Raw genomic sequence first — 288,358 nt, 5'->3', positions numbered from 1 at the left:
AGATCCACATGATACTCCAGAGTATAAAGAAAACAAACACACTGACGATTATCATACAAATGTCATCTTCCTCTTCTCCAGCAGCTCTATCTTACAGCCTCAGATAGCGAGCCATCTTTCTCATCCTCACGACTGTGTGGAGCGTCTGAAGTCTCAAAGCTGTCTGGAGTCTATAGCTCACAGTGTGGCAGCTCGAACAGGGCAAAGGGAAAAAACAGGATAGGACCCCCCCAGACCAGCCGGGGCCCTAAACCACAACAAAGACTGTCATCAAGACCCGATCTGAAAACCCAACCCTGCCCAGGCCACCACTCTCCCACTTCACTGAGAACGTACACACACAGACACAAACCTGCACTTACACAGACAAATACACACCCGGGTATAAACAGACATAAACAAACACTGTGACACACACACACACACACACACACACACACACACACACACACACACACACACACACACACACACACACACACACACACACACACACACACACACACACACACACACACACACACACACACACACACACACACACACTGAACATGTGGCAGCAGTGTCTCAAAATACGGAGAGCGACGCAGCCGATGGAGGTTCGTCTGTCTGATTACGGCCTGCCAAGCCAAAACGTCCTCCCTGTTGTTTCACACAGAGCAGGCGAAGAAACAAAACAGGACTTATTACAGAGTGTCTTCTCTCAGTGCGGTCGTTCCCTCCCAGACGGATCTGATTTCACAACGCCAGCGAGACAACACCAGGCAGTTTGTCAGCTCATCAACATACACATGGGAATGGGATCGTCCAAAGGGCCGGGTCGCCAACCTGTTCCTGTAAATACGTGCGTCACAACACATTTGAATATGACGGGACCGGGTCACATCTGTTTGACTCGATGAGCAGCGAGACGTGAAACCAGATGCATTGTGGGGAAATCCCCTCCGGAGGGTCAGTTCTCCTTTACAGAGCTCGCGCCGACAGCTACGCGGTCATAACTCAAGACACGAGAGACGGAGTAACGACGTTGTAAATCTCATCGACATGTCCTCCTAGTTATTAGATGCATCACCGTCGGTGTGATCTGATCCTCCTTCCACGTCACATACAGGGGATGTCATGACGGTGAACGTTCCGTTCCACAGTCGTCCTCAAAGTCGGGGAGTAATATTGCAAATGAAATGTCGGCACACGGGGCGCACAAATCATGCAGATGGTGTTATTCTTCCAGAGGAAATCATATATCTGAGTAAAAAGTGGAGCCTGCTTCATCACACACAGCAAATACAGAACAGGGAGTGTTTTTAGCAGCTGGTTTGAGGGGCAAGCACTCATACTGGAGGCAAACAGGCCTGTAGATGCCTTCGGAGACAGGAGTGCGGCGCGTCAGGAGTAAGCACAGCACTCTGGCTGCTGCCCAGAAATCATTGCTGACTTTCAGGAACGCTACCTCAGCCAGTCACAGGAGACTGCAGCGTCTCATCATTCTGAGGAACCGGGCGGCTCAGTGGAAGAGAAACCTACTCGTCAGGCAATTCATCTCCATTGATTTGTACCCTCGGGGGGGTGCAGGCTCTGCAGTAACAGAGACAGATGTGTGTGGATTGAGGAGGATGTATACACCGAGGCAATTCATTTAGCGTTTAATCATAGGAATGCATTTCTTCCACCGCTAACGATGACTGTAAGGTGAATATGAAGCCGAACGTCAAATCTGGGTAGAAAGGCTGATAACGATGAGAGGAAGGTCTTGCGTCTTGACTGCCGGGATGCTGGCAGGATCTGAAGTGGAGCAATGGCGCCCTCTGCAGAGCGGAGAGGGCAACACAGCAGGATGTGCCACCATGCTAAACTCCATTTAGGGAAGTCAATAATAATAATAATAATAAATGCACAGATTAAAAAAAGTTAAATAAAACACAGAGAAAGAGAGGAAGCAGAGAATAACATTCTTATGTATAAACTTTATATATTGTTTAACGTATAAATAGTCACGCTTCAAAACAAAACATGACATTCTGCAGTTTTATTAGCTGTGAGGTCGCTGCTGCCAGACCATAATAAATAGCTTTAGTAGAGCTCACACCAAAAAGGCTGCCGTCTTTGTAGTAAAAGTCTGTCTGGGTCAAATTCAAAACAGGAGCCATAAATGTCAGCATCTGCAGAAACAATACGAGAATGTAAACATCTGCAGAAACAATACAAGAATGTAAACATCTGCAGAAACAATACGAGAATGTAAACATCTGTAGAAACAATACAAGAATGTAAACATCTGCAGGAGACATGAGGGAGAACATACCTCAAACCGACAAGCAGAACATCTTTAAATGTGACTGATTTCTGGTCGGCTACGAGGCACAATAAAAGGTAAACGTACAAGAGTCGCTCCGGTCATTGATTTGGTTTATTTATTGAGATATTTTACACTCATTTTTGTTTTAGGAGTCATGCTTGTGTTCAGACTTTAATTGGTTGTAGCGTTGAAGTGAAATCCAATTAAAATGTTTATTGGTGGTATTTAAGTGACCTTCCTTTCAAGAACACATATTTGAGTTTTGTTCAAAAATGTATATTAAATTGAAAAATCACATCAACAGTCCGTCGCAAACATCCCTTAATCAGCTGGTTTTCACATCTGGCTGTGTGGATTACATCTACACATACAGTACACACTAATACATATCGGATTTGATAAGGTTTTACTGCATCAGTGAGAAGTAATCAATTATTTGTTCTGATTAATCGATGAGCCTTTTAGTTATTAAATGTCAGAAAATAGTAAATCAATTCATCATTTCAGCTGTAATTGGTTTGTATGGATGGAATATAGAAACTCACCACCGCTGTGAACTACCCACTTCAATTGATCCACTTCCTGTTCTCCCACTCTGAACCGAAATGATTCTTCTCATGCTCCAATCATATTTAACCATTAAAGTGATGGTTCGGGGTAAAATGCACCCGAGGCAATTTCCACCATGACATCCAGCCAAATACCCCTCAGAAGCATTTTTAGTGATGGTCAACGTTGGTCAAGATAGGGCTATCAGCCGAATGGCTGAGTACTGGAGCTAATGGTACATCTCGTATATCTCGTAAATTACTCCACTAATAATGCATGGAATGTTACCAAACTTCTGCAGTAGTACACGTAGGGTCTGTACTCACAAAACGAGACATTTCAAAGTTTGTAAGTACACCAGGAGTTTATTTAAAAGAACACTTGCCTGATAGCTTCTATCCTCTGCTGCTAACGCTACCGCTGCGCCGACGCCACTTCTGTTGTTTACCCAGCTGTTTCCGTGACGCGAGTTTCACGCGAGAGTATGAAAAAGTGTCGCTGAATTTTTATAAATGCTTGTATTATCAGGTCAACAAGTGACCTGATACCTGACCTGAAAATGCTTCTGAACGCGTATTTGTCTGGATGTTATGGTGGAAATGACCCTAGGGTGCATTTCACTCCGAACCATCGCTTTAAGAATCCACAGTTTTCACAAACACTCCAAACCTCCTGGAAAGTTCCTTCTATATCTTTAGCCTCGACGTCTTTAAGTGACACATTCATGCACATATGAGCTTGTTATTATACAAGCTTTTAACCTGAAAAGGCAATGAGCTGCTCAATTAATTTTGGTTATCAAAGCACATTGTAACTGTAAATATGAAAACAATGTTAATTATTAATGAAACCAAAACCAATTTTAGTGCTGAAAAATGGTTCACGTTGTTTTAAATATGATTGATTGTTACTTTATGGTTATTCGAAGCGTATTTTGTCAACCCTTTATATTTCATGGCATCATAGTGGCCATCAATCACACCTTCAGGATGGGCGCATCCAAATCCACCCGAGCGAACACCCAGACAAGCTGATATCTTTATTGTGTTTTTGAGGTATCGGCAATAACGTGGAAAACTAGCAGGCAGACACATAATTGCTGAGACAGCAGGAACGACACAACGATACAACAAGCTCCGACACCGCACCGTCTGCCGCTGGGCCCAGTAAACAAACACATTAAAACACGGGCATGCTGGCAGGGACTAGTACACTATGCAGCATGCAGGGAAGGCAGACATGCATAATAGACCCATCTGCTCGCGTAAAGTCAAACACCTGCTCGGCATCATCAAAACAAAGAGCAACATCATTGGCGCTTGTGCCCCTTTGCCCTCTCCCACTTTCCCCTATCAGACCGCTTATTTATAGCTGAGACTCGATACCTTTGCTAAAGTCTTTTTTACATTACAAGAGGATGGAACTGCAACACACACACACACACACACACACACAGTGTGTGTAGGTGAGTTCACTTGAACACATCACTTTGTAACTCGCACAAAATGGAAATGATAGTACAAATCAGTGCATGCACAACACACACACACACCTCTAAACATTCCTCTGTATCGATTCCTTTCACACCGCCTACCTCCGTATGAAAGAGGGGCCCTGACTCCATCTATTTCACAATAAAGTCAGGTAGTTATGTGATGTACAGGAACAAGGGATGAAAGCCTCTTTGTCCAAATGAAAAAAGAGAGAGAGAGAGAGACGGCAAACAGAGAGAACAGCCTCAAAAGGTGAAGTGTAGTGAGCCGACACACACACACACACACACACACACACACACACACCTCTGCTTTAACGACCGTGTGCAACTGAAGGTTAATGACTTGTCCCTGGTGAAGTTACGGCTAAACTTAAAGTGTTGTAATGGATTCACACAGTGAAGTGCAAAGTGACTTTTTTTTTGTCAATGCCTATTGGGTTTTATGCTTTCATTGGTTTGCATTTCCATAGAAAAATGGAACAAAATGCAGACATTTCTGCTGTGTGTGTTCCTGGTGTTATAACAGGATGGGGGGGGTACCTTTATTTTGACACTCCAGAAAACTTTACGAGCAACTATTTCTCAAAGTGTCCAGCATACTCGCTGTGTCAGAGAATGGTATTTTCCCATCGAGACAAAGCCTCTCATGTTTCAAAGCCGTCTGTGGTGAGTCAAAGGGGGGGTTGACAACAAGTGTCCTGGATTGTAAATTAAACCACACGTAGGAATCTGTGTGTGTGTGTCTTTTGGTCAATGTTTAACCGAGCAGTACACAGTGGGGGTCTTATGTTGGCATAAGGCAGTCAGCTTGGGTTATACAGTAAAGGTTGAAGCTCGTATCCAACGACAAACAGTGAAAAAGAATGAGAGATAAAGGGACATAAAGCAAAGAATAATCTTCTATAGCCGTCTAGAGGTAAAAGACAAAGGAGGACTTCCTCGGTGTGATCTGGATCAGGAAAGTGGGTTAGCCCTACATCGTATGGCAAAAAAAAAAAAAGACAAATGTTCCTGCTATCTGGGGACCGGAGCCTCAAAGAAGTGATGTGGCCCACATAATGTGGCTCTCCTGGGAACGGGAGGCGTTCAGGTTGATAGTGGGAGAATGAAACGGTGGAAGGCAGTATAGAGCCATGGTATGTTAGAAACAACACACCGTTTTACCGCATCTTATCTTATCTTATTCCATCTAAGTGTCGGGACGTGTGGGATCACAGATCAATCATAAGAAGTTGATCGTGGTGAAACTCCATTACCAGGATAATCGTAAATATATAAAAGGGACTTGAAATAAAGCTTTCTAGCTTAGTTAAGTGACAAATAAAGCCTAATTTAAAAAAAATCAGGACACACAAATGCATTTTTTTTATTTATTCTCTATTTATGCAGGGAGTTTCTCAACTTATTTGATTATTTTTCATTATAAAAGCCAAAATTTATAGTGATACCAATGTGTTTAAGTGCCATTTTGTGGCCCCTTTAGCATATTTGGATGATTATCTGGATAATATAGTGAATCATTTTGGCCAAAATAACTGACATATTGTTTGAGATAGCTCCCAAATCCTTCCATAGACACATTTTCTCTTCCAGTATTATGCAGTTAAAGTAGGGAGCCAAGAAGAAGACATTCAGTTCTGGGTTACTTCTCCGAATCAAAATCGTTCTCCCTGTCACTAACCAAGGTGCTAACGTAATGAGACAGGTTTGACGATGCACGGAGGAAGTTTCCCATCTGTGGGGGGGGGGGGAGTGGGAAAGTATCCAGCGATTACACCAACCGCCATCCATCGCTCCATCTGTCTGTTAACCGAGTCACTGCCGGGGACGGCCTCGCTCCGGTCGTCGCTCGCTGTGTGAACGAAAGCCCGTCTATGTCTGATAAAAGGCAGCGGCCCTTACTCAAGGAGCCCGCTGCTGCTTAGTCACCGTCTGAAGGTGTGTGTAAGAAACAGGTTGGCCAACTGCGGTCGTCACCAATGACTAACGGGGGAGCTAGTCAAAACTTTCATCCACAAGACGGAGCGATAACACACATGGAGACGTCTGTGAAAATGGATCCTGATAGAATGTAATGACTCACTTCCTGTATGCATGCATGTGTATACACGTCCGGGATCTATCTTTGCTCCCTCTCTCTATTAACCACTCGTTCAGAGTGAAGTCCGTAGAAGAAGGAGCACTGTATGTGTTGGTTGGGTGGGGTTCACATGCAACATCAGCAGCGAGACCCTCAGCTGTTACGCAGACACCAGTTGCTGCACGGAGACGCGGTCTACTATTACTCTGCATACATTCGCAGCAACAAGGACCTGGAAATAGATGTCCGAGTGGCGCCAGGACACCGGAACAGTTTATTCAGCAACAGTTGAATAAAAATCGGGCAAAAAATCCAGAAATGCAAAGGAAGTTAACATCAAATTTGACCTTCATGACGCCAGATTTACTCTCCAATCTAAGCACTAAATGGTTTGTGAAGCACGTGCGGTCGTTGGGACGTAGATAAGATAAGGCTGTGAAACAAAGTCCCGTCCTCTAAGTGCAGGAGGACCTCCTCCGACTCGTGTGTGCTGGTTGGCTGGCTCAAATGAATCAGGTACCCACAGAATAAGAGGGATCCTCAGCTGTTTATAGTTTACAGTGAAAATTAACAAATTAGGGACCGAAGGGGATTATCGCTGCCCCGCAGCAAGGATATTACGTGAGCTACATTTGATGTGTGAAATTTCCCTACAAACAATAGACCTATTGTGTTAAATAATAAACGACAACATAACCTTGCCAAGTTGCATAAAAAAAAGATAAAGAGTATGCGTGCTCGAATTCAATAGTGAAAGAAGTAGGAATCGTTATTAAATGCCTTATTTGAACAATAAAGCTTTTGTTCTCTCTTTCACTAAACTTATTAGGCAAACAGTCGAGTCATTACCATGGGAACAATAGCAGGACATTGGCTGAATTTGAACTCACGGCTTGAAGAAACCGAGATTAAACCATTTTTCATTTGTGCGAGTATGAGGCTGGGAACAGTGCTCCGAAAAATGATGTATACACAAAGCCTGTGTAATAAAAAAAAAAAAAGCATTCCAAGAAAGCCTCCAAGCAGAACGCTCCGGTGGTTGAGCTTTGTTTTCGAGGAAGGGTCTTTGGAAGGGGGGAAATTTTACCCTGGCATCTCTCCTGCACCCCTGCAGTGTTGGACAAACCCTGAGGCTACACATGCACACTTTAGACTTCATACAGATTTAATCACTACTGGGGAGTCCCACTCTAATTTGAAAGATTGGGCTATAGCTTTCAGAGCATAACTCTCTCCTAAAAACTCTATGTAGGCCAGTCTTGGCAACTTTCCCACAGTATTTGTTCGAGAAATCTGGTAGAATCGTGTATCGCTCTTAAGAAACCTCCCAGGTCTATGAGTCCCTTTGCCTGGCATTTCGGCCTGGGGTTTTGGGATCCAGTGCAGCGACGGCTCATTGTTCTCTGGGTGCCTTAAGAGGCAGACTCGGGGGGGAAGTTTTGGTGTTCCTTGAAAGCGACTCTTTTTTCCTCAATTACTTCACGGTCCGAGGGGCTTCCCCTCGCCGGCTGAGGTGTCGCCCTAGCAACATCTACGAGACCTCTCTCCCTCGGTGTGGGGAGGCAAACATAACGCTTACATAAAGAGGTTTAGTTCATTACGATTTTCTGCCAGGCCACATTAAACACTAGCAGGAGCCACACTGAGAGGAGGCCTACAGCGCGCGGTCGGCCTCTCCAGAAGACCGGCATACATCCCAGCATCTGGGAAATCAGTTAGATGGTATCTCAGTTCCCACTGAGGCGGGAGCTATAGCGAAAAGATCGGGGATTCGATCCCCATCTCTTCCAGTCTGTATTTAAAAGGGTCCTCAGGCAAGATTAGGCAGGGGACCATATGACAATTTCATATAAAATAATTCACGATTCACAATAGCATCACGATCAAAATATGCTTATGACTCTAAAAATGGCAATTAAAAACACATATTTTAGTGAGCTTCCTATTATGTGAAAAAACTGTCTTCCTGCATAGATAAAGGATAAAAGCGTTTTTTGAAATATGACTCGTGATGTTTGCGATTATCCCAATAATGGAAATTCACCATGATCAACTCATTGTGATTGCCATGGACTACTACTGTTGATACTATTGCTTCTGTTAATACCACCACTACTGTTAATGCTACTACTACTATACTACTACAAACACCAAATACAGTTGGAACCCAAGGGCCTGGACTGCACCAGATTTATGCCTAAAAGCCTATTAAGGCAGTTTTTTCTCACCACTGTCGCTGTAACGCTTGCCCCTGGGTGATGTTGGGACTTTAAATTGTATTCACTCTGGAAATTTTGTGTCCTGAGATGACTTCCGTTGTGATATGACATTGTTTTTTTTGTATCCCAATCCCTGATAAAGTCCTATATCGTCGATGAGTGGGTGAACGTTGACGTGCACTGGAAAGCACTTTGAGTGGTTGCAGGACTAGAAGGCTGCTGTCATTTACTGATGAAAGCAAACCTATTCCCCTCACCCAAAAGATCAGTATATGGAGAAACATTTCTCCAAGCCACGTTCCAATGCAAGCGTCCTCTTTTGGACTCCCGCACCCCTGGTGTGACCGGCACATTCTTGTAAGGGTGGGTGAATATATGCTGAGCAAAGGGGGAACACCCATAGCATCCACCGTTTCCCCAAAGCCACTAGAATGCCCGGTTTGGATCCTCACTGGTGAGAGTGTGGAGAAGGGCCGAGTACCAAAAACCCAACCCGACCGCAGCCCGACGCTATTAAAGCTTTTTACTCAACAGAAATTGCAGGCACAGACACTTGCCACACACTCTCTGCAGGCTGGGAGAGCGAGCGTGGGTGGATGGGTGTGCCATCGCTCACACACCTAACCACTTCCTGGCCTGGTGCTATAGTCACAGTGGTGTGGACTAGTGTCCTTGAGTTAAACATAAGTCAGAGCGTTGAAATACAGGGAACATTCCACCCCCACCTCCGTAGTGATAACCTCACCAGCTCCCACTGCATGCCTGGGTGGCTTCTGAAACGACGGAGCCGAGGAGCGTTTTGGAGAGCGAGCAGAGTGCAGAAACACACTGGTGGCCTTGTGGATCAGAGAGGAGGGGATGTACAAAAGCAGATGTCTTCTCCTCTCCCACTGAGAGCAGCGGGCGGGAGGATCGACAGGACGGCTGCAGAGTGGCTTTCTGGACGTACGCCGTGTGAGCACGTAATCCTCTGCTCCTTCTGAAAAACCATATTGTCCTGTCAATTTGTGACGTGGCTCGCAGCAGAAACGACGTGGAGCCGGACCACAGCGAGACAGACTGGCAGCACGTCTCCAGATAGTGCCGAGACACTTGTATTTTATTCACACGGAAACAATAACTATAGCCGAGGATGTGGAATGTGTAAACGTCAAACTGCAGGCAGTTGGATGTTTTAAACTCTTATTTGCATAACTGATTGCCGTAATTAGGCACATAGTCTGCAGAAATCCCCAAAGTCTGGTAATGTGGTCTCTGGATTAATAACAGCAGTCTTGGCTCCAGCCTCATTAACACACACACACACACACACACACACACACACACACACACACACACACACACACACACACACACACACACACACACACACACACACACACACACACACACACACACACACACACACACACACACACACACACACACACACACACACACTCTCATCGTGACTCTCATTCAAAACAATACAAACATGACTTTAACAACACACACATCAAACACTTAATCCTTAAGCTAACGGTTTATGGCTGTGAATATGTGTTTAATGCAGAACTTTATGTTTCCATCGCCCACATCCATACAAACGATTTGGCACAACTCACTTCAGGTCCAACAAAGGAGACTCTATCAGCTGTTTGAGCCTTGTGCATTTCCCTCTCTGATAACCTGCCGTTGACCGAAAGAAAACTCCAGAAAAAAACCCCACCTTCACACACACACACACACATTTACATAAGAGGCTCAAATGTTGGCTCGTATGAATGCACACGCGAAAACAAATGCGATATCCCCTGGCACGGGGGGGCCAAACGGAGGTGCTTTCACAGCGAGGCAGCCTGGTTCATTGAAATGCCACAGAGCGGTTCCAACGGCGGCTCTGAGAGAGTCCTAACACTGAGAGCCCAGAGGCAAAAAAAAAAAGTCCCTGAAAGAGCATCATTAGCATTGGCAACAAAGGCGAGAGACACAAATTAATCTTGTATGAGAACCAGCGGAGAGCAGATTACACAGTTAAGGATGCGATGATTGTTGTTGTTTGAAAAGAGGGGGAAGTCTTTACCCTGATAAATAACTAATACGGACACTAAACGGGGGGGGAAGTAATATGGGTTAGAGGTGGGATGTCTGTGAAGCTTCATTTAAAGACAAGCGTGTTCTTTTTCATTCGTTATCCTCACAACAATATAAAAGTAGTCCGATCTGTTTACGCTTCCCTTCTTCTAACCATCACTCGACCCCGCTGGCCAAATAACTCCATAAATAAATATTACACATGACAACACTGAACGCTGTGGGGGACATCCCCCCCCCCCCCCCCCCCCCCTCCTCCTCCTAAAAAACACACGACATCATTGACTCCTCGCCTGATTCACTGTACAGCACATTAACATGACGGCACCTCCAGGAGGTGTTCTGTATTATTAGCCTTTTATGAGCTCATGTGAGCTCGCCATGCTCAGACTGCACATCAACGCGACTGTGTCTTTTTCCCAGTGACATGAACTATAAACAACTAGTGCGCGCACACACACACACACAAACGCACACACACACATACATGGGCAACACAGCAAGAGAGATTCAGAGAGGGAAGGAGAGGGACAGAATCAATACTCTATCTTTTCCAAATGCTATATCGCACCATTAACGTTCTTTAAAAATATCCTCTTACGACTGAATCCCATCTCTTCCACACACACACACACACACACACACACACACACACACACACACACACACACACACACACACACACACACACACACACACACACACACACACACACACACACACACACACACACACACACATCACTCCTTTCACTCATCCATCACCAAAGCCTTCCTCTGAGCTTCCAGAAAGCTGTGTACAAAACGCACACAAACACTAAAAAACTGGAACATGTTTCTGACTGAATAAACAAATACCAGCAATCTGTAGCGCAAAGCAACGTAATACGCCAACAGCCCACGGCTGTGTGTTTGTTTGTGTCTGTGTGTGTGTGTGTGTGAGAGAGAGAGAGAGGGGAAGAGAATCCAAGGGAGGACTTTCCATCAAAACAGTATTAAAAGTGGCCTGTGAGTAAAAAAAAAATATATAATTAGAGGTTAGATTGGAAGTGGCTTATAAAGGCTTGTCTGCTCTGCCGACAACAAACGGTGGCTAATGTGAAGCAGATGTTGACACGGGAGCTTTGGAAGGAAGAGAGGGGAAACATGCATGAAGAGCACCGGTTGTAATCCAGTGATAAACAGCTGAGAGGAGGATGTACAGACAGGCTACAGCTCTGACCTAGTTCTCAACTTTGGGATGCCTTTTTTTCTTTAACTATTCCCCCGCGGACGACTGTGTGTCCACATGCTGCAGACGAAAAGTAAAGCAGTTCAAAGGGAACACAAGCGGATGTGTTGACCTAGTGCTTCACAAAAAGAGCAGTTTTTAAATTGTTATTCAAAGAAAGTGTGTGAGAATAGTGAATATAAGATGTGAAAAGCTTCCACGTTATACACAACATACAGTAGTTAGCTGGAAGATCAGTGGAGATCTCCTTTTCTCTGTGTTATGTCATTTGTCATTGCATTTCAAGCACTTTATTCTAAATACAAGCACTCTTCAAACCTTGAAAAACACCACACTTAAATCCAAGTGTCCTCAAGGATCTCCAGCACCCGTACCAAGCCTGTCACATCTACTGAAGAAGAAAACTAGTATATATATGATTTTTTTCAATAAAAACAATAAGTAGGATACAATAAACACTACAATATTAAACTGAACACACACTGAAGTCACTCTCGGCCCACCACTGAGAGGAGCAGACTCAGTGGGGATATTATTGCTTTTTGGAGTCGAGCAAGAAATGCAAAGTACTTTTATAGCAATTAACAGCTTTAATTTGAGGACGTGAACGCAGCAGCGTGGCTCTCAAGTGCAGTTTTAATTAAAAAAAAAAAAAAATCACACAAAAGTGGAGTAAACACTCAAAAAGGGCTGCGGAACAAGATGAGAAATGTGCCAAATAAGTTGGTTTGCAGAGAGAGATCAGACAGAGTGTTTGTGTGTGTGTTTGCTGTGTGTTTGTTGTGTGTTTATTGTGTGTTTGTTGTGTGTTTGTTGTGTGCTGATAGCTGCTCTACCTGTGATGTGTCCAGGAAAACGCTCTTTCTGAACTTCCCTCGCCGTATCTCCATTTCAAGGGCAGAGCCGCGGGCGACGGTCGCTCTCGCCGTTTGATTTCGGCAAAACATCGTCTCTGCTTGTCTGCCAACTTCTCCCCTTCCAAGAAGATAGTCCCGTCCGCGGACGCTTCCACCACTTTTCTACTGCCCGTCGCGGATCCAGGTGGCACAAAAACAACAACGCGTCCCACCGGGGAGGAGGAGGAGGAGGAGGAGGAGGAGGAGGAACTCCCGAGAGATTTAAACACAAGCTCCAAAGTCGTTTTTCTTTCTGATGTCCGAGCCCGGAATCTGAAGTCGCAGGGAGAACGAAAAAAAAGAGTCTCCCTTCACAGCTGACTTTTCACTTTTCCTCCCAAACACTGCTTGTTGTGCGCGCAGTGAGTTTGACACGGTGACACCCCATGTGGCGGAGCTGGGACCTACTTTGTCCGGCTGCTTCCGGAGACCCCTACCGGCGTCTATGCCCTCTAGAGATCTACTATGCCAGTCAGCAGTGATGGAGGAATGATGAAACTACAACCTGTTCCTTTTGTTTTTCCCCAAAAAACATGTGCAGCTTTTATTTTTTCAATCTGTATATAAATTCCAAAATAAAAGCCTGTAAGCAGAAAAGCCACAACATGCATTCCTCCTCTGCCACTCCGAATTTTAAAAATAAATTGATAAAAACAATCATTTTAATTCGACTTGAGAGCATTTCTCCACACTAGGAATGCACTTAGTGCTGTAAATCAAGCTTACCGTACAATTTCTCCACTCTGGGTTAAATGAGCTACATGTAAAAAGGTTCCTTATAAATAAAAGTTATTGAAATGCAGATCACGTTCCGAGGGCTGGACCACTCCATCGAGCGACAGCTGCTTTCAACCTGAAAACGTTTGATAATGTCGGGGGAAGCTGAAGGTCACGCGGGTGTAAGAGATGTTTGAATGGTGTCTTTGAATGGTGAATCCACCAGCGTGATGACGATGTTAAATCTATCACATAACGAGCGTATCAGATAAAACAATTCCCTTGACCCGTCAAAGGAGCTTTTTAATACGCTTTAAGTGATGCTTATCTGCTACTTTGTTGGCCTCTGAGAATTTCTTTGGTACCAATACTGCAGCTTATTAAGGGGGGGGGATGTAAAGTCTGGGTATTTGTTTTTATGGTCTAACATTTGATCAGTGAGCATCTGAAAACGGGGCCCGGATGTGAATCGTGATCTGTGGCTGCAGCGGGACTTTGCTGGTCTCTGCTGTGAGTGGAATTCTGAAAGGTCAGGAGGTCACCGAGGATCAGTCTCTACAAGGCAGAGGTCACATCCACATAGAGTTATGCTGACTTGCATCCAATTCAAGACCCATAACTAACTGTCACACTCTGTCTGTGTGTGTGTGTGTGTGTGTGTGTGTGTGTGTGTGTGTGTGTGTGGCTGTTCATTCTCTAACTTTCTTTTTAAGCAACGTATCAGATCTTCACACACAGCCTTGAACCGACTGAAACTTTACCTGAAAACACTCCAACGACAAAAAGTCTCTATTCTATTCTTCTCGGTGTTCAGTTTGGTGATGTTACAAGAAATATTCAATGGCAAAACATCTCTATTCATCTCATTTCTGCACATTCGGACACCGTGTAGCTCCAACCATGACCCGGCGCATCACATGAAACTATCCGAGATATGACACAAAAGCCACAGATCAGTAAAAAACAAAAAGCCTTTAATGATGCAAGGCTGGAAATCAATGCTTTAAGATGAGTCTGCATCTGGGTTCGTGTAATTGTGAGCCATTGTTCACTGTGATTTCCCTACAATTTACCACACAACTGCTTTAATTAACACTGGGTCTGCAATTAACTTAAAAACAAATCCACTGTCTGGCATCAGCTTGTTTTCTTCTCCATTTCTGTTCCTGAATCCTAAATTGCCTTGATTCGGCAATCTGCTGTCTGCCTGCCAATCATAAAAGTCTTGTTTGTGTTCTTTGGAAAAGAACACAAAATATAAATGTTGTATTTCTATGTTTCTACCAGTTTGGTGCAACAACACTTGGGCACGTATTGACCTCCCGACCTCCCCCTCCGTTAATGGGTTCAGGATGTTTGCATTACAATCTTAAACACACAACGATGAATGTAATTCTGCAATGAGTGTTTGGTGCTCTGTGGAAAAAGGGAAAGGGGCTTGTGCAGTCCCTTTCTCTAATCCCCCCCCCCCCCACCCCAAGTCTCTTATTTAACAGCAGGATGTTTGTTGATGTTGGGGGCTTGAGTAAACAGCTGAAGGCGCTGTAACTCATGCAACAATGTGATCTTGCTTGGATGTCTGTCTGTTTCCTCGAAGGGACTATGTGAAATGCAGATTATGTTTACACGCCTCATGCAGCTCTGGTCAGTAGGGGGTAGACAGCCACACGGGGGGGGAAGCGGTGCTTTCCCGAGCTAGGTCGGACCCCCTTTTAACTCCTCGCTGGGCTCCGTCGAGCCCTTCGGGCAGCTCAGAGTGCTGCAGAGTCAGGCAGGCAAGGGGGCTTATGTGCAGCCTTTGCCGTGGCAGATTTTAAATCCATCTGTGGGGAAAAGATAGGTCTGGTTTATCACCCCTCGTTTAAAGTGCATATTCTATTTGTAAATCCCATAAACTACATTTTTCTCCTGTTACCGTCCCTCTTTTCTCCCTTTTTTTTGCCCACACGAACAGACGAAACAAAAAAGTGACTGCTGCTGCAGTGAGAATCAAACACGGCCGTGAACGCTGGCACAGTCACAGTGGGCTATAAAATGCCGACCACAGTCGGTGCACAAACAAAGGGGCCGCTCTTCACTCAGAGAGCAATAGCTATGGAGCAGCTGGGGGAAGATCACATGATATAAAAAAAACAGGAGACAATGTGGTTACATGGCACCACAAAACCCTATTCTCTCTTTGCCTCTCACACACACACACACTCAGTGCATGATCAATAGTCCACCCTTTAACACCAGAGGAATGGGAGAATACGGGCAGCAAATCACCACTATAGGAAATATGGGAAATCTGTTTGGTTTCCTTTTCATGGAATGAGGCTCAGCAGGATGATTGTAGCGGATCCCACTGTAATTACATGTGGTTTTCTGGATTCTAAATATACACTCACTCACATGCAGGACTTTTGCTCTACTTCCTCTACGGTTCCTGCGTTATTAAAAATTGCACCATTCCAGGATCCGTTTTCAGGACAGAACTCTGTAAATAAACAACGGGTGTGCAGAGCCAGTTATCCAGGCAGTAATGGACCCCTCGCTGACATTCCACACAAGAATACCGTAAAAACATCGGTGCTCCAATAGTAGTAAAACACCTCAGTGTTCCCTGACCTGTAAACATCCTTTATTCTGCATTTAAAGCAAGTCTGGAGGACATTAAGACCAAAATATCTTTCAGTGATCTCAACGTGTCGACTTGAAGACTCAATATTTAACTGCACAACTAGCCTATTGTGTCACGCCGTGTGAAGTTGAAGCCTTGCATTGCCATCGCTCTGAAAGTGCACCGGTTTGATGTGAGAGAACGTGATTGATGCGATCCTGCGGTGCACGTGGTAGGCAAGGGAGCACCTCAGGGGGAAAAAAACGGGAGAGCTCGAAACGCAACACATATACTGGAACGATTCTCTGAATTAACTGCGCGGAAAGCGCCAGAGAGCCTCGAGCGAGCATCAAGTCTGGCTCGCAATCAAATTCGTAGCATGCCAGGAGATACAAGTGTACTGCAGACGCACAATAAGAAGCAGAGAGAGTTCAGCTTTGTTTCTACACAAGTTTAAACACACGATCCATTATGAATTCATGCCACAATCCCCCCCATTATATCAATACATTATACGAGTCTGACTTCTGCTGGACATTATTTGCTATTACAACCACACATCATCGAGTCTGTCACATATTTGCTAATTAGTAACGTAAATGACAAAAATATATCAGAAAAGAAGAATCTGGAGCGAGTTGTCCATTGTGCTCTGATGGCCTTTATTTAATCTATTTACAAAGAATACAAAAAAAATCCTCTTTGACATCCGAGGAACGTTCTGTTCACGGCGTGTACACTTGATAACATTTCATTGAGACAAGAAAACACATCGGTACAACGGGGAGGGCTGCTGCTGCTGCTCCGGGTGACTCCTCGAGAAACCGAAACTATGAAACGTTGAGTTGATCATTTCATTTGTGGCGCAGTTTCGACCAATTTGCAGCCTCTTTGCGTCCTTGTTTTAACCCCTGTAAAAAAGAATATGACGTGAATACAGCTTCAAGGACTGCCACCCATTATGCAGCTGGAGGAATTTGATGAAAAGGCTCTTCTAGCTAAGAAGCATAACAGAGACTGAACCTGTAAACAAAAAGCTGTAAATCCCTTTTAGAGCCCATAATAAGGGAGCCTCCGTGCACATACCAAGTAGTATCCCGTGTGATATCCACTCATGTACCAGGAGATGAGCACGCTGCCCAAAGCCTCGTCATCCACCATGTCGGGGCTCATCGGTGGAGGCGGAGGGATCATCTGAGGCAGAGAGAGAGAGAGAGAGAGTGTGATCACAATGCAGATGTTGCAAGCTGAAGCTCAAATACATGCTGTATTGACCGTTTTCTCAATTTACCAACCGAATGAGTTATTGTGTGCTTTTTTTTTACATTTACATTGCAGAACCAATTGCTCAAGTAAAAACAGTAGCTGCTGCAGCTTTTGCATTTCCAATTAGTGGACGGATATATTCCAACTCACTGGTGGACCAAACGGCATCATGGGAGGCCAGGAAGGAGGTACGGGCCCGTGATCAGCAGATCGTCTGCTTCCACCCTGGGAGAAGATAGAAAAGTACTTTTGATTTGTTTCAATTTCGTAGTTATTTTAAGCCAAATCATTATACTTCTTAATAAACCCCAAAAAGTACTTGTTTGGTAGAATGTTTTGTTCCGTTTGTTAACCGTATGTTTCAAACTGTTTAAAAATGTGACTATTTGATCGAGAATAAAACAATTTCCCTGGAAATGTAATTGAGAGTTTAGTTGTACGGGAAGGTAATTTTGTAGGAGATAGGGATGAAAATAGAGTTGGAAACAACACACTGTGGACACAAATAGTACCCCATGTCATTTGGCTTGAGGTTAATGGCCTTAACGACCCTCTTCAGTGAACTCTACCACACATTAAATTAATCTGAGGCTCACTCAGTTCTTCCAATCCCACCAACATCCATACACATTATGTGCAACAAAGGCTTAACACAATTTATATTATTTTAAAAACATATTTTACCATTCCTGTTTTTATGACTTTATACAGAGTTGCATCAATACAGAGGATATAGCTTTAAATATAAATGCCAGTTAAATGAATTGGAATCCAATACAATCTCCCAGCTATGAATGCCAACTTGGAGAAGTTTAATTTTAGTATTCGCCAAAGAGCCAAACGTCTCAAGGAATTTATTAAGTCTAAACTGTTAATGTTAATTCTAACATTTAAATTCAAGCACTACTATGTATGAAAATAGTCTATTACCAGTTCAGTGTGTGCCGACTTATAAGAAAAGGAGATCTGGGTCTTTCTTCTTACCTGTCTGAAAGCATGCGTGGGAGGTGGACCTGGAGGAAAACCAGGAAAACCAGGAAAACCAGAAGCCCACGTGGGAGGAGGTTCTCTGTGGGCCTTGGGCTTCTGGGGTTTACTGTGCGGCTGTTGTTGGTGATGGTTTGGTGTGGTTGACCGGTCACTCTCCTCTGTTGACGATTCTGCCTCCTTCACCTTAATTGCAGAGACATATTGGTATATGTTTGGTATATTAATTTGTCATTTTCATCCAACAAAAAGTAATAGAAAAGTATGTCATTAAAAAAGTCATAGTATGGTCTGCTGTAAAGAATTGTGTATTCCTGAATATATATTTGAATTTGCAAAAGAGTACGAGCAAAACCTGAAGAAATGAATAATTACCTAAGGCCAAATTAATCTATTTTCCACATTAAAAAGTGTTTTACTTAATAAATCCTTGGACTAATTGCACTGTGACATTTAAATTTATGCGAATTGCATTTCAGGAGTTAGTATTGGATAAAAAAATCAATTACTATAATTGACATTTATGTCACTTTGCACAATTGATCTCATCTGTCAGTAATTGCTTACTATTAAGTTCAGTCTATAGCACCCAAATAAAAACAAACTAAAATGACAGATAGTCAATGGTAACTTAACTATAACTTAATCTCCTTTACTCACATGCTGTTCATTTTGAACGCTCTCATTTCTGGTGTGCATATTTGCAGGGTGAAAGAGTGAATTAGCCTCATACATAGCAGACCGATACAGTCTGCCTTTCTTCATCGAGTAAAAGTCATACAAATATTACCAGGTATGAGTTGGCTCATTTCCAGGTGATTTAATTGAATGAAAAAGAAAATTAGTTTAGCTCCGCTTCACAGAGAACAGCAAAATCTAAAGTTGATGAGCCATCTGCAAATTAAGTCGCATGTGTGAAATGGGTTTATCGAACCAGCTAAGACATTTCAGTCACGCCGTCAAATACTGCTGTTTGGACACAACATCACATCTTTCGCACGAGGGAATAATTCAAATACACCACCAAGCAAAATTGACTAAAGAACTGCAACATAAGCCACAATTAACCTGTTAAAGAGGTAGTAATGTAAGAATAAATATACACCACTATATTGCATATTTGCAATGATTTAATTGCATGGCTGTACCTTAGTATTCGTTTCCTCTTCACCCTCGTCACCCTCTGAAATCAAGTCTTCAAGGTTCTGCTCCTCCTCGTTGCCATATCCTGTAAAAACCACTATACACGTGCCTCTCTTCTCGTCCATGGAGGAGATGGTGGCTGGATAGAGCTGGCCATCCTCTGACCAGTACGCGCTGCACGAGTCCCCGACCTGCCACTGTGACACACAAACAGCATGTCAGTGCCGTCACTGAGACCCTTACAAACAGTATGTATCTGTGTACACAAACTCCAGCTAGGCACCTCTTTATCTGGTGCAGCGTTGGTTCTTTTCCTGCTCTGGTTCTTTTTGTTGTTCTTGCGTTTTTTCCCTGGTTGGTTCTTCTTGGAGGTCTCCGGCTCATCTTCACCCTTCAGTGCAGTCTGACACACAGAAGCACAGAGCAGAGGCGTGAGTGGAAAAAACAAACGGACATTCTGCAAAGCACCATTTTTTTTTGGTACCTTGAATGATGCCACTGCCTTGTCATACGCCTTAATCAGTGCCGTGTCATCCCATATATCCGAATCGTCACTCTGAGGAAAAGAGAACAGTTTTAGATGGAAGAAGGTGCTTTAACAAACAATTCACATACATTTCTTTTAAGGTGAGCTATTTTGTTTTGCAGTCGAACTGACTTCTGACCCGTCATGTTTACATTAGCACCGTGGAAAGGATGCTACAGATATCTTTGAGTAGCATAAGCTAACTCGCGATGTCCGCTAGTTTTTAACACATTGTATTAAAATAATGAAATATAAAATACCTCGACCGACTGAACCCGCCACGTTTACTGCCGTTTTATGGTTTCATTTTTCTGTTGCTTTTCCTCTTTGTCACCCAACTTAGCCCAACTCGTTTGTAGCTTAGCTTCCTAGCTCACCATATTAACTAACCACACAGCAGCCTACAAACTACCTCACACGTTGTCATCTTATATTCACTAGTGCATCGTGACTAACCTGTCCAGCTCCACGAGAAAACAACGCGTCTTTACAGCCGTTCGCCATGTTTCACCGCTCACTGCTAACTGCTAGCCGACTAACTAGCAACGTGCGTCGGAAATAGTGACGTACTTTCGTAACGCTGACGTATATATCCTGCGACGCAGTGGTTGGCTTGGCAACGGCAGTATCGTTAGCTAGACTAGCTTAGTTGGTGGACTTTTGTCCGAGACCTACAAACAAAACAGACTTTGGTGTTTTATTTTTAGAAACTACTGTGTTTTTTTTCTTCAACCGGGCAGCACCGGAAGTCCTAATCGTTGTTGTTCGAGTCGCTGAAGATGATCGATTCCTCTCTTAGTTCTCTGGGTGCCAAAGTTGTCGTGGCTACATCCAATGATGAGAATCACCCACCGGAAAACATCACCGACGGGTGAGTGGTCTCTGATGCTAGATGTTCTGTGAAATAACCACTTTATTTGACGCTATTTAAACTCAAAACATATTGGCTTCATAGCGTTTGAGGTTTGATATTTCTCTTTCACCCAGAAACACGGACACCTTCTGGATGTCCACCGGGATGTTTCCTCAAGAGTTCATCATCCGTTTTGCTGAAACCACGAACATTCCTGCTGTGACGATAGACAGCTCTAATGGTATGGGGGCTGTAACAGTGTCACACATGCATACACTATCCTACGGAAGCCCTAAACGGCCATGCATACATATATTTTATAGTGTATGCATGTGTAACAGTGTCACACATGCATACACTATCCATAACACATTCTTGCTCATTTTTATAGCATTATAACTCTGTGCATGTATTAAATCTGCTGTTGTTAATAGTGAATGTATGTGTCAGCGCCCTAGCAGTCAACATACATTTTTAATTTATCAACCGGATCATAACTGATGTATGAAAGGATGGACAGAGGGACATTTTTCTAATCAAATGTGCAGAGTTCATCAAACTCTTTTAATGAAATTTCCATTTGCATTCTTAAAATTACCGATTGATTTGAAACATATTGGATAAGAAGTGATTGAATAGTCATTTGAACCCCATAAGAATGCATGCGTAAAAAAGGCATCACTCACAATGATACTGCTAACAAGCTGCACTTGTTTATACCATGTTCACCATGGTAGTTTACCGCAAACATTTTCTAATAAGCAATCACTATAAAGTAGAGCTGAGGCTGGTGGTGTCGTCTTAAGGTTTGCTGGTATTGTGTCATAAACCAAAGTCTTGTTTGTCCTGATGGTGGCACTGGAAATGGAAATGGGATTCCCAAAGTGATTACAGTTTGTCCCGAGGGAGGCTTGAATTTGGGCTGATTTGTTGAGACATTTTATTCAAAACCACAAATTTCAACCTCATGGTGGCGCTAGTAAAAAAGAAAGTAAGGAAAGGATCATTAGGATTCATTGTTTGGGAAGCATGAATGTTTCAGAAAAATGTCAAATTCATCCAATAGTTGTGGCGGTGGTTATATATATTCATTTAGTTCCCTTTTGTATCAACCATTTTATTTTCTTCTTTTGCAGTTAAGCATCTAAAGATAGAAAAGAACACCTCACAAAATGCTTCTCAATTTGAGTCCGTTACAGAGCAAGGTAAAAGGAACAACCATTATTCCTGTTTGTTTGCACATTCAAACATTTCAAATTGAGATTAACAAGCTGATTGTCTTGTAGAATTTGAACAGACGGAGGGACATCTTCAGTCAAATACTATTTCGGTAAGTCGAAATGAAAACAATCACGTGAAAACGCATGAATTCATAGAATTTACAGGTAAAACAACAACATGTCTTTATTTTTTTCCCTATTTTTCAGCTAAATGGAAGCAATGCAACCCACCTTCGTTTTATCATCACCTCAGGATATGACCACTTTATCTCGGTGCACAGAGTCAGTGTACAAAATTGACACACTAATGTGATGTATTTTTTGTATATATGTGTATACACACACACACACACACACACACACACACACACACACACACACACACACACACTGACATCTTGTGCTTCACGGCAGACAGCCGTAACAGCAACGTTGGAAAATCAATAAATGCATGTCTAAATCAAATTCATTTCATAATCTTAATCTTATCTGTCAGGTTTGAATTGCAGACAAAGTCTATGATTGGATGCTATGGTTCATTTTCAGGTCTGGCGTCACATTCTGAATATAGCTTGAACATTTATTTTCCGTGTTTTTTTATCTTTTATATTTCATATTATGAATTCACTCAGAGGGCTTTGTTTATCCCACATTCAACTATTCCTAGCTAATTTCACAAGCTCATAGTTGGCAACGCTTCAGAATAAAACAGTTGGATTGTGATGAATGGTAGAATTCCTTACAAAGGAACTTTCTCTCTGTGTGAGAGATAGAGTTAATTAACTAATTTTCAGCACTTGGGACACTCAAATTGGCATACGGACAGCAACCCCCACCCACCCACCCCACGATGAGCAGAATTGACATCCCCATAGAAAAGAGAATGCAGCTGGGGGGTTGGGGAACCAGATGGTTTCCCAGCCAACCAGTGAGTCTCTAAAGACTGCAGACCTATTCACACAAAGTACTCAAGCCACCTCCTGTACTTATATCATCTATACACACACACACACACACACACACACACACACACACACACACACACACACAAACTGACTCCTATCTACTTCCATTGCCATCTCAACTTGTCGGTAGAAAAGGGTTCAGCAGTGTGCGGGGACCCTCTGGGACTCCCTCCCCAATTACTTTGCTGACTGTGGAGGAGCTTGGGGATTTGCTGAGGCTGTGTTTGCTGCTGCTTGGTCTGCATACAGGGCTCCGAATAAACCAATAAAAATATGAAATACTTGCCTGAATAACCAGCCCCATGATATTGTAGAGCAACTAATTGCTTAGGGATATAGTTGGGATATAGCACATTTGAGTATGTGTGTAATGAGTAATGAGGGCAAGGCAGGAACTGATACAGTGTTATTGACTCATTTATTATTTACTGTATGGAATATTTAATATATTGTTCGAGGTGAGGGTCGGACCATCTAATGAAGTGCAAGCTTTCAATTTCATAGTATTATATTTTTTTTTTACCACAGCTGTTCAAGTTGTGAATTTATTCACATTTCTTTGCTGTGAATATTTAAGCAGTGTTGCTTTTTTGTATGTTGAACAGGTTTGCAGATGCGCCTCCCCATTACTAATGAATTCAGGCCCCTTTTGTGCTTGACTGTCAGCCGATCAGCAGAATCACAGCAGGATATGAGTGCAATATTATCATGTCACTGCAGGGCAGGGCTAAATTATCACCCAGTGTCTTCTGGCGGCTGCCTAACTGCTGTCCGATCGCACCGAGACATCTGCTGGACCGAAAACGCTGTATATTCAGCTGAGTCCATACAAAGAGATGTATATCACAACCGTCCCCAAAAAAATAAGCCTCTCTGCCGCCGCGTGCCGTAATTGAAAACGGTTGATTTTCTAAAAAAGATAAGTATTGAAAGCAAGAATTAAATCCTTTTTAAAAAACAATTGTGCTGCTAAACCACATTAGAATCGCATACGGCCCATGAGAACGTCTATGTTTATCCTATGCAGTCATGTATGTCCCGGTGATGTTATGGTTATTCCCAGTAAGAAATCCCTTCATCCATTCAGCTTTGTTGCCTTCTTTCATTTCAAACCAGCGACTCTGAATTTTCTTGTTATCTCTTCTGTGCGGTCCTCCATTCATGTCGGTGACGTAGCCACGCGCACTGACAATGGGCCTTAATTTGATTTCAGTTTTGATTTGGTCTAATCAGCTTAGTAATGACAGCAGATGAGCTGGAAGGAGCCGTTGGATGAAGGAAGGAAACACTATAAAGGCCAAAATTAGATGATTAGGCTGGAGAGGAAAACAATCTTCTCATTATTTAAGTCAAAGAGGAATGGAGAATGTTAATGAATGATTGACAAAGAGAGCAGTTGAAGACAGCGTTGAATATATATATTTATATCAACAGCATTGATATTTATTTATGGATCCAGCATTTGCTTGTGAAGTTGTGCAATAAAAGAGTCGTTTTTTCTGATACCTCTATAGCTGTAGAATTGTGTGGTGGACTTCAAAAGTATACCCATGCACCTTTCAAGTATATTTAAGGACAGTAATCATTAATAAGCCTTCATGATGCAAATTATGCTGCAATCCATTGCAAGTCAGGAGTCCATATTTGGAATTCCCGACTTCCAATCAAAACGCGCCCCCAGTGCATCTGCTCAGAAAAACATGTCCGCTCGCAGCAAGCAGATGTTTTTATAAGTCTCAGAGCTCCACAAGCATCTACAGAGGAATTACCACAGCGCCATTAGCAACCAGAAACGGTGTATCTTGAAATGAAAAACTAGAGAATCCCAGGCTGGATGAATCCGCCCGAGTTTCAGAGACTTGAAAGACTGATCTATTGCACTTTTCCTTTGTCAGATGTCGTTTTATTTCCAGCTCCGAATACAATGGATTGCAGCACAAGTCCAATATGTTTGTTGATGTTTGAAGACGGATGAATCCGCTCGCCGTCTTCTTCTAGCAAAAAGAGCCCGGGTGAACAATTCCATTTGCTGAGATTTCAGAATACAGCAAAGTAAATATAGCAGAAAGTTTGAGGATAAGCACCGAGGCTTCTGATGATTTTCAAACGACCCGTTTTTTGGCCCTTGCTTGTCCTTATTCCAGCAACGTTTCCCCACTATCAAACCGTCCTTTTGCTATTTTCCCCGTTTGACCACTTTTCCCTGCTAAGGAGCAGAGTAAAGGCTGTAAAACACTTATCAGACTTTTTGGAGTTTGACTGCCACCGGTTGCAGCGCCTCACCCTATACTTCCATTTAGTCCGTCTGCCTCCAAATCTCTCCTGACCTGCAGTGGTAATGTAATGTAATGGCGGGTAGCCGAGCAATCTCAAGCAGTCTCATTACAGAGACTGCCACACATTCTTGACCAGCACAGTGTGCGCATGTATTCCCGTCCAGTAGTCTGTGTGAGCCCCTGAGTATTGAGTGGGTGGAGTAGTTAAACTTTTGCTTCACAAACTCCTTTGCCCTTGTGGGAAGTGGAACGGCTCCAAAATAGCAGAGGCAAATGTCCAGGACTTCTGCTATAGGAAGGATTGTTTGTCTCCGAGTGGAACGGTGCCAGCTAACTCTCACAAAGTTAGATGATCAATGTAGGAGGAGAGATAGACATTTCCCAGAGATCACCCTTTTTCCTTTTGTTTTTCTTTTTAAAATATTAGCTTTTATTGTATTCTGTCCAGCCCCGTTTAATCTCTCTCTCTTTTTCTAAACACACACGGAACACAAAGTGAATCCTAAAATTTGCATTTGCCCTTGGTTTCTATCAGAGATGTTCTCTCTATATACCGTATTATGTGCATCTCTGTATCAGGAATGAACCGGTCTCAGGTGTGAAGTCCTGGTTTCATGCACACTCAAGTTCATAGATGGATTCAATTAAATGTAATGTTTAGATCAACAGTAAGACCTCGTCAACTTAGTCGGCCTGAACGACAGTGACATACTTTCATAAATCAGTGATGTGTGTGTTCGGTGGAGTGATGGTTATTGTATGAGTGGTATTCAGGTCTATCTAATGTCAGTAGCTTCCAAGGTGAATTAACTGCATCACTGAAACAGAAGAGTTTGAAACGATGCCGATAACGACGCATATATCAACCTCAATATAGTGCATATTGACTTAAATCTTCACTGTTGAAGCTAAAGATGAAAATGCATGACAACTTTAAATAATTTGAAGTGAAAAACATCTTTTTTTCTACGCTGGTGTGGATATAAGAAATACTCGCATCAAGACCTGTCATCATCACTATCGTGTGATGTGTGTATTGTTTTGAAATGTGGTTTAAAACCGTTGAACAGTGTGGGAGCATACATTAATGTGGACACAGTCTAGTAAGGTTCAGGACCCCAGACTCTCCGGTGATACATCACTGCCATCAGCCGTGCTGGAAGGGACAGACATTAAGTCCCCATCACGCTTATCATGTGTTCCCACCGGACATTAATCATGAAACAGATAAATCAGCTATCAATGAACAACGCACGATCCTGTTAGACAGCATGGTAAAAAAAAATATCTCATTTTAACATTAAATAACTTACTTTTATAGAAGTACTAACGGTGTCATCACAAAAAAAACACTTTTTATGTGACCTGGAGACAAAATACACTAGATTATGCACATTCTATTAAATAACCCTTGTAAAACACTATAGCAGTGGATGCTCTCCAGTCGTTATGTCATAAATATATATGGTGAAAAAAAATAGTCAAGTGCTCGGTTCACTTTTACTGCAGGTGTGCGAGTGCTTCCCATCAAATCTCCGTGGCGATAACATCGTCGTACGTCTGCAACCCTGAGCCGTAGTTGATGTCCATGCCGAGCTCCGTCCGGCTCTCCAGCTCGGCCGTCACCTCCTTCAGGATCCTCTCCAGGTCCTGGTTCTTCTTGTGCACCTGCAGGTAGTTGATCTGGAGCTGCCTCTGGTACTTGATGACCCGGTCTTTCTCCTTGTTCCACGTCAGCCTCTCCTGCTCAAAGTTGTTGGCCAGCTTCTCCTTTGTGTCCTGCTCGTCCCTGAGCTGCTGCTTCAGCCGCTCCACTTCCCTCTGGAGGGATTCTGTGGCAGCGGGTCTGCTGCTCTCCTCCCCTTGGCACTGGCTGGGGGTCTCTGAGCCCTGGATTAGTCTTTCCGAGGCCTGAGCCTGGGCACGGGCGTCAAGTTGCAAGCTGTGCTGAAGCCTTCGCTCCTTTGCCACGGCCAGATCCTGTTTCATTCCCTGAACGTCTTCCTCCAGTTTGCACACTTTCTCTCTCAGCAAGTCTGCCTCGTTCTTCTTGCGCTGAAGTTCATTTTGGCACACCTTAAATAAAAAATGGAAACTATTTTAGACACAGGGAACTTTTTTTGACGGATGTTAACATTATTATATTATGTAATTTCTCAAACTCGGACATCGAAAACAGTCTGAAGGTTGCAGCACTAGCACATAATAGCAGGTATCCTTCCCAGCTCTAAGTGCTTTCAGTTTATAAGCACCGTGTGGGTATTTTATTCACACATCCTTATTTGAATGCCACGGCGGATTGAATGTCCCTTGAAGCGTGAACAGACTAACCTCCACCTCTATGGTGCGAGAGCGGAGTTTGTCATCGTGGTCTTTATTCTGTCTCTCAAGCATCTCCGTCTTCGCTGCGTTTTCCCTCAGCGACGCCCTGAGGCTGACGATCTCGTTCAACCTGTGGTTGACGTCCGCCTGGCAGTCTCTCAGTTGCTGCTTCAGTAGAGAGATCTCCCCTGACTTCTGGCACACCTGCATAAAGACAGAGACATTTATGAAAATGTTGAATTATTTATGAATTATGTTCTTTGGAATCTTTGGATATTCTTTGTAAAATATTATATAACAATAGTATGCATGGGGAACACTACTGTTACATTTCCAAAAGCAAACTACAGAATTGAAAAAGATTATAAAAAATTGTGGCCACTTATTTGGCTGTAAAATTGACATATCATCAGCATATGCATGTTAACACACAGTTGCCTGTTTACATCCTGCACACACAGAGAGCTTAGCATTCATTTCAAATTTCTGTCTATGCAGCAAATTTCCAACATTCACTCATCTTTTAGCTCCGTTTTGTTCACCACCACCAAAAAAACACCCAAAATCCCCCCAAAAGTTGCTCATAGATGCTCAACAGCATTGAAGGTTGATTTTCTCCAGTGATGGAGGAGCATTCTGTCCCCACAGCTCTTCAACAGCGTTCAAGGTTGCACCTGATTGTATTGTACGCTTCGGCTTACAAACCCAACTGATATCACTCGACTTGTGGCTCACCTCCCATTGAGTTTCCTCAAGTGTCGGGCTGAGCTGCGAGCTCTCCTTCGCGTACGACCTCAGTCTGAGCTCCACCAGATCTTTCTCTCGCGTTAGCTTCGAGACATCGTCCTGAAGCCTCTCCTTCTCCACCTGTAAGAGTTAATTTCTTATTTTACTCTTCATGCAAGGTGTAGAATTGTTATGATTTTGCTCATGTTTTTTGTTTCTTAACTGAAATGAAGTGAAAGTAGCGTATCTTAAAGGGAAAAACCACAACCTTCTTATGCCTCCAATCAGTGTTGATGGTAAATATAGACGATTGAAACACTAAATTTCACTGTATGCTATATTGACTGAAGGACTCGTCCTGCATCCAGCGTCGTCATGTGATGTGAAAGGGATGTAGTTGGATACAAGGAAAATCTACTTTTTCAGCTTGGATTTCTAGTCTTCTGATCTCAAAGAAGGGAATTCCTTGTTCTGTTTGCTCGCGATGCAAACTAGCTACGCTTCCAACAGTGAAGATAACATCTTGAGAATATGAGAGGAGATAATGGTATGGACGAGAATACATTTTACAGTGTTTTTGGCTGATTCGGCCGCATTCATTCGAGCCAGAGCATTTGGCCAAAGAGATGCAGCGGAGAGACGCCGAGGCTGCTGCTGCTGCTGCGTTGGCCGTTTGTGGACCCTCCGGCTATCTGAAGCTTGTATGCGATGCTTCCTGGCACATGCGTACAGGAGAACTTAACTCTATTCTAACCAACAACACTGATTTGAAATCCAAAGAGGGACCATTTTCCCTTTTAATGAATTCATTGGGGAGGGAGAAGTGTTGGTGGGATGAATGTGAACCAGAAGTGAAGGGTGCTAGAGAGAATAGAGGAGCTGGGCTGACCTGGAGCTGGCTGACCTGCAGCTGGAGCGCTTGGTGGGTTTTTGCAGCCATTTGGGAAACTTGCCGTAGCCTCGTGGAGCATCGCTGCTTCAGTCCCTCCATCTCCTCAGCACAGTATCTTTGTCTCTCGTCAAACAGCTGGCATGTGTCTGCTTCCTTGTCTTCGAAACTCACCTATCGTCAGGCGAAGACAGTTAAAATATGATCACACTCGCACACGTCTAACTGCCCATCAGAAGTACTGATCTTGATTAAGAGCACGTGCTGTGGTGATTTATTTTTCTAAAGGTGACAGCTTGATACCTGTAGCTCCTGCAGCTCGGTCTCTCTCTCCAGCAGCCTTTGTTCCAAACGTTCAATCAGTGACTCATCTGTAGTAATGGGCGACCGAATCCCCCCCGCCGTTTCGGTGAGAGTGCTCGGCTCATCTGCAGGAATTGGGGAGGCAGCGTCCCCATTAGCCTTAGATGTCAACCCTCCAGTGTTCAATCCGGGCCTGTAGCTACAGTCAAGGTTAGTGCTATTCCCGTTGACCCATGGAGGGAAATTGGGCTGCGCTCCCTTGCCGAGGCTGTTTGCGGGAGCCGAGCTGCCATCACCGTGACTGACAGGACCCGTGGAAGCACTTAAGCTGCCGCTGGTGCTGTGGGTGGGCAGGCTCGACATAGAGTTACGTCCAGAGTCGGAGAGAGTCCCTGAAAGGAAAAGAGATGCAGCTTTATATAACTATAATCTGATGTTCAACCTGAATAAACTCATTTTTTAAGGCGACATTTTATCAATATGTTATGGAAGAAGACCTGAGAAGGTGTCTTGCTTGTGTCTACTATCTGGACTCCTGGCTTTGTCCGGGGGACAAAGGATATTCAGGTTGTTGTGGCCCGTCTCTGTGGAGGACGTACTCCTGGGAATCACAGGGTTGAAGGCAGTGGAACGGACCAATGACTTCTCAGCAGAGGTCTGGAAGAGTGAAATGACACACAGTCAGCGCTGCTCTTCCCACTTTTTGTTTTTATATTCAGTGGCTGACGGGGAGTACAAAGAGCCAGGGATGAGTCACATTCTGGAAACTTGAAAAATCATAATGCCTGGCTTTTACAGAGATAAATATTAGTCACATGCTGGAAGTCTGTACAAATGAAAGAGATAGATTTTTTTTTTCCCACCTCCCAATCATGTCTTTTCCTATTAGAAACAGAAGCAATGAAGCGTGTAGAATTGCTTCACTACATGCCGGCAGTACTAAAAGCCAGTACTTGCAAGTAAAATTCACTAGACTGTCATAAAAGAGAAAACTCATTTCAAAGATGAACTTCTTCTCCGCATGCCACATCCGCGCTGTCCAAGAACGTCACAAGCAGCACCGTGCCTCCCCTCCTTTCTCCTCTCCTCCTCTCCTCCCCTCTGCATCCCACATCTCTCCCCCATGTGCTGTCTGAGAAAAGATGAATAGCCCTTCTCTCTGATATTAATAATGTGAGCTACTGCTGAAGTGTAAGAGGTAAAGCTTGTGAGCTCAGCATTCCTCCTCACTGACTTCATGACTGGGATGCTTTCCCTCACTTTTCCCCCTCTCTTTCTATCCCTTTGGCCCTTTATCTCTCTCTTTTCTCTCTTATTTTCTGCTCTGTCTCTTTAAAGTTGTCCCTTCTCGCCCTCTTTTCTCCCCCGAGGAATAACGACCTATTGAAGGAGATTCCGTTTGCTTATGTATTCTTGGCAAAGCAATGACTTCACAGAGAAGATCGAGGCATTCTTGGGTCATTAATCTAGCCGGGGGGTGATTAATACGCTGGGAAGGTTCAGCACAGGTTATGAGGAATGGCTGCTACCAATTAAACTACCTGCTGTGCATGTTTTATCCTCATCGTCACTGGGAGGTTTTTAAAGTCTGCTGCGGGTCGGCATGCGTGACATCTTAATGGATGTGAGAACATCCAACAGTTGCAGTCAAGTCAATCGCAGCAAGTTGCATTTGATGAGGCTATGAAAACGGACTTAACATTATGATATCTGATATTATCTGATAAGCTCTGTCATTGACTTTACAAAGTGAGTTTGCCAATAATCACCTCATTTATCTTGTGGCAAGAAAGCAAATATAGATATTCCCACCAAATCACAAGCTATTCCATTCAAATCTAACGAGCATCATTTGGGTGAAACATGAGAGAAGTAACAATGGGTTTTCCGCTCACCCTTTCAGTCACGTTCCCCGACATCAGCAGCAGTTTTGGTTGTAATCGGCCATCTGATTCCCCGCTTTTGTTCTTCCCACGATCTTCCATCGGCACTGCTTTGTGGTACCTCTGTTTATGGCTCACCTTATATGAAACAGGATAAACATGTTATGCTTTTTTTAATAGATTTCTAGTCAACACAGTTTTGATGTCATCTGATATCTGGCACATACTTTGATGTAAAAGAAATCTTCGCTCCGACCCGACCGGGAGTGTGCCAGGCCTTTGGAGGGTTGAGTGGTGGAGGCGGAGGCCTGAGTGAATCCACACTTCAGTAACTCCTCAAGGCTGCAGCCTCCGCTCCTTCTGTGAGGATCCGTTCCCTTCTTTAACCTGTGTTCAGACGCCTTGCAGTGTTTGCTGTTGAGGCTGTTGCCGTTGACGAGGCTGCTGACACTTCCCATGGTCCTGCAGGCATGAGGTGAGGGGAGGCTGGGGCTGAAGTCCAGGTGGTCAAGTTACACAGAAGCGAAGGGGAGAACCAATTCATGACCCCCGGAGAAGGACTGTCGGCGGCTCCATCTGCGATAAAGCACATTTAACACAGAGATTATTATCCGCTGATCCTCAAACAGGAGATTTTTATCACCAAAGGACAAAACAATGTCATAGTCTCATCTGATCTTTTTTTTTTGTGTGTGTGTTTTTAAACACTATTGTTTCCTGTTCAGTCCAGACATGCAGTGTTAAAGCAGGTGTGTTCACATTTGCTCAACAAACAAAGAGGGGAAAAAAGCCCGCCTTGGCGCTCTGCCTGGCTTTGTGTGTCTAGATTTATGGCTCGGCCGTTGAATTTGACAAATAACCCTTTGAATGCCCTTCCTCTAAACAAACTGGTAATTAGGCTACTTACAGCCTACTCAACACTTGCCATCTGCATAACCCTATACAGTCACTTTTCTATCTGCTACTTCAACACAGTATAACCACTTACATATTGATTTAATAACTGACTGGCTGGAATGATGAAGATTAGATGAAGAACACAGAACTTTTGTGTTAACATTGACTCATTCAGAGAGGTAGTGATGCTCTCTTTTCTCCCCAACTCAGCTTTAAAGACAACCAGACCCCAGATGTTGCTCCTGATCTCCAACCCACAAGGGAGAAGCAGTGTCTTTAGTAGCAAAGGGTCCATCCTGCCTGATCAGGCCTTTGAGATCCCCTAACCACCTGCTCCTCAGCTTTTAAACATTTTCTAATGGCCACACCAACAAAGAACAGTACTAATAACCTGCCCTAAGTCACATATTAGTATATGTTACAATCAGCTAAAGGCAAATCCATAATCATTGGTTGCATGGCGGTGTTTGTATGCGTAGCTGTCAGTGTCAATTCCTAGAGAAGTTTGATGGGCGTGCTTGAATATAGCCGAATAAAGGCGGGAGAGCTGATCAAGGCTGTCACATTTCATTGTCAAGGAAACAATGATAAGCAAGATGAGACATGTGCAGAATAGGTTTTTCATCATGACGACAATAATAGAAGCATCAGAGACAGACAGCATGTGAGAGAGAGAGAAGGAAAGTTTGAGTGCTTTCTACGGCGGAATAAAAAAAAAAAAAGCTGACAGTAAATGTGAATACAGGAAAGGAAAGATAACCATAAATTGCACAAATCATGAGAAAATTACAGCCGGCTGGAAGTCTTTTCCGACGCAGCTTCAGTTTTCCTTTTTCGAGTTTCGTTCCTGATGAAATTCAAAAAAATGTATTCGAGAAAGTAAACAGCTACTAAAATGGTTGAGTAATAACACATAATGTTAAATTCTGCACCTGCAAAGCAGTGCCACTGATGTAAACAGCATCTGACGTGACTGTGACTGCCTCCATTCTCCTCCGGCCTGGATGCCTCCGCTTAATCTAAACCTCCAGTGAAGGCACTATCACTCTCAGATATTAGCATCTACCACTGACATGGGACTGAAGTAATGAAACAATAGATTGTACTTACTGCCGGGTCAATCTAAGCATCCATCTCTAGCAAGGCCCCTACAGAGTCATCTATCCAGGCCCTCGGAGAAAGTGAACAGGCATGTGTGTACTTTCTTTGTGTGTGTGTGTAGCCTTCAGTGAACCAGCAGCAAATGCGAACCTCACACTATCACCGAGGTTCTGCTTACTGTTCTGTGGAGGGGGCGGGTCTTTCTAGTCGGCCTGTACCCAGCTTTGCATTATAACTGACATGTAAATTCTGTGTGTGTGTGTGTGTGTGTGTGTGTTTAGGGACCTCCCGCTCCACCCAGGGGAGCCAGTGTACGACATGTGCTCCCATAGAACTGGCGTGTGCCGCTCAAGTGATTAACTCACAGCCTTCACAAAAGATCTTTCACACCCCCCCGTGTCCCCCCTCTTTCCCCCCCCACTATCACCCACAGACACCCCCCCCCCCCCCCCCCCCCCCGTTTGTGCATCGATTTACTGTGTAATAACCATTCATCCTCCCTCCCCTCCTTCCATCAGTCCCTCCCCTCCGTCCACCCGTCCCACTCGGTGCCCTGCACCCACCCTGAACAAACAACACTTCATTTTTAAGGAGAAAAAAAGGCGCTTTCCCCTCTCTCCTTTCCCTCTTTGTCTGTTGAAGTGTGCCGCTCTTTGTGTGGACTCTTGTGTTGCCGGCTTGATGTATTCTCCTCAAACAGCCCAGGACCATATTTGAGTGTTAAATAAATGACTAGTCGTCACAATGAGAAGGCCGGAGAGCTTCAGTTTTATAGTGATTTACCACCATCCTGCCTTTACGCTCATTGTTCACACACACACACGTTACACTTCTACACTGAAAAACACACACTTTCACGTGGTTTCCTGGCGTACGAGTCCGTCTGAGGCAGTGGAGCGTTCAGCAACCCACAGAGTACACACTGTTGACAAAACACCTTGCGGATGAAATACAATCACACATCACAACAGGAAAATATACAAGGTACTGTGTTCCAAATGAACAAACCACTACAACGGAAGAGCTATGGCCCCTGAGCTCTGCCGCTGATAAAACAAGTGTAAATCTCGGGCCCCATTTTTGTCACGAGAAAACGTATACTTTCTGTTAATGTGAAGGAAACAGACAGCTTTACCACTCCTGCACCGACGCGACGCTACTGATTCATTGACAGCACGTCGAGAATCAATGTGTGAATCTATTCGTTGAAACTCAACTAATGGAAAAGCGCCGCGGGCCCCCAGTATTGTGTGATCTCTCAACATGTGCAGACAGGAAAGTTCACGTCCATTACGTCATACTTTCTGAAAGTTTTCGGACCCGCCATACACAGCAGATCTACCATAATCCTTTCCAGCAGCACTGCTCACTCGTCCTTTTCAGCTGACTGCCATTGTTCTTCGATTAGTCCCATTCAGCCCCCCAAGCCAAGTTTGTCTGGACAATGATCCTGCTATTTCACTTTTATGTCCGCGCTCACTTGCTAAGAGAGAACTGGTGCATGTCGCTTCTATTGGATGCACAGTATTGAAGTGATTTGAAATCTTTTTTATATGTATATATATATATATAAACTGCTTCATCATTGCAAATGTTATTAAGAGGGGCAAAACGGTCTGACCTCATGGCTTTTGAGTGGACAGTGTGATTTAAGACCTTTGGTGAGATGGGATGGGGGGGTTGGTTGTGTGTGTGGATGCATGCATACATCTAATGGCATATCTGATTGGCTGTGTGTGTTTTTTTGTGTGTAAGCAGTGGGTGATGTGTGTGTGTGTGTGTGTGTGTGTGTATGGGCGGGGGTGCAGTCCTTGCTTTCAAGCCCCAGCTGACCTGCCTGACACAAAGCCCAGTCCCGCGCAAGACCAGCTGACAATACCCCCCCCTCCCAAACACACACACACACACACACACACACACACACACACACACACACACACACGGGGCCATGGCCAATCCATTACCACAGCCAGTGGAAGGCAGCAATGTGCTCTAAAGGTCCAGGATTTATACCTATGTCACAATGACCATGAGCCTCTCTGTTCTCACTGTACCTCCACACTGCCGCGCTGCCAGATGGCATCATTTTAATTCTCACTGTCTTTATGGTAATTTCCAACAGATGCTACGTGTAATCTATCTAGTTCAGTGTGTCTGTTTTTTTAGGTCAGTCTCAGACAGCTTATGCCTCTTTGTTCATGTGTGCCGTCTTAAGCGCGTGCATCATTTAATACGCAGCGTTTCCTTTATTGAAGTTCCAACCGGCTGCAGCACTTTTTTTCATTTGGGTTTTTTTTTTGCATGTTTTATCTCGTTTTCTACAAAGTTTTACTGCTAATTACTGACATTTCAACATAAAGTTGGAGGACTTTTGGTCCTTAATATGGCGCAAGCTCCAAAAACACTTTCCATAATAGAACTCAATAGCATTGTTCCTTTAAACCCTTGGGATTTATGTGAAAACTATTTAAAAAAGGTCTTGTTGGAGTTAACCCTGAGGAGTTTTGTTTCTCCTACCACAGGATGTGTGATATTATTCCCCATAATGAGTAAATGTTGATGTGTTAACATAACCTCCCGTATAACTTAAAAACATTTGTCATATTCTATGGGCAGCCAATACAATCAGTGCATCTTGACTTAAAACCTACTTAATCCATCATAGTGAATATTTTTTCATCCAAAGATCGTAAGATATGCGTGATATAAATACTGTTTAGAACATTCACATGGAATAAAATCAAAACAGACCAAAATTTCGATGCTCCAAAATTCTGGATTGCACCTTAACTCCGTGACCTCGGTCTAAACGAATCCTTAACACGCGGTTCGATCCTCTAAACGTACACCGGGCATATTGCTCCCAGTGTGTTGTAACACGTTACGTAACCGGGAATTGATTTGTGGTTCGCACAGAGCAACTTGATGATTCACATGTAATGAAGCAGGCATTTCCCATTATCCCAGCCATGACACAGTGGAAATTAGCCCCACAAATTAAAGTGAGGACGGACTGATAGTCTGATTGATTGGTTTGAATTATTGAGAAGTCATCCTCTATGGCTCCTCAAGGCCCCAGTCACACACACACACACACACACACACACACACACACACACACACACACACACACACACACACACACACACACGCACACTTCCCCATCTTCCTCATGTGGCTGAGTCGTGTGGATGATGAGTAATGTGGCCTCCAGCAGAACATCAACTGGGAATGAAGTGTTGGATACAGACAGCCATCCATCTTCCACTTTCACTGCTAACACATCTATCTACTGACCGAGCACACACACACACACACACACACACACACACACACACACACACACACACACACACACACACACACACACACACACACACACACACACACAGGCACGCACAATGGCGTCCAATAGCAGCTAATTGGGTAATCCCTTTAGTGCATTGTAAAGGAGATTGAGCATGAATAGAGCTTCAATGCTGAAGAGCAGAATGGCAGACACTCATTACTGCCTCAGATGAAGAAGAAGGAATACCAGGCACGGAGGGAGAGAGAGAGGGAGGAGAGAGAGGAGAGAGAGAGAGAGAGAGAGAGAGAGAGAGAGAGAGAGAGAGAGAGAGAGAGAGAGAGAGAGAGAGAGGGAGAGGGAGGGAGGGAGGGAGAGAGAGAGAGGGAGAGGGAGAGGGAGAGAGAGGGAGAGGGAGAGGGAGAGAGAGAGAGAGAGAGAGAGAGAGAGAGAGAGAGAGAGAGAGAGAGAGGGAGAGGGAGAGAGAGAGAGAGAGAGAGAGAGGGAGAGGGAGAGAGAGGGAGAGGGAGAGGGAGAGAGAGAGAGAGAGAGAGAGAGAGAGAGAGGGAGAGGGAGAGAGAGAGAGAGAGACAGAGAGAGATCTTTTAAGATAAGATGTATGTGTACTGTATATGTATGTATATGTGTATGTATGTAGATATATAAGAGGTATATTACTATGATAATACTGTTTCTATAATTAATATAAATAAATGTTCATATTTATTATCTGTTTATTGTATACCGTCCTAATATTTGAACAAATTATATGTATTTTGATGCTTTGGCAACATTGTTACCACTTTCTTGCCAATTGAATTGAATTGAATTGAGAGAGAGAGAGACAGAAAGAGAGAGAGAGAGAGACAAAAGCAGAAAGGGAAAGAGACAGACGTGGAAAGTGTGTGAGAGAGAGATTTATATTCTGTGGGACTGACACTGCATTGTACGTTGATGACTGTTTTATTGTTGAGCAAATAGTGTGTCTCCTCCGCTCAGAGTTGAAGGCATGTTCCGTCGAATCACGCGAGTCAATCATCTAATGCTCATTAATTTAATCTCAGTGTTTTAAATTGGCAGCCGTGCGGCTGCATCTCCAACTAGGCCAGCCCTTTAAGTGAAGGAGCTCCAGTTCAAATTAGATTGCATTCGGATACTATTATGTGCATCCAAATGAGACATTAGGTCAACCAAACAATCAACCTCCTTAGGATTTTAATAGATAAGGAGGTTGTGTGCACTGCTCATTGGGTTTGTATGGCTGGCCAACTATCGCTCCTGTAGTAAAGGCATTTGCATAACCTTGGCAGCTGGAGTGTGGAGGAAAATGTATTTTTAATGGAGTCTAAATGGGAGCCTTTAGTACTGCAACGAGGATGGGAATTGACGCTCATGAATTTAAGGAGTTCTAAAATTAAATATCAGAAATTTCCTTTTATGTTCCTTTATTGAGCAGCATCCATCCATTCAAGATTGATTATTACATTACAATGTGTCTCTGCACTTTCCCATAAAGCTTCAAACTTTACAGTGCCCTGGAAGCTTTCAGAAGTGGTTTTAAAGACTTGTGTCTTCAGGTTGGATGCTGCAGATCTCCCATCCAGCTCCATAGTCATGAAATATTTACATCCAAGGCTTTTATCCCAACTCTAAAAACAGCAAGTGAAGACGAAGTGTAAACAAATGGAAGTATTTTAGACGTACTAAATTATTGCCCATCCATTACCCGCGAATATTTACCCTTTTCCATTAACCGCCTGCTTGTTATGAACAGGCGGTGCCATTTATGCATGATATGACAGACAGCCTCATAAATATGAAATTTTAAACTTAATTGATTGTCATAAAAGCTTTTGATGTGGTATTTATACAGTAATTGAGCTTTAAGCAAGGAAGGCACTCTGGCTGTCAAAATGATAAAATCACAATAAATGTTTTGTTCCCGTTTTGTAGTGATATTAACATGTCAGATGAGTTTTTTTTTTTCGAGACGTCTTACATAAACTCACCTCTGCATTTCTCACACAGTCACTGCACTGTTTCTTAAAAGGCTGTCTTATATATTTGTGTTTGATACGGTATCACAGACTCATGACATGCATAGGTAGGTGGAAAGAATGAGGCCTTTCCTGGCACCGGGGCCCATTGACCCAGCAAGCTGAAGACCCAGTGATAAGGTTGTCTTTCTGGAGCATAACCATCCTCCTAATCTGCCGTGGCTCTGTGTGTGTGTGGTGTGGTGTGAATGTGTGTGTGGCTGGTGTAATGTGGGAGTGAAAGAAAACATAATGAGCTCACTTTCAGGGGTCTATATCATTCTGAAAGCAGCTGGAAATATGTGCTGCATACGATACCTGCGCTCAGCTCCCAAATAGAAACCCCCCCCACCACCACCCGACCCCGCAACGCTCAATGAATCATTGTAGGGGAACTCTGCATGGCTCTTTCAACAGTCTGAGGTGCCATAACTCACAAAAAGTCACGTCTTACACTCACCCGAATATGATTCTCTTTTAGGGGAGGTTTATATGAATCATCGGCGAAAAGTTGAAAAACTGTGCGACGTCATCCCCGGAGCTGAGACTCGTGAAATTGTTGGGATGCTGCACTTCTCTGACACGGAGCCTTCACTCATGCAATAATGCTGCGTTCGAGTATCTGGGACAGTTATTTTAGGAAGCGTCTTCTTCTTCAGGAGGTCATGACGGGCTCTGATGGTTTGTCACGCGATAGAGACTGAGCTGCATTCATTCCCATGAAACAATCGCAAATATGAAAAGATGTGGAAATGACCCGTCAAGTCGAGATATTTACATCAATAAAAAGGAATTCCATACTTCACACGAGGGAAAACAACTCACTTATTCTCTGCTGTGACGACATAAGAGACCTGCTTTCATCCTCCACGCCATCTCCTCGTGGATCTGTCTCTCCCCCCGTGTTTTTCTCTGCGTAATAAGCGACAGTTCAAAGTTGAACATGCCCGAGCAGGTGCCCTATACTCACCTTGTCACCAAGCTACAGTCATTCATGTTCCCTACAGGTCTCAACACATACGTGACGGGGTGTGACACTCCTGAAACTGGGAGGCTGTACAAAAGGTAAATGACTCCCCACACACACATCTCCTCCTCTTCATGCATGTTAACTATACTGCAAAGCAAAGCATGAGAATATTCAAGTGCTGTTGGAGCCCATTACTCTAGAGAATCACAGAATGGGAGAAATATATATATGTGGACACACGTAATTCATGCTTAGAACACCTTTAACAATCGGCTCTGTGTGCAAAACCACTTATTTCCCCAAAGTACTGTGTGTAGTGTAACATTTAGCTAGAGCCCCATGCTGCTCCTTGCTTTTACACTTAAGTTAAAGACAGTTGTGGGTGTCCAGTAATGGCTGTGCTGGAAGGAAATAACATGATTGGCAGGTTTCTGTAAAGAGAGCACGTATTTCACCCGGAGCCGGTCGTAGCTTGCTTTTTAAAAAAAGTAGCAAAGGATTTAGACCCCATGCCTGAGAAACTTTGGTTCAGTTGGATGTTGAAGTAAAGAACTGACTAACTGACTGTCTACATTACACACAAACACTTAAGAGACTTCACACACCAGTGCGTGGGACTTGTTATTGCCGACTTGTGTTTGGAGTTACAAGGCGGTGAGCCCCGACCATCAATTGCCCCCCCCCCCCCCCCCCTGTCACATCCAGTCAAACAGCCACATTCTCCCCCTCCAGTCCAGCTGAAGGTGACTTACCTCCAAGTGGAGTCTGCCTCCGCTGCAGATCTGTTCCCCAAAGCCGGGTGGATCACTGTGGAACGACCCGCTGGATACCAGTTATTTCTGCAGGCGGTGGCGAGAAAGTGGCGTCTGCTTCTTCTCTTCCTGGGTTCCCCTCTCACTCCTCTTCAACACCTGGTGCGGAGCAATCAGTCCGTCCCATCTCCCATACTCTGAACACAGTCACATTCCTCCATGAACAAGCTCTCTCCCCCTCCCTCTCTCTACAGTGTATCCTTGTTACCTCCCACTCTCGCCTTCACTCTGAACATCCCTCCCTCCCTCCCTCTTACATACATTTCTCTTTAGTTGTGCACTATTTCTATGGGTGTTTTCACCCTTGCATCCCTCCTTCCCCCTGCATTCATCTCCCTCTCTCTCTCTACCTGTTCCCTTTTTACTTTTCACCTTTTTCTTCTCCTCTCACTCTCTTTTTTTTTCTATTTCCCTGGCATCGTGCCCGGCGGCTCTGCTATTCGTTTAAAGTCACTCCACTGCCTCTGCATGCCTACATGCAGCACATCATCCCTGCCCACACTTCTCAGCCACGCACAATATCCACAAGCAGGCTGAAATATCCCTGCATTCGAGTGTGTGGCTTCAAAGGGGTTCCTTTATTATTGTGCGACCAACTTGCGTGACATTGTTCACCAGTGCAGCCTGTATATACGTGCACACACCTGCAAGTACACGTGGCTGCTGGGTTGATGACTCATCCGTGCTGTTAGACCCCGCCACGCTCAGCGAGATTTAACCTGCTTCCCGGCTCCAAATGACTCCATTGGCTCTCACCCACAGGAAGCCGGGGGCAGCTCTGTTGTGTTCTGGTTTATTTATGAAACAGATGAGTTGAATAAATGATCAGGATGATAGTGTGCAGGTTATAACCCCGCAGTGCGGTCCTGACAGTACAGCCGTTTGGCATTCAAGCACATCTCTCGGCTTTGTCTTCCCGCGTCCATCATTCATATTTCCCCCGTCTCGCACGTTCTTGTTATCTTCCGCTTCCACTCCTCTTTGACAGTTTTACGCTCCGTTCTCCTTAATCTTTCGCCCCCAAAAAACTCTCCGCTACATCACAATTGCAAAGATCAAAAACTGCCTTTTTTTCATAATAAAACATCATCAAATTAAGTTCTGAATTAATTTGCTGGCTGTGGACAAAATGCATGATATTACTCTTTGCTGTCGGAGCATGTTTGGCGGAGTGATAATGACTGTTTCAGATGACCTTCAGTGTTCCTGGAGAGCTAATTTGCCTCTGAATGATATTCTCCCTTTAGTAATAAGCGAGGAACACAGTCAGAGACGTTGCCTGTAGAGTCAGATACGTGTACATCTGTGTGTTTGAAGCCTGTAATCTCAGTTGTGACTAAGATTTCAATACTTAACATTATTTTTATGGCCGACCACGTCCAGGTTGTTCAGGTGTCATCATCACCAGTCTGCTCACTTTCCAAAGGCCCCAAATTTGACTTGTATTCTGTCGGCACTCTGGGACTGTGCATTCGGGATTGTGTGCACACGTGTGTGTACATATAATTTCATAGTTATCTCAAAAGCATGTTGGCTTTGGGGCCCTTTGTTTTTTTAATACTCACTGTCATATTAATCTTCCAGCAAGTCTCTAAAGATGGCATTACAGGAAAACAATTAAGAGGTGTTTTGTGCCAACGTGAATGGAGCGGCGTGATTACTCATGTGAGTTTTGGGTTTTTCTGTACTTGAAGGAGCAGCTCCGGCTGGGAATGGGCTGCAGCGATTGATTGGATTTCATGTCAAATTTGCTCTTCCAGAACGTGCCTCCTTTTCTTGGCCTGGCCCCATCTCCCTGCTTATCTTCACTCACCCCCACAGACACACAACCACACACACACACACACACACACACACACACACACACACGGATATGAACACATGGAGGAAGATCAATACCTTGTTAAATAAAAAAAAAGGCAGGGCATAATGTTGTTGACCCAGCTGGCCCAAGAATCTGACCCGAGTAAATGTCATGAGGCCAGATGCTGGACACACACGCACACACACACACAAGCACACACACACGCACACACTCACACAAACACACACACGCATTACATAAAAACATTCTATACACACAAAAAAACATCCTCAGCTTAAATAAACATAATACACATGGTCAGGTATTTAGACCATCAGCATTTTGGTGATAGTGCTCTAACATGAACACAAAGAAAGCCACACACACACACACACACACGCACACACACACACACACACACACACACATTGCCATCTCAAAATCCAATTTCTTATATAAGCCTGTTCTATGTTTGCACATATGCCTTTTTTGGCAGACTGGTAGATGTAGGCAGCTGAATGCGGATCCAATATGAATCCATATAACATTGGAGATTATGTAAATAGACACGGTCAAATCAAAAATAGTATCACACATGGAGCAAACATTAAGCACGGATTAAAATCACAGTCGGCTATGTTGTTTAAATGTTGGTAAAGTTTTATTTCAAAAATGTCTGACTGAGGCTCTGTTGGACTGAAATTAAAGTCTCTGAGTAAATCAATTTGAGCTTTTTCATCTCGCACCAAATGAGATGAAAGAAAAAACATCCCTACTGTTACGAAATGATCACTGGCACCAAAGCAAAGCGCCCTGTTATTAAAGTTGTCTTACATTAAGCGCTGATTTTTGAATTATTAAATAGCAAAAAAGTATTCAAGAGTAGCATTTTAGCTTTCGGAACCCTTCATCTATACTTTAACACAACTGTTATCGCTGAAGAATCAATTTTTTATGTAGGAAATATTTCCGAGAGAGAGATTAAAGTACCATTTCCCCCCAAAAATATAATGTGAGTCCTTTGTGGGAGGACTTCACAATAATAATCGACGGTAATAAATGAAAGCCGAACCTCTTCACTACAGGAAACTGCTACTCTTTTGGGTCGTAAACAGGTAGCAGTGACATTGACGCTCCAGTTTAATTACCGTGAACTGCTCCCCAGTGCTCCTTCTATCTCTCTAATAGCATTTCCACTGCTGTCTGAAATGGTTTGTGGGTACTACACTAGGCCGTCCATCATTGAAACTGTCTATTTGGGGAACATTCGCCCACCCAGAGCTTGAATCACTCAGCCCCTCTGAAAAAAAATTAAGTATGCATTTGTCTGATGTAGGTGCCGCCGCACTAACAAGCTGAATGGCCTTCGGTAATCCTCGGGCCGTGGTCTTTTCTGTCTTTCTTAAGTGCTTCCCGCTCTCTTTTTTTCCCCCTCATCTCCTGTCAAGGCTGACAATTCCACTGTGTATCAGCGTGTTCACCTGGGGGCCGAGCAGAGGGCCAGATAGAGATTATATTGACAGAAGTTGAAGTCAGACGCAGATAAATGATGTCACCCCGGAAAAAAGACAGACGTGGAAAGAAAAATGGGCAGGAAGTGTGAGAGGGGGGGGAGTTTGTGTAAGAAAAGGAGGTAAAGAGGCCGAGGTGAGGTCCAAGTGCACAGAAGTAGGGCTCGAGCTAAAGCTTTATTGATTCTGTTGGTTTTGTCTGTCGCCGCCTCAGAGGACACATTGGCCTATGATGTATGGCCGCTCCATCCTCGGCTGCTCCGGCGAGGGACGCGAGTCAGGGAAGTCAGGCGCCTGCAGGGGCGGCGGGAAGCCACGGCGGCCCCTCCGAGCCCCCCTTACATCACGGCTTCCCCAGAGAACCAAAACAAGACGCTCACCTGCTTGTTGACCCGCGAGAATACGGCCCTCCTCGCTGAACTTGATAAATCTTCCACCGGCGCTCTCGCTGCCGTACAACAGGCGACATAAACTTGTCATCAATAAATAAAATCCATGCACAGATTTGTATTTTCCCCCGGCGTGAATACGTACAACTCTTCCCGCCCCGCCTGCCTGGAGATTAAGCGAGTCTATGCACACACACGTACAAACACAGAGATGCTCACACTTCAAAGCGGCGATGGCTGTCTCTCGGTGCAAGGCAATTTGCTCTCCCCCAAGATTTTCCCCCTCTCTCTCTCTCTCTCTTTCTCTCTCTGTCTCTCTCTCACCGGCAGCATATAAATAAGGCTGGCACGGAGCGGTCAGAGCCCACAGTAACAGCCTGTCAGGTTAGATCAGGACAATGAAGTTGTCTCACTGTCCCACACACCTGATGAGTGGCACACGATGAGAGTGTAGCGCACACACACACACACACACACACACACATACATACGGGGTTATTAGTATTGATTTAATGCACCTTGCTCAACTCCGCCAAGTCACAGTTTGATGAGGCTTTAATTCATCAACACACTCTCCGTGTGGACGGTAGCCAGCGGCGGCGAGCGCCGTCTTCCCAGACAAAGGAGGATTAACTGACGTCTAATAGAAGAGCGGGGTCAAACACACTACCCAGATCTGCTCATCAACACCCATCGTGACCCCTTTAAGGAACGTGAAGACGTGAGAGGTTAACGGTGGGACACGGACGCCTCTGGAGCCCACCCAATCCCCCCCCCCTTTGAAGCTTCCGGCTGCTGTTTCGCCCTCCAGTTTACCTTTAAGACTAGATCTGCACATAATCCTATTAAGTTTCGGGGTTAATAGAAGAACTGTTGCTGATGATTTAAGCGTTTGATGTAGGGGGGGCGACTGTGTCCATATGTACAGATGGATCACTGCCAAAGTCACCCTGATCCAGCCGTCGCCCCCCCCACCCACCCACCACCTCCTCCAGGTGTTACGTGCATAATATAAATTTCACAAATGAAGTCATCCATCTCTCCCTGTGGTTAACACTTCACAGGCTAACAACAGTTAACTGCTTTCAGAAGTCTTAAGCATCTGCTAATAGGGATTATATGGAGTGTAACTAAGCTATAAATTGTAGCAAGGTGCACGGTCAGGCAGCGTGAACAGAATAGCAGAATACACTAAACACCTCCTCCCCTCCAAAAAAGGGCTTTGCTTCATGGAGCAGAGTCGGTGCTAACGCTATGGCTTCTCGGATCGTATTGGTTTCTGTGGTTTCTTCTAAAGATTGACAGAGTAATGTATGTCAATTGCGATAATGGCCGAGCTATAGCTGACTTCCAGGCCTGGTGCCAGCCCCTCAACAAGTGTCTCAATTGAATCATCAAAATAGCGGTCTGTAAACCAGTAGTTATTACTTTACAAAAAAAAAAGGGCCACGCTTGTGAAAAATGGCCTTCCCTATCATATAATTATGCCTCGGTGAACGCTAAACAAATGCTTTAACACTGACTACACTAATTAAAACTGAGGCCCCTCTGCTCTAATGCACTTATAAAAATACCGCTGTAGTAATAATAATGCCGGCTCGTGATTGCGCTTTATTCATTCTGTTATTTCATCCGTCTTTTATTCCCTGCCACAAACTGCTCATGGATCTGTATCCCCTAAAATAACCCTCCTGCACATAACCCATTTTCCTCAGCCATTTTGTCAGTCCTGATCTTTCCTGATCACTTAATCCCCTTTAGCATGGCTAAAGTAACTAAGGTGTGTTGACAGTATGAGGCTGAACCGCACAAATCAGCTTCTTAATGTATGAAAGAAAAGAGAAAATGTGGAGGCATCGCAAATCTCTGGCTGCTGCTGCCTTGCCTCTGAACGCAGGGGGAGTTTCTCATCCGCTTCACAAGGGGGCACTGTTGCCATTCACTTCATTGAACAAGCTCTCCTCACACATTACTTTTCATTTTCTCTTCCCTCTAGATGATATCATACGTGAAAATGAAATTATGTTATTCCTTATAAGCAGGAGGGGAGTATTAACAACAGCTTCCCCATTTCCATCCTTGGTTAAAATTAGCTGAGTGCTGATGCAGGGGGCAGTCTCTCCATTGTGCTTGCAGCACACAGGGTCCCTGTTAATTTCCTAGCTCAGTGGCGAGGCAGTCATTATCTGAGGATGGGCATCTACAATGGATAATTATCCTGGGAAAAGGATTTCAAACTGTGGAGAAAATACTGCTTTCAGCGAAGGGGGTCTGAATGCACAAAAACACTGACTAGCAGTTAGTCACTGCCATTACGTCTTTCTATCAGCTTTTTTACCCCCCAGACGCCCAGTTGCTATTTGGACCAACCCCCGACAAAACAATTTAAAAAATCACTCCCTTTCCATTTTTCTCCCCCCCTCCCCCCCTTCCATTCAGTTCTATAGTTATTACTGTTTTAAATCTCATTTCCAAATGAGCTTGCTGGCTGGAGAGACCAGATAATAAAGTGTGTAATTCGAGTGGACCGCTGAGCAGAACAGGAGAGTGGACGCAAACACAAATACGTGCACAGGTACAAACAAACACACACACACACACATGCACGGACAGAAAATAAAAAAGTTGAGGCTGTGCAGGAGTGTGACACGTGATCGCTCGCCGCTGAGTCGCTATCGAGGGGCTGGGTGGGTTTCTTCAAATTGTCTCTGCGAGAGAGCGCAGTTTAAGTCCAACATCAAACACGCTTTGAGAGAGTCCATTTATCAGCACAGACTCTCTCTCGCTTTCTCGCAATGACTTCTAATTTTGATGAATAGGAAGGCTACTCGACCCTCATAAGAATCCCCTTCTACTGTCACTCATTTTATCCAAAAAGTCGAAAGATAAATTACCCCACATAATGTCGTGTCAATGTTATCTCTACTGCTTACATGTGGATCAATACTGCGGTCAATGCCTTTGTGTTTGAGGGGACTACGATGAACTGGTTAAAAACGAAGGCTGTAAAGTTAAAACAGATCCTGGATCAGGGGCGGTTTGAACCCTCGGCGCAGAGAGGAGTTCAGTGCCCTCATCAGCCCTATGAACTTAAAAAGTACTGTTTTATTTCACTGTGGAGTTCATATCTTGTTGCTAAAAGAATCCTGCAGAGATTGAATTGATGTGCAGCGGCTCTGTGCCGTAAACTCGAATAAACTCAATCATATCTAACCAAAAGAACATTATTAATGTCCTGGAGAAGCTTCACACACACGTGCACGTAGAAGATATACACACTGCACACTATCCCCCGCTGCAGTGATGACTGACCCTAGTGGGCAAGTGAGGAAGAAGCCAGATCTTGAAAAATACATTATATCCTAATATGGTTATCGTCTGTAAGTAGATAAAAGTGAAATAAAATAACAGGAATTCTCCCTGGATTGGGAATAAGCGGATGACAACACTGTGCTCTGACTTGATTCTGGCGTACTGGTTTAGCTCAACATAATTGGCCATGCGGTCTGCAGAACACAGGTGATTTACAGATAAGTGGGTCTGCACGAGGCCTGGTTCAAGCTAATGCTCAGCCACTAACGTCAGCACTTGGGCTCCTTTTCGTTTCAAGTCATTAGACCTGAGTGCTTGTGGAGGGGAGGGGCCGGCGAGGCGTAGAGCTGCAACTCTTAGAAGAGATCTATAATTTCTAAAAATGCAAACAGTCAAACTTCGTGGTGGACTTTACTCGAGGGCCGTAACTCGCGCATGTGGGCGCCGGGAGAGAGTGAAATGAGGAGAGACAGTGAGTGAGAATAAATATCATAATGAATTTAAGGCTCTGTCACGCTAAACCTGTCACTGTCACTTGAATACCATATTTGAGGATGTTTGGGATTTTTTTTGCTCACCCCCTCACAGTTTAAATCCCTTTCCCAGAGCTGCATCATTATTCCCGTATCAGCGGACTGGGAGTCCCAGGTGGCAGGAGATTAAAAGAAAAGATACTCGCAGGGAAAAAGACAATTCCAGTCAAAAGTTTTGCCAATCTGATTATGCATCACATAGTTTGTATCCTAACATTTCCCAGTCTTATTGCTCGGGGTTCTTGTCCTCAAAACACCAACGCCGTCGTCTACCTTTCTACTCTTTAATACTTTCAAATGTACCCACTCTTCCAAGAGCTGTTTAGTCACTTAAATGAATCATTTAGATCAGAAGGCCATCAAGAATTATGATTTATGAATGCCACAACCTTGGATGAGGGTCTGCAGTGTATTCGCTGTGAAAATGGATGTCAAACAGCAGTTTTTTTTAAAGCTGCCACGTCACGTGTCAGAAAAATAAAATAAATCTCCGTTTAAAATCAGAAACAGAAGCAGCAGAGCAGCGTTGACAGGAAGCATTTGGAGGAACCGTTTCTACGAGGACGGATCATCATCAGCTTCTCCATTACCGTCTTATTGTCTTCTCCCATTAGATGTGAGCATCAACAAGCAGCCATCTTCTCTCTCTCTCTCTCTGCGTACTTGACCTCCTCAATTAATCACCCCTCCTCCCCTACTTTTCCATTAAATGTTTACCGTCTTCCTCTCTGTCCAGCCCCTATGCTCGCTCTATCATTTCTTTCCATCTCACCGAGTCTCCAGTGATGTCTTTGTAGAAGACGGAGCGGTCGGGAGGCAGCGCTCATTTATGATCAAGGCATGTAGATTTCTTGGAGATACACCACATTGATCCACCTTACCAAGCTAGCCGCCCGGTTGTGCTGTTTTAATGCAACGTCGATATTTAGGGAAATGTGCCTCATCGCTTTCTGGCAGAGTCGGATGAGAACATCGATACCACTCCGTCCTTTAATCTTCAGGCTTCGGCCAGCAGCCGGTTAGCTTAGCACAAAGACTGGAAATGGGCAGACAGATTATATAATCTGTCTACCCCTATAAAGATCACCGATTAACATATAAATGTGTTTGATCTATACAGAAACCACAGAACAAGAATAAGAATGTTCCATTCTGTGGGGGGGTTTTATGTGCCAGATTATTCCTAATAGTCGGGAGCAGTAACCTCCTGAGTGGGTGGATTATGTTAGCCTCCTACTGCGTCCGGTCTTTGTTATAAAATGGTGCGACTCATTCATTAAGTGCTGTTAAAAGAAACAGTTAAACATTTACGTTGAAAGAGAAGGTCGATAACAGTCAGTCAAGAGTCGGTTCGCATGAAAAACTAGAGACGGGGAGAAAAAAAAAGCTCAGGTAACAGAAATCTGCTGCTCCAACCTGAGAAATAATTCAGCACATGACCCCGTCGACTTGTCGTTTCAATATGTTTTTATTATTTCATATCTTTTAAATATGTTATGAATAAAACAATCTATATGTTAATTAGTGAGTTCAAGACGTGCTGATGGACAGACATTATATATTATATATTGTAACCCCTTGTCAGGGTCTAAGTGGTGAAGAGAGGAGGAAGTTTTTATTGACCCCAAAAAAATACTAAACTATACAAACCAAGAGCTTAATATGTCGGCCTATAAGAGAGGTCAACAAAGTACAACTCCAATATATATCTGTATATATATACACCAAAGGTGAAAGCACCTGGAAAACCAACTAAAGCCGAATCCCCCCTCCAACATGGCAGCACATGGTACGGCCCGGTGGGCAGCCAATAGGATTAAACAGTCCTCCACCTTTAGCCACAACTTTTGCTCCAACAGGAAGGAAGCTCCTCACAAGCAAGGTAATTAAATAATGATTAAAACAGTGGAGGGCTCAACGTAAATAAAGAGCTTACATATCAAACCAACTGAATTACGTGGACATGGATTGTTTGGGGGCGTGGCTGAATGCAAATGAGATTAACCTGCGTATTTCAAACAGTAAATAAGTTGATTTCAACAATTTCAAAGAGAGTCGATGAGTCAAAAACATTTACAACAGATTTCTTTTAGTTTGTCATTAAATATTTACAGATCTATAGAAGACTGTAATTTAAAGAAGTTTGGTTCTTCCGTCCATCCCTCTTTACAGAAGAGTTATTAATTAGCTCCATCATCCGTACTTTGTCAGTTGTTGCCACAAAGTGCAGCACTTATATGTCTGCACTCTATCAGTATTCACCTAGTAGCCGTTGTAGTGGGAGAAAGAGAGCACAGAAAAAAAAAAAAAATCCTCAGGTTTGTGATTCCTCACTTTTTTTTTGCATCTTTTTTTCCTCCTCTCGGCCTCTGCTCCCCTCTCCATAGCTCTCTTTTGCTCCCTCTCTTCAATAAACCACTTCTCTCTCTCTCACACACACACACACACACACACACACACACACACACACACACACACACACACACACACACACACACTCTCACACACACACAGTATATAGGCCTTCCTGTTCTCATCACAATCTGTAAGACATCACCCCCCCCACCCCCTTCATTTTTCTTCCATTTCCCCAACTCTCTCGTTATTTCTCACTGTCTACATCTCTTCCTCCCCCCCTCCCACCTCTACTCCCCTCATTTTCTCACTTCTCCCTCTCCCCCCCCTTCAGCCCTGTCTGATGTGTGGGGTGTAAGAGGAGGTGTTTTGACCTGACATTGGGTTTGTTCAGCACGTCAGCCCACAGCTGCCGGAGGCCGCGGTGGGGTCCTCTGGGGTCGCGGGTCGGTTGGTTGTGGAGTTCTCCAGCCGATACCCTGATTCAGAATACAGAGCTGGAGCTGGGGGGGGGGGGGGGGGGGCACAGGGGTGAGAGGGGGTTCAACACCACCTCTTCTTCAATCCATTCATCCCTCCCATCTTCACGTGCTATCTCCCTCTCATCCCCCCTTTCTCCCCCCCTTTTTCTCTCTCTATGCATCAATGCAAACATAAAGTCCATAGACTCTGGGTAGTACAACAGCCCTGGGCGAAAACCTAAAAATACTAGCTTCAACACATCCTTATGTGGGGCTGCGTGCACACACACACACACACACACACACACACACACACACACACACCCACTCACTCACACACACACACACACACACACACACACACACACACACACACACACACACACACACACACACACGCATGCGATCTCACACAGGGATCCTCAGAGCTGCTCTCTACCATTGCACTGTGCTCAGGCTTTCTCTCCACTAAATAAATCTCTGTCCACACTCTCACTGTACTTTTTTTTTTTTATCTGAACTTAGCTCCACTGTGTTCTTACTACACAGCAACTACAAATCATTAAGGTGTTCAACTGTCAAAAATCTCTGTAACCCCTGTAGCCTCTACCGGTGACGTGAACTCTCAGTTCAGACTCGGGGAAACTGATGAGGAACACTGATGGAGTTACGACCGTCGACAGTCCTGAGAGGAGGTGAGACACAAACGCACACAAACACACACACACACACACAGATTTTCAACGTAAAACGGAGCTTTAATTGATCTGTTTTGCTGAGCTAACATATTAAGGAGGACGTGTTGCGCCTCATCAGAGAGACCAGCATGTATTGATCTTAATTTCCTCTGCATACGGATGGATAAATGGATAAATAGGTCTATAAATCTGCCCTTTTTAATATTTGCAAAGCTCACGTCATAACATCAGTGCCCTCCATAACTGGTTTTAATACATTTGAATTCAACTCATGAGGGTTTTATTCATTTTATTCAAAGAAAACCCAACTTTCAAAGAGAAGAAACGTGTGTGACGATCAATGTTCACCTTCAGCATGAATGCTCAATAAAACAATCAAACGGTTAATGGAGGGAGTGGCAGCGCACCACAGAAGTCTATAAAACAGCAAGCAGCCCACAGACCTCTCTCTTCATCCTCCTCTTCATCACTCTCTTCTGGTGCTTCTCCAACTCTCCAACATAGCCGGTTTGTTGATGGAGCGAGTCGTTCAGTGTTTCATTCATAAAGAACTTCATTCTGGGATTCGTGTGCTCATGAAATATTTGGTCAAGAAAGAAAAATACGATTTTAAAGCTGTTTTTTTCTTCACATTTTCTACCAATTCATGTGTTCACGATGCATCATTTGAGTTATAATTGTTATATTTTGGTATTAATTGTTTATTTATGTTTTAAACCAAATAACATGCTCACACTACACCCCTCTTTCATTAAAGCAATATCCAAACACTACATCTAATGTATTGACTATTGATTCGGACAAATGATATTCATTTTTATAATTTTTTTTTATCAATACTTGATATAATTTAATACATCAATACTTTGATATGATGACACGTCATCATAATGAGTGATCCCCACTAATAGCGACTCCAGACTCCCCCCTGCATCACATTCAAATCTCTATAATTCATTAATATTATTGGCAGTTGGGTTATGATATGACTGTTTAACACCAGCAGATAAATAAGACCACCGCCACAGTTGTGGCAGATTTGCTGGAGCGGCAAAATACTCTGTTTTACAGTAATTGATGAAGCAGTGGAGTGTACAGTATTTCATATGCTGAGTAATTTTCTAATTGGTCCAGGGATCGCAAGTTGTTGTGCAACCCTGCAGCACTCCCAGGAAACACATGCTCATCAGAGAGACGGGAAGGAAGGGCCGAAGAAATGTAATGAATTTTGAATTTGCATGAACACGAACATTTTTTTTTAATGAAATTCTTATTTTTTTCCCCCTGAATTCTTTTCAACACCGCTGGACTCCTGGCTTGTATAATAGTGATGTTTTACCGAGGTCGGCCTTGGAAGTCCTTGCGGTGATCGGCCCTCCTGCAGCACTCCTACTGGAATATGTACAGTTCATGTAAATATGATTACAGTCACTCGCGTCAGCTTACATGCAGCGTATGCTCGGTCCACAGAGAGAATGCAATCCTACATCGTCCCTTCAACTCAAGTATGGAGTGAATATATTTGCATAATGGATTTTCACACCTCACTGTGTGTGAATGTAGTCTGGTTGGAATACCACGTGTGAAGTTGTGGGATTTATCATAGAAAATGTAGATATGCTACATCGTGGACATTCATTCCCCAAAAAAGATTGTGAATGCAATGGTTTCCTTCCATTTTCCTCCTCATAGGAAACACTGTAATCATGTCATCAGAATTCTAAAGTGGTTGTTAAAGCCAAGTGAAACTGAGGAAAACGGTTTATATTGCTGGTGTTTTGTTTCATCCGCGGGAGGCGTGTTGATGAGTCGTCTCCTCCAGAGTCAAATATTTCAGCCGAGTGAGAAAAAGCTAATGTTTTTTGAGAGCTCCTGTGATCCAAAAAATCCAGCCGCACCGTTTTAAATCACCGCATGCAGCAGGAATAATGAATCCTCCGTCGCGTGTGTGTGTGTCTGTCATAAACATGTAAACTCGCTGGGCTGGGAGGTGCAAGAGTAATGAGAGGCAGTCTAAACAGTCTGTCATCATCTATGCCTTTAGAGTGGGTCCTTTACTCGGAGGCCCCGGCAAAGTATATTGCTAGCATTATAGCATAGCGGCCCTCAATTTATCAATAAAAGAACCGATGTGTCACTCTGGCAAACACACAGTCGGCATTTGCATTCAAGATAACGAGACCTGTCATGTGAATTTTATACTCTGTCTCCTCGCTCCGTTTGTGCTGTCCCTCTTTCTTGCTCTCTAGCGTTTCAGGTTTTTTTTTTTTTTTTTTGCCTCGCTTTGGAAAAATGTGAGCTGAAAGCTCCTCCCGTGACCACGGCGGCTCTTCATGGGGCCCGGCGTGATATTCACATTCCATTCCGGTATATCACTGATAAATTTTTCATAAAAGTTTTGCATTCGACCATTTATTTTATGCCGTTCCGTTAAAAAACTATTGTATTCTACTTTTCTATGAGGCTTCTTCCTTTTCCTCCCATAATGCCACTTGCCGAGCTCTTCCCACCAACCACCTATTGTTGGCCGCTGCCTGCAGCCTCCGCCGATCCCAACTTTGCTTTTTTCCCTCTCTCTTAGGGAGCCCGTGTTCATTATGTTTGCCTTCTGCCCTCTCCTTTTGCAGGAATAATACACTTTCAAACGGCGCAAACAAATTGTAACTCCTGACTCAATTGCTAACAGTAAAAATGCAGTGTTGACAGACCAATCCAGAGAGGGGTAAACAATAGCTCCAGTGGTGAGCAGCAACGTAATCCCCACACGCAGGACTCCATGCAGTGCTGCGTGTGTGTGTGTGTGTGTGCACACACTATGTGCACGCCACGGGATGGCTGCGGCTGTGCAATAAAAGGCCAGACTACAGCTGTGAGAGAGACAGATCCCATCGCCAAATCCAATAAGAGGAGTAGAATTTCATTACAGATGTTCAGGCTGGATATGACGGCTCCATCAATAACCGCCCCACATGTGAGAGGCAGAGGGGGTGAGCATGACGCAGTCAAAGTCGCACAGCCATGGCAGAATCCATATCGGATTGTTTCACAGCTCCGCTAGCTTGAGTCTACCTCTCCCTCCTTCCTGCTCTCTTCTCTCTCCAACGCCTCTTAGCTCCCTCTCTTTCATCCTCTCTCTGTCCCCCCCCCCCCCCCCCCTTTCTTTCACATCCACTTTTTTTTTGTCCTGACAATAGAAATGTCCAGTCTTTCTTCATTGGAGCAAGGAATTACATCTCAAGTGGTCTGGTTCAATACTGCTGTCCACTCTCCTCAGCTGACAACGAAGATGTTTGCTTAAGAAAAAAAAAAAAAAAAAAAAAAAAAAAACTATCGTTTTGGTTTCCAATTACAGTCTCTCTCTCTGTCTCTGTTTCTCGCCTCCTCGCTGAAACATTTTAACTTGTCAAACAGCGTGTAATAAGTAACACCGTTTCTCATGTGGAGAGAACCCAGAACAATTCAAACATCATTTAATGGAAGGAGAGAGACAAATCAACATGCCTGTGTTCCTCTCATTCACTGCCTGTCAACGTTAAAGGAGGCGCAGCCTTTATTGGCTCTGTTCCAATAATATATATATATATATATATATACAGTGTATATACGATTTTGCCATCCATCACTTCTAAAGTTAGTATCGCCTATATACTCGTTATGGTGTGTACTGAAACACAACTTTTGTCATAGTATTTGGCTGAAACGCAGTGATAGAAATACTGCAGTCCATCAGAGACACTTGAGCTTGAGCCAAATGTCTTCAGAACCTCAAACCATCATCGCCGGCCGCCACATAGACAGAAAGTCATCATCTTTCTCCAGAGTTTTATCTTTCAGCGGTCCGATGAAGTCATACAAAAGTCTCAAGGACTCTCACAACTTTTCAGACAACTTTTTCAATTCAGTCCAGATTTCATGTGAAGAAGTGAGTTTCTTTATACGACTGTTATGGCTCCCCTAGTGTCTCTTCTATGTTTCTGTCATGGTTGTGTGTGTCCTCAGTTTGTCTTTATCCCTGTTTGTGTGTGTCCTGCCTGGGCGTGGCTGACCCACTTCCTTCCCCGCCAATTAACCTCCACACCTGAAGCCGTGTCCACTGATTGCCATCATCCAGCGCTCCTTCTCTCCACTCGTAGCCGGTAGCTTCCGTGACTCCATGTGGTAAACACTATGGCCGAACTCCTCTCCTTCAGTCTGAGATCTCTATTTCTTGAAAAGCCTGTTTTTTTTTATCCTAACTTGTCTTCACCAGCCTTTAGTGGTGGAGAATCCACTGCCCCGCCCCCCCCCCCCCCCACCACAACAACATCAGACTCATCCCAGCTAAGCACCCAGCGTTCTTAATCCCTGCACATTTTAATTATTGATTTATTAAAATACTTAAACTTCCCTTCGCCTCCTGCTTTGTATTCCACATTGTGGGTTCCTTTTCGTCTTTAAGCTGACGCTTAACAATTACCCTACTCTCATTATAAGATGAATAACCTCCACACAGGTCACTGTTTATTAGACTGTGATTAAAACGTCTCTCAGGTATGACATGGACGAGTGTAGATTAAGTGAAAGTAGTTCACGTATAAAAAGGCCTTTCAGGCTTGTTATTATATAACGTTTAAAAAAAAAAAAGGTTTCACTGCTGATGTGTCATTTCTAATGATCAAATGTTTCGTGTGCTGGGAAATCCAGTGCCGAGGTGGAAATGTTTGTGCTCAGCCCACAGGGTTGCATGAATGCAACGTATTGAAGTTCCCGTTTTTCAATTACCTCTCGCTGCCATCTGGAGCTGCCACCACTTGGGTACAGCTTTGGCCAACCTTTTGTTTTTATTTAATGAGTCTTTGAACTCATCATGCTGAAATTTAAAAAAAATGCATCGTAAATGTTCTAATGGATTGGAGCATCCGCTGGAGTATAAAAGTAAATCTAATAAGAGTTTCTCATGTTGCCCGACAAAGTCTTGGTGGATTTCCTGTTTATCATTTTTAATGTTGGCTTATATTCCTTCTCCTGCGGTAAATAGCATGCAAACATCAGAGAAAGGAAACTTTTGGTTTTTGCAGATATCGTGTCACTGTCACGCTGGGTTTTAAACGCAGCGGATCCACTTTGACATCGATATATATATATTTTTTTATGCTTCTCATCTCTGTCTCCTCTGAATCACCTATGAAAGGCACAAAGTCTTCTAAACGACAGACAGGTGAGCGTGTCGTCCGTCCGGAGGAAGCTCGACTCGCTGATGTTGCATCTGTCTCTCCCTCTAATCACTTTAATTCCCTACATCTTCCTGTGAAAAAAGCATTTTGTGCTGGCATATCTCACAAATATATATATATATATATATACAAAAATATGAAAATACTCCTTCTTTTCTGATTTTCTTCCCCCCCTGCTGTGATTTCTGTTCACAGCGCTCAGTATACACTCTGTGGCTGGGATTTTTCTGCCCATGCATCAATATAACTATCATTCTCAGCTCATATCGCAGTGGTTTTGAGAGCCATTTGTGCACGGCATACATATTTATCAAGGATCATCACATCCAGGCTGTGTATCAGACTTGATAAACAGGAGTTTATATCAAACATCCAGTTCTATCAAGCGTGAAAGTGATATTTTCAAGCACATCTGTAAACTGCTCAACGTTTTACTGGAGGGTCTTTTTTTTTTTCTTTTTTTTTGGCAACCCTGCTATATACTCTTCTGTTGCGTGATGTCATAAGCCACATTAACTACTCATTACAAGAGTTTACATCAGTTCTTGTGGTAATCTCCCAACAAAGACGGCGATGCGCACTGCTGTGTGAAACCGCACGGCAGCAGATGTATCACTCATTTTCTCAGACAAAACTCATTCTGGTTAAAAGGGTTCAGTTGCATCAGCTACAAAACTGCTGTGGAGGAGAGAAGAAGAGAGCCCAACAAAAACAGGTGGGTGAGCACAGAAAGGAATGATGGGACGGCAACGGGAGCCGCCTGTGATTGGAGCGTCGCAGGCCCCGGTATAAACCTTTCTTCTCTCTGCGCCATGTGCAGAGTGTTGATAAGAGACATCATCCCACTGACTCATTAATCAACTGTGAAATGTACAGCTACCTGCCGCTTTCTTATTCCCGTGCCCCCAAAACCCCTCTGCTACCTGCCTCCTCCTCCTCTTCCTCCTCCTCCTCCTCTTCTCCACTTCCACCTGCCTGTGAAGAGAAGAAACAAACTGGACTCCACAAGGATTCCTTTTGGGGGAAAAAAAAGAAAAGAAAATTGCTCTCCTAGCACATTTAGTAAAAATGTTTCCCCCTCCTTCCTAATCACATGCAGCCTTGTGTACGCATGTATTCACACACACACACACACACACACACACACGTTCAAAGGCGGGGATGCAGGACGACGAAGAAGAACTTTTTGCAAACTGGTTTTGTGCATCTGAGCACTTTGCTCTCCAGACACGTGGCCTACGCATTTCTGTCTCGCTACCTTAAATTATGATCATGCAGACAAATAACCGTATCATTTTGGCTTTACATCTAACACCCAAACCCAGCTGCCACCACTCACTTCCCTCCTCTATAAAAGCACTTAAATCTGCCTCTTTTCAAGCTGTCCCATCACCGCCATCCTGCACTGGTAATATCTGCCATAAAACTCCCTGATACATTTCTGAATTGTGCTGTGTGTTGTGTAGGTCTCCAGCATATTTATATATATTTATATATACATTCTCTTAAGCTGTGAGAGAAGTGCTGATCTGCCGCCTTTTTGTCCACCCCCCAAACTCAGACCCACTCCTGGGAGGGTGAAATGAAGAGAGGGGAGGTTTGAATTTTGATCAGTTTATTTGCATTTTTCTACATGTCAAAAAAAAACCAAACCCTTACTTTATCTGCCAGTTTTGATCACATTTAGCTGACTATATAATAACTCACAGTGGGTCATCAATTTTTCTGAAAAGTAAGCAACAAACTGACCAAATCAAAGTTTGATTAATAGGCAGGGAGGCGTCGACGGCATTGTTCTAGTGACAGCTGCGTCAACAGGAAGCCCACAAAGCTTTCTAGCTGTCGTCTTTTTTTTTTTTTTTTTTGATTGAGCAGATTGTAAAAATATACACAGCAGGGCAGGAGTTCACGTTCATGTTGCATTTATGGAGCGGGAATTGACTGCTAACAGGAAAATGCTGTGATGCCGCGGAGGAACTATTTGGTTGAACACATGGAGCGAAAGCAGACAAAAAAAGGGTTGAACATGAAGCGTCAGTCTCACAGTATACATTCTAGAAACATCTTGTTATCATCCAAACGCTGCAGTCTGCATTTCACCTCTTCCCCCTGTAATAACCTGCTGTAGAAATGGACAAAAAGCAAAAAGCATACAGGTGTAAAGGACCGCAGGTGAAGGAAGGTCTCAAACGGCACAAGCACATCCCGCCATAGTAAGCTCAGATATATTATATATGTCATTTAATATGAAAATGGAAGCATGTCAAAAATAATAAGGTTGTTGTGCTATAAAAAGGAGGCCATGTCTGTGTTTGGGGGGGGCCTGCACTATATAATGGCTGTATTGCATTACGGACTACTGGGGCTGTTCCTGCAGGAGAATTGGCATCTCTGCATCATCTTTGATGGATTTCTCCTTTTTGAAATTGATATATGTTGATGTTGCTTTTTGATTCTCACCCATCCTGAATTTTACCGTCGATGGTGTAGATATGTTTTCAGATAGACGATAAAATAGATTTGTTTAAACTGAACTGATTTACACATCCACCCTATTCTCTTTTCTTTTTTTTTCATTCTACTGACAGATATCTGTTAACCATGTATTCTCTAGTTGGAGTGTCATTTAGAGCAGTTTGAAAACGTTTATGAAGGTACGTTATGTATTTCAAAGGGATTGCAGCATTGTCAGGAACAATATCTGATAGAAAAAGAGATGCTTCTTACGCCTGACAGCGAGCACAAATTACTAATGTATGCTGTATATTTTTTTTTTAAATAGCGTGTTTGAAACATAGAACAGTTTGTACTTTGTACTTTATAAAGTTTCTGGATCTTTTGACATCCAAAATGATGACGAGACCGAGGCAAAACTACAAACACGGTGTCAAATTTGCTAGATTGTCAATGAAAAACGATACATATCATATTCAAGGGTTCGACTTTTTATATTGTGAGAAGCCCGGAGCAGTAAACACGCCGGTTTTAGGAAATCAATATGGTTTCTGCCAGACCGGACCACACTGTATACGGTCCGACCAAAGTTAACAACAACATTCTGTACATCTGTTCCCGTGACAGACCTTTATGCTTCTAAATCAGCCGCTAACATAAACCGTTGGGTTCAGAACACGTTCATGTGACACAACGCGTACTCGGTGTGCCGCCTGAAGACATAAACACTTCTGTGGAAACGCTGATTGTGTGTCATTCACTGCAAGGAAAATAATTATGTACGTATATACATACAAAAAATTTCATCTTGCTACAAATGTGCCCGTGTGAAGTGATTCAGTCAGGAGGTTTCGCCTAAAGGTGTGATATTCCCTAACCAACCATGTATGGGCTAATAGAAACATAATCCCTCTCAGTCATCGCTTAGTGTCTGTATCTGCCGGGACCCGACACTCAGCCTGTCTTTTATATTCTTATTTTCACTTTAGTGTGTTCGGGACACCAACCCGTCCCCACTAATGACTAGTCAAACACTGACATTGGGTCAGAGACCCTCGGCATCGGAAATCAACGCGTGGACGTTATATATATATATATATATATATATATAGCATCGTTCACATGAGTCATTAGTGTTGTGACTCATTTGTGAGGCTAAAAAGAAAAGTCAAATGAACGCTCTATTACTAAGTGTTTGCCTGAACCTAACTTCCTGTGAAGGCGTGACTTTATTTTGAAAGGACACTGCATGTAACAACATATTGACACATTGAAAACTGACACTAGAGGAGCGTCGATCTCTGATGCCAAGGGGCTCTGCGTCGGGAGTTTTGACTGACGATGTGACTACATATTATACCTTTTAAGGTTATTAATATGACGCTGTACACAGAAGAAATTGATTGGTTGCCGTCCACGCTGGCGATGAAGAGATCTCTTTCTTGTACAACACAGGTGATTGAATTTGGAGTGCTTGTGCTGCAAAGTAAGGACCGTCCTCTCCTATTACGTGTGGACAGGATGAGTGATTACAGCCAATTACTTTCTCAATGTGCAGATCAGGCCGAGAGTATCGAGAATACTTCATACAAAAACATCTTTCTTGAAAGGCATTTTTTTAAAACAATATTCTTTCAATAGATATTTAAAAATTTGAAGGTGGATTTTTTTTTAATAACTAAAATATGGGAGCTTTTAAATCTCCTGTGGAAAAAAAAGAAGAACAGCAGAATTAAAAAGCTCTCTTGAAAACTGGTCACTGTCCTGACTCTCCCCCCAAAAAAAAAAAAAAGTCCTGTGGTTAATTACACTATGCATCATAACCTCTGCTCTCTGAGGGGGCAGAACGAATCCCCACATTGGCAATTTAAACTGCCCCCTTATAAGCTACTTTCCTCCTGCATGGAAACACAGACGCTCACACATTGTAATAACTGTCCACACACACACACACACACACTCAGTGTGATACACAGTATGATACTCACACACACGGGTTATGGCTTTCCAAGCAGCTTGAGCTTGTTTAATCTCACCCCTGTATACATTCTTTGAGATCGAAACCTTTATAGACAAATATAAACGCAACATAATGAAGACCTTCCATTAGTACCAGTACAGAGCCACGTTTAGCGTACAGTCACGTCCGTTCAAGGTACCGCGGATGTCATTTGGTTGAATGAGAGAGAAAAAGTCTTGTTTATATACATAGAGACAGAAATATACACATGTGCAGGTGGGACGTACGGTGCACACCCACGGGCATCAACAACATCTCAAATGACCAAAAAGGACCGTTTAACATCGTTTACGTCGTTTTTCCTTCTTTTTTTTCGCTGAAAAAGTAAACTGTAGCACCCAAAATGAAAGAGCCGCACGGTAGATTGATTATGGTCACGGATACTATACCAACACTTAGAACACTGAGTAGGCTTTACAGTTTAGAGTTTACACTAGTTCTGAAGAGACAGAATGTAATCACCCCCCTCCCAACCCCGCCTCCCCCCGCCCCTTAAATGTGTGGTCTGTTCATCCAACAGAAGATTAAGTCGAGTCAAGTCGGGACAAAAAAAGTGTGACTGATCGCAGAAATATGTCTCTATCTCCCTCTCTTTCTCTCTCTCTCCCCCATTTACCTCTCGCTCGCTCCCCCCTTTTTCCCTCTCTACGACAATTTATTTTCTGTCAATCTTCTTTTAATTATGTTGTTCATTCCCTCTCTTCCTCCTCCTTTTGGCGAGAGAAAAAAAGTGCAAGCGTCTTTGAAAATGATCAGCTTCAGTCCTCCGGGATCATGTGTCTCAGTCGGCGGGAGCTTGGTCCCCAGAGGATGACCTCCACGGCCTCTCGTTACCCACGGGTCCTTTTCCTAAAGCCACGTCCTTCATCACAGTCGTGGTCCGACATTACATCAAAAATGAACAACAAATTTCACAATTTAAAATTTTCAATAATTTTCCACCTGCTTTTGTTTTTTTGTTTTTTTGTTTTTTTTTGTTTTACTCTTTCATAAATGCCATTTATGTCAACTGCCCAGAGATTCAGCCTTCTTAATACAAGTCTCTGAAATAACACCTTCTGCTTTTGGGATCAGCTTGTGGGTGGATGACCTCTTTTTTCTCCTCCTGGCGCTTCTATAAGGCATGCTGGGCCAGGACCAGAGCCAAAGCCAGGCTGGGAAGCAGTGCCCAGACGTTGGCGCCCAGACAGGCGGAGTGATCCTCTGGCAGGCCGCGGGTTTTGCCCAGGTCACCGTCTCTCGGTTCAGGATACTGGGCAGAGAGGGACACGCAGAGAGGGGAGAGAGAGAGACGTGTAAAGGTTAGACATGACTCAGACACTCGTGCTGCTTCTTGTTCTGGCATTTGATGAGGGGGAAAGAAGCGGGAGGCGACAGGAGGGGAGGTGAGACGGGACGGGGTCAGAGCCGAGGAGAGCAAGAGCAAAAAACAGAGTCAGAGTACGAGTGAGACATTACATGGACCCGCTTTGGCACCAACATTAGGTGTTTGATCCACCGAATGTTTTGATACGTGAAGTATATTTCAAGCCGCTGCTTAGTATGCTCTCTGCTTCTTAAACAAGTTGGCAACAAAGGAAAGCTTCTCGTGAGGCCTTTTCCCCCCCTTTTTTTTCTTAAACTCTTTAAAGTTGTGCCAGCACGTCTCTAAACAGTTTTTAAAGCTATCATTACCGACTTTATTTACAAGAACAACATGCTACGAAGCCAACCACACACACACACACACACACTACAGAAGCCAGCAGCAGCAGCTGTGGATTTTTTTCAATATTTCATAAGGCATAAATTACAGCAAGCAAGAGGCCAAACAAAACACTCGCAAGACCCCTAGTATTAAGTTGGACTGCGCTCGATCAAAATGCATGAACGTGTTTGTTCTCATGCAAAAGATGAAATAAACTTGTGTGCACAGCAAACGGAGGGAGGGAGACGCAGCTCGCAGTGTTTCACATTATGGCAGAGAGCAGAGGGAAGACATCAGTCCAGATATTAAACTTCATGGCCTCCAGAGTTACACTGTCATATCCACACTGCAATTGCCTTATTATGTGCTCTTCCATAAAATTGTTAGCATTTTGAATACTTTTTCAATTTTCTCGGATTCTTGTAACACAAAGCATAACCATTTGCCTCGAAGTTAAAGTAGTCTCGCTCAATTTGCGGAGATACCATTTTCAGTCCAGCACAGCAATACAGAGGCACATCGTAAGGAACGTGAAACATTTCTTCTCCTCCTCCTCCCCCTCCTCCTCCTCCTCCTCCTCCTCCTCCTCCACCACCCACCCACTCAACTCATCTTCACCAATGTAACCTTTGCAGAGATTGCACTTTGGACTATTTCCCTGTACACAGGAAAAACATCTACTCCTATGTTATCTAGCAGCACCTCATCTTCCAACAGAACAAGGTAACGGTAAATAAAAAATGAAGCAAGAAAATTGTGTTGGATTATATTAACAGGATGGGCATATTTTTCCCGTTCTGGGAGAGAAAGGAAAGAAGGGAGATTGAGGGGAGGGAGAAAAGAGGGCTGCAGTTATCGCAGTTACCTGGGCTTGTGCATTCACGCTCTCCAATGAAACGGTTAAAATGACAGTTGCCAAAACAAGAAAGGAAAAAAAAAAAAAAAGCTATGGGTAGCTTGACAATGCACCAAACACATCCGCGACTAAAAGCCAATTAATTAGCAGGGGCAGTGATGTGTGGCAGCAGCCTGTTGACATGAGTCCAGATCTCTGGCTGCAGCCAATATCCACACATACACTCACTCAGCCTTGTAAGAAGACACACACACACACACACACACACACACACACACACACACACACACACACACACACACACACACACACACACACACAGCTGAAAGCACAAAGGCAGGCGTACAAACGCATGCACCGAGACGGAACACAGACGATGTCAAAACGTGTGTTTATTTACTGATGCTTTAAGAGAGGATGGAAAACAGCCACAAGTATTTATTTTAGCCGTTGATAAGAAACTAGCCGACCTGCCATCGAGCAGGTTCCCACACATGCAGATGACGGAGCGTTTCCTTATCGATCAACGCATCAAACTCACAACGCAGGGCTGCTCGTCCCGAGGCGAGTTGATGGCGTAACCCCGAGTTACAGAGTTACACAATCCATTCAGTTTCGCTGAGAATCTGCACACGGCCGGTGACAATGTGGGAACACAGACCACAGCGGCTTCCCAGTGGTTCTGAGGTTGGCGGGGGCGTTTAAACATCTAGACAAGCTGGTTTGTATTATATTCAAAACTACACTTGAAACCCAGTCAAAATGAACAATTCCTCGTTCTGTTAAGTTAGGATGCTAACATTTAAATCAGGGTTACAAAAGACACACAAAATCCAATTAATCTGTGAGACAGCAAGCCTACATTATCCCCCATCAAACTCCACAGAAACGTGTTCGAACATGGGGGGGAATATTGTTTCTCTCCATATAAACAAAGCAGGACTCGGGATGGCTACCCCTCTGAATTACAATGCTCAAAGGACCGAGCTGCAGCCCACATGTTTACTCGCTGAGCATGGGATAAAGCCCACAACCACTGGCAGTGACATTTTGAATAATTACGCATATAAATTAGCTGAAAATACTCTTTACACTACAAGAGAGCAGGATGACTGACATGAACAGGCTTAGTCACGGACCGCAGAGTCTCCTATGCCCACTCTTCTCTAAATGTGCTTCATATTAGGTTGTCCTTTAGTGTCACATTTGCTCATCCATCCATCACAAACCTGATGCATTCTGTTACACAGGCGCGTGTGCATGCAAGTGGAGGGGGGGGGGGGGGGGGGGGGTCTACAGCCTCGGACGGTCAGGGCTCCATACCATAACAACACTCCCCCAATTTATCTGCCATGGAAGTTTGACAAGTTTTAATTGCCAGCCGTAGTTGTGTGAGAACGCAGAGCCGCCCAAAATGTCCCTACTAGCTCCCTCTCTAATTATAAACTTCCTGCTTGAATAATCACACGTCTTATTGTTTCCTAATTACCATTTTTACAATAAATTAAACACCATGCTGCAGTGAGACAGGCACCGAGCGGTGCATCAATACTGACACACACACACACACACACACACACAACTTTGGAGGATTCCTCTACCCATTCCCTCTCCACCATCCTCTCTCCCTCCACCTCTTCCCAAACATACACACCGTTATTGTTATCAGAGGTGCTCGTTCATTAATTCTCCTCATTGCAACATTTTTAAGGTTTTAATTTGCTGTCTTCGCAACAATGAGGGTTTCTGCGTAAAGGACAATACTGCATGACTCGGGTGCAGTGGGACCATTTAATGGCTGTGAAAGCCCCTGGAATTACTCAAAATAGATGTCTTAATGGGACTCATTCATTCAGCACGCACATTTGCATTCACAAACACTGCACGCTACTTGGATTCTGTGTATATCTGAGAAACGACATGAACAATAACATCGGCGGCGGCGGCGGCGGCGACAGCAGAGGGCTTTACAAAGAGTAGTTTTAGTGTCTAATTCAGCTTAGCTCGGTAACTGGGGCTCCTGCAAAGGTGAAAAACACCATTAGTCTTCACCAGAAGGCTGTGCACATCTGAAACACATCTGTAAGAAGAGAACCATATTTCATTGGGAGGACTAATCAAACAACAACAGCTTGATAGAAAAGAAAAGGAAAAGCTCTCCTTTACACAAAAGTGCAGTGGGATACTTCTGTGCTGTTCAAAAGAGACGGAGTGAGAAAGAACGAGGTGGCGGTGGAAAAACACAGTCCTGTCATTTTCACATTTTATTTGAAGAGAAAATGAAGTACAGTTCTAAAGACAAACACGTGTGCATTCTTGCAGCAGAGCAAAGAGTGATGTTTTTCTGCCCCAGACGGTGAACCCAGTTGAGTCGACTGCAGTCTGCAGAGCGGGAGTACAGGCCCTGGGCCAGTATTTCAGAACCCCTAATCCAGATTATAAATCCTCCACCTCCCCATTTATTCCACTATTTCATTGTGTACGAGAGAAAATATAATATTTCAACCGAATGTCATCATCTTGGGTGTAGCATAAACTGTCTTATCGTAAAGCGCCCGTTCTGATGTGCCAATTGCTTTAACAAGCATAGAGATGGAATGTGATGTGAATATGAATGGCGCAGTGTGTTGAGCTTTATGATTTTTCCCTCTGTACCAAATCCTCCTTTCATGGAAGCGCAGTGGAGGAGTGTTTTTGTGGTTTCTTCTTCTTATAAGTCCATTTTCCAGAAATTCATGCAAGGAAGCTGCTGAAATTGTTTGCATAGATCATTTTGGAAGATGAATTTAAAGTTACTGTAGACGAGATTGCCTCTGGACGGCTCTCAACATGGCGACGTGGTGCTAATAATGCAAGCTAGCGAAGAATGTGGTGGGAGAGCAGTGTTTAGGTTACATGCATAACATTTTAATGGGAAACAATCAATGCAAAGCTGTTACCTTTGGGATGGTGGCAAAGGGAGGTTCTGAGGTGCTTGCTGACCAATCCGACCCCGTCTTCGTCGTCGCTGAGGGGCCGGGGAGGGACACGTTTTTGTTCTGCATGTTGTCTATCCCGTAACCGAAGGCCTGAATGGCATTTCCTGCAGGGACAGAGATATAAAGTCATTTGTTTTTTTCCCGCCGCCATCGCAGCGAGAAGCCGCCGAGCAGACAGCTCTAAGTCAACTTCTTGGTCCCCTGCCCAATCTTCGGCAACCGGGGGAGCGAGGGGAAGGCGGAGTGCCACGGAGGAAGGAAGGAGTAAAAAGAGCAAGGAGAGACGGTCTCTCTGCTTCATCGGTAAGCTTAGGAGTTAAACTAATCAGAAATGAATCGAAGATTTGTTTGAAGATTGCAAAATCTGTCACCGGGGAGGCAGCTCAGGATTTTACGGTCTTACAAAAACACCAATATTGTTTAATATTTGAAGCGGTGCCACGTTTTCTGAATGCCAAACATGTTTATAGTATGCTATCAATACGGCTTGTAATTATCCGTCTCTACGCAAATCCTGCAGAGACACGAATGACACATTCATCAAGTACCAACAATTTCTCTTGGTGTCCTCGGCTCATTAGAAAAACACTTTTATGTGGCAAACATGCTGACCAAATAGTGGCGTGATGTCCGCACTTGAGATGATGAAGCCCAATTTGTTTGCGGGCAGTTGTTCACTCAGAAATGGAATCTTTTAAAAGGTAGCAAATCAATCAGCTCAACAGAGGTCCTCTCTGCAGCTCGCCAATGCACATGAGTGCTTTTGTATCCGCCTGCAGATATTGTGTATGCATATGTGTAATTTTTTATTTATTTTTTTGTGTCTCTAAGTGCATGTGCGAGGCTCGGCAAAAAAAATGTGACAAATCCCTGTTCAGTCAGCTTTTCCAGCTAGATATGGTAAAATAGGGGCTGAGTACCTTTTCACTGCTCATCCGTTTAAAACACGAGGCTTGTTTCTCTTTGTTCAGCCAGAGAGAAGGCAAGGCATGTAATTGCTTGGCAACCACCTCCGTTATAAGGTCAGCATGCAGAGACGACTTTGAATAGATTCATGTGACTGATCAAATTCAAAAACATTCCCAAACAAAGGAGAAATTTCATTTCCCCGCCGGCGCACCAACAGGGCGAACCACTCGTGGCGGAAACACGCGTGTAATCGGTTGCACGCGGTCGCGATGGCCTGAGAAACCCCCCCCGATGCACGACTTCATCCCCTGTCCTCCTACACCCATTCACACACCTGCGCACTTAAAACACACAAAAGCACCCTTCACGTTTCCCTGTCTGTTCCGTCACTGGGGATTTTGGGCTGAGAATTAAAGCGCAGAGAGGGAACGGAGCCTTACAACTTAAGCGCTAGCAGTGAGGAGCTAGCACGGCACCGCTGAGACATGCAACGTTACGCATCTGTTTGTCAGGGTCGTCTATCGCGAGCGATCCCCCTACAGATGCAGTATGATGGGGGGAATAAAGCAATAAATCAAACTAGTTGGCTGCGGGGCATCCACGCAGGATGTTTTACTGCACCCAAATGTTTCGCTGAGTGATTAAGCTCATTGCCAATAGCGATTCATTTTTTTTAATGACTCCGGATAAGTTTTTCCTTTAACCCCTGGGCATAGCAGGCATCGCCCTACCTGCAGGGACAGATGGAGTAAGAGAAGAGGGGAGGGGAGAGAGTACAAGAAGAGCCCAGACAGGCTATGTTTGAACTATTGTAATATCCTTTCAGACCGAATGTTTTATGTCGGCCTCCACACATATTTGACTTTAATGTTGAAACTTTCTGTTGGAACGGTTCTGTTCCTTTGCTTGGAGGAGAGAGTGGGAAACAGTGTGTGGATCATAACACATGGTTTCCATTGCATTCTGCTTTTGTTTGTCCATCAATGCCAAAGGATTTGCTCTGCAGAAACAGTGGTGACTGCTGAAAGATAATATAAATACATGTACACGCACACAGTAGTTGTGTTTTTGTGCATATTCTCCTCCCCGATGTGTCGAAGTTTATTGCCTGTTCCTCATGACTGCAGAGAGGAGATGCTGCATTTTGTGTTATTTTTCAAGACGCCTCCTCAGCTTCCAGCCTCATCCCTCATCCTGCACACTCAGCTAAAACGGTACCCAAGCAATCTATTGAAATGGTCTGAAAGCATTATCCACACAATGGAACATGTTAAAGGCAATGGTGTCTTGTAGCGCTGTTGACACTGCTCGCTCCGCCGTAGCAAGGGAAGGAGCTCGCCGTATTTGACTTCCCGGTGAGAAAAAAAGCACAAGGATGTTTGAGGTAACCACTCTGTCATGCCGCACCCGCCCGCGTTATGCATTAGATGTACAGATATGTATTTTAGCTTTCCCTATTATTTCATTTGTTCTAGATCAGTACCTTTCCATGACATTTTTCTCCCGCTAGGGATAAGCCCTTTAACTCTCTCAGATTGAATATGAAAATGACATGCAAATGGTTTCTTTTGTATTAAAGTCCGGGCAGATCTTGCCCAAAGGGAGGATGAGAAGTGATAAGAAATGACTAGTTTCTGAGAAACTACGAACATTTAATTCCAACTTAATCAGCGGGCAAAGAGGTGTCCGTGGATAACTTGTATCAAACTATGTTGCTGGCAAATTTTCATTCCAGGACTTCCAGAAAATTCCACCCTTCCATAAATATTTCCTGCTTCCTCTTTCGTCATAACCAGAAAACAGATGTCATTTGTTTTTTTTTACAATTCATTAAAAATAAAAAAAGAATTTAAATCATGAATATTTTCTTTTTGACATTTTAATGCCCAGATGTCTGATGACTATCCAGCCCCACCTTTAATTATTTCCATTCTCCCTCCCCTACACACACACACACACACACACACACACACACACACACACACCTCCACAGTTATATCACTAAAGAGCTCTATGACTCCGAGACCATTAAAGTTGCATTAGATCCAAGTTCATGCCTCACTCTACTCTCACATGTATTCAACAGTAACTACAGCATCACAAGCCCGGTGCTCTTATCAATATTACATGACTGCTTGACTCCTATCAGTTACAGAACCCATTTGGGGTGAGTGCAGCGTGTCCGTGTGTGCGGATGGCTCACTTAGGCATGTGTTATTGGTGAAGTACTGCAGGAAGTTCGTACATTCCTCCTCCTGGTTCCCGCTGCCCTTGCAGGTGCAGAACGGGGAGATGGTCCAGTTGGAGAAGCTGCTGTCGACGTAGTTGGGAGTCATGTCCGTCCCTGTGAGGGCAAGCGCACACAAACAGACACACAAACGCACAAATTGGGACAAACGGTTAGGGGTCACTAATGGACTATAATGGACTACATTCATCGCAAACAGTATATATATATAACACGATATTAGTCATAGGGACGGGTTGGCACTATAGGAGTTTATGCACAGGTGAAGCATTCCGTAATGCTTTATTTTAGATGTAAAGAGGCCATTATGTTATGAATATTTTGCAAAGTAAGTGCTTTAGGAAGTGTGTGTGTGTGTGTGTGTGTGTGCTGATGGAATATGGCACTGCTGCACCAAAACATTTTACTTTTCAAATGCCTCTCTCTGTGTCGATGCTTTCAGCCGGAGTCAGGGGTGTTGGATGCACTTCGTGTCACATTTTCCAGAGAAATCCAAGAAGCGCCATGGCATATTATCACTTCATACTGTGCCAGTTATGACACATGGCGGGGAGGCAGTGACTGATACCGAAATATGGACACTGTGCAAGAAGTTATTTCATGTAAATTTGGATTCTGGAACCCTTCAGGAGCGCTGCGATGCAACCAAAAGGTGCTGCTATCAAATGCTGGCCGAGGTTGAAAAAAAATGAATGTGTGCCTGTATCAGTTTCGGGCACATTGTTTGAGCAGCATTTACTGTGAGCTAACAGATGGTCGTCAAGTGTTTTAATTAAGTAAACACTCTCGCTGTACCTCCACTGCTTAATTACTTCTAGTAGTGACCTGATGCCCAGTGTGCTGGGGGGATATATCAGACCGGTCTCGCTGCTCTGCCGGCTCCTCGTGATAAAAGTGAAGGTCGATTAGACCTGCACTGTATCCAACCATTGTTTATCTTTATCTCCCCATGTATCTGAAAACTGAGGAAATTAGTGTGGGATCTGGAGCCGTTTCTCTTTCAAACACACAACACAACCTCTCGCTCCATCACGGTGTCACCCCGCGGCTGCACTGACCGATGAGCCTGGCGTAGGAGGCCAGGCAGGCCTGGTGATTGTCTTGGTTGGGGCAGGTGCTCACTGTGTGCGGAGTCGTCCAGCAGTTCACCAAGTAATCAGCCAGCCTAGACCTGCACGGCAGACACCAAAGGGAGAAAGAAGAGCACAAGACGGATGAAAACACAAAAAAAAAATGTTGGTTTTAATCTGGAGCGTGTCTGCCAGCATCAAACTGGGAGAGTATGTGTTATGTTCAGGAGAGCAAACCAGTACTCACACCTCTGCACAATCCAGCTGTTTGTATCTCACAAACATTTGTTTAAACCAGAAAAAAGATTTCGCCGTCGCTTCTGTGCTTATCCTGGACATCTCCACTGCTTCCCAAACTCACTCCCCCCCCCCCCCCCAACAAACCAGGGAAGAGGGGGGGGGACTGATAAAAATAGTATGTTTTGTTTCGGTGTGTGTTTGTGATAAGAGCTTTAAGTCTGCGGAGGCCCCCAGGGTGGCATTGCTAATCCACTTAAGTAGGTTTATTGGGAGTAGCGTGTGCAAAGTTGCTGTCTGTACCGTTCACATCACAAATGCCCACTAAGTGAATCACAATCCATTGCACATTTCTCTCTCACTCTCGTGACTCATTCTTTCTGACCCACTCTGACCACTTTTTATTATTTATTTATTTTTTGCAGCCTTAAGTTCAAAGGTTCTGTAATGTTCCTCGGGCTGCCTGGTCCCCGGCAAACACGAGCCAACACAGAAACAGGTTTAAGCAAGGGCACTTGACTGAAAGCGTTTTCCAGCTGGTGTGCAGTCGGTTGCTAATTTTTGGGCAGCGTATAAACAAACAGTTGATATGACAGATTTACGACGGCTGCTCTGATAGCCTCCTCTTCTTTTCCCGGTCTGTTACGGCATAGCGAGCCAGTGTTTATCTCAGGCCAGTGGCCTTGATACTGCGTGTTTCTCACCATTAAAATGAATTGCTCAATGTTTTGGGGATATGATTATTCATTTCCTTGCTCTCTCACTTCTGTACCATATGTTAGCTCAGCTCTGCATGAAGATAGATTGAATAGTGTTGTTCTGTAATGTGTTAATAAGTCACGTTTAGAGGTGTTGATAGGTGCAGATATATATATTTTTTACCTTTCAACAGAGTTGGCTTTTTACCCTCTATTTCCACGCTGAGCTAACCGTCTCCTGGGTGTATTTTCATAAAAACAGACAATCTTCTCCTCCGACTCTCGCCTATAAAGCTGATAGATAGAATAGAATTATTCCCTCGAGACAACACTTTGGTTGGCCACTTTGTTTTCACACTTTCAGTCAGGGGGCTTCTCTTTCACTTTGTTGAAGACTCTTCTTTTTTTTTCTTTTTTTCATTGAAATATCCAGTGTTATTCTGACAAACTCTAACAACCCATCAAGACAGGTTTTTCATCCTTCTGACAGAGCATGTACACTTTTAGGCTTTTAAACAATGCAGCTGTCCACACCAGTACGCCTCTCCTCGGCTGCCCTCGGCTCATTTCTTTGCTCTTTCTTCCTGCGGTGCGAGGTGTAGACGCCATGTAAAAAAAAAAGAAAAAGGTTTCAGCTAAGTCATTAACCCAATGTGTCCAAGTAGATGTGATTATATGTTAAAATGCCTCAGACCTTACAGCGTATTAAGGTGTCGCAAAGATATTTCCTCACAGAAAACACGCTTGAATAATGCATTCGTGACTTATTGTCTATTTATCTGGTTATTGAATCGTACTGACGGATGCAACCACAGCTTTATATTCACGCACTGAGACATTTTTTTGGCCAGAAGTGCTGATATTGCACATCACAGCATGCCTCATATTGCATGACTTAAACAGGTGGAATGTTAATCACAGAAACCGCCGTGTCTTTAAATATGCATCGCGGCCGTATCACCTATTATACTTTATCCGGTGGAGCCGCTCCATCACGTATTCACCATTTTGTGCTTTATTTTCTCTAAAGGTTGTGATTGGATTGGATCAGATGCATTGTTAATGACACCGAGCTTCAACCTGTATGTTTATCTTCCATCACTTAATCTACTGCTTTCCGGGCAGGAGGGACATTGTTGTTCTGGAAACTCAGAGAGGCGGCGACAATGTGGCCATTACACAGTCTGAGAGAGGGAGGGAGAGGGAGATCGAGATCCAAGTTATGCTGCATCTCAATTCTGCGAGTCAAAGAGAGCAGAGACAAGCCGATTTGGCTGCAGGCGAATATGGGGTGATGAAGTTACAGTCTGTCTTTCTCTCTGTCTGTCTGTCTCTCTGTCTCTCTCTCTCTCTCGCTGTGTGTGTGTCTTTCGCCACAGCAGAGATGCAGCCAGTGTGGTGTGATGGTGCTCGGGGGCCTCCAGCAGCAAACCCCACTCAGACTCACTTCATTACTCCGACTCCATCTCCATCTCCATCCGCCCTCCTATCAAATCACCCGGAGAGACCCTCGATGTGACATGCTGCTAACATTACATCGAAGGCCACGCTTCAGAAAGCGGACGTGCTCGGCTGCTCCAGCGCTTGTGCATCGGCCGAGGCCGACACAGATGCACACACGCACGCACACTCAAATAGCGATACGGTGTACACGGCGTACACAAACCTATCCCTCTCCACACCTGTACCCGAGCCCTCTATCGTCCAGCCCCGTTCGGAGTGAAAGGAGGCACTTGTACCCACAATCATGCCACAGATGATAAAAAAAAGACTGACAGAACAACTTCTCCCTATACAAAGCCACCTTGAGAAACACATTTTTTTTCTATTTCTACCACAAAGAATGGGAACGTCAATTTTTTTTCTTTCTTTTTTTTTTGCAAAGACCACTGAAGATTAAAGAAACCGAACAAGTTCTGTGTTTCTTTTTAGATGCCGAGCTCTTTCAGACAATGATGGCTTAAAAACAGTAATTTAAAGTTTAGAGAGGTGTCCTGAGTGTTCAGAGAATGGTTTTTCCAACACCGGGATTCAGCAAATTTCATGGCTTCCACTGGCTTTCCATTATACCTCAGCAAAGCGCCACTCGCTGCTGAAATTACAGGCTGTCTAGCTCAACACAGTTTTATGGTCATTTCAGCCACTCAGCCCCCGGGGAAGTGGCAGGGGAGCCCCCACAGAGGTAGACTTCTTTCAACCAACCTGACACATTAAACACAGTGATTCGGCTGAGCGCTGAGTGCCCGTCCATCCAGCATGGCAGTAATAGAAAACTAATGGGTTTTTTCTTCTTCTATGGATTCTTTTTCCTATCATTTGATACCCGTGACAAACAATGTGACTCAAATCAGATGAGTGTCAGTCTTGGAAACTATTTCCCCATGAAGGAGGAGGGGCGGGAGGAAAAACACTTATCAGACTCCAAAGACTCTAATAGCTTCCTTTCTTCATTAAAAAACAACGGTCTACTGAGAGCCCGATCCGGTTTAGAGACTTCCTCTCTGCGCGCCGTCTGCAAATATGAGTTCTTCTACGGATGATAATTTCTGTTAAATGTTACGGCTCTTCACTCTTATCACCCCTCTCGGTCTCCAGCCTAGAGAGGCTTTAGAAACCGTATCTCTCACTCGTCTACAGAAAGCAGAACAATAACCATGACACAATAGCTGCCAACATAATAGCAGTTACATGAAGCAAATGGGGAAAACAAAACATCTTTCTCAATGCTATGCTTCCCCTGCTCTCCCTCCCCTGTCTTGTGTTCCTCCGACCTTATCCTTCCTCTCTCCTTCGTCCTGTTGTCACCATCGTGGAAAACAGATTTTCATCGCCGCCTTAAGTGCTCGTGTGCAAATTCACAGCGAGGGGACGTTTGACCCCCCGGTTCAATCGATAGGACTCCGCAGCCTCGTGTGTCCTTTTTGTCACTTGCTGTTAAATGCCAAAGCAAACACACAGTTCTTCGGGGAGCCGATATTTGACTATTACTCTCTTTTTTTTTTGACGCTCCAAATGTTCAGGCATTGTGCGGCACGGTTCATTACATCACGACAATTATTATGAAACGCCGAACATCGCGGCCCTGACCTTGTGAGCGGAGTGCTGTGAATACATTTTGAGTAAAAGGGCATAAACGTACGCCAGTCATTTTTATTTCTTTCCCCTGGAAGTAACAATTTACTCGGGTTGCTTTCACACTTGACCCGGAGACGGTCTCTTTGTTGCTCTGGTCAGAGTTTAACCCACAGCTGTTTACTCTTGAATATGCCTGGACAGGACCCTGCCTCTTTTTTTTTTTGGCATCACTGCACTCGTCGGGATTCCCAGTCAATACTCCAAAAAGGGCAATGTGGGAGACAGATGGCATTCAGTGCAAACACAAGGCAGTTTAGCTCAGCTGTCACATGACTCAACCAAAAAAACAACTGTCTGGTGACACAGCTTCTCACGCAGCAGTAAAAACACCAAAACAAACAACTTCTCAATGAATTAACACAATCTTTGTTTAATTTTGAATAACTTACTTCTGCATGATTACAATGTCCCTTGTTTGGTGACCAGAAAATTGCATGCAAGTTGTTTTTTTCCTTCCTCGCGTTCTCTCGTTTGTGTCGTCCCCGCGCTGCAGATGTCTTACAACCCCCTACTGAATGTTATGTCATTGGGATGAATGCTAAATCAAGCGTGCAACACACAAAACCCAGGACTGTCTGTTTGGTGAGGGGCGAGTAGATTATTCAAGGTTATCTGAACTCCCTAAATACTCCCCGAACAAGGCAAACACCCCCCCCCCCCCCCCCCCCCCCCCACCAGACAAAGTGTACATGTCAAACAAATGGATGAATTGTCCCTGAAAAGATGACAGAATTAGCAGTTTGCCACAGAACAGTTACTGCCAGTAATTAAATAGTCGTTAGTCCCGTATCGAACACTTCTGTGGGATAAAGGCTTAAAGAAAGCATCACATATATCAATATTTGTTTGGAAATTGTTCTAAGTAATAATAGACGTATGTATGCAGCTTTCTTCAAACACTTTTTACTGTCAGTTGCTGTTCTGTTCTGCTAATTCTGTCATTTTTTCAGGGGCAGTTCATCCATTTGCTTGACATGTATGTATGTCTTTTTTTACGCTTAAAATGTGGCCACAACATTTTAAATGATTTGTGTTATTTTACGTTGTTTATAATGATTCTTTTTTCAAATTAAATTAAATGTATCATTAATTCAAATGAATCTAAATGAATATATTAAATGTTACACACTCGGGTACTAATCTTTGAATAAACTGTCACTGCTTTGCTTTTCGTTTGGGGCTTAAACCAAGTGATTGAATGCCTTTTAAACTTTTCTATGTTGCACTGATCTATAATTTGGACATCCACCATCCATCTGTAGTTGTCTGTATTTATAGTGGAAGTTGGCAACCCTGCACACACATTCAGCAGGTAACAGCCGGCTGCAGAGAAAGAGGCCAACACTGCAGGTTCAGTTATAGCCGTGAGAAAAGTCCTGGCCGACTCCCTTCCACTCGGACATTCACTCGTTTCACGACCAGCCGCACCTTTTCCTATTTGCTTATCCGAATCTGGTTGTGGCAGCTGTTCATCTCTTCTTCATTCTTTACTCTGAACTCCTCTTTGTACTTAATGAGTCTCATTGAAAGCCTGTGTATCCGAGGGTTGGCAAGGGTTCTGCGGCCGCCTCGCCACCCCTCAGAACGCGGGCCGCGGCTATCAACCAGACTCATTAAGTACAAAGAGAAAGTTCAGAGTGAAGAATGATGAAGAGCAAAAGAGCACGCCCTAATTGACACGTTTTAAACCACACATCAACCATCCTGTAGATAAGGCTGAAGCCCTATTGATAATGTTTGCATTAATAATAGATACGGTGCCGTCGGTGGAGGAGATCGTGAGGTAGAGCATGAGGCCTCGTCGGTAATGACTGCAGTTTTCCGCTATACCACGTTCCCCTGGAGATTGCCGTTATGAAAGTAAATGGGCATATACTAATCCATGCATTGGAATTAAACGCACAACTCTTTCTTTCCGGCTCCTGTCTCAACCCTCCCACTGCTTGTCTTCCTCTCTCTGTCACGCTCTCTCCCTTTCTCTCTAACCCCGTTTTCCGCTCTCATGTGTAGCCAGCAAGCCGAGCACGTCTCCACTTAAGCTAAGGCCTGATTAAAGCCGCACACTGCAGCAAACTGTACTATGTATGAGGAAAAGGTCACCAATTGACACCTGCTTCGCTTGCAAAACCAGAGCTTTGCGCTATCAGGGGGAGACACTTCACTTTGATAACTTGTACTCTAACCAGGGAGATAGAAACAGTCCAGGTATTAACTTGAGCAGACTTCTAAAGGGAGCCTAAGTAATGGATATCTAGGTATGTCTGCATTATGCTTCTGTCATAGGACTGCTGCAGGAGTCCCAAAACCTGGATATTAGTCAGCATTTTTGCCCTTTGGTTCTCAAAATCGATGGGTTTTTGGCTAACCTGAAATATGTCCTATATTTAACACAAGAATCCCAGATTTTACCGTCTACGATATAAAATACCTTCATAATGATCCCACTTGTGAAATTTGAAGCTTTTACACGTCTTTGAAAAAGGTGGTTGCTAAGCTAAATGGCACTATTTAACATCATCACACTGACTTTGCTCCATGATGTCAGTCATTTACAGCCAGATATAGCTTTTCACTTCTGGTGATCGCATTAACACTTCAAATTTCACCAGTTTGGTGTTCATTTCTGAAGATAACGTGTCATAAACGCGTGTTTGCCACCAAGCTTATTTTCTTGGCACTTTTTGCAACTCTCGGCCTCCATAAAGGCGTCTTCCCTGCATCGCTCTATGGTGACGGCCGCTCGTGAGACCTTGAGAGTAGAGACGTTTGTGCGATTTAGATTCAAGTCCGTGCTAATCAGTAAACACCATTTATGGATCAATTGTCTACATGGGAGACGTTCCAGCCCGCCACTCGTCCATCTCACGTGTCTGTCAGAACAGATGCGCTTCTATTTTAATCAATACAGCCGTCTACACATTACTGTGCCTGAATCCATCCTGTGTAGACGCTGGCGGACGAGTGAACTTGCCAACTTTCTGTTTACGCAGGCTGAGTGATGTAAAAAGAGCTCCGCTGCACGAAAAAATAACAAATCCATGTGTGAGGTCAGGTGTGATGGTTGCCACCTAAAAAGTAAGTTTGAAGTTTGAAACTCAAACAGCAAACAACTATTTGCTTTGTAAAGTTATAGTGGAGTCACTCTCCCTCTGTGTGTGTTGTTATCCGAGCTTTGCTCATGTAGCCGATCGAGCTGCGAGTGCATGTTAGAGCGTGTGTGTGTATGTGTGTGTGTGTGTGTGTTGTTAGCTCATCACCACCACTTCGTATGGCAGTTCCAGCCATCGTGACCCCCCATGCTGTCACGGAGGCGTAGCGCCGCGCTGTTAGCGACCCCTCACAATGCCGTCCGACGACTCAGCTGTTGTCAAGCTGTTGTTGTAAATCATAGATATGCTCTGAATCTCAAATTTAGCACCTTTAAGGAGCAGGCTGCCTGTTTTTCGTTCATGAGCCTATCGCTTTGGGCGTATTTGGGTTGAGCATGTAATTTACATACCCGGCTCTGATTATGCACTTGGATGTTGATTCATTTCCTGAAAAATCTGTTTCCACACACAGTCGAGTTGCTCATTAACGTGAAAGTGCATCCTAGAGAACTGACCGTGAGTGTGTGTGTGTGTGTGTGACGTTAGTAGAAGTGGGAGTGGCGGAAATACACTGAGGGTCCTCACAAGTGTGTGTGTGTGTGTGTGTTGTGTGTGTAAAGTGAGAGAAACTGATGATAAAAGTGCAACAACAATCCTGATTTCTTGCAGCTTCGTCTCTGAAGCTACAGAGTAATGCCATCTGGGGCAGCCGGTCTCCCTCCACTGTTCCTCCGCTGTGGAGGCTTGAGTTGTCAGATGCAACAGAGCAGACTGTTGATTTAGGGCAGTGTATGTGTGTGTGTGTGTGTGTGTGCGTGTGTGTGTGTGTGTGTGTAAGAGAGAGAGTTTAGTAGCCTGAGTTTTCTGGTTCAGACCGAGCATCTCCCAAACTGGGTCAGGTTACCTGTACATTGATCGATTGTCTCTCAGCCCTCCACTTTGATAATCAGTGGCTAGAGAACTCAATCAAAGAGCACCCAGTGAGCCCGGAGACCCGGGGATATTAATCAAAGATAGAAGTGTTGCATTGATCCTCAGGCGATCAATACAGTCCACGTATACAACTCAATGCTCTTTGGGTTAGGCTCCATTGGGCTGGCGTGAACTGACACCGACTGGAAGTGGATCGGGAGTTTATCAGCTTGCGTACACACACACACACACACACACACACACACACACACACACACACACACACACACACACACACTACCCCCCAAAACAGCACATCCAAATATAGCACTATTGTCACTCTGTGGACTCAGCACTCCCAAATGAATAGATGTTGGATCCAATGGAAGGTTGGTGGAAACAGAGTGGAGAAGGAAAATAGCAGAACACAGGTTTATTGTCCGTTGTTTGTCTGGGATTAGTGCAGGAAATATCATATTGACTGGAGCAGAAGAAGAACCAGGTGTAAGAAATGAGCTCTGCTCCATTAAATGCTTGTTCTCCGTCCATCCACAGTCCCTAGATCTCCGTGTCAACAATTCAAAGACCGTTGGGGGGGGGGGGGGGGGAATGAAATCTTCCAGTCCAATATGCCACCGAAGCACTGGCCAAAATTATATTTGAAATCCTCTCAAGTATTTATTTTGTGTTTGTGTGAGCTCTGGGCTCCACCTGGAACAATCTGAACAATCTCCAAAAGGTGAAATCACAGCCAATCTGGTATCCAGAGTGCTCCAGGTAAAACTCTAAAATAAAAGAGAGAAAAGTATCTCGAGGCATTTTTAAAGTGTAAAGCAAGGAACTGCCGGCCTTTTAGAAATCCGAAATAAATAATCAAATATGCGAGTGTACATTTTTTAAATCCGTTTTGAGCCGTGACTCTCTTCATCAGAGTGTGCACGGGGAGCTAAGCTTGTCTTTGAGATGGAGAGTAGTGCCTTGCTGCAGGGATCTATAGCTGTGTGACCAAACTACTGACCTCCAACCCGCTGCAGTAGCTTTACGGCCCGGATCGATTCTGCAACCCTGCGTCCCTCTCTCTGTCTCATTATCTCTCCTTCCCTCTCTTCCACCTCCCCCCCTCCTCTCCCAATCCTTCCCCCCCTTGTGTTAAAATGAAATAGGCTCGGGCTAGCTGTGTATCCCCTGTTTGCAGTCAGACAGGCGGTCCCCAGGAGAGGCAGGTCTGTCATTGAATGATCTTCCCCCTGCTTTTATCAACACATCTCTGAGAAAGGGGGGGGGGGATGGAGCCAAGGAAAGTTTCCTCTGGCGATGTACTTGTGTGTTTAAAACAACGGTGAGGGCTTTTTCTCAGGTTGTTCAATTACGTTTGTGTAAAAAAAAACTAACTCTAATCCCTGGACTCTGTTATTAGCATATCAAATACGTTTTAAATTCAATTTGCTTGAACAATGGACTGAAGGCGCAGAACAAATTAAGAACATAACATGTTACTTATTGCAATGTCTCGATAAATTAGGAGATAAAATGGGACAACAAGGCGGTGCTTCAAAGGTCCTCCAGGACCTTGAACCCTCCTGTGATGACATCATGCAGCAGACAAAGGACACCGAGACAGACAGAGGACACTGAGACAGACAGAGGACACTGAGAGAGACAGAGGACAAGAATATCTCACAGGTTGGTGGTCATTGCGGGCACCTCCAGGCAGGATAGAAACACCAATCAGAGAGCATTGTCAGGCCAGCGCTGACCAATGACATCTCACTTTAATTGAATCCGGGTGACATTCTCTTGCATGGCGGCACTTACTCACTGCAGGACAACGCGCCGCCGCCGCCGCCCAAACGGCGGATTATTAGAGTCACATTCGAGCACAGACTGTGTGAGCGTGTGTGTGTTTTTTTTTTTTTTTTTTTAGTGTGTGAGGCTGTTGATTGGTCGTCGGTCTGCAGGCCGGCAGTACTGTACGAGCGCGCTCATCGAGCCGTTGACCTCGCTGGGGCATTACCCAGCTGCAGATAATGAGCTTTAACGTTCCATTTCATCTTTCTCAATAAGGTGGTGCACGGCGGACACCTGAGGGCCTAAAGGTCAGAGAAAGCAACTCAGCCTGAAAACAGATTACACAATGCAGGCAAGCAGGTAATTATCAAGACAATCATAAATCGGCGAGGAGGCGATCGAGTTTCCCTACTTGAGCCGGTTGGATTTAGTGTTGGCGGAGAGGAATTGGGTTTTTCGCCGTTAATGCACGGGCTGCTCAGGCTGCTAACCTTCTATAGAAACAGGATAAATGTGATGCACCAGAGATATACTTCTCACGAGGAATTGTTGTGCCCGACTAGCTAGACTAATTTGAATTTCATGGGACTGTAAATCATTCTTCCTTCTCACAGAAGCAAATGATTCTGGCTTGTTATCCAAAAGAGAGAAAAATGTAATACAGAAAGTTGTACAAAATGTTCCCATAATGTGCAAAGTATTTTTCTTTTTTCGTGCAATGAGATGATAAACGTCCTGTTATATTGCTTGTGTGTGTTACTGATTGTCACTGAATTGTATCAGCTGCCTAATCACATGTAACAACAGGGCATGAAAAAGTTTCCCCCTTCTTATAATTCACGCATCACGAGTATTATTTTTAGCGGTGAGCTTTGAAGGGTCGAACTCCATTAGGCTCACAAATGAGCTTTTAAATGCTCGGAATTATTCAAATGTCCCACATTTTTGTGCTATTAGCCTAATGAACGCAGAGCGTATCTCCGTCACCCGGCTGGAAGCGAAGCCCGTTGATGGCCGGACGCGTCACAAGGCTTCGAGGGGGTATAAAGATCTTGACAGCTGATTTGGCTGATGGCACCGCCGCCGTGTTTCACCTGCTCTCAGCAGCACTTACACGAGGCAACATGTCACGGCTGGGTAGGTGTGAATTGAATCCGGCCGCTTGAATCCAATAGAGGCCCCCATGCAGCCCGACGTGATCCACTAATGTTTTTGTTCAACTTAATTGAGCGTTGTCCCTTCAACTTAGCCTCACATCTTCATCCTGCGTCTAATAGCCCCAGCTTCCCCTGAAAGTCTAATTACTTCACTGGCAAAGTTACAGCGGAGAAATATACAATTTTTTTTCGGGTGCCACGGGAGAGGATGAAATTGCTGTCGAGCAGGAACTCTCTCTAATGCACGGATTCAATTTTCTATTTTTTTTTCCTCCCGTTTTCCATGAATAAAAGAAGATGTTAATGAGTCTTCAGATGTTTGGTTGTAGCTTGTCTCTTAAATCTGCCCGTCAAAAACAAATAAAGTGTACAAACAACTCAGACATGCAAGCACATGAGATAAACCCCCCTCCCCCCCTGTGTTTCACCTGCAGAGAGAGTCCTGGCGGCAGACCCTCCTCAGCTCCAGACAGTTGGGCTTCTCCTTATCTCTGTAGGAGCAATCGGGCACGATGGTCTGCCTGCGTCGCTCGGCGCAGCCCTCGCTCTGACACGGGCAGAAGAGCAGCCGGTGGCTGAACTCGGGCGGCACGCGGTCCAGGAACAACCTCAGCGCTTTGTGGCAGCGCTTCTTGCTGCAGGTTTCGCCCTTGTTGGGGTCCTCCTTGCTGCAGGTGGCGATGTAGGCGGAGCGTTGCCTCTTGCAGCTGCTGTTCAGGTTGCAGGCTTTGGCGGCGTCGAGACACGGGTTGCAGTTCCTCTCGGCGTCGAGGCAGTGGAAGCCTTTCGGGGCCACGGTGAGCATGCCTGTGATGGATACAGAGAAGGAAAACTCTTTCAACGGGAGGTGTCAGACATGTTTTTCTGAAGAGGAATGAGTTGTTTGAATGTATAAATCGTTGTCGGATCGGTAGTACTTAAGCAAACGCAACCTGGATCAAATACAATCACAACAGTTTGATAAAAAAAAATCTCTCCATTGATCCTCCGACTCAACATCATTATTCTGAAATGGTTTACTGTCGGCTCAGCCGCAACTTATGATCAACAAATAAAACAATAAGCCTCGGATCTCGGCTCATCGGGGAGTTGATTGCAAATGTTGAACGTGAAGGAGAGGCTTCACTATCATCCACCAGTAAGCCACTGGAGAGACGCCCGCAGCTCGCCCACATCCACTCCGACTGAATTATTGATTCACTCCGCTTCAGACCTTGAGTGAAATATGAATGAATTAAGCAAAGATTTCCAAATTGGATATTAATAAATGATTCATTTCCAGGTAATATTATGTGATTATAACATTAGGGCATTCTCAAATTGTCAAATTTCCCTTCCCAATGTTGAAAATACAATAATTATTCTAATATTTTTTTGCAGTGCTTTTATAATGAAAGCAAGATAGACAATCAAATAAGATATTTAATTAGTTTCAGCCGACAGGAGCGCTTCTGAAAATATTGACCAGGATGCCTATTGATGTTTGGTACGAAACTAAATACTGTAACATCTGCCCAAAAAGTGCTGAGCTCAAGGACTCGGCAAAGATTTCACGCTGCGCTCTAAAGTATGATCCACTTATTGGACGGTTCAAGTACAAGATTAAGTTCCCTTATTTCTTTTGCTCGCTGTAATCATAAACTGAAACATTGCAATTACCCCTCCGGCTTCACGTCATACTTGTGGAAAACAGATTATGTCATTAGGTGTTCTGAGATACTGTATGTACCACGATGGCAGTAAAAGTAAAAAAAACGCACTCTTGCCTGAGATATACTGTTAATAAAGTAGAATCATGTGTACTTGTGGCACCCCTCTCTTGTATTCAGGCTATATTAGAGAAGTTAACCTCCCTCCCCTGTAGATAATGATATTTCAAAGGTCGTAGCGGCATGGTGACACCCGGAGAGATTCATCTCTTATTAAACAGAACCAATCTCCCTCCGTGTCTATCAGACAGCCGGCAGCAGGAAGTAGACCATTTATTTTAGAGATGCCGCGTTGTTTCCAAATGTCGCATCTCACGTTATCAAGGAATGGGGGATACGTCGAAGACATCGCATCTCAATGGGGAGGATAAAAAAAAATAAGCAAACACTCTGAAATTAATGATTTTGCGGTTCAGATAAAAAGGAAACTCGGCCGCCACTGAAGAACAGCAGAAGTAGAATATCGGGACCGCATCGGAGAGATGAAAGCACACTTAAACTTAGCTTTCAGTTATACAGCGCTTCCCTTTAGACGTGCTAAAGAGGTTAAATGTAGAAGGCACTCTGATAAACAGGCAAGGTTTTTACGACACATTCGGGTTCAACAGATGTAGGTGTTCAAAAATAGTGCCGTCTTTCTCAATGTTTGTCACAGGCCACCGGGGAGAACCTTCCCTTTTGTGCGAATAATAAGAGCATTAACTTTCATGACTCCAATCACAATAAGACATCATTGTATCATCAATTGAAACTTGTTTATCCCGGCACTCTCTGAGGAGAGGAGATAAATGATCCACAGCAGATGTCTGGCAGTGTGGCAGCCTCAGTCTTGTTAGTGGAAGCGAGTGAAAGAGGCAGACAGAAGTGTGTGTTTTCTGAGCTCGGATCATGTACCGTGACTGTAACAAACGCCGAGACCTTAAAGGCAGGACGGGAGACAAACCGTTGACCTCGTCGAGAGGGAGCAGCTCGGCTTGATGTTGGTTCAATTGGGAGAAAAAAGAGCCGACACAAACGGGCCGAAGCGGGGCCAAAGTTTTACTAAAGTGGGCCAAGCTCGCCTGAAGGGGGGGGGGTGGTACGGTCCAGCTGGAGGAGAGGCTAGCGGAGCACGCTGTCCAGTGGTTCAGGCTACATTACATTGATGGATTGCAGATCCCAAATCTCCCCTGGCCATCTGCAGGCTCTAATGTGGGCCACTGGGGGGTCCAAGATGAAAAGAAAATAGGAGGAGGATGAGCTACTGAGATTTATCTGACCACGCGGGGCTGAAGCAGCTTTTGAGGCTCCGGCGATGGACGGGGTTTTTACTACCTCTGATTGGGGAGCTGAGATTGAATTTGGTGCTCAAACCCAAAAAGATGTCCTGGGGCGAACATAACACACAAAACCCACTTGATGGCTCTGCCGGTCTTACACACAAAACACAGGGGGGACGGCGAGAGCGTGTGCAGGGGAGAGGAAGGAGTGCAGATGGGAAGGGGAAATGTGCAGTATTGTGTTACAGAGTTATAATTGATTTTTCCAAGTGCATTACAATGAAGGTTTTCAGCAACCATATTCTGCTATAATGCGGGGAGAGGGAGGTGGATAAGCTAATGATACGAGACGTATAAAAATGGAAAAAGCTCTGAGAGGATGGAGGAGACTTGAGCAGTTGATTGCAGCAGCTGATCGTGACGGATAGAGAGATGAAATGAGAGGACACAGGCTAACAGATTGGAAAGCCTCTCCGAGAGACATGCTGGAGAGCTTTCAATTAATCCAGCCTAATTCAGGAAAGCCTCTTGCTCGGAATAATTAACCCAGCCCATCAGCGGTGCAATCAACAGCTCATAGCATCACAATAGCGTACACGTACCTATCACCTTAGCATGCTGGCTGTTGTGTACATTAATGAGCGAGCGAGGCGCCGACTGAATGAATGAACAGATAGACGCGATTGATTGATGACGGGACGTTATAAACACAGCACATCGGTGACATTGAGGACAGAAAAAGCCATAAATAATGTTTTTTTCCCCTCCTTTTTTATTTCTTTTCACCTGTCGGCTTACTCAAACGGACACAATGTATTAATTTCAAGGGGCTGCAAAACAGGAATCCACAATAGAGATCCTCGAACGTCTTACGTTGTTTGCTTGAAAGTGCCTCGGAATAAAAAGGCAATCTCATAACTGTTTAGTCGATGCCAACAACAGTTAAAGCATCGCTTTTTGTGATCCTGCCATTTGACTGTAAATAGGCTTTTAATAGGGCTCTTACTCCATCCTATCATAAATTAGACCCCGCTGATGGCAGTGCAGCAGAAATAACTATGCATTCTCCCCGCACGTGTAATACACTCGGGGAGAGAAAGGAATAAAGAGATAGCAGAGAGGTAAAAATGTGAGATAGGGGACACGTATCGGGAGAAAGACGGGGCGAAACAGAAAATTACATAAGACCCGTGTTCTTGTGAGGAAAGAGAGGGATAATAACGAGAGGGGGTGATTTGGAGATGGACAGCACGTGTGGATGAGAGGAAAACGGTGGTGTACATCTGGATTTCGATGCTTTCCCTCCCCAAAGAGCAAGGGATCTTCTTCCCCTAGTAATTGCTCTCTGTCAGCCTAATTTGAATTCTGCATTTCATATATCATCCCATACTCAGGGGACACTGCGCTGCAGAAGGGGAGTTCAGCCCAGGTTAGGAAGAGGCTCTGGGCTCCGGGTATGTTCTCAGTAATTAGGAAAGGTGCCAAAGTTTGGATTTAATACGGCCCAGGGTGAGCGTGCGGGAGCTTGTTAGGAAAGTGTTTAGTCTGGACCCCGAGGAGCATGTCAAGCATTTCCGTGTCAAAGGGCTCATCAGTCATTAGCTCTGTACTCCGTGTCGCCGTGGGGTTTCCAGAGAGGAGCAACTGGATCTACCGAAAAAAAAAAAAAAAAAAATCATCTCCCTCAGCCTGACTGAGCGAGTTATACGTATAGACGTCATCAGAGGAACAACGGGGGAGTTCAGGAAGTCTTCTGTTCTCAGGAATCAACTGAATGTTTTTACCTCTGAGCGTGAAATCATTGCTGCAATTTGAACCAGAGTGTAGATGAGAGAGAGTGTGAGTGAGGGGAGATGGAAATGATGAGAGAAGGCTAAATATTTGTATGTGAGGATAAATATGTGTGTGCGAGAGGTGGGAGAGGGCTGTCCAAAGGAATTTTAAATCATTGTAAACACACTTCTAAATACTTGAGCTGTTTATGAGCATCTGCCTCCAAGTTGAGCTTCCTCTGGTGAAATTTCAAAGCTCGAGCATCCTCAGTCTTAATATGCATGCTGTTTAGCTCCCTTCAACCGTCACTGGCAGTAATGCAGAATATATTGAAATAATCTAACACTGTGTGTGTGTGTGTGTGTGTGTGTGTGTGTGTGTGTGTGTGTGTGTGTGTGTGTGTGTGTGTGTGTGTGTGTGTGTGTGTGTGTGTGTGGTGAGCCTACACAATGTCAACAACCTGCTTCTATGCTCATTACCAGCATGCAAGTAGGGAATAACCAGAAATATTAGTGAAACAACAAACATGTTCCGTGGATTATTCCCTAAAGCAAAAAACGCTGACTATAACAAAGGTTCTCTGATAAGTGAGCTTCCAAATACTCCCATTACTGATCCACAGAGAGACAAGCTGGGGCTGGAAACTGATTAGGAAATCCACATGGAACAATGAAGCATATGAACAAAGTAATATAGATACAAACACGCCACAATCACGAGAATTCACAAAAAAACAATCTTGCCCAAACAGATATAGTCAGAGCCCTAATAATAAAAAAAGCAACAGGATGCAAGCAAGCAAAAAAAACTCAAAATCCAAGTGTTTGCCTAAGTAGTAATACTTGTTATGTGGACAAAGTCAAAATGTCAAACATAGCAGCAGCATGCTGAGCACGGCCGTCGCACCGGTCCTTCTCCTCCCCAGCTGTAGAAACAGCTTTCTGGATTTAATTGGACGGTGGGCACAGCGAGCTGAGAGGTGAGGGGCTTAGTGCTGCGAGTTGGAAGGTCTAACTGGGATGTTAAACTCCATTCCTGGAGGAACCCCTGAACGCAGCGTACTACTCTGCCCTCTGCTCTTAATAAGTTAATTAGCCCGGCGCCGGGTCGAACGAACAGGATACGTTTCACATGGAGCGTATTAACAATTACAGTTAATGATGTCTTTTTGCCCGCTGTAACATGGGATTCATGTGAGCTTTGATAAGGGTCCCGGTGCATTGTGGGTGGACGGATTCATCCCCCCACATTCTTCATGCGTGATGGTTTATTGATTGAGCTATTGACTCAGCATCTCTGCCTCCAGACCGAGAAAACAACGCTTTTTTTAAATGTGTGTTTTTTTTTAAATTGTCGATCATAGTGAACTGAACATCGTTGACTTTTGTCAAAACAAGCAAATGCATCACGTTGCACGTTGTGATGAGCACTATTTTCTGATGTTTCACACACCAAAAACAATGAATCTATTAATGCAGAAATAGTTTTTTTTCCACATATGAAACTATTAGGATCACATCATGGCACCAGATGTGATTCATTATCTGAACTAGCTCATGGTGGGTGGAGGGGGCGTCTGTCATCGGCAGGTGTGGGACTGTAAACAAGACGAATGTGCCTTCCCGTAGCATCTCCATGCGTCGTCTTTTTGTTTGATTTTGTTAGATTCCCCACTGGTGTTTGATCCAATTTGATTAGAAATAAGAAAAAGCTGCTTAAATGTTACTTATTTCTCTTCGGTTCTTACAGCGACTTGTGGGGTTTTCGACTCGAGTCACTGCTTATTAATAGATTTCCTCCGGGAAATATTCACTCAGAACTCTCTACCATTTGATGATGAAGAATTACAAAAAGTTACATGTGTGTGCCTCTTTTTTTTTTTTGGAAGACTAACCCTTGTAAATGTTTTCAAGTGTAGGGAGAATGAGAATGTCCCTCCTGGGCCACCATAAGGACAACAGTCTTTAGTACCGCCCACTTCCTGGTTCTTAATTTGTTTGGTGTTCATGCTGCTTTCCTCTGATCCGGGCCCTTCTCCACAGTGTGGCCCCTGGGACCCCGGACCTCTCCTTGGTTTGCAGCGAGTGTGCACGTTTGGTGAGTTATCCACCCCCCCTTTACTGTGTTTTACCTCTTACTCCATCAGCAGCTGGCTTACAGCTCATTTAGCCACCTTCCTTATGGCCATCACACAGTTTTAATCAGGATTTTATCAGTCGATGTGTTTAGATTAATGCTGCCCTTTCGGCTACATCGTCCATTTTAAATTGCGTATTGATGACTGTTTTTTTGTCTCGGTAGAAATACTGCAGCTCAGTCCATTGATAATGTATCATTGATGCAATCTGTGTGGTTAAACTGGATTGTGTAGCTTCACTTTAATGTGGTTTAAAGGGGCGTTCTTAGTATAAAGCTAAGACAATACAGTTGCTGTGTTTGGTCCTCAAAGTGAAGAGGGAGTCAGGCTAACTATGGGGGAGGTCACCCTTGATGAGACTCTGGTGTTTTTATGAAGATAGCAGCACTGAAACACATGTCTGTCCTTCTTTTGACAAGATTGCAGCTGTAAGTGGGAGGGAGAGAAAAATCCATTATGTAGTGGCTTAAATACCAAGAAGAAAATACCAGATGAGTTGATAAAATGGTGGTGAAGGGCAGCAGCGATGTAAAAATATAAATAAATGAACCAATATTGTACTGAGCTGCTCATGTTGGATACAGCACTGGCTCCAATAGAGAGCACCTGTGAAGCACATTGTGCCCTTTGCTGCAATTATATATTTTCATGTCATAGTGCTTCTCCAGCTCAGACACTGATAATGGTAAGAGCCCAAATTTCTCTCTCGCTCGGTTGCCCACTACAGCGGCTGCAACTTTTATTATGTGCATGAATCTTTGAGCCGCTGTATTTAAGATTACATATAATACCGTCTGTGTTTCTGTGGAGCAGAGGTGGCAATTATTGGTTATTTTCATGCTCTTAGTAAGATGGCCCTCGCCAAAACATTCATGTAAATACCCCCTCCTTTTATTCCTCACATCTTGGCCACAATAATAAGGATCAACTATAAGTCATCACAACATCCACTCATCTTCATCCCAGGAGTGACGGCCATCAGCCACCTGGGTGTGGATGTCTTCATCCACACCCACTACAATTAAAAACTTCCACGGCATCTTAATCGTAGAGTGGAAGCTGACATGAAAAAAAATCCTCCCAATTTCCCCCAAAGCGGTTATTTCCATTACAAAAATGGAGAGTAAACTTTTACTCCTACATCCTCCTAGAAATTAATTTGCAACGGCGAGCGTCCTCACCTCAAACTTTCAAACGTGGAACGAGGACCAGCTGTCCCCAAATTTCAAGATGTCTTTTTGGTCATATATGTTGCGTTGCATTATTAGTCTGGTTAGACGCAGAAATGCATCAGTTTCATAGCGGCCAGCCTCGAGTCTTTACATTACTTATCAACGTGGCACATTATAGAGAAGGCTACTCACTTCCAGTCACAGTTTCAGTGATTTGGTCTTCTTATCAGAGAATATTCCCCAATGGAGCAAAAGAAATATCCATATTTTGTCTGATATCTGTAATGAGGAGGGTCTCTGAGCGTTTAAAGACTTGTGGATATCATTCGATTTACCTGGCTCTTTTTTTTTCATATATAATCGTTGTGTCACCCGGGGGGGATTCTTCATTCGCCCATGAATACTTCATCATGTCATATTGGATGTGCAGTGTTTTACTTCCTGAATTCCTCTTGTTGTCAGATTAATTCACTCAATTTAAGCCGTAAAAATCGGAAAAAAAACATACTTCCTACAATTTTATACACATACTTTACCTCACTCCTTGAAAACCTCACCTCATAAATATCATACCCTCTCCAGATTGTCATCTCTGTCCTCTTGGCCTCGTGGGCTCATTTATGCATATGTGTGGGGAGGGGAGGGGGGGGCCCTAGGGTGGCATAATTCATGAAAGTACTATCTTCAGATCAGATTTACTGCGTGTGCAAATACCTTGTTGTCTCAGGCTGTTGATTCTGAACAATTCCTCATCATCCTCCTACCTCATATTGTATCTTTCAGGTCTTAAAGCAGCAAACATACACATGGAACAATCTATAGCTAAGACATGGAGCTGGAGGGGGAGAGCGGTTCAGGGAAGGGGCCTCTGCAGCACCAGATGTTAAACAGCTGCTGGCCTGACTATGTGCATGTATGGTATTATACTGCATGCACACACACACTTTTCTGTGTTGTTTGTAAAGCTATGAATCAATGTAGGTGGGAGGAGAGGGGAGGGAACTGTGCCGCATGGCCTGGTCTTGGTCCCAGTTGGGTTGACACTCCTCCTGATGAATATTGTACTTTTTAAAAACAATTATGCGTTGGGATCACACCAGATGGGGGTGTAGAACCCGCTACTTCCGGGACCCTAACTTGGACCGCACCTGTCTCCTAACCTGGCTTTCATTTTTTGGATCACCTGTAAAGATGGCTATCATTGTGTCATATTTAAGGTTTACAAAGCCCTGCCTGCATGTGTTCAGAGAGCTACCCATGTTTCATACTTAGTATTAACAGTTGTGGGTTGATGATTTTACACACAGTGGAGTTGGGTGGAGCTCGCTGGTGACCCTGGCTGACCTCCAGCCAGCTGTCAGGATTGTACCATTCACATGTTTGCTTCCATACATGACCTTTCACTCTCTTTCCATCTATCATCTTCATCATCTATCGGATAACCATGACCTGACACTGACATCATGACATAGTGATTAAGAGTCACAACTCACAGGAGAGAGAGAGAGAGAGAGAGAGAGAGAGAGAGAGAGAGCAATAACCAGACTGCTTTAAGCTGAATGTAGAAAGGTGGGCAGGTGTGACAGGTGGCCTAAAGGTGCAAAAAAAAAAAATCGACCTGACGCTGCACTTCCTGGATGGGATGGGGGAACAGGTTTTGATGGCGTGTTGTAGCTGTTGATGGCGAAGCCTTACTGTGCTGTGGGTTTTTAACGAGAGAAATCCTTTTTAGACCCCCTCCGTGCCTCACCACCGTTAGAGAGAAGGCACCCCAGAATGCACCTGTGCTGCTGAGGTGATGAAACGCTGCTGATGCACGGTGCCGGGACGGGAGGAGCAGAATTCATCACCGTCTCTTACCGGGGCGATGGTGTCGTCACTGAAGGGCAGCCAGCGGCTTTATTTAAATGACACAACCCACTGGGTTAAATGTGCTCATTGTCTCTCTGTGTGTGTGTGTGTGTGTGTGTGTGTGTGTGTGTACACGGTGCATGCTAATTTCCAGTTTGAAGATATGCAGAAATGAGTGGCCGGGAGTACACAGTCCCATTAGAAGGAGAAGCCTGTGTGAAATAGTTTTGCTGGTATCACTTGGGGCGATGTAGAAACTGAGCCTCCATATGTTCCGTTTAATTTAAACTTCAGAGCCGGAGTGCGTGAGTGCATGCAGTGGTATATAATTCTTTTTCATTTCTATCACAACTTCTGTCCCTTATCTTCCTCCCAGACAAAAACTTTTAGAGTAGCAAAGATTATTTTTCAATTTCCTACCTTTCCTCTTGGAGAGTATACATTCCCCCGTCCTCATCAACAAACCCGATATCATATATTCCCCGGGTCTCCCCACAGTTTAGCATTTATAGATAGTGATTATGAAGACTTTTGTGTAGTTGAGTAGTCGAAAATGAGTATTATTTTCATAAAACAAGTGTGTAATTACTTATCCGTTTGCCCGCGGTTCCCTCTCAGCGCCACAATCAATTACCCCGTCCTCAGAAATGGTAAATAATGAGGGAAGCTTGTGGCTAAACAGATTTCGGAGAGCAAATCTAATATTTCACCTCGGAGAGATGGAGGAAACAGCTGAAGCAAAATGGATGCAGTAATGAGTCCCCTGTTGTAGCTTAATACGTCCAGGTACACTGTACCGCGCTCCCTGTTTGACTTGTTCACTGCTCGCCGCAAGATAGAGTGTACATTGATTATTATCTGGCATGGTTGTTAGTTAGCGGGGCGTCTCAAAGCTGCTAGACACACAACAAAAGCCTCTTGGAAATGCCCATTTAGACACACTTCACATTTTTATCTAGTAACTCCAGAGCTGGTTTCCATCCATCCATAGAACAAACATGTGTGTGCCTTTTTCAAATGTCATCCAGCCTTTTTACCAAATGTAGTTCATGTTTTATTTGATTGAAACCGGCTGCTTCATCATTGAAGGTTTGACATATTTGACTATATTTCTTGAGCAAAGCTCGAGTGCAAATGACACATACTGTATGAATTATTTTTGCAGTATTTTATGGCATTTCCACTATTGGTGGCACTATAGCAACAGGAGAAATTAAAATGGTCAGTGGTTTTTACTAACTGAAAGTTTTCCCTCGCACAAAGCCAATAAAATACTCTATTAATGAGAATGCTGGTTCATAACTAAATAGCTTTTCTATCATCCAAATAGAAATGTTGTGCATACTGCAGCCTTGGCGGAAGAACGCGCCGTCTGCAGGCTTCCTAGATGAATATGTACTTAAATCAGGGACGGCAGTCTGCCACCATTTCTCAAAACTCCAAAGTAATCAAAGCTTGCACGTTTTCATATTTATTCTGGTACTCTCTCCTTCCTTCAATATATCAAACAAGCGCGTTTTCAAAAACAGTGATACATGGCTGATTTCAAGCTAAGGGGATTATACAACAAGCTTGTCTTTCTTGTACCTCCCAGTTATAAAACAAAGCGAGATACATCAGCCAAAAGAAAAGGAAATGTGCTGCCTTCAGTGTTTGTAAATTGCTTTTGGCAAAAAAAATAGAAAAAAAAAAGAAAAAGAAAAGAACATCCTCCGGAAATTTCTGTCAGAACTGGATGAAAGAAAGCGATTGAATTTTCAAGTGACTAGCCTGTAGCTGTGGCGGTGGATAGGTGCCGTCCCTGCGTCCCATCACACCTTTCTGTGAAAACCTTCGTCTCAGCTCTGCATTAATCATCGTAGTTGTGTTTTTATAATAAGACCTGCATTAGTGATAGCATGATGGTAATAGCCAGTAAATTAAATAGCAGGCTGCAGCCCCCCCGATGACTGCCGGGCTGTTTAATTAGTTATCCAAATAGGAAATCAAACTGAAAGCTGAATCAATAGCTGGAAAAAATGTGCAGTAATACATGGAGAGTCTGTTTTACCTCACAAGCCCGCAGCAGTCGTCACATGTGAGACGGATCAACCAGGTGGAAACGCTGGATGATCCACCTCCATTCCACCATGTGAAGAATGCAGATTTACCCCCTGATTCCACTTATATGGAGTGTTTAGTTAAGATCAGACGTGTGATACCTGAGGAGATGGAGGCCAAGCGGAATGCGTCGTGGTGTCGGTTCGGTGCCACGGGTTCGTACGGGGATGAGTCGTCCATGTCTCCACCTGAAACGACAGTGAGGATGACGGAGAGTAATTAGCACTTAAGTGGATGATGGTTACATTCCAAGGAGGGTTAGAATCCAAAACAGAGACGGGAATGCGTTCGAGTCGTGGGTCGGCGCCCGCTGAGCCTGTGTCGACGCTAAATGCCCAAATGTTTTATATGGAAAACAGGATGTTCATCACGTTCAAATCATTTCCTTGTTGGAGAGACTATTTGTTCCTGCGGCGTCGGTGTTTTCAGAGGGGAGGAGCAGATGAAGGTGTAAAGCGGGAGCAATGCATCTTTGCCCACGCTAACAATGCAAAAAAAAAAAATACAAAATTTAAATCAAATTAGCACTCAACTGACTGAGTCCCTCCCATGTGCCTGCTCCTCTGTAGGCCCTAATCCCGCATTTAAAATTCATAGCCATTCGGTGTGATTGAGACAAACCCTCCAGTGTGTAATAGCTTTGCATTCTGATCCGAACAGAAACACAGCGAGGTTGTTGTAAGGAAGGTCTGGAGGCCCCGCTGCTACAAATGAGAAAATCTGAAACCTGTTGGTACAAGAGCGCGCTGCCCGGTAGATCCAATCAATAGATAGAGTACATTTTGTTCATCAACATCCTCCGCCGATGCTTTCAAAAGCAGAATGCAAGAATCGTGTGTGTGTTTGTGTGTTTGTGTGTTTGTGTCTGTTTTTCATTCTGTGAACTTATTTAATCATCAAATATGAGTCAGATATCAGAAATAAAAGCCGGGATGACGTCACATATGCGTTGCTGCTTCGCTTAAAGTTGAATTTGTCCTTTTTTAAAAGTCAAGACGTGTGTGTGTGTGTGTGTGTGTGTGTGTGTGTGTGTGTGTGTGTGTGTGTGTGTGTGTGTGTGTGTGTGTGTGTGTACACTGGCGTGCAGCTAAAAAGGGAATAACTAAAGTAAGATAATCAAGGGAGAGGGGGAATTACTAAAGGGAATGTTCTATCATAATTTGTCCACAGAGTAAAGAAAACCAACCCCAGACTTGTGTACCAGAGCCTTTGCGGTATGTCTAGGTCTACATCGCCGCCCCCCCCCCCCCCCCCCCCTCAATCAATATTGACAATCACAACATGATGGAACAGCTCAGCTGGCCATCCTCCGAGCATATAGCTATTGACATCTGGCGCAGTTGAAAATTGTATCTGTGTTTGAGAACGAGAAAAGGGACACAAAGGAGGGTGAAAAGTGGAGATGGGACAAAGACACAGGAGGAGAAAGGAGTGTACGTGGTAGAGGGCGACTTGGAGGAAATGACCTCCAAAAACCTCCAAGTTTTGAGCTTTTTTGTTTGTTGTTGTGTCTTGAAAAAAGTAGAATATTTTTGAAAGCGTGTCTCTTTATTCCCTTTTTCCCCCGTCGCCTTTGTGTTGCCCACATCTCTGTTCATGTTACATTTATGCCCATAGAGACGGACTGGAGATCTCTCAGCATTTCTAATTACAACAATTACCTTCAAAAGCTATAGTGCTTTAGAAGCTTTTGAGCAGTTCAAGAATACCACTTACTCGGCAAATAACCGCCGCAACCCTCCTTCCATGCCCCCCCCCCCTTTTCTTTTTTTCCCAGCAGAAGACACAGCTATTGTCTATTTCAAAGAAGAGCCGAATATTCCTCGGAAAAAAAGAAAAAACGTGTAATGCTTCTTCCACCGTGACACTTTGTGCCGTACAGAGCAACATGGAATAAAAAGGAAGCCATATCTTTTTTTTATTTTTTTGCCCAAAAGCAAAACAAATGAGGTTGCTTAGCATTTCGTTCGGCTCGTTCCAGTGTGTAAGGAAGCTTCACTGCACAATCAGCCCGGGATCAAACAGTGTTAAGGCACATTAGGTTTCATAAGTAGAACTGTGCAGTGGTGATCCGATAAAACATTGATGTCAAAACCACAACAGTGGCTCCAGTTAATGAATATTAAAAGCTTATTTACATGGATGTTACAAGCCGTGCTGAATCATAAAACTGCAAAAACACACTATAATCACGTCCACCCCTAGGATGTGAAAACCCCACAGCGGGAGGCCTTGTACTTCAAAAAAAAAAAAAAAAGTGCTCTTTGACAGTCGTCCTGGACCCAATTATACATTGATAATAGAGGATTCTTCCCAGCTGTTAAGTGATAGGATGTTTTCAGCCCCGGGGCAACAACTTACTGTTGTAATTAAGCCTCCGTTTGACTTCATTTGCTCTGACAGTGTGGAGCATGACCGGCACCGCTCAGACAGACATGCAGCGAGACATGCTAATTACAGCGAGACAGGAATACTGCTTTTAAGTGGATTCACTGCCTTCTCCTTCGCCGTAAGGGCTTTTTTTCTTTTTTTTTATATGAAGCCGCTGGACATCATCGCTCATGCTTCTCAAACGCATTATCAATAAAGCTAAACTCCTGCGGTGATTGAAACCGTCCTATGGATTCTATTCGCGACTTTCTTGGCAAACCATTTATGACAGGAAGCCAAGTCTGCTCATAACAATCACCTCGTTGTGTTTCCTTCTGATTTGTACCTCCTACTTGAGGCAAGTCTACGTGTGTATTAATATCGCTTCTTGTTTAAATAATAACAGTTTATTGCAACATTACTTCTGTTCTTATAATAACCACATAAAGAAAGTTAACGGGCAGCCTGCAGCGCAGCCGGAGGTCCTCTGCAGAGTCCTGCTGGTTGTTGCACGAACTCGGCTGGCAACAAAAGGTGACCGAGCCGTTTCTGTCAGAGCTCCCAAAGTCTGCAAATGAGCTGTCAGTGGAGATCCGGGCGAGCCAGAACACTTTCCTCTCCAAAGCACTTCTCAAAGCACTCTTGTATTCTATAGAAATATATCAGAGGGGAACGCCGGAATATGGGAATTAACATTTTTATTACATTAAGATAAATGCATTAATCTCTCCTCTCAACTTCCTCCTGTAATGGTGCTCGTTGCAACGGAGGAGAGATAAAAGTAAAGTGATACCACCAATGCATCTTTCTTTGGAATTGTTGCTTAACAGAATACAAGTTGAGGCTTCAATTTAGTGGACGGCCCAGCGTTTGAAGTCCGTATTGACATTTTCAACTCAATTCCAAAACCATACCAATAGAATATTGGATTAGCTCGGAATAATATTTCAAGTCACAATACCGATCTCGAGCAGCGCTGTGGGCAAACACAGCTGAGGAAAATGTTCAGCCATCCCTTTGGCAACGTAAAATGTAATATTAATATAAATAGTTACACTCGCGTTTGCGTAAATCAGCATTTTAATACCTGGTGTCACATCCTAAATGTTAAATATAATGTAAATCCTGCAAACTTCCGTTAAAAACGGCTATCACATTTACAGTAGAAGCATATTTGAGGAGAATAGATCAGCCTCTCCTCAACAGTCTACATTTAAATCCATGAGAGTGAGTAGAAAAACCCAATAATTTTGGATGAACATCTTTAAATAGCCAATTTGAAGTATTTACTCTAAACACGATTAGCGCTGCTGTAATGGTGACCGAGGGATAACAAACCGCGTGATTCATCCAAATATAACTAAATGTGTTTGGCTCCGAGTTGTGCTTTTTGGAAGAAAAAAAACAACAAACAAAAAAACAAAAAAAAACTTGGCCCGACCGACTTCGACAAGCAGCTTCAATTAATGATGCGGAGAGCGGGAAGCAAGAGAGACGGAGCGCCGCGATGACAGCCGGCCTCGTGGTTCCACTCGGCGATCCGTCCTGCCAGGAGTGAGTCTTAATGCCCGCATCATGACGCCGTTCACCGGGCAGAACGGGCCGTCACTCACCCTCTGATAGAGAGCCTGAGAACTCGCCTACCTGGCTCCGGCACGCTATAATGCAGCCTCGTGGGGAATGGGAGTCATCTCACACTTCACCTTTACAGGGCTTGGGAAATTATTAGACAGATTTACGAGTGCCTGTGTTTCGGCATCATATTTCACCGCTGCTTTTTGGGGATGAAAGAGGAGGGAAGAAGGGAGGGATGAGGGAAGTGCCGGGAGACCTTATTGATCACGTCCAGGAGCTATCGACAGGTCCCTTCCTCCGATGATGAAGTAGCCACCTAGCGAGTGGCGGCCGGGTTCCCGAGCGAGGGGAGGGAGGGAGAGCGGAGAGAGGACATATTCAGCATGCAGGAGCCTGCTTCCCCCTTTCCCCTGACATGTGGGGCAGGCTGGAAAAATGTTCTGCTTATGACAGTGGATGGCTAAGGTAATGGCCGGTGACTGCTACCATTGCTCATAGTAATGATGGTTTCACCCAGGAATACTGTGTACCTTTGTAGCTCCCCCTCCTCCATGTCTCCCCCCCCCTCGACTCTCTTTCTTCCCCTTGCTCTCTCTCTCATTCTTTGCTTTTCTCTATCTCCCTTAGATTCCCCTCCACCCCCAATCATTTATCTAGCGTCCTCTCCTCACCTCCTGTCCTCACCTCCTGTCCTCTCCCTCGCTCTCTCCATTCCTCTTCCTCCCCGCCGGCCGTGACGTGCGGCGCATTCTCACACTGTCCACTTCCTGTAACTCGTGGTATTAACGCGACGCGTCAACACAATCGGAAGGTTGACCTTTTTTGCAACGCTGACATTCACGAAAGTGCATGGAAATAGAAAATCGGGGGCCGCGGTATCGCGCGGCGTTCTCGTCATCGCATGTAAAGATGCAGTCGAACGCCGGTGGAGCTCTCTCTCTCTCTCACACACACACACACACACACACACACACACTCTCTCTCTGCAGAGAGAAACTTGGCTCAGCTAATTAAACTGCTCTGAAAGGTCCCCACAAAAGATCTTCGATTCCGACTCGGAGAACCCGGCTGTGGTTTCACAGCTGCCGAGGCTATGAAATAATGCATGTTGGAGGTGTGGAACTTATCGTTTAAATTACTAATTCTCCTGCAATCCGACAAAGGCTGTATCCACCTGAGACCCAGGGCACAATTGAAAAGGAACCATGGCCGCTTATACAATATCCCTGTGTGTAGCCGCCAATGTTTCTTTCTTAGTAATTACTTCTTTTATAGATTCAAACCGCTAGACCTCATTGGCTCACGACAACTGAAGGCCCATTCTGGAAAAAAAAAAGCAGAAACCCACCCGCTATCCATCAAGGACGGCCACATTGACGCATTGAAATCAGCTGCTATTTTCCCCGTTAGCAAACCCAATTAACAGGTCACCATTAACACCATAACGGAAGAACGGAGCGGGGTGGCATTAACGCACCCGTAACGCCAATCAGGGCATTTAGCATTTAGCTATCGAGGAGCAAAAACGAACCCCAGCAGAATATAGCGGTGGAGTTCGAAGCCGGAGTGTTTAGAGAATTAAAAAGCTGCCGCCACCTGCTGAAATGTGTTCGAGAAGACACATCAAGCAACACTTGATGATGGCATCGAGTCACGTTGGTGTCACGCCCCGCGAGGCGCCGCATGCTGCTCCTAAGTGTCTGGACCTCCTTTGCTATAATTTAAATGTAACCCCTCTCTCACTGTCGGGAGTTTTCATGGTGAGTCTGGTTAAACTTGGCTTAGATCCCCTTTCAGTCTCAGGCTGGACTCTTCAGCTCGTTTTTTAAAGTTTCAGTTATCACTACTTTAACCTGAAGTTCAGTCTGATAGGAGGAAAGAGACGTCACTCCACCTGAGGGGGGGGTGACGATGCTGATGCTTGACTAAAGCTGCTCTGGTTGATTAGCAAACATCTCACATACAAGGTGACGTCCCTTCTGTCCTTCATCTGTTTTTCCTTGACCTTCCTGTCTCGAGTCTATTATCAAGTCTGTATGGATCGTTATTATTATCTTATTATTATTATTATTATTATTATTTTCCCTTCAAACCCCACGTCTTTTGTATCCGAAAGAAAAGAAACAGAATTAATGAGATAAAACAAACCGTTAATGGTGGGGTTTGTAGTTTACGGTGCTCATGTAACCTCTTTGCAGCTGAACGACATAAAAACCTCCGTGGAATGAGAGACGAGGTGGCAAAGAAATTTTCCAAGGTTGTTTTTGAATATTTCAATGAGTGATATTCTTTACATATGAACTGATTGGCACGGCGAGTACGTCTGTCTGTTGTGGAACATAATATGATGTTCCAAAGCCTAATAATAAATATCGGGTTCCAAATTCAGCTGTATTTTAGAAATATATATATATAATATAAGAAAAAGTTCATGATTATTCATGTTCTCATGTACAGTTTTTTATCCAACTATATTCATTTAGTCTATTAGAAAATGAAAATGATTACTATTCACACTAATATTAGGTAACCTTGCTGTATCTGTGAGCCGATTGGCTGATCTGGGAGCAATCCCAGTCCATCCCTGTTCAATATCAGCTTTCCCTTCACAAACTCAATGGTTTAGCCCTCAAGCTCGCCGGCCAACGTCGCCCCCCCTGGTCATCATAAGAAGCAGCCCAACTTCTAGATGGCTTTCTACGCTTTATAACGGCCTCAGGTTACCATCAAAGTGGCCAAATGTGCAAAGAGGCTAAATGTCTTTAAGGCACCAGTCATTGATTTTCATATAGACTTTATCACATCAGTAAAAAAAAGTCTTTAACAATCATCTGTCTGTCATTTAGTCATCCTTTTCCTGTCACCTCCTCTTCTTCCTCGCCTTCCTCCTCTCACATCCTCTCTCGCGCTCGTCATCCCTCATTACCACCAGTAAAATAAGACTTTCCAAAAGCCACATTACACATTATCCAACCCAACAACTACATCAAAACTCCGCTGATTTGTCCACAAATGATTTTTAAAGTGCTTTAGCACCATTGCGAGACGGTGTGTTGGGATTTCGGCCCCTACGTGTTTGTTTCCAGAGATGGATGTTGTACATAGATTGTTTCCAGTTAACAAAAGCCTGCTTGACTGCACAATGGATCGTGATTAGATTAAAGCTGCACTATAAGAGCTTTTCGCTCCTGTTAAAGCGGGGTTTTATTTCCGAGGGGCGACAGGGCTAAAACAGGACAGCGCTGAGAGGCATTTATTCGTGAAGAAAACCACCTCTGCGAAGGGCACGCTGCAGGCTCGGGAGGTCTCTATCCTCGACAGCCGGGGCGACTTGCATGTTGCATTCACAAACACAAACAACAGAAGCAGGCGGTTTATTGGGGGGAAAGGAGAAAGAGACACAAAGATCATTACAAAGGGGGGAAGAGTTAGAAAAACAGAGCGGAAGACGGGCAGGCAGAAGGCCTGGGGAGCATCCGTGTCATTACATTTCCCTTGAACTGGTGTCAGAGACCCTCTGCTGCCATCAGCCTGATGAACTGTAGCTGGTGTTATGAGCAGTCAGCCTGGTGAATCACGTCACGGATCACGACGCAAAAAAAAAAGCCCCCGAACGCTCTGAGACCTCGCCACGCTTCCACCATGACGCCACGTGTCACAACAGCTGAGCACATTAAGTCCCGCGCGTTTACACGACATTACACCCGACATCGGCCACATGGGCCCACGTGCACACGCGTGGAGAAATGTCACTGATGGGTTAAGGCTGCCCCCGATCCCCCAGGGGGCCACGGCAGCCCTGTCTTCATACGAAGCGATGTGTGCTTTTGGCCGTGTCGTGTCGGTTCAGGAGGCTGCTTCGTGCTCTCGCAACGTGTTGCCGTGTTAAAAACCGGGAGGTTTCAAACGTTACAACAAGAGTGCTGTTTTACGTCCAGCATAAGTGGACACATAAGGGCCACTGAGCTATACGCTTGTAACCTAATTACATGGTTATATGGAACACTTTAGGTAGAAACCAATAAGTCTACCATAACGGGCCTCCCTAATGTAATCCCATTATGGCTCCATTACCTTCGAGAGGGTGAGGAACGTAAGAAAGCATATATTTTTCATCGAGGGCTTCTGGGTATCATTACAAGAGGGCATCGGGGAATAGGGCCTCAACAACAACGGGTGTGGCGTGCACATCCTTCTAGTCTTTGCCCGGAAAGTGTGCGCTTGTAACTCGAGATCGGAACATTCGTTTAAAATAAATTCCAAAAGTCAGACACACAATGGAGGTTTGCTGCAATGCATCTCCCCAGTATATTAATATAAATGCATTGAATGTGATCCAAGCTGAATTCAAAAGTGCTAATTTCACATTTTTTTGCTTTTTAGAAAGAAACCACCTGACTGATGATGTTCTTTTTAAATGGAAGATTGCCATCATTTAGAATTCAGTGAGACTGAGAATGGTGAAACCCGTCGGCCTCCTACCTTCAGTGAGTCCCATGTGGATGGTCCAGTAGTTCTGCAGACACTGCAGCTCCTTCTTCATGCCCCTCTTGCAGCGGCAGTCGTACAGAGGACTAACCAGCAGCACTTCCAAGGCGGCCTGGCACTCCCTGTTGTTGTCCAGCATGGCTTCCTTCTCCTTGCCCACGAGGCACTGGCGCATCACCCGGTACCGAGAGCTGCAGTAAGGGTTCTGGTTGCACATGTCACTCGCCTGGATGCAGTCCACCCATTCGGGCTGACCCCCGGGCCCGGACTCGGTGCCCGGAGCTCCCGGAGAATCATTGGCCACGGACACGGACAGAGCCGAGGTGCCATCCCAGGAACTCGCTGCCGTATCTGGGTGGGGACGAGGGGACAGAGGTGGGGGGTGACAAGACATGGCACATTATTTTGTGATGGATTTGTGTTGTGTGTGTGTGTGTGTGTGTGAGCACACATCGTAATCCTGCTTTAATTTTTGGTTTTGTCGACGTGGGAGCTATAAACAGGTTTGATGGCCTGCCCATACATGCCAAGGCATCTTTTATCAAGCCAGTTAAATTCTCTGTGGTTCACATTAGTCTTGTAGATCTCTACATGAGGTCTTGTTATGTCTCATTTAATTAACATTCTGTGATTTTTTCCTGTGCTTATCTCACCCACTTTAGTGCAACTAAAGCACCAAAACAAGTTCAGCTTTTAGTTTCCTATTAAATGTAATTAAAGGAAGACTTGATCACTCAAGTGTATCTAATTATCTCACCTTATAAAAAAGAAATATATATATATAAAAAAAAGGGGGATTTGAACTTAGCTTAATTCGCATCTAGGTAACCAGAAAATTGCAACTTGCGATGAGTAAACAGTGATCCGCAGAGCAGACAGAGGTGCTGCTGTTTGACAGGAGTCAGGATTCAAACGCGCCATCGGTGGAAACGCTTCTGGTGAAATGACAAGAGAGACCCCTTGTGGTGATGTGGAGCATTGCGCTCGGAGAGGAGGGGGGGGGGGGGGGTGGGGGGGGGGGTTGCTGCACCAGTATTGGAGAGCAACGGCGAAGAGAAGAGTCACATGAAGTTAAAATATTTCTCTCTCAGATGATTTAGACGTGAAGCATCATCGTGGACGACGTTTATAATGGTGACTGTGATGCTGATGATGAGTTTCTCATATTAAACGCAAATATGTAACTGATAATACATCATAAATATCCCCCTTTTTCTCATTAAAAGCTGTTAAAAGAAGGAGCTTTGTATTCCCACTGTGGAAGCTGCGATTGTTTAATTAATGGCTCCAATATTAATGATTCCCTCGCAACTTCGGCTCCTATGCGTGACAGTTCTACACAATCAGACCGGATCAAAGCATGAACGCCCATCAGTATGTTACATGATGGAGAGAATAAAAGAAAAAGAGAAGATAAAGCAGAATGAACCTCGTGCCCTCGGACAACTCCTGCATCGGAAAAGTGGACACACACCAGCAGACGTTGCTTAGCAGTAATTACTGATGTCATAATACATCTCTATGACCAACATAATTCATATTTACACACAGACATGTTATTCCCACATTTCACTTCTCACCTAAGAGCAGCAGAGAGACGTAGACGCACATCCACGCAGTCACAGACTTCATGTTGGACTCCGCGGGAACCGAGAGGCGAGTTCAGCTCCAGAAAAAAACGACTAATATTCCCACCTTGCGAGAGGTTTAATTCCCCCCTTTTCGGATCCTTGACCCAGGCGTAAAAGGCTAACTGTAACAAAAAAAAAAAATCAATATCCTCATTCAAGACCTCCGGGGTGAAAATTAATCCTCGACTCCCAATAATAATCCACGATTTTGTTTGGGGGATTTTTTTTTCAAATAAGAGACTAACCACGACACTGGAAAATCCTCTGATATTGGAAGAAAAAAAATCAAAAAAATCAAATGCCAATCAATCAATCAATCAGTCAATCCATGAAAGCAGTTTCTCAGGGTCCGTCTGCGCAGCGTTCATACCGACAAACTACTAAGATTTGATCTCTCCGCATTCTAGAGGCTCAGACTGCGCGCTCCAATTGCCCCTTGGAGACTGTTTTGTCCCTAAAACATTCCTTAAACTGTCGTAAAATGATCTGTCAGCTATGCCAATACCTCTAACGAGGTGGAGGAACTCATCAGAGAGTGCTACAAAACGCTGACTGGATTGTTTTCTTCCCACCACTGGCTCCCTTTGGAAGGAAGGAGGAGAAAGAAAAAAGCTGCGCGCTCCTCTGGAGAGGGAGTGAACGCTCCTTTTGCACCGACTGCATGTGTGTGTCGAGGCATCGCGGCACTTTATAAGGAGGCGTTTCTGGGGGGCGGCCGGCAGAGGGCGCTGCCGCGGGGGCGCGCTCTCATTGGAAAACGTGGGACTCGGTCACACAGAGGCCCAATAATAAATGTTAACCTCCGACAGGGAAAAAAAAAAAAAACCACATCACCACGACGTGACTGTTCTTTCCTGGAGGGAGGAGGCACCTGACCTATACTCGCCAGGGAAATCATAATGATTTGCTCTGGCTGACAGATTCCTCATCTCCACTGGACATTCTATGAAATAATATACATTTAGCAAAATCATTTCTGCAATTATTGTGTAATATCCGTCTTACAGGAGTAAAAACATGAGCTCCTCTTCCCAGTATTCCAAAAAAGAGTCGAGACCGCAGCTGCAACATATTAAGGAAGCAATAATAAGTGTGTTGGCTACATTCACTCATGGCAATCTGGACTTCTGACACATAGTGATGCTATTATTCAAGTATTTAGCAAAGCCAGCGCACTTCCTCTTTGGCTGACATCAGAGCTTCATACAAGCAAGTCATAGACGGTCTGCAGCGATGTTTAAGGACATGGGTTCAACCACTGGGCCCAACATTGTTGATGAAAATGTCATCGTTCATTGCGGCGATACCCCCGACACTTCTCGTGACATCTGTGTTTCCTCTGATTGAAAGAGAGATTAAAAAACAACGGGCACAATGCCTCGCATTATATTTTCGCGCTCAGAGGAAATAAAGCCACGACCCCCCCCGCCCCCCGACTGAATCTGCCATTTTTCAAAGTGGCTTCGCATTAAACAAAATGACTTTGTTGTGCATCGTCGCTTAAATAGTGCCCGGAATGTCATAAATCTTTACAAATCTTGAAAACAAAGTCTCTATTTAGAGGCTCTGACAGTGACAAACTGCAAGGCCACTGGCTCATAATGACGTTTGACTGTCAGCCCAGGCTTCCATCCAAGAGGGAGAGGAGCTCGCTCGCTATAATGGCAGAATCAGCCTCATTCTGCCTATATTGGCCTGGGCTTATTCTCCTCTCCCCACAGATTGTGTGGACTCTGTCATCACTGAAAAGCATCCTCCTCCAGCATGAATGCATCCCGCATCCGTCCTGCGTTTTGTGCTGCAGTGACCGATGCGGCATATTCCAACACACTGGGAGCAAACGTGTGTGGCTTTTTCCAGCAACTACGTCCAAAACCAGACTGTTTTTCCTCCTTTCCTCTTTTAGCAAAGAAGCCATTTAGTCGTTCAAGTAACTTCTCACTGAAGAGCCCCGTTGCATAAACTGTACAAAGTTTACAGTTGCCTGAGCAGTGGGCTCAGGAGGAAGAATGCATTTTTAATAACACGAAAAAGGCAAGAAATTAAGAGACGAAAGGCAACATTAGCCGCAAACGGTGAATAAAACAGATGCATTTGCATGGTGGCATCACATTATTTCCCATCTATGATTGTGTAATGATGATTCTGTGTTTTTTTTTTTTTTTTTTTCTTGAGCCAGGCTGTCAGGTCCATAGTGGGACATTATTCTAGATGACATCGCACCATTCACTCCCCTCTGTGTGCATTTAATTGCTCCACTCTGACTTTATAAGGCATCTGCAGTTTTCCCTTTTGCTGTGTATAATTAGAGAAAGTCCACAGAGAAACACACACACACACACACACACACACACACACACACATGCAGAGGCTTTCATAAATAACCATACACTTATGTGCGCTTGCAGACACACACAAACAGATGCACATAATCTGTACGTCAGATAAGTGCGCTCCCACGTGACGGCTCAAGACCGCAGAAAGATAGCGAGTGACAAATCTGGATATAGAAGACGCTGTTGCTGCTATTGAGGGAAATCAGCGCCTGCCTCTGAGAGGTGTGTCTAATATGGTGAATATAGATGATACCATTATGAATTCATGGGATACGAAATAATGATACGGATAGCAGTCAAAGTTAAGACTCCGTGCAATAACTTGTGACATCGGAGGGGGAGGAGGAGGGAGGGAGTGGGCCTCACGCATCCTCTAATGGGTCAAATAAGAGCTTAGACAGTCTGAAACTGTCACCTTGAAAGCAGCTTGGACAAAGTGTGTGTGTGTGTGTGTGTGTGTGTGTGTGTGTGTGTGTGTGTGTGTGTGTGTGTGTGTGTGTGTGTGTGTGTGTGTGTGTGTGTGTGTGTGTGTGTGTGTGTGTGTGTGTGTGTGTGTGTGGTAAATCCGACACATTTCAGAGTGTTAACCAGCGAGACAAACACATGAACCATCGATCCCGTGCTTAATGTCTCAGCCAATACTACTTTAAATTAAAAGGCTGTTGGGCAACATTGATGAGGGTTTGCTTCGCCGCACAGATTTGCGCAAACAAAAATTTAGCTTGAGATTTATCTGAGGTCAAAGGTCGCTGTATCTCTCTCTCTCTCTCTCTCTCTCTGCTGGTCTTGCTCTTGGCAGCGTACTAATGAACCTGAGCATACAGTATGCATACACACACACACACACACACACACACACACACACACACACACACACACACACACAGAGGTTATGCATGACTGATTAGATTAGGAATTATGGGCTAATTAATGTGTATCTTGGGAGACCTGTACAGCATGCTTAATAGGAGACGCAGCAGCGGAAACATGACAAAAACATAAGTGGTGTTAATTCCCAGCATTAAATTCATTACATGAAATGAAATTACAAACAGAAAACTAAAGATCTATTCCCTCCTCGTTTGACTTTGGCGTATAAGAGAAGATGAAACCTCTGCATGTGTGATTTATAAATATCTTTAAAACTTCCCCGCTGCAACTCTGGACTGAAATTGTACTCTGAAATATGAAGAAAAGCTAAAAAAAAAAATATATATTTATGGGTCTGAGAATATATATCTCAGGTTTCCTCACAGCCATTAGTGCCTGTATCAGGTTTAACAGCCCGAAGTCACTTCAAATCAATCCGTTCGGATCAATACGAGGGGAAAATAGCCGATGAAATAAGCATCAGCGGCGATGGAGTGACAGGTGCAGCCGTTCTTCACATTCTGCAGCTCTGCGCGTTTCATTCTGCTGTTTCCTTCAGCTCCCAGTTTCAACACAACGAAGCAACAGAGTTCTTCCGTTTCGCTCACTAGATCCCTTACGTGTCAATATTTATGTGCGTGTCAACTTTGTTTGGGGTTTGTTTTGAGCATCTAAACATCACGGCGTTTCTGATGTGACCTCTGCTAGACTCTCTGGAGGCTATCGACCAGTTAGATGCATTTGTTTTCCAGGCATTTCAGACGTTGTCCATTTCTATCACATTACTTTGACAGAAATTGAATTTCCTCTGATGCATTTTTATGTACCCTAAGTGCTGTTGCGTTCTCACTGGGAGGATAGCGTTTCCAGTTAAACACTTTGGGTTTAAACACGAAAAAAACAGGGGGGAGGGACGGATTTTATTTCAATGTTTGTATTAGTTCTGCAACTGTCGATTGTCTAAATGCTGTTTCAAAATCTCATAAGAGCACATGAGAACACTTAGAACGTTCTCCGTGTTCCTGTCTCGTTAGTCTCCAAAAGGATTGCCGTCAATCTGCCTGTAACGGCGGCACACAGCGACGACGTTGCACCTTCTCCTGTGAAGGAGGTCCAAGCAAATAGCATGAGTCTGCACTTTCTTTTCCCTCCGAGCTCTCATTTCTTCTTTCACAGTTCAGGAATTGTACACGCAACGACATGGACAGAGATGTTTTTTATTCTGTGGATAAAGCCGCGTCTAGCCCATCTTGTTATACACGCCGTGAGTCCCGTACGGGATGTTGACGGGGACCTCGGCTCTTCCCAGCTCCCTGAAGGTCTTGGCATCCAGAACGAGGAGGAAAGTGCTTTTCTCCTGCAAACGAGATTAAATATGTTATGACAGTCAAAGTGTCCTCTCCAAAGAACATATAGAAGCTGTTATTATGCATCCTTTCTTTGTATTTCACACCCTGCTGCGTCACTGTAACAATCTAAGTTGATGAGTTAAAGCCGTTAATGTCTGCTGCTGCTCTTGATTGTTTGTGTTGTCTTCTTGTTGTTAACTCACTTCTCTGGGTGTGATAATGACTGACAACACCACTCCATCGTCTTCCTCGGTGGCTCCGGGCGCCGCCACGAAGACAGGCTCAGACGGGTACAGGCCGGGGTGACGCCACACCTACACACGGAAGATCACGTAAACATCCCTGACTCTCACCCTCCTGCCCTCGGTGGTACAGGGGCGGACCGTAGGAATAACCGGGATGTGAGTCTGCGATTGATTAAGCCACCTTGAGCTCCTTGGTGTGGACGTCCATTTTGAGCAGGGAGTCGCCGAAGACGTGTCCGAAGCCGCAGGAGTAGAAGTAGCGGTAGGGTCTGCCGTTGTACTCATCGTAGTTGATCTGAGGGAACTCCAGGCCGCCGTACTGCAGCAGCTCGTCGTCGTGGAGATCCTCGTGGGTCATGTAAACCTGGAGGAGAGTGAGGATTTCACTTTGCAACTCTTCCATTTTAGTCCCCCCCCAAAAAACAAAAACACACCGGGTTAATACACACCAACAGACTTGATTTAGTGCTCGAATCAATACTGCATTATTCTCAAAAGCCCTGCACCGAAAATGGAAAGCCGAACCAGATCCTGGGCATTCACTTCAAAGTCGAGGTTAAGAATAAATCTATTTCCTTTCATTATAATGTGGAATGTAATTGTGATTGCAAACCCTGTTTTGTCTTCAGTGGCAGATGGTGGCCAGCAGCCCTTTTGAAAGCTGTTTTTTTTCAACTGTTGGTACATAACACCACTCTCACTGAGAACGGAGGACAGTGTCACTCAGGTAGTCATGACAACTAAAACATCACATTTTCTTTCAACGTTTCAGCTTCTGTCTGCCGTCGGAAATTGTTGCAGGGAGGAGGGAGGGGTGGGGGGCTCTTAAATGCCAATTGTTCAGCCACATGATGGACTCTCACTTTTATCTGATGTAAGTCATGAAATTACTATCTTGCATGAAGTGCATTTAGCGTCTCATCATGCCCAATAATTACACAGAGTGTGTGGGAGTGAATTGGCTGTTTTTTTCTCCTTGATTATAGGCCTTGATTTTTAGTTGATTCCAGGAAAAAGCAAATTGATTCTAATGTAGAGTCAAACATATTACTTTGTATACACAATGACCGCACTCCTCTGGAGTTTAATCATACCTCTCTGGGTTTGGTCCTCTTCGCCGTGGCCTTGTAGCCGTGCAGAGTGACGAGGTTCTGGTCCAGAGGAGTTTGCTCGTCCACGGTCAGCGGGAGGACGTACCTCCTTGGGAGGTTTCTGCACAACGAGTTGTAAAACTGCCAAAGGAGAATCAGACGGACATGAAACATCGTGAGTCACGGCTCCGTTGACTGAAAATAAACTCGGGGATAATCGGATCCAAACGGATACAAAAGAATGACATCAAATTGTGTTTTTTATGGCAGTTCCATTGTTGAAATTGCAGACGTTTATTTCATCAGAACCCCGACTCGAGTCTCGTAAAAGTAAAATAGGATCACATCTAATACAATTTACTACTGTAAACAAGAGAGGGACAGAAAGACTTTGGTTAAATACGACCTACACATAGAAAATTACTCTATTTATTTTTCTAGCTAATATTCAGGGTCACCCATACAATTGGAATAATTTATAGCACCAAACAAATTAATTTCACCTGAGTAATTGGGACACATGATGTAATCATTGCATCTGGTTAAAAAAGTGATGACTGATGAGTTTTTAATAGGAATAAACAGGAGGTTAGATTGGCGAAGTCCCGCCCCTTCCACTAGACTCCCATGAGTCCCCTGAGATCGTAAAAAATGGGGTCTCAATGCACATAATATAATTATTTTCTGGTCCCAGTCGTTATATGTCCCGAATTAGAAATATGTTGTTTGTGGGTTTGAATGATAATTTCTCACGTCAAGAGTTTGACGTTTTATTCTATTGTTCAGTTTAAAGCTGTAGAGAAAACACAATGAGAAAGACTACACGTCGTGTATGTGACGTCACGTCAAAGATTATCTTTAAAAACCACAAACAACGTATATGAAATTCATGGCATAATTCAAAAGGGACCAGAAAATAATTTCGATCTCGCCACAGGAATACATGCATCAGAAATTCATATTGAGGTCTCATGTACAGGAAATAGAAAGGCGGGACCTCGCCGCTCTATCATGTCTGAAAACAACATATTCCAACTTTATGGACATCATTTTTGTGAAAAACAGCCAGATCCTGAATCTGATCTGCTCAACAGTTGGATTATATGTGTGTGGGCTGCATGTGCTGCGTGCATTGACCTTGTCCATTTCCTCTCCGGCGCCTCGGCGGAGGTTCTCCAGCGTGAAGTCGCCGATGACCTCGCCGTCGTCCCCGCAGCACATGTCCATGACCAGGAAGCCGTTGTCTTCGAAGGCGTTGATCTGATGCAGCGTGAACATCGCCGCCGCTCGGTACTTCACCTCGCTCTCCTATTGGTCCAGCGAGACATCAGGACGCCACGATTATTAGGGCTGGAACGGCTTTTATACAAACAAGAAGGAGCTTCTGTGTTGCTTTTTTAGCATTTGAGGACGTGTGCCTTCCCCGCCTTCCACTGCTGTTATTGTGTTATACCTTCACGTTATGACAGTTTGTTATTGTATGCTTAATGGGTATGCTGTGTAATGAGATGAGGAAATTGAGAGTAACAATGTGGGAGAAAAGGCTATACCATCGGAGTGTGACTTCATCAAAATAAATAAGGGAAAAGCTCCGCCATGCGTGAAGAGATTAGCTCCCAGCTTTTCCTCTTTTGTTCTGACGATTCAGCAGACGGGTGCGTTTGCTTTCCTGGCTCTTTCTGTTGTTGTTGTTGTTGTTGTTGTTGTTAGTGTGTGTGTGTCTGCTGCCGTGAAGCCGACTAACCCACCTTGCCGGTGTGCCTGTTGACCAAGTGGAAGACGGTTTCGTACCGAGGATCCCAGGTCATGACCTTGTGGAAGCTCTTCCCCTGGATTCTGTACAGCATGAACTTCAGCAAGTCCAGCTTGATGGGCTGCTCGACGAACACGAAGTAGTTCTCCGACATGACTGAAGGAAAAACACACAGTTGGTTATTCATCATATTTCCATCATATAAGACCTGCTGAGTCATGCCGGTATGACAGTGTAACTCATCAGTGACATGCTGATTCTCTAGACTAGTTGCATGACAGATTTCACCCTTTTTCTATTTATTCTCACTGATGAATAAGAAATATTTATTTTAATCCCTTCATAAAATAGGTCATGCAAGGCCCTTTGACAGGCGTAATTCTAGCAGGGACTCGGGGGGGAAACATTAAACTGTATGTAAACTGAAAATGAGTTTCCAAGTGTTCTTTATTTGGACCGATGATGGAGGGTTTGCAAAAACGATGCCACGGGACTTGTGAATCTTAATTTTTTTTGTTTTTTACAGGAGGCCCCAGCTGCTCCGTCAGTGTGGAAGGTAAAACTTTTCCTGCCTCAGCAACTATCATTGAGACAAAACGATTGTGCTTGCGGATAAACACTTGACATGGGGGGCTAAACATAACTCCCCCCATCACCTACTGTAACTCCACAGAAGTAATTACGTGGTGCCTCGTTTCGCTGCACCATGTTCCACCACATGTGAGATTTCTTGGTGCCAGACAGTCTGGCAGAGCGAGGGTGGTCTGCCGGAAACAGGGCTGAGATATTATCTGGTAGCCGGCGCGGTAAAACAATGAAACGGAGCAACATGGTGGAAGACCGAGCCATGCCAACAAAGTTGTGCTTTTGATAGCTTAAAGCTATGGTCTATGATTTGGAAAATAAAAAAAAATCCATTCAGTTTATCAGCCGTAGGCCTGCATAGAAATTAACCAATGGGAGCCATTGCTCCGGTGGCTCCCATTGGCTCGTACCCTCCATCCAATCCCCTCGTCTCCCCTGCTCCTCGTCATCCCGCCTCTTTGAATCGAACATTTGGAGAATTTTTAATTCTTTCATGTAGACCGTAGCTTTAATGCTTCATTATCGGTGGTTTCGTCAGCTGACCGGGAACATCCAATCACATTCATACAGGTGTACCACAGTGTGTGGCCCTTACAACCTGAATGCTGTCTTTATTCCTTCTAATAAAAACGTAGTTAATAAATAACTAGTCCTCCCAGCAGAAGCCGAGTTCCTGCTGCGTTCTTTTAAGAGCAGAACCGATTCCACCAAGAACCCACTGCTAGGAATGATCAGCTCTCCACGTGTCTCTGACTGAAATACAGAGCCATGAGAGTAGAAAGCTGATTTACAGCAAACGCATATGTGCGTGTTGGTAGCTGTGTTCTCAGAGTTAAGCCCCGGGAAAAGCAACTACAATAGGAAGTTGATATTTTTCATGAGAGACGGAGTGTAAGAGAAAGTGTGTGAGTCAAAGGCAGACTTATAGACGGAGAGAGATAGTGAAAAGCTGAACAGAAAGACAAAAGGAGCTGTGATTGTCAAAAAGAAGCAGGGCGAGACTAGAATTCAAATGAGTAATTAATAAGAGCGTGACAAAAAAAAATATACTGTGACGCTCTCTTTCAGGGATGTAGTCTCACCCTGTCAGCACCGGGCGAGAAACGAATCCTCTCATAGAAACTCATTAATTCAGTGTACATCCGGCATGCAGACAACTGTGTGAAGGTATTTGTCACACACTGTGGCGTGCGTCTCACCAAAGCTGTGATAATAGGAAGGTTTCCTGGGTTCAGCCGCACGGATGGAGCAGATTACTTTGGCTCCATTCAGGTCTGCAGAGTCCTCCGCCGCTGCGTTCTCCCCAGGAGGAGGCACACGAATGATGTTGTAGAAGAAACCTGAGGAGGCCCCCCACAAGAAATGTACAGTTCTATTTGCATAAATACATATATATATGGTTTGGGAGACAGGTGGGGAGTGAAGTGAAGGTTTTTTACCGCTTTTTCCATAGGAGTTGCCCATGTTGTAGGTGGCTCCATCGCGGTCATAATGTGGGTGAGCCGTAGCCGAGTTGACGGCAATGTATTGACTCCAATCCACCTTTATTTATTTTTTTAAATGACAGCATTCCTCATCATCATTACCAACAGACGCCCCGTCTTCCTCACTCGAGCATCAGCATTCAAAAAGAGACATTTAAATTTGTTTCACTGACTCACCTTCTCCTTCGTCTCCAGGCTCTGCGGATCTACTCGTCTCATGTAATTGGTTTCTGTGCTGACATAATAGTCTCCCTTGTATTTGACAAAGTTCACACTGGCGTTATCTGTGGCCTCTGTTCACACATACAGTTGCACATTTAAGCATTTGGAAGCAAAAAAAAAAACATCCATCAATTTCTCCCTCCCTCCATCAGATTGATCCTTCCATCCCAGACAACACAACACTTCTGTCTCTACCCTTTACCTCAATGAAAACACCTGGCCTTCATTAGGTTGCACAGCACATAAAGTAAAACTGAAAAGTTTTCATCCATTTGTTTGACTCTGCCTGTAGTAATCCAGCATTTTTTTTTTTTTTTTTACCTTCATGCAAAGATGGATTGAGCAGTTTAATAATGCATTCGGCGACCGCTCGTGCTACATTACTGTGCACTGAAGCGGCTAACACGTGGGAATATGCAATATGTAAAGAAGACACATACTAGGAATCTGAAAGCGTGAAAAGAAGCGAGCGAAGATGTTCTTGCAGGGGTCGGGCATGGCTAACGTGCCGAACTCTGACACCACGATGCGGTTCTTCTCCGAGTTGCTGACATATGAGTCGCTGCGCAGGAAGCGGCTGCTGTAGGTGACGTTGCCCTCGCGGATGTGGAAGCGGTGCATCATGGCCATGCCGTCGAACCAGTGAGTGTAGCTGGGAGAGAAGGAGAAACGCCAGCCATTTGTCACCGGGGTGTTTGTGTACAACAGAGTTAGAGAGAGTGATGTGAGCTCTGTGCAACAGGGGATACAGTGAGAAATACTACTTCCTGCATTCTTTGGTAAATCAACAGAGAGAAGCTCAGTGTGTGACAGCGTGGTTTTAATATCTCTGCTGCTTCTTCACTGAATATCTCCAACATTTGGAGATATTATAGTGTATCCATGTCACTGATCATGGGCCGTCAATAATCTAATAATTAATCTGATGACTCGTATTGTTTCCTGAGACAGACTCCCCTCAGTGTTCCACGATTGGACGAGGCGGGACGACAAGGAGCAGGGGAGACGAGGGGATTGGATGGAGGGTACGAGCCAATGGGAGCCTTCCGGAGCAATGGCTCCCATTGGTCAATTTCTATGCAGGCCTACGACTGATAGACTGAATGGATATTCTTTTATTCCAAATCGTAGATCATAGCTTTAATGTTCTGCAAATAGTGAATTATTGTTGTCATTTAAAAGCCCAAACTGTATTATTTGACCACATATTGTCGTTATTATGTGTCTGACTGTTGTAGTTGTTGTATTTAAAAAAAAACAACTGTCACTCAAGTTGGGAGTAGTAGTTTTAAATCCTATTCTTGGAATATAAATGTATCTATTTTGTGTTGCCTTTTTTGGTAAACGTCCATGCTGGCCAAGCTAAAGCTCTTTTCTTTATGAATTATTTCTTTTGCATATCAAATACCTGTCTTCTCCAAATTCAAACTTCCCAGGACCGTTCCTCAGGAAGCTGCCATTGATCCATGTTGGAACGCTCCCCGTGATGGTGGTGGGGATGGGGTCGGGGGTCTCCTCCGCAGTACGAACCAGAGGCGCTATGTTCTCCAGCCCCGTGACCTGAGGACATCGCTGCCTGCTGGACACTGAGGACGGGACAGGAGAGAAAACACAGGTGCGTCACCATTTATTTGTTTGGACTTAGAAGTGTAGGAGGAAGTGATGTCAGTGTGCATCCTGCAGAAAACAGAAATCTGCTTTTCATCTCTGGCGTAGTTAGCGTGGCTAACACAAGGAGGGTCTTTATGTTTATCTTGATGATGCAATTTCATCTAATTGTGTTATAAAACAACATACTTTCACACCTCTGTTAACCGTCGACAAATTTAAATAATTCAACAAATGATTAAAAATGATTTAGTGAGGAAAAACATTATCTCTGGTGGTAGGAGACGCGTGCTGTGAAGGTTTCTCATGGCTCTCTGGGGTCATGCACTGTGAATGACACCTGCACTACTGTCTTATCTGTTATCCAATAACCAATTCCCGTTCCCGCCCCGTATCTCCTCGCATAATGGAGATTGTAAAATATATATGAGAGTTACGTGATTAGCAAAAGCAAATCATGGCGGTTCAATACGGGGCCCCATGCTGAGCTCGGGTTACAATATTCCAGTTTTTTGACGACGTCCAAATTGTTATTGCGACCAATAGAACCAGAATTTCCTTTCATTGCCATGACTCTATCGCAGCAGACAATAAAAAAAATAAAAAAACCAAGTGTGCAATATGGAGATAACAACTGTAGGCTTTTACAATCTCTCACGTTGTAGACTTTGTGCGTTTTGATTGTGATTACTGCAGGACTGCAAATGATGCCTGAATGTGTGCTTTCATATATATATAAAATATATATATATAATATATTTTAGGGGTGTTTTTCATGTTACTTCCCCGTTTTCTGCATTCAAAATCGAGCCTCTTGAAAGCCAAAAAAAGGCGCCATTGACGAGCCCAGAACTGTCGTTTGATTGAGCTTTTTTTCATCTCTCATTGTTGGATCATCCCAATTGCTACAGGAGTTTATTTCTAACAGCAATTTTTTTTTTCTTTAACAAATACTTTCCCTCGCAGCAACCAACAGTATGTCAGCGTAGTAAATTACCTTGATGCAGATCTTCTTTTTGTATTATGATTTTTTTGTTCTTTTCATTGTTACCGTTCAGGGAAGTGTCAGCCAGTTTTCTTCTTTTAGTTAACAGCTGAGAATGACTAAAAGCTATTAATTAGACATTGTGCACATTGGTTCGGCAGCTCTGATTCAACAGGACACCTTGGAGCGGGAACAATAGAAAATGCCAACGTGTCCTTTTGTACTGCGAAACTGCAGCTCTGATTTTTCAAAACGCAAGAAAAATGCCATCACAACTAAATCACATTACACATTATCTTCGCGTGCATGCGTGTTCCTAAGGAGTTGTACATGAGATGCTGCTGTTATCGTTCCTTTTAAACACAGCATAATACAGGGTTGCTATGGTTTTCTAGCTATAAGTGAAGTGTTGTGAAGACAACCACACAAACGGTGTTTTTGTAATCATATAACAATAAAATAGGATAAGGATTTATAGCAGTACGACCAGTATTTGTGTCGTTATTTACGTAATATCTCCCAAAATACAACAAAGCACACATCTTTACTGTTGCTTCAGTAGTGAATGTCTACTCACTGCTCTCTGTGGTCTTGGACATGGCTGCTCGTTCTGCACATCTGATCAGAACAACACGGAGACTTTATACCAGCCAGGAGGAACACCTTTGAACCTTTGGTTCCCTGCCAAGTTAAGGTGGTACCGTGTTGACTGCCATTAAACCAGTCATAAAAGTGTAATGAACGGCGTTGTCTGTTGCTTTATGCTGCAGGTCAGAGATTGCTAACGAGACATAATACATTAAATTCTTATATTTTCCTATTTTTTAATTTTTAATGTATTGATTGAAGCATTAAGCCATACATAAATGTCCGTTGTGTTATTGTTATTATTGTTAATATATAATAATTACATTTTATTAATACAAATAAAATAGTAATGGCGATGCATAGTGTAAACAATGATGCCAATGATGTAAAAATGACCTTTAGATTATACACAGCACTTAGTCCACATGTGCACGATTGCAGCTTTTATCTAATCTCACCATACATTAGGCTTCAGCTTGCATGTATGTCACTGCCATCATGCTACCTAATGCATTTCTGCTGAGTCATATGCCATCAAATGTAAAACAGTTAAAGTAAACATTACAACACTGCAGAATATCCATGCCGAACCTGTTGCGATGTCTGTGAGCGAGAGACGGCAGCTCTGAATGCATTCTTTCAGGTGGAGTGATCAAAAGACACTTTTCAAAAGACTACACGTAAACAAGGTAATGAGGATTTTCTTCTCCCCCTGTTTTAATTGGACGAGCAGTATTCCGTCGGCGTGTCCAATACTGATAAGCACTGTTTTCAAGTTGCTGCGTGACGTTTGCATGCTACCCAACACCCCCGAACCCCTCTCACGTCCAAAACCACGTTGCTGTGAAAAACTCGTCAAACTTGTGTGTTTAAGTGTAAGACAAGTGTTAATGAAGAAGAGCAATACCCCGTCTGACAAAGAGAGTCATAGAATTATGAAAACTGAATGTAGCTCCCTGATTTCTATGACATATTGTATAAATGTGAGCTGATTTAAGAAATAGTTCATAATGTTTAGATATTAAACTCTTGGCGAACATCAAGAGCGTGAATGCCATGTCAAGTGACATAAAAGTCAAATATATAATTAATTGGCTTCTTATCATATAGGCAGGTATGTGACGGGCTGCACCCAGCCCCCCAGCTCCCCCTGCTCCTCTCTCCCACTCAACACAAGCAGACGTGGAAACCTGGCAAGTACGTACAAGACCTGTAGGACGACCAGTTGGGTCATGATGAGCTTATTAGATTGAATCAAATCAGGAGTTCCCGATGTGCGAGTTCTTCCCGAGGTGATGAGCCAAAAAAAAACGTTGGGAAAGCACTGAATTAAAAACCACGGTAAACAAATGCATCCAAATGGAATAAACAAACGCGCCGACAATGCAAATTTGAAGGCAGGGATGGCTGTCTGTTAACATCAGTAGGACGGATAATGATAAAAGCGAATCAGCAGCAGACAGCCGATGTTTGGATTTACTTTCAGCCCGGCGGCTCAAAACACATGCCTGTGGCAAATAAGACGGCTGCTGGAAAAGAAATACAGCTGTGGGGGTTTTTTTAAAGGAAAGAAAGCTTAACAATATTGACGTAACTGGGCTGAGAATGAGCTAAACTATTAGACTATTACCACAAATCAAAATATGCTGCACGCTGTGCATAGGCATGCTACATACCAGCGGTGCTATTATTGGATACAGAGTGGTATGCAAGGGGGAAATTAGTTTAAAAAAACACACCAATGATTGAAGCCAATAGCAACAACCTGCCACGATAATATTTATAGATTATTGCCGAATCTCTCTCCCTTTGATCCATGTGAGGAATGGCAATGGCCGAGCGCTGTGTTTACTGCCCCAAAGTGATATAAAGCACCCATAAACCCCGGGTGTCATTCAGAGTTCAGCTGTTGTTCTGATAGGGAAAACAAGCTGAAGTGCACCTTTTTCCCCAAACCCCCCCGGGGGGGCTTCCAGTTGATGAGGTGTTCTGCTTTGCTCAGCCATGAAACTAGTAAAACCTCATCTCAGAACATGACAGGCTACATCTGACTGCATATAAACATAGTTCAGTTGTAAGGAGGCGTTTTTTTTTGGCGGGGGAGATCAGAGGTTTTTGAACTCACTCCGAAGGGGGGGGTCGGTGGTATTTCAGGTCATGGTTGATGTGTTTTGCTTAGCGTTAAATGAGAGCATTTACCCTAATCCGGTGGTATCTTCATTCTGCTCAATACTGCACGCACCACAGTTCATTATCTTCACTCATCTGGCCACGAACAAATTAATGAATACAAGCAGTTTAAATGGGAAAATAGGGAAGGAAGGCATCTCCTCTGGACACTGGCATGTAATACGTCGTTATATAGATTTGAAGAGTAATTTTAATTAGCTTGCAATTAATTTCATATTGTAGCTCACACACGCACTAGGAGGCTTCCACACACACACACATGCAATAACATTAAAACAAATAACGCCACGCACGCACAAACAAGCCGAGTATTATCTAAAGCTTGACTTTCAAGTGTTTTTCCTCTGCTATCAAGTGTTTCCTTCTAGCCTGCAAACGAGCTCAAACTTTGGGAGGGAACTTTCAGAGCAGCCCTGTTGTTTTGTAGATTCAGCTGTCAGGCTGGAAGGTGTTCTATTTTCTAAATGACTCAGTTCACGACGCTCAGATGTTGTTTCTTACACAGAACGTAGCACTTCATTTTTCTCTCTTGGTAAAAAAGAATCCAACTGTCTAAACAGATAAATTGTCCCATCTAGTGGTGAACTGTGAAAGTCAATCATTCACGCGGCAAAGCGTCCAGTCATCCTGCCGTCTGAAGTTTAGTCTGATGGAAAAAATAAAAGGTGTGTGAGTTCTGAAATGCTCTGTACTGCAGCACGATGGTGGTTTCTTAAAGGGGTCACAGACCGGAGATGGAGCTCCTGTAACTGCCTAAACAGTGTTTGGACAAACGGCCTGATTCTGTCAAAGCTGATTCCAGGTTCTCTCATCAGAAAACACCTTGAAGATCGTTACAGACGATCACTTTGTTGTTCAAACGCCGACTCTTCCTCTCCACGTTCTCCACTCCTTTATTTTTTTTTACTGCACCATAACACCTAACCTTTGTTGTGCCATGTCATATCACCCGAGCGGCCCATGACAGATTTACAATGTCTGCATGCTGAGTCACTTCAGGCCTGCACAGTCTTGACACTTTCATGCCTCAGGAACTGTGTCTGTGTCCTCCAAGTCTCATAACTTATTCAAGTCACCGTAACAACCTCGGGATACACCGGGTCAGGCTTTCGCTTCAAAATTTGACTTTGCAACAACAACATTTAACCGCATGGAAAAGTGCTGTAACCTGTTGGAATATGTTGAGTCATACGTGCCTCACCTCCCTGCCACCTGCAGAATTCACCTGCACAACCGTGTTGTAAGATGTCAAAAAAGTTTTGTGGCGTCGCCGTCGATTGTTTTCCGCACCAGTGACGCCATCTGCTCCACATTGTCCTGGTTATTCATCACAGCAATGCCTCTTAGTTTGATTTTAGTTTTACACGTTCGGAGAAAACAGGCCGATACCAGTGAACCAGATGTTGGCTTCCCATGCTGTTATGCAAGCGTTTTTAATTCCAGTTTTCTGGGAAGAGCCTTTTGTGATAGAAAAGGGAGTAAAGATGAGTTCAAAAGCAGAATATGATCTGAAGGTTGTGTGGTTTGTGTCCTCAGCCTGTGCATATGCATGTATGTATGCGAACCCTCGTGAATACACATATCCTATGGAGAGTAAGAGCTCTACATGAAGGTCATGTGAAATATTCCAGAAAACACACCTGTTAGTTTCATCAGCCTCCCAGACACACTGACCCTCGCTGCCATTGGTCCATCCTCGTCCCCGGGGGGACGCCACACACCAATAGGAGCGTTTGTTGCCCCATTCGGCGCAGGTGCTGCCCGTGGTGGAAAAGTTTAAAAGAGAGCGTGCGTCCTGCTGCGGCTCTGCAGAAGCATCAATCAACATGATCCCCATTGTGCTGGCCTCGGTGCTCATTGCTGGCGGTAAGAACATCTGGCATCCTCTGGTTCTGTGTGTAATTGTTTCTGGTTGCAGGTTTGTGTAAGTGAGCGGGCGTGCGAGTGTGTTACAAAAAGTATTGCAAAGAAAAATTATATATTTGGTTCCTGGTGTAAGATTAATTCCATTCTTCTACGTCACGACCAGCCCTCGGGTGCGGCACCCCACCCATCGAACCCCTGACCTCCCGTGTGGTCAACGGAGTAGACTCCAAGCCCCACAGCTGGCCCTGGCAGGTATGCTAATATGTACACATCTGCATATATATATGTATATATTCAAACCTTATGGGTCTGACATCTGGCTTATTAGAATCCAGACCCAGGAAGTTCTGTAATTAAATGTTGCTTCTCAATTAAGTCGGCTTAACTATGCCACCCAACTACACACTGGCAACCTGCCTCTCGCCATCTCCTTTATGTTATGTCCCTTTTTTCCCGTCTCCAGATCTCTCTGCAGTATGAGAGGGATGGTGTGTGGAGGCACACTTGTGGGGGATCTCTGATTGCTGCCAACTGGGTCATGACTGCTGCTCACTGCATCAAGTACGAGCAGCAGAGGAGCACACAAAAACACAAAAAAACACAACCAGATCTTCTGTTAAATGCACCGGACTTATTCGGCACCACACTGCTTGCTTAATTCTGCACCCAAAACCCGACTTAACCCTAATAGAAACGAGGATCAGACGAGTCATAAGGTTCTGATCTCAAACGTCATTCAAGTACATTCAAGGTCATGTGGACGACTGCCCACTTCAAATCCTCTTCATGATCTTGCCGTCACAGCTATTCATCAACTGTGGACTAAATCTTCTGTCTGGGTTAGCATGAGCCTGAACAGCGTGTTCTCTCTCTGTCATCTCCCCCTCCCAGCAAGAGGCTCTCCTACAGGGTGTTCGTGGGCAAATACAACCTGGTGGAGGAAGAGGCGGGCGCCAAGGCCATCCTGCCCGAGAAGATTATTGTGCATGAGAAATGGAACCAGATCTTCGTGGCCTTCGGGTAAGACGAGCCACATCATAATCTCATCTATTCTGTGTCAAGGTGACAAAATGGGCTGAGGCTTTAAATTCCATTTATTCCGTTCCAGACACACGTCCTCCGTCGCCATGAATTCCATGTTCCAAAGTGTAAAACAACATGTATAAGAACATTCGAGCCATTGTGCTGATTTCTTTGTATCTACAGCACACACATGAATGCTCTCTCCTTCTTTTCTTCTTTTCTATCCTGCAGAAATGATATCGCCCTGATCAAGCTGTCGGAGCCCGTGACTCTGAGCGACCAGGTGCAGCTGGGTTGCATCCCCGCCGCCGGCACCGTGCTGCCCAACCTCTACCCCTGCTACATCACCGGATGGGGCCGGATGTCCAGTGAGTCTCTGTTTGTGGACGGCTGGCTTTTTGTTTAGCGAGCGTGATCCTTGTCGCCCGTGGAAAACCTCAGAAAGTTGGGCTGAAAATCACATTCATGAGATTTTTTTTAGCTGAAACTTTTGTCCGGGGCGAGGATTACTCCTAAATTGAAAAATGGGGGCTGTTTGGTGGGGGAAAAAGAAACGCCGTAAAGCAGATTGGGAAGACGGCCGGTGTGTGTGGATGGTGGTACAGTAATAGAATCCGCCTGTGTGTTTTAGCCGGAGGCCCCATAGCTGATAAGCTGCAGCAGGCTTTGATGCCTGTGGCGGACCACGCCACCTGCTCCCAGCCCGACTGGTGGGGTATCGCTCTCAGGACCACCATGGTGTGTGCCGGTGGTGATGGAATCGTGGCTGGATGCAATGTAAGTTTGTGTGATAATAATGTAAATATTTTGTTGTGTATAATATGTGGTTTCACCCCGAGCTTAATGAACATGCGGTATTTAATGATGTCAGTGGAGACAGATTTGAATGCAGAGTGTGTTCAAATAGAAGAAAAAAAAATGTCCAAAGGAACCAGAGGGGAAGCTTTACATCCGTGTGTTGTCAAGCTGTCAAGGAACGTGACAAATATGTCTTGTGTCCACATTGTACTTGGCGGAGCAAATGATTCTGATTGTGATTCTCACAGTTGTGCCTTGCCAGTCTCCTGAATAAAACATAAGCCCTCCTCTCTCTCTCTCTCTCTCTCTCTCTCTCTCTCTCTCTCTCTCTCTCTCTCTCTCTCTCTCTCTCTGTCTCTCTGTCTCTCTCTCTCAGGGCGACTCCGGTGGCCCTCTGAACTGTAAGAACACTGAGGGATCCTGGGAAGTCCATGGCATCGCCAGCTTCGTCTCCGGCCTCGGCTGCAACTATGAGAAGAAACCCACCGTCTTCACCAGAGTCTCCGCTTTCAACGACTGGATCGACCAGGTAACACACACACACACACACACACACACACACACACACACACACACACACATTTGAGTACTGTTGTACAAGAAGCACCTCCTCCTGTTTCCTTGTGATTCTCTGCTAACGGCTGATTATTCATGTTTCCAGGTTATGATGAACAACTAAAGACGTGTGAATAAAAAAGACGCAGCATACTGAATTTGTCTTGTGTGTGTGTTTGTTTAAAATCCCACCGGCTTCAGCAGACTCTCACATCCAGATGTGACCGAATCCTAAACCTGATCAAGCCGCTTTAATCGATTCCGTGTATTCCCATGAGGCTCGTGAGAACTGCAAACAATGGCACCAAATATCCAGCAGGTGTCCTCATATGCTCATGATAGGATATTAGTTCTGACAGCTCTCCAAATCAGCATGCTGTGCAGGATGACCGATGCTTCCACCTGCACCGACTAACAGACGGGATGAAGTGCAAATGGCTCACATAAACGAGCAGGTGATTCACACAAAATTGTCCATCAGCAATATGTCAAACGGCAACCAAGTTGCATATTGTATTATTAGAGTGAATGGTGTGCGCTGTTACGGAAAAGACACTTTGTGTGAAATATGGATCCAATATCTCAGCTTGAAACCGGCCCGGTTTGTCCCCGTGCCCTCTCGATAGGAGGGCTTTATGGAAACCATAATACCGGGGAGTCTATCTTTCCTCCTGATAATAGAGCTCTGGAAATGAAAAGAGGCGAGCATGGCAAAGTTGAGATTAACACTTCTGTCATTTTTTATCCTCGCTGCGATGACACGAGGATGAGAGAGTGGAGGGGAAATTAAGGAAGACATTAAATTGGCTCTCACGTTTTTTAGTTTTTAAATCCTTTTCCCTTCTATCACATTTGCAAGATTCTACACACACACACACACCCTGATTGAGTTTTGACAGGGTAATAGAGGTGTGCAAGCATCTTCACTGACATGTAAGACAGTGATCAGACATGACACCTCCTGCGAGTAATGATGACTCTGTACTGTGTGTGTTAGGAGCAGACAGAGGCGGAGGGACACCGGGACTTTTACTGGTGATTCTCCCAGGCTTTATTTGAGTGCGTCTGTCTGATATGATGAATCACTCTTCTGAAGCAGCTTGCTTTTGGAGTATCAGCCTGTGATCGGCAATAACTAGCCCACCTCGGCTCTCGTGGAGGCTACGGCACAAGTGCTGCCTCCCCTGACTAATTCAGTCCGATTTGGATGAAAAATGGAAGGTTTTCAATGATTTTTGCTTTCCTACATTTGAAGTGCATCTGTTAAAAAAATAAGCCCTTAAGCAGTGCATTAGTATGGAACGACTTAATAGTGCGGTATCCACATTTAATAAAATAAGTAAGCTAAAAAGAAATGCAATTAAGACTCTTCATGTCATGATATCATTACAATCTGGTTTAATTGATTCCTTTAATTTCATATATCAAGCTATACTCTCATCTGGCAATTAATACAACGCCAGTCCCTACATTCATATTTAATCAAATCTTGAAGTGTTCCTAATATGTGCACCAGTGCAGCACTTTGACTAAACTTCTAATCACCCATCCCCCTGCAAAACTTCTTCTTTTTTTCTTTTTTAAGCCAGGGTGAAAATGGGGCCTATAAAGAACGCTTTGTCTCTTCCTGAACTTTGTGGGTCAGGGTGCCCCACACACACACACACACACACACACACACACACACACACACACACGCACACAAAGGGAGCTGAGCTGAATCCCCCACCGGCACCCTGCTGTTGTGCTGAATACAAATGAGGAAAAGAGGAGGCAACACATTCTTAAGTTTGTGCAGCTGCTATTTGGTTCCGTGCAACTTGTTTCAAAGTGAACTGAGCAGCAGGAACGTATTCGGGTCAAAACACTCTCCACACTGTGTCGTTTAAAAATGGTCCTTCTGCACAATAACTATCACATTTTCCTTTCTTTCTCTCTTTGTTGAGGCTGAATTGTTTTGTTTTGGTCTTTGGCATCATGTTAGGCCTGCATCTCTTTTACTGTACTTTCACTGGCAGTCTGGGATGTTGCAGTGACCTTTTGAGCACAAGTGTGGGATCTTCATGGAGGTGTGAGAGGAAAAGCCCTTGATGGGATGTTCCAGAGCGTCTTTGTATAAATAGCTCAGTAGTAACGGACTCAGGGAGGGAGGAGGAGGAGGAGGAGGAGGAGGAGGAAGAGGAGGAGGAGGAGGGAGGGGAGGGGCTTGGGGGGATGATGAGCAGCCACACTGACAGCAGCATCTCCGCTCTGTCGCCCTGCGCCCGTCAGCAGTCACCGGGAAGCGGCCGCGACTCCGCCAGCTTGACTCCATTAACAGTCCGGTGCTGCCCGGCCATATTGGCGAACGGTCGGGTAGAGTTCCGTGACCTACTTCGAACCAACAACAAGAAGAAAGAAAGAAAGAAAGAAAGAAAAAAGTCCCTCACAAACAATTATGTGAAGAGCAGTGTTCACTGTGAACATCTGATATGAGCGCGCTGCGCAGCTGAAGCGGGGAGGAGGACTCTAGAGGACAGCGGACACCAGCAGGAGGATTAGGTAGGCTGGTGAAATATGTATGTGCTTTAAGTGATCCTGCGACTAGACTTCAGACAGCAAGCAAACTGTTGCAATGTCAACAAATTACACGAACTATTTTCTGTAAAATGATGAATATTTATAGATTAACAAAACAGAAATGCATAAATGATTCAAACTGTTTAAAAGTGCTTGCAAGTATCTGAAAATGCAATATGTAACACACTTATAATAAAATATGAAAGTAAACCACTTGTTGGATTCCCGGGAGGAATCACAGACTATTTGGCTTTGCTCATTAATGTTATAAATAGTGTTCAGCGTCAACGCTGTGGATTCCAGGACTTCACAGTGAAGTTGCTGCTGTTCTCAAATGAACTGGGGAGGGAGGGAGGGAGGGAGGGGGGCGGGTCAGCCACACCAGACGGAGGTCACTCATTCTGATGGTCCACTGTAAGGTGATGCATTACACACAAGGGTGCGCTTGTTTTCTCTGCAGGTACAAGTCTCTGCTTGCATGTGTGCAGTGCCTTTTTGCCTTCCTCTGTTAGCAGGCCTCCTTCTGTCATGCAGATGACATTTGCATGCATTTTGCATTGGATTATTTGCATTTGTGCACAAAAGGCCTTTATTGCGGGTCAATGGCACCATTCACAAGGACGTGCGGCGAGCACAAGCGCACACTGATGCTGTGTTTTGCCGGTGCATGACACCAGAATCAACCTAACTATTTCCTGCTGCAGCCACAGAGCAGAGAGCCGTTACGCAACAAACATACTGGACTTTGTATTGATTGTGGCCTCAGGAAGTGTGTGCACGTGTGTTATGTGTGTGTGTTGTGGGTCAGTCATGCTCTTCGTGATCTTTGAACCCTTGAATCTACCAACCATTCAACCGTCAAACTTATGAAACTTATTTAAGCTCAATTTAAACCGACAGACCCATTATTTTTAGTGCGTTGTGTGATTGGGCCTCCGAGGGAAAGCAGTCCTCTCTTTATCCCACTGACGCGTTCCTCCAGTGTTGTCCTATTCAGAGGAAATGTATTTATCTTGCAAATGAGCACAAATTATCCTCATAGTTATTAAAACATGAACCGTGATTATCTACTTTGGGAAGTATGAGTTATGAAATATAATTGGTTGTAATGAACAACTGGTGCGACTGCTGTGTTTTCTTGTTATACGCGCCACTGATTGTCTGAAATCAATATGAGCATGCAAACAGCGCTCATCTCATTGCTCTCTCTAACACACACACACACACACACACACACACACACACACACACATTCTTCTCTGACACATCCCTCTGTCGTCTAATAGCCGTCACATTCCTCGCTTTGGCTCTAATTGAAATTGTAAACTGGATACCCTCCATTCGGTGCCACCTGACTTCTGTCAACAAAGAAAGTTTTGGAGTGTATTTGGCGAAGTAGCGAGGGCGGTTTTGTTGACAGTGATCCCAGTTAGAGATGATGAGGGTTCGTTCCCCACACCGCTGCCACCAGCATCCCGAGAGGAGACCCATCTGGTACGGAACAGAAACGGACTTCTTGCATTGGAGAGCAGATCAAATAGATCACTGCCACCTCCTCCGACTCGGAGCTATCCATCATTTGGCTCGGTCATAAAATGCCTATAAGGCTCGGGATAACTTTGAAATGAGTTCTCAACAGCGAGCGGGTGCTTGTTGCAGCATTGGAGAGGGAGGAGGAAATATGTGTCATTAGAAATGCATTAGAGGGAAGGGAGAGAGGTATACAAGCAAAGAGATGAGTTTTTATCCGTTTAAACTCTGAGAGGGAAAATATTCACACTCTCCAACTCATGGTTGAACCGACTTCTCTCCCTCTCTGTCAGTCTCTCTCTCTCTCTCTCTCTCTCACACACACACACACACACACACACACACACACACACGAGTACACCTCAGTGACCCATTTAATATCAGCCACAAAACTGGCAACTTTATTCCCACATGTTCCTGCTGAAAACACATTACTGCTGAAACTCATTCAAAATAATTCAGCGAGAAAAACTGCTTACTGGCAGCTTCTTCATCAGTTTAATAACTTCATCACTCCCCGCCTGTGTAAAGGAAACACGACTCAAAAAGAGAGTGTTTCAACACAGCGCCGCACCCGAAAAAAGGCACTTTCTTGTCATGTAATACTCTCCTATCGTTTGCAGATTATTATACGTTACACAATCATTTTCTCTGCACCGGCCTGGCGCTTTTCTTATACATTATAGGTGCTGATATGATATGATAACAGTTGTGCAGCTTTATTAGGCGTCCTTTTAATGCTCTTAGTGCCTCTCAAAAAAGATCCTTAGAATAAAAACCTGCACGCAGATGCTGCCGAATCGTCTGCAGGGATAAAGCCACCTTGTCTTGGTGACTACCTTGTCAGGGTGAAAGTAATCCCTTCTGAGCTGACCTCACTAGTGGGCTTAGCAGGCACAAGTGACACAGGCCACTCAACTCTGGATAGTATGCCAACGTGTGCATCTGTGCTTGGAAGCTCATGATGCATTTTCTTTCTTTTCAGGTTGAAGTCCAGTCCACCATGGAGCACGATCTGAGGATGGGCCTCTCCGTGTGGGCCATCATGGCCATCGCTTGTAACTCCGCGGTGGGCGTCCTCATCCTCATCCTCTTCGTCGTCCTCTACAAGGCCTGCAAGGTTCCCTCGCATCAAGACAAAGTGCCGGCTTTCCCGGCGGCGCCGGAGAAGAAGAAGAAGAAGGCGGCTGAGCAGAAGTACCTGCTGACTGCTGCCTGAGCGTGGAGGACAGATCCTTGGGATGTAGATGAGTCCACATACATCTAGTAGTGTCCAACAGTTGTTGTAGGAGACGAGCTGGACACGAACGTACACATTTCTCCAGCATCACCACGGCGTTCGGTGGAGCTCAGCGTGAGCTAACTGCATTAAGAGTCGTGGCGAGGCAAACGAAAACAACAAGCAGGGCCCCAAATCCTCTTATCCTCTTCTGTGCGTGGCGGGGACTGTCCATCTGTCAGTCTGTTTGCTTTCCCTCCACCCAGGCAGACCATGATCTCCTCCACCACTCCTCCTTTCATCCCTCCACACGGCACCACAGACAGGACGTGGAGGAGGAAGTGCAAAGACTCCACGGGTTTGTTACGGGAGAGTTTGCGGCGACGGGGTCGGTCGAGAGTCACAATAACGAGCTGGAGGCGAAAAGGGAAGAAGGAGCTCACAAGCGGCTTCGCCAGCTGCAGCGCTAATAACGGCGGCGGCGGCGGTGGAGCTGCCAACACCAAACGGCCGGGAGAGGGAGGATGGAGAGAGGGAGAGATGCTGCTGGGGAAGTGTGTGTGAGAGTCACAACAGGGCGAAGAGGGAGACAGATGGAGATAAAGGACAGATTCTTTTTGGAAGGGATGATAAAGTTCAAGGGAAGAATCGGAGAGGGGATGCTTTGATGTGTTGTTTACAGACGGGGAGCTCCAGGCCTCTGTTTGACAGTCTCCCTATTTGACACACAAGCTTTTTCAGCCATCCGACTCCCGTGGGATTAAAAGCAGCAGCAGAAATATGTTACTCATGTCCTAGAGTGCCTCGCTTTCATTTTGTGAGCTCCTTTAAAAAAGAGAAAGAGAGAGAGAGTAAGATATTTATACACAGCCTTCACCAGAAACGACAGACTGGCTGAACAATGGCAAGTGAATATCATGTTTCTTGAATGTACTGCAGCAAACACAACTGTGTGATATCAATAATGTCTAAAGGATGGAAGAGAGCCGAGGTGACAAGTCAGTCACCATCCTGTCTCCACATCATTGAATAAATAACGCTGCATACCTCTATATGTTGTCTTCTATAGAAGGGTGATTATTAATGAAAGGGCTCCTCATAGAAACGTGTGTGAGAGACAATAACTGGCTAAAAGATGCTGATTTGATTTCCTGTGCAGCGCTTTCTGTTCTGCTTAATTGACACGATGATCTGTGTGAGTCACATGTCGGCCTAATGATGAACAATGACTCATGGTTTTGGTAATTGGTAAATCATTTAAATCTCAATTAAGTCGCTGCTTCTTGTGTGAGCGTTTTCCCGTCTCATATCAATACATATTAAATTAATGTGTTTTGGAAAAAAAAATAGAGCTTTGAAGGCATCACAGGAGGCTTTTGTCATTTGTCAATATATGAAATGATCAATCAAAGACGAAGCAACACAAATAACTGGTCTTGAACATAATCATTTGCAGCGGTCCTATAGTTTACAGAACAGCTGTTGCTCTAATATGATAACAACCATCTTTTTCGACTGACACAATAATGATTTACTCTTTTTATCACAAATGTGATCCACAATCCATGTTTCCGTGCCCCTTCGATGTGTATTAGCATTAATATCCCTCCAAATATGATTTTTTTTAAAAACATGAGGTCTTGAAGAAGCAGTTAACGATGAGGAACATGTTGACCTCAACAGCAGCCCACATCCTGTTCATGAGGAAGAGAGGACATCAGATAACCGCTGCTTTTATTTCCTCCGAGCGACAACCAACATGTTGAATACAAACAAAAAGGTCACAGGGGCGCTGCTGGTGTCCCTCGAACCACCGGTGCTCTTGCTAAGGGGAACTTAACAAAAGGAGAAGAGTACAGGCAGTACTCTTTATTTTAATGGGTCATTTTTTTTAAAAGCTACCCATTAAAATAAAGGGTTTTTAACTTTTTTAAGCTCACCTGAGTGCCTGTACTTTTTTCTTTTCATCTTGAATATACAGTTTGATTGTCATTATTTCCCTCCGTCTGTGTTCAGCACACATTAAAACATTTATTTGACTTTGAGTGAATAAATATGAGATTATCTCACATAATAAAATACACAGCGGTAGATTGAACTACTAAAGTGCATATAAAATAAAGAGTATAAAAAAGCATCAGTTTGTAATAATATGAATACAATAAGACTTTTGACACTTCAAGTATATTCTGCTGATAGTAAATGAATACTTAAATATAAGTTTCAATGCAGAATGGTTACCTGCAACTGTGTATTTGTACTTCATGGTACTTTTCTATATGTGACACATCTGAATACATCTTTTACTGCTTTATGAAGGAAGGTGGCTGTTTCCCACTGATTCAATTATTTCACAGTTCCAAAGTACACGATTGCAGATGAGATGCGATAAAAACAACGTTGTTTTATTTGTTTACGTGTGTGAGGACATGCATGCGTGTGTAAAACAGTGATTTACGGCACGTAGGAGACAGATGGCCGGCTTTTGATCGGAAGCTGATCATCAGAAAGGCGGCTCTGCATCTGTCTAGTGTTTATCTGCTTCCCTTCTATTGATCTGCCTGCCAGTTCCTTTCTCTCTCTCTTTGGCTCTCTTCCTCTTATTTGTTTTCTCTATTCCCATCTAACCAGAGCCGTGCCAGACCCGTACAAGCTGCCCAGTGCAGATCCAGCGATCTGCTCCACAGGGTGCCGCGTGTGAAGGTCAGTATGTTCTGACCGAGGCTGTTTGTGAACCGCTGCACTGACCTCCCCTGATTTTTTTTTTAAAATCAATCCTCGACTCGACAAAGGAGTTCATAAAGCAATCATGTGTGACACCGATGAAAGGGAACAATTGAATAAGCATCTATCTTGTCATCCGTCTGTCCTGCTGCCCATCACGCTGCCGTCGTGCCGCCGCCGCCGCCTCCACCCAACGTTTGATGGGCAGACATGGCGACTGAACTCTGCATCAGTCCTCCATTTCTGGGAATGCATTTCACAGCACCGAAGCAATTTCACCAGATCTTCCAATGGTGGTTGAGATGTGTGTGTGTGTGTGTGTGTGTGTGTGTGTGTGTGTGTGTGTGTGTGTGTGTGTGTGTGTGTGTGTGTGTGTGTGTGTGTGTGTGTGTTATGTAATGATCAGGACAATTTCTACTGACAGAGAGATTACTAATAAACATATGAGAGGCCAGTAATCTGCAGCTCCATCTGCACGGCTGGAGGGGTTGCATAATCCACATAAGCATAGACAGTGTGTGTGTGTGTGTGCATGTGTGTGTGTGTGTGTGTGTGTGTGTGTGTGTGTGTGTGAGCGTGTGTGTGTGCATGTGTGTGTGTTCTAACACAATTACCAAGGGATCAAATGTAAATCTCTGCTTTAGACACTACATGGCCAAAGACTGTGACTTTTTTGTAAGTATTTGCATCTTATGTAATCTATAATTTAATTTAGCGGCTCAAAATAAAACACTTCAAGTGTGTGTGTGTGTGTGTGTGTGTGTGTGTGTGTGTGTGTGTGTGTGTGTGAGTATGTGTGTGTGTGAGTGTGTGTGTTCGGGTGTGAAAAGCAAGTGAATCTATATACAAGACTGTTGCTTTGAGCTGTCTGTGGTTAAGTATGAATTAATGCAGTTTAGTGAGCACTGTGTGGGTATCTTTGCTCTGGAGCAATGCAAAGATGTGCATGGATGGAGGCATGTGTGTGTGTGTATGAATAGTTAATGAGAACATTGTAATCACGTTTAATCAGATCTTCATAACGAGACCCCTATGGAGCCATGAACACTCTCCACAATTACATTCACACACACACACGGGCATTAAATTGATTTTGACAACAGCGTAGCTCGGATATCAAAATCATTATAATTCAGTAATTTAATCAATGTGAATGTTTATTCTGTCATTAGAGGTCTAGTTTTGGCATGAAACGAGCTGAAATAATGGCCGTGATGTGGAAGGTATTAGAATGCATGACATGGGGTGGGGGAAAAAAACACTGTGAGTGCATGTGAGATTTATGGAACAGGAGAAAATGAAAAAACACACAAACTTGCAGCGTCTCACAAAAGAACTCAAAATGCAACCAGCTGACCATCAGATGTGTTGCATTAGTCAACTCTAATAAACATGCAGACCATGATTGTGGACCTCCAACATTTTGCATTTAGTGCACTAAAACACTATGACCTAGTTGACCCCGCACACGCCTCATTGTCATTCCCCCTCCATCCAGCCTGTGTGCCGCCTCTCCTGTGGAACTAGACTGCCACCTGCTGGTTGCACTTCCGTATGACACCTCGAGCTGTAGCCACCTGGTGTTGGCTGCAGCACTGGCTGATTGCTGCCAAGACCTTTCTCCATTATTGTGCAGCAGAGCGTGCTATTGCTGCTCTCTGCTGGCATTTCCAGGTAAGGACAATGTGCAGTCAGACGTGTCAGTGACTTTCAATGAGAACGAGCCACAACGTCACGGATGTTCTTCTCGCAGGCCATCATTAGCCAGAGGTTATGTTATTTTCTCCGGAGGGCCCCTTGATAACCATTTGTTTGTTTGATTCTGTGTTTGTTTAAATGTTTCATAAACAGGGCAGTCGTTACCAACACAACAGGACCACACGGGACAGAATAATGCAATACTCATGCAATAATTCCTATTTTCTTCAAATAAACAATGTTTGTTTTGGTTGACACCCTTGGAGAGTTGCAGTATCCACTCTGTGGTCACTTTTCCAGGCAGTTCGTGCTGCGATTCAATGGTGGAAGAAATATTATGTATGAAAGTCATGATTATAGTCGTCCCTAAGCCCTAAAGATTCAAAAGTAGAAGTTAGCCTATTCATTCTGCAGAAGAATAACCTAATATGTTTTATGTACTCAATGTTTTATATTTTATAACTGATCATAATGTTTTACATCTGCAAAGTAATTAACTGTAAAATGTAGTGGAGCAGTCAAGTAGAAGTAAAAAGTATAATCAAATAAGTCATCCTAATAAGAGTAGGAAACCTAAATAATATAATGGTATTTAATATATATTCAGGTTACAAGACATGGTATGATAATTTGACCTATATTCATTATCACAGACCACAGATTACTAATCAATTCACGCCTTTCTTTCATACATATGTTTTGTCCCCATCCAACCTTTCTGCCTCTATAATTAATTAGTTCCAAGCGTTCATTTGATTGAGTAATTTATTGAGTTTTAATTAAAATTCCTGCATAAAGCCAGTTGTTAATTGACTTTCCGAATGATGTGTTGTTAAGCTGTTTGCCTCTGATCTTTCTAGTATTTTTTGTAGGAAAAGGAATGCCTTCTGTGTTCACTGGTTCGTAAGGTTTCATCTGGAATTTAAACGTTGCATTTCATGCAAAGACTGCCAGAACAGAGACTTCCTTTACGAAAAATAAATAAATAAAACAAACAAATGTATATTATTTTTTGTCTGCTTTATATTTTAATATAATATAATAATATATTAAAATATTTTAAGAAAAAAATACAAAAATAAATAAATAAAATACAAATAATAAAAAATAATAATATAATTGTTTTGTCTGTTTTATATTTAAATATCTAAAGAAAATCATCATAGTGATACAATCATCCTGTGAATCCAATATTGGTAACAATGTGTTAGCAGATAGCACCAGGCAATAAGGGTTGGGGTTAGGTTTATGGTTGTTGTTAGGGTTAGGGTTAGAGCTGGGGTTGGGGTTTGTTAATTTAGGTTTTGATTGATTGATTGATTTTTTTTTTTGCACAGGCCTAGTGATCTGGTGGTGGTAGGAGTGGAATCTTGAGGAGTCCAAGGGGCCTCAGTGGGTTTGTGGTGTGGTTGGTTAAGCTCTGCTCCCTGACCCTGGAAGCCAGGATTCGATATCTAGGCAAAGTGCTCTGTAGGGACCAAGAGGCAGAGGAAAGGGTACAAATTCTGAATATTTAAAAAAAAAAGATGTTTGAAATTACACTGACAAACTATTTCTACGTGTGGAAGAAGAAAGACCTTTTACTTGAAAACTGAAATGCCACAGGGTATAAATAATGTTGTAAAGAATAATTGCTGCAGGGTTTTTTTAGGATCATACCTCAGATCACTGCTTGTGATTTTTCCTGGAAATGTCGCTGCAGACACCCAGTTCATAACACTGCGAATGACTTTATGTCAAAGACGTCTATGTATTGTTTTGTAGAGATATCTAATACTAATAATAATACTTCCACTGCAAAGTGCATTTTCTACTAAACGACTAGCCCAGGCCATCCTGTCTTGTAATACCACTTACACCTCAGGAGGCGATAGTGAGTCACTGAAGAAACGTTAAGTAAAGTAAAAGTATATAAAATGACTTCCATTGTCTGATCTTTCCTTTATTTGAATTAATAAACACCGATTTTTATGTCATTCTGTATTTATTTTATTTGAGCTAATATGGGCGTTCTATTGGATTTAATCTGACAATAGATACTCCTATTGGTTCACGGTGAAACAATTGGTTGCTATTGGTGTAAAACAACACAAGTTCCGCCTTCTGCACTCATGTTAGGATGACGCAACCCGGGGGCCCGTACTACGAAGCGAGTTCGACATACCCAGGGTTTCTTTCAGAGATCCAGCTTGAGTTACCCTAACAAAGGAGATCGGAGATAAGCGGTCACACGAAGCTGGTTATCAACTCGTTAGCTCAACCCAGGGTTTTCCAATCGAGCTATCAGCGCGTGCACGTGAAAGAGGCGGCGTTTGCAGCATTTGACCAATCACAAACATGGATCAGTCTACGGCAGCGGAGCGGCGTATTTCACGTACGAGGAGGGAACCATAATCTTACAGAAATACGAAAAAGTTAAACATATAATACATGCAAAAGGCAACAGTGTCATCTGCCAAATGCAGGAAGGACAGCTGGCAAAAACTCGCCGACTGTGTGGATGCGGAAGTCGTATTAATAGTATTAGTAGTACTATAATATGACTGCCCCGTCATAAGGGCACTAGTACATCAGACTGATTTGACTCCAACTGTAACTTCGCTGATAGCTTAGTGGTAGGGTTAGCAGCCCGTGTTACGAGGCTCCTTACAGCGGCCCCGGTTCGAATCCGCCCTGCAGCTGTCTTTCAAATCATGTCGTCACTCTTTCTTTAGTCCCTTACGATGTCCTTCAGCAATAAAAGGCCAAACATATAACTTTAAAATAATGAATTTGTTGCTTGGATGTATTCTTATAACGTGGTTTATGACAATATTAGCCTCATTCTTTCAGCTGCAATCCCGGCGGTGTAAAACGGACTTGGGAGCAAATCAAATAAATATAAAAACATAATTCAAAGTGGTAAGTAGGCTGTACGCTGAAACAGAAAAGTCTTTCCCTCTGATGAGAATCTGTATCTCTCATATAAAACATCGTCAGGGACAGAAAAAGGGTTTTGCCGGTCTCCGTACACTCTATAGTTCTCCTACGAGACCCTCTCACGATCCACCGAGCTTCTTTTTTTTTATGTCGGCGCACCAAGACAGCTGATTGGTCAGTCGGCGGTGTGTTTCTCCACGTTGATCTCTTATCAGGAACATAACCTGCTCCGGAGCAGGTTAGCTCCACAGCGTAAGTAACCATGGCGATTTACCCCGGTAAGAAGTGAACCAGCGTCGTAGGACGGAAAACCCAGAGTTAACGCTTAAGTTATCTCGCTAAGCCCAAATCCCGCTTCGTAGTACAGGCCTCCGGTGTGACGGACAGCGCGACGGAACTACGGAGATACTACGTATTACTCGTTACTTATACTGAAAAACTATTACATCTGATAGAGAGATTACGAGTCCCTGAGAACATCTGAACTTCCTGTTTTTTATCGGTGAGTTACAAACATCCAAGCATACTTACATTAGCATAATATGCTAGCTTTGTGGAGTTAGCTTAGCCGTTGCGCTGCATTAGCCACTGACTTGTAAATGTATTTAATTGTTATTTAGCTAATTCTAGAGACCAATATGTAATATGTCTGAGATATTTACATTGTGTGGATGGAGGGAGTAATTATACAAGCTGAACTTGGTGGTCTGTGAAGCTAGACTTGATGCTGTAAGTCACTGTGCAATAAACTCGAGTTGTCAGCACTGTGATGAGGAAGTTTATGATTAATTATTTAATATTTGTGTGTACACTTCATTATTAAGTCTTTTGATAGCTTTATCGTGGGCAACAGGACTTTCTTTGGGTTTCTGAAGGGGTTTCACCTCTCGTCTAAGAGGCTCTGACCTAAACAAGGCTATGATAAAGCTTTAAAATATGACCATGACCCGGATGACTGAGAATCTTTACTATTAAGTGGTCATGATAAAAGAGAAGTTGACATTTAATTAACATTACAGTGCCTCAGGTGTCCTACAGTCATGGGTCTGATACTGTCAAAATAGAGCTGTACACTTAGAAGAATATGTGAATATATTTGCATATGCCATGTAAGCCATGCTATGTTATACGGACCAGGTTTTCAGATAACTGGATTTGGATTTAATCCTCTCCCCGAGGAGGTGGGTGGCATGTCACGCATGTTAGCACCTGGATTAAGAAGGCTTTTCAATTCTTCCATCTCCCCAGCTATCAGCATCGGAAAGGAGAAAACCATTGAACAATTGGCCGAAAATTACACACACAATACAAAGGGGTGTTACAACTTTGATTAAAAAAAAGCAAACTTAGCTGTCGATTTAGATCTTGGAAGTGAAAAGTAGGATCTGTGATGCTCCTGCTGTGTCCAAAGGATTAAAAATAAAAACCACAACACTTCAAAGACGACACAGCGTAGCTTCCAATTTCCCTGCAGCTGCACATCTAGAGACACCATGGCCACTGCCAGAGTTGGAAATGTCTCAGAGCAATCCTCCCGCTTCACTGAAGTAATCATTTTGCCCTCTCTGTGATGTATGGCAACAACACCTTGTTGTTGTTGTTGTTGTTGTTGTTGTTGTTGTTGTTGTTGTTGTTGTTGTTGTTGTTGTTGTTGTTGTTGTAGAAGGCGGTGCTTTGGCCATTTCAGCCGAATGTTTGTTTACATTGTTGTTACTGCCAGTGTGGTGCATTCAGGTGCATCTCTTAAACACTGAGAAACTCAAGCTGTTGTTCTCCTGCCATCTAGTGGATCTTTTTCTTGTTTAACAGTTTTCCCCAATTACCTGGTGAAGTTATTGTTATTACATATCAGATAAATTATTTAAATGACACCATTCATGTGATAAGTTAAAAAAAAATGCTTGTTACGTTGTAGATTGTGGGGTTTTTTTTAAAGAAGAAGCAGTTTACGGGCACATGAAACAAATTATCTTTTGATCTTTACAAATCATGACTCCTGAATCATGAATCGTCTTAAGATTGGATAGCCATCAGTGCTAAAGACATTGTGAATCCAAAAGTAAAATTTAATCGTGGACTTGGAAACAGCTCTAGTCAATACATTATTTTTGCTTTCAACTTTTGTGTTGTGTTTACTCGTTGTGATGTCCTACTAATGTGTATTATACCTCCAGATTATTCTGGTCCAGTGTGCACTGTGCACTTGATAGTTTGTCTATTAGCTTTAATCCCAAGTGGCAGAAAGCAGAAAATGACTCTCCATCTCGCCTCATCCTCCCCACTGCCACCAGAAGGCTGCATCGCTGGGTATAGAGTTTGCAGCAGCTCCCTGAGGCGAACTCCCAGATGTAAGCTCCAATCCAGCCAGTGCAACCCCATTACCAGGGGTCTGATCCCGGTGGACGGCGCTGATTCTCTGCCGGATCAGCAAACTTGCTGCCATAACGCAGGTTAGACCCAGCACTCCACCAGCCTGCTGTGACTCTCAGCGCTGGGGTCTGTGCTGGCTGGATTCCCAACGATCTCCTCTTGATGGGCTGGTCTCATGGTCCATCCATACAGCCCCTGCTAAGTGGCACGGTAAACTCAAAGATGGCTAATGTAAACTACAGGCAAACACCACACAACATGACGTGTGCTTGTCAGTGGTTACTACCTCATTTCAAATGATAATATGACAGATATCCAACAATGAATCTGCAGCTTTGGCAATGCATAGAGCCAGAGACGGACCTGAGCTCATCTTTTAAACGATCCAATCAAATTGTCTGCCCATCGTGTTTCACTCAGGAATACGTCACCATACAGAAGATGACTACTGTTTAAGTCATTTGCACTTTAAAGCAAACATACTCATTCTGCAGAATGATCAATTTCAGAAAAAAAAACATTATTTTATTATAATTTCCATAATTTTAAATGATACAGGTGGTAAAAGACTGAGTAGCTTTAAAAGAGTTAATAAAATGTGATGTTGATGCATTGTTTATTTGTTAAGTTAATTAACTAATAAATGAATAAATTATGGGAAATATTTGTCTGATGCAGTAAAGTAGAAGAAGCCTAAGTGACTCAGAATTTTAAAGTACTGAAGTAAATGTACTGAGTTGGGCTACTACTCCCAACACTGTGTATCCCTCACATTGCCTGGGACCACAATGGTCCTCTTTCAAAGGCCCCTCCACGGCCCCCGAACCCTAGCTTGGGATACCCTACCCGGAAGTGGGTGGTGGTGGTGGTGGAGTCACCCAACTGGTCACACCACCGTCGACATAGCCCACTGCCTGCTGGGATGAAGCTCGCCACCGGAGAACTACAGAGATCGTTACAAATCTGAGATCACTCGTCCGCCGCGAGCAGCCCAAACCCACCCCAGCTCGAGTTACCAGGAGACGGGCAGAGACAGAGGGAGGCGCCGCTGCCAACATGATGGAAGAAATAGATAGATTTCAGGTGCCGAGCGCCGTGCAGGAGGCGGAGATGCAGGCTGAGATGCAACCGCTGGTAAGTCCCGATCCCCGGGCTGTTTGAGTTTCACATCATCGATCTCGGGTCGTTCCCTAGTTTAGTTGTTATTCCTGCATGTGTGTTGGTGTGTTCCGGCCTTCCATTCACAGCGACATGCTCCATCACCTGCCATGCGTTATTATTGGCTGCTGGAGCGTTTAGCATTTTTTTGCCAAGTTGTATTTATTTTTCGAGTAGACACTAAAAATAATAAAATCAAAGAGTGACGCGTCAGAGGATGATTTATTCTCTCGCGGACCAGACGTTTTTCGTTTCGCTGTGTAACGCGAGCAGCGTCCGGTCTGCTGCGTAGTGAGCAGCATCCGTCATGTCTGGCGAAAACAAGCATCCCATCCCCATCGCTGCTGCTGCTACAGCCTCAGCATCCGAGCATCAAGTCGCTCCGGCTGGACGCCGCTTGCGTCGCCTTGACGCGGTCAGTGAGCGCTCTTTAATTCTTCAATTCACCCAATATGTGTTTATATATATATATATAGAAATCAGTGTAAATGGTGTGGCGGTGCGCTCCGTGGCCCGTAGCGGGGCCCAGGGTTACTGCAGCCTGAAGGGCGGCCTCCTGTCCACGGCCGAGAGAGAGCCAGACTATAGAACCAAAGTCTGACATGTGGCGTCCCCACAGGTCCATTCATCCCTGTGCGTCACGTGACCACTGATTGATAAAGTCTTTTTTTCTTTTTTTTTGGTGCTTAAATTATCCTGTGGATTGTAGATGTGAATTTTTAGGAGTCCTGGAGCAACCTGAACAAATCAAGGATCACTTATAACTTAATTATTTTTTCATTCATTTAAACTGTAGTAAAATTAGAAAGTGTAATATCACAGTTCAAGCTCTACCTAATCAGCCTATTGCCTATTTTACAGTTTTCTCAATAGTTTTGCAACCAGCGATCGTTTTGTACATTCTCAGGTTCTTCTACACATATTTTATCTATTCATGAACTGTGTTATTCACATGGTCTGGGCATGGTAGGATATATTATGCATTACAAAAAAAAAATATGTTAATTATTCATTAGTTCCTCAGTAATGCCCATTTCTGCTCATCTTTCTATCCATGCCGTTCTCCTGTTGTCTCCAGGATCCGGCCTCGTCCACGGCTTCAGAGGCGGACTCAGATACTAGAGAGGGGGAACCTGTCACCATCAACTACAAGCCCTCACCCCTGCAGATGAAAATAGGTGAGTTAACAACTGGTATTTGTTGGGAGTGTCTGGCTGTGGGAATCGACATGTTTGGGAATCCACCGTATATTTAGAACGTAGCCGGCTGTTATGTGAAGATGCAGCATCGTCTCCTGACGAGAAAGAGGCTGTGTTGCAGCATTTTTACTTCCCGGGGTGAAGACATCTGTAGAGTGAGGATGGATTATTCAGAACCTTCCTATCAAAAGAATAACATGTTGTGGTTTAATCATCCCTATTAGGCTGCTAAATTGAAGGTTGGAAGATACTGTATCTACACCTTTTAGGATGAAAAGTGCCTGTCATGAGTTCCCGGAGCCCACGGTGATGCCCTCAAATTGCTCTCAATTGCTGTGTTTCTGAACAGCAGCCAAACAAGTATTCAATTTACACCCATTTTAAACAGAAAAAAACGAAATCTTTGCATTTTAGAAGCTGGAATTATCAAATGTTTGGCATTTTTGCTTGAAAAGTAACTTATATCATGATCAAATTATCACTCTTCTCTAATAAATTAATACTAGACTAATTGTTTCAGCTCTCATCCACATTGGTGTTTGGTTAACTGATGGATATACGTGGTATAACATTCACTACCATGCCTGTTTTATTTTGGGGAATTTGAATCTCTCGTGAAAAAAGCCACAGTCCTTGAAGGCTCATTTCAGCACCTTGGACAGAGTCCAGTGGTGAGCAGCAGCGCCTCTTTCTTTCATTCCTTTTTTTTACTCCTACTTATGTACGTTCTCAGCCAAAGCCTTGAAGAACGGAGAATATTCAGAAGGAGTGACATACATGCATGAGAACGGTCCTTATTTATGTCAGCTGCTGTAGCTCATTTCATACTGTGGTGATAGCGAGTCCACGATGATGCTTAAAGTTGTCTTTTTACGACACGTGAACACCGTTGTGAAATTTCCTCCTCTCTATGAAATACAATCTGAGCAAATTTCCTTAATTATGAATGCTTGGCAAATGGTCTCATCTAAATTTGATGGGCTTTGAAACTCCTTTTGTGGATTAAAAATGTAATGCCATTAACCGGTGGAGCGATATGAATTAAATACAACATTTTCTAGTGTCACCGAGGTATTGTACTCTGTTGACTCAGAGTTGACTAATAGCATTGGTGCAGATATTTGTCATAGTCTGTGGCGAGAATCAGAAAAGGGGAGTCGTTTCTGAACGCAACGTCTCATGCTTTGTGGATTTTCTATTGTATTACATAAATTGGACAAGCCCTCGGGGCCCAGCAGCAGAGTTCATCACTTCCCGGTCAGCTTACTACTGAGGAAAATCTCTCCGGTGAACAGAAGCAGATCCGCCCGGATGTCGTATCTTGTGCTGTGCTGCAACGCCCCGTCGTTTGTCATCATGATCACTAAGAAGAGATTGCACAGTCGACTAGAATTCAGGCTACTTCCCTTTGGCCTGATCCGCACACTTCCTGTTGAGTGTTTGTGCTCATTTCTTCTTGTCCAATCTGGAAACTTTTATTTTTAATAAATCACAACCTGAGTAGACTTCCATCTGTTTTACATCAGTGCTTTGATTTATTAAGGAATCCTTTTACGACAAGTAAGTGAAGGTGTCTTGTAAGACGGCGACTCCATTTGTAAACGTGTGTGTTTGTGTGTGTTTTGCTGTGTGTGTCTCCCGTGCAGAGAAACAGAGAGAGCTGGCTCGGAAGGGCTCGTTGAAGAATGGCAACGCTGTCGGGAGTCCAGTCAACCAGCAGCCCAAAAAGAACAACGTCATGGCCAGAACACGGTGAGAAGTGAGCGCTGTGTTCTCGCCTTAGGGCAGAAAATGAGATACAATTTAAAGTTTTTTGTTCACTCAGTTTAAGTCCTTATTCTGGTGTGATATTGCACTGTTTTGATTAGCTACTGATATTTAATGATGTATTTTGAGTAGCAACGTACAAAAGTCTATTTAGATTCCAGCATTTCTTTTGTCTGTTTGGTTTATGTCTTCGTGTGTGCTGCAGATTATATGTGTAAGATCAGAAGTCTGTTTTCCTGAGCTGGACACGATGGCTTTTTATTCTGTCAGAGAGGCTGGCAGGGGTTTTATTGATTGAGGGTTTGTAAGATGTCAGAGTTACAAATGAGACCTCTTTCATGCTTCTGTTGTTTCTGTAGTAACAGCTGCGATGTCGCCTCCGGGCCGCCTTGCTGTTCTTTCAGCCTCTATGCCAGTCTTACTCACCTCCTCCTGTTTGCCAAACAACTTTTACCTCCTCCACCTTTTTTCCAGACGCATTGTGTTGAACCCTTTTTTTTTTTCTCTGCTTCTCTGATCATTCCTGTCTGTTCCCTCCCTGCAGGTTGGTAGTGCCAAATAAAGGCTATTCCTCTTTAGACCAGAGCCCAGATGAGAAGCCCTTGGTGGCCCTAGACACAGACAGGTAAACAAACACATAAATACACTTCTTGCCACATAAACACCAACATTTTAAGCTGACTTGTTGTTTTTTTGTCTGTTTCAGCGACGATGATTTCGACATGTCCAGATACTCATCGTCGGGATACTCCTCTGCTGAGGTGAGATGTGTGATAGAACAAAATATCTGCTTCTTTACCTCACTTTTACTCCCTCATTAACTCCCCTTCCCACTGCCTCCTTCTCTACATTTCCCATGATTGTCAAGAGGCCAAGAGCCAAGCCTTTTTATAAGCCAGCCTCAAAGCAAACCCATTTATATCCATCATGCTCTTCCATGTTAATTCTGTAGGCGTGTCGCTCGCTACAAGCACATCATTATATCACTGACGCACCTGCACAGAAATGTGCATGAGACACAAAAGCCAGAAACAAAATGAAATGTCATCTCCCAGGTGTCTGCTCCTGAAAATCCGTTTTTTCAAGCCGCCGCCAATTTAAGTGAAAATCACAGACGCACCGTTCCAACCCTCTTCATCAGTGTTCTGGCTCTGACAAGTCCTTGTTGTACATATTGAATATATTGTATATTATATGGACAATATAACATTAAGTCTGCCATGTTGTCAGAAATGTTGTAACCCAGTTTCGCCGTTGCCTCCTCTTTCTTAGCCAACAATAGCAGGTTGTGATACACTGTGTTGTAGTACTTGAGATCATGGGTCTAGACACCGGTCTCAAGACCACTTTCTCAAGGTCTAATCTTGGGATCTGAAAAAAAAGGACCACAACTGCAGGGATGTCACGGGATGGCTGTGCATGGTCTGATTTATTTGTCAACATCATGAAAGGGGTTTCCTCCTAGAAAACAAAGAACATCAAATGAATCTCTGTGATGCATTTTTGGTTATTTATCAAGACATTTTCCTGGTTTAATTATACACATATGCAGTATAAATTGCAATAAAAGTTAATTTGTTTCATGTTGGTGTTGTTCTGGGAATGTGGATCTTTGGGATCAATTTAAGGAGTGCCAGCGGTCTTGGTCTTGAGTTGGTCTCGGATTAGGTGGTGGTCTTGACAACATCACTGGCAGGCCAACAGGTCATCTTCAGTCGTCTAGACAGTTAATACATAAAAGTAGATGCTGGGGTTTCCTGCTGCTGTTTTGTATGCAAACAAAGGTACTAGTTTGCTTAAAAAAACAAAAAAACATCACAGCAGAACATTAGTAGTCATGACGTTCATGACAAAGCTCCAAGTGATGATCCTGACAGCCATCTGTGAAAGTGCCCTAACTCAGTTTGCCATGGCAACCACCGTGAATTTTGCTCAGCTTAAGTCTCAATTTTTTTTAGATTTGTTCATTGTCTAAATCTGATCACAGGAAAGATGTGTTTGTTAGCCCAACACTCCCTGTTTTTATTCATCTTGACAAGCTGGTTATTACAGCGACAGGTAGGGGTAACTGGTTGCCGTGGTAACACACTGCACAAACTCATCCCCCTCCTCTGCCTACCCTCCCTTCTCCAGCAAATCAACCAGGACCTGAACATCCAGCTGCTGAAAGATGGTTACCGCCTAGACGAGATCCCGGACGACGAGGACCTGGATCTGATCCCGCCCAAATCCGTCAACCCCACCTGCATGTGCTGCCAGGCAACCTCCTCCACCACCTGTCAAATACAGTAACCCCCACCCGTCTGACCCTCCGACCTCCCCCCCCCCGTTCCCACACAATATAACCCCCAATCTTCATCTGCTGTGAGTTACCTCCGTCGCCACAGTGGTGACAGTGAAGCATTGGTAGAGCATTGTAATGACAGACAAGTGCTTTGATGATAACGACAATGAGAAATAATCCAATTAACACAGCTAGGAGAAGGAACACATTTGACAATATTAAATATGTATTTAAAAAGTGGTGGTTTCCTCCTGTGGTAGGACGTGCACTTGTGTTTGAGAGCCCTTCTCCTGGTGAACGCGATGTAACACACTGACGGACAGAAAACACAAGGTCAATAGATGCTATGAAGAGAATTCCCTTTTCCCCCCGAAGAACCATAAAATACCTGCTGACTCTACTGCTTTACCTTCCTGAATTCTGGGTTGCATTTTTCTAGATTTCTTTTTTTTATTTTGTTCATGTTTTTATTTGAAATGCTTACTTTTGTAAACCTGAAGGGGGGATAAGTCTGATTGTATGTGTTGACGTGGGGGTATTTTAGAAGCGTGGACTGGTCTTGGTATCCCTTGGTAGAGGATATCTGTCTCTCTGTTCATTCTACTGTACAGGGTTGTTATTATGTAGCACAGGCCAAGCCGCTCATTCACACCACCCCCCATGCTTTCTTTCCAATACACAGTTAAGGGATGAATGTATGAACGTGAATGGCTGAGGGACAAATTGCATGAAGAGCACCGGATTGATTAACTGAATGGAAAATAATAAGGAAGTGGCTTTTTTTTTCCACCCCCCGATTTCGATCGTGCACATGCTACCGTTGTGGCACTAGCTTGACTTGTATCATTTTTTGAATTTGCACATTTGTTTATGATTTGTTTTATCTTTTGGGCCCATATCTGTGTTCTCTTTCCTGCATAGCAGTGACAGTGTCTTATCTGAAATGAACTGTGTCAAAAGGGAAGATTACATATCGGTGCAACGACCCCGTAACACATGACGCTCACGTGAGTGATGTATTATCAAGGCCGGAGGGACATTGGGGGGCCTCGGGATAGATTTTTCAGCACACGCACTGCTGTGCGATGAATCTTTTCTTAATCACTGGACATCAATACTTCCTTCCCCATTTCCTGTTTCGAGCAGGTTCAGACAGCAGAAAGCTTTACCCTCTCGTCTTTCTCACACACACACACACACACACACAATGCCAACATAAAGAATGACATAGCTTTCTGTCTCTTTTATCTAATGGGTTGGAAATAGTTTTGGAATTGTAACGAGGGTCATTGACTTGGAGCACTAACTATCTTCATTTACGACCCTCTCCCTTAAATCAGTTGATAATTTGCAATTAGCGTATGCCTTAAGTACAGAGAAATTTAAAATGTGTATTTATTGCCGTCTTGATCATTTAGTTGATTTGAAGAGCATTTGCTATATATGAAGTTCTGCTTTTTTCTTTTCTTTTTTTAACTTTTAAACACAAGTGATGATCTTTGGTTTTCCTTTTTAAAATGAGTTTCTTGTAATGTAAACACTTCCATTACAGTATTTAACAATGTTATTGTTACGTGCCGTGTATGAAAACGACAAATAAACACAAAGCTAACGCAGCTCCCTGTTTCCCTCTGTTTTATTAAAAGGTGTGTGAGAGATGGGACGGAAATAATGAGCAGATGTTTTAGAAAGAAAAATAATTTTAATGTTAAAACTTTTTGAGCAGTAATTATTATTACACAGCCATGTATATTGCGACAACATTTGGGACTGCGTTGACAGTCCCTGATTACAGTACAGTAGCATCAGAAGTTAAGGGCTTCAACCTGAAAGGCACCAACATCTAATCACAGTTGTCTTAATGCCAGAAAAGAAAAAACAGCATTTCACTTTGTGTTTGTAGTTGATGTCCTACAAGATTAACCTCACTTTCCCTGGTTTTGATTTATTGTGTAGTAAGTATATAAAAATAATAATAACAATAATAATGACAACAATGTTTCTAGCTCCTGTAGTGGATGAATAAGACCTCTCTTAGTAATATTATAAAAGATTACCAGACAAATAAAAAATACATTGTACCAAACAAATGCATACAAACATGCAACATGGAATTCATTGATTCACAATCAAACTAATCAACAGAGCCTGCCTCCAAACGGTTAGGACGGAAAAAAAATCAAACGGTTTTTATGACTTCTGTTGTGAAAAATGTTGTGCTTCCATGTCACCACCAGGGGGGGGTCTAACAATGAGTCAAATGACCACGCGTCATATTATTCCCTGATAAAAATGCAGTCCAGATACAGAGTAATCAAAGTTAGTTTCAATGTACAGCAACTGGCACTGTTGGCGTAAAGGACGGTCGGGCGATACTCAAAGAATTATTGAATATCGACGTTAAAGTATCGGACAATGTTCATTTAGGTAGTATTTCCGTAGGTTGAAAATGTACAAATTCCTCTCTGCTACAAAACCCTTGAAAAAGGCACAGACCTCCGTGTTTAAACTGAGCTCGAACACCGAAAAGTCTCTCAACTGCAAGTGGAAAAGTAACTTTTTTTTTGCCTTTTTAAAAGCGTTTACCCTGTTGTGTTCACGGCTGCACTGTAGATGAGCCTGAAAAAAAAAGCAACACGAATGTTGAAATGTATTTTCCCCATCATTCGGTTAGCTTGTGTCTTATGGTTATTTATAACTGCAACTTCATCACTTACGTTTCAACACAGGAAAACTGTACGACTATACCTACAAGCTCACAGTACACCTCATTTTCCGAGTTCATAGCCAAATATATGAAATTAAATACGCAAGCTGTCTCTATATTATAGCTTTGTCTTATTACTCTCTAATAACCACAGTATACGGAGTTCATCATCCATCTGAGATCTATTTACATGATAATACTGCTATATACTCTACATTCGCTTTGTCCTGGTCTGGAGAGTAACTGTACAAGTATGAGTGTATATGTGAAACCATAGGAAACGTCTTCCCCTACTAGCAACCTCTGAATGATTTGTTTTCTGTGTCTGTGACGGAAAGTAAACACACGTGGTGTTAATGAAAATTATATGTACATGAATGCCTCTTTGATTTCAGATTCCTCCACAGAAAAACAACGCAAAGTCAAAAATAATGGAGAGAAAAAAAGCAACTAGAACCTCTGGGACCAGGAATAACCGCGGATACATACCGATCACCTCGGGGGAAGAAGAAGAGGGCTCTAGTGTTAGTTTGATTACAGTCGTTTTTGCTGATGCATGCGTAGAAAAACCCTTTTAAATAGCGGTCTGGCTGGTTTGAGTTGATTGGATGGACGTTATTTGTGTAGACGCCACACACACATTATGGGCGTGTCTACACTTGTGTGTGTACTGTATGTACAGTAATGTGTGTGTCTCACACCCCCACAGGGCTTTGGTCTCCAGAGTCAGACGAGGACAGGGACACGGAGCAGCGGCGTCTCTTGGCCGCGCCGGCGCCCTGGAGCATGCTGGGATGGAAGCCTGCGTGTCGCCGGGCATGTTTAGTCAGGTGGTCGCTCCTGATGAAGCACTTGTCACACATGGGGCAGTTGAAGCGCTTCTCGCCCGTGTGCGTGCGGTAGTGGCGCGTCAGCTCGTCCGATCTGGAGAACTTCTTGCCGCAGCCCGACCAGGTACACTCGAAGGGCCGCTCACCTGAGGACACACAGACAGGTTGGATCAATACCTTTACATGCATTCATTTCCAACTCCAACCCCCTGAGGTTTGCTGATATTGGCTTCTCTTCCTTGATGTTTGGGGACCCACAAACCCCACTGCTATGTGTGTAAAAGAATTATAATTATTATAAAATCAATCATTATTTTTTCTTTAAATGTTAATGCATTTAAATGTGTTTTACAGTGGGGTCTTTTAAGAAGATGTGAATGAAAAATGACTTGTAACTGTATTCACGCCTTCAAACAAACCACATTTGCATTTTAATTACAAACCATAATTTTGATTCTAAGCCATTCAAAGAGGGAGGTGGGTAATAAATTAAAAAAAAGGGCCATACAGGCACACTCAGTGTAAATCAAAGGGGAGGAGGAGGAGGAGGAAGAGGAGGAGGAGGTACAGAGTACAGGCAACATGTTGGATAAGCCTGAATAAACATATTCTAGGAACAAACTTAACAGAACATATTGATTTAGAAATTGGTTATGATAAGAAAAAAAAAAAAAAAAACATGGCCACCCTCCTCCTCCTCCTCCTCCTCCCAACACGTGCTCCACTGAACCACATGTCTGCCCTTGTTTACAGGCCGACACGAGGGGAGTGGAGGAGGATGACGTATGAGGAAACGGTGGTGCAGGGAGGGTTATCTACGGACAAGAACATGAGGAGGCAACAGTGTCGCAGTGACCTGCATGTGGAGCAGCCAAGATGTATTACACCGGCACAGTGTGTGTGTGTGTGTGTGTGTGTGTGTGTGTGTGTGTGTGCGTGTGTGTGCGTGTGTGTGTGTGTGTGTGTGTGTGTGTGTGTGTTGCATTTAAACAAGAAAAACAGATGTAAGATAACACCAGACTCATAACAGACACAATCATTAGAGGCATCATTTCAAGGGAAAAACAGGAGGATGATTTATCACCTCAACAATCTGGCGTCTATAACAAATATGGGTGGCGGCACGCGGTGTTCTTAGCTCGTATTCATCCGTGAGTGACACACAAACCTCCCCCCCTCCTCTCCTCCCCACTCAGCCTGTGGCCCCGTTATGGGCCGGGCCTGTCACACCCCCAAGCTGGGGGCCAATTCACGGGACTAACTTTCCTATAAAGTGTTATTCATTTGCAGGAACATGTGGTGTCCTCCCCTCCTCATGTCAAGTCAGACACAGAGTGGGGGGGCAGCAACGTCACCGGGTGATTGTTCATATTCATATTTTCATATTTTATATTGTTCACTTTAAGTTATTCATATAGTTTTAACAGTGGGGGTCAACGTCTGGAGTAATAAATAAAATATGATGGCACAAGTGACGCAGAGCGGTTCCGCTGCCGTCGACAGATTTGTATTGTCATCATAACCCGGCGGAGCCTCCACTTACCGGTGTGCACCCTGAGGTGCGCTTTGAGGTGGGACGACTTGCCGTACATCTTCCCGCAGCCGGTGAACGGACAACAGTGTCTCTTCTCGGGAGACTCCTGCTGTCTCACCGTCCTCGCCGCCGCCGCCGCCGCCGCCGCCGCCGCCTTCTTGCCGCGCGTCTGTTTGGGCGCAGCCGAGCTCCGGCTGTCCCCGGCGTTCAACCGGCAACTCCTCTCCTGCGCGCCGGCGTCGCTGCCCGCGAGACACGTGCTGTCCGCGGGGCCGATCGCGCCCGGGCTGCATTTGTTCAAGTCCAACAGGATCATGGCCACCATCAGTAAAGTCCTGTTCTCCTGGTTCTCTTTGAGCGTGTCCTCTGTCCGCCCCGGTGGTCGGCTGGGGTCACAGTCTGCAGAGACGTCCACCTCTGACATCACTACAGCGGATCCGGCCGGAGGGAAAGAAACAATGTAGCCCGGATGCCGCCGATGTGGATACAATAAAGAAGTCAGGCTGCAGTCATCCGAGGATACATGCGGTGAGAGCATCCACACGTGTCGGCTCCAATGTGACTATTCCGCAACGGATGCGTGTTCTTGTTGAGGTCGCAGGGCGGAGAAGTAAACACCCCACAGGGAAAAGAAGCACTTCCAACCTCTTCCTCTCTCCTTCTGGATCCTCCTTTTGTTGTTTCTCGTTCCTCGATGTCGGGTCGATTAAAACACACCGTTGACCGACGGCTCCGCTGTGCTGTCTGCGTTTATTCCGCCTGTCTGCGCGCTCCCTCTCCCCCCCGCCAACACACATGCGTCAACTTGTCCTATTTTACTGCGAGCCGCACTTCTCTCTCAACTCCAAGAAACAATTTCGCGGAATCCCACGGTGTCATCGCAACGCGGCGCGCTGATTGGTCGGCAGGAGGCATGACTCTTTTATTTGGAATTGTCCATTCACGGGGAGTGAGTGACGGGACCCTCGGCCAATCACGGGCTGGGCATTCGTGCAAAGGGGGCAGGGCCACACCGGTGTTGCGTTCAGGTGCTTCAGGTGCCTGGGGAATATGGGAATCCGGTAAATTTGAAGTCTCAGCTATAATCGCGTGTAGGAACACGTCTATATAAAACACACAATTACAAATAATCGTAAAAAAATGTAAATACATCGACAATTATAAACACACGTGTCCCATCCAGCAACTAAAAATATAATATAATACAATTTTAATAAATTTCTGTCACAAAACACAACTAATATTTCGGCTTTGAAGAGGCACTTGAACGCAACATTACAACAGGGGTTAGCTGAGACGACCATGGCACGCCCCCAGAGAGAGAGAGAGAGAGAGAGAGAGAGAGAGAGAGAGAGAGAGAGAGAGAGAGAGAGAGAGAGAGGGAGAGAGAGAGAGAGAGAGAGAGAGAGAGAGAGAGAGAGAGAGAGAGAGACAGAGAGATGTTATTGAGATGCATGAAATGGACAAACCGAGGAACAAACAGACTTAAAGATTTGCTAAAGGTCACGCGTACAGGTCATGCATCACTTGTTTACATTTATACACGAAGAGAAACGCGATGCATTGAACGTCACATCGATGATTCGCATGTAAAGAGACTGCAGGCCGACGTTTGTCCCGTAAAGAAGCCATTGGTCGCTGCTGTTGCTGGATGTCCCGCCTACAACTGCAGAGCCATTTGCGCCTCCGTTATCAATCAGTGAAGGTCAAAACCACGTAAGCAGTTTAAGAGAAGAGGCTACAACGATGCAGCTGTTACACCAGCTTGTGCTTTAAACAGTTGCAGGCTCTAAGGTTACAAGTTTATTGGGATTAATTATTAATCATTTAATTCTAAGACTAGTGTGACTCCTTATAGACTCCTTATAGTTTTTGGTATCATAATCTCAGGTTGCTTTTTAGGTTACTATTGTGTGGTAAAGGTTGATGACAGATTATGCTTGCGTAACTTCTACTTATTAGGCATAAATACACTTTTTATGTGACAAAGAGGTGTTTAATTGTCTGATAGGTGTGATCCAACTGCAGCTCCCGGTGGGTTGTAATGTTATAGCCGTGGACTGTGGTCCGGTCCTAAATTAGTGCAGTCCTCAACTGCCCTCCGAGCTCACACACTTGGACCATTCAGTGCCTTGAGGTCGGGTTTTACCGTCGGTGTTTAATGGTTTTAGAGTTTCTTGGAAGAGATGGGAGAAACAGATGTGATGGCATTTTTAACAAGAGAAGCTGATGTGAGGAAATTGAATGTAAAATAATATTATGTACTGTTAACCTTGAAGCAGTCAGCTGGTATTATTGGGATGCCTTTCCTCCTTTTCTCTCACACAGAAGTTGTCCACATCCATATTATGTGTATTAACAACAAGCATGAATGCAACAACATTATATATACTGACATTCATCACAATTACGAAGCGTTGACCTGTTTATACCCATCATATCTGCTGGTGGAGAATGTGGTTTCGGCCAGTCATGACCACATTCCTTTGTGTCTGCTGCAAATAAAGTCACATGTTGACAAGTTTCGTTGTTTGTTTTGTGCGTCACATTCTTGTAACAGATATGCTTCCCATACATACACACTCTGTGTATCTAATCCCTGCAAGAGAAACTATAGTGTAGCCGGCCGGTCTACTTGAGAGTGTAACAAGACTCCCAGCTTTCAAAGAAAAAGAGAAAAAAAAGGGGGTGGGTGGTTCATCCGTGGGTACAATTCCTAGAAAATCACACTGAGCTTTGGGGGTTGCTGGGATTGAGCAACGCTGCCCCTGAACAATGTTTCCCTGGCTTGATCTGTGTCGACTCTATTTGGATACATGTTCTTCTCTGGGGCTGTTTACACCAGAATACAGTGACTCAGACAGAGTGACACCCCCACAAAGAGCTGTTTTTCTGCACTTTTGTCCAGCCTCTGAGTACCCCCACCCCTCAAATCTACTTCATGATGTATATGTTAGATGAAACTGGAGATTTCCCAGCGCCACACCTATTTTAAACAACTGTGAAATTAAACTGAGGCTACATCCTGCCTGCAATGCAGCAGTGACTCACATGCCTAAAAGCATTTATGCCTTTATTCACATTACGCCCAAGATATGGGGAACAAACAGGAAGGAGAAGTTGAGGAAGGCTGCAGGAGTCATAACACAAAGTCCATATTTGAGTCCAACAGATGCTCTATAAACCCTATAACACTGTCCCGTAATCGGAACCCCGCCTCCACCTTTTTTTCTCGATTCGTTTGGCAGAACATCTAAATTTCCAGGAAAAACACACAAAAAAAGAAAAAAAGAAAAAGGCGACGACTTGTCCGGACGCGTAGAGGAAGCGCGCGGCCGTCCTCCAGCTCCTCCTTCAGCAGCAGAGCGGTAAACATTTCCCGGGAAGAGGAGGAGGAGGAGGCGCCTCCTCCGCTGCTGCTTCCCTTCTCACAAAAGGGCGAGAGTTCAAAAGTGCACGGCGTATCTGGGTCATGTTGATGTCGACGCGATAACGGGCAACGCTGAAGTTTGTTGTTTTATTTTTGGAGAGTCTGCGTGTGACGTAAGAGCGAGAAGGAAGAGTGCACGTGCGCGTTCTCTCCGGTACAGGACGTACCCTTCCACGTGCGCAGTGTGAACTGAGGCTGACGCACCGCAGCTGACCTCCCCCTCGCACCGTCTTGATAGTGGCTCACAGGCCAGACTGGAAGGTTATAATGATACCACATGGGCCACAACAAGGAGGCGAGAATATATGTGAAATAAAAAGGAAATCCCTGTAAAAATAAATAAATGAGCCAAGTAGGCTATTAAATGTTTTATGACGTAACAAAGCTTGAAAAGTTTAATATCCTGCACGTTTGATTTGGCTGGTGTTGAGGTTTAATAACGAGGCTGAACATCCTGTTTACATCTGCTGTTGCATGGAGAAGTTTCTTTAATTTTTCTTCTAGAAACTGATCTAGAAACTGCTTTATTGCGTTTTGGTATTGGTTTGGTATTCTAATAATATGTAGTTTGGCTTTCCTTCATGATTGGATGTCAACATGTGGAGGTAGATGTGGTTGTTGCTACCTCGGAGTTGACTACAGGCCCAGTGAATAACTGAGTGGTGTTGCTTTGTGTCTCGGGGGGCATTTTGGGGACGGGAGGGGTTTTCTTACCTCCCTGGAGGTTTTACTCTATATGTGCACTCTCTGAGTGTCAGATTCTTGTCCTGTCATCGAGGTCCCTGCAGACTACATGAGTCTGGAAATGAATTACTTCCCCCTCTAAGGTGGAGGACATGCCTGTTGAGTTGGTGAATCAGTCACAGCTCAAACTTGGCTTTATTCTCAGTCACATCTGTACTCAACACACATCACTGCACTTCATGCCTCTGTCTACCTTCTTCTGCACAGAGAGTGTATTCTCTCTCACTCTACACAGTCTCACTGGGACACCTAGTGGTGAGGACGTGTAGCAAATATTAAAGTGCATCATTTTATCACAAGAGACAAATGTCTCAACATACTACAGACTTTTTTAATTACTTTTTTAGTGAGTTTTTTACACTATAATATGATTTTTTTAGTGACTTTTTCCAACAACCACTATGACTTTTTTCATGACTTTTTTCATGACTTTTTTCAAATGAGTTTCCAGTTTTCTGTGATGGTGTAGTGGTTACCACTGTCACCCTGTAACCAGATCTACCTGAGTTTGACCCCAGGTTCAGGTGGAGATCTTATTAGTTTAGAGGTGTTGAAAAAATGTGAGCCGCTAGAGACTTTTTCACTTACTTGGACAAAGACAACCTGAACAGATGCTGCTTTGAACTTGTCACTTGTAGAATGGACTTTGAATAACAATGTCTTTTTAGGTTTGTTAATGTTTTTTTGTAAGAAGTCTGAAACAGTGGAGGTTCTAGCTGTATGGCTCCCTGGACGAACACCTCCTCACCAACATTCAGCATTAAACAACACCAGATCAGCTTTCAGTCTTTACGGTTCTGCAGCTTGATGAAGGTGAATTTTCTGCAGCTTCAGTCTCAAGTTCTTTCTCTGCTTCTTCACGTGTCGGTGGTCCAGTGGTTAAGGATGCCAGCTGCCGACGCTGACGACGCGGGTTCGAACCCCGCCTGAGGTACGAAACACAGGAGTGTGTGATGAGTGTGAGAGTGAGCTCAAAACAACAACAACTAAAAACCTTTCAAACCATGCGTTCACTTGCGTCGTTCGTTGCGATTTCCCGTCAATTTCAACTTGGAATTTCCACCATCAACCAACAAGGAAGGAACAGCAAACAGGTAAGTCAATGCTAGCCTAAGGGGTTGAGCTTACCAAGCTAGCTAGCTTGACAGGCAATTTTTTAAATTAATTTTCAAACTTCTTCTGATTCCCTGTCTGCCCTTAGGAATATGGACGTCTGAAAGTATAATCTACCTTTCATATCCGTCACATAATCTTTTCCTCTCAATTTCCCCCCAAAAATGTGAATAATTAGGTGCTTTAGGACTTTTTTCAACATACTATATGATTTTTGTGACATTTTTCGACATACTATACATGACTTTTTAGTGACTTTTTTCGACATACCATAATATTACTTTTTGTGACTTTTTTGGCATACTAAACGATGACTTTTTATGACTTTTTTTTCGACATACTATACTATGACATTTTTTCAACAAACTATACTATGACATTTTTAATGACTTTTTTTCAACAAACTATGCTATGACTTTTTTTCGACAAACTATACTACCGGTATGCCTTTTTTTGTGACTTTTTTGGCATACTAAACAATAACTTTTTTAGTGATGTTTTTCTGACATACTATACAATGACTTTTTAGTACATTTTTGACAAATGTACTTATTGTAAGTCGCTTTGGACAAAAGCGTCTGCTAAATGACCTAAATGTAAATGTAAATGTAAATGTAGTGACTTTTTTCGACATACCATAATATGACTTTTTTATGACTTTTTTTTCGACAAACTATACTATGACTTTTTTTATTATTTTTTTTCGACAAACTATACTAATGACTTTTTTATGACTTTTTTTTAACATACCGTGATATGATTTTTTTGTGACATTTTTCGAAATACTCTATTATGACTTTTTTGTGACTTTTTTGGCATACTAAACGATGACTTTTTAGTGATGTTTTTTCGACATACTATATGATTACTTTTTTAGTGACTTTTTTTCGACATACCATAATATTACTTTTTGTCACTTTTTTGGCATACTAAACTATTACTTTTTATTACTTTTTTTCGACAAACTATACTATGACTTTTTTGTGACCTTTTTCGACAAACTATACTATGACTTTTTTATGACTTTTTTTTCGGAAAACTATACTATGACATTTTTAATGACTTTTTTTCAACAAACTATGACATTTTTAATGACTTTTTTTTCAGCAAACTATGACATTTTTAATGACTTTTTTTTCAGCAAACTATACTATGACATTTTTAATGACTTTTTTTCAACAAACTATGACATTTTTAATGACTTTTTTTTCAACAAACTATGCTTTGACTTTTTTATGACTTTTTTCGACAAACTATACTATGACTTTTTTATGACTTTTTTCGACAAACTATACTACCGGTATGACTTTTTTTGTGACTTTCTTCAAATGACTTCCAGGTTCTCTGTGATGGTGTAGTGGTTAGTGCTGTCTCCCTACAATCAGATCAACCTGGGTCAGACCCTCACTTAGGGCTTTATCTGGGTTTGAACCCTGGTCCGCCAGCCGTATTAAATGTGTTGTCGCCATGTTAATTGGCTTCATGTTAATGTTTTTCGACATACAAAACTGTGACTTTTTTCCGACATAAACACATGACTTACTTCATGACTATTAACAACATTCTATATTATAAACTTTATTTGTGACTTTTTTCAAGTGATCTCCAGGTTCTCTGTGATGGTGTAGTGGTTATCACCGTCACCCTACAACCAGATCTACATGGGTTTGAGCCTGGGTTCAGGTTTTAGCTGGGTTTGAACACTGGTTCAGCCGGCCTTGTAGTTTGCATGTCATAGCTGTATTAAATGTGTTGTCGCTATGTTTACTGGCTTCATCTTAATGCTTTTCGACAAACTATATTATGACTCTTTGGTGACTTTTTTTTTGACAAACTACATTATGACTTTTTCCAACAAACTACACTATGACTTATTTCATGACTTTTTTCAAGGCAGTTTCTGGTTGACTGTGATGGTGTAGTGGTTAGCGCTGTCCCCCTACAATCAGATCTACCTGGGTTTCGAGCCCGGGTTCAGGTGGAGACCTTATTAGTTTAGAGGTGTGGAAAAAATCTGAGGTGCTAGTGGTTTATTTAAAAAGGCTTTTTCAGTGATTTAATCATTAAGGCCTTTGTCAAAGCAAAGCACATGATGTTTTTCAAAGAGGCCTAAAAAACAAGAAGAGAGAGTTACACAAAAGAGTTCAAGTTCTCAAGAAGTATTGCATAGCATTCCATGTATTTATCCAGAATGATACACTTTGTAAGAAGTCTGAAACAGTGGTGGTTCTAGCTGTATGGCTCCCTGGATGAACACCTCCTCACCAACATTCAGCATTAAACAACACCAGATCAGCTTTCAGTCTTTACGGTTCTTCCTCTGCAGCTTGATGAAGGTGGATTTTCTGCAGCTTCAGTCTCAAGTTCTTTTTCTGCTTCTTTGCGTGTCGGTGGTCCAGTGGTTAAGGATGCCAGCTGCCGACGCAGCCGATGCGGGTTCGAACCCCGCCTGAGGTACAAAACACGGGAGTGTGTGATGAGTGTGAGAGTGAGCTCAAAACAACAACAACTAAAAACCTTTCAAACCATGCGTTCACTTGCGTCATTCGTTGCGATTTTGCTTGGTAAGCTAGCTAGCTTGACAGGCAAATCTTTTTATTAATTTTCAAACTTCTTCCGAGTCCCAGAAGACTAACCAAGGAGGATGGAAACTGTCTGCCCTTAGGAATATGGACATGTGAAAATATAATCTACCTATCATATAATCTTTTCCAAACATTTCCTCTCAATTTCCCCCAAAAATGTGAATAATTAGGTGCAAAACAAGCTCCCATTGTTGTATTGTATTTCTGATTACAGAATTGATTTTGAAATTAAAAATAAATTGTTATTCAAAGTTTATTCTGCATGATGAAAGCTGCAGGCGGCATCTGTTCAGGTTGTCTCTTTTCCAAGTGATGTGATAAAGCCTGTAGCCCCTCCTTATGTTCAAATATCAGTAAACGTTGATTCCAGATCCATGATCACTTAAAATGAAGATTAAAATGTGCTTTATGGATGAATTTACAACGCCAAAAATCATAATTCCTCCAACCACAGCTGTTGAGTTCGGAGGCGTTAAAGTGACCAGGCTTCACTTGTCGCACTCATGAACAGCTTCAGCCTCATTGAGCCTCATTACTGTTTTATGATTTCCACAACGATGAGGTCAACAGCTCTACGGCTCGGTTTGTAGCTCACTTAAAAGGAGTGCAGACGTCTGTATGTTCAGTCCAATAACTTATGGACATTTCTCACACTTCTTTTTCTTTTTTTGTCCTCTGATTGGTGAAAAGATCCCGGTGGAGTAAAAACAGGCGAAACATGGAGAACCAATCTATTTAGTTGTTTATTTAACAATGCATGCCAGACATGATCCTATTCACATTGAAGAATACAGATTTGTATTTGCATCCAAATACTCACTACTTTGATTTCATATTATAATCTCTCTCTCTCTCTCTCTCTCTCTCTCTCCGTCTCTCGGCCGTCTTTACAGGTCGACTCTGTACACTCTGAGTGGAAGAACTGCATGCATCGGGAGGAGGACATTAAATAAAGTGTGACCGGTAGGGAGGGGGTTTAGGTCCCTCTCAGTTTGTAGAAGCACATCAGCAATTATTGCAGAAAAAACGTGCGTGAATCTCTCTCTCGCTTACGTCGTCGTGGGAGGGAAGCAGACCTGTTTGATGGACCATCGTGTGCTCATGAGATACAGTATAGGAAAATATTTTAAAAATACTGTACACTGAGATTATGCTGTGTCGGCATGCCTCCCCGTCACTGGTGGCGTCTATGTCCGGGTTCACACGCAGTTAATGTACATACAAACACACACACACACCTCCTATCGACCTTCCAGCCATGTGAACACACAGCGAGACCATGAACAGTCACACACGAGTGTAGAAGTGTATGTCGTCTCATAATCCTTACTGTAAGGATAAAGAAATTTAAAAAATGATGTTTTTGATTTCCTATCAAACAGGAGGGCCTAAACTCTCCGACAGTCATCTTTTTTCATAGTTAGTTTGACCTTTGCTTGACCTTTAACAGCCGAGTAGACGACAGGTCAGCAGGCCACAACTCCGCTCATTTTCCATTTGGTTTGGCAAAGTTTGGTTTGGTTCAGCGTTCGACTTGCTGTTTGGGTTAAGAACTTAAAACTCCTGTGCGTGAACAACGTCGATCAAGTATGAAGACATTCATTCATATTGTATTGCCATCCTGAAGATATAAGACACAAAATCAGATGGATGTCCCTACGATCCTCGTAAAGCACAGTGATCACGTTGGAAGCCTTCTGCTGCAGACAAAATCTCTCCGTTTCTCTTTTTCTCTCCATCTTCCTCTCCATGATAAACTCACTAACTTGCATCACCGGGGTAACGCTGTCCCTGAGCTTCGACTTGGGGTCAACCCTTCTTTTTCCTAAACATACTACATAGTTGTTGAGGGAAATGCAAATCTGATCCTTGTGGACCTTCTGGTCCCGACGGGCTCTAACATCCCATGAGTCATTTTACAGGTATTTTAAGTGTTAATCTCCGATCTGTCCAAATCACATGAATTCAATTTGTGTTGCAAGGGGCACTCCACCAATTTTACAACTAAAGCCCAGTGCACTGGTCATGGAGGGGGATAGAACAGTTCAGCCTTTTGTAGCTCTAGAGGGAGCTTTTCTGAAGTCTAAGAAAATAACCCTGATGATCCATTATATCCATTACAATACTGAAAAAGCTGTCGAGCTTCTCCGTCAAGGAAGAGAAGTGGAAAAAAGAGCCTGATTTCAAAAAAGTAAAGGGCGCAAAAATACATTTTTACTTATTTATCCTTTCTTTAAGGAGGGAGAACTCATGATTTATGTTTTTTCAGTGTATTTTAGTGCCATGTTAAGAGTTTTAAGCATATTTTTGATAATTAACGGGATAACAGCGTGAATCATTATTTTGGCCGGGATAATCGTGACATGACATTTTCCCATGTCTTCATCAGGGTTATGTTCAGTTAGGCTTGATTGACCACTGCAAGGGGTTTTAAAGAGAAGATGATGTAACAGTCAGTGAAGGTCTATGGAAATGCACCATGGGAACTGTAGGATCCAGTGTTTCAAGCTTCATCCATACTGGACAGTCTCTCTAGGAAGTTCCCCAACTGTGAGCAGATGCAGTAAATCAACGGAGTACCCCTTTAAGCGTTAGGGTTAACAGTTTGGATCAATAACGACTGTGTTGTGATACAGAGATAAGTCAATTTATACAAAATTCATGCGATATTCTCCCCCAAATGTCTCAGTTTCATGTGCAAATAGATTATTTCTTCAGCTATAGAACTCTAATTCTCCATGAGATCTCTCAGTGTGTTTCAGTGGATTTAAATGTCCATACAAGCAATGATACAGTCTACCAATAACAACATTTCCCCACTCTGTACATCAGATATGTTTAAAAGAACAACAAAGGTCTATGAGTGGATGCAAAAGCCACATGTTGAAAAGAATCATAGATAACAGGGAGGGAGGGGACTATGATTAGGGGGGAAAAGAGAGAAATTTCACAGATTTCTGAATCACTTCAGTCCCCACATACTCCATCCATGCCCGGAAGGCACCCTATGTTTGGTATACTGGCAACTGTGTGTCGCCGTGTCAACTTTACATTAGAAAAACCTCATAAGCTGCTTGATAAAACATACAATAAAAACTACTTTAAATATGATTGAAATGTACAGTATATCAGACAATTCTATATTTAATAAATAATATAATACATCAGCATTTAGTGCATGTCGATGGTCATCTTTTTATTAAATTTAAAAGCTTAATTAGAAAATACTTAAAATTCGACAAAAATATCACTGAGAAGATATAAATATTGATTTTTGTAATTCAAACAGGCATTTACTGTAATCATCAATAATGAGCAAGAAAATGTCAATAAATAGAATCAATCGCAAAATAAATGCAACATGATTAAACTGAATTGTAATAGTGAGGAAATATAAAACAAACATAAAAAAAAAAAGAAAATCTGTAGGAATTCTATTCATTTCGTCTATCTTATCTTCACAAAGCTATCAGAAGGAGGGCATCTTCCACCTCCGAGACTTCTTCCATGAGAATAAAGAAAGAGAGCTTTTTAACACTGATCTGGCTTTCATCTTTTATCAATAATAATAATAATAATAACCCCATGTTTCCTCCTCTATGCCACTTTAAATCCACCTTTCTTATATCTCCACTAGAATGCATATACTTGACAGCTTATTTCAAGCTTTAAAAAAAAAAAAAAAAACCCATAAATCTCTAAATTAGCTCTTCCTTTCAGAACTCTTCTGGGCTTACGCATGATTTAATAACGGGATAATCATCGGGGCAGATTGCTTTCCATTACAGTCTCCTTCTTCAGTGTCTGGCTTTTGATTGATAAAATAAAAGGAGAAAAAGCAAATGAGTGACACTTATGGAGTACATGAAGGACGGATCCATCGGTGGATGTAAAAACATTGCAACGTAATGCCACTGTTAAAACCTGAAAGAGGAGGGCTGGGCTACGAGAGAGCAACGGGTCGTTGAGTGTAAGGATTTTTGGTGTCAGGTGCAGGCAAAGAAGGTTCACATCAGGTTCACCCAGCAAGCTTTTCTTCTCAAACAGGTTCATCGTGCCCTCTTGTCCCCGTTTTCATTCTTTTTTTTTTTGCAATTGCACTTTGTAAAGCTCTCAGGGATCAGGTCTGTTTGTTTTCCAGTATTGTGTAAGATTGTGTAAGATGACGACATGGGAATGTGATTTGCTTGATTTCACTTTTCTGTCTCCTTGGTGTTCCTGATAGAGATCCGTGCCTCGACTCGGTGCTGCCTCCGCCCGATGATCTCGGGTGAAAAAAAGGAATGTCACTTCCTTTCTCACATTTTCCTGATAACTGTTTGCACTCTCGTCACGCGGCTAATTAAACCCAGTTGTTAAACTGCAGGTTCAATCCGCTGACACCGGAGACTCGTGATGGATAAATGGCCTTCTGACTGGAGGACGTTCAAACACTGCTTTCCTTTTTTCCTCACTGGAGAAAACAGAAACAGTTTGGTAGATAAATGACGCTAACAAAAAATGCTATTTTTTTTTTATACCTTTGAAAACTAAAAATGCGATAAATATATTGATTATTTGAAAGGTGTATTTGTGTATCTAGAGGTAAGTTGTTGCTATGTTACAGCAATCATTTCGAGTGCAACCAAGAGAGGGAATAGTTCCCGATTGGTTCCAAAAAACACTGATTCCTTTACGAAGCAGCCAGAGATGTCGGCTGGCCTGTCAGTGCCGGGGTCTTACAGTGTGGAGTTAGGATTATGTGGAAAGAGAGGATAATGTGTTTAAAGCGAACTCTATGCTAAGACAAAAAGGACAAAATGAGGTGTCTGTTTTTTCTTCCTTCCTCCGCTCCCTTTGTCTCTCAGACTTGACAGTTTCTACCATAAAATGCAGCTAGGAGTAACAGTACACTTTCTCTTGACTTGAGTGATTGATATGTGATGTTAACACAGTGACGTGATGTCTACTCGACGTAAAGGTGGTGGGTGGAAGACATACAGTACAAATACACCTTCCATTGCCATAACACCCCATTGAGAGTTACGTAGCTACAAGAGGAGGTAAAACTAACTCTAGATTCATAGCTCTTTGTTTTTGACTGGTGTACAGTAGGACCCCTACATCCCCCCGTTCCCTCTGACACCTGATCCGGGGGTGAAGTTGCCCTCCAGCACTGACTTTGATTAAACTTTTACCACCTTTTTCTAACCTAAAACGTAAGTGAAAAAACTGTAGATCTGGTCCAGATCAGCATCTACGGGCAACTTCACCCCGCGGTCACGTCTGCACTTGGCCCGTCAGCTTTCCTCCCCGGTCCCATCGGTGTGTGCGTGTGCCGACCAGTGTTCTTGTCACGTGTAGTTTTGTCTGTCGAAGCTGCGGAAAGCCGACGGCGTGGCCAGCTTCCTCATCGAGAGGCTGTCAGTCTTGGCCGCTTCGGGCCGCGCTCCAGACTTGCTCCTGAGGAAGGGGTTTCTGGTTCCTGCCAGACCCCGGCCCCCTGGCCCAGGCCCCCTGTCTGTCCCCAGACCCGGTCCCCTCTCCATCCTCTCACTCACCGACAGGCTCTTCCGGTGCGGAGGGGCCAGCGTGAGGGAAGGATGGGAGTCGTCTGACGAGCAGCTGTTTGCTCGCTCCAGCCTAGAGAAGGGGGAGCAGAGAGGGGCCCCGCTGGGCCCGCCGAGGCCCCCTAGATGAGGGGTATCAGGGGCCGGGATCAGGTCCTCAGGGTCCTCTGGATCAGACTCCGTGTGGCTAAGCTCTGCCTCTCTCTCTGGGTGAGAGGAGGCGATGTCTGACGGTTTATCAAAGGGGAATGAGGTGGACCCCCCGGGGGAGTGTGAGCGTTCTGCGGGGGTGTACGGAGCTGAGACGCAGCGCGTATCGATGCAGTCAGTGATGCTGGTGTACTCTGCAGCTTTTACCTGGACTCCGGCCCCCAGGCCGCTGTAGCAGCCTCTTGGCGTGAACACGAGGCTGTGCGACTTCACCAGCGGGGTCTCGTCCAGGAAGGAAGTGCCTGTTGTGGAGAGGTAGCGGCTGCTCTTCGAACGCTCCAGCAGCCCTGCTGAGGGGGGTGGGGATGGCTCCAGGTCCCAAGGAGGTAAAGTGGTGTCTGGTAAGAGGTGGGCCGAGCACAGTGACAAATCAGCGGCCGCGCTGTCGTCAAAGATGGCTCCGGCCGTCCCGCTGCTGCCCCCTCCGCCCTCCGAGTGCCTGTCGCCCATACCGCTGGTGGCGGCGCTGCCGAAGTCCCGGCCTCCCGGCAGCACCGTCGTCTCCATGATGTCTGACTGCAGCGAACAGTCTCTCTGGAGCGGTGGGACCATCCGGAGGGGATCCAGAAAGACCTCCGCAGGCCCTACCTCCTCAGAAGTTGAGACATAGATATCAATGCATGATGATGGACGGTGTTGCTGGGAGACCGCCAGCGTCGCCAGGGGGAGGGGCTTAGACTCCTTGGGGGCGGCACCTGAGGACACTGATTGTGAGCTGTTGGCTCGGTGGAGACTGAGCGAGCGCTCTTTGAAGAAGCTCTCGGCCCGTTCGGCTCCGCTGGCGCGTTCCCCCCCGCGGCCGACGTAGAAGGAGTGGCTCCGCGTCCGTGCCGCCATGCCGTTAGGAGACGGAGGGGACATGGAGCCCTCGGCCGTTCCCTCCAGCGCCTCCTGCAGGCGGTAGGCGTTCCCTTCTGTGCTGTTGAAGCTGCTTTGGCGGAGGATGTAAGCCGCCTCCGGGCACTCGCCGTGGCGGAGGATGTATGCAGAGTCCGTGCAGTCGGATGACGTCCGTGAACGTACTTTGTTGACTTCCCCGCGCTCCACGCCCGTCACGCGCTCCAGCGCCACGGCGATCCGGCCAATCAGCTCCTCCATTTGGGCCAGACGGATGTCAACGGTCTGCAGCGACGCCTTCATGAAGTGTTCCCTCTCGTTGACTTCCTCCAGACGCATCGCCATGTTCTCCACTCTGGTGGAGAAAGGAGAGAAGAGACATTTATAGCACTGGAGACGGGAGAACGGTGGAGAAAAAAGTCATTTCAGCTGCATTCCTGTTTTGTATCTTAGTTCTATTGTGCTGTGTTCATACTGCAGCATTCGTTTCTGGCAGACAGCACACTGCACTGACTGATATACCAGTCTTCCATAGATGTAAAGTTCTCTGTGCAGCTATGTCCGACCTTTCCGACGTGACTCTGATCCTCTCGTCGTTGGAGGAGTGGAATCTGTCATCTTTCTCTCTGAAGTACTCTTCGATGCATTGCTCCTCAAAGTCATGGACTTTCTTCAGCTCGTCCTCTGTGATGAAAAGTTCTGTGGATGAAAGAGATTGAGGAAGTATGATAATGCTACAGTGTCACGTTTAACCCTTTGATTCATAGTATAATAACAGCAAAAACTCCCGTTCACACTGTCCGAGTTCATCGAGCTTATGGAAGTCATTCTGCGACTCACTCAGTCCGTAGTCCCGCTCGTCATCGTCATGCTTGCGCCAGCGACAACACAGATGCTTGAGGACCATGGTTATGTGGCTGAAGATGATGAGGGGCGGAGGAAGGACGGGCCGCTCGTGGAAGGTCATGATGAGCTGGTAGCGCTGGAACTTCCAAACCTGGTTGGAGATGGACTTCACCTCGAAGAACGTATTGCTACGATGACGCACAGAAACACCACACCGACCAGTAAGACATATTACATCCTGTGTGACTCAAGTCGTCAGCAAAGATCACAACCACTTCAGATAGTTCACAGTCCATTAAGTCACTTCACTTTGCATGTTACTCTGTTTAGACACAGAGAGTATAAGCAGATAGGAATAAACGCAGTAAATGTGTCACGTGATTGAATTAAAATGTAACCATTGTGCACTTTTTGGTCATTATGCAGCAACATTGTGAAGTGGATGACTATTCTTGCTATTCAGAGGCACATTAACAGATCATTAGCATGATAATGTCCCTGCAAAGGACCATCCCAATCTGTTTATGCTACAAGCCTCTAATGAGTCCAGACAGAAAGTCATTTATTCACAGTTTATCTGCTTGGATTCAGACTGGTTAGATACCACCATGAGGAGTGTGTGGTAGGAGTGCGGGGTCTATAGAATCATGAGAGTTTACGTACTTGAACACAGCGATGAGAAGGTTGACCAGCAGGATGTTGGCCACCAGCAGGTAGCAGGCCATGATGGCCGGGACGATCCAGGCGCCGGTCTTACAGGCGGGCAGGGCCACCACCCCTCCATCCTCCGTGGTGATGTTCTGCCCACAGGGGGCTGCACCCCGCCACAAAACAAACACATTACAGTTAATACAAGGTCAGCGATGCAGACAGAGAGTTGAATCCATCATGAATATTTTAGTAGAAGTTTGTAGATGCACAACGAATTAGAAAGACATGCTGACACGTGACGAAAACACAAAGTATATAATTTTAAAAAAAGCAAATTAAATGAAAGAAAAAACATTCCAGCACATACACTGAGTTACAAGACGACAACAAACAAAGAGACAAGCCCACCTGGAAATACCAGACAAAATGCATAATTACATATTCTGCAAACAAACAAGAAGCATAATTTGCCTTTATGCTTCTTAAAGAGGGGACTGGAGAGAGTGGATATTATAATGGGAGGGGCTCATGTTCAGAAATATGCATCTGAAAACAAAATACATACAAAAAAACAATGCATTCATCATGTCTCATCACGATCTGTGCTCCCAATATATTTAAACACGCAGGTCGCTGTTTAAAATATATTGTCACATGTGTGTGCCATAGCTTCATTCAGCAATGGTTGATTGCTTTGATTCATTTGAAATGTATTTAGGATACGTAGCGTGTTTTTTCCATCTGTGATGGTTCAGTTGCTGTGGCTTATCTGGGGAACATTCAGCATTAGTTCTTGGTTTGTTTGCCTTTGAGGTTCATTCGAGTCATGCTCATCATTGCTTAATGTTCAATTGTTTCACACAATGCAGCCCAAAGACAGAGAACTGAAGTAATTTTTTTTTGCTAATCTTCTTAAAATTTGGATTTTTAAAAACTCTGACAACTGAACCACGTGAAAAAACAGATAACAGATGATGGAAGGTGGCTGATAAATATATTGTAGTGTGTTTTATTTGTGTGGTATTCATACGTACATTTCAATGCTCTTATTAAATGTTAGCTATATTAGCAGAGACATTTTTTTGGCAATGTTGCAATGGCTCCAGTGAGAAGCTGAGCCGTAAAAGAAGGGAGGGTGAATGCTTTTATGTGACGGACGATGTTAACATGGCAGGGTCACTTCTTCAAATGGACACTAATTGAAAGTCAAGGAACAAAAATGAGTGGAAGGAAACATCAAGGGAGTATCAAACTTTTTAAACGTCGATAGTTCCTCTTGATGTGACGACTGACCAAAATCAAAGAGCATCAAAATATCGGAACACATTTGAAAAGTGCTACTGCCACATAACAGTGCCATTTGTCAGCCAGTGCCAAAATTAGTCAGGGTAAAGTTGCTTCCAAAACATAGCCTCAGGTCAAGCTAGTCGTCCAATCAAATTGAAGGAGATAGGCAGCGTCGTCCAATCGAGCTGTGATCTTAAACAAGCGTATTTTAAGTAAAGTTTAGATCCAGCGGCTGACCCGAGATGACCAAATTCATGAGGGCAACTTTAACCTTGAGAGCATGTGGAGCCGCATGCACACTTTTGTCTCAAGTGGTCTCTAGTGGGCATGACATGGTGGCAACGTGAGGATGATGAAGGAGAGGTGGGAGAGGTAGATGTGATTCAATTGAGGACTATATCTATTGATTTACTGGGGGTTTGACTGCACTGGGCATTGTGGGATGGACCACTACTACGCCAGGTTCCGTAAGTTCGCAAGTAATTGTCGGCCAGCCAGAGTTTTTCATTCAGCCTTTGCCTTAACTTCCTACTATGCATATCTGAAACAAAGAACGAAAACATTATTTCAGATCTCTTCTCTTTGGGCCGCTCCTCACATTCGGTATAAACAACCATACGAAGAGACAACAACAGAACTGCACACAAGCACGCGCTCCCTCACAGGACATTTTCTCTCAGACACTTTATTGAGTCACTTTGTGATATAAAGATAAGGCAGAGACAAAAAAAACATCAGGACGAACTGACAGTAAAAAAGTAACGTCCTTCCTTAGAAGCTTTTCTTGTGTTTTAATATGCATTTGCTATAAAAGCATATCTTCCAGTAACCTGTGGAGGAATGACTGAAAATTTAAATGACGAGAAAGGTCACCTCTCTTCAGTTTCAGGAGCTATTCTCTGTCAAATTAACAAAAAAATTATTAGATTTATTCAAAAAGCTCTGGCCCTGAACTTACGGTCGATCTGGTCGGCAAACACCTCTCCGTAGATCATCCAGTAAGGCATGAAGAAGATGTTCCTCGCTAGCATCCAGGACGGGTCTTCATTTGGGTTGAGAATGGCCTGACGCGCCACCCCAAAACTCATCAACACCACCAACATGATGATCACAAAATACATCATGTCGATCATCTGACACAGGGAGGGGGAGGGAGGGAGGAGGACCGGCAAAGAGAGAGGAAAGGGTGAGTGGTTTGGTAAGAATGGAATGATGCTCTACATGTTTTTCATTCAGAGTCTCATGCTTTGAAAGCTAGAAAGCTGAAACACATGAAAATTCAAATTGGAGCTACAGTTGTAATCACTATCACTTTTTTAAAATCATGCTATGCACTTTCATGTTGCATAAAAACCTTGTAAAGTGTGGTAATGGACCAAAAGCAGCCTTAATGGTGCTTTAACATCATATTCGCCAGTTATCTGGTCACTGAATCCGAACCCCTCCCCTCTAATTCCTTCATTTTCATATTAGAAAGCAGTGTGTGTCCTGAGGTACACCGCCCATGTCAAAGATAGTCAACATCACACACATACAAATCTGAGCCTTTGATCCCATCGCTAGTTTTTTTGTCTTTGTGTCTACGTTGGAGGCTCTGATCTTTGTGCTCTTTGAGATCAAACAACGAGGCACAGACGCTCTATTAGGACCACGCTTACACCACATACCAGACTAAACCCTCACAGTCGTGGGACTCTTACAATCAGCGTGGATCATGCAGAGTCCAAGTTTGGAAAAAGTCATAAACAATGAATGGAGAGGAAAGAAGCTGTAGATAGAAAAGACACTCAAACACACACACACACACTGCATCACCCCCGCCTCCTCTCACCATCTTGCCAATCATCATCACATAGGGACCCAGGTACTTGTTGACCCCAAAGATGTCCAGCAGCCGGATGTACCAATAGATGATGTTGACGCAGTAGATGACCCGGCCGTAGCTCATGAGCGGCGGCTCCTGGAGACGCAGCACCATGCCGACGGAGAAGATGAGGATGGCCATGAGGTCCGTGATGTTCCAGTACTCCTGCAGCCACACCTTCACCTTCTGTAGCAACTTCCCCGGCTCTGACATCAGGATCTGGGAGAGGGTCGGAGGGCAGTTAGACGAGGGAGGGAAGGGAGACGCAGGAATGACAGAAAAGATGTGTTTAGGACGGCATGAGACCCGAAAGTGATTGAGATACAAGTGCAGTCATGCAATACATCATGGACGCCATAAGAGGGCAGTATGAGTCTTCCAATCTGAAGAGGCAGTGTTGTGCAGCTGAGAATGATGTGCCACGATGATTAATGCATTTCATACACTTACAGTACAAACACAGCCAAGGAGTGAGGCTGAACCGGCCCCATATGGTCACATAACTGTGTTTTCTATTTTACTCTATTTATTTGTTTTCCCATTTCTCCCCCTCCCCTCCCTGCCTTTCTCTTTCCCCTCCACTCTTTCCCCTACGAGCTGTGAATTTCACCACAGTTTTCTCGATGTGTTTTGTGTGTCCAGATCACCGGGTGGTGCTTGGATCCGCCGTACCTCTCTCATCTTCTCGATGCCGTTGGTGAAGATGTAGGCGATGACGATCCACTCTTGAGGAGAGGGCCACAGGTCCATCTTGACCAGGACGATGTAGTTGAACAACATCAGGTAGCCCACGTACGCCATCTACACAAAAAAACAACACCACAGGGTTATGTGTTGGTGTTTCTGCACTTTTCCCCACAATAGAAAACGGTACCTGAAGGCAGCTGCTTAGTGAATACATGACCCTCATTACACCTCTCTTTAATTCCTTTTTTTTTTTTTTAGATGATAGGGATTTGATGTCAAGACATCTGATTACTGTATCTCCACACTTGGCCTGAAAACGTCCATTATGTGTCTCCTGTGGCTGTATCTATTTAAATCCATGTCAGCTGTCCACTTTCATTTCTCCTGAGTTTATTTGCGCTCTGTGTCTTATCGTGATAGACTTCACTGTCTTATCCGGACTAGATCAAAATTCACATCACAAATGCAAGTCTAATCATCTAACAAACAGGCCTGGACGACGTGACACAAATGTATTCAAAATCCATTTTTCCCTCATTCAAAGGTCCTGACATTACTGGATTTCAATCCTATATTTGACACGTTTGACTCAGTGATTGGTCATCCAGTATCCTCAGAGGCCATCTAAACTGCACATTTATGCAAAACGGCTCCTACTTTTTAAATTTGAAACAAATAGGAAGAGATTTTTAAATGATTTAAATGATAAAGCAACTGGGGAACGGTTTCTCCTTCAGTTCACGCTTGAATCAAGTCTTCAAGTGAAGTACGCAGGTAAAGTGATTTTAATATTTTATGCCCGAGACTGTCAATCTGTCCCACATGCACAGTTGTTTTGTGTGATAAGTTTGACTAATATGACTTTAAACGGGGCAGCTGTCTCCAGCGGGCGACGGCTATGAATACAGATCTGGCAATGAGGAGGAGAGCACATTCTGACCCTGAGAAAACCCGCGATCTGTTCAATGAGTGCAGCCGCTGTAATGAAATTCACAGTAGAATATTATTCTTTAACCTGAAGGGCAGGGGTGGGGAGAGGGGAGAGGCGGGAGGGGGAGTGAATAGCCAGGGAAGAGAAAATAAGATGAAGCAAAAGGCAGTCAAAATATTTTCTCAGCATGAATAAACAGTGAAATCCCTGCTGGTGATGTTGAGCGATGTTTTCACTGGGTAAGCAAATTGAGGTGAGCCTGAGACGCAGGAGACAAAAGATGAGCTTACATCAAACCTCACGTGCAGATACTGTACAAAACACAAAAGCTATACTTCAGACACGTGACGGAATCCACAAGATGTATAGACACACATTTAAACACTTATTAACTTAATGCAGTGGCAATTTACCAAGAGAGGTTTCAGTGTTTGCACTATTAATACAAAAACCTTGTTTGATTAGTCACTTCCTTATTGGCGTGTACTAACTCCCTGCCCAGTAAAGCTGTGTAACGACAGGAAGATAATGACAGCGGAGGCACTGTGGCAGTTTGAAGCCAACGGCGGGGAACCAGGAACTGATGCCGTTGCATAAAAGCAGAGAGCGCTGACACTGCCGACAGGAAACCGATCATGTAGGTGCTGCTGCTGCTGCTGCTGCTGGAGGCGACACTGACCGTATGGAACCAAAACTTGACGATGGGAGCGTTGTAGAACTCGTATATCTTGCGTCCCAGGGGGATGAGGCGGTGGCGTTTCTGAACCTCCTCCGCATCCTTCTTTCGGGACGTCTCCGTGGTTACCTTACCCAGCATCGCCTGGGGGAATGCAAACCCCACGCGGAGCAAGGGAGGAAGGCGTGAAAGGTGTGAGAGTGGAATCAGAGAGTTGGGGAGAGGGAAGTGTAAAGATGGAGGAGGAGGATGAGTGCAGAGAGAGAGGGAGGATGGAGATGATGACAAGTGTGTGGAAAGGAAGAGGTGGGATGGGAAGAGTTGGATAACAAAGAAAAAAAAGGAGAAGGGGGAGAGGGTTACATTATGGCTACCGCACAGTTTTAATATCATACTAAAAAAAGAAGCAAGCACGAGCAATGTCATCATTCCAAAATGTGAAATGTGTGTTTGAGGTGGAGTGTTGGGTGAAGGCTGGTTACACAGTATGACGCAGACACGGACACTCATGGATTGTGTCTCAGACAACGATTACGAGACAGAAGAGAGACGAGGAAGTGACAGAAAGAGGACAGAAAGAGGAAGAGATAAGACATAGATATATCACATTTCAATCTGTGACACATTTCCTTATCCATGAGAGGGGGTTGGCAACCCACTGGGTTTTTTATGGGTCATGGTCTTAATGTCAAAGCAACACCAGACCTCTGAGGGAGTTCATTCAGGGAATTGTATTGTATGTCATAAAAGTATACTGCCCTGCAAAGACAAAACGCAGTAACTTCATATGTGATTAAAATCGAGTTTTGTTTTACTGTCAACTAAAATATTATTCCATAAAAATGTGTAATTCCAGCTTTTTTAAACTAGCAGTAAATACAAAAAACGGACCTCGCTGCTGAGCCTGAAGTTACTGCACTCTGGATGGTGATCAGACTCTCTGCCATAGAAACACAGATAACTAGACAGCTTAACTGAAGCAAGAGGCTTTATTCAGTGAATGCTAGCTTGTGAGATAGCTCAAATAAAACAAAATATCGATGCTAATGAAAAATAACCATTTTTATGTACGTCATATCGGTTTTTCAGGTTGATTTTTCCATAAGACAAACAAATCAAGCTCAATAAAAGCATTACATCCTTTCTATATATTTAACGGTTTGCTGTCCAGCCTGAAAACTGTATACCCTGTTTAGCTACTGCACTCTGCCTGTGTAGGGCACTGTAGAAACGTATGAAAAGAGGATGAAATCAAAGAAGAAATCACCATCAAGTGAGGAATCACGGGGTTTCTATTGTTCCCAAAGATGTCAAATATATATAGGCGAACACAGACAGGGCCTTCAGGGTGAAAAAAAGGTTCAGAGGTCACACCATGCCTTAACTGTACCGAACATGCACATTATCCGATCGGCAAGTGGTCACAAGCTATCGCACAAGCTCCAGCATTCATCAGAGTGTGGTTTATCTAAAGCATCTCAGGATAATAAAAAAAAAACAATACAATCTCCCTCTGTGGTGTAGCAGTCTGCGTGTGTGCACATCTGTATGAATCTCTGTGTGATTCATAAGTATCTGAGGGTGCATTGGTACAGTCAGAAGCCAGGGCCAACAGGAAGGGGCTCATTGCAAATGCATCCTCCGGCAGCAGGGCTCCTTGTTTAACGCCGCTGTGCCTCAAGGACCGCATGCGTAAAATGGCCCGTTTGCACTGGCTTGCTGGCTGTGCTCAATGCAGATGGAGAGTATGTACAGTGGTGCTGAGGGGCGTTGCGACTTCACTTCAATCATTTAATGGAACGGCCGTAGATCCAGTTTATGTCTTAAAATTGTGTTCCGTGTCGACACATGAATTGGATCTGGGTTTCACCTCCAAGAATTGATTGGATTGAAATGCAAACGCGTCCCTAAATCCTGCTGTACATCCACGTCGATGCAGATGGACCAACTCTTCCACTGTGAGCAGGGAGAAGGTGCTCAGACTCTGCATGATTTAAGCTCTGCAGCAGCAGGCGCACATGGTTATATAATGCAAAAGCCTGGGCCTCCCGTGCTCAGCAGCCGACATGCTGAGTGGTATGCTGCAGCAAGCCATCATCATGATGGGAGAGAGTGAGGGGCAGCAATCAGCTAGCATACAGTACTGTACCTCAATCAGAACTGAGCTTGGAGAGAGGGGGAGAGAGAGAGAGAGAGAGAGAGAGAGCTAGAGAGACAGAGAGGGAGGGAGCTGAGAGAGTGAGGCAGAGAACAAGAGAAGAAGAAATAGAGGAGGAGGTAGATGGAAGTAGAAACATACACGAGGGAACCCACAAGCGGCGACAGACTGAGACGCTACAACTCCACGACTATGTCTTTGCTGAGACGACGAGAAACAGGAAGTGGCCGATTTGGCTGGAAGGGTCCAGTTGGCCAGAATAGAGAAACAAGTATGTGTGTGTGTGTGTGTGTGTGTAGGAAAACTGTGTGTACGGATACAACATAAAACTGGTCCATGAGAGATATCGTACACACAGAATCTGGTCTATGTGTTCAGCTGTACGATCTAGAAGTTGGTGTGTAGGTTCTGAGATGCGGGGCTGAGGTGGGTTCTCTCACCACGGAGTTGTACTGCGCCTCACAGTAAGATCTTACTGTGAACTCCATGTCTTCCTCCTCCTTCTCCTTGACCGGCTTCTCCGGCTCCTCCTCCTCCTTCTCCTGCAGGTAGGCCTCCTGGTCCTGCGCCATGTAGGACATCTCGTCCTTGTTCTTGAACTCCAGACTCAGAATGGACGGCGGCAGGAGCAGCCCCAGGATCACCTGGGTGACGGGGGAGACAGGAAGCGGAGGCGGGAGGAGGAGGACAGTTAGGGGGAGGCAGAAACAGTTGGGACACGGAGAGGCTGCAACAAAGCAACAAACTGAAACTCGCATAATGAAAGTTTAGCATTGTGCACACCTCCCCATCTGCGCGGCGGCTGAATGACAAAGCTCTGGTATTTACGAGGGCTCTCATCGTCGAAGTCAATTACAGAAGCATTAGTCCAGGCAGGCGGCGAGGGTGCCGCGCCGCCACGATGGATGAGAGGGACACACACGGCAGATAAAGGAGGCGTGCTGTAAACACGACCGTGCCACACACCGGCCAGACAGGGGAAGCATTAGAGGGGAGGCTCTTTAACACGGCGGAGGTGAAGAAAAGGGGAGAGGAGAAGAAGATGTAGCGTTGTGTAATTGAGTGTCTTCTTATCATTGGGAGCAGCTGTCTTTTAAATAATTTAAAAGTGAAATTCAGCCGTTTTCATTGCGTCGACTGCTGTTTCAAACGTGAGGCAATTTGAAATTAAATGACATTCAGAGGTCTGGAAACGGACACAGTCCCTGTCGAGATTTAATATTAAAGCTGTCAATAAAGTCAGCTGACAAAAATGATTGAAAGGATAGTTTCAGGGTGAAGGAACCGGGTAAGTGACTTGTGGGAAATACAATTATAACCAGAAAGCGATGTCTCAGCTCCTCTTGTCAACAGTTGCGTCGACAGGGTTCGAAAGCAAAGGCGTGGGTATTTTGTCATACGTATTGATGTGTGTGGAGAAAAATCAATGTACACGTCGATGCAATTCATAGTCCGACCCTCCCGCCTCCAGGAACCGCGTTCTGATACGCAGAAGAAGATGGCGGCGCTCACAACTACAGCAACTCACAAATGTGCAAGCGTATTATCTTGACAACATTTTGACAATGTTATTTGCTGAGTATCATGAGCTCCTGGGGGCAGCCAATGTTGTTTGTTCCACTTGTGGTTTCCTCTCTGTCTTTCTGCTCCAATGAGCTTGCTGTAGCGGTGCACTCCCTCCCTCCCTCCCTCAAAGGCCAAAGCATACTTTAAGCGCTCGTAGTCCCGCCCTGCTCCGTGAAGCCAGCCAGACCCATCATCCTGCCTCACTCTGCGTATGAATGAGTGTGAACCCAGCCGTCCCCTCGGCAACTCCCAGGGCAACTCTTCATTATAAATAACTGTAACCTCTCTGATCTGAGCAGCTGCCTCCTATCGCCCTCCTGCCAGACGTCTGGAAGACCCACGCGGGCAGAAATCGCTCAAAAAGTAAACCACCGATCTCCACTGAAACCTCTCCCCTCCACTCAAAGGCATGTTTACCACACAGGCCAACTTATAAAATATGTGGTGTGCAAGTTCAAGGTTTCCTCTTTTCCTCTGGCTTAAGAAAACACTTTGTAGGGTTTAATGAAGTTGTGGTGGAAGTTCAACTAGAAGGGCCAGTTGAGGTCTCTTGCAGTCACAAGAGAACCTTAACTGGCTTCGGGTATCTTTAAGTACATCATTTCACCTGCATACACTCAACAATACACATTACTCTGTTGGTCTTTGTAATTACAGTGAACTGTGCGTCATGTAGTGGTTCAAAATGCACTTACCAGGCTTTAATTTGACATTTTCATTCCTCACTTTAAAGCACAACTTGGATAGATGTATATAACAGAACTCTAAACATCCTATCAGCTTGGAGGTGGTCCTAAATCATGTAATCAGCTACTTCTCGATGTTCCAAGGTCCAACTTTGTGACTGGAATTCAAATTATTCGCAAAAGAGTCGTGACCAGGTGGGCTCTGTAATGGAGCTATGCCATGGCAACGCTGTTTCTAACATTTCATACTGCAATTTCTTATTACTCATCCGCCAAAATACCACGTATATAAGCTGGGTAATACTGGGTTGCCTCTACTTCTAATATAGGCGTGTTATGTCAAAAGCAACGTCCAATTTTCTGACATTTTCTACGGTAAGTCAGTTCTCTCACGCCGCTTCACATCCCTACATTTCCACACATCACCCCTGGTTGTTGTCACGTAGAGCCACTCTCCGCTTGTCTGTAAGCCACAGATCCACAGGAGTGATTTAGGCCACAGCTACGGAGATTTCTCAGGGTGGTGAGATGGTATCTCATTACTTTCCCTGCCCAATTTTTCCCAAGCAGTCTCAGGAGATTTAATACGACTCTGCCTCCGTTAGAACCAAAGCCTGAAGTAAAAAGTGCAGGAACGGTTCTTTAATACAATACTTTCCCCACAGGTTGTACCAAGCATCTGCCTTCCTTTACCTTCAGGCCAGAGTTCTTGCGCATACGCAGGCGTCCCATCCACATGTCCGTCAGCAGCATCTGACTGCAGGTGTGAGCGATGAAATCTCGGTGTTTGGCCGCTACCGCCAGCTGCAGGCAGGTGGCGTTGCTCCAGTTCTTCAGCTCGTATGTCAGCAGCTTCATGGCCATCTGCTCGTCCTGCTTGTAGGACTGATCTAGGAGCTCCACTGCCAGCTGGCCGAACTCTCTGGGAAACGATATGCAGGACATTATACGGCCACTCTGAGACATGAACAAAGACAATGACACACTTTGTCCAAACATGTCGGAATGTGATTAAACTGGTCAACGTAATCAGCGACCATCTGGTTGGAATTCTAAAAGAGATTAGATTTACATGCAAACACGATACAACATTTAGCATACCAACACATGGGAATGGTCAAGGCCTTACGTAACTCGCTTATCTAATTAGGCTGCTAATTTATGTAGTATATACGGAGACTCAAATTCTCACTGGTAATTATATTTGTATATTTTCCAAGGTGAAGGAGGTTCTTCAAGTTCATAATGTATGTATCCTGCATGCTTAATACGTCAACTCTGCTTTGTGCAGATTTCAAAGCAATGATTACCGTAAATCCTCTAATATAGGCCTTATTTACTTAAGTACATCATGGCCTAGGCCTTTATTGGAAGGAGGCCGGAATAAGACACAGGCCTCTATTTCTAATTGAGCAAAAAATAGAAATAAAAACCAGATTTTGTGTCTATTTGAACCTATAAAATACTAGGTTAATTTATTGAAAAAGTCTCCTCTTTGGCTCCGAGCTGCCATATTACCGCAAACAACGTTTACCGCTTGCCAGTATTGCACGCTTGGTGGGCTGCCACTATGAGGATGATTGACAGGCGCTCTCCTTCATACAATCATGTGCACACTTCATGGCTGCTGTCCTGTCTGCTACTGGATTTCAAACCGACCAACATGGCGGCTCGTTTGGAAACTTTCTCTTATTTTACGACAATAGTTCACCGAGATGTGTTTCTGAAAACATTTTTACTGGTAACTATGGAGCGAATATGACAGGTTTATTTGATAAATGAGACGAAAATATGAATAAAATCGAAATATGGGGCTGCCAATATGCACAAACACAACTTCACACTATTAAATATTCAAACATAAAGCACCATCCTCACACCGACGTTTGAATTGTCCCCTTCCAGACAATAAAAACATAAATCAGTGCTCTGAGATCAAGTTTCATCCTATCCTCCGAAAAGTACACAGCGTAATATTGCAATCTGCCCCGTGTGGTTTAATATGTATAATAAGCCACTAACATGGCTGGGGGTTGCTAGATTTACAAAACAAGGGCTCACAATGTTGACACGATGCAAAGCACGACACAGTTGTATGAACGGATGAATGTTCTTTTTCTATCATGAAACATGAAAAGTGAATACACCAACTGAATTTACACAGTTTATCTTGGAACGTAAGATTAACTCCCTACAGAATATAGGATCTATTATAAGTACGTTATAGATTTCACAAGTTCACACAAAGACCCCTCAAGTGTATACACACACACACACACACACACACACACACACACACACACACACACACACACAAAAAGGCACATAGGAAAACACCACATATGCAAAGCTCACATTAAAATGTATGTAGTTACAGGAGCTCTGCTAAGGAAGCCAGCCAAATGCAGCTCTAAGGCTGTACTTTGAAACTGTGTGTGTGTGTGTGTGTGTGTGTGTGTGTGTGTGTGTGCAGGGAGTTTTGGTTAATGCAGTTAGGCTTCATTTGTACTATCTGAAAGATTTCCCCCATAATTAACAGCCATTTCCGTAGCCAGCATCTTAATCTCTCGGTGATTACGTCGCCACTAACAACGATGCACAGATTTCTGTATCCGTCACTAACGTCCCATAGGAGGCTGCAGTCGACCCAAACAGGTTTGTTTGCAGGGAAGAAGACGTGTTAATGTGTGTGTGTGTGTGTGTGTGTGTGTGTGTGAGCTCACGGAGTGTGAAGGTAGATGCTCTCGTCTAGACTCGCCACTCAACTTGGCATAAATAATTTAGTTCCCCCGTGAGACGAGTCGTGCCCGTGACTAGGAAATCCACCCTGCATTAACATAATGACAGATGGCTGTATGGGAGCGTGCGCCGATGTCGTGCCACCCACCTGGAGTTGTGGTTCAGCTCCTGGGAGATGTCATCCACCATGTCGTTCTCGGAGGCTTCGTGCGCCATCGCTTTGCAGAGCTTACACGCCACCAGGGCCTTGGCCATGGCCTCCTCGCCGTGCTGCCAAAAGAAGAGCGCCATCTTCTGGCGTTTCATGAGCACGGCCCACACCATCAGCTCGTGGAAGGGGAAAGGGAAGTGGTTGATTTCGGGGTCGTCCAAGTCGATGTCCACCTCCTCCTCCCGCTTGCGCGTCGTCTTCTGGCGGCCCCTGCGGATGGGCATGTCGTCCTGGTGGAGATCCACAGTGAGTGGGGTGCAAAGAGAGGGAGACAGCTACATAATGCCTAGACATATTTTTTGAGGTAACTTGTTCATATTGTGGTTATTTTAATCTCAGGACAACGTTAGGAGTGTTTTAAGTTGATGCTGAACTACTTATGAATGAAAGCTTGGATTGTGATTGTAAGCGAAACCCTAGAATCTGGATCGTAGCCCTGACTTTATCTCTGAATGACTGACCCTGTGTTTGCCATATTAGTCACATGGTCTTCGCCCAAATTGCTCACCCTCCACATGATGAAAGTTAGTTGAATGCAGAAGCAAAATCAGACTTTGGAGGACAAAGGTGGAAGGACAAAGTGCTACACACAAGATGTACATAACGGGCATGGTCTTATGCACTTTCAGATCAAATATTCTCATAATATTAGGCTTGTTAACCTTTGAACTAGAAAATAACCTCAATCAGAGGTGAAGTCCTCTGCGTCTCCAGGTTGACATGCGGTTTCTGGAGAAATTGACGCTGCAAGCTTGTGTCTAAACGGCGTGTCAGAGGGCAGCATTGATCTCCAATACGTTTTAACAGTTGAGGACTACTGACAGTCATTTAATAATAACAGAGATCTGAGAAATGACATCAGCGGTTCTTCAACCGCCGCTCGCTTTGAAGACAGATTACCCGGATAGTCCGGCAGTGAATTTCACAGTAATACTAGAAAGCGGCGCTCCGTTTATCCAGTATGTTATGGCTGTTTCTAAACTCATCCAGTATGTCCAGGTTGCCATACCGATTGAACGATAAACTGGATCACAGAAAAGAGAGCAAGGCATTAAGGTAAAGACAGGAACAAAGAGAGACAACGCACGGACAGGGAGACGGATTTCAAACAGGCAGACGTACAGAGGAGTGGACAGCCATGCACGTTAGATATTAATACCTCGGAGGACACATGCTGTGATAAAAGCTCGATGATTTGGATACTTCATGGCGTGTACACCATGGATACATGGGAGTACACAAACTATGTATTATGTAATCCTATTAGGTCAGCCATTACCAATTCAGTTAAATGTAATTGGGTGGCTCTGACATGTATTTTAAGACAAATATATGGTATATTTACACTGTCTGAGGCCATTAAGCAATTTTGTATTCATATTTTTTTCATGAATCTGACAAAATTGTAAGTTTTGTGTGAAACGTATTCATAATGTTTGTCTGACAACCATGGATTTACCAGCAAATATAAAATTCAATACGCCTCAAGGTCTTCCTTTCAAAGACCCCAAGGCATAGTACACACTTAATGGCCATTTTGTTGAAAAAGAGTGTACACTCAACACATTATGAGGAAGAAGAGTGTGTGTGTTTTTTTTTTTTAAAGGAGGGAAGAGAAACAGTGAAGGAATGACTGAATAACAATCTCGATGAGATCAACACTCACCTCCATCCCCAGCAGTTTCAGGGCTTTGGGCTAGAAAAGCAACAAAGACATAAACAAGCAGAACAACACCTTGTCGAATGAATTTTATAGAGTCATTTACTCTATAAGAACAACACAGCACAGACTGACAGACAGACTCTCACATGAGACCAGAGATCTTCTTTTAATGTGGTAACTTTCAGTTTAAGGGTTTAAATATGGCAACAGTATTTTTTTTTTTTTGCTGTTGTGATTCAAAGAATACTACACACATGGAGCAACGATCTCCTACGGTTGCGTGTTTGCATGTATTAAAGCAGGGTGTTTTTGTGCATTTTGGTACAGTACTGTGTGTCTGTATTAAAGCAGGGCATGTATGAATTATGCATTCATGAGCCATCATCTGAGCGGAGTAAAAATAGCTCAGGTCTCCTGTGGGGATTTTGATATCCGCGTCTATTTCGAGGCTTTGTTCTTAGTTAACATGTTTGTGTGTTTGTGTGTGTGTGTGTGCGCGTGTGATCGCACGTTCATTTCATCTACGAAATCAGAGTGAAATTGGAACTGACTCTCTCTCTCTCTCCGCTCAATCATTTTGCCTCTTTGCTCAGTCGCCGTCCCGTTTCATGGCGTTCGCTTCTTTATCTGCATCTTCCCAGCTGCTTTGTTGCTGCCATGGCTGACATACAATGAGACAAACAGGCACATGAAGGCTCACACACACACACACACACACACACACACACACACACACTTAAACACACACACACACACTTAAACACACACACACACACACACACCAAACATACGCGAAAGTGCACTATCGAGTGGAAACCCGTGTTTCAGACACAGCTGTGTATACTTCTATTTCCATCACACCTGTGGTGGTTGATGTGTGTGTGTGTGTGTGTGTGTGTGTGTGTGTGCGTGCATGTGTGTGTGCGTGTGTGAGGTATCGAGGCAGAATGAGAGAATTGCACATCAGAACATGAACATAGAGCAGGTAATGTGCAGCGTGTGTGGCGTCGAAAGCACACGACCACCAAATACTACAGCACAGCATTTCAGAGATGAGCCCCTCCTCTTTGGTTGGAGGCGGGCTCATCAGTGAGATGAGTTCCTGTAGTGGTTGGAATGAAGTGTGTGAGTGTGTATTATTGGGATTATGATGGCACATGATGGAGAGCCGCTGCTATCGATGGATGGAATGGTTGCATCGAGCCAATAGGAAGTCTGTGCGTCTACTTGATGTGGACATGGAGGACAACGGGAGGGTGACTCTTATGCTTGACCTCTGCTGATGAAGGTCATGAGTTGTGTGGATTTAGTGACAAATAACATTTTCATCATGATTTTTTTCAGGCTGAGACATGTAGATTCATATTCCATCCTCGTGCTACATTAACAGCTGCACCTAGTAGTCAGGTACAATATCTCACCACCATATCAGTACAGTTTCCTGATAAAATATTCATCAACATATATTCTTTAAGCAAAGCAAAAGATCAGAATCCACAGTATAAAAAAAGGCCACAGGGTACGTGGTTTACTCATTTCTGCCATCCCTGCTCCAAAACATCAAGTATCACACCTGCTCTGATGGATTTCATGCTCATTCAGTCATGACGCAGCTGACGTGCACATGCTAATTTCCTGCTTGCATCAGCAAGGTGAAGTCTGCCCTTGAGAAACGCAATCCCTGATTAATATTTCATTATAAAACATAATTTTTTCCTATACTATTCATCAGGCTCTTATCGGGGCTAATTTATGTATGAGGCTCATCAAAGGACCAGTATCAGTAAAAAGAGAATACAATGAGCACAATGGCATAAAATCCCAGACATTAGTGGTGAAACGCATTAAAACGGTGGGATGAGAATCATTCACTCACCCTCTTGGGTCCAAAGAGGTTGTGGTACAGAGTTCTGAATCTCTTCCTGGTGTAGTTACAGCGATACGCCCCGCCCATGAGGTATTCTATCACCAGGCCGATGTCGATGAGGCTGATGCGGTAGTCCGGCGGCAGGTTTCCCTAGAAGACCACACAGCGTTAGCGGGCACACAACACAAGCCACCTGATTAATAAAGGAGGGTAAACAAGAAGAAAAAAAAACATGAATACAAAGCATACACACTCACTTCACAAAATCCATAACAAAGTGTTTTTTGGCTATGAAAGAAAACATGATTATCTGATTCACCTTGAAGTAGATCCAACTGAACCCTGGATATTCTCGCTTGGAAAGAACACACAATGTCAGTGAGCAAGAGCAGGGGAAATGAGACACACAGAAACTCCCAGGCGAGATCTCTCTTCCAGCCTCTTTAATACGTCGTTATTTCAACCAGAGTTCGGTTTGTGTCTTTTGTATTTTTAAAATTCTTGGATCTTTTGTTGGAATCTAGAAAATCCGGAGCTGCTCCTCCAATCTCGTGGTTGGTTGAACCAACAAACTGTACAGTTTCAGGTGTGGTAATACTCACCAAAGCTCACGAGAACATCTGTAAATAGAATCTATAAAGCCCCCAGAGCTATAATTTGTTCTCCTCCAGGGGTGGAGAAAGTGAGAATAAAATCAAACCTCTGGTGCAATTTGATTCATAGAGAGGATATGAACTCTGAGGACGTAAAAGAAATATGAATGATTCGTCATAATTTGCATTTAGGGGGAATAATGAGATCTTCTTAGTGAGGTTCAATGCCGTTTTGAAGAGAGGGAAAGAAAGAGAAAGTGGTAACGTCTCATTAGCCTGGAAGAGAGGGGCAATAGGGAAGACAGACAGACAGACAAGCAGCTATTAACGCTGGAGGCAGGAGTCATTATTGAAATAGAAGTTCCTTCACGTGAGATAACTATGACAACGCTCGCTGTTCCTCCTGGTGCCCTCGACATCAACCCTGGATGCCGCAGTCATTATCCTGACCCCCACTGTGCCTTTGAGATACACCAATTATCTTACATATCCTCACACCTTGCTCCACTCCCTACTCCTCTCCAATCCGGTGTGAGATCCCAGAATCCTCTCTGTCCTACTCACGCCCGTCCACATCCAACGATCCACTGGTCTCATTGGTTGGTAAAGCCCGGCAAACCCCTGTAGGCCAGCCGATGCTCTTTGAAGTATTTCCGTGTATGTCCCGTGGTTCAAAGTGAGCTTCACCTCCTCATCCTAACCATGCATCAAACGCACACGTCCGCGGTCAGCATTCCTTTAAATCCCTGTGGTGCTGAAGCTCAAGCTAATGGCTGTTTGTTTACACCTTGTGTGGATACTCTGGGAAGCTTACAGCGCTGCAGGTTTTTAATTTACTTTTGGGGACAAGCTCTCCTAAAGAATGAAACAAAAATGTATTGCTCCCACACGCCTCCCAACATAGAGACGGCTAAACCGGCGGCTAGCAGCTAACAGTGCTGACAGGGCTTCCAGCAATCACCTGAGGGGGAACCAGAAGGATGGGCACTGCGCTTCCATGACAACGGCGTTTCTCAGGGGGGTCTTATCAGCGATAACCACAGTATCAGCGCAGTGCAGAGCGGCAGCCATTAGCTGGCTGGTGGCACACAGCAGAGAGACTCACATGCAGTAAAACGCATTACAGCAGAGAGAGAGAGAGAGACAGAGAGAGAGAGAGAGAGAGAGAGATGGAGAGGGAGTGACTTCATTCTCTGCTCAGGAAGACATTTATCCACTCTATCTTTACGTACCAAAAAGTTGTTTGCTGCTATATTCATGCTCTGAATATCAAATGTAGCACCTTTAAACAGAACCGGGTGTAATTGTTGCCAATTTTCTGGAAGCGCACCGGATTATTGCCAAAAATATTCTATTAAACTGAAGGATGCGATATTAATTAAATCAGTGATCTCATGTCACGCAATTTGAAGAGTAAACTGATGACCTACAATACAAATCAACAATCATTCTGGCCCGTTTCTATAGTTAATCATCACAGAAAGCCAAACACCCACCCGTTACATTTAGATTTGCTCCTATCCGTCCCTGGTACTCGAGACAGAAGGTGTATTGCTACCAACCCTTGGCCACGAAACCGCATTGTTCATTCGCTCTGCGGGAAAACCACTTTCTGCTTTGGCAGCTGCAGTCAACGAACCAATCTCCGTGAGTCTGACTCAGCTTTCACACAATCTACCGAGTGAACTAGAATGAACCAGAGAGCGACCCTCAACGACCCTTACAGCTGTTATTGGCACATCGGCGTGCGACTCCAAATAGAACCTGCAAACATTACGACCGATCAATCCACAGAGAAGAGAAAGAAAACAGCGATGAGATGGCCATTCAACCCGAGGGGTGGCAGTTAAATCTAATTAGCGTCATACTATGATACAACAACAGCACACAGACACTCAGCTACGCTATCACACACAGCTCTGCAAAAAGATGGGGATGTTATGCCATGCACTACACAGTGTGTGTGTGTTTTAATGCGTGATATCAACTGCATATCCCCTCTGCAGCAACTTGAGATCATAGTTGTGTTTAAAGACAGAGGAGGCAAAAAGGAGGAGTGATTACAACATCAAGCCTCGTCAGCGACTCCCAGGGGAGCATGTGGCATTACTGTAATCAGTAACATTTTAATTAATGAACATCGCTCAATGCTAATGGTGGTGCTGCTGACCTCTCAATCATCGCAATCCTAATGGACGTGCAGACACGTGCTGAATTTAAAGTCCTAGGTGTTTTTTATTGCAGTAATCAACACGGTGCTACAGATGTGCAGCAAAAAAAAGAAGAAAATAACACTGTATAGTGTTTTTGGATTAAGTGAGAGGATTCCACCATTCATCAAACATCCATTTTATTTAAGGGAATGCACAATTTCACTATTCAAACAATCAGATGATACAAAAAAGAACCCACTTGTGTTGTTAATATTATAAATAAAAACACTGAGCTCTTCCTTCTCAGCCTCACAGCCGTTTCCAGCCTCGGTTTGCTCAAACTCAAGTTCTGTGGATAAAGCAGTTTGTTTTTTAATACATGTAGTGTTTGTTTACCACGACGGCATGTGCCTCGGAGAAAGCACACAGTAAACTGCTGAAAAGTCATGAGAGGGATATGAGAGTCGTGCATGTAGCGCTACGCAGCCGCTGCAGCTCCAGCTGAAAGAGAAAAGCCGGCCCTCTATTTGCAGGAACAGCAACTAGGGCTAGCAACATGTAGACACTAACGCAAATAGAGTTAAAAACACGAAAAAAAAAAAAAAGCAAAGGAAACTCTAAAGTAGTCGAATGCGTCTTCTTTAATACACACATTCAAGCAAACATTCCCACACAGTGTGCCTGAACAGCCAGCGGTGGGGGGTCATACCTTTTTGACGTCTCTGACCAGGTGGTACAGCGTGTTGGACGGCCCGTGTCTCTGTTGACAAACAGACAAACAAATAAGGAGAGGGTTCTTCCCCGATGTGTTGGAAAAAAGAAAACACAACTGTGTTATTACCGTGTTGTAGAGCTCCTCCAGTCTGGAAAGCGTGAGGAAGCGGTGCATGCTGACTCCGTTCTCAATCAGCAGCTTGACAAAGTCCACTCTGTCCAGAACCAAGGCGTCCAACATGGCCTGCTCCAGGGACCCCACCTGAACCACACAGGAAGCACAACACATAATATGGTGATGCATTGCATTATGATGATAGCATGAAGCTACACTTAAATGCTTCATATATATTTGGTCCATAGACCACACATCCTAAATTAAACTTGAAATAAAATGCTTAAATATTTGAAGACTCAAACACAAAAATGAGCGATATTCCCAAGTAAATAGGATAAATGGACTACCTTTATTAAAGGAGTAGAGGATGCTACATGCTTAGCATAAGCTTTGAGCTGTTAAGGATGGTGGATATAATACAATACATTTCTGGTGTGCCCCTTTTTGTGTTCATATCTTGTTTGTATGTTCTTGAAAATGTGAAAAGCTTTAAATAAAAAGAAGTAAAAAAAAAAAAAAGACTCAAATTGTAAATGAGTGTTCACAGCAGTCGTTGATTATTATTTGCAACCAGTTGTCAGCTGCTGAACTTTTCACCCATTCTGAGCTGCTTTGCGCATCAAAATTGCATTTTTAAAGCTGACAGTATGCCTTTTTTATCTGACATTTAAATTATCATCCTTCTCTATCTGATTTTGAAGTTATTCTGTGTGAATATAAAGCATCCTGAGCTGCATCGCTTGTCTGGGATAGTGACATGCCATGCCAAAGAGCTTTTAGGCAGTGCAACCATAATGTTAGAGAGAAACTAATAACATTTCTGCCGCGGTGGGCGATATATTCTCTTCTCTGCTGTTTATGGCTTCCTTCTTACGGGCCACTGCTGTCCGTAGATGAAGATCTGACTGCGGGCGATGTCCACTCGGTTCCAAGCCAGAGCCAAACTCAGCTGGTCAGGAGCTGAAGCGTTGGCACCTAGGAGAGGAGACAAGGAGTTGAGAGGCGATGTCGTGTTTCAGAATTAATACGGACTAATATTTAATACGTAATGACCAGTTCAACGTACAGTGGTTGATAGCTTACATAAAACAAAAAGCTCACGTCACATACAATAACCTCGGGACATAAAAGCAGCAGCACCGCCACGCGTGTTCCCATAAAGATGCTATCGGCCCCCACACACCAGCTGTGACGTACACCACTGTACACACTTACAGTGTTTTATAGGCAGCAGATATAACACACACACACATTTGTGATTTAGGAGTCAAGGGCACACACTGTCGGAGTAAGAACCTGGCTGTTCCGGTTCTAATACTTTTAAGTCTTCTAACGGACGGGAGGGCGTTAATTAGATGATTAGGGTGATAAAAGTCTTGGAGACTCTCGTGTTTACTTAATCTAATGATGTGGGTTTTAGAAAGTCATTTCTATGATTTCTGATCCCGTCCTGACGTTTCCTGTCCGATGCTGAAGTGTTTCCGTACCACACGGTGCTTTATCTTGAAGCTATATTTCAAGATAAAGCACGTTTTCTGGTAATTCAATAAATAGTTAATTCACACAAGAGTATACAAAACCACGCGGTTCAGGCGGGGGAATTAGATTTGAACATTAAAAGATTATCTCTTGACCTTCTCCAGCTGTGCAGAGATCCGGATGACGGATGTCATGATTGTATTCCAGGAAGACGAATATATTGGATTTTCAAACAGATTTGTTTTTCGGCATTTATTGTTAAAAGGTGCACGATATGATGCGATCTAAAAGGGTTAATATTTTATTTCTGCTTGACTTTTTCAGACTTCAGCCACCCTGAAAGACACTCACAAAGAGAAGAAGATAAAAAAAGCCTATCTGACAGATCTGATTTGCTTAATGTAATACTAGATCAAGTAGAGCAGAGAAGTAAAAAGATTCAAGGGTATGCTGACTGATTTTTTTTTTTAAAGTGTTGGATGGCGTTGCTGAAATAAGGCCTTCTTCATCTTCGTGTCTCATCTTCACTTCTGACATCACTGTGATAGCTTTGATGCCTGTCATTGCTGTTCTCTAAAGGACATTTTGCCTGATATTAATCTGCAGATACTCTCACAATGCAGGGCTGCTTTGTTTGTTTGTTTCCATTTAAGCTGTAATTATTGTTGCGGACATCTTTAGATTCATTTAATATCACATGATATTATTATGATTGGGTTTTATGATCATCTCAGCCTCTAGACACTTGTGAAACGGGGCCCCAGTATGTAGATTAATGTGTCCTAATTTAGGTACGTCCTATAGGAGCGCAGACAACAGAGATATAATGTTATTGGAGGTGATGCATTTTAAACACTCAGAGGCAGCATAAAATGAAACGGGGACGGAGAGGGACAGTAAAACCATAAACCAACCTCTCTTTTGATGAGCACGGTATAATACAACGTAAAATAGCTTCACTGTAAAATGCTGTTGAATATGCTGCAATAAAGTAGTTGTAGTTTTAGCTGCACTTGACCAGATGGAACAGAAGCAAAGCCTGTTGTTCACATTAATAATTTACCTCCACAATGAGAAGAGTTAACCGAATAATGAAAAAGACGAGGCAACAATTCATCTGGGCCTTTAGAGAAATCCACTGGAACATAAATCATCATAATAATAATATAAATCCGCCGTGTGAGGACAAAGGCTGTGTGATGTTTAATAAGCACAGAAGTATCATTGCTTTCCACTTTGCTCTCTACGTCTTAAAAGGCCCGTGCAGCTTAATGGCGTGAGTTCAGACACAGCCCTGTTAATAAGATGCAGAGCCTATTAATAAGAGCTTCGGGGGAGATATGTGTCCGTGTGAAGGCAGGGCGGCCTTGCTTTATCAAAGGCCTGCGGTTTCACTCGGCCTGCCTGCAGTTGAACTGCAGCCAACTCACTTTACGGACCCAATCTTCCTAGATATTGACTGCTTCAGACAGCAGACCATCAATTACCCTAAACTCCCCGCTGTTACACCATGTGTCTTTTTGCTGCAGATTCCTTCCTGCTCCCACTTCCAAATCGCTCTCACACAGGCTCACACACTGACTCCTTTAATTCTTTTTTTTTCTTCTCTCCTCCAGCTTTTGCTCTGTTCTCCCCTCGCCGTGTATTCCTAACTGTGCCGTGCCTTGTTGAGCTGCAGGCAGTAGCTTAGTTCTTCAGGAGTCTAATCCAGTGTTTTAAAAAGCTCTCAGGCAGGATGTGACTGATTTCATTTTACACTAAAAGCCTTAACGCGTCTCATTCACGGGCTGCAGAATGAGACTTGCATGTAAAATGACCCTCATGCTGTTTATCATAAAGCAACCCCTAACCCCTTTTCTTCAGTGCTCCCCTCTCATTCTTTCACGTCTCCTTTCCATTTCCCTTTTTCCCTTTTTCATCTCCTCCGTCTTTGATTCCCATTCCTCTTTTCAGCCATTCATCTGCATGCCGTTCCTGTCACAATGTGAAATGAAATGAATAGAAAGGGGGGATCAAAACGTGAAGCGACAGAGCGACAGATGGAGTCGATAGAATAAGATGAGTGAGATGTGTATACACGGGGAGAGTAACGGGGCAGGAGAGCGAGGAGCGCCGGGGACGAACATCTGAGTGGTGCAACAGAAATCATGCATCCCGACTGCTGCACATAAATTATGCTAAACGCGTTCTTCTGTCACTTCCTCGCTCTCAAAACTTGTTTCGTCGCCGTGGAATGAAATGGTTCACTGGTAGTCATCATATGCATGTGGATGTGTGCAAACTCCAGTAGGCGGCGCGAGCTTTGTGCTCCTTGAGGAGGCCGGGATCAATGCAATCCTGCAAAACCAATCGAAAGTATGGATCCGTGAGTGTGTGTGTGCGTGTGTGTGTGTGTGCGTGTGTGTGTGTGTGTAGGGAGCGGCCGGGGCATGGGAAACACTGAAGTGGGAAATAAGGTAGGATGAGGTGGTTGGGTTTAATTGTTATGTTTGCACTTGAGGAATTTTCAATTTTGTTACTCAATTTGGTCCAATTCCTTCTCTTAGGAATGCATAACAATTAGTTACAGTGTAAGGGTTGCTCACTGTGTCACGCTTTAGGTCTGTGCATGCTGCTTAACAGGCTGATTGATTATCTTATGTGTTGCAGTGTGATATGTGGAGGGGAAAACCACGATAGATAAGAGGCTTTAAATCATTTCGCTTGTCTGCAACGACTGTAACACCCCTTTATGGCTGCGTGTGACACGGCCTGTCTGCTGCTCTTTAAGATAATACTCTGGATTCTGCTCACACTGGAAGCATTTGTGTAGAAATGAGAAGTTGATGGTTGATAACAGCATGCAGTGTATGTTTCCCCCTCAAAAGTGATTATTGGGGAACTCATTTGTGACTGTAAGTGTCTTCCTGTAATCACTCGTCTCTGGCCACACGGCATAATGAGAAGCTGTGCTCATGCTAATTGATTATTCTGCAGGTGTTGTTGTGATTTATTTGCATACAAAGTAGGAAACCTGAACTCGAAGCAAGCATGTCTGACAGGGCTTTAATGGCTGGTAGGTCAAAACCTCCTGACATTTAAAGGCATACTTTCATCTTTGGTGAAATAAATTTGTCTTACGAAGTGTTAGATGAGGAGAGTTCTGCCAAAAAGCTCCCCTTAAGCTCACAAAAAAAGAAGTTCTATCTTGATTGATGCAACTAATAACTGCAAATTGGTAGTGCTGTTTCACAAGTGGTTATGTGCCAGACGTGATATAAATATTTAGCAAATGAAAGGAGTGTTTTGTGGTCCAAACTGAAGTGGTGATAAGAGGACTTCATATAAAAGGCACACTGTTTCTTCAAAAACTGCTTCATAAGCTCCGATAATATCAGACTTAATGCTGCAAGGTTGCTTAATGGAGCTTCAAGAGAGAGAGAAAAAATAAGCACAGATGTCTATGTTTTATTCCCGAGCTATGATCTATGAACTAGAAAAGTAAAACCATACTAAAACCAAACTACTAAACTGGGATAGTCCTTTTATGCACAGAAACTTCCAAAAAACAACAGAAGCCACTCTATGCTCCAGCACACACACACACACACACACACACACATGCACACACACACACACATGCACACACCCACCTTTGAGTAATGCAGTGAGGATGGCGAGGTCAATGTCCTGATGACCCTCCGACCCCATCCGGAAAACGGTTATCTGAGAGACAAAGAGGGAGACGGATTCATGAGGAAACAGGTGCGTTCATTCTACACCAGCCAAATAGTTTGAAAGTCGACTATAGTCCCGTTTCACAGCAGCCATTTTGAAGTCATAGCAGGGTTAACTCAGGGTTAATTGATACAACTAATTATGGTCCCAATGCATTTAGTGTGTCAGCACCATCCCAGTGAGTCAGCATGTACGATGATAATACTCTGGCCCTGAAGTGATGTTATCAATTAAACCAGCGTTTTAAAATTTCTATTTTTGAGAGCGTGTGCTCTTATTTAAAAAGAAAGCTGAGGAGCAGGAGGAGAGGAGAGGTGTTGTTTGGCTCTGATGTCATGCAGTGTATCTCCTCTTCAGACTCTCTTCTGTCCTCCTTGTGAAGAAGAGAACACCACAAAACTCTCACATACACTTGTTCAGGGAGGAACGAAGGGATTCACAGAGAAGAGAGCGAGAGTGGAAACATAACACAGAGAGAGAGATGACTATGACCTAATAACGCTCGCCATTACCAAATTTTGTTCTTTTTCTGTTTGCTGTGTCTTAAGAATATTTCCGGCCACTCCAAGCCTCCGTCTGTGTAGTCTGACATGTCTTTTGGCTGCATTTTTTATATCCTGCGTGAAACGAACTAATGGTGTGATGGATGAAAGCCAACGTCCGCTGAGAGCTAAAATCTGAGAAGTGGGGCAGCTTTTCTGGATTTTTTTTTTTGTGTGGTTTCTATAAAAACACAGCGGGCGCGTGTACACACAGCCGTTAGCACGCGTGTGGGCGTACACGCCGGCGTGTGTGCACGCGTGAAGGGCACCTTGTGGGAGTCGTGTGCGGGAGAACGCGTGTTCTGAATGCCTGACGAGCTAGTCCCTCTAATCCTTCCATCCACCCATCCGTCTCCTCCCACCCCCCTCTCCTCCCTGCAGCCCATCCCCCCCCACCCCCACTCTAAATGGCTTCATTTCGTGGAGCTCCGGGAAATCTGCGGGCTTTGCTGCCGCTGCTTTCCCTTGGGGCAATGCTGCAACTCCCCCCTTTTTTTCCTCCCTCCATCTCCCCCCCTCTTCTCACATGATCTAAATGCACAAAAGTAATTCAATTAACACTGAGGATTTACAGTATCTTTTATGTTGGGTCCTCCATCATTTGTTCACCATATACTGATGGCATGTTGGCTCCTCCCTCAGAGTGTGACATCACGTAACGCAGGGGAAGGCGACGTGAGGCAACCGGGTAGCGTTTTTAAGGAAATGTTGAAGGGCCTTCTCATCCGCATGCCAAATTACCTCTTTCACAGCCATTGGCAGTCGCACTGCGTGTTATTTATAGTAGTTTGGTTTTTCTCTCCCTCCACCCTGCAAATCCGCAAAGACCCGTCCTCCTCCGCCTCCGATTGGCTGGAACTCGTTGCCTTCTTCGCAAGAATTTGTCACGTTTATTGCCGATGAACAAGAATGGTGGAAGGTTCAATCACTAACAAGGGGAGCACCAAAGTGTGTGTGAGCTTAAATGTGTGTGTGTGTGGCGGTCACTGGGAGGCTGTGTAATCAAAAGGTCTTTCTCCAGGTGAAATAGGAGTGCAATGGGATGTGAAGGTATCGATTGAGGACTCCATGAGCAGGGACACCAATGAGCCGCCGGTGCAGTGTGTAATGTGTGTTCATGTGCTTCTCTGAGTTGAGTTAAAGCGTGTGTGTGTGTGTGTGTGTGTGTGTGTGTGTTGGGATGGTGCAGCCAGTGGCTAGATTATCATTTGCTAGAATGAATCTTTGCCTTCACTCTAATAGATGTTAACAACACATTTAGAGAGCCATCTGCTGCAACACACACACAATACTGTGATCCTACCGAGTGTGTGTGTGTGTGTGTGAGTGTGTGTGTGTGTGTAAGATGGAGTGGGATTTGTTCTGTGTGTGTGCGTCAGTCACTCTTAAAGGTTAAGCTACATGTATGAAACCTGCATTTTCTAATGAGATCAGCTAATAACAAATCTATAATTTGAAAGGTGGGGCTCATGTTTAATCCACTATGTAGCAGAATGGAGAGTTCACTTACACACACACACACACACACACACACACAGCTCTTGGCTGCCTTCGGGAGTAAAGATGGATGACAGTGTGATAGAGGAAAGATGATGATTATAAAAGACGTTTGCCATTGTTTCCTCCCCCCCTCTCTCTCTCTTCAGGCTTCATCTCCACTCCTTTTCATCCACCCATCATCTTTCTGCTCCCCCACCTGCAACCACTAATCTCACAACAACCTCCCACTGGCATGCTACCCTCCCCACCCCTCCTCTTACTTCCTCCTCCCTCTCCTCTTCCTCCCATCACACCTCCAAGGTGACCCCTGTGGATGTCTGCGTCCTGTTATCATAAAGGCTCGACGGTACCGGAAGCAACGCAACCTCTAAGACAACGCAAGGTTGCTAATTGAATCCCGGCGATCTCAGAGGGGTCGTCAATAAGTGTGTGCAGGAGGCAAACAGATTGCTTCTCTCCCGTCTGTCCTCGTCCTCTTGAGCAAGCAACGGTGCTCGAGTGCTTACAGCGAGCAAACAAGTTTATCGAAAGGGTGAACGCGTGGTACGAACCGGCCCTACCGACGTACATACATATCCTAAAAATGCTGAACGCCCTTAATGATGACACTATAAGCAAAGGTCAACATGCGAGGCACTGCCTCGTCTCTGTCACACTCCATCTCTCTGGTGACGGGAACAGAGGAGAGAGAGGGAATGATAAGAGGATGGAGTGGAGGAGGATAGACGTGAGGCAGCGGGGAAGCTGAAGCATGTGTCAAGCAAAAGGAAGGAACGAAGGAGCGGGAGATTCAGTGTTGACAAATCCACGACAGATATTAAAAAAAAAAAAGAGGCAATCTCTCTCAGCGTGATCTATCGGAGGATTCCCACATCTTCGGAGAGGCTAAGCTACGAGCTTAGAAGAGGATCAGGAAACCACTCTTCACGCTGCAGCGAGCCAAGCTGATTGGAGAACATTCATCTTCATTTAACAGGCGGAGGCATGTAAATACTGTACGAGACACACGGCGGACCCCCACACTCGCACTCGTGCAGCCCACACGGGTTCCCAGCGCGTCCTCCGCACTCCATGCATTAACAATGGTGAGCGGTTTCACATCTGAAAAGAGCTCTCCTAATGGTTTCATCTGTGGGAATTTGGGCATGAAATATTAACACGCGTATTTATTACTTTTGTGGAGTAAACATTAAACCAACAGGTTTTAGCAGAACAGAGGAGAGAAAGATTCATATTCATGAAATTCGAAACGGATAAACTGCCCTGCTGATGAGATATTGTCTCTTTTCTTGCATATTTCTCGTCATTTTCACATTTTCTTTCCCTCCGAACCACATCTGTTTCCCTTCTCTGACTCCCTTCTCTTAAATCTGACCCTCCCTTCCTCTCATGGTCCATTTGAGTCACTCTTTCACCCTCCTCATCGTCCTCCTACACGTTCTTAGCTTCTCTTGTCAGGGAGGAACGTGGAGCGTCGGTCCTTCCTCCTCAATATTTAATCCGAATTAAACATATAAGGACTATTCTACACTCAATTATTCATAGCAAACTAGGAGATACCAGAAGAATCATCTCGACCACCCCCCTCGCAGATGAAGAGCGAGGGGCCGAGAGGGAGAGAGGGGGAGGTAGAATGAGGCTCTTTTTTCTCTTAATTAGACCTAGAATTGGATTCACACATTTCTAGCAAAATACGAGCTACGAGACAACCGGCTTTGATGAGATTTAAAGGCGTTCACATGCAGCCTGTAATCTTTTCACTGCGCTTGTTTAACATTTATATGTAATTGTTCCACCTTTAAGCGATAAAAGAAACAAGATAAGTGATGTTAATACAAGACCCTTACATCCAGACAAAATGATATTGCTTTCTTTTAGTACTCTTTTGCACTTTTAAAATCTGCATACCTTACATCTGTTACCCGACGTCAAACTGGAGAGCTTTCACATTATTTATTGATTGGCTTCAAAATGATTTCCCTTCTCTCCCCCGTCTGCCTTTGAACCTAAACGTCTATCTTTCTCTACATTTTTCACCCGCAGAGGATCCAGAAAACTCCTGAATTAGACCAAATACTCTGCACTGTTGTTTATACCTGCAAGATATACTTCTCAGTTTCATAATGTACTGCTAATCTGACTTCACAGCAACATTTGGCATTTTGAAATGTCAAAATCAAGTCAAAAAATGTCTAAGACTTGAATAAAACCTCCTGTTCCACTTTTGAAGAAGGAGAAAATGTGCAAATACAACAGATTGCAAGTTTATTGCCTGTTGACATAAAGCATAAACCGCCCTCTGTTTAATAAACAGGGATATAACTCAAGCTCAAAATGTCTACATGGATCAACCAACATGCTGAAAATAAGGAAAAGGCAAGACACGCCCTCTCTTCCTAGGAGACTTTGAAAAGACTCTTTAACGACTAAAGTCTGAGGCTACTTGCAAGCTAACATTAGCTACTGGAGTGCTGTTAGCGTACGAGCTAACTGTATGTTTCAGCCAAAAATTGTAGGCTTCAATCATATCAATAGACACACATGTAGAGAGACGGAGCACGATAGTTGATCTTGTGGCTTCCTGTTTGGTGAAAAGGTGCACCTATTGGTTGTAGACAACATTTACATCAACGATAATATTGTACTAATAATGTACGACGTCATCGGAACGTCAACACGAGAAAAAAGCCTGATTTAAGAACAACTGGGACTCAGCTTTATGAACACCTTACAGCAAACAATCCAGATCACAGGAGCTCGACGGAAATCGATAGAAAAGTGGTTTGGTGTTAAGACACCGAGCGGAGACACACTCTCCCGCTCACATACATCATCCCAGCCACTCACCTTAGTCCGTTATTTCCTCCCATTCTTTGGCTTTTCCTGCTGCAGAGCCAGAAAAGAAAAGCGCAGGCCAACTGGCACACAGACAAACACACACACACACACACACACACACACACACACCTTTCATACCGCTGCTCCGACCCTGGATAAACCCAGACTGGCTGCCAGCTATGAACGAGGCAGTTCAATGGATCTGTGACCCGGCTCCTGACCTGAGTGTTAACATGGTTTTGACAGTACTTGACTTTGGAGGGTAAACACAGGGCGTCTATAATTGGTATACCGGTACTACAGAACCAATATGGTATAACTGCATCCCTGTAGGAGGTATTAACCCGGCTTTTTCCAACACATGTCTATTAATTCTGCTTAAACACGGTATTTCTGTACAGTTGGAGGTAAAATTCAGGCTACACTAATATTATTCACATTTTACTAGAAGTAGATTCCAGTGGTGGCTGCTCGGGACTGTTTCCGACTTCCATGACCCAAACATTTCCAGAGAGTTTTAAGATCTAAGATCTAAAGTCCAAATTGATTGAAAAACGATCAATTCAGTCATTTTACAAAAAAAAAAAAGAGTCTGGTGGATTTGAGGAGAACAATGTAGTCGTGTGTTTTGTAGGTTAATACATTGTATTAATAGTCCAAATCCTTGTTAATTGTATTTATTCATTGTGCGTCACAAAGCAGGGGGAGAAGGGGGGAATAATGAGCATGTCCACCCAGGTGTCATGTTTCCGTCACTGCCGACCGGATCATGAGCCGATTAATACCCGTGACTACCGCAGAGCGTCATTTGGACCAGGAATGAATGCTGATTACAACTTTTCCCACTGAGGACAAAAGCCAGATATTAGTGGATGTTAGTGGGCTTTTTGTCCTTTTGGGACTTTACAAACCATCTGTCCCTGCACTCGCTCTGCTACAAGGTGATGGAGAGGAGAGATGGCAGGTATGGCAGATTTACAAGGGGGATGAATTTATGTCATTTTGCTAATAAGGGAGACGCCAACCCCCCTTAAATCACCTCGACATCATAAAATATAATGACAGACATTTGAAGCTTTGTTCAAAAATCTAAAAAAAAAACTTTAAAATGTGGAAAAAATAGCATTCTAGTTCCTTCACAGGATATTTGAGATTTGAAACGGGGTTCAGTCTGACCAGGGAACCGTATGAGGATGGTGAACAAACAGAGAAAAGCACCCTTGAGCAAAATGAAACATGAAATATGTGCATACATGTTCTGGTTTCCTATTAAAACCAGTTGACCACACTGGGAACGACATGTAGTCCTCTTTTTCTAGCCAATGTGTGGGAACTCGTGCATACTGGGGTTCTGAGTGCGATCAGGAGGGAACCCTGATGCCTATCGGCCTAATAACTAGGAGGCTGGTGAAATAAGCTCAGAGAGACAGAGGAAGAGGCCCCAGACAGCAGAGAGAGGACATCTATCTCACTCTGCTTCTCCAAACCGTCACCAACACTGGCTTTTTGACACTGGTCGCCTGGTGTATGAGCACTAATAACGACAGTATGTGTTCACTGGGAACAACCTGGCTTTTTCAAAGGATGATGATTGCTTCCACTGAATACATTATGCCATCAAAGTTTCACGCCATTGATAAATATTTAATGGTATTGTTAGGGTTATGAGCCGCATATGACTACTTCTTTCTACGTTCATACATACTACATGAAGTACAGCACCCTGGATATGAACACTGTTATCTGCTGCTGCATTCTGCCATCTGTGATCACACAGATGTATCAATTAGACGAGTTTACACATAAGATATGTAGCCCTGCGTTTGCCACATGAAGAGTAGTGTAGCCCCAAATGCCTGCATTTTAATAGTGAACGGCAGAGAAAAGAGCATTTTCTGTTTCTGTTTCAGTACGGCAGTGGTAAGAGTTTTTTGACATTCAGAGAGAGAGAGAGAGGCAGCATCAGATTATCTGCCCTGTACAGCTGCTCCTGCTGCATGATTCACACATTGTCCTGCTCTGGAGTATTGTATTCAGAGGAACCATCAGTGTGAGCATCAGTCAGCGGCTGGAACCCCACTGACAACACAATCAATCCACTTACACGCTGCACAACGATGACCAATGCCGGCCCGCCTGCAGAACACTACGCTGCTGTGGTCGTGCTTGTTCCTGCACATGCTTTTGATGTTCTTGTGTGAGTCAGTGTGTTGCAATAGTTATAATAAGTGAAGGACAGAATAAAATAACTTGTGGTATCTTTTTTAGGGCTACATGAGATTGTAAGAACTGATATTGCAGTGTGTTTCTGTGATATATAGACCTATTGTGATATGAAAACATGGAGGAATATTCACCCTAAAGTTGCTACAAGTTAAAGTCCCAACATTTTTTTGATCATATTCAGAGGAGTCGACACTACGCTCCGATAGAACAACATAAATCATCCGGTTTAAAAAAAAAAAAGTTTTTTGTTTTGCAAAAATCGACAGCGCCCGGATCATCCTGTCCAATCAGCACGCAGGGCTGTGTTCGTGCACACACAGAGCCCCTCCCCCCTCGGGTCGTTCCACTATCACAGGGGGGAGGCGGAGGGAAGTAACAACAAGCTTCCAATTCCTCGTTAAAAACCGAAACGAGGAGGTCCAAAACAACCAAGGAAAAGAAAACACGGGTGGAAAAGAAGGAAAAAAAGAAGGAAAAAAAGAAAGATGGCGACGGTGCCCGTGATAAAACCAGGTGGCGTGATCTAAGGGATTTCAAAGGGCAGGAAGTCGAGGGAAAGGAGCTCGGTGGTCGTGGGGGAGGAGCCTGAGAGTTGTAAACATTCAAAATCTGACAGAGTGCCCTCGATCCACCGGACTTGCCGACTGGGACTTTAAAGTAAAAATCAATCTGTTGCAGGGTCGGATGGGTTGCTGACATCACCACAGACCTCACACCGAGGAGAGTTCGTCCATACCTACAGGGAGAGAGGGCTCGGCACTAAGTCCACGCTCGAATGCCGTTGTGCCGGGGTGCGGTAAAGTTCATGCACGGAGCTGTGAGCCCTCTTAACCCCGGGCTTTCCCAAGCGAACCTGCCAGAGCTGGTAACGTGCACTGCAATGGAGGGAGAGGCGCCTGGTGAACCAGGGAGAGGATCCTCCAACACCTACAGACCGCCTCCGCGTTGAGAAGTGTTAAAATATTCACGGTAGGTTATGAAACCGTGGCTTTGTATCAAACAGCAGAAAACCAACAGTGACCAACCGTCACTGATCCAGGAAATATTCCCCTCCCGTACAAAAGTCATCGAGGGGAGAGCAAAGAAGTAGTAAATACGTAAGTACAACGATGAGACAGGAGAAGCCTCCAGCTGTTTGTTTGCATCATAGAGGATGTTACACTATTATCTTGTGACTGACCAGAAGGTTGTTTGTGCACCTTTTCAATCCCAATGTGTGCCTGATAGCGAATGCCTGTGGCAAGAAAGCATGGTGATCAACGCATGCAGACATAAATGCCGCCTCTCCACTGACTGACAGCGCTCTAAAGGGACTGGGATTTAACCACCGCCAAAGGGGTGTAGACACTCAAGGTGGAGGCCATTTGGTCCCAAACGTCATCTGAATACATTTACATCCACTTAACATTACATGTCATGCATAAAAGATGGGTTAATAATCGCTTTAATGAAAGTTTCATGATGAGCAAGCTTCAATTGACAAATCCATTTCTTCCTCCTTCACATATTTTTTCTGTCCTTTTTGAGCTTCTTTATACAGCAGAGCTGGAATTAATGCTGATATTCCTGTTTAAAGTGGTTTAATGGTGTGTGTCCGACTGTCCGAGCGAGTGTGTCTCTTTCGGATACTGCTAATACGTTTGCTTTTCCTGCATGTGCAAATACACCCGTGCACGTGCACACTTATGAACGTGACACTCACCAGCTCCTTCTTCTTCATGCACTCCATGAGTATGATGAACAGATGTTGGGCCTGCGTGCGGCTGTAGGTGAAAGTCTTCTGGATGGTCACGAGCAACTGGTCTCTTAGAGACTCGTTAATTATGCTGCAGACGTACAGAGAGAGAAAAAACGAGTGTGTCAGAAGTGGGGTCAGATAGAGGTAAGGAGAATAAAACAGTTAGGGGGGAAGCGGGCAAATTAGATTTGCTTGTCAGTAAGTGAAACCAAGGTTGACTGGAAGCTCTCAGTACGACTCTCTCCTCTCTGAGATTCGATTCTGCAGATTTACTTTCGTCCGTCGCATACGAGCCCACATGTTTACTGTGTGGTTTTAAAGCAACACATCAGCACATTTCAGAATATTGATACATTTTTGCAGGTTATTGCATCAAGCTTTCCAAATGTTTTTCAAGAAAAAGAACTGCATATCTGCAGAATTCATGTTGATGTCATACAGAGCAGGCATGAAATGGTACGCTTGTTAACAAACTAGCAAGCGAGGGCTCGAAACTGTGGCTACAGACAGTTATAGAAAGTATATAAAAGTGAATTAATTACAGGATTGTTTTATTGAATGTATCTTGGGAGAATGTTTTATGCATTGTCATTTCCTTTCCAGAGTGTTTGCCCTTGGATTACAGCGTGATGTGCACCATGTGAGAGCGTACCCTCCCTCCTCAGAGTATTTGTGTCCGAAGGCCAAGATGTCTGAGGCCCTGCCGCTGCCGTCACACACCACCACGGGGACGGGAGGTGTGTCCCTGAGGTACTCCAGCACGATGGAGATCACATTAGGGCCTCCCTCTACGATCAGAGCCACCACCGGCACGCCTTGACCGATGCCTGGACATGAAATAAAGCGGCGGCAGAAAGGTGGAAGGTGATTGGAGAAAAGGGAAAATGGGGGATGAAGAACAACGTGGAGAAGGAGCAGTCAATAAATAGGCTTCATTACATCAGCAATACTTGATCTTTAAATAAAAATAAAATGTCCAAATGTGTAAACGAGGTGAAAATGTGACACCTGTGATGTCTCACGACTGTATCGCTGAGACACTGTGAGCTTTCTAATTATGGTAGAGAGGTTTTTATAATAAAAAAAAAGCACTGGTACCAAAAATAACCAGCCCACTTTGTGCTGCGCTCCTGTGACACGGATGTGTGTGTGTGTGTGTGTGTGTGTGTGTGTGTGTGTGTGTGTGTGTGTGTGTGAGAGAGAGAGAGAGAGAGAGAGAGAGAGAGAGAGGGATCACTGATAAACCCCCCCACTGTTCCACACAGAAATGGCTCCTTGCCTGCTAATCACAGGCTATTTAGGGTAACTATGCACAATTAGCAGGTTGTCTCTTCTGCACATGAGACGATGTACAGCAGAAGGTACAGTAGATATGAATATGTCGTCCTCTCTTTCCTGCTTCTTGTTTCATTTCCGTGCTGCATTTCTCATCATGACATCACCTTTAAGAGACCGTGAACCTCAGAATCTCTCCTGTTCCTTTTCCCTTCTGGAGGTCTCAATCCAATCCTAACCCCCCCTTCCTTCCTTCACCCTTTCCTGCTCTCTTTCTCACTTCCTGTTTCCCCATTTTCTCTTTCTAGAGACACTCTGTTCTCCTCTCCCTCCCGTTCAGCTTGTGTTTTCTGCTCGCTGTTTTGACTCTTCTAATTCAAAAGCTGTGTAACTGCCGGATCCCCCCCCACCCCCCATCCTGGGTCTGCATAATTCACAGAGGAGAACGCATCGGTCTGTCTCACGCAGGCGGACGGGGCGCATACAGATGCACGCTTATATCCAGTAAGCGCATACGCACACACATGCACTCATTCAGAAGCGTTCCCACCGCCACCACCGCCGCTGCCGCCATTACGCTTTGCCTCACACAGCCCCGTGCGGCCTCGCAACAGGGACAGTTACATAAGGAGAATATTTTAGGGGCCTTGCCTACTTCAAAGAGGTAAAACGTCACCGTGCCACAACGCATCACACGACCGTACATCACCACAGACGATGTCAGAGAGAACACTAATAACTTGAATTAAAAAAAAAATTCATTTCTTTTTGGATGTCTATTTTTTGCTGTTACCTGCATCTATGTGTGTGTGTGTGTGTGTGTGTGTGTGTGTGTGTGTGTGTGTGAGCTCGCGGTTGTGTCGGCTTGGAGCATTGATATTGATGACTAGCGAGCTTTGGAGGCAGCGCCGCAGTATCCAAAGCAGATTATTGTTCAACTGAAACCCACCGAGGAGCAGATGAGGAGGGGGAAAGCACAGCTGTGTCAAGGCTATAATTGGTAGCACGCAAACACTTACACACACACACACACACACACCCACACACACACACACACAGAGGTAAACATGAGTAAACAAACCGCAAATTATATTAGCTCTCTTTTGCCTGACTATCCCAAAACAGTGGGCAGCTTTTATGTAGCTTTTGACCTCAAAATCACAGTTAGTTTTTCTAATTAACAGACGAGGGAACTTTATTACCGTAACAACATGAAAACCTCCTGTTGGTGCAACAACAATGTTACCAAAATTATCATTTAATACAATTATTTGTGCCTTAAAATTTTCCTGGACGAGACCAGAAAGATCATGACATTGGCCTTGAGTGTGTGAGTGACAGGTGAGTGTGCATCTCTATGTCTGTCCATGTCCAGTCTCGCATTCTGCTGCAGAATATTTTGGGCGGTGGGTTCTGGCTGCATCCTCAAAGACCTCTCTTTCTAAAAACATCTTTCATGCTTGTGACTGGGTCTGGCCCGGGCCGGTGTTGTGTGAAGACGGAGGGGGATGGCCGTTTGTGGGTTGCATTCATTCAATCACACGACACAGATGTGTGGAGGTTTGGACTCTACCGAGAGCGCCTTTCTACTTCAATGAGTAGTCTCTCCGTGTGTGAAACGCTCTTTGTTTTACAGACATTTGGAGTATAACGTATTGTTTTTACGGATCGTCGGAAGTAACACGTGACATGAATTTTAATCGGAGGCTTCACTTAAAAAAATGCCACACAGTCCAACGCCGTTCCCCGGGAGATTGACTGGCAGCTGAATTCCTAAACATAGTGTTAACGCTCTGCCAGCTCCTGCTTCTATTGGACTTGCAATTTTACACTTATTTAATCCTGCGATTGTTCGAAAGCCGAGAGTCCTTTGGATTATTTTATCTGCGGAGGCAGATTTTGTGGCCTGAATTCTCCCTTTATATCAAGTAAAACACTAAGTAGTTGAACACACGCAGGGTGGTTACATGAGTCGGCACTTTTAGAAGAATGACTATTGTTGTAGATGGAAATGTGAACCCATAGCTGGAGAGCTAATCTGTTAGCGTGCTGAGTGAAGATGCAAGGCTTTTTACTGGAGTTTACCAAGTGTTTCCTCTGCCAAAGTCTCCATGCAGTATATGTCTGTCTTTCTCTGTCCTTATTTCACCCAACGCTTCTGTATTCCATCAATATGTTTACTGATAAATGCACATAATTAAAGTGCAAACACACCTTTTTCCTCTTCTTCTTCAGATGACATTAATTACATAACTAATAATGTTTAGAGAAGAAAGAAATGTGGTTTATTATCTGCGATTGGTTTTAGTAATTCCTTTCAAAATAATAACAATTGGTTTTCTTTTAAATTAAAAGTAAATTGATGTTCTGTTGTTTTTATGAAAGTGCAAAGTGAGTTGTGGATATTGTGGTTTGAAAATGGGTCTCAGGACTTTACACTAAGAATAACACGATTCATACTTTTGTCTGTTTTTGCTGCTGCCACAATGTTCTTGATAAGATCACTAACTGTTTCTTCTCATCCAAATATACCTAACAATAAAGCATATTCTATGGATACAGTATTCCATAAAACACACACGCTGTGCAGAATACCTTATACATTCTGTACAGTCTCTCTCTAACCCATTCAGCCTTTGCAGGCCCTGTTCTTGTAATGACTGTAACCATTCACACACTCCAACGCCTCCGACAGCAAACCCCTCCCCTCTCCCGCCTCTCTCTATAACTCATGCATGGTTTTAACCCAGTGCCGCAGCCCACACCTTATCTCTCAGGGGGGAAACTATATGGGAAAAAAGCAGAGGCAGCAGAAAAAAATGGGGGAAAATGGATGAGAATCCCCGGCCACAACTTTCTATATTCATGCAGTCTGGGAGACGAAGAAGTGAAGAGGAGAGGAAGGAGTAAGGAGGGAGGGGTGTTAGCGAGACACACATAACGTGCTTAAATCGTCCTAATTCAGGATCCAGCAATGACTCATCCTCTGTGTGTGTGTGTGTGTGTGTGTGTGTGTGTGTGTGTGTGTGTGTGTGTGTGTGTGTGTGTGTCTGCGAGTTTGTCCTTGTATGTGTCAATTTTGTATCAGCGCGACTGGAGGAGGTGTGCTACAGTATGAGCCCCCCCACCAACACACACACCAATTATAAAACAAGTATAACTCACACTCACACACACGCACACACACACACACACACACACACACTCACATCTCTGTGAAGGCAACATGGCTCGACAGGAAACAGCACAAAAAGGACAGAGGGCACATTAAAAGGGCAAAGCGTCCCTCAAACTTTAGATTTCAGTTGTGTTTTCACATCAAAGTATAATTTTTTTTACATCCTATCAGGAATTCAGATTAAATCCGATCTTTTATCCTTTTATCAGTAGTTTTAGTCGAGTTGTAACGTAGCGAGACCGTGAGCCAGAGGGAATGCATCATAAATGGTGTTATTGATCAGGAAAATACAAGTACAACTGGGGAAATTGGGGTTAAAAGAGTTTTACCTCATTGATTTGTGGGTGTGAAAAATGCACTGAAGGTAATGTATCATCCAAAAGAGTCAAATAAAGTGTATTAAATGTCATCAGGATTCTAATCTAAGCATTTTAAATGACAAGTACGTTAGTTTTTTAGACTTGTCCTTGCCAAAACACTTTTGGATTCAGCTCAAATAACTTTGTATCAGCAACTAATACGATAATAAATATATATACTTGTGGAAATGCTGGATTACAGTAAGCCAGGTTTATTGTATAGCATATAATTACAGTAAAAATGGACACTCAACAAACCACTGAGATATACTCTCTCTGACCAAAAACAGGGTTACCTGTGAGAAATAGCTGAAGAAGGTATACGGATCAAGTTGGCACCATTAATTCTAAGAGTGTCGCTGGAGCGACTCGTTTCCAACTCCACCCTCGACCGGCTCTTATCTCTCCACCACAGGGTTGAACACTCTGGCGCTCCATGTTTATCTCTTTGACTTTTATTTTCGTGTCCATTTGTGCAGGAACAAGCCTGAACTCCGGTGACTTCTCCCGTCCCCACGCCGGCTCTCTACACTCATTCTTGTGTGCCTGTTCATATTTTATACGCTGATTCACTCCCACAGAGTCAGTTCAGCCCCGCTGGTTAAACCAGTGGTGGAGCAGCTGCACTGGCATCCAAACTACCGACCACAGGGCTCATGAAAAACAGATGAATAAATAATCAATTTACGTGACTCATGGTATTGATTGTCTCAAGCTCTGAAAGTCACTTTATAGTAGGTTTCACCATTTTGTAGTGTCCGAATGTATAGAGAATGATTCCATTTGACTTCATTTTTAAAGTGTACAACTGAAGGTCACTAACCGAGCATTATTTACCATCATGCATTGCTCCGAAGGCTGGCTGAAGAGAGCAGCAGAACTGAGACAAATCCATGAGTTTTGGTGCAAAAATAAGTGAAATTAATGCCAGCAGAGCAGCACATCACAACACAAGTACTTTGAATTTATTTATTCATTTATTTACTCAATTTGGAACAACAGCAGCATATTTATACACTACTCCTTTGGTTCTTATCTTTCACAATAAAACCATTGCTGCCTGCCAGGGGAACATAAATTCACTCACAGCGTCCCGATAAGAGACTAACTCAACAAAATAGATTACAATATTAACTTTTTTCCTCTAAATTGCCCCGTAGGTGTGAATGTGAGTGGGTTGTCTGTCTCTACTTGTCGGCCCTGTGACAGACTGGCGACTTGTCCAGGGTGCAACCTTGCCTTCGCCAGCTCTGTCAGCTGGGATCGGCTCCATTACCCTCAACAGGACCAGGTAATGGATTGATGGATGGAAGGATGGAGGTATTTACTGTGGACGCTCCACCGGCCGCCGCTGATTTGGCTACTTTTTAACTGTGTGACATTAATTGTGTAATTAATGGAGCAGAATTAACTTGTTGACATGTAAACAGCTTTTGAACATGCATTTTTTTTATCAGGCACAGTTTATGAGCTTTACTATGTAATATTTCCGTGCTTCTATTGCTTTTTCAGATACATTCAGCGGAATCTAAGCCAGATTCAGTGTGATATGCGTCAAAAGAAGAACCAAGCAATTCATATATTCTATTATTAGAAGCTTTATTTGAAAGATCCCTTCGTTTTCCAGGCACTTATAGCTTGAGAGAAGGGCATTACGACCCTCCTGACTTCCTGTGTCCCAATAATAATAAAACGACCTCTTGTGTGTGGGCGGCTCCACGGTGGAGGTCACGGTGCCACAGCTAATCTGCAACGGGAGGCCTTATGGCTCCTGGATTCAATTACCAGAGCTACTTCATCTTTTACCTATTGCTGTGATTAATGCACGCGCTGCTATGGGAGGGTCAGTGAAGGTTACGCGGCAGACGCAGAGTTAAAACGCATGCGTGTCTACACCTACGCACACATCCAACGCACAGAGCACTTATGCAACCGTTTTAATAATCCAAGTGATTTAAGCGACACGGAGGAGGGTGCTCTCAAGGTGCCTCGTTCATTCTTACGGACTTCATCTCAACTAGTGCAAATTAATCATGTTTATTTCTCTTTGGGCATCCAATTTCACATTTCTAAATGTAAAAAAAAGGGGGAAAAAGTGAATAAGATGCATGTTTTTTTTCTTCTTTTTTTAGGATGCTCACTTCTATGAGAGAAAATAAGAGAAGCTTGCTCTCGTTGCCTTTAAAACGTTTCAGACACCTCGAGGTAACGTCCTCTCACCGCCTGCGTCCTCCACAGCTGCATCACACCTTTCCCGCTTTATATAATTCTCTGCCCCGTGTCTTCATTTTCTCACTCTCCTTTCTTTCTCCTTTTTACTTGTCAACTCTCTGAGGCAGGTGTGTAATTAAAAAGCATCGTAGCCACATGGAGAGAGAGAGAGAGATGTGCAGTGCGGCTGAGTGAGCTGTGCTGAATGGTGCCAATCATTTTTATTGATTTTGAGATGAAGCTGAAGTCTGCCATCTTCAGGAGATGCTAATGAGTTAAATAGGAAATAAGACCATAAATGAGAGGGTGTTGGGATGAGCAACCATTTTTTCTAACCCTACACAATGCTGCATATGCACTGAGCTCTGTCCTTCTGTTTACCATGAAGCGTGCCGCGCTGCCTAACCCGAATCCCTGTCACGGTTATCCAGGCTCATTTGCATCTCTGACCACGTCTGTCCGAGTGTCACGAGAGCGCCGTGCGTTCACATCGCTGAACATTTACTCTAGCGTGTGAATGCGCTGGCTCGTGTCCATCCACCACATTCACAGCCTCACGACGCCGCTTTCCCTGTCTTAAGCCATCTATTGTGTTTACCCGCAGCCAGAGCTGTCCCTTCCGTGTTTCGTGTTTCACTTTCCACCGCAGAGGCCCACAGAACCACACGACGCGACACCTTTCCACGACTTCAAATACTCGGCAGAGACTGGAGGTATGCGGAGGGCACACATCCTGTCACCAGCGGTGGTGTTAAGAGGTTTAGGAAGTGCCCAACTTTGCTCCAGTGATGGGATTTGACAGCTGCCAATGGTGCTTGCCGTGGCTTGCAAGGGGAAATGTGAAATACCTTTTGGCAACAGGAAACGCTTCAGTAATATGATCATGACCTAGAAAATGTGTTAAAACATTGTCTGCCATATCAAAGCAATATCTAGAGCGTAGTCAGACCTGTTTGTATAGAAATGATTCACATATTTTAAGAAAAACACACAGCTGTGTTGTAATGTCGTGAAGCCAATTTAATTGCTACAGCATTTCCGACACTCGCGTGGTGATAGCCGTTGCATGAAAAATCACACACAGGCACAGAAGGATTAGCTACAGGATTGCCCAGACATCACAAAAATACCACAGGGGGAGATTACACATATCTATCCACCGCACTTCTTTCATCTTGTGTTGGTGTGCATCGTGTGTGACTGTAAAGATAAAGAAGGGAGGAAGAAAAAAGGATGAAGCGTGTGGTTCCGTGTGGTCTGTAACCCACATATTAAACCACTCAAACTAAAGCGCTCCTTTTCCTCTTTTCCTTCGTTACCCTCCTTTGCTTGACAGGACCCTGCAGGTTACTGGTGGGTCCCATAGGAGCCCCGCTGTGAGGAAAATTGATGCCCCCCCTAGATTGACTGTGGACAGGTAATCAAGAAATGGTCCTTGTCTGCCAAGCCTTCAGGTTGTGGAAGGTGTACGCACAATAAGGTAGAGGACATTATACAGACACACGGACACATTAACACACACTGGGGCTGCACATTCACCTGGAAACCTTTTTGGGAGTCATGTCTGTGTTTTAATCGTCTATACTGAGGTGATCTTAAATTAGCTTTATGATCATGTTTCAGAATAAAAATAGCTGGATTCTCATCGCATGCTCTCTGTTTAATATTCAACAAAAGAAGGAAAACTTGCACATACAAAAATCACTACTTCACAAGAACAGTTATGGATCTGAAACAGTGCTTAACCTCCAGAGGCAGCAGGGTTATGAAGCTGAAGCTGATTAGCAGTGTGACCTCAGGCACTGCTGAGGTTTAGTGTCAGAGTGGATCATTAGCAGCAGATAAACAGTTACACACCTATCAGCTTGTTTCATCAGTAGATACACGTGTTCAGATGATGGTTAAATCAGGGAAGGCGGCGTGCGTTCCCATCATGTGAATGGTCAGATGCTCGTTTGACCACTGGGCGTCCCTTTGCCTCCCCAGCCCCTTTTGTATGAGTCCAGGCATAGGATGACAAAGGGAAGTCCATAGGTCACATGACTGGATGATTAACGAAGAAGGAAGCACATTTGTGAATCCCGTCAACCTCAGGGACATTTCTTAAACCCCGGAAGAAAATATTTAGGAGGAAAAACAGCCCAGTTTCATTGTGAGAGACAATAAACAACCGTATAAAGTCCTTATCGGTGAGCATCAGCGGAAGGTCTGAGCGTGAACATAAACGGTGTCGACAAAGGTGAGATCTGAGTCGTGAAACTGCTTGACACTGTGACCATGTCTCCATTCGGTAACATCTATTGCATTGATGTTTTGCTTTATGTTGACGACAAAAGACGGTAATAACAAATAAATCATGGCTGCAAACAAAATTGCTGTGACTCGGGGTTTTTGTCGCCGGCTCAGACACAATCCTGTGAGAGGCTGTAGAGGAATTTATTTAAAGGGTAACAGGGAGGTGTGTGTGTGTGTGTGTGTGTGTGTCGTCGCTTGTAATCGTGTGAGAGAGGAAAAAGAAGAGAATGGAGAGAGGAAAAAGACAGAGGGATGCATTTTGTATTCATGCAAATCCATTTGGTTTCTAGCTAAGTTCTAATGTGGAAATTGAAAACGGAGAAATGCAATGTGACAAGGACTCAACGGTGGATGAACCCTCCGAGGCAAATATGCGCGTGTGCAGACACAAGTACACACAAATGTACACACGGGGACATAAACACACCTGCGACTCGCACACGCAAGGATTCATATTCACTCCTGCTGCCCGCTTATGAGCATAATATGCCTTCGATGCAACCGGTTTCAAAATGAGGACACGGAGAGCAGAAATACAGAATAGATGGAGATTCTTATGAGGTTCAGTAGTGTGTAATAATACCTTGTCTGTAAAAATATAAAAATACACAAAAAAGGTGTGATGTTGACCAAGTGGTTTAAAAAAAATGTATCAAATGAAGATAAAAATACCAGAAACAATATAAAATATCTGTTGCAACTTCCATTTCTTAATTCCATAATTATAATTGTGCTTATTATTGTACTTGTTGTGTCTGCTGTACAGTAGAGTGTATACATGTGAATATATAAATGACCAGTGGTAATTATGTCTAGCTCGTTTGGGAGCTTCGTGCCGCAGAACAAAGAGAAGCGGATTATCAAGCAGGTTCATTTGAGGCAAGAGTGCATCTGAACCGTCAGGAAGCTTTGAAAGAAAAAAAAAAAAAAATTATAAGCCCCTCCTGAGGGGAGGAAGAGTGGCTAATAATGCTCTTCACGTGAGACACATATAAATGTACCTATACGTATACGTATGGTGGTCGTGTGCTCGTTAGCTTGCAAAACAAGGAGACAGGAATTAATCGAGCAGGTTCATTTGAGGAAAAGGTTCATCTGAGCTGTCAGGAAGCTTTGAAAGAAGAAATAAAGCCCTCCTGCAGGGAGGGACACTTTCAAAGGCCCGTCTAGTTACATCCCAGCTGGCTAAAAATACGCCGTCTGCCAGCATGTGTTGAGTACAAAAGAGGTGATGATAATTTTAGTCCGAATGCAGCCATAAAAAAAGACTTTGAACTCAATTAACCCGCTGTGGTGTCGTTGATAAACCGAGGATTACAATTTCATTAGGCTGTTACCTCGGAAACGCCTCCCCTAACTTAATCGGTCGGATCCAGTGAATTCCACTCACGTGTGTTGATCTTCTGCAGGGAGATGTGCTTCTCCAGCTGCCGTCGCAGCTTGACCTCGGCGCCGTACTTTCCCGTGGTGCCATTGTCTGCCAGGATGAAGTGGGAGTGGAGACTGTTTAGAACCGTCAACTTGCTCATGGGGTTGGACATGGTCTGGTATGGACGCACCACCTATTCCAAGAGGAGATTCAAAGGGACATTTAACGCTGACGCAAACCTCCCAGAGACCCGCGGCTGACAACAAAAATGACGGTTTCATGACAACAATTCTTTTTTTTAAATGGCTATGATATGGTACGGTGTTTGAAAGGCATTACCAAGCAGAGAGAGACGGTGTTGCATCATGGGAGATTTTAGATCCATAATCTCAATACTAAAAGCCAGGATATTTCTACCTCTGCTGCACTGATTTCAACAGTTGCTTTTAAAGTCGGTCCCTTGTGAGTCTAACTTTATGGAGGTACGACACTAAATCACAGGCTAACCCCTTGAAGGCATCATCATTTAGCAAAGCGTTTGTCAAGGTGATGAAACTAATTACAATAATGTTTCATTAACTACCATTTATTTATTGCACCGTCATTAAAGTTAACCTAAAAACCGGATGAATATTTATACAGATCAGTTTCTCTAAAGCTTGCTTCTGGTGTGGCGGAGGAACGCCTGACAGCCTGCTGTAAACTCATCTGGCCATTAGGCGAACAGTCGATACCAGTCGAGCGTGGAGAGAAGAGCTTCAGGAGTTAATTATCTCATTCCGGCTACCAACATTAATCTGCTCCGCTCGACTCGTTCGGCCGGACGTTGTGATAAAGTTCTTTACTATAACGTAACATTGATTCCAGAGATTTCACTGAGTCAGCGTGTGCTCCCGCCAACTCCTGCGGCTCCGCCGGCTGTCCCGACTCATTTGGAAGAAGAGGCATCGCCGATTGATTGGCTTACTCAGCATCTCGGTTCTGAACTGTCAGCTGCGATTTAAAGGCCGGAATGCGTGTGACATTTTTCACACGTAATTTAAGGCACACGAGGGATGAAGCAGCCACTCTCACTCTGGCTCACTCACATCTTTGCCGACAAGATCCTCTTGATTTTCCACGATGCCCCACGGAGCAATGCCGATGGTGCAGATCTTGCCCCTTGACTTGGAGGCGTGGTCTTTCAGTGCATCGCCCACGTGGCGAATCACACCTGTGTGTGTGTGTGTGTGTGAGATAGAAGGACAGGGAAAAAGATAACAAAATCAGTTTAGTCACAATCACAACACAGTGTAAACTTAGATAATGATAGACTCTGTAGGCGTGGGGTTAGGGCAGCCGCATGCACACACACACACACACACACACACACACACACACACACACACACACACACACACACAGTCAGGTCGTAGCTCCAGGCCTCTGGTTGTCCTCGGGGGGAGCAGCAGTCAGACCTGGAGGCCGTCTTGTCCGAAACCTCTCCTGCAGACATTCATCCTTTCTCCGCCTCCACTGTCCTTCCAATCCATCCCTCCATCCATACTTCAGGCATCTCTCGTCCTCTTTCTTGCCTTTTTGCATCCATTGTGTCACTAAATCTTACTTTCTTCATCTTTCTGTATTCAAGTGCAAGCCGACATCTGCATCCAAAGCTGCATCATTGCTTTCCATCTGTTTTTTAATCCCTCCTCCCGTCTTTGTTCTTATATACAGCGTGTAAAATGTAATTAAAAACGGAATTATTTTTGTAAATCTAGAAAAAAATACAATAAGTGAAGAAAACAAAGTGACACAGCGCTGACTAGAAGGCAAAAGGTAAAGCTAAGAATCAAATGTGTGGTCCGTTCCATTCCCCGTAATATAAAACCATATTCAGTTTTTTTATTCATGCATGTTAATCATTTCTATCAGCATTCAAGATAGCAGCAAAGCATTTACCAAATCTTTGTGACTTCACGCCACTTTCCATAGCTTACTGGAGCTCAGATTTCCATATGCATGAACCAGGTGCTGTCTATCAGCTGACTTTCCCCTATATTAATTTCCATCATTATGTTGTCACAGTTTGTTACCTATTCATCTTGTTTCTGTCTCGGCTTTAGTCTTCCAACGCTACACCTTCGATGCTCGAGATCCAGCGCACTGAGCTCCTCATGAATCTTTCTCCGGGCAAAACTCACCCAGCTAATCAGCAGCTCTAAACCAGATCTCCTTAGGCATCAAAGTCTGAGGTCGATCTCCTCCAAAACCTCAATTCTAAGAACCTAACAGGGGAATTCCTGTATTTCTTTCAGTAGAATACCACTCCTTGAAAAGAACGCGTCTTCTTTGTTTCACTATTTGTTCAAATCTCAGATTTAAATCCAGTTTGTGTAATGAAATATGCCTTTTTGGTCTAAATGTGACCTTTTTCTTCGACTTCCAGTAATAAAAGAATAAGCGGTCTGGACTCCCTCATAGTTCCTCACCATTCACCTTCATCCACAGTTCCTCGAACTATGGATGAAGGTCTGTAAGTATAATTGAGTGCTCATAATATACTTAATAATAATACTTTAAATAACCCATTGGCAGCGATCCAGCAGTCTGACATTTTTACAGCCCTGAGGCGCTTGATCAATGGTTATTTAATAGCTGATATGAAGAACATTTCAACACACTTATCAGGCTCCCAGCACAAGTGCGGATCCACTCATGATGTATAAAAAGCACCGGGGCTGCACATTGCTGGTTAAATGTCCTTATGACAACACTTTTACAGAAGAGTGAAAATTGCTTTACCCTCAAAATAAGCTGCGTGTGTGTGTGTGTGTACGGTACTTCACCTGTGTTGACCCCGCCGGTGAAGATCCAGGCTCCCGTTGTCATGGCAGCCTTGATGAGCCCTTTGCCAAAGACCTGTTTGAGTTTGGGCTGTAGTTCAAAGTTCTGCAGGCCCCCGTGGACTGAGATGAGCAGCTTAGGCAGATCCAGCTGCCACTCCTTGGTCATCAGGTGGAGCAGTAGGTCAGGCTTGGTGTCGTAAGACACTCGCACGTACTGAAAACAGTGGGGAGTATGTCAGTAGCACCGCGACGTCACCCTCAGGCACATGGTGACTTCAAATCTACATGTGCCTGAGATGTAATCACAAACGGGAACACACGCGTACACTGCATGCTATAAAAGCATTTAAATCTATGAAGGCAAAAATTATGAAATGGGGTTAAAATGTATGGCTTTCCGTTTTTCCAAGTTACAACAGTATTGAACAGATGTTCGCTGTGATTGGAGAACCACATGCATTATAGAGCATCTGTTTATCTATCCGCCTCACCCTCAGACACCCAACCTGACATGTGTCTGCATGAATTATTTAACGCCGGGAATAAATCAGGCATAATTCAGCAGCCTCAATCATCCGAATTCCCTGAATGATGTGGAAGTGCGACGTGATTCCGTCGCCATGGTTACCACGGACGGTGATTGTATGCGGGATAGCGCGTACAATCAGACGACGAGGATCGATTAAGCGGGCAAAATTTGATCTTTAGGTCTTTAAAATCAATAATTACATGTGATTGATCTTGCGGTGTCCTGATATCATGAACTTGTGACGCCTTTAAATGTATTTATCAAGTAAGTTGCGGTGTAATTAGAAGAGAAGCTAGATTCAGCACGGTGCACAAGACTCTAGATGAGTCCTAATTACACGTCAGTAACCATTTGCATTTGGACTACGTATGAAATGTATTAATTACTTTAAAAACTTGGCAATCACTACGATATTCAACCATTTTCACACCACTGGTATAACTGTGCCGTCCAGACCGAAAGCTGAATTCATGTCAGCCAGCCATCTAACGCTTCTCTGGACCTGTGAGCTGTCACACATTTTCACCATCCTCTTCTTACAGGATACTCAGCGAGGACCACTCAGCCTCCGCTGATCTCCCTCTACCATTTATCGGAGCTCAAAACCACGGATTCATCACGACATCTGGTTGTTTAGATGTGTATTTTTGCACCCTCCAAAAGTGTCAGGTTGCTCTGTTCTTGCCATCTCCAGAGGCAAGCTTTCTGCAGGGAACACAGACATAATACGATACAGTAGATGTGTGATGGGAGTCACCATGGCTTTGTTGGAGTGTCCTCCTCCCTGGAACTCAATGGTGCCGAAGGCATCGGTGGGGCTGAGCTGTGTGTGTTTGCTGATCGACCACTTCTCCGACAGGCTGTCGTTCTTGCCCAAACGCTCCGCCTTGTCATTCTGGCTGGATGGGATACCCGGGGGCAAGCCCACGTGCTGACCTATCAGACGACCGCAACAGCACCTGCACCAGAGGAGTGGATGTAAGGACATCGGAGCAAATCCTCACAGTAGAGTCTTTTCATTCTTTCCTATCAGATTGGATCCACTTTCATATTTGATCCTGAATCGTATCCAATCACAGGCAATGCAACCGCTGTGAGATGGGTCAGGATTATCAGGATTCATGTGTGAGGAACCTCTTACTCCACAGAACTATATGGCGGAGTATTGTTGATCACACATTGATGATGTTTGTTACCTGATAATAACACAATTAAGCACCATGATCTAATAAATTAGCAGGGATTAAAATGTGTGAATCACTTCTTTTAGACACACAATATTTGGGAAAACATCGTGTATTACATCATATTCACTTTACATGGTGCGAAAATGAATACTGAATAATTAAGAAGTCATAAATTATCTTTTAGAAGGAGTAGTTGTTTTCCCCCGGCAGGAGGAAAAGGTTGAAGACTTTTCTTTTGCCTCGTTAGTCATTTAAAATATGAAATAAGTGATCAAAAACACTTTTCACTATTCACTCAGTTCTTGATATCACATGTTATAAAAATTGTGTGCTGAATGGTCACACGTTGTTGATCTTAGTTCACAGAAGTTAAATTAAAGATTTTTTGTAAGAGTTGACACAGACATACGTTATGATTTAGGAATATTCTATGCCTTTTTGAGAATAACTGGCATTTTGAGACGCCAGAGCCCAAAGATAAGCAACTGTAGCCTCAAAAGGGACAAATAAAAGGTAGAGAGAAAGAGACTGTGAGCCACTGAGAGATCTGTGAGCTGCCGTCGTCGTGTGCCGAGCAGTAAGAGGTGGGCAAGGATGAAGTGACAGCTTGTCATCTGACTTTTATCTCCTGATTGGGAGGAGAAGGATCTGTAGGCCTCTGCAATCTTTTATTGGCTCCGTCTCTTTGGTCTCCTGCTCGTCTTCTTCTCGCCGACTACAGGAGTTAGCAGGATGACGATCGTATATATGTATACGAACTGTAATATTCCTATTCAGATGCACAGAATGCAGCTTTTCATACGCTGTGTTGTTAACCTTACAGGAGGGAGTGGGAGCGCTGGGAGGAAAGGGAGTCAGGAGGCTTTGATTATCACTTCTTGTTAGCGTCACCTCTTACCAAAAGTACTTCGCCTCCTTCTGCCTAATGCATCCACACAAATGTTTATGACTAAAAACAGAACAGTTGATTTGATCTCGAGGAACATCTCTTTCCCCCTTTCTCCCGGCTTCCCTCCCCCCGCTTTCCTCCAGTTATGCTAATTCTGTTTACAAGCAGCATTTCCTGTGTGTGTGTGTGTGTGTGTGTGTGTGTGTGTGTGTGTATCTGAGGGCAGGTACTGCAGGCGTTAGACTTCCCTCTCCGAGCTCATCTCCCGAAGAATCAGCTGTAGTGAAGCTTTTGATAACGTCACAGTGACTTTGCAGAGCAGAACGAGAGATGTTATAGATGATATGTCTTTCTCAAAAATTCATGTTACGGCGTTTGCATGAGACAAGTCCCCAAAATCATTCAACAGTTCTGCTTTACGTGGACTCGATCGGTCCCGAGGTTCACATTTGCGTTGTTTTAAAATGTTTAATGTCGGTATTTTGGCTCATTAGAGGAGAGCATCTAAATGTGATGCAAATAGAGGACAGATATTACTCTGAGGCATGTTTTAAAAGGTCAGTCGGGAAACAAGGCTTTTAATGTGCTATATGTGAGGTCACATTGGCGAACTGACTCATTAAGGCGCTTGTAGCTTTTATAGAAAATGATAAATCAGATGATTCTTAAATATGTTAAACTAAAGAATTCATCGTTTGATTATTTCACAATTCAGAACAAAAAAAAAGACAAGCTGGAGCAAAGAATAATGTCATTTACATATATATTACCTTTAAATAACAATGTAATGGGGGATTCTTCCATTCTTACTCACCTATGGGGGTCTTTGCCGCTCACTATGATATGAACACATTCTCTCTTGCTGAACGCTCTCTCTATCCACGATTTCTGTGCCTGCAGAAATGAAGACAGAAGAAATCAGTCAGCCTTTGACGGATAATGGAGCTGTGAACTGAGCCTGCGAGAGTGACAGCAGACAGACAGCAGAATCAGCCTCAAATCAAGAGGAGGGTTTTGTTTGACTGAGGAGTTCACCTGAAAAAGAAAGCTATTTTTTTTTCTCTTTTCTTTCAGAAACAATAAGGGTTCTGTCATGAGTTATATACAGACGTATCTCCCACTCCAGTCCAGCTTTGGGCGGAGGGAAAACCCAGCATGCACTTTGAGATGTTGAGCCCTAATGTCTCTAAAAATAAAGAAAAATCAGAATCATAGCACTTTGGAAACACACGCACACACAGTAGCGGCACAATCCCTCACATGTAATTCCAACACTGAAGGGACTCTGACAGAAATGTTTCATGTTATTCAGTGACTCCGGCCCAAACCAGATGAGATGAAGAGCTGGGGAGGAGAAAGCGGATGTGAAAAGCAGCGAGGCAGCAAATGATGTCAGACTTCCAGCCCCTTGGACACACTTATGTGTAGCTGTGTACGTGTGTGTATATCAGCAAGCAGTGTGCATGTGCTTCTATAATGTATGTGTGCTTTGTTCTTATAGTGTATACAGTACAGACTTCCTCAGCATAATGCAGCGGTGGGAATGGTGCTCTGCAGTCGCAGCTGCTGCAGGTTTTGAGTGACAGAGAGACCGACCGGAGCCAATTATCCTGCTACAGACCCGACAGGAAAGACACAGAGCGAGCCTGGGACTTACATGCAGCACAGGATTTAACAGGAACACTGTACAGGTGCCTCCACAGATCCACGCATGAACACCTGTTACACATCAACAAGGATGGACGTGTGCACCGTGATAAGAGAGGAAACGATGCAGAGCTTTATCACAAAAGTGTTTCATTTAAAACGGCACAATACGCCGAATGGCAGGAGACCATGGTGGCGTCCCTGCTTTGGTTTGTTTGGTACATTTTAATAATAGCAGCTTGCTCAGTCTTCTCATTTATTGTGGAGTTGAAAATGGCAGTACACTCAAGGGGAGAAAAGTACTGTGCTGCAAAGTTTTTAAAATGTCACCTATTGTACCGTAAAGACAGAGTTCCTTTAGGTTTAAAATACACCGAAAGGAGGTTTTTCTACATGATATTTGTAGATCAGAAATGGTTAACGGTGTTTCCACCAACATATGCTGATTTCTGTTAGTCTTGGCAGCCAGAAAGGAGGACATACTTGACAATAATTTATAAACTACTGGGTAAACAAAGAGACAAACACATCAATGTTCAGGAGACTAGATTTGTGTCGATAGGCAAACACTAAAATCCTGGAGGACACAAATTCCCACATCAATCTACCAAAATAGGTACTGATTAACTTAAAGCAGAGTTTGCTTTAATTTATTTGCCCTGGAGTCGTTTCCTAAAAGAGTTTAAAAAAAACAACACAGAAATCACAAAAATTGGATGCAGACTGCCAGTAAACCCAGACTGGAACAGACTTGGTCCAAGTTGTTCCCTCAATCATCACACCTAAATCAAACCCTTGTCTGTCCCTGCTTAAGGGATCAATAATCTTTCAGCATTTTCCCCCTGATACCTGCTTTTACATGTTTTACAGGCTGATTAACTGTGGAAATAAGACTCACTTCATCCCAAACAGCTGTCTATTACATGTGTAAACTGTGAATAGAAGCCCTCTGCCATTCATTCCATTCTGATCAGCGCTTTGCGGTTCAAAGGTTACACTTCCTGGGCTGACACCACCATTGCAGGAAGTGGACTATGTCTGTGGCAGGTTTTGTGGCGACGGAGCGCAACACAAGAGGTCCGTAATAGGACAGAATGTCTCAACGGGGTCACAGCTAGACGACCGGGAGGACACACGGGGACCGGGACTCCCAAACCCACAGCCGAGGCAACGCAACAAACACCAACACAAAAGGACGGGAGCTTTTTTTTGTTTTGTTTTTTTTTCTCCTGCTTTTTATTCTGGGAGAGCTACCCCGGCTCTTCTCCCAGCCAACAGAGCTGAGAGCTGCTTGTACAGGGCTTTCCCCCCCGCCGCCGCCGCTACAACAACACACGCCGCATCCGCCTGACTGGCCCTGTCACACCACGGCACGCCAAAACCCACCGCAACCGGCCACAAACAGGCTCGGGCCTACACACGGGGCACACTTACCCTAACACCAGACTTCCCACGATTAACCATTACTCTGGGGGGCTGGGGGCTGCTTTTAGAGCTCACCCTGGCCACGATGACTCAGCGGGCCACAACAACGCCCCCAGCCCCATTCTTTCCCCCGACACGCTAGAACCGTGTATTCATCCGCCATCTCATCCTGGGACAAAACTAGACCCATTCAATGGCAGCAAAGGCAGTTTTTTATTTGATTAGTATCGACGGGGCGAAATCACAAACAGTCGCACCACACAAAAAGCCTTTTATGTTCCCGAAGCGAACCGCTAAAGGAGTTTCCGCGGTAGTTTCACCCCAAAGCACCCCAGACAAAGATTCACTTCCCTTTGCAAACCCATTTTTTTTTTTTTTGCTCCACCTGACTCCTGCTCCTCCGGCTCCTCTGTATGGATGTGGCGTGCGGCTCCCTCGCTCGCTCTCTCGCTCGTCCTCTCACGCTCTCTAGTGCTGCTTATGAGATTTGACATGGTATGATGAGATGGCACATGGCCTGCTCTCCATTGTGTAATTAAGATTTATCACCAGGACACACTCACACAAACACACACAAACAGTATGTGTGTGTGTGTGTGTGTGTGTGTAAGGACTGACTGCAGCAAGTGAGCAGCATCTGACAGCCTGTTCGGGGTCTTGACTCCATTACAATCAAACTCCTCCACCTCCTCCTTGTCCTCTCTCCCCCCTGCCTTTACTATTGTGTCCCCTCTTTCTTATTGGCACTGGCAGCGAGCTGAATTGGGAACCATATCCAATCAACAGCCTAATCCTTTTGCACTCTCTGTTTTCCTCCACCTTCTTTTTCTTCTCTTTTACGAACATGAATGACGAAGCTTTTATAGGACATATAGGTCGCCTGTAGCATGTTTTACCATTAAATATGACTATTCTTTCAGAGAATGCATTAAAAACGGACATTTACCATAAAGATACCAAAACGGTCTCTATTTGATTTTCTAGACCATTTTTTCCAAGCGATTAAAATAAAAATCACCACCTTCCCTTTGCTTTATCTTCTCCTCTGTGTAGAACTCTTCTATTGCATTACATTGTATTTTGTTTTACTGCCATCTCAGTGATAAACGAGACATAACTACTTCCCTTTCTGAAGTACGTCCTGATTTCTCCTTCACTTTGATTTTACACGTCTATGCTATGTTATCACATTTTTAAGCATCAGTGTCTGTACATGCATTCGTGATCAATTAGGATGGTCCACTTTTTTTGGATGAGTATGAACAAAAGTCTTCTTGTGACACAGATGACACAACCTTTAAAAATCTTTTGGTCTTCTTTTGGAACGAGAACACAACGCTGCATGTTTGCTGTACTTCAGTCGCTCATCTTGAAATAAACAAATCTATGAAATGAGATCAGATGAAGCAACCACACACACACACACACACACACACACACACACACACACACACACACGTAAATATATGAGACTCTGAAGGAACTCCAGCATCTCCAACACCCAACTCGGTGTGACATCACATTGCAAAACCAACAGTTGTAGGAGATGAAAAGTGGGAAACAAAAAGACAGATTTCCACATAACAAGAAAAAAAATGTAGAAACCAGTTAAACGACTTCCAAAAATCAGCTGTCGTGAAAAATCTCAAAAAGTTAAAAGGCTTTATTCAAGCAAAACTGTGACACATGTGGTTTTCATGACTCACCTCTGATAAGTGATGGACTGCAATCTTGTGGCCTTTCCTTCAAAAGCATGCCTGAATGTAGCGCCAGCGCCTTAAAATCAAGATCACTAAAACTTGATCAGGCCACCTCTCAGTCCACTGCCAACTGGTCTTCTGTGGGACTAGTAGCACTGCTGTGTATGTGTGTGTTAAAGAGAGAGAGTGTGTGTGTGTGTGTGTGTGTGTGTGTGTGTGTGTGTGTGTGTGTGTGTGTGTGTGTGTGTGTGTGTGTGTGTCGTGGTGCTGAAGCTACACACTGAAAAAGCCCTGAAACACCACTCAAATAGCCTTTACCCAGGTCTGTGAGTACGAGCCAAGAAATACAATAATGCAAAATAAAATAAAAAGATCTTGCATCGTGACACAGCTGGTTGACTATCTAGACGTAGAGCAACAATAAAGTCTGACCCTTGCAAAATACTGAAAAGCCTGTAGCCTTTTTTCCCCATAAACAGTGTGCTGACAGAATCCCCTGCTGTCCTCCCCTCCTCACAGGCACCTCACCTGATTTAGATTCAAATTAAAGGTGGACTGTCAGGTCGTGTGTTTGTGTGCGTGTGTGTGTGTGCGTGTGTGTGTGTGTGTGAGAGAGAGCAAGAGACAGAGCGAGGGAGGCAGAGAGAGAGAGTGTTTCATCTCGCTCAGCCACATTTCTGTCAGAGATCAAGACCGAAGGGGGGAGCCTGAATGGCAAGAGAGCCTATTAGGTGGAGCAACATGACATTCCCATAGCCCCCTCACCATCCTTATTTTGTCCTAAATGACACACGCACACACACACACACACACACACACACACACACACACACACACACACGTTAGTGTATGTGAGTTTTTGCTGTTGCATTTGCAGTTTCCCTGCTGATTTTTATAGTACATGGCAGTTTCCTAACTGTTTTCATCAAAGGGATTAACGGACCTGTACGTAACACGGACCAGGTTTAATTAGCTGGAGCCGTGGGGGAAACCGGGCCACATAAGATTGTAATCTGAACTAAATGAAGTCTAACAATACGCAAGCAGGGAGAAACAAAGAAAGGAAAGAGGATGTACTTTTTCAAAAAAAAAAAAAAAACTGTAATCCTTCTCAGAGTAAAAACGCACACGCACCAGCAACACAATGTGGATGTGGGCGAAATCGTAGGAAACCAAAAATATGCCCCAGATCTGGTAGAATGGAAGAGTAAGACAGACAGACAGACAGACAGACAGAATGACAGACAGACAGACAGACAGAAGGACAGAGTGCTTAGAGGAGTGCACCTGAGATGCCATGAGGCACAGGGCCAAGTGTGTGTGTCTGTGTGTGTGTGTGTGTGTTTGCATGCATATATGATAAAGCGCACTCACTCACTCACACACACACACACACACACATGAGGAAACATAAAAGCATCTTTATGTGAAATTGACACCATTGTTTTGTTGACTTTCTCTATTTTATTACTACTATTATGTTAACAATTTAGGCCTTTTTTTTTTTTACAGTAATAGAATAAGAGACCAGATCAAATGTATTTTATTATTTGCATCTGCTACATGCGTCTATTTGTCTTCTTCATGACAGCCAAGCATTTTCTAACAGTATGTTGATGTTAAAAGACCAGATTGAATCTCAGAATGAATCAGCAACATGTCTGTTATGTCTATAAAAGTGCAATCAGAGACAGCAGCGGAGTGGAACGACGTATTTGACACATGGCTCATTAATGTTACCGACATGTGGTGTAGTATGTTCTCTCCAGCTCAACCTCCCAGCATGCTCTACTGTAAAGGTGCCTCCCCGCTGCAGACGACCAATTAACATTAACTGGCATCTGCTCTGCTGCGCCGTCGTCCTACAATCACCCTTCCCTCTTCTCTACCAAAACAAGACCGTCAGACAACAGACAGCTAATCTGAAGCCCTACAGATCAGCTCAGTTCTGACTGACCGTCTACATTTCTACTTAGTATGCAATAAATACTATATTTTGTGTTTGCTTTGGCCTTGCTCATCGACACAGAGCAGATTCAAACTGACATACACAGATGTTAAAATACACTCAGCACATCCATTTCACCTTCCATCTCTATTACACTTAATATCAGTCTGAGTGCCTCCGTTTATCCCGTCTCTCTTCCTGGTCTTTCTCTCTCTATCAAGCCCCTTCGTAACCCCCATGCAACAGCAGCCAGGAGATGGGCAATGATATACACAATGACCTTCCCGAGATTAGCCGTCTTGGCTAAGCCAATGCATCGGTAAACAACGCTGGATTGTGACTCAACGCTTGATCCAGACCTGCAGAGGCCACTGGCAGCACCGTGTAGTTACTTGCTTGCATTAAGGATGAGGCCATTGCCTTTAAATGCAATCTTGTCAAGGAGAAGAACCACTTATGCAAGTGGAATAGCACTCGCTGACCTGATCACAAGTAAACACTGGGTTTATCTTCCTGGAGGGTAGCTGGCATCCACGAGTATGCATCCATACTCTCTCTCTCTCTCTCTCTCTCTCTGACACACGCAAACACATAAAATGTGTTTTCCACTTGCTTCAGCATTTTGCAGCCGGTTTACTACGGATGTATGAACCAAAAACAAACAATTTCTCTGGGGTTTAAAAAACGGAAAGAAAAAAGGATGCCGCCATGACTGGATAATGATACCGATTTGCTTTCCTCTTTATGTCTGTCCACAAGGCGACATGCAAAACACTTTTGACGCGCTTGTTTTCTGAACGGACCTCGGCGTAATTGGTACAATGCTATTCAATGCAGCCATCAACACTCAAAATAACGTATCAATGTCATATCGTTTTGTCTGGGATATTTATACAGAGATCACAGACTGCAATATTTTACGTGACATTTTTAAATTTGATGTATTTTCCACAGTCCAGTCATTGACTTTGTCTGTTTTTGCGCTGCACAAAAGGCTGAGACTTACAAACTAGGTCTTCACAGGTCCCCCTGGACCCGAAGACCTGACTTGTGACCCGGCTGTGGTCAGACAAGCAATGACCATGATAGTGCTGACACGCAACAATAACTGCAAAGTGCATCTGTGTGCGACAAGGAGGAACCAAAAGACCTGCAAGTGGATCTACCGAGGAGGTGAAAGGTCAGAGGTAGAGATCAGATTCTGAGAGCACGGTTGATAGAAAATAAGCAATCTTATCAGTTAAAGATCAATGATCAGTTAATGAAGGTCGGCCATTGGTTGGGGGATAAACCTTTTTCATGGGTCTATTGTGCAAAAAGAACCTTTTCCATGTCTATTCAGCAGCTCTTTTCTAGTCAGTCCCAAACCAACCTGTCTCACCTCTCCATTCTCAATGAAATGCAACAGATATTCAAGGTAAGCGGCACAATACTACGAACATTCACACATTTCATAACAGCGGCGATGGAAATACTCATGAACGCAAGATTAAGGAGCAAAGACTCTTGAGGCAATTGCTCTGAATTTCATCATTCTCACTATGTCGTCCAATTAGAACCATGTAACAACCACATTTTGAACACGGCTCAGTTAAATTCCATTAATAAGCTCTAAAAGATTCTCATGGAGAATGTATTCAAATCCTTTAATTTGTTAAGTGCCACTGGGAATCTATGTACAATAAACAAATTTGCCCCGTGCAAACTTAAGCTGCTGAATAACAAGCTCGTCTTTAGCGTACAGAACACGTATTGTGTCATCCACCTGCCAAAAAAAAAAAAAAAAGGCATACAAAGCACCGAATGCTTCTCTTCTCCTTAGTAGTAACTTTCAGAGGAATTCATGTAGCAGGTTTAAGGCACAAAGATTAACAACCGCTTTCGGTTTAATATCTGAAGAGTGGGTAAGATGTTATAAATCTGAAACAGGCTTTCCAGGCTGCTGAACACTCAAAATGATTATTTTATAATCATTCACACATCATTGACCAGATCAGTGACGACTCATCTGTGTCTGACCCTTCAACCCAACGGCCTTGAGGAGACCTTCACTGAAATGATCTGAAATGGGATTTCTGTTATCCCGATGATAGCCTCCATGGCAAGGTTTATGGAGCGACTTATATATAATATATGGACTCAACTACATCCATATAACGTCCCATAAAATAGAAAGTGTAGAAAGTGTAAAATCCTTGTCATACCACTTCTATTTCTATGCTTGATTTATATGAAGTTTAACTGAAAGAATATATAACCCTGAAAAAATAAATCAGCCTCCTCCACATTTTGTATATTGATGGCTTTCAATGAAATAGCATGCTTTGTTGCTGTGAGTCAAGTCCTCGGCAAGTGCTGGTTAATCAGAATGCAATATAAAGAGGATAAACAGAGATGGGGCAGAAATCCTGAAAAAGAATGGTGGTATGTGGGAGTCAAACATTCAAGGAAATATAAAAAAGGTGTTTTTTTGTAAACGTCATTAGAAAATCTAAATGGTGGATCACCTTTCTTTAGAGCTGGTTCATGTCTGGCCTCAACTCACCGTATTCAAATCATCCCGCTGAGGTCTACTTTGAATTGAGGCTGTGAACAAAAGCTGCATGTCTTGATGTGTTTTGTACATGAAGCTATAATCAGATTTACTTCTGCTCTAGATGGGGCATTGATATTATAAGCCTATTAACTTCCAAATTCACACTGTCGGTGATTTTTCCTGCATTTGGCAGTTTAAACTGAGCTACTTTAAGTCTGGACTATGTCTTTAACTTTTTCATTATTGTGTAATATTATGTCCCGATGGCCAGTTGGCTCTTTTCTCCAACAGCATGCAGGTGAGCATGTGTAGCATCGGTCGGCAACCAGAAGTAACCTCGCTGACCCCAATTCCTGCTTCCTACTACTGGCCTCAACTCTGACAGTGGCCTTTCAGATACGTCAAAAATAGACAAGGTGCATATATTTTAGTTGTGAAAAGTACCAAGACATTGACAGAAAAGAATATGTTCTGCTGAGTTCCTGTAAGGAAGTTCATTGCATTACAGCAAACATGCATATTTGACAGTGAGTATCCCACCACCACCACAAGTTTGTCATTTTTACGATGCACTTTGGCGTCCCGAGCAGAACGGCGTGTATTAATGCGTGCGTGCATGGCGTGCTGGTGCGCATGTGCGGGTGTGTTCAATGTGTGAGTGTAATGAGCGAACGCTTGCTTGTTTTAGCTCCCGTCGTTTTCAATCCATCTCCCGAGGCCAGAATAAGCAGCTCTCTTTCCCACAGGCCTCCGCTAAGCCTAGCTGAGAATCTGGCCATGCGGTATCTAATCAACACTGGCATGGCCATTCTGTCTGTGACAGAGGTGGGGGGGAGAGGGGGTAGGTTCCCACTTTGGGAGGGGGGGGGCTGGAGGTAGGGGGCTGGTGTCAGCATGAAAGGAGATGAGGAGGAGGGAAAGGGTGAGGGAGGGAGTGGATAAGATGGAGGCAGGAGAGATAAGAGGCATGTGAGAGGTGAAGGTGGGTGAAGTGGTGGTGAGAATAAAAAAATGACAAAGGTGGACCGGGAGAGAGAGAGAGAAAAAGTGGGAGATGTGTGTTGAATCGGTGAATTAGTGTGAGAACCACGAGGGTCAAAATGCCACGAGAGACAGAGAAAATGTGGAGGTGAGTAAGAGAGTACAGGGAAGAGGCAGCGATTGTGAAAATGGATAGACTGAAGAGAGACGCAGAGAGCACTGTATCTAAATCGGGGACCAATTCAAACAGATTAAGAAAGCAGACAGTAACAGAAAGGCAGCAACAACAACAAAAAAGTGGATATACAGAGAGAGGAAAAAATAGACCGACAGCGAGGAGAGATAAGCTCTACCCATTTTGTCTGTGTCATGTTGAGGGCAGAGAAGAGAGAAACCTTCCATCAGAAGAAATGAGAAGCCAGGCGGAGAGGGAGAGAGAGCGGACGGCAACTAGCCACGGTGAATGACAAGGGGAGCAACCAGCCGGTGAACCGCAGTCAATGATGATGACACAGTGTTTTAGTTAGCCGCCGTCTGATTGACAGCTGTCGAGTAGGAAGTGATGGGGGACTTAACGATGGTCTGAGGGGGTCTGAGGAAGGAAAGGGAGGAAGAAACAGAGCCTGTGGTTTTAGTGGTAGTGTTGCTGTACTGTTACTGTTCTCTCTCATGTCATATTGATTTGCATTGTGTCGGTGACGTTCATCTTTTGTTCAGAGATGTTTTTGTGTTGTGATGAATGTCATTATCTTTATAATGTGTAGCCCGCAGCCTGGCATTCACACTACAGTCTCCATCTCCTTCGGATATTGTTTAATTTCCCCCCTTTAACCAAAGTTTAAACGTTATTTTCAGTCAACATGGAAACCGTGACCGCGGTTGCTAGGAGCAGTAAATAAACAGTCCTAATAAAGAAAAAATATATGTATTTCTACATACTTAGCTACATAATTCCTTCATAGATGACGTGACCATTCTTAATCCCCCCTGCAAAGCCGTGATTTGTCGACTGCTCCTCCATCCGGTGGAAACAGACATCAGTGGCCACGGCAACACCACTTTAAAACTGTGAGCAAATAGGGGAAGTGGGCGACGATTCAGACAGCGGGACCCGGGCTCTGTAACCCATCGTACTGTTACAACATGTTTCTTTGTGTGCTTTTGAGCTTGCGAACTGTATCTCTACCTGCACAGCACTACTGCACCCCCTCATTATGATGTTGCCTTGGCTGTTCCACAAAAACAGAGTTGCTGTTTACCGGCCCACTGGCAATACCACTCGGACACTGCATGTAACATGGCATTATCATGAAAATGCCACACTCGGGGGGCTGTGTGTGTGTGTGTGTGTGTGTGTGTGCAGCAGACCAGCACTGGTTTACTGTAATGAAGTTGCAGGTGCTGACAGAGTTCTTGCCAAAGGGCTGTGAAATTGCCTCTTGTGCGTCCACCACACTCGAGCTGACAGGGAGTTTGGATGTGTGCATATTTTCAAAAGATAGAGAGAGAGAGAGAGAGAGAGAGAGAGAGAGAGAGAGAGAGAGAGAAAAGAAGATAAAGCTGATTCGGGAACGATCTTTGCCATAAAGACCCATATTGACTCACCGGTTCTTTCTTTTTCTCTACCATCAATATTTGATGGATCTATTTCTCAGGTCAAGTGTACATGGCCAACAATTCATTTTCAATATCGCAACCGGCACACCGGTCACACAGTTATTCCCACTCGTGAGGAGTGAGGAAGTCCAGCGTTCTTCCTACACTTTCTGACGCATCCATACCGTAAAGCACAGAGGACTTTCACACAACCATTGAGATATAATGACTAATGCCTCTGATGCAAGTATTTTATTCAGAAATGACAAATTACTCTTTTTTTTAACTCCGCAAAAAATTACACATTATTACACGAGTGGAATATGGATCTCAAAGCAGAATCGAGCAGCTAAATCCATTAATCCCGACCACAGAAAGGCGTTCTCAGTGTAGTCGCACAAATATACGAGACCCACGCACAACGCAATATCTGTCTCCGTTCCTCCCTCCGTCTATCTGCCCGTTGTTCCCATCACAGCGGGAACAGCTGGCAAGTTTCCTCTTCTGGCGCACCCTCAGAATCATTTCACACCACACAAACGCACACACACACACACATCCTCCGGATCTAAAGTATCCCCAGACCTCCCCATCACACCGAATCAAACACAACCCCTCCGCCCATTCCAGAACCAAATCGTTAGGCCCCGTATTGAACGCTAGATCTCCTCCTTCACCTGCTTCTCCACCTGTTTTCCCCGATCGATGAAGCTGCTTGGCGGCCTGATAAACTCAATCTGACTCCCTCCGTTCAGAGGAATGGAGATATTGGATCCACAGATAGGTAGACAGGAAGCGAGGTGGGGAGAGGAAGGAAGTCACAGCTCGTCCCCTATGGCCAAAAATGCCCGGTGCCAGTGTTGGCCCCGCTGCCACAGAGAGGAGGGGGGTGTGGGGGGGTGGGAGCACGTGGGCGGGAGATGCCAAGAGGCAATACGTTATTGTGCAACGAACTAGCAGGTACGACTCAAGTCACTGAACCTTGTGGGGTTTTTCCTCTATTTATTCGTCTATTTATCCACGGTCGACATTCACATCCCTCCTTTTTATGCATCCGCTCAGTCCCTCTCATCCTCCCTACCGGTCTTTACATTTTACACCCTTTTCTCCCCCTCCGTCAAATCCTCCTTTTAATCTCTGCAGCCCATTTCAGCACCGATAACATATATCCTGGCAAGGCAGGATGATGTTACCATGGATACTGAAAACTAGGAGGAACCACCCCCCCCCCTCCCAGCTTCCTGTGCCCCCCTCCCGTAGCCCCACAGGCATGGCTGGGAACTGGAGTGGTGATCTCTGGAGCATGCCCATGTGTGCGTCAGCACAGATATAACAACACTCACGCACACAGAAAGGTAACAAAGAATAATTACATATTTGCCTAACAATATTTCCCTGACAGGCTGATGGAAACATTTAAAAAGCGTGAATATTAATGAGAGAAAATGAGCCACTGAGGTCTTTTTTGTTTGTTTATCTGTCCTTCTGTCCATCAAACAGGATTCTGCATGTCAGGTGACATTTGAGAAGCCTAGGAGGGACGGCGGCCTCATCACACTGTGTCTTAGCATTTATCAAATGACAACGATTGCTATCAAGGGAGCGGGCATTGAAGGTTAAAACATGCAACCTGCATGTAATAGCTGCAAAACCACAGGTTCTGATGAGAGACAGGTTCATCTCGTTACTGACTGTAGAGGCGTCTCACACCTTCACGGAAATCCACTTAGTACAAACAAATGTGTTACATTAAACTGTCACACGACTGATTGCACTTGTGTCTTAACTTTACAAGTAGGACCTATACATTTGCTATAATACTGCCTAAAAAGTGCCGAGTAATGCATGCATTATGACTTTGAGGTTAACCTCTACGTGCCGCACACTTTAACAAATCATCGCATGATGACATTCCTGCAACACAGTCTTTTCCAGTGGCACAGTATAGTAATTTGTCAACAGCCTGTTGGCTGAGCTGTCTGACCATTAATGGGGCTGTCTGTCACAGCTGAGCAGTTCAGAGTAATTACGGCTGTATCACTGCTTTATCAACTGTCTGTCACAAATGTGCTTTTTCAATCTGGCAATTTGTAAAAAATGCAAATGTGTTCGATGTCACAGATCTCACGGGAGACGATCATTACAAAGACTGATCAAAGGCATAAATACGGCGCTCTGTCTATTCATTTGGTGATTAAAATGTATTATTAAGGTCTGAGCCGCTCATGGGAATCCTGACAACACACATAAAGCCCTGACTAACCCAAAGATGACACCTTACTCACGTCTACGTGGATGGGAGGTGAAGGACTTACATTTCCCTGAAGAGCTCATGTGAAGAAATGAAATCAGGTATACTTTGTGTTTGCAGAGAATTTGTATGGATGTATGTATGTGGTCAATGCATCTCTGACACAAACCTCTTTACGGAGACCTGAGCCTTAATCCCATTGTCCCTCTCCCAATCTGTCTCTCTGAGTGTACATTAGCCCTCGTCTAACCCTCGTCTTGTTTGATGCATCAGGAGGGCAAAATAATCGAATTGTGGACGATGAAGCGTTGTAGAACAGGCCTAGCGTAAACTTTAATAAATGGAATATGAATCTTACGGATTAGAGCCCGACCGATAAAGGATTTTGAAGGCCGATACCTATACAAATGTTTGTTGATTTAAAAATGAGATATTCCGATATATCGGCCGATATTTATTTATTTATTTTTATTTCAGAAACGCGTAACAAAAAATTTACAGATTTCCCTAACATTAGTTATTTGTAGTTATTTATTAGTCTTCATTAAAATAATATGATAATGCAGTTTAAAAATAAACTTGTTTATTTTATTGTCACAACGGGACAGAGGAACATCAAAATATATTAAAGTTCTGGTAAATAAAATGTAAGAGATATAAAACTTAAAGTCCTTTGAACAAAAACACCATAACAACAACAACCAAACACAAAGTTACCAGTAAAAGACTTGAAATGCTTCATAAATATAACTTCGAACAAGACTGGAGACAAATTCTGTTAAGTTCTATGAGGGTGTTTCGTCCGTTTTTATTTTATTTTTAAAATATTCATTTATCGGCATTTATTATAAATGCCGATACCAATAGTTTGGAAAATGCCTAATATCGGCCGATAATATCGGTCGGGCTCTATTACAGATATTTATTATTTGTAAGAAATACACACCCGACACTTTAAGTACACTTTGTGTCAGTTAGAAGCGGCTGAGGCTGAGTGGAGCCACACTCAATCGAGTTGTGGATCAACCTGGTGACTTTTAGTGTGCCAAGATGAACAGCTGCATTTTTGAGAAGAAACGACTTTGTTTTCAACACCTTGTCTGAGGGGATCGGACCTATGATTAACGTTTTAGCTTTTACCTGCCAGCGGTGTGCAGAAACGTGTCAATTTAAGATTTACACTCTGCTACGAGTTGTAAACCGTAAAGTTGAGGCTCACTTCGGGATTATCAGCCTTCACGTTACGCAGCAGTTGGGAAGCTGGACACAGGAACTTTACTGCAGCAGACAGTTGGAGACAAAGTGAAACCTTCACTGTACATTTATAACCACTTGACAACTTTACTGCTAATTTCCTCTTTGCTCTGATCGTAAATACCTGTCTGCTCTCGGGGCATTCACCATCACTCTCTCCCTCTCTCTCGTTGGACCACACTCTCTACATACTGAGCCATTCCTCAAAGGAGCTACACTACTCACTTAAATCCAGCTGTGTACCATCAAAGATTAATCGTGGCATTTTGTTTTCCCATCCACGCTATTTGGCACACGTCACGTGGAGCAACGTGCACCTGAAGCCCACAGGGACCTTTCGTTTAAGCTACAGTTTTACAACTAAAAAATTGCATTCTCTTCGTCAAATTCATCGCTCAGCCCTAAACTGTATTTCGTATTCATTTTTAAATATGCATGGAGCCAAAATGTTGCATGCCAGCATCACAACCGTGGTGCATGGTACCACATGTTGTAGGTGTCCCAATTACATGGAGATTCTGCATACGAGTCTCCAGGGCTCAGGGAGTTGGACATACTATACACACACACTACGGTTGGATGATGTATTCAAATTCTCCTATTTCCAGAAAGTAGAAAACAAAACAGAAATAGTTATAATGTGCAGCCGAACAGCTTTCACTTTGGAGGAAAGCTCTGCTTCCAAACTTTTTGAAGGGGGGGGAGGGTGAATCTGCCAAAGTGAAAGATATTATTCTCTCTGTGTGTCGTACTACCTCTTCATTAGCAGGTCTTTGTTTCTGGGTCGGACATGGCAGGTCAAGATGACCTCTTAGTCAGGGGGGGATTGGAGAAGTTGTCGCTTTACTTTGAGCCGTTGAGTAGCCTAGAAGCAGAGCTACAGCGGAGGATGTGTTTAATGTTTTACCAGAAGGCAGGTGGTAAAAACTCTGGCTATGCTTTTGGGGAGAATGTCTCTAGTCCTTCCCACAAAGTCACTGCTTGTGGGGGCGAAGGGTCTCGGACTCACCATCAGCCACTAGTGAGCAGAGGGTAAAAATAAGGTTCTACCGATACTGTAGCTCCTGGGTTTCTCATCATATCAGTGTTCTGCCCTCCACGCCATCGCAGATAACCTGCACAGTTCTGATCGAGCAAATCCTGGACATTAGAGGTTTTCATCTCAGCATTTATAGCCGGCCAAGAGACACCCTGAGGAGGTGTCACTGTAGAGCAGATAGGAAAGGGCATCAAGGATGAGAAAGGAAGTGAGAGGGTGAGAGGGGAGAGAAAGACGACCACCTGAGGGATCAGAATGAGAGGGATGGAGAAGCAGGCGATTAAGTGCTTTGTAAAGGTAAGTCCATTTTCAAAGGCCAGAGGCAGACGTGGAAGTGTGAGCGGCTGAGGGGGGAGAGGAAAGAACCTCTGGCATAGGCTGAGTAGCAGTAGGAGTTATGTGAAAACAAGGGATAAAGGACTTGACTAGTGAGAAGGAGTAGTGAGACTGGAGAGAGGTGGAATGTAAATTCTTAACATGGGTGCAGTGGGGAATGCCGTCTAAAGGCAAAAACAAATATGTGCTGAAATAGGGACCTTTTGGAGGAAAAATCTATTTTTCAGAGCTTGAATAATGCTATGAACCAATAATATGTGGAATGGACATATTCAAAATATGTACATCAACACAGAAGCTTTGTATCCTGAACCAAGACAGCTTAATTACGTATTTTCCCCCCCAAAAAAACGAAGCCATGGATGCGTGGGATAGAAAAGGAAGCTTAAGAGTTTAGCTAAAAACAGCACTCCAGTTTTGGAGACTAATGTCAAGGTAACGCATAAAAATTGAATTGTAATTGTGCCATAAAATATTAGAAAAACTTTTTTGCGCTCCAGACTTGGGCCTAACTGTTCTGACCCTCCAGCATCTGATTAATAAGGCTGGAAAAGCTTGAAAAACTGTGTTTTATGTATTTTGTTAAAGCGTTGCATAACATTGTCTCATATTGGGGCATGTGTATGGGGAATTGCAGGCAGTTAGTGATAGTGATTTTTACACCTGTGTCACCGCTGCTGTGTCTAATAAGGAGGAAGTCGGATGGGATGAGTGCAGCTGTGCTGAGGCTCGGACTGATGGGGTTATACTTGAGTTCAGAGGAACGGGTCTGTGGGATGTGGAGGGTTTATCTCAGGCAACTGAGCAGAGGTGTCTTTTCTCTCAGCTGTCACAGAGTAGCTTTGTGCCTCTCACATTTTTTAACATAATGTACATTGTATACTTTTCTATTAGCGGTGGTATTACATTATCTATGAATATGAGGAGTGATGCGATGTGTGTCGTGGCCAAATGTAGGTGATGCTCTCTCCATTACAGACAAGCTTGACCATCTGTAAACGCCGCTATGTTGGAAGCCTGTTGGAATCTGTTTTAAACCAGACATATGTGCACAGGAAAAGTGTAGCACATTTTTGACAAGCGGTGTCACATTTGGAAAGTCAAGTAATCCTTCAGGAGGAATTTAAAAAAGTACCTGCCAGAAAAATGAGGTGGTGTATTTAAATGAGTTGAAAGCTGCCACACTTCTTCTACAGGCTGCCAAACTCGGTTGATGAGCTCTCTCACACAGATGCACATGCATTTTCCTCCCTGGCACTGTATGTTTGGGAGCAGCTTGTCTTAGCTTTAACCAAACAAAAACTCTAATCTCCAAAAAAAAAGGTTCCTCAATTACGCCGGCCACCTCCGTGACATTTGTTCATATGTCAAGTAAAAAAACAGCTGTCGAAGATTCCAAACCTACCTGCTGTTAGTCTTTTGCAAACCAACTCTGACACTCTCCAAATACAGTATATGCCGGCATCTCGCAGCATACTGGATGATGCTTTTACACCAATTCATCAGCAACATGATGTGCCTCCTTAGTGCAGGGTCCCCACCGAAATGCTGAACGATACTGGTGCAAAACACTCAATTACCGATGGATTTGACATCCTGGTGTGCCGTTGCTCTGTTTGGAACGAGGAAAAGTCACACAGCCATGTCCAACTTTGCAAAAATGTTCTCCTGCCAGGTTTCTGCCATTCTACATCCAATTTGGACGTCATTATGGTCGAGGTGCTCACAAGTCATATTGTAGTCCAAGTCAGTTCCCAAGACTCTAATGGTTATAATGAGTGTTTATCGTCTGCTACATGCCATCTGGTCCCTACACAGAACAGGACATAGCTATAGCTAAGGAATTCAAAGCATGTGCTGTATTATCATCAGTCCATTATCTGAGAGGGAACAGTATTATTACTGTTTCACAATCACAATACTTTTATATAATACCTTGAAAAGTACTGATTTTTATAGCATTTTCGAAAGATTAGTTAAATGCATCAATTTGGTGAGATCAATGAAGAATTTAAGTTCTTATAAACAATTGATTCATAACAACTTGCTTGAATGGTGATGCCATGGTAAAGACAAAAAAGTGGCGATACCCACAGAGCATGATAAATTAGACTGAGGGGTTCAGTAAAGGTCAATGTCGGAAACCCCGAGCCACCTTCACCTTGGGCGTTTCCATGGCGACCTGGAGTCGATCCCACGAGGGGATCCTCCCACCCCAAATTGAAGTGTAAAAAAAAAACATGAAAAATTATAAACTGTGGGCGGAAATGAATGGGAAACACCGAAGGCTACGACATGACAACAACGACCCATAAATCATTACGATTGGAGCGAATGAGATGAGTGACGAGTGGCGAGGAGACAGCACCGTGAATGAGTGATAGGAGGCGGGGCTACGTGGCGACTGCAGCGAGCGTTTGTATCAGCTGGCTGTCAGAGAGAAGATTGGTACCGATGTGTCGTAATAATGAATCCCAAACCTCAAGAAAGTCAAGTCTCAGGTCACTTAAGGGCACATTATGGCACCTCGCCACGCTGTCTTTCTTCTCCGCTTTGCCGCAACATGTTTCATTAAAGAGCATCAACAGTCAGTGTGTTTTAGGATCACATGCTCAGTTCAGTGTGCACTGTATAATCTGTAGGCGGATTTCCTCGTTCCGTGTGAATCGGTGAAGCGGTTTGCTCGGCGAGCAGCCGTTCCCACACACACTCACGACGAGAGGCCCGTCAGCTAAATCGAGATGAACCTTGGCCTTAAAGAGGCACACAGGTTGAGAGGCAAGGCTCATTACAGCGATTTGTCCCTCCTACACGTTCAGCACAAAGTCATCCTAGGACGCTGACATGCAGTGTGTTTGTAGATTAGATAAAGGGAGACTTAAATCACACCAGCTGGGATGCCAAATGGGGCATGGTGTAAAGTTGGATGGAGGAGGTTTTAATGGCCCTTTCCAACACTTGATGCCTTTGCTCAACCACATCCACTCTAGAACTTGGTCTTCATTTTTCACCTCACCTATAAAAACTCATGATTGCATCTTGCACTGGTGACACTATAGTGATAAAAACTATCAGGCATATAAACATGGCAAAGCACTCAAAACTGCTTGCTGCTACAGTCGGAGACATTTCGCCATGATGATCACAGACTCAGGGGGTGAAAACATTAGCAAGGAGTGTCTCTGACATGGCAGCAGGGTAATATAGCTGTTAGAGAGCTGCAAGTTATCCTTTGATGAGTTAAGGTCAATGCTCAAGTCTGCGTGAAAACCAAGTTATAATATGAAGCCGCATGCCGAGAGTCCACAAGTGTATCCACAAAGCAGCACCATCATCATATATTAACAGAATGATATTCAGCTCAAAGCATCAGACACATTTAGAGAGCCAACTCCATCATTGCTTTTCTTCTCCTCTGTGTCTTTTTGCAATAACTTTTATTCATTTTTTGCTTTAATTGTTTTCTATTTCTATTTCCAAGAGAGACTATTAAGAACTCTGATGGAAAAGCTCCATCCTCATTTATTCACACAGAATGAATACACAAGGCTCCTCGACAAACACACACACACACTCTCTCACACACACACACACACTCACACTCTCTCTCATCCCACAAACTAATTTTCCAGCAATTTTTTTTGTGTTGAAAAACCTCAGATCCACACCCATCCATCCGCACTAACAGGAAAATCTATCATAACGCGTCTGACATTTGTTTATCCATAAAGTGCATCATAGCGTTTATTGGACTTAATTTAATAGGTGGAAAAGTTAAAGGACACCCAAATTACAACATTAGGAGTCAGGCTTTTGAACGTGGCACCCAGACGCATCTAAGCAACTGACACAATTATAATTGGACTGAAAATAGAATTAATTATCTCTATTATGAATCATTGGCTTTGTGTGTGTGTGTGTGTGTGTGTGTGTGTGTGTGTGTGTGTGTGTGTGTGCATATAAGAGATGGGTCCAGAAAGCGTGTGCATGTTTGTGTGCCGATATCATTGCTTTGCTGCTCCTGTAGGCTACTTATAATAAGCAAACACGAAAACCAATCAAGTGAGACTTGAAACATTATGTAAAACGCAGGGCGAGCCGTGGACGAAGCCTCGTGGTGATATTTAGATCCGTGCTCACGGAGGATTCACGGCTTGATAAACTTCCTGTCTGTTAATGATGCATTGAAAGGGAAGCTTTTCTGGGGGGGGGGAGCTAGAGGACGGACAATTGTCCATCCCTTCTCCTGTATTTGCTCCCTGCCTCGACTCTATTATTGCTAATAGAGCGTCGGTTCATGTGTCATTGGTGGAGTGCTGTGGCTCTAATTGAATGGGCAGGGGCAATAGTGTGTTTAACCGCGGACATGACAGGATAATGAGGACAAAATAACCTGCTGCAAAATGACTGTGTACCTCGCCTACACAGATTACACATCTATGATTAGCTTTCCTTCCCCTCCCTCAACTCACATCATGGTTTCTTAAGGCTTTATCTGACTCACAAACAGCCGACGATGCACTCAAGGAAATCTAGAAGTCTCTCTCTCTCTCTCACACACACACACACAGAATCTCTGCCTTCTTATCTTGCTTTCACTCAAGCATGACAGCACTCAACAAGGTGTGTTAATGTGGAGTTTTGCAAAGAAGAAAAAGAAAGGGTAATGTCATCCATAACATCCTTATAACAGAAGTGTGTGTGGAAGGAATAGAGTGGGGTCCTTGTTTTCTGTTGTCCGGGCTTCTTCAAACAATCACCATTTCTCAACCGGCAGCGTTTTGCCTGATTCCAAAAGATAATTACCCCTTTTCTGTGCTATTTGTCCTTGCTCAGCGGGGATTCGTGTCGTGGCCCTCTAATTGCACAAAGAGGAAGTAGATGGTACAGCAAATGGCCTCTATTTACACATCATTACTTCGGCAAGAAAAAAAAATCTCCTGCAGTGAAAACATACAAACGCCTATTAATTAGCAAGGCGAGGGGAATGAGAGGGAGTGAGAGAGATAACAGAGGGATGTATGTTGAGGCAGGATTGAGAAACAAGGTTTTGAATATAAGCTTTACTGTCTTTTACAAGAAAAATCTACAAAGATTGAATCTGAAGTTGCGACATAATGATCTCAGGGAGCTTAAATGAGTGTTGGCACTGGCTAAAGAAGGAATCACACCGCTAACGGGGAGTGCAATGACAGATCAATATAAGGTTGTTTTATGTAATCAGCTAAACCTTCTGGCTTTATTGAGGTTTGTCAATTAAGCAGCAATAATCATCATAGCTTTAGTAACAAGAGCTTTTTTAACGAGCAAGGAAAGTAATATTGCTGCACCCGGAGCAGCAACCTTACTGCATCTGGCTTGCGAAGCGGCTGACAAAGTTAGCTTCCATAAAGGATTGTTTGTTTTATATATATGTATACATTTAAAAATGGTAATCTAGGCTAAAAAAAAAAGAGGTAATGATTTGTGCAGCAAGCAAGCGTTGTTTTGCTTGGATTAATGGTGTCACGTTAAAGGTGTGTCCGGAGGAATGAACTGTCACACCAGCTGGGGCTTGGGGGACAGCACCATTACCTATATAATCAGACAATCAGCACTGGCTCCCAATCACACACACAAACACTCAGCATCGCAATCACAGCGCTCACACACACACACACACACACACACACACACACACACTCCCTTTTCTTTCTCTCGCATTCCAGTGAACCTCACCTAGTCCGTGTCGAAAAAAGCAGGTGCGTGTCACAGTCCGATTTCACATGAAATAACCTGGCTTTGCATTTTAGGGTCAGCAAATCTGCAATTATCAAAGTGTACACACTCACAGCGGGAGCTAAATGTCATTAGAGTTTACCGGCTTGTCTGTCAGCTGAGCTCTGCAGCACCACACACACACACACACACACACGCCTCACATATCTGATCTAAACGTCTTCCACTGGCAGCCACTCTCTTTTTCGATAAAGCATCTTACTTTCAAGCAAGACCCACGATGATACCGTCGGCCCACATTACATCCCACACAGCTCACCAGACACTCAACTTGCTTTGCTCAGGGTCACTTTAGCAAAGAGACCTTAGACCAGGACAGTTAAACGACAAACACATAATGCTCATCAAAATGAATAAACTGTTATTTTGTATAAACAAGCTCCATTACTCTATTTTTCATGCTTTTTTAAGGCACTCTGGCACTTTATTTACATTAAAAATACAAAACAAAATCCCATTGTGAATTCATTTTTTTTAATTATGAATAAGAAAAAGGCCAGCTAAGTATTTTTACACTTAACGTGCAATTAACGTGTATTGGTCCCCTTTATTATATCTGTTATAGATATTGGTTCATAATGTGCTTTATTGTACTTGTGGAAATAACAGTAATGCCTCTGATGTTAAAAACTACGTATACGTTCATTTTGGAAATTCATGCTATAACCGTGCATAATCATATCATAGTCTAATCATCAAATCACCAAAGCTTCATCATTTGGTCCCTTCCCCCAAAGCGATTGGACTTTTGCCACATTGTCTTATCAGATTTGGCTTCACACATCTCAACCCAATCACTCAAATGTTCGAGAAGTGAGAAACAAAATTATTGCTCCTGCAACTTCGTCAAAGATACTATTACATCCCTCAGTAGACAAAGAGACAGATGACTTTCCAATTAAGCCCATAATTAAGTTTCACACAAGCCTCTTCAAAGCACACAGTATACTGAAGGAATGACAAAGTACTTTTTGGAGGGGTTAAGAGAGACCTGATGCTGCATAATCACCATAAAACAGCTGATGAATATTAATCGTCTGTTTCGCCCAACGATTTATACTTTTCAATCAACTCTATCTTCATGGTGCATCAAACAGGTGTGATCCTGTCAGCTCCTTGGGAGCCCAGAGTAACATGTGGTTGGTAGGAATGACACACGGCAGGTTAATCTACAACAGATGGGCCGGAGCTGCAGGACGCGGAGAACCCGCTCGCCACAAACGCACACAATGTCACCCTGAACAAACGTCGGGTTCACATTTATGGATGCTGCAGCCATCTGTCCCGACGAGGAAACATGTTCAAAGATACCAAAGGTAAAACAAATTGTGTTTCATGGCTGAGTGACAATGCAGAAGTCACACTACTTCCTGCTGTTATCTGTTGAGTTTTTCCCACTTTTGCATCACATTTCTTTTGAGTGTTGCAGATGAAGAATCCCGTCTCATCGCAATGCAATTTCCACGGGGAGTTTAAAGACACTGGATTCCCTAACGCACACCTTTAAACACACGCAGCGTAAGTCACTTTCCTGCTCACCCTCCCCTCCCTCTCGCTCTCGGCCCGTTTTCCCCTCGCCCGCCATGCACAATATCTCATTTCAAATGGAAGAGGAATGATTCGAAAGGCTTTTATGTCGATTTTTCACGCCTGCGCCAAGTTGAAATGACATCACATAGTCCACAGGCTTTTACCCTCCAGCTCAGGAAATGGCTTCGCAAGCTCATCAACCGCCTCATCAATGTCTATCAATGGGAGTCACACTTACTAAGACCTACCTTGATCCCAAACAAGGGGTGATGCACACACACACACACACACTGATTGGCCCTCAGAAGTGACCTTTGACGTAAACTACGTGTCTCTGAATGCAGATAAAGGTGGAACCTGTGATAAACGTAGTGGCACTAATGTGTGCATTTAGAACGCTTACCCAGCAGCTTCCCTCAACATCACCAGAGGCTGCCGATCAGTGCAGCTGAGTTCTGTTGTTGACTGACTGGTGCACTTGTCTCCTCATTTCTACAAGTGTCCATTCAGACATTTTCAAAAAGCTCTTTTGGCTGATGGAAAACCTCCAATTTCTCCACTGGAGATGTGTTGTAGTGCTTCCTTTTTGCTTGAAATTGATTTATGGGGATAATTATTTACTTGTTTATCAATGATTCCCACACCACTCATGGTTGAATTTTCAACAATTCGATCTAAAGGGCCTGATTCGTCTGCCAATCTCCAACGAATGCGGCTGGAAAAAGTGGTAAAGAAAGAAAGGATGAAGGAAGATTCCTCATTTATAAATAACAACATGGCTATTTCAAAAAGCATGGGCTTACATAACGCAGCAATATCAGAGAATTTATGAAAGATTCTTTAAAAATCAGTTGAGGGGGCGCATAGAAACAGCTGTTTACGGTGCATATAACAGCTGTTGGTGGCTTGCTGCTCTGTCATTCCCCTTCTGTCTGTGGAGTGGTGGAATGGGGGAATGGAAGAAGGAGCAAAAGTATTTGCAATCACGGAAAGCAAGCAGGAAAGTCAATCTGTCTACCGATCTCTGCTCCGAGTCAGTACTAGCAGCGACTGCAAACACACACACACACACACCATATGCACAACAAACAGCTCTGTATATTATTCTGAAACAGCTAAGCGAGGCATGTCCACTGAAGACCCTGAAGCCAGATTAAATGTTTAGTTACAGTTTATACCACATGTTGGCTATCTCACCACTGCAAGCAATTTTTTTGCAGAGCATGCACACAGGAGACTTAAATAATGCAGCTCTTCTGCACTTCCCAGATGTTAACAGAACAAATGAATCAAAGTCTGATAATGGAAAGAGGCGTTTCATGAGGGTCGTGGCGCTCAACAAAATTTATACGCCGTTCAAAAGCCGTAACAGCAGCAATAAAGTAGGAGACGGCAGAGCCGATGACGTCGGCACAAGTTAAACTGGTACACGCCTGCAGCTCGCTCTCATGCATGTCCTTAAGGAGACATGTTTGATGGTCCACCGGTACCACCGATACAGTGGCCCACCTGGATTTATCCCAGTATGCCAGATGGCCAGTACACCACGTGGTGTGGTGATAAGTGCTGTAACGAGTGTTTGGGGAGGGGTTATACCAAGGATGGCTCCAGAGCATCGCTAAAATCCTACGGTCACAGTCTTTTCACATCTTTTATCTCAGATTCACACCGACCTTTAAGAGATGAACATGAAAAAAGCCAGAATCAGTCAACTACAGGCTAGATTGGACCAATCAGATTCCACTATGTGAATTCTAACCAGGGATATCCTTATGTAATACACAGCACCGCATAGACTTTGTTTGAACTGCATGTGCGTGTGTTTCCTTTCCACGTGTGTGTCTGCATGTCCTTGTTTTTGTGTTGTGTTCGTGCATATGGCTGTGTTTTGTTGTTTGCCCGTGTCTCATGTCTGAACTGCCAGCTTGGACAAAGATACAGAGTGTGATATGACCTGGACTCCACTGCTGATTGCCGACGGCCGAGTCTGGGCTAACGTGCGCTCGTGTACGTTTGTGTGTTCCTGTCTGCCGAGCTCGGCACACGAATATCCCCTAAATCCATAGATGAGGAGCCGCTGGCACTGGCAAGCGACCTATGAGCTGATAGGACGGGGTTAGGGGTTCATTCCAGGCGAATGGGCATGAGCCACAGTGCATTGTGGGTACATGTTTTTCTCCCATGTCTGGACCAGCCTGATAAGGCGAAAAGAGCTGGCTAAGGATCAGGGCGAGTGAAACCTCTGTCTTTCCCTCTTTTTCGCAGCCCTCATTCATTCTCAGGTTTTCACTTTCCATTTCTGACAAGTCTCCGCTGTCCTCTCTGGCTCTCTCAATAATCACATTGTTGACTTTCATTCTTTTCTTGCCTTTCTCTCCTCTTGACTCCTTTCCCTTTTCTCGACTTATTGTCTCATTCTCTCACCAATTCATTACCGACTTCATTCTTCAACCTCTTTCCGTTCCCTTTTTCTCTCACAGAAAATACGATTTACTTTCTTTCTCTTTCTCTACGGTTGAAACACCCCATCACCTCCCAGCTTCCCGTTTCCTTTCTTTGGCTTTCTTTTTTCCTCCCCACTCTTGCTGTCAGGCTGTCAGCCCACAGACACGTTGCTGCAACACAAACACTAAGAAGTGGGGACATGTGAGGGATCTGGAGGACTCGGCGATGGTGGAACAGGATGGAGGCTATGAAGCAAGGCTGTAAATCTCTGGGAAACTGACAATTTGATTTCATTTAGATTCAGGGTGCTGCAATTTCAAATTTTTGCTGAGATCTAACTGTATGATTTATGATAAAATAACCATTACCATGCATCATGAACCAGTCGGCTCTTTTGCATTTATAATCATTACGTGTAGGTGATACTAAGGGCGACGTTACATGCGAGTCATCATATGTTCCGACTCAAGGAGCTCCAACAAGGAGCAATTCTGCATGTTAGTGGTACGGAAATTAACTTTGCATAATGCACCACTTCTCCCCCTCGTCTTATGCAACACTATATAGTAAAGGTGATTTACATATCAATGCATAATTGCTTAATATAGGATCACTATGTGTCTAACGATAAAAGGCAGGCGACTTGAGAGGTTATGGATTTGAAGTTAGTATGGAATACAAACAACTAAACATAGCTTTAAAGAAGAAGCCATACGTTAATGTGGTCAAAGTTGCAAACACATGCAAAAACATGCAGCGGCTCATAATGTCAGTCAAACTTCACAGTGTGTTTTTACATGTCTCCATTCATTTAGCGACTTAGCAATCACACCAAACGCATATAACCCACTTACGGTTTCCCCCTATTTTTCCGACGGAGGATTCAGATCGCACATTAACATGACTCCCGACCACATGTTCCTGGCTCCTCTGTTGTGTCGTGATGACACATCTCGCGGTGAGGGCTAAGCGTAATTAAGCCGGGGACTGACTCCATCCGATGCTCCGCTGCACCGCTACCATTTGACTGCGACTTTAATTGCTTTTCTTCCCCCTATTCCCCGCTCGCTAACCCGCCCCGTTCTATCAATCTATTCAATTCCAGCGGGGGGATATGCCTTCATACAAACATGCAAATACGGGAGCGATCGGGAAGTGAGGTGCGTGTGGTCGTGCATGTTTCAGCGAGATTGCACACAATTCTGACTTCACGTGCGCTATCCACACTCATGCATACGTTAATGTTGGCACGTGTCCCAGTGGATGTGTTCGTCGCATCCTCACGCGTACTCATGAGTTGGTGTCTGCCCATGAAATGACTCATACGTGTTCCTCTCTGCACCTGTGGTGCAGAACCGTGGAGAGTGAGGTTTCCCCAAATAGCTCCTCTCATTTACAGCATCTCTGTGGTCTAGGCTTTCTTCGTCTGCCTCCCTTGGCAGCCGCTACTGTGAAGCTCCTGACCCTCTTTACCAGACGAGCATTCACACAAGCACGCATGTAACCCACTTCAAGCCAAGAAGGCTGGTTTCTGTGGAGCAATCTCGAGTATTTCATGAAAACATACAATATGGATGTTCTCTCTTGGGGCAATGAGTAGCCCTAGATGAAAGCGTATGTTGAAATGACATATGGGACGCCAGGAAATGGGCCGACATGCATTCCCGGCTTTCCACAGGCTGCGTTACACACAGCTGAACCACGCACGACCTCTCAGGATCAACAGCTAAAAACACAGGTTGTTTTTCCTGTTTCAACCCACCTCCACTGAACCATGCAATGTTTGCCTGTCCTCCTGACCCCGTGACTTTGACCTGAGACCAGACTGTCAGAACTTGTGTTAGAATGCCGCTGACCCTTCAATAGAAACATGGAGGACAAAGCAACGAATGCAGCAACAAACATGAGCAGAAACCCTGAAGTAACACACCATTTAGGCATTGCTAACACAGGTATGTGACGTGAGTGTGAGAAACTAGAAAGAGCATCTTCTTTTATCTGACAAGGTTACAAAGGATCAAAAATAAATACTTCCCTGGACAAAAAATTAGTAGTAATCTTACAGTTTAGGGGTTTCCTGGTGACCGTAGAGCCCTTAGCAGCAATAACTGGCACTCTACTGTAAGTAAGAGTCAAGGACACCCTATTACATGATATAATATATAAAAAAAACTATAATTCCATATCCAATCTGTTGAAAGACCCAGTGGTCAGTGCACACTGATTAGCATATTAATGATTCAGTAACCGACCCCGTTTGAAACTGAAGCTTCGGCGACCTTTAAAGTCAAATCCACCAAATGCGACATTTGAGGGAGCGTTTTTAAAGTGGAGCCATTTTCAACACGATGGATTGACTCGCAGCACGAGATGTAATTTATTAAGAACCAGAAGAAGAAAAAAAAAGAGATGCTGAGCAAGCAAAGTTCCATTCATGTTCCGCATTAATGATCTCCAACTGGATATTTATTCATGGCCCTTATTCAGGAGGGAGGCAATGCGCTCACCCTCTCGGAGTGACAGGGATAAAGCTTCATTACATAAGGTTGCTGGCAGGGATGGCTGGTGCTCAGTGGTACAGAACCTGCCAACAATCCAACAGAGCACCGCGCACACGTTGATCATTACACAGACTCCTGCATCCTAGTTTCTGGACCTCTATCCGTATGCTCGTACAATCATTTCCCCTTCACTTAGCTAATTTCTTATTTTTCGCTTTCCCTTCCATCCTGTCTTTCTGCCAACCCTCTCTCTCTCTGTCTCTCTGATGCATCCTACTTTCCCCCTGCCTTTTGGGATCAAGCTGAAAGGCGGGCGGAGAGAGCAGCCCTGTCTAAGTCCCGGGTTGTCCTCATAGAATGTATAATCCTCTTGATGTTCCGTCACTGTTGTTGCACACTCTTGAGAGGGAGGCCCGCTGTGAGAACATCCATACTGTACGTATGTACAAAGCACCCGAGAAGAAGAAAAAGCAGCGTGTACGAACAGAGCAACGTATAGAAAACGATGTTGCACGTGGCAAAGAATCACGGAGAAATGCCAACACGCTGTTCTCTGAAACATTTGTTAAAGCTTTAGTAAAAAGACTTCACGCTGCATCTGCTTCTACGGTCGACCTTCTGACTGTATTTGTTCATCACATCCTGTATGATTCATGTCCCATAAACCCCAACCTGCACCTATCAGGTCAGCCGCAGTGACCCTCATTTCTCCTCTCGTGGAATTCATCTCTTACTGTAGCCAAGGCCGAAATTGAATTTCTATAGATACAGATTAATGTGGCGGAACTGAGTGTTGTAGAAGTGGGTGGGAGGGGTGAAAGGATTCTCCTCTAGGGCATAGCAACACGGCTACTTCAGAGCAGGGCGAAGATGTGTAAAAAAAAAAAAAAAACACCCTGACTACATATTATGCAATAAATATGGGTAAGGCTGAAAACGATTGGATGGAGAATTTTAAAGGCTGTGTGTGGAAATGATTAATGAGAAGATTGCGGCGATAATTTTAGACTGAAAAAAAAAATGCAGTTTGGGAGCCAAAGTGGAGCACTGCTGTAACAACCTCTTTAGATGTAAAATGACAGTCGTCCCTTCAGGGCGGAGAGGGGCTGCTCCCACAGTCTACCATGGAAGTGTGACTGCTCTATAAGAGATTGGATATCGAGAGTTTGACTGGGCCTGATAAGAGTTATATCACCTATATTGGACAGGAGGATGAAAAGGATGAGATGACAGGGAGAGAGAGAAAAAAAAGAGGGAGGGTTGAGGAGAAGGAAGGGGGGGGGGGGGGGGGAGGACACCAGAACTGAGAGAGCGTGAGAAGGACTGAGAAATGGATGGAAGGACAAAAATAGCATTGTGTGGCCATGCTGTTCACTTTCATTTTCCATGTCCCAATATCCAATTTACAGCCACACACACACACACACACACGCATGTATCAACCCCAACCCCAAATTACACACACTCCAATGCACAAATGTACATATAAAAGCACACACACAATCTAATTTACCTTTGGGATAAAATTGATCTGTTCTCACATTCATTGACGCCTCCACACTCGCTCCATTCCTCAGTCCTGTTCCCACCTCCATACTGTATATTGTTAAGGTGTACCTTGCCATAAATTGGGAACAAATTGACACTGAAACATAGGCAGACTATGTACACGTGTACACGCACACACACCCACACACAGCCTGACTGCAGCTGGTAGAACTCCCCAGGGTGCTGTCCTGTAGCTGTGCTATGAGAATTAGAGCTCTTCCTCCTCATTTAAAGGGGGCCAGATTGGAGTGATAGATTGTCAGAGTTTGGGAGGAGATAAAGAGAGCACAGGAGGAAGGAGCAGCGAGAGATAACCACCGAGGTGCAGGGGAGGAAAGAGAGAGAGAGAGAGAAACAGAGGACCATTTGCCTACTTGTGGTGTGAATTCCTTTTTTCTCACCAGATTTGAGGCTTAATGTTGATCTTCAAAGACCCTTCATGCTTTTCACGAAGGACATGTAATGAAGCACATGGATGTGTGTGTGTGCGTGTGCACACGAGTGCATGTGTTTCATTTGGGCTGAAGGAAAAAAAAAAAAAAACCTAATACCTCCACTGGGTACAGGCTCTTTATCCATTTTGCAAGCAAGGGAATCCACTTCTATTAAGACTATCATTACAGCTCTAAGCCAAAGAGGAAGCAGGCTAATCGCACACGCACAATAAAACGACCTATCGTTTACCTGTTTTAGGTGCCTGCATGTGTGTGTGTGTGCATGATATTCAGCGTTATGTGTGTGTTTTTTTATTTTGGGGAGTCTCTGTGTTGAGCCCCCAGTGCAAAGCATGGGGGAAACATTTCAGAGGAGGCATGCGGGGGAGCTTAAAGTGCCCCGGCACGATGTAAGACGTCAGCACTCACAGCTAATGACCTGAGTGAGATCACTGACACTGAAACAACACACTGACTGAGCTGCAGCAAAGAGCCTTGGTCGGGACAAGGACACAAGAAAGAGAGGCAGATGTTGACAGAGATCTGAACAACAGAGGGGAAGAGATCAATTGCTGTACAGAGACGGCGGGAAGTGATAGTGAAACACTTGAACTGGATGTTTGCAGAGAACGAACATGCACCGCCAAGTGTGAATTGTTCCCGAGAATATAGATACATCACAAAAACAAGAGTGAAGAAATGCTCCCATTCCTCCACGCACATTCGAACGGCTTCCAAACTCGAATTTAAGCTCACACATTACCCGTCAATAAAATGTGTTAAAGGCCTTAAAAACAGACAGAGACAGGGGAGATCGTTAAAACTTGACCAATGACCTCTCTCGCTTCCGATCACAGCACGTTGCTAAGCAGCTGGACAACAGAAAAACATCATAACTGGAATTTCGTGAGCCGTGCAGGTTGTTGAGCTCTTTCTTTTTGGTGCATTTTGCAATACACGTCCTTGCATATGAAAAATCAATACCAGTAAGAGTCAGTAGGGGGATTAGCAGATTTAGCATTAAAAAGTGGAAGCACAAACAGAAACGTAAAAACATCCAGTTGAGGTTCTACAAGAAGCTACACGCTAGAGGTTTGTCATCGCCGTGAGGTTGCCAAGCAACCATCGGAGACTTTATGCTAACTGAGCTAAGCTAATCGGGCCCTGGCTCTTGCGTGGCGGAAGTGTCTTCTCTCAAAATGTCAAAATATCCCTTTAAATATATTAGACAGGAATAGACACAAAGCATCGTCAATAAGCACATATACAAGCATAATAATGGTGATGTGATTGAGTTAGTTATTTTGTAGAAGCGTTGTTTTTCTTCATCAATAGAGAGAATATGTGACAGATTATCAAAGTGAAATTGATAGTCATAGATGCTGAAGCAGGGAGGGAGAGACGGATACAAAAGGTGCAGATTGAGAGATGATGAAATAAGACATTACATAAGGCAGAGAGAGAGAGAGAGAGAGAGAGAGAGAGAGAGAGAGAGAGAGCACTCTGTTCCACTGCTCTCTCAGATCAAAGCGTTTTGTTTAAAGATTCCTGTCATAAAGAATGGTATTCTCTTTCAACACGCTGATATTAAACAAAAAAAATGTATTCATTCCTCTTCATTTGACTGTCACACTGTAGCCCCGGCCTTCCAACACAACAGACGAGATGCAAGGAATGATTTCTTTTCATGGAGAATACATCATTAGCAAGTTATCAACCACAAAGCTCACTATGCATCCTGTAATAAAACATAATGTAAAAAAAAAAAAATGTATCAATGCCAAAAATCCTTGAGGCAGAAACAACCATGTGTGCAGTCAACCCTAAAACTGTAACTGTTTATACAACAGATATCACTGTGTGCAGCTCCAAACATTTGATCTCCTTCAGCGATGAAGAAAAATATTAAATCAGCAATATGCAAAGAGTGAAAACAATATTCAATCTTCTCTGCCTGTTTTCTTTGTGCGATAAATGGAGTTTCAACGTGAGCGTCCGGGCAGGTTGGCTGTGAGAAAATGAGAATTTGGGCGCGTTGAACTGGGTCATCAAACAGCCGAACATGCTGCAGTCAACCGGAAGATTGCATGCAGTTTATAAAAAGTTATCAATCTGGGGAAGTTATATCATGACGCAGGCTTTCATGTACACACACACATCACAATTACCAAGGCCTCATTCATTATTTACACTATCATATGCTCAGACATCCACAGATGGGCATACCTGTGTTTTTCTATCAACACATATTCCAGTATGTTATTTCATAAGACATACGCCGAAACACACAAACGTTCTCTGCTTCATACAGTCAGAGTCCCGCCTTACTTCTGTGCAATTTTCATTTGATTTTAAACCCACTCTATCATAGCTGAGAGGTGCCAATGAAAATAATCACTGCTATGATTACACCATATGATCACTTTAGTCACTGAACCTATTCCAATCTCAAAGGTGCAATACAATTATGAAAAGTAAAGTTGAAATGACTGGTTGGATTAATTGATTATTTGACTGATGAAGGAGAAGATAAATCATATTAATCCTTATTTGTAAAGGTGGTAATTACAAGAATGAGGTCATTTCAATTGTTTTTTTGATTCATTCTATGGTGACATCAGCCGTAACTAAACTCGGGTGTCAGCTGTACTCCAGACCTGGTTTTCCCCTTGTCTCTTGCCTTCGCTCTCACTTCAGAGAGGAGGTTCTGTGCATCCTGGCGTTATGGAATGGAAAAAAGTTGCATTGAATAGTGTCACAAAAAGTCGGTCGGTCTTCTTAGGTTGGAAAAAAATCTGTTAAGTAGCACTACTACAAGAAAACTATTGGTCAATTACCTAATAATGAACAAAAGTATTTGTTGTGAAAGAAAATGAATAACACTGACCATAGTGGATAAAGGATCAAATAAAATCTCAGTCCGGGATTAAGACAGCCCACATTGGAGTTTTGAGTCTGAGACGCTGTACAGTCGCTGTCCATGGTGCTAGTTTTGAAACGCCGCCTAATCTGGCTGAATTTCCCCACAGTGTCAAGCAGCAGTGATTGGTCGGCTTCAGTTCAACATGACCAACAGCTTGATTGATTACACTCGCTTCAGTGACAACATGGCTTCAGATTGTTAGAGCGCCTCGAATGTTAATCTCTTACCTTGGGATGCAATTTCAATACTTTACCCATCCTCCTCTCGCACCCCATTCCATTTAATTATCCTAACAGCCTTGCCAATCAGATGTGAGTGTGATGAAATGGAAATGCATTGATTAGTGGATTTATTGCTGACCTATTGATTAGTGGTCGGCTGATTTATCGTGCCGATTTATGGCATTTTGAGATGATCAGCCAATGCCTGCGCTCACGAGGTCGATACGCAAAAAATGACACATCTGTAGGCAGCCTTGACCGGCGCCGCAAGACAGGAGCTGCCAGGGCATTTTATTCTGAAAGGGCCGGTCCAGTTCCGCTTACACCCCGAGTCTGAAGTGAGGTCCCACCACTGATCTGTAATAGGTCTGTAGCATCAGTGGGTCCCACCCCCTATAGCACTTTTGTGTCCCATTTGTTGTTATTATTAATTACATTGTTGTATTTTATCAGATGCAAGGTTCAAGGTTCCTTATTTATCACGTGCACAGAGATGCAACGTAAAACATGTTAACAAAACATGATATCGGCATTATAGATCTGCCATCGGCCGCCCTGCTCTCTAAATATCGGCATCTGCCTTTGAAAAACCCATATCGGTCGACCACTACTATTGATTAGCTGATTAGGATCCATGCATGTGTGAATATGCCACAATGTACAAAGAATGTACAAACGATTCATTAAGTTGGTCCTGCATCTATACCACTTGTATCTTTTGGATGGAGCATTAAAAGAATAACTCAACATTGTATGATATATGTATGTTTTCATGCTAAGCTAAGCTAACTGCTGCGCCTTGCTCCGATATATAAAAACTTGAGTTTTTTATGTTTTGGGTCCACATGCTCAAGCGAAATGGAACATGTAGCTTTAATGAAACATGCATAAAGCTGCATATAAAATCCAAAAGCCATAAACTACATACAACCCACGAATACCCAAATGCACACTATAAATCCTTCAAAACAGTGTCACACTCTCTACACCGCTATAAATGGTGTTCATTAAGCATATCGAGGGGATTCACGACTGTCCTTGGACATCATTAAACAGCCCTCTGTCTCCAGCATACAATTCCCCCCAGATAGTTAACGGGTCAAAGGTCAGCGTTCAGTGTTCATAACTCTACTGCGAGGGTCGTGAAGGCTGCTGCTGCGACTACTAAGGTGGGAGCTGTGGGGGAATGGATATAGAATATGTATCCATGTGTGTGTTTGCGTCTCTGATGTTTGTACGCTATACGTGACAAACGTCCACAGTGAAAGCTAGAAGTGGTTCACCAAATTATACATTTATTCTGAGACTGCAGGTCCTTTCAGCATCGATTCTCATAAATGATTCATGCTTAGTGGTTCGTAGTCATTCTGTACAATCTGTTACATTAATTCAGGACCAATGTATTCAGAAACAAAGGGTACAAACACCGTGACCACACATTGTTCCCTGAAACCTGGATTTTATTCTTTAAAGCACCACATGTATTGGAAAGTATAACAGACAAATGTGGTAACGCCGTATTTGACTTGCCATAGTGTTGAGTGGAAGCGTGCCAAATAGGAAACATAAAGTCTTTGTGTGGCTAAATAAAGGAATGAGGTGTTAATTGGCAGCTTATGTTCGCGTTTTGGCTCATTAGTGGGATACTGTGTTAATTGAAATCTCATAAATGCGGTATTTGCTATTTAATTGAGACATAAACAAGGAACGCTTTGAGACATCCGGTTACTTTGAGGTCTGGTCACACACAATAGGAGAAAGGAAGAGTGAGAAAAAGGCCCTTCCCTGAGGCGAGTGCGACAACATGCCATTTTTTTCCCAGATTCATTCAACACTCAAGTAGCATTTGTCCTCAACACGTCAGTAAGTGTGAAAGTAAGAGAAATAAAGACTGTGGGGATTTTGGGAGACGCAAGACCGACCTCCAGTGAATTCCCTTTCACGTAATGTTTCGTGTATTTTTAAATTCTGGGGTTTTTATGTAGTTTTTCCAATAGGGGTTTGTAATTAATTATTTTATTTGTGGCCTCTTTGTTGTGAGTAACATGTTATGTAACGATGCTTTTATGTTTACGTGCACGGACTCCAAATAGTACTGTAACATTATTGTCGTTTTTTTGGATTGAAGTTGTCTCCACTACTTAAATAAACTCAATAATAACCAAAAAAAAAAAAAAGCACTCAAAGATCATAATGTACCGGCGTATTATGGGTGTCATTATCTCGCTACATGGCAAATTTAATCAGATAATCTGTGGTTTCCGAGAGCTTGGTAATTGGAACGATCGCTGGCGTCCCAATCTTAATGATTTATCTTGAATTGTAACTGACGCACTTCATACAACAATGCAACAAGCCTGAAAGAGCAACACGTCGGCTGCTCCAACGATCACATGGCGTGTGATTAAACAGACCCTTGTTATCAGCCCGGCGATTACAACATAGTAGCGTGTTGCACTCCATTGGCCGTAAAAACAAAGATATGCTGACGTGCAGCACACTTGTCTGCAGCACTGGTGCAGCATCTGTATCATTACAAAGGAGCCCACCCCCTCCCTCATAGAAGTCACATACATAGAAAATACAATACAGATTGGTTTTGTGATACAACATGTTCTTTCCACATGCAATATGAATATGCTGCATAAAAATATGTGACATATATAATAAAATAGGAACAAGATAGCCATCTATATCAATCTCTCGGCTGTCAAGGCTTTTAAGGATAGTTTAATAACATTTTTGTGCTGAGACCTACTGTATCTCTCTGCCTTACTGTATCTAAAGTAGATAGAAAAATGGGTGGTGCCACCTACGGGTGACAGATTGTATTTTGCTCCTTGGTTACACTGTATAATGTAGGTGTCAGAATTGACATTAAGAAGAGGAGATTTTTACAAATGTTGTTGTGTTAGATTGCTGTGTAGGACGAACTCCCATACAGATTCAGCCCGTGCTGCTAAACTAGATGGTATAAAGCACTGCAACAGTGCATCTTTTTTACGTAACACACATTTATTTTTAGCATGAGAGATATTTTTTTTTTTTTTTTTTGCAGAAAACATCCCAGCCCCCATATATTTTGCATAAGATGGAGTGTTATTTATGCTTTATGATTATGGGAGGCGACGGAATAAAACGGGAAGAGACAGTGACGAGAGACGAAAGAAGTGAGAGGACATTGTATTAAAAAGAGAAGGAGGCAGGAGATGAAAGAGACAAAGACAGGCAGACAGACAAAAATGCAAGGTGGAGACAAGAGAGGGAGGGCAGAAAATGAACAACTTCATGACGAGAACCAAAGAAAGGATCATTAATGTATTCACTGCATGCAGCAATTTCTTTACACAGTTACTGCACAGCACTGCAGAGGCATTAGCACCATCTGATTTCCTAAATGGTTGAGGAGATGTGCTCCCTTGAAACTAATAGAGAAGTGGCAGTTAAGACAATTCCATGTGTATATATATATATTATAGTATGATGATCAAAAGTACTATGTACTAAGCAGATATATGTGAAATATGAGCAAGGTTCATATTCATATCAGAAAGACGTATTAAAGTTTACAAGAAAGGATCAAAGAAGACAGATTTTTCTATTTCAGATTCTGTTCTATTTTATCCCGCTGAGTCCCCATCAAACTCCAGGCTTAAACTTGTTAAAAAATCTCGGTTGTCAATATCGCAACTATAGAATTATTTCAGGAGCGAGACACAAGCTCCGACAGATTAAATCTACACCCTCAAGCATGTCCAGGAAAGAGCTCCTTCTGTGAAGGTCCAGATAAAACAGCACAAGTGTGCAAAGAGACAGTGGACTACAAACTGTGTGACGGTTTCTGGGTGGCCTTCTGGCTAGATGCACCGGATGAGAGAGCACATGGACCAGTGGAACTTCTCTCTTTTTTAGGTGTCCTAGTTCAAGGAACACCACCACCACCATTAGTCAGGGCCCTGACTAATATAGGCATTAGTCTTCTGAAGTGGCACTTGACCAATTGCTTGCCATTTCAAAGGTCAATGGGAAGCTGTTGTAATGAAGTCGATTACTTGTTGAGCAGTCATATCAGTACAAACTTGATTCATTGTCAGCTCCGGATCATTAATAAAAACTGAGTTAGTGTAGAGCTACCGCCTGTGCAGACACACAATAACAAAAACAAGTACTATGGGGGGAAAAACTGCCTTCTGTCCACTAGACAGGAAATCCCCCTCATTAAAGATAGTAAATCCTCTAAAACTTAAGTTATTCACACACTGACAAAACCAAATCAACATATAAACACCAAGTTTGCATTCAAGGGCATTCATTTACACTCTGACGTCAAACAGAGTTAATTCAACCACCAATGCAATGAGCTGCTGGGTCTAGACCCTGTAAAAGTGTCAAGACACCCATACTTCAGGTCTGTATCATGCACACACACACACACACACACACACACACACACACACACACACACACACACACACACACACACACGCTTCCACTCGTTTTTTTTTTTTATAAACTGCATGAAATCACAGCAGGTTCTTCTGGTTCTGTGTGTTTGTATTAAACATGGGATTAGATTGGATTACTGGTTAAACTTGAGAAGACACTAATTTCTTGGTGTTAAACATCAATTTAATATTAAAATCAAAGGTTTTGCCTATTAAATGTCCTGTTTGTACACTGTTTCTCTCACTATGAGCAAATCACAGAGTTATAATCATATGCAAACACATCGGTGCTTTGCAGGGTACATAATTGCTGCAACGTCAGCCGTGTCTGTAGCAGTGCATCATTAATGCACATTCTCGAACACAGAAAGGCGTGTGTGCACAGACACCAACATGCACCCCCACAATCTGTCAGACATATTTCCTGTCCAAGGATGACACAAAACATCACTGACAGCCTATAAATCGTAGTCACACACAAGCATAAGTGTGCGGTTGGCAGCAGCGAGGCAGGTAATAAGTTAGAGGGACATGGGAGGGAAGTGCTTGTCGTGCAGAAATCTCCAACAATAATGATAGGCCCATTACGGTAATTTCACAGTGACAGCCTGATGTCTCCCTGGGAGGATTCACCTCTAGATTCACCAACATGGACCAGGCTGCAGGTTCAGCTGCTGCTATTGGCATTAAAACAGTGGAAGACTTTCACCTCAAACTGAACAAAAGCAATTCAAAAGCGGTGGCAGTTGAAATAGACATCCTGAAACCAAGCTCCGCCCTCCATGAAAATCATCATCTCTTACAATATCAATATTTTAAAAACTCATTTTTAATTCATTTCAACAAGTATCTCCTGAGCTAAACAGGAGAGACAACACGGTGGTAGCCGTGTTGTTAATTCTGGAGCTGCTGCGTATCTGGACACAGAGGGAATGAGGGATGGGAACATTTCCTGTTTCACAGCTGGGAGCCCTGCATTTAAATAAAACATATTCAACTTTTAGTCCCACAGAGAGAATCACTTATTCGCTGTTCTTGCACTAAATCCAAAAAGGTCTCCGCTTGATGACATCATCTTGGGAAGCGAACAAGCTAAGCTAACATTTTAGAGGGCGTTTGGAGTGGTTTTACTTCGTATAATGTTTATTTCTGAGAGCTGCTGAAATCACCCACCATTTAAAAATGTCCACTGGTGCAATTCATGAACGTTTTTGTTTTTCATTACTTTTACAGCACCTTGGGTTGCTCTAAATACCATAAACACACACAAGCATAGAGACAACACTGCCTCTACCCTCATCTAAAGTTCCACAGTAAAGCACACTTACTGCTGTTACTGGAACAGCAACAATATGCACATCCACACACACACACACAAACACACACACACACACATCCACACACAAACACACACACACACACACACACACACACACACACAATGCACATTCAATCAAGGATTACACTGATATTCATTTACCCAGGCTATACAAATGCAAATGGCTGACATGTGAGCCCAGCCACTTTACTCGCGTGCTTCAACATCACAGCGACGCTGTTCTGTGAGACACTTTGATAAAGCCGGATCAAAGGAGAGGCATTCAAGACCTCCAACAATAGCTCTCCTTTAAACAGCGCCTGTAACTGGGAAAGCACACAACTGAATAACGACGAGGTTCCAGGCTAAGGATGTCTGCAAACAAGCCAGAAGCACGCATTCACACACGTTATGTTGCTGCTCAGGTGATGAGGCGAAAAAGGTGTAGTTTGCCAACTAAACCTGGCTACTTCTCACAAAATACGCAAGACCAACACAAGGTTTTACATCGAGGTGCATTGTTGAATTCATTGTAACACCGGTCTCCTGGGATAAGATGTTGCACATCCACCTCTTCCTAAATGTCTGCCATCTCTAATTCACCGTTTCTGCTCAGCCATCCCTACAAAGCCTCTCTTCCCTCCTATTCTGCCTCTTTCAGTCACAGTCTACCTTTCCTTTCGCTTGGTTTCTTCACCTTCACCCTTTGTGCCAAACCTCTTGCTATTTCCAACACTGGACACTCATTTTTTTCCTTTGCTCTCAATCATTTATAAATCTTTGCTTTCTCTCACACACTTTTTCTCACTGCTTCTTCCATTTCTGTCCCTCTCTGTGTGCATCTCTCTAACATCGTGCTCCCGTCTCCATTTTTGTCCTCTCCTCTTTGCGCATCCCCGTACTTCCCAGGCTCAGCGTTCTGCTGGCAGTTTTGCCACTCACTTCATTTTGGTCCACATCCTTCCCTCTATCCCCTCTTAAAGCCCGCCTTACATCCACTGGGTTATGCTCTAAGTACACTTGAAGGAAGCCAGGGATGTGCATGAGCAGCTTTTCCAGCATTCATTTTGTATCCTCACACCACTTTCTACTTATCTCCCTTTGGAAAGTGGCAGGAACGCAGAAGGGCTGCCTGACATATTTTTACAACATCTCCCCGGACATCCTTTTTTTTTTTCAGTTCATCCCCACTCTCCCTTCCCCCTGTGTTCTTTTTACCTTTAGCAGGCGTACAGATGGCAGGAAGGCTGCATGGCACAGTTTTCTGATGGTCCAGTTGAGTGGCCGTGGTGCATCCAGCTGGTTCATGATGCCCACTCTTCACGCTGCAGCCACTGGTGCCCGGCGGCTTCTCCCGGGACCAGGATCAATGCTGCCCCACCAGGGGGGCAAAAATGGGAGAGGGTCTCCAACTCCGACTGCCGAAAAGCACGCAAGTCCCAGGGCATGACCCTCGATGGACACCCATCAACCGCTACTGCCACCACCTTGAAGCCTTTACTCCCCCGAGCAGATGAAGCCCTCACCTGGTCAGCTCTTTGCCCCCCCCTCCCCTCCCTCCCTGCCCTCTCCTCCTCACCGACCCACACAGATCCAAAGAGTCCGAGGCAAGCCAAGCCTGGAGCACCAGGAACATCTGTATCCTCTTCCACCAGTAGCCCGAGTGTACTCTCTGGCGCTCTGGTGCGAAAAAAAAAAAAAAAAAAAAAAAAAAACCAAGAGAGCCAAACCAAGAGTGTACAGTATTTTCCCAAACAATGGAGCAGAGCGCAGCAATGCACAGAAGAGATACGAGCGTGGAGCGTGAGAGGGATGCAGGTAGAGAGGGAGAAAAAGAGGAGAGAAAGAGATGGAGGAGAGATGGAGATGTGGAGAGACGAGCAGTGCAGTGCAGTGCAGTGCAGAGGGGAGAGGAGAGACGGAGAGTAGCGCAGAGCGCATAAACGGAGCAGCCTGACAGGCAGCGGCTTAGATTCGAGGCTGCAGGCGCACTACTGTCTCTAAGATGAGAGGAGGAGGAGAGAGAGGGGGAGAATGGAAGAGAGAGAGACAGAGAGATGGAGGGAGAGAGTGAACGGGGAGACATAAAATAAGATCCAACTCAACTGATGAACAAGCTGAAATTGAAACTAGGATAGGATGCACGAGAAAAAAGGATTGCTTCTGCGCATGGGGGGGGGGGGGGGCAAGCGATGGAGAGAGAGAGAGAGAGAGAGAGAGAGAGAGAGAGAGACAGAATTGACGGGAAGAGATCTGATGAGGCACTGTATGGTGGTCGAATGGGAAACGGGTGAAGTGGAGTCAAAGCCCCGTCTTCTAGAATGGATTCAGATGGAGATTGAGGATGGAAGCACATGAAACAACTTGGTGATGTGGCAGCGGAGACGAGTACGACCTACTTACTCATCTGCATGTGTAACATTGTATTTTTTTTTTCTAATTGAGCCGAGTATGAACAGAATAAACTTGTGTGTATATAATATATTTTACTTTATCTACTGCTGATAAATTAACAACATCTAATCAGGCTTCTCACATCAAATTTTCTTTTTTGACGAGAACCAAATATTTGAAGTTTTGTGCTGTACTTTCTTCTTGTTCCACCTCACAGATGCCTACAGTCATCTTACTTTATCTTAACGTCTAACTATCTATTGCAACACAAGCCTGAGATTATCAGGCTCCATTATAGGCTTAATGATTTCTGTGTTTTCTCAAATGGTAGAGCTGTACTACAGGGACCTGGAAGAGGTGCGACCATGCAAGACCATGCAAATGTGGTTCACTGACCCATGCAAGCACCCACTCTGGAGACAAGAGAGGCTGGAGACATAGATGGTGAACTGGAGTCAGATCATATGCTTCTTACATAGATCCACTTTATCATACACATTCAAACTAGCAGTGTGATTTTGTGCTAGTGAGTCATAACTACTCCATAAGCATCTTTTAATTGTAAAAGACAGAAGCCAGCTGAAATGGCTCAATATTTCACCAGTGCTGTCTGCACCCCTGAGGGCAGGGTAGAGGCTGAAACACTGGGGGTCAGATCTGGATCCGGCTGCTGAAATGATCAACATCGGTTGTAGAAATCCAAGACTTTAAATGGTATTAAAGAATTTCGGAACAAAGCGATCACTGTTGGAACATAAACATACTCCGGTGATCCTCAGAATGGGGCGTGATGGATACACTGCCACTGTTACAACGATGTGAACAGAAGAATTAGGCAGGAATGAGTGTTCAGGGACCACCTGACCCATAAGCACCTCAAAAGGTTTTCGGTTGCATGGATTCACGGTAAAGAATCATTGATTGAGGTGAGAGAACCATCGATCATCAGGCTCATTACTATGCATAAACATCCATGAGGTGTTTTGCATTGACGGTTAATGGGTGAACGTGGGCGTGTAGTAGGTGGCATACGAGGCTGTTGCGAGCTCCAAGTTGATCTGGGACTCATTAAAAAGTAAGTTGCACACTGACAGGCGTACGCAATAATATATTTTATAAATCACAATAGTTTTCTTCATCTCTATGTATGCAAACGATTAATGTGGACCCTGATCACTGTTATATAAAGGAGTGCCCTCGAGCATATTAACATGGTGAATCTTATTTACATCATTGCCAATAAAGTAAGAGTGAAAAATAGAAACAAATGTTAGGTCCTCGTCTGAGTGAAGTAGTAGCTGTTAAGTAAGGATACCTTAAGAACAACAGTGCTATGATCAAAGTGCTATAGGTAAGAACATAGAAGTGCTTTTTATTCTTATCAGTGAAGAGCAGCTCTCAGAGATTTGATGGCTTGATTATGAAGCACACTGATAAAAAAAAGGTAAAATTAGCTATTGCCTCATCTTTGTGGGTGTTTGGTGTGCCTTTAGTTCTATTTCTAGTCACTCAAACTGATTCATGACACTCAAACAACCAAATGCTTGTCAAAACAAAAGATACGAAAACATTTTTCATCTCGAGGCCGCAATGCCAAATCTACTACATTGATGTAGTCTGACACTATTGTGCTAACAAAATCTGTCCACAGACAGGAATATAATCACCTGACAAAGTACTCAATACCACTTCTGGGGTATTTCCTGCTACAGTAGGAACACATTTCACCATGACGACACACACACAGACTCACAGGATGATTACAATACCAGTCACAAGCTGTCGCGGCTCTCTTTGTCATGGATTTGGCATGTTTGGACGGGATGAGGAGTGATTCAGTGACTCTCTGGTGTAGGGATAAAAGCACCGAGGGTTTAGAGGAGTTGATGAGAACACATGATGCCTCCTGTTAGATGTGCCACACATTGTCACCGGGGACCTTAAATCTCTGCACATTAAGGGCGGGTTGGTGCGTGTATTCATCCCAGTGGTACTTTTGGGTCTTCTGTTTGACCCAAACTGTCAAAATAGCCTTTTAATGTCCACCACAAGCACTCACGGACAATCAATTCTGGAGCTTGAGTTTCACCTCGAGTTTTGGCAGCGTGCCGGGCGTTGTCTGCAGTAGCATGCTTGCTGAAGTCACGTGTAACTGCGGATTACACCCAAACTTTAAATTTATGACGTCGTCACACAAATGTGCCAATTTGCAGAATCAAATGGAACGTTACTGACATTTGTGTTGTTTACTTCTTTCTGACGATATGTCAGTGTTTGAGAGTCTTAACTGTTGCAGTCAGAATTATGCTCAACGAGCCACATTATTTTAAAATAAATGAAAGAAAAAAGAAGCAAGGTAAGCTTATAATATGCATAAAGAATGCAAAGGCAGCAGTTTGCCGTATATTCAAGCTTTCATAAAAGGAAACCTTGAAGAAAAATGACGTTTCATGAGCAGTTAAAGCAATCCCATTCATTGAAGCAATGGAGTTGGATGGAGTTATCCTGGAAGCAGAATAAAGAACAAAGAGAAACACATAATGAACAAAGATTTTTGTTTTTCGCCCATAAATTAAAGTTAAAACAATAGCTGTTGCAATGCGACAGAAAATGACATGACTAATACGCTGCCATATTTCCGGAAAAAGTGGATTCTAATACTTCAAGGATAAAGTAGAGTGTCATACTGTATTAGGAAATGTCCTAATTTACTCTGTTGAGTCACCACCTCACAGTAAGGAGGTGTTTTGCCCTGACAGCGAGGGACTGACATTAAGAGTATCCACCTCGCTGACCACCAGCTCCCCTGGGGACCACCGAGACCTCTGGGAGATCTGTCTGTCAACCGTACAGCCAGTCACTGTGGAGACGGGGTGTGTGTGTGTGTGTGTGTGTGTGTGTGTGTGTGTGTGTGTGTGTGTGTGTGTGTGTGTGAGGAGGGGGTGGTAGTAACAGAGCAGCATGTGAGTGTGCCTTTTCCCCTCCAAACCCTCACGCTTCACACTTCTCCATCTAACCCCATATAATGGTTCAGCAAACACACGCAGCTCAGTGCACCACTCTGCACCGCCTGCATCTTGCCTCTAGATGGCAACCTTCTAATGCTCATTATCAGTCTCAGCCACGACCCCATCATTCAAACCAGATAAAGCGACAATTAAAAAAAAAAACTGAATCAATTTCAAGCTTCCAGTTTCTATAAGAAACTAGAAACAGACAGACGGCCTTTGGAATACAAAATGCATCAGGAAATCAGATGATGATGATTATTTTACTGCCAAACAAGTAACATGCACACTGCAACCACCAGGGGGCACCGGTTCAACACACCTGCTGCAAACAAGAGAGTATCTTGTTTGTTTTATCCTCTCCCTCTTCTTGGCGTGACTAATTATCTGAACATTAAAAGGTATTACAGCACTGGCAAAGAACAAGACCAGGCAAGATGAGATTGAATTCTCTCACAATGAATCATTTCTCCCAATGGGAACTTAACTTGGCAGATGAAGGAAGCAATTTACTGTGAATTATCTTGAGTGCTTGGGCACCGAGAGCACGTATCAGATGGTGAAGGGAAAAAACAATACACATCCCAGAATGTTTTGTCACTACAAAGTGGGGGGGAATAGTGCTGCGTGGTCATTTATCTCGGGGGAGATTGAGATTGAGGTGAATGACATTTTTAAATAGGAATCACAACAGAATATACTGCGTGCACAGCATGATTTCTGTGCCAAGTCAATTTGCTCCACCGCGTGTAGATGTGGATTTATGGGGTACTATATAAATGTGTGAGTGTATCGGTGAATATCTGAATAATTTACTCACGACCAACAAGTAGTCGTGAGGGAACTGTACATTTCATCATCTGCTGTATACTTGTGTGTAACAACCCCGAGTGGGCGGCGTGTAGATCACTTCTACTCGGAGACATATGTGCCACAGATAGACCTGGTGACATCACCTATCTGCACCGTGACAATAGTGAGAACAAAGTCTATTTCCACCTGTCAATCAAACAAAGCCAGGAGCTCCCGACGACGAGTCGCTCGCTCATTTGCAAACGTGAATCTCTCCGCTGGTATTTGAGTGAGGAACGCCTGCCCGAGGAATAGCATTGTTCTATTTTATCGGCTACATTTTTAATTTGAGTCATAGTGAAACATTTGCATTAGTTTTTACTGCGAGCACCGTTTTGAGAGGCAGTAGAAATGCTCTTAATCTCGTATATAGCACCTTTAAATGTGTGCCTGCACTTAAAGTTCTACTGAAATTGAATTGCTTTTTATCTGAACCAGCATGCATATCTGCTCCCAAAAGCATCTTAATGTTTCTATTTTTGCATTATTTCGCTGGAGAAGCATTAGGTATATTGATTCTATACATGTATATACATGCATTACTGTCTGCAGGAGATAACATCCATTACAAACGTCTTGCTTTTAGCTGTACTCTTCCTCTATTAGGTATAAAGTACACATGCAGATGACCCTGTCAATCAAACAGACACACATTTTACAGACAATGGCGCTGTCAGTTTTTCATCAGCTGAAGGTATGTGATAACAAAGTTGTCTTTCGTAGATTGATGGTGCCAAAAGTCTATATCTAATTTGGCCTCCTCTCCCTCGTCTCAGCGTGATGCCCGTCCCCTGGAGGATTTATGGTAAGTGACAGTTCAATACTTCCCTCCGTATGCACTCAAACGACACACACACACACACACACACACACACACACACACACACACACACTGCTACCCCCTACTTTCCTGCCCTGAGGAACCAGGAAGACCTCTGCTGAGTCGGGTACACTCCTCCATCTGGAGAGAGGCAATGATTATTAGCCTGCGGGATGGAACCACACACACACACACACACTTTAGCTCTCAAAGTGTGTTGTTTTTCCACCGCTACTCACCATCACTCACCATCAATCGCTGAGTTGTACCACCCATCTTAGTTGTGCTAAAACGACAATGCCCTGTTGCACTTTAATGCTTCCTAAAAGGTCTGTAACAAGCCTCATACCCCCCCAACTTGTTGTGACAAGTATCTGTCTTCACATCCCGGATATCAGGTCCAAAATCTCTCCTCTGACATTTCAGCCTCTGGCGGTTCTGCTAATTATTATCGGCAGGTGCAAACCACTGTTGACGAACTGCGGCGTTATCAGTTAAGACAGAGGTAGCACACTGAGAAGGTTGCACTAATCAAAAATAACGGCATGCAGGGGGTTGTCAGCGTGTCCATCCATTATCGCAGTTTAACATAATGTTATTTCAGATTAATAAAGTTTAGTTTACTGTTTAGATCCATCAGCCACAAGATTTGCCTGCCACATTCCATCGATCCTCATATAGGGGGTCAAAGGGGTATAATATCTTCATAAAAACCCCAGTGAAATGAAAAAATGATTTCTGAAAATGAAAAAAAGTTTTCATCTCTCCTTCCTCCTCCGAATCACACAACAGGTGAAGGAGGTGTGTGTGGAGCCGACAGTCCTCTGTAGCTCCGTATCGAGCTCACCTCTCACCCCTCCCACTTTTAAGCAGTCAAATAATGTGCAAAGGATTTTATTCAAATCCCTCTTGTAACTATACACTGCTCAAATATTCCGTTTCACTGTGAAATATGTCCCATTAAAGCCGCTGACTTCAAAATGTTTTCTATAATACAGTAGGACTGTGGCATTATGGTAATTTGCAGCATTATCAGGATATCGTGTGACCATCTCTGTGAAAATATTCCTCCTGCTATTTCACCGCTCTCCAGCTAGAAGCCCTTATTACTCATACCATTACACCCGCCTTCTTTCTTTGCATTAACGTCAATCAATCAATCGTGCTGTAGAACTGACACTGAGAGGTAAATGTTGTAGACACAAGGTGACACTAATTGGACAAGGGGGGGCAGGTTGAGGTCGAGAAGAAGGAACATTTAACATGGAAGGTTTTGACTGAATGAGAACTTCAACAATCTCTCCTCCAGATAAATGTAACCTTTTAGCTTAGGAAGTAGTACTTCATGCTGTGAGGCAGTCTGAAAGGAACAGCAAGATCCCGATCCGCTTTTCTCTGCAGCAGAAATTATTTATGTGGCATTTGGCATTCCCCATAATAGGAAGTAAAACCACGAGTATCTCACGACTACACGATTGCATTAAGGATAAGCACCATTAGACTCACGGTTGAGAGACTGGATCTTTCACTCACCATAACCACATGAAGTGCATCCTTTAAATTAGATCTCTCACTGACTTAAAGATGAATCTCTTATCCTGCAAACAGGATTGAATAAACTGACTTTGTTAGGGTTAAACCTGGCAGATATCAGACAAACTAACCAATGAATACATTCATATATGAGCACTGATATGTAGACGATGGGAAAATGTGACATCATCCACCGAGAAGCCCTGCTTTGTATTGAAAAGCATGTTTGTGTTGTTTTGTTGTTTTCAGCCTCGGCTCAAAAGCAAACTTCCTCAAAACCGAGGAAGGCGTAAACCGCACACAGCATGTCCCAATCATGGGAACTCTGTCCATGTAATTGGCAATGAATAATAATGACTAATATACAAGGACTTCTGGCGGTCCTTGGAGAAGGAATCATTTTGTAGAAAAATGCCACCAAGCCTTGGAACTGTAGGCTTTGATTCAAATATAACATCGACTAACAATTCACTTAGACTCTGTTATTCCTTTCAGTAAAACATGAATTCCCATTATGACAAAGTCAATAATTTGAATGTTTAGAGCAAACCTCCCTGCTAATTGTCCTTCTGCTGTGCATAAATTTAATGCTTTACAACGTGATTAAAAAAAGAAATCAAGTACATGAAAGGTTACTAATTTCACAGCATCAGTTAAAAAAAAAATAATTGTTACTTAACACTGTTGATAGGAGTGTTTATTTGGTATGCAGTGTTGTAACAGGCCACTGTTTGCCAAATTAACATGAAAACCCCAAAGCATCAACACGGCTATAGGCCCTTTATGAAAAAAGCCAGCGCTATCACCCTAACCAACCCTGACTATCGAGGCTCCAGAATCAATCTACGACCATGAAAACAATAACAACGAAACAATAGTGGAAGTCTAGAATGTCAATGGTGCAACGGCGTCATGTGGTTAAACAGACATTCTTTTTTATGGGAACCAGCTTTAAGCTTCAAGTTTCTCCACAAGTACGAGTTGTGGAAGAGGCTTTTAGCGTTTCCATCTTCTGTTCGACGAAGCAGAGAAGTGTTACGATGAACCGTGGCGAGAGAGAACATCCCTGCAGTCCCTGTGAGACCCAGCGGTCCGACTTACTGACTGACTCCGGGAGGAGAGAGGGAAGGAAATGAGTGGAGGAGATGAGGAATTGACTGGGGGGGGGATTAGAAAAGAGGGAAACAAAGAGACACATTTAAGATAAACAATGTGGTGTACTTATTACACGTGTCATCCTCGGACACCAGCATTGAATTGCTTTTTTACAGAATGTGGCGTCATTAAAGCAGCCGAAGCGATTTAAGCCCTCACAATAGGTTTTCTATCTGAATGTCTCAGCAGAACTGAAGCGAAGAAAGAGATTTGTTTGTGTTTTATTTGTGTTTAACAACAGCATTAACTGTCTACCAGAGTAATTTAGATTATACAGTATCTGTGATTTATGTTTATCTGTGAAGTTAGAATTAAAAAGGCCAACTTACTCAGTTTTTCTTCACAGAAACAAGATGCCTCGTGACTCTTTGAGTATTTACATTTGTCTCAAACTAAAGATGACAGATGAGTGAAATTGCTGGACTTGGCAATAGAATATAAATGTCTACATATGATGCGCCTCAGGGAAAAAAACAGAAGATTGAAAACCGCTGCACTCCACAAGTCAGACGGCCTACGGTGGGGTCATTATTGCCAGTGGAGATGGAAGAAAGAAAACCATTGGGAAGCTGCGTCAAACGACCGACTGCTGCACTTTGCTTCTCAAAATACACAAGTCAACTTTGTCAAAGGCGGCTTTTTAATTTGGGATTCACAGGAGAAAATGCTTGCACATTTGCATTTGATCATTAGTCCAATTAGTTATTGTTTGTTGTATTTGTTTGTTTACGTCCTTTTTAAAATGGCAGTATTTCATCCATCCAAATTCTTTATTTGCAACTTGGTTGACCTTTTATCATCCTGTTTTAAAGTGAAATCTTTTATAAAAAAAAAAAGTAGCAGAAAAAAATGGAAGAAAAGTTAATGTTGTGCAACCTCCCCCCCTAAAAACGCCTCTCCTCCTCTCTCTCTCTCTTTCTGGATTGACAGGAGATCAGTGCAGCCGTCTTGTAATACCTGAAGCCCCAAAGTCCTTGTCAGTCCAGCAACAGGGCACTCGCCCACTACACACACACACACACACACACACACACACACACACACACAGAGAGGAATCTATAAATGCCAGATTAGCTTTAGTACTTGCCGATGTAATCTTCTGAGTCAACAGAGCAATGCAGACCAGGCTCAGTGTCAGAAGCCACTATAATGAACATTCCCTCCGATACTGCAGAGTGGACTGCCATCTTAAAAACCTAAAGCCTCGTTCTTCAGCACGCTGTGCGGTTTTACTACACTATTGATCCATTAATTCAATCTGGGAACCCAGATTGACTCGAAAGACTAGAAAGATTTCAAGAATATTGTAATTTTATTCTTAAAGTTTCGAGGAAAAAAAGCCCTGATTCAGTGAAAGTAAGACGAGCACAAGCCAATAAGGCTTCTGCGATTTTGATGAGATAATTTCCAAGAAGTTTGGATCAGTTGTATGTAAAAGCTGCTGAGTGTCTGACGAGTGTTTCCAGGTCTAAACACCAGATCACAGCGTTGAGTGGATGGAACCACTGAGGTGAAACAGCGGATGGTACAACTAATAGCTTCACCTCCTCCATTTTGTTCCCTGCATCTTTGAAATGAGCCCCCACTGAGAAGGCGTCACACACACACACACACACACACACACACACACTCTAAATGCCTGCCTGCAAATGTGTGTATGAAAACAAAATGCCAGACTCCCTTGACATAAATTCTGCATCAGCCATAGAGAACATCCATGTTGCTGTAGCAACGCAGACCAAGTGTAATTACCATCTTGCGGGTCGGTGTAATAAACCTAGACCCGCAGCCCAGTGGCCCCAGGGCCCCCGGTAATGTTTTTTTATGGCAATCATAATTGCCACGTCGCTACACCAGGAAATACATAGATGGATGCGCGTGGCCTTATAGCCCAGACCTCATAGACCTCAAACAGAAGGGCTTCAAAGTCACGGTTCAAAGACGGGCTGCGACAAGGGTTCCAGATAAACGGATCTCTATTCAAATATGTCTAAATTTACATACCCTTCTATTGGTTTCCCTATAGGTTTGGCAAAAGGTTGGAGAAGGACAACACAGGCTAGACGACACCTGACTGCTTTCTACTCATGGAAAGCTTTGAATAACACCAGGCTTCCCACAGCACACCGTGCTGGAGGCAGGCTGCCTCATCCGAAATAAAGAAATAATGAGTAGTCTCGAGCTCAGGTTTAAAAAGGCTAAGTGTGGCCAGTAGCGATTTCAAAGTCAAGCTTTGTCTGTGACAACTACACACCGCACCAAAAGCTACCGATCGGCGTGAGAGGAAAGGAAACTCAAAGCCGTATTTTCTCTCTGCATATAAAACAGCTGTAATCTGATGCGAACTGTCTAATGGAAGCTGTTTTGGTTGAGGCATGACTGAGCAACTCTCACCCGGTTTTGTCTGCGTGTCTCTCTCTCCATTTCTTCTCCTCTGTCTGAGTGAGGATAAATTAGCGGAAGGAATTCAGAGCGAGGCTGCTTAGATGAGAGGGTTGGAAAAAAAGCTTTGATCAGGCACCGTGCCAGTAATCTGACAAATCCATAAGGGGAGCAACTCAAATCATGTTCTTTTGTAAAAAAAGAAGAAGAAAAGGCTATATATCACCATATCCTGTGTTCAGAAATGTGTTGATTCCATACTGACTGGTGATAATGAACACAAATGAACAATGTTTTGGTCATTTATGATTTAATTATTTGGTTAAAACCAAATAATCAGTGTTAGTACGCAAACAAGGTGATTTCACTTTATTCCTGCTAACGAGAATTAGCGCGGTGGCCTGGAAGGCAAAGAGCAAGCTAAGTTAAGGACAAAAGCACACTTCAATCAGAGTGATTTAATGAATAAGAGCTTCTCAATTCATTAGAAACCTCACAGCGGTTTCTTACAGTTCACTTCGACAAATGATCCAAAAGCCATGCGGAGAGAAAGGATTATAGAGCCGCCGTAACCGCTCCCTCTCTTAAATCTTATAGTAGAGAGAACAGAGGGGGATGAATGGATCTGCAGATTCAGTTAAACTGAGAGAAAGGAGAGACGAGAAATTAATGCGAAAATTAAACCTACAGTTTTGAGAGTCACATTTTTTTTAACGCTCTTTCAAGACTACAAGAACAACAGGCGGCTCTTTGGAGTAGAATGTGGAATTTCATCTACAAAAAAAATGTGTCAGCTCCTTTTTTTATTTTGAGTCGTTTATGCAGACATGCAAACTCACAAATAGTTCAGTGGAACTCGGCGGGAACATCAGAGAGTCAGCTGGAGTCGAGCTGGAGCGACGATGATGATGATGAGTGGTTTTAAGGTCAGGATACGCCTTCCACCAACACACACACACACACACACACATCTAGCAGGTCAACTGTGGTCATCCCCTCAGCAAGGTGAGTGGGGCCAACAGCAACAAAAGTTTGCCATGTGACCTTATCAAACCCTGTCCTATTGCTTTCCCTCCCTTTTCCTTTTCATGGAGAGAGTTCTCATTTTGCCCTTTCTACCTCGCTCTGAAAAGTTCACCATCCACGACACCTCTCTGAATGGTATCTAGGGAGACCATCTCCGTCGTTAGGCTGCAACAAAGAGAAAGTCTTTGCGTGCGAGAGCGATATATAGGAAAAGTGATGGATAAAAGGTAAACCACTTTTATTTGTAACCCCAAGCACCCGAAGATGTTTCGATGTGATCCTGCCTACTCAATCCTCTCACACTTGAATATCCATCCGTATCGCATGCATTCGCTCTCCTCCGTCTCATACAAATACACAGAAATCACGTACAAACAAGTCTTTTTTCATCCTCCCAAATGATGCTTTGTCTCCCGCAGCATGTTCTCCCACAATCTAACACCTCCCACTGCGTTCGCTGCTTAAGCAAACTCTGCGTGATACTTTGGGCCGTTTCCAAGCTACTGTTGCTACGGATGTCAGTCAACACCCTCCACGCACACACACACACACACACATCAATGCCATTAAATAACCAGCTTATTTATACTACCGGTCTGACAGTGAAACGTGAGTTAAGCAGATTAAAATGTTGAGGACTTGGCTATGTTGGCATGCCAGCAGCCCAGCCTGAGGTTCGTTATGACTCAGCCCTAACCGAAAAAGAAGTCTCAGGAGTGGCAAAACAGTTACGGAGAGAGACCAATTACGCCGACTAACACTTCAACCCTTAAATGAAAGGAAAAGTCTGATTTAGCATTCTGGCGTTTTGATCTGCTCCTTGTAGTCCCTCGGTGCGGTGGCGTAGGGACCGATGTGTGAATGATTTCTCCGTCTCCGTCCGTCTACCACCCACCACGCGACATCCAGATGGCTCTCTCATCCGTATGCTCTGTCGATTACCTTTGCTACTTCATTTCTCTTTAATTAGCACGAGGTGTAATTACGAGAGGCTAATGATTTACAATAGGTCGTGTGAGTCCTCTCCACCCACGCCGCTGGCTGTGTACTACCATCAAGGATGCCTTTAAGAAAACAATGTGCATGAGTGAAAAAATAACTCAGCGAAACAAAACACTGTTATGGTCCAATTTAGTATAGTTGTAATTGACAGATAGAGGAGATAATAAAGCTTCAGATACATTACCATATAGATGCAGGAGCAGAAGAAATGCAATGTCGATGATTAAAACGCTGAATCATTGACCTTCTGGTTCAAAACTATTAAGTTGATCATCTTAAGTTACTGATATAATATGGATTAAAGTTTAACTGGGGGGCTTTGGCTCCTAACAAGTAACTCAACTAAAGAGAAGACAGGCCGGTCTGTTGAAAATGTCAAAAAACACTCGGCCATAATTGAACAGCGGTATTTTATATCGAGTAATGTGAAGAATTGTTCTGTTTCCAGCTTAAATGTTCTATTATATTTACTACAGTGACATTACTCTGCACATTGTACATTTATAAAGTGCATAATTTAAAAAGCCACACAGCCTTCGGGGTACAAGAATAGGAGGAGGAAAATGTCCATGAGAATGTGGGTCTCTAAATCGGACATATAATAATTTATTCGGGTGGGAGGCAGGTGGATGATTTATGCGTATTCGCATGACATTAGAGCCGAATCACTAGTACAAACGGACTCCTACACCTTAGCGAACACCATAAATAAGTAGACTCACTACCCACATGTGATTTATGTGCGGTGACAGTATAAAGGTTGCGTCCAGACTGACAATAGATCAATGGGAGCATCGGATCTGATAAGCCTTTAAACTTATTGGACACTCAAACGGGACTTCCAAGATCATATTTCATCCCAAATCCTTCAGCCAAATGTCATATGAATACCAACTAAGTCTCATGAAATTCTCTTATCACACACTCAACCTCATTTGTTCTTTTTACAGATGCATACAGATCAACTACAGAGTGAGCTGTCACCTGTGCTTCGTACCGTCCAATCACGTGCATCGTAGGAGTTAGATGGCGGGGTACATTTGTTGTTTTTGATACTGCCAAGGGGAGTCATTTTCACTTTCACGTCGTGGATTTGAAAAGCATTTACTTGATACATAATAATAATAATCAGCATAAATAGATGGTGCTTGTCGATGGGATTCTCAGTATAATTTGGCCACAGTGAAAGTATGAATGCTGCTAGCAGGGAAATAGGCGTGAAAATTGAAGCAAGTTTAGTAAACAAAAGAAAAAGAAAAAAACGCACATCACAGTTTTTTCTTTTCCAAGCTTTTCTGAGACAATAATAGTGTGAGTGGAACTCTAGCAAATGCCATTACCATGCCATTAGTACACTCCATCCTTCTTCACACTTGGCTTCACACCCCCGTATATACTGTAGGTAAACTATTCTTAGTCTCCCCATCGAACACAATGTCTGTGGCGGCATGAAATAAGTCGCCACATCGAGTGGAAAAAAGGCCCAATAATGATGAAGAATAGCAGAATTATTATATCAGCATTTAGCTGCACTCATGTATAAAGAAAAATAATCTAAGTGAGTCTATGTGTGATGCAGTAAACTGATTGTTTGGCTTCATGAAACTGTCTTCTGTTACTGTATGTATCCATATCATATATATGCATATAACGCAGCACAATTGTTGGAGTTAAAAAGTTAAAAAACTGTACATAAAATGAGAAATTATCGTTGTAAAGCTGCAACTTGCACAAGCAAAGCAACTCTAAAAATTCATAAATATGAATCCAGCTACTTTGCATCAAGTATAACTTCACCACAGCAGAGAGAAAAAGCAAAGCCACTCGAAGAAACTGAGTTATTCAACGGCACATTCGGGCTGCAAAGGGAGCCATGTGGGCCTATGTTTCATCCTCGTATCATACTGTCTTATCAAAGCACCCACACTGTCATGTTCTGCATGCGGCCAAAGACACAATCTGAAGAGCTCTGTGTGATGAAGCTGAAAGTTGGTGCAGTACGACTCTTCAATTTCAGCTTTGAGCAGCTGAGAGACAAACCTTCCATGAAAGCACGCTTTATTGCTGTATATTTTTGGTTTGGCAGTGGGGAGAAATATGGCATATGGACGAAATAATGGTTCACAGGATAATCAGGGGAACGTGTAAACTGAAGGTTAAACAATAAATGCATGTTGTTTTCCCACATTTACTCAAAACGTATGTGCATTTTACAAAACAGTGGAGAAAAATAAGAGAAATAATCCTGTGAAATGTTTGCCTCGAAGGTGTATAGAGGAGCACTGAATAACAAATGAGAACTTGCAACAATAAATTCAATAAGCAGATCACCACCCAAAGCAGACTGTGCTGTACTTTGCACCATGTCTGGAGGCCACTGTGTGCCCCGAGTCAAGAGCATTGGACAGTTTTATCATGTTTTCATCGTCGTTGAGTTCCTCTGCTCTGCGTTGCAGAAGAGGAGTCAAAAGACAAGACAAAAGGGACTCATTATTACTTTTTATAGTAACAGACGTAATGTTATTTTGTGTAATTATAGTAGTTTTACTTGCAGTACACATATAGAAAATGTGTTTATTTCATGGGGGTGATTTTCAGAATCAATTTCATATCGGTGTTTGGGAGCTAGAGTCTCGCTCGGTGCACACTTGTGGTTCACCCTGCTGTTCGGCTTACAGGGAGTAACTGCACCAACCCGAACCCACAAAAATAAATGGACCCAAATGGCCTCTTCTGTCTGCCTGCACCATCAACGAATACTGCAAGTCATACAGGAGACAATTAGCACACACAGATAGTCCTCAGTGCAGACAGCTGCAGCAGCCCCATCTCTACCCTCCAGGTCAACCTCTCATTTTTAGTAACTAATACATTATCACAGACTGAGATCGTAGATTTATTGTTTCTCTGTATCTTCCACAACCGCTTTAAGATCATACTGGTCTCCCAAAACTCCCTGCAGACAAATGCATCAGCAGACAAGCAGTCAACATGGAACAACAGGACATGCTGCAACACCTCGACTGATCAGGGACCCCAGAGACGCCACCTGGTTTCACCTGGTCGACCTTCTTTGACAGACAGGACCTTCAGGACTACGTGCTCTTCCCACTACTCTCCACCAGTGACCGCATCTCACATCTTTCAAGTGACACAATGGTGATTTGCTGCATCTGGTGTCAAGCTCTCTCGTTCACCATCGTGGTAGAGAAGTGAAAAATAGTGCCTGATTTTAAAGATACTGGATTATTTAAACTGTATTCATGAAGAGAGACTTTATGAACATCTTCTTTAAGATTATTGATAGAAAAAAGATGCGTGTATTATCACGTAGCTATTTTTATACTGGTTTTATTTTTTGACTGATGCACTAGCCCCATTGCTGCTGTAATACTGCAGTTATCCCCGCTGTGGGACAAATGAAAGATTAACTTATCTTTTATTTCCAGGCACCCAACAGGGCTCTGAATTTATCCTCCTTTTTTAAGAACTAAAATGTGTAGAGAATTTGCCGTTTGGCTGCATTGTGCTACCGAGCAGCTAAAGAACAAATGCCAGATGTCCCACTAAAAAACTCACAACACCACACTTTTAAAAACGTGTGAGCCACCGATTTGTTCTTCTAAAAGCAAACCATTTCAAAAAAACAACACAAATCGTTAAACCGTGCACCGTTTCCGTCAAAACTATTCGCTTCTTTTCACCACCTCCGAGTAATATCACACTTGGGTTCATTGTAATGACAATCCGATTCGAGCATTAACGCATTTTCAGTTTGGTTTCCCCCGGCTACAGGAAGTCTGAAGAGAAGTAAATTAATTTCCATTTAAAAAGAAAAAACAATGCTAAGCTAAAAAAAGGTGTTTTGTTCACGAGGAGAGATCAGATATCAGATGTTTGTTATGTTTGTGCTTTAATTCTAATGCATAATAGCTTTCACGTTATCACGTAGTGTCATTGTTGTGATAAAAATATGGATTTAGCCGCTTCGACAAACACGTAACACACACGCTGCAGGACATAATAACTGATGCAAAGACGGCGTGTTAAGTGGGCACATTGAAGTGGTTCGATGGATGCATGAATCCAATTCAGAGGCAACGATGTTTAGTCACCCAGAACAACATCATTAGACACAGCACAGTAGCTCAGATGAAGGCATGATAAATTGGATACGTTATTGATATGGACATATTCTCCTTTCAGTAACTCTTCTCTATGACAGATCCGTATTTTACATTCGACGGACGGCACAATGTTGAAAAGTTGCTGTTGTTCCGATAAAAGTCGATGCAGTTTGCTGTTACTTTTAATTGCTTTTCCTTAACAACAAAACAGCACAGTGACAAACACATAGTGAGCAACGGTGGGCCTAATCAGAGCGACTAAACACCGCCGGGGAAAGGAGACAAATTGGCTTCATTTTAAAGTTCTGGGGTGATCACAGTGGGCATAATGTATACGTTCAAAACCACTGTGATACTAGAGTTAGACTCATTATAGCCAGAAGCATCAGGGTGATGTGAGGCTGCGAGGCTTTCACAACATCATCCCATCTCAATTCCCATATTCTCCTCATATTCACACGATAACATACATGCACATTCAAATAGGGGTGTGAAACGTTCTCGAATCTAAGAAGCGATCGCGACGCAAACGTGAACGACTCGCTGAGGACGGAGCTTAAACACAGAAGCCTGTTTAAGGCGGACTGCTCCCGTTATTCCACTGTTCTGCATGAATGGTACGGAAAAAGGTTCGCTAGCTTGTTGCTCTCGCTAGAAATTAGGACTGATTCAACAAAGTCTGGGCATGCAAGCTGAAATTCATCCGTGGTGTTGTTCAGTAGGAGTGAGGGAAAGTTTGCTAGCTGCTAGGCTAATTTATGCCACAGGCATGTTTGAGAGCCGCTATGTGAAAACCTTGTTTTTTGGGGGGAGCTTACAGCACACATATAATGCACTGCAGGAGGATTGATGTTTTGTTTTTATAATGTTTATGTAGGTCACACAGACACTGGTATTGTAAAGATGAAACTGTTATACGTTATGTTTGAGAGCGCTTTCTAAATAAAAAGGGAAGAAAAGCTGCTTGTATTCAAAAGTACAGCCATGTGCAGCAATAGGGAAAATTGAGGTTGCAATGCATGAGATGCTTAGAATCGTTGACGGCTGAATCGGATCACAAGGCCAGTGAAGATTTACGCATTTATAGAAGCACAAAACCCACTCAGACAGCACACACGCGATTTAAAACCTGAGAAAAGAACAGGAGATTTCTCCAGCTACGGTTTATCGAGCAGAAGGCCTCTGTGATCCACAGATGGCTTGATGAACTGCAGGGCATTCGTGTGACAATGAAGACAGAAGCATCAGACAAACTGAGACACGCGCTTTATCTGCAGATGATCTCTACGATCTCTAACAGACTCACACAAAAGGAAGAGGAGGGCCAGGTAGATAATACACTACAAAGGGTGTGTAAAGATGGAGTAGTACTGCAAAAATAAATGCATGTCACATAAATGGACTTCCTGATTCAAAAAAAATCACAGTTCCAAACCATATCTGGTCTGAAATTTGTCAAAACCGGTTAAAAATAATAAGTAACAACATTGTCTGCTACATTCCACAGCATTTGCAGCAGAATAAAGTACTTATTATGAGCCATCCACCACACAAAAAAACGCAGATTCCAATGTATATAATTCAGCAGCCAAAGCGTGTATCAAAGCAGGAAGAGTACAGGTTTAATCAATAATAAAATAGCAGCAACTGCACTTTATTTAGGTGTCCACTTTATGGATTGTGCCTACTAGCTCAACGGAAAGGCCTACTGAGAACTGGCTGAGCGGTAATTAATGTGATTACTTCAACGTGTTCTTTGCTTTTTATGATCACATTCTACCCATAGTACATTCACACAGGTGTATCGGCTTTCACTGATGTTTTCTGGACGTCATGGAATAAATAGATCCACCTGATAAGAAGTCTAATCAGCCAAAACTGAAAATCAGTCAATACCCACAGCCCAAGTATCTGTATCCGGAGTGAAAAAGTCAAAATCCTGCATCCATGGTTGAAACCCAACAACTAAAAATATTTCGTATAACAAGATACAAATTTCTACACATCATCCTATCATTTGTTTCTTGCAGGCAGGTACGTACCGTGTTTTTTGGGGGGGGTCGCGGTTCAGTACATTTTCAATATAATAGGGAATTAAAAAAAGAAAATAATAACTTTTTTGTTCATTCATTTTGAACAGCTGTTCATGGGCAAATCATTCTTACTTTAAACAGATGAGGCGCTTAAATACTGGCATATTTTCAATTAAAAATCATAATAGAAATGTCTGCAATGTAAATGTAACCAAATTCCCCCTCGGGGAGCGTATTTCTTATTCTGACTTCATAATAATCTGACTGTTTATAACTCCTGAATGGGGCTTATGTTTGTTTGTACAGGGCAGAAACAACAGAGTAGAATGATTGACCATATGCTTTAATTCTGTATCATCTACATTCGAGTGCGGTCGCATATATGCGTCAATAGATACACAGCATTAGCTGTTAGTTTGGCTCAGTCTGAGTCTGCAGTGGGTGGCTGCCTGAACACTGGGGAGAGAGACTCTCCATCCAGTCTATTTTTGCTTTATTCCTCAAGTTGATGCATTCAGGTTGTGCCGACACAAAGTGTGGTCCACTGAGCTTGATTATCCCGGCTAACCGGGCCAAACCAACTAGCGTGCCACAGCGCCGCTGCAGCTGGAAGCAACTGGTCCGCTGCAAAACATATGAATACGAACCGTCACACCCCTACTTGCAGGTCACTCAGCCTCAATAGATATATCTGAGAGGATTCACACCTCCGACGGTAACATATCGACTTCCACTGGGGATTTAAAAAGACAAACCTAAATCCAAAGTGTTGAATTTTCTTTAAGCCCTTCCCTCTCACTCCCCTCCATCTGATTTTCCTCGGCTTTCACTCATTCAGCACTATCGCCGAGTATTGGATTCTCAAAGTGCCTGTGGAGTAATTCTCTCACTCACTCTCTCTTCCCATTTCTATCCTTCACTCTCCATCGCTCTCATTCAGCCAGTCACACACAGTAAGGCTCACTCGCTCAATAACACACACACAGACACACACACGCACACACACACCTGGCTATTACAAGCGACTAATGATTCAAAGTGTCTAATGATTTGAGACTAGACGTGGTGTTGTGCTGGTATCACTCTGCAGTTCATATCTAAGCAACACAAATCCCTGAGGTTCGAGCTCGGCTTTGTGCACACCGACACGTGCACAAACATGAATTCTAGAAAAGCAGACAGGAGTACAGACACTTGTTCAACTGTTATAAAATACAAAGATTCAGTTTGTAAAAAAAAGTCGCTATTCATTTGTGACAAATCTATCTGGAAGCCCAAAACCTCACTGCAAGTATTGCCTCAAAAAACACTCCTGAAATGTTTTATTCTACAGCAGAATATGTGTGCAATACAAAACAGCGCTGGTTACTGGAGCATAACTGAGAAAAAAAAACCCAGAAGTGGATCTCCCATCCCCAACCGTGAATATCTCTGTCACCCACACGTCTCCCAGCTCAGATATCACTGCCAAATATCACACAGTTTGGCTCAGTATGATAGACCATCAGCTCGCAGTCGGCTTTAGCTATTCTGACCTTGATCCATAAACATCAGTTCAGTTCCACATTTCAAAAATAGAATTGATGGGACCCCAGATCCATCAGATCCACATGGAGAAATGTGTTTTTTTTTTCTCCGCTTGCCTGACAGATGCTGCCAAAAGACAGAGAGTGCACAGCGATCGAAGTCCTGTGAACACCAGCACCTTGACGAAAGGTGCAGGAGACACGAAAAAAGACAGGAATGGAGTTTAATAACAAAAGACAACAGTAACGGATATCGTCCTTTCACAATTCTCTCAATATCTCCCACCTAAATGTTATCTTCAGTTCTATCACATGTTCGACAAGTGGAATATTTATTTTCCAATCTTTAAATTTATTCTGAAACCACTACTTCACTACAATACTACAAATCAGATTTTGCTGAATAACTTCCCTATAGATGTAAGCCAAAGTCATTGAAAAGCCTCCCAGCTGTCAGTTGTTGTCAATGTAACTTAATTAATGTTGACTAATAATCTTACATTTCCTCAAATTAGTAGCAACTTTGTTGAATCACCATCATCAACGCCCATTTTACTTACACAAGTGAATCTTGATTCATAAATACTGCGGCAGAATTCTTTTTGCCAATCTCCAGAACGTCTATAAACGTGGCAATATCGAAGCTCCACTGTTCATTATAAAGCAATAAAGCCGACTGTTGCCTCTTTGAAAGAAAACTTTCATTTCATAATGTGCCGTGGTGCTCCAGTAGCTGACATTGATTATCTAGCAATTACCCCAAAAGTTGAGAACAGGTGTCAGCTTTTATATAAATTGTTTTCTGTCTGCAGTACCTGGTTTCCAAGGTAACGGCGGGGGAAGAGTGCATAATGCTGAAAACAACTGCATACTAGCAAAAGACGTGTTTCTGGGTTGACAGCACAGAGTGACCTATCTGCTGAGGATCTTGACGTTTAAATCCTTATTTCTAAACTAAATTAATCAACAAGTTGGTCTACCAAAACCCAACCCATCACCTCCTAATCCCTCCGCGCTGCCAAACTCCCTCCCAGGCGAGGTGCTATCTTGACAGCCACGTTTCCTGTCCCCTTACCCTCCCAGCACCCAGGTCATCGATTAATCTCTGGGGGAGCGTGTGGAGAGGGCCTGCGTATCCTCAAAACATCTTACCGGTGGCTGCTGAGAGTTGAGCGCCCCCCTCTTGGTGGACCCCCCTCTGGAGCTGAGCCTCTTCCACGACTCCGAGAAGCGCCCCCTGGTGGTGGGACGCCCCGGCCCAGATGTCCCGGACGCGACAGATGAATCATCCCGGGTGGAGAACGGTCGATCCCGGCGCAGCTCCCTCCGCTCAGCCCACTTCTTCTTGGAAGCCATGGAGTGTTAAATACGTGTGGAATAAAAAGATGTGGGAAGTGAGGCAGCCACGCTTAGTCGGGGAGGCTCTTCTTCAATCAAACTAGTGCCACAGGTGGCATCTTCAATTCATCCTCAACTCTGCTGCCTTACTGAACAAGCCCGATTCCCCTCAGTCCCGGTTGCTGTCTTCCTTCTTTAAGTCTTCTTTCTCACTTTGAACGCTTGTCAGGAGAAATTTCCAACTCCTTTCTCGCCTTTCTCTTTTACTTTTCCCCGCCGTCTCCTGATCTCTAGATCAAAAGGAGAGGGACAACAGATAATACACCTGCTCGGCTTTCACTCCCGCGCTCTTCTTTTCTTCCCTGCAGCCTTCCTTCCTCTGGGAAGGGATGAGAGTCGGAGAGGAGAGAGGTGGCGAAGCAGAAGGCGCCGTCTGCACCCTGTTGCATGTGCTGTTACTGTGGCCGCTGTCGCCGTTTTCCCTCTGCTCACGGGGAGAGAGAGAGAGCGAGAGAGAGAGAGAGAGAGAGAGAGAAACAAGGCAAAGGAAAGGAGAGGAGGGGGGGAGGGAGTTGGAGGGTACGATATTCAGATTCGGGTGAAAGGAATACGAAATGATAACGAGGAGCTCACAGGATGGGCAGAGAAGGAACAGAAGAGTGGATGAAAGCGAGATAAAGGTGAAGAGAGGGATAAACGAAAAAGTCTCCCAGACAAGGAAGACAAAGAGACAGGAAGGAGTCTCCGGTTGAGAATAAGAGCCGACTGAGAGGCTCGGAGACAACCCTGTTAGGAAGTCACTCTCACAATATAAACGCTGCGCTGTGAATAACCACTAAAACCTTCATCTCTTCCTGAGCTCACATCCACAATCTCACTGCTCGTCTGTGTGCAGCACACATGTCTTCTTCTTCTTCTTTCTCATCTTCCTCTTTGATGAACATGGTTCACGGTTCACGGGTTAAGCCACCTGAGCCTCGGTTTCTCTGCTGCAGCCGAGGAGTGAAAAGGGGGACGACGCCGCATGAAACCGCTGGTTGTGGTGTTTCTTTTTCGCAACATTCTCTTGTCATCTTTTCTGCTTTCGCTCTCAAGCTTCTCACTCAAAAGTCTTCAGCTGAGTTAAGAGGGATGCAACGCTGTGGGGGTTGACAAAAAGTTGAAGAATTGTAGTTATTTTTTTAACAAAGGCTCGTTTCTCTACGAGAGATTGAACACGTTTCTCGCTCTATTTTGGCCAAATATTCTGGGAAAAGAAACCAATAGGAAAGACCCACAGTGAGGGACGAGAGACAGCGAGCGAGAGTGGGATGAAGATAGGAAGAGAGTTAAGAGAGTTGACCAGGGATCATCATCGCTCCCGGCAACCACTTACCACCTGGGAGTAAGCTCCGGTGTGTAGATGTTTGTGTTGGTTTCTGTGTGTGTGTGTGTGTGTGTGTGTGTGTGTGTAATAGAGAAAGAGAGAGAGAGACACTGAAATTGAATTACTTAACAAGCAAGAAATGGGTAAAGTGAAGAAGAAAGACGGATATCCCCTGAAGGATGAAAGGAGAGCGAACAAGTGTGAAAACACACATAATCACAACTTTAGATCAAACATGTTACAGCTTCAAAGCCTGCCCTCATTACCATGTTGACTCACCTTTGGCAAATTATAACGTACTTCACAGCCAAAGAGGAATGGAAATGCTTTTTTAAATGCCCAACTCATTGCAAAGGCAATTTGCTAAATAATGATAAGAGTTCCGGCTAGATTGACCAACCAGGCGGCTCCTCTGACATCATTTCTCCAATCATATTAATTAATAGACAGTTCAGGTCCCTTTGCATAAATCAAGTTAATGTAAATAGTTACCATTATATGTCACTGTTAAAAAATTAAATTTAAAATTTAACCGACAAAAGAGTGAAAGAAAATACAAATAAAATCAACTTTTCAACTTATACAAATGTAATGCTAGTTTTAATGTAACACTTAATGGCAGAAAGGTTTGAATGAATACTGCTTCATGGAAATATTTGGTGCTGCTTTCAGCGACATTAACATCTTCATCGATGCTAACTAGCTACGTATTTAGCATAGCTAGCTAGCTAGCATGCTAATGAGTAGCAATACCAACTTCATCCGCTAAATGACACAATTATATTTAACTATGATGAATACATTGATGAACATAACTACAATGTGTGAACGTCAGTTCCGGTATTGTTATATTGATCTTACCTGACGGTAATGACATTTTGTGGACAAAACAACCACCTTCGCCTCGCGACACGGTAACGCAGCTGCCTGGTGTCTTCTCAGATACCACCGCTAGGGGTCGCCAACTCAAACATGTTCCATTCAGGAACAAAGGAGGTGCAATAACGAAAAGCTTCAGATAGCAAGATATAATAAGTAGACAGTGTGGTGGCTTAATTATAATGCAAACATCCTCCATTGGTTAATGTAAGAAAGTAATTAATTGCCATTTTGTTGGTAATAGATGGGAAAATAAAATAATAGTAGGCTTTTTATTCAGATAATAAATTATATGGTAACACACAAACACACAATTGCAATGGTGGTGTAAAGTTTTCAAAACTTTATGCAAGAATTGTTTGTCAAATTTGACAAGAGACTTAAATTACCAAGGGGATATCAACACAGAGAGAGGCGTGTAGGAAATAATATTATTATTATATTTAAAAAAAAATCCTAATTGCTATGAACACGGAAAAACAAATGTGCTGAAATATACAGTATAGCCTAATAATAAATAATAATAATACATTTTATTTGTTGGCGCCTTTCAAACACCAAAGGTCACCTAACATGTTAAAAAAACATTAACAAAACAAAAAAAATGCTTGCAATTAACTGGATTCATGAGTAAAAAATGGCGACGCAGGGTAAAAAGGTTGAGAAAGCCTGTAATCGAGAGTAAGAAAACAGAAACTCTGGGGAGCAGAGGGATGAATGAGGGCTTTAGACTTCAGCCAAGGAGCTTTAAGGATATTTGACGTGGTGTGTTTGGTGTTTCGGACTAGTTTTTGTGTACCAGCTGACATGCACCCCAGCACCACCCCCTTTTCTTTAACATCAAAGATCTACCCACGCAGGGGTTGTGCGGTTGCCATGGTAACTAAGCTCAAAACTTTAGGTTGCATCATCATCAGTGCTTCATTATAATTCTCCCACCATGTATCGCCACGTGTGCTCGCGTGCAATCTCACACCATTAAATCCATGGAAACGCACCGGCAGCAGACATACAACCAACAACCCGCAGAAATAGACATTTTTTCACACATATTCGACGTGTTCACTTATATGCAACTATCTTACAGGATCCCTCACAGATCTCCTGGATACCAGAATTGTTTTCTATAAATGGCAGATGACCACATTGTCTCATGCAGCATAAGAACTAGCAAAATATTAAACCAGTATACAGAGTTAAACAAACAATCTTGAGGGCATCTGAGGCACGGTCATCAAAAACACACAGAGAGTTGCTCGTCTGACCAAAATATCCACATTAATCTCAGGTCATTTCATTAAACTTAAGCCTGTAAGCAACTTTTCTTGGAGAGGCTTTTTAATTGGCTGTCTGATTAGTGGAACAGGTTTTCTGAGGTTGTGTGGTGTCAAGCTCGGAGTCTAACAAGTTACAGTGAATGAAAAAATAAAGAGACGAGCAAAGCATGTCGCAGTGAAGGGAGACGTCATTAGCTAAAGGAATAACAAAATGCTTGAGAAAATGACTCAGTTAATTTGTAATCTCCAAAACAAATATTCATTGTCAGACTTCCTTGATGAGATGTTTCTTCATCAAGTTTGATCAAAGAGCATCTCTTCTCCATGAAAGAGACTAAGAGATGTCTGAGTCTGAAGTCTGAAGTGTTGTATAGCATCGCCACTGCAGATAAACCCACACGTAATGCTTTTCTTTAGATCACTGTTTTTAAATTGACATATTGATCTTGCGGAACAAATCATTAATTTCATGCTGAACGACAATTCATCCCAAAAGCCTCCGACAGTCGGGAAAACATCCGACTGAACACGAATTTCCAAGTGAGAAATCTTTGCTGTGTCAAAACTGAGAGGTTAAGTGTTAGAGAATTATTAAATATAGGGAATTATTTAATGTTTTCACACTTTGATTTTACAAGTACTTTATTATAGAGTTAATATGTCGTGTGTGGAATTTGAGGGCCTTTAAACGTTCACGTCTCATTGATCTCGACACACATGTACTTAAAATTCAAGCGGAAACAAAATCTGTACTCTTGTACTTGAAATGCTGTGTAATTAATTTTTAATTACAGCATGACTTAGAATCCTTCTGAAATTTTAATTAGCAGCAGTGAAAGCAGCTGTTGATCCCAATCAGCTTAAATTGCGTGTAGAAATAAACACATGTGGATTGGCCGACACACACGTGATGATGAAAACTGATACGGCGTCACGTTGACGTCTCTGGAGGAACAGGAAGTGCGTTTCCTACCTTCAGCTCTGTGCACAGCGGGGTCAGAACTCTTCTGCTGTGAGATTTCCTCGTCATTTTCCTCTGGAGGCTAAAACCAGAGAGAGAGAGAGAAGAAAGTAAGAAAATATCTGTTGCACTTCATTATATGAATGCCAATTAAACTCCAAGCAGAAAGTGGTTCGTTTAATTACTTTTTGATTGCCTTGCACTTCAAATCTTTAATTATGCACCAAATAAAAAGAACGTCTGAGTCCAATTTCATAACGTCTTTACATTTCTAACACGTATAACAAAAGAGTTACAATATCAAATCATGTTTGAATCGTTACTTTTTTTTTTGGTTCGGCTGATTTTTTTTAGCCTTTGTACTGAAATCATGATGCAACGTGTTGAAAACACTGAAACCACACATTCAGTCTCTTCTAAGACTAAATCCAGGTGATTTAAAGACAAGGATTATTATTATTATTATTATAGCACACAGTGTTTTCAAGGCTGAAGTGAAGGTCTGTTGTTGTTGGTTGCCAGCAGCGTTTTAATGATTACAAATCTCAGAATTGTCTTCCTGCACTTTTGCCCCAGTGTGTTTTTTTTTCTTTTCTCAAACTGCATTAAGTGAAAAAAAATTAACATGACATCTCAAGATGTTTTTGATTCAGGGGTTATGAATGTATTTAATGTTGCCAATGACTGAAAAAGACACGAAGAGGCAATTAAATAAGACACAACGATACAAATACTGTAAAATGTCTATAATGTCCATCCATCCATTGTCTACCACTTGTCCTGTATTCAGGGTCGCGGTGGGGCTGGAGCCGATCCCAGCTAACATTGGGCGAGACAGACAACCTTTCACACTCACATTCTCACCTACATTAACCGATCCCCATCCTGCATGTCTTTGGACTGTTGGAGGAAACCGGAGAACCCGGAGAGAACCCACGCTAAATGGGAGAACATGCAAACTCCACACAGAAGGAACCCGAACCGGGAATCGACCCTCTTGCTGTGAGGCGACAGAGCTACCCGCTACACCGCCCAATATTTACTTTTAATGATTTTAATAATGGAACATGATTATCATGAGCGATGGTTCCGAAGGACCAAAAAGTCATTGGCATGCGAAGCTTTACTCTCTCCTTCATTGTTTATTTCCTGATCTGATTTCATGCTGCTTTGTATTCATTTCTATGGTTCTGACCATATGCTGACAACACAGTAGGGAACATCCCGATTTATATACAAGACATCCGTGTTGACTAAAGGCAAATAAATAAAGAAGGAGAAATCTGTATGTTCAGTGTGAGAGAGCATGCATCCAGGAGCTCCACACTAAACAATCATTGGTATTAACAGCGGGAGACGGGCGGCGCAGACTCCAGAACAGTTTCAGCTCTCATCTCACGTTTCATCTGACCATCGACTTCCCCAGTTTCCAGACTTGAGAAATCTACACAGTTCTTTGCTCGTCTGACTTCACTTCCTCCACCCACCACTCCCCCTCCTCCCTGCACCCGTCCATGCATTCATCCTTTTTTAATTCATTCATACGAGCCCTCACGGCTGCAGTCTGGCCTCACTTAAACGAGCAAATCAATGTAGGAAATGTGTCTAATTAATTCTTGGTCCGGTCTTTCCCTCATGTTCTGCTAAGTGGCTCGTCCGAGTCTTTCCTCCGAGTGTACATTTGCATTTTCATCATCACCATCGTCTTTTTTTCTTCTACTTTGCTGTGCATTTATGCAAAAAGTGGGAAGCAATCGCCCTCAATCCCGTTCCCTTCCGAGCCCTTCAACCCAACCCAGCTGGAGCATATGATGGAAAAGATTAACAACAGGGCATGTTTGGTAAAACGTATATACCTGCAGAGAATAAAAAGGAAAGTTTATATTAGATTCTGCTGTGTTCACCCCACTGATAATAAGCCCCTAACACTAATTACTGCTTCCTCTCTGTGTGCGACAGAAAGGTTGGGGATGCATTTTTAAGCAGGCTGATGCCATCAATTATTGACGCACATCATCTACAGACAATATGTGCGTTTCTGTGACCGAATTTGTGAATGTCTCCTGATTATTCAAATACTGGTGGGGAATCACTGGCCCAATGAGAAAGGGATCTACAAAATCAACACTTGTCACTTCATCATCATAAAAATAAATAAATAAATCAGTCAAGCTGTAATAGCAGATGAGGTTCCTGTACAGAGGTGTCACCAAAAACTGGCCACAGTGCTGCTGAAACTCCTCCACATCTCACAGGCTGTCAGACAACAGCCCGAGTGGCAGCAAACCTCAATATGCTCACAAGATGCACTGGTGGTTTTCTAGCATGTGTGTGTGTGATTGACTCGCTATCTCACACACACACACACAGAAAAACCGATGCTCGGCCCTCAGCTTTGGCGGGGAACGCCGTTATGTTGCAGCTCGTCGTTAAAGGTCACGTATGACAGGTCGGCTCTCAAAGTCAAGCAAATAAACGAAGAAAAAGACAAAAGTAAAAAGACGATCACTCCGTTTAGGGGCTAGAGAATCCCTCAAAGGCTCGTTCTGGTTAAATGTGCTAAATCCATGTTTTATCAGACTAACAGGGATCAGGCTATCGTGGATGATTTATACATAAACAGCATATGGTCGCTTCGGTGTCCAACAGCCAACAGATGGAGGCGCAAAAGCAAGAAAGAGAAGGGAATGTAGGGAGACGGCGATCATTAATTTAGCACCCCGGCAGTCGACCACTTCTCGGCATTCATCTCTTACATAATGCATCATTTTATCATCACCCAATAAAAATTCAACATGTGAACAAAGATCAACGGTCGGTGTCCTCGTTTCCACAACTTTCTTTTTTCCTCCCCAACTTTGACTTCATCAAACTTGAAGTCAAAGTGTAAAGCTATCATTTTTGTAAAGTCTTCTTTTATTGTATTTTTTAATACACTTAGCCCACGTTTCATCTCCAAGAGAGCAATCAAAGTCAAAATGGCCGATGTCTTACCAGTCTGGAGGTCTCTGAGGCTCCTCGGAGGGGAGGGGGGGATGCTTCCTCCTTCTCGAGTCTTGAACTTCTGAATCCTCTTCTCGGCAAAAGTTCTCCTTTTCCTTTACAAAAATAGATAACTTTGAAGAGAAAGGTGTGAGGTGACGTCTCAACCAGATGAGGGAAGAGGAGAAAAAGCCAGATGATTGGAAGGAGTCGCTGGCTGAGAGAGAAGATGGCTGGCTCTAGGAGTCAGTAGTCACAGGTGGGCAAGACGTCCCTCTGCTAGAGGAGGCGTGTTGGAGGACAGGGCATGACGCAGCCTGTGAACATGTGTGTGTGTGTGTGTGTGTGTGTGTGTGTGTGTGTGTGTGTGTGTGTGTGACACTGTCAGTCTCTATTAAAACACATCTGTAGGTCGAGGATCCAGATAGTCCACAATAACCTGGTTACGGCATCACCACCAAAACCAGCCAACCCTTCCTCTAAACATCATCGGGTGGAATAATCTAGAACTCTTAGCCACGCTTGCTGCTTTGTTTAAGTGCTTGTTGCAGCAAAACTGGTCTGAAAGGTCAGAAAGATGAAAAACAGCAGCTTTCTTCTTGTGTTGCAGCTCTACACAAAGCATTTCTCATCCGGCAGCCATGAAGATTCAATAAATGTCCGAGGAGATGAAGATGAAGCGATGGCGTCCTTTATTCCATCAATGACGTGGCACGTCTTCTCGGCTCTTCCCCATTGGCTAATCAGTCTGCCCATTGTTTCCTGTGAGACCTTGGCAGGTCCTGGTGTTTCAGCGGAGGCAGGCAGGAAGAGGATGAAAATGGGGGTGTGAGGCCTGTCTGGGCCCTGATGAGCATCTGGCAGGTGGAACGACACCAACAGAAGCACCTGAGTCACAGTTACTTCGTGTATGTGTGTGTGTGTGTGTGTGTGTGTGTGTGTGTGTGTGTCTGTGTGTGTGTGTCACCCCCAGTGATTCAGACCCTTTGAGCATCTCATCGGGGCAGGTTGCTAGGTGAGGCTGTTATGATGCCCCCCACCACCTCCACACACATACACACACACACACACACACACACACACACACACACACACACACACACACACACACACACACACACACACACACACACACACACACACACACACACACGGTTTGAAACGGAGGAGGGTTAATGATAGTAAATAAAGAAAAGTAAACAGCGGGTGGCTAACGGGCGCCAATTTAGTTCGGCGCTCAGCTATGAATAAATGAAGAGATCACTTGGATGCCACAGCAACAGAGGGGAGGGGCGGCCATGTCGGACGGCAGTGAGGGGCCCCTGATCATTTTAGGGCCCTGAGATGCCTCTCTGTTGTCTGGAAACATGAGCATGACATCACGTCTCACTGATGGCCCACTGGTATCCATCCATAACAAATCTGATTACTTCAAACCGCCGATATCGTTCCTCCTTTGACTTGTTTTTTAAACATCTATTTCTTTCTTTCTTTCTCCCTCTCTTCCCACCACGTTTTGCCTTTCCCTCCATCCTCACGCTATCCTCCTCTTCCTCTCCT

At 43.8% G+C, this 288,358-nt stretch overlaps 10 protein-coding genes and 1 long non-coding RNA gene across 31 annotated transcripts in view; 4 read left to right on the top strand and 7 right to left on the bottom strand.

Annotated features, from left to right (window-relative positions):
* Positions 1-12,985, bottom strand: part of rtkna (rhotekin a) — a 52,662-nt gene extending 39,677 nt beyond the window's left edge. The window contains exon 1 of the mRNA XM_084025761.1: positions 12,779-12,985. Within this exon, the coding sequence (XP_083881887.1) occupies positions 12,779-12,889 (111 nt within the window). The 5' untranslated portion in view covers positions 12,890-12,985. The remainder of the gene's footprint in view (positions 1-12,778) is intronic.
* Positions 12,986-16,770: 3,785 nt separating this feature from the next.
* Positions 16,771-20,667, bottom strand: smn1 (survival of motor neuron 1, telomeric). The gene is made up of 8 exons (XM_084025767.1): positions 20,536-20,667; positions 20,038-20,109; positions 19,837-19,956; positions 19,559-19,750; positions 18,408-18,596; positions 17,574-17,648; positions 17,244-17,351; positions 16,771-17,068 (listed from the first exon to the last, which is right to left on the bottom strand). Exons 1-8 carry the CDS (start codon positions 20,581-20,583, stop codon positions 17,012-17,014), a joined length of 861 nt encoding a protein of 286 aa, XP_083881893.1. The 5' UTR covers positions 20,584-20,667; the 3' UTR covers positions 16,771-17,011.
* hspb11 (heat shock protein, alpha-crystallin-related, b11) lies at positions 20,046-23,019 on the top strand. Of its 2 annotated transcripts, none has more exons than XM_084025768.1 (6): positions 20,046-20,180; positions 20,879-20,950; positions 21,067-21,173; positions 22,069-22,137; positions 22,219-22,262; positions 22,360-23,019. In XM_084025768.1, exons 1-6 carry the CDS (start codon positions 20,134-20,136, stop codon positions 22,450-22,452), a joined length of 432 nt encoding a protein of 143 aa, XP_083881894.1. In that variant the 5' UTR covers positions 20,046-20,133; the 3' UTR covers positions 22,453-23,019. The 2 variants fall into 2 exon arrangements, with proteins under 2 accessions (XP_083881894.1, XP_083881895.1); XM_084025769.1 differs by having other exon boundaries at positions 20,082-20,180; positions 20,820-20,950; positions 22,360-23,015.
* Positions 23,020-24,586: 1,567 nt separating this feature from the next.
* On the bottom strand, positions 24,587-40,732 carry lzts1 (leucine zipper, putative tumor suppressor 1). Of its 2 annotated transcripts, none has more exons than XM_084024676.1 (9): positions 40,559-40,732; positions 31,744-32,092; positions 31,529-31,654; positions 30,131-30,290; positions 29,634-30,025; positions 29,331-29,504; positions 28,451-28,582; positions 27,725-27,919; positions 24,587-27,469 (listed from the first exon to the last, which is right to left on the bottom strand). In XM_084024676.1, the coding sequence occupies exons 2-9, from the start codon at positions 31,972-31,974 to the stop codon at positions 26,921-26,923; spliced, it is 1,959 nt and encodes a 652-aa protein (XP_083880802.1). In that variant the 5' UTR covers positions 31,975-32,092; positions 40,559-40,732; the 3' UTR covers positions 24,587-26,920. The 2 variants fall into 2 exon arrangements, with proteins under 2 accessions (XP_083880802.1, XP_083880803.1); XM_084024677.1 differs by lacking the exon at positions 40,559-40,732 and adding an exon at positions 33,524-33,620.
* Positions 40,733-58,633: 17,901 nt separating this feature from the next.
* Positions 58,634-104,824, bottom strand: LOC311023030 (GDNF family receptor alpha-2-like). The gene is made up of 8 exons (XM_084024678.1): positions 104,147-104,824; positions 102,561-102,917; positions 94,235-94,321; positions 82,561-82,939; positions 71,105-71,217; positions 70,002-70,142; positions 66,851-66,993; positions 58,634-62,620 (listed from the first exon to the last, which is right to left on the bottom strand). Exons 1-8 carry the CDS (start codon positions 104,196-104,198, stop codon positions 62,483-62,485), a joined length of 1,410 nt encoding a protein of 469 aa, XP_083880804.1. The 5' UTR covers positions 104,199-104,824; the 3' UTR covers positions 58,634-62,482.
* Positions 104,825-108,330: 3,506 nt separating this feature from the next.
* bco2l (beta-carotene 15, 15-dioxygenase 2, like) lies at positions 108,331-118,662 on the bottom strand. 2 transcript variants are annotated; one of them, XM_084025647.1, is made up of 12 exons: positions 117,303-117,340; positions 115,541-115,718; positions 114,573-114,784; positions 114,088-114,203; positions 113,866-113,968; positions 113,626-113,766; positions 111,837-111,997; positions 111,226-111,396; positions 110,092-110,229; positions 109,179-109,361; positions 108,956-109,066; positions 108,331-108,760 (listed from the first exon to the last, which is right to left on the bottom strand). In XM_084025647.1, exons 1-12 carry the CDS (start codon positions 117,322-117,324, stop codon positions 108,644-108,646), a joined length of 1,653 nt encoding a protein of 550 aa, XP_083881773.1. In that variant the 5' UTR covers positions 117,325-117,340; the 3' UTR covers positions 108,331-108,643. The 2 variants fall into 2 exon arrangements, with proteins under 2 accessions (XP_083881773.1, XP_083881774.1); XM_084025648.1 differs by lacking the exon at positions 117,303-117,340 and adding an exon at positions 118,519-118,662 and having other exon boundaries at positions 108,332-108,760.
* ela3l (elastase 3 like) lies at positions 117,459-123,896 on the top strand. The gene is made up of 10 exons (XM_084025652.1): positions 117,459-117,495; positions 117,957-118,002; positions 121,258-121,369; positions 121,533-121,621; positions 121,833-121,930; positions 122,261-122,389; positions 122,624-122,760; positions 123,024-123,169; positions 123,567-123,719; positions 123,852-123,896. Exons 3-10 carry the CDS (start codon positions 121,330-121,332, stop codon positions 123,867-123,869), a joined length of 810 nt encoding a protein of 269 aa, XP_083881778.1. The 5' UTR covers positions 117,459-117,495; positions 117,957-118,002; positions 121,258-121,329; the 3' UTR covers positions 123,870-123,896.
* A 2,079-nt stretch (positions 123,897-125,975) lies between these two features.
* On the top strand, positions 125,976-130,103 carry LOC311023799. The gene is made up of 2 exons (XR_014598235.1): positions 125,976-126,286; positions 128,820-130,103. It is a non-coding gene; the product is annotated as an uncharacterized lncRNA (long non-coding RNA).
* A 9,524-nt stretch (positions 130,104-139,627) lies between these two features.
* On the top strand, positions 139,628-146,795 carry fam219ab (family with sequence similarity 219 member Ab). Its single transcript, XM_084024701.1, has 6 exons — positions 139,628-139,898; positions 141,001-141,100; positions 142,768-142,873; positions 143,433-143,513; positions 143,595-143,649; positions 145,022-146,795. The coding sequence occupies exons 1-6, from the start codon at positions 139,821-139,823 to the stop codon at positions 145,178-145,180; spliced, it is 579 nt and encodes a 192-aa protein (XP_083880827.1). The 5' UTR covers positions 139,628-139,820; the 3' UTR covers positions 145,181-146,795.
* Positions 146,796-148,201: 1,406 nt separating this feature from the next.
* On the bottom strand, positions 148,202-151,420 carry klf9 (Kruppel like factor 9). Its single transcript, XM_084024700.1, has 2 exons — positions 150,253-151,420; positions 148,202-148,855 (listed from the first exon to the last, which is right to left on the bottom strand). The coding sequence occupies exons 1-2, from the start codon at positions 150,779-150,781 to the stop codon at positions 148,575-148,577; spliced, it is 810 nt and encodes a 269-aa protein (XP_083880826.1). The 5' UTR covers positions 150,782-151,420; the 3' UTR covers positions 148,202-148,574.
* Positions 151,421-161,791: 10,371 nt separating this feature from the next.
* Positions 161,792-279,375, bottom strand: trpm3 (transient receptor potential cation channel, subfamily M, member 3). 18 transcript variants are annotated; one of them, XM_084025729.1, is made up of 27 exons: positions 279,148-279,368; positions 217,096-217,175; positions 214,963-215,164; positions 213,677-213,890; positions 211,937-212,061; positions 210,870-211,041; positions 200,814-200,988; positions 200,126-200,249; positions 191,233-191,305; positions 186,996-187,096; positions 186,131-186,265; positions 185,999-186,049; positions 182,863-182,898; positions 182,553-182,693; positions 180,680-180,709; positions 178,951-179,243; positions 176,757-176,985; positions 174,252-174,455; positions 171,657-171,797; positions 170,032-170,160; positions 169,327-169,578; positions 168,454-168,628; positions 167,908-168,036; positions 166,221-166,371; positions 165,552-165,745; positions 165,278-165,410; positions 161,792-165,066 (listed from the first exon to the last, which is right to left on the bottom strand). In XM_084025729.1, the coding sequence occupies exons 1-27, from the start codon at positions 279,349-279,351 to the stop codon at positions 163,449-163,451; spliced, it is 5,511 nt and encodes a 1,836-aa protein (XP_083881855.1). In that variant the 5' UTR covers positions 279,352-279,368; the 3' UTR covers positions 161,792-163,448. The 18 variants fall into 18 exon arrangements, with proteins under 18 accessions (XP_083881855.1, XP_083881867.1, XP_083881868.1 ...); XM_084025741.1 differs by having other exon boundaries at positions 174,288-174,455; XM_084025742.1 differs by lacking the exon at positions 279,148-279,368 and adding an exon at positions 257,356-257,638.
* Between the last annotated feature and the right edge of the window lie 8,983 nt (positions 279,376-288,358).

This window comes from Eutrigla gurnardus, assembly GCF_963514095.1.
Source record: "Eutrigla gurnardus genome assembly, chromosome: 13".
Taxonomy (NCBI): Eukaryota; Metazoa; Chordata; class Actinopteri; order Perciformes; family Triglidae; genus Eutrigla; species Eutrigla gurnardus.
Note: the sequence above shows the minus strand (reverse complement) of the source record. Positions and strands in the feature narration are given on the sequence as shown.

Excerpts from the sequence above, each read along its gene's own strand:
- lzts1 (XM_084024676.1), bottom strand. The coding sequence starts at position 31,974 with ATGGGAAGTGTCAGCAGCCTCGTCAACGGCAACAGCCTCAACAGCAAA. Across the intron at positions 31,655-31,743 it reads AAGATTTCTTTTACATCAAA|GTGAGCCATAAACAGAGGTA; the intron begins GTATGTGCCAGA and ends GTTTCATATAAG. Across the intron at positions 28,583-29,330 it reads TGCAGGTCAGCCAGCTCCAG|GTGGAGAAGGAGAGGCTTCA; the intron begins GTCAGCCCAGCT and ends TAACTCTTACAG.
- smn1 (XM_084025767.1), bottom strand. The coding sequence starts at position 20,583 with ATGGCGAACGGCTGTAAAGACGCGTTGTTTTCTCGTGGAGCTGGACAG. Across the intron at positions 19,957-20,037 it reads AGGCAGTGGCATCATTCAAG|ACTGCACTGAAGGGTGAAGA; the intron begins GTACCAAAAAAA and ends TCTGTGTGTCAG. Across the intron at positions 17,069-17,243 it reads ATCACACGGGATACTACTTG|GGGTTAAAACAAGGACGCAA; the intron begins GTATGTGCACGG and ends TCTTTTTTACAG.
- klf9 (XM_084024700.1), bottom strand. The coding sequence starts at position 150,781 with ATGCTCTCACCGCATGTATCCTCGGATGACTGCAGCCTGACTTCTTTA. Across the intron at positions 148,856-150,252 it reads GCACCTCAGGGTGCACACCG|GTGAGCGGCCCTTCGAGTGT; the intron begins GTAAGTGGAGGC and ends GTGTGTCCTCAG.
- hspb11 (XM_084025768.1), top strand. The coding sequence starts at position 20,134 with ATGGAAGAAGGTGCTTTAACAAACAATTCACATACATTTCTTTTAAG. Across the intron at positions 20,951-21,066 it reads CCGGAAAACATCACCGACGG|AAACACGGACACCTTCTGGA; the intron begins GTGAGTGGTCTC and ends TCTTTCACCCAG. Across the intron at positions 22,138-22,218 it reads TGAGTCCGTTACAGAGCAAG|AATTTGAACAGACGGAGGGA; the intron begins GTAAAAGGAACA and ends ATTGTCTTGTAG.
- LOC311023030 (XM_084024678.1), bottom strand. The coding sequence starts at position 104,198 with ATGAAGTCTGTGACTGCGTGGATGTGCGTCTACGTCTCTCTGCTGCTC. Across the intron at positions 102,918-104,146 it reads CGTCTCTCTGCTGCTCTTAG|ATACGGCAGCGAGTTCCTGG; the intron begins GTGAGAAGTGAA and ends GTCCCCACCCAG. Across the intron at positions 62,621-66,850 it reads CCTTTGCCACCATCCCAAAG|TATCCTGAACCGAGAGACGG; the intron begins GTAACAGCTTTG and ends CTCTCTGCCCAG.
- ela3l (XM_084025652.1), top strand. The coding sequence starts at position 121,330 with ATGATCCCCATTGTGCTGGCCTCGGTGCTCATTGCTGGCG. Across the intron at positions 121,622-121,832 it reads CCCACAGCTGGCCCTGGCAG|ATCTCTCTGCAGTATGAGAG; the intron begins GTATGCTAATAT and ends TCCCGTCTCCAG. Across the intron at positions 122,761-123,023 it reads CGGATGGGGCCGGATGTCCA|CCGGAGGCCCCATAGCTGAT; the intron begins GTGAGTCTCTGT and ends TGTGTGTTTTAG.
- fam219ab (XM_084024701.1), top strand. The coding sequence starts at position 139,821 with ATGATGGAAGAAATAGATAGATTTCAGGTGCCGAGCGCCGTGCAGGAG. Across the intron at positions 143,514-143,594 it reads GTGGCCCTAGACACAGACAG|CGACGATGATTTCGACATGT; the intron begins GTAAACAAACAC and ends TGTCTGTTTCAG. Across the intron at positions 143,650-145,021 it reads CGGGATACTCCTCTGCTGAG|CAAATCAACCAGGACCTGAA; the intron begins GTGAGATGTGTG and ends TCCCTTCTCCAG.
- bco2l (XM_084025647.1), bottom strand. The coding sequence starts at position 117,324 with ATGTCCAAGACCACAGAGAGCA. Across the intron at positions 115,719-117,302 it reads GTCCAAGACCACAGAGAGCA|TGTCCAGCAGGCAGCGATGT; the intron begins GTGAGTAGACAT and ends TCCCGTCCTCAG. Across the intron at positions 114,785-115,540 it reads TTTGAATTTGGAGAAGACAG|CTACACTCACTGGTTCGACG; the intron begins GTATTTGATATG and ends CTTCTCTCCCAG.
- trpm3 (XM_084025729.1), bottom strand. The coding sequence starts at position 279,351 with ATGGCTTCCAAGAAGAAGTGGGCTGAGCGGAGGGAGCTGCGCCGGGAT. Across the intron at positions 200,250-200,813 it reads AAATACTCTGAGGAGGGAGG|CATAATTAACGAGTCTCTAA; the intron begins GTACGCTCTCAC and ends GTACGTCTGCAG. Across the intron at positions 168,037-168,453 it reads GTTTGCCGACCAGATCGACC|ATATGCATAGTAGGAAGTTA; the intron begins GTAAGTTCAGGG and ends TCTTTGTTTCAG.